Source organism: Paroedura picta, chromosome 7 (assembly GCF_049243985.1).
Source record: "Paroedura picta isolate Pp20150507F chromosome 7, Ppicta_v3.0, whole genome shotgun sequence".
NCBI lineage: Eukaryota > Metazoa > Chordata > Lepidosauria > Squamata > Gekkonidae > Paroedura > Paroedura picta.
Window position 1 is genome coordinate 55,013,640 of NC_135375.1, and position 288,358 is coordinate 55,301,997.

Genomic DNA, 288,358 nt, shown 5'->3' on the forward strand with positions numbered 1-288,358 from the left:
TAGAAAAGTGGATTCCCCCTTTAAAAACTGCTAGACTCTTGAGAACAACCTGCAACACATCCGAAAAAGACATGTGCATTCTCAATATAGCGGTTGAAAGAATGTTCCTTCCCCGCTCTCGCCCCCGAACTTCCGGAGAAGTGATCGCAATTTTTTTTCCTTAGACCGAGGAAAGCAACGAACGAGCGAGGCTTCTCTGGCTAAAGTCTGTCCACAGAAGTGCTTAAAAGTAAAACAAAGCTCCCTACTAGTGTCTTTAAAGTTCCCAAGCACAATACAGTCCCTGTTCGACACTGCCCGTAATTTCGGCCACAAATCACACCCATGGGGGGGTTTACTTGAAGAGCGTGTAAATGATTAAGCGCCAGCTCCTATGCCACCAAAAATGGTCTTTCTGAGACAATGAATGAACACATATTCGTTGCTATGAATGAACACATATTTGTTGCTACTGGTGTTTTCGGCTTTTTAAAAAAACAGTTTTTATAGAGAAAGGGGCTTTTCGGGAGTACCAACACAACAATTCATTGGCTGTTCTGTTTGGTTGACAGCCAGGGGCGGGAAGAAGCATGGAAAAATATCGCTTCCTTTGTTGCGATTCCAGCGAGACCAGAAACATGTGGGGAATGAATACAACACTACTGGGACTTCAATATTCCACTAGAATTAAAGGTATGCGGAATGACGAAATGTCACTATTAAATATAGTGTTTCTGCATACTGCAAACATTCAGCAAAATTGGTCCTTGTGCAGAAAGCTCCTCGGTGTTTTCTTTGGTTATCCTGGAAATAAGCTGCAAGTCACTGATCAACCCAATCCTCCTATGTAAGTAAAACAAACCTTATGTAATGCTTACAAACAGTGCGTATGTCCCTGCCCAAAATGTGGATGAGGATTGTTAAGACATATACATATGTACATCTACAATTTTGAAATTCAGAAACAGTGCAGCAGAGTTGCTTAGTAACCCTCTTCCTCAAGTTCATGCAATAATGTGGAGAAGGAGGAATGAAGAGGGCATTTTTGTTCATTAGAACTGAAGACATCCCGTATCTTTTGGACACATGGAGCATGAATGTAAGATGACATAATATGGAAAGAGAAAGAATGCATAGACATGTACATATAAGCCCATAAGTATTTTGAGCCTTGCATTATGCAGTCCAAATTCAGAAGCTGAACAACATATTAAGAACATATACAAGTTTCCTCTTCTTTGTAATGTCTGATTTGACTTACCTTGTATGCTGATATCGCCACAATATGTGTTTATCAGCTCCCATTCCACATAATTGGCTAAGGTGGTAATAGGAATGCAGATCTTACCTGTATCAGAACACAGAATAAGCTACAGAACTGAACTCAATACTGACCTGCCACTGTTGTAGGTAGCACCCCTGTGTTTTTTTTAATGTGCTGTTTTACACGCAAGGTGGTTATCTTGAAAAAATTCTGTCAATATCCTCAGGAAACTGCATGATAATAAGTTGGAAGGTAGGGGGAATCAAACTAAGTTTCTCAGATCGAGTCATTGAGTTTCTCTTAGGAATTGTGAATTCTACCAAATACGGGTCATGTGTCACCTGTTGTATGATGATCACATGCCACAGACATTGCCAAGTGCTGTCTGCTGTTAGCCATCCCCTGATTATTTCTTGGGAATGTAAATCACAGCTAGAAACAATTGTTTGCTTAATTTATTTCATGCATGCCTCTTGTTCATCCACACACTTTTTCTAAAAAAAAATCCTCCTCTCTTTCCCCCTTTTGTTCAAACACTATTCTCTAGCTCTGTTTCCCATTGCCCCCTGTCCCTCAGTAACTCTCTAGGGAGACTCTGCTCATACTTGGAGAGCTATGCCATTTGGAACCGCCACACAGCACACCACAAAATAACAATAGAGAATAAAATACAATACCAAGCGGTGGCAATTTTCAGAGCATGTTGGGTCTGAATCTTAAGTATTTCACTGAGTCAGTTGTAAGCTGTCTCTAAATCACATTCCTCACTCAGGCACCTCCCGAGGGGAGTTAGTGCCAGTGTCCTATCAGTTATTTTTATGAGATAGGCTCTTGATGTTATTCTTTCTGTAATCCTAAGCACAAAATGCTTGGCATTTATCAGCTGCATCTAAGCTTCTGTGATCCTATGTTGCTCTCAGTGGTACAGAAGTCTATTAAAAGAAGCCTATTAAGCAAACCCAGCCAGCAGTTTCCATAAGACAAATTCAGCACTGTGCCACCATGCAAAGTTTTCAACTTACTAGATACACTATCAACTTTTTGAGATTTGTACCGGGCACATCCATACTTTAAAATAAGAATAGCAAAGTTTCTGTGGCTTGTGTTGAAGTAGTAGAAGTCATACTGGGTCTTGCTTAGCTGACTACATTCAGGGCTTAGCTCTGCCTGTGTGGATTCTGTAGGGCTGTTAGAAATAATTCTTGTAAGACAATTTCCACACCATGATTTGAACTCATCCAGTGCAGCTAAATGCCTCTCCACAACCTCTCTATCCATGTCAACCTGCCACCCAGACACTATCTCTTGGCTACTGCCATCTCTAGATGTGCCTAAACCCTTTGGCCTGTGGGAAAAAAAACAGATGTAAAATAGGTGCTGAGCCTTTCTGCTTTCTCTGCATCCTTCGTTAGAGTTTGTCCATCCGCACCCAACAGTGGGCCTATTGCCTCCTTTACGTTTGCTCCTCACATAACTGAAAAATCTTTTCTTGTTACAGTGGGCTTCCCTGGCCAATCTTAGCTCACTCTCAGCTTTGGCCTTTCTGACGATTGATCTACAGTGCCTAGTAACCTGTAGGTACTCTTCTTTAGAGTTCGGTCTTTCCTTCCATTTTCTGAGCATTTCCCTTTTCTTTCTTAGTTCCTCTTGAAGTTCTCTGTTCATCCAAATAGGCTTCTTAGAGCTCCTGCAGTGTTTTCATCTTTCTGGGATAGTCATTGATTGAGCATGCAATAGCTCTTGTTTGAGTAGTGCCCACCCTTCACATGCTCCCTTCCCTTCCAGCATTCTCGCCCATGGTATGACACTCATCATGTCTCTGAGTTTATTAAAGTTTGCCCTACGAAAATATAACATCCGTGTCTGGCTACAAGCTTCCTTGCCTCCCCATCTCAAAAGGAATTCTATGAGGACATGGTCACTTCCCCCTAGGGTCCCCACCTCCTTCACCTCATCCACCAACTGTTGCCTGTTGGTCAGTATTAAGTCCAGTATGGCTGAACCTCTTGTGGGTTCATCTACCATTTGATAAATGAAATTGTCAGCCAGGCAGGTCAGAATTCAGTGCAGAAAGTTTGTCGTGAATTTTGGCTTGGGAAATAAGGGGAGGAAAGCCCAAATGCAGAAACGCTAGAGTCAACTTGCAGTATCCAAAGGAAATCCAAAGCAAGACTAAAACAAAGTATGTCTCCTAATGCAGAAATGGTCCAGGAATGGAGGAGGAATTAAAGTTACTAAGTCCTAGTTGTGGCTTGCTTAGCTAGCTCCTTGTTGTGTTCCAGTAAACACAATTCCAGTGAAAACTATTTTCTTCAGTACATATTCCACCTTCTTTAGTCCATCAGATTGTTCTCTCTCTCTCTCTCTCTCTTTGCAAGAGGACTGTCCTGAAAAGTACAAACTGGTCATCACAAAAACCAAGCTATGGTATTCAACTGCTGGCTTCAATTGGCTGCCTAGGGAGGTGAATGAATACTGGCCAGAGATGCTTTGGGCTGATCCTGTATCAATCAGAGGCTCTAGGACTAGATGGCCAGTAGGACCCCTTTCAATTCTACACTTCTATAAGAGATCATTCATTTTGTGTGCATGTGTGCATTCCAAACTATTTAGACAAACTAAGTTATACTAGGTTAAAAGTGTAGCAAAGTGAACTACAGCTGAAGTTTGCTTCTAATTTCATCCAGACTCCCAACATTACTTTAATGTTTTTCCTTTCCAAAATAGCACAAAACAACTGTATTGACTTTGTACCACTTCCAGCTTCAAGCATATGAGGTATGCCCCTTGAAAATACACCCTTCCTTTAGATGTTGCACATTGCCTCTAGTGCCAGATCTGACATGCTTATGATCTGCCATTTCAACTGGCTCAGGAGAATTTCCCTATGACATTAGAACTCCTTCAATCAAGTGTTAGTAAACAGGATATTCTGTTCCTGTGAAGTGTTACTGATATTTTCCCCCCACAAAATGCTTTTGAAAATGTCACAAGAACTAGCCTGAAGTGATGGTACAAAACGTATGTTTTTCATTTAAAAGCAGGAAGGGCCAACCCACATTAAGAACTATGGGACATATTTTACATTTCTCTTGTTGTTGCCAATAGTAATTCACTGTATGTGATAGGATACATTAGGTCTTTAAGTTCTTACTGGAATGTGTGGTTTATTAAGAATTAACCCATAATTATAACAGTGCTACTGGGCATGGAACTAGGAATTTACTTGGTAAGGACTGGAAATGCTGACTACTTCATTCCTCCTAGAGCAGAAACTGGGTTAGATAAAAGCAGGGGAAAGACATTTCTTTCTTTAAAAGGCGATGTTCTTGTTTTTAGGTCAACCTGCAACAGGCATATTTCTTTCTTTTTATCTTTCTGAATCTCAACAGTGTATATGAAAATTAAAATATGTAGGACTTAGATCCACCTTCCACAGACTGAGTATATTTCTTTTCTCCTGCTCAGGTTCCTTTGTGGGAAACTTTTTCAGTTCTGAAAATTTATCCTAGACAAAAGTGGGTGTGAAAAGGAATGTCATGTGATAGTAGGACTAGAAGGTCAATTGTTTTACTCTTGTGCATAGGGTTACTAGGACAATGGAATACATCAGTTCCAGGTGAACCAGGAAGTGATGCCATACCTCTCTAGGAATTGTTGGAAACTCTGTGGTACCATAACATTTCCAGTGATTCTTGGAGAGAAGTGACATTATTTCTGGAATTTCACTGGAAGTAACATCACACATTGGGCCAACAATTTTTTGTGTATTTTTCAGCAATGCTGCTTTTTCCTCCTTTTGCTGCCACATTGCAACAGTCTGACAACCCTAATGGCTATCCCTATATGGCTGATTAAGCAGTTATGGCTCTGTTGGAACCAAAATGAAGACGTTCCTTAGTATTTCTAAAACTGTGTAAGAAAAATCTTAGCATTTAAAAGAACTCATGTCTGGAGCAGCAGGCAGTCCTCCCCCATTGAGGAGACTCATAGGAAGAAGGAGATTCCTATTTCACAGTTAATGAGCAACATGTAAATACAGTGGCCAGTTAATGTGAGGTTGTCCATGGTTGGCTTCTCAGCTCATTAAGCTACATTACTTACATTTACATATGTGAACTGGTAAAAAAAGATGACAATCAAATTCCATTGAGATGAGGATTTCTATACATACATTCATGGTTGTCATACAAGATTAAGGGACTCTGAATATTCTATAGATGTTCAATGGAGCTGAGATAAAATACCAGTTGGACAATATCATTTCTGGAGTTGTGCTGTTCTTGGGTACAGGGCAAGTACTGCTTTCTTCTAGAAAAAGTAACAAGTCTTCATAATTGCTTACCTTTTCCAAGCACTATTAGTTATTATATATAATAATAATTAATAGTACTTGGAATATGTCTATGTCTATGTCTATGTATATATATATATATATATATATATATATATATATATATATATATATATATATATATATATATATATATATATATATGTGTGTGTGTGTGTGTGTGTGTGTGTGTGTGTGTGTGTATGTGTATATATGTGTGTGTGTGTGTGTATATGTGTATATATGTGTGTGTGTGTGTATATATATATATATATATATATATATATATGTATGTATGTATGTATGTATGTATGTATGTATGTATGTATGTATGTATGTATGTATGTATATATTCATTTAATTCAGTTTTTATTGTGAGAAGGACTATTTTTGACCTACCTACTTTCACTGAAAATTTTCCCCTTTTTAAAATTTATTTTATGTCATTTTTACATTTTATATTTTTATGTCATTTATTTGCAAAAAGCACAAAAACAGGCATCAAATTAATCTGCAATATTTCTATTAATTTTTTAAATATGATATAAAAGGACAATCTTGTTTCTGAAGAAATGGTAAAATAAATGTGAACTTTTAACAGTTAAGTAAAGTTATCACAAAATTTGAGTAATACTCTTAGTAATTTTACATGTCCTTTAAGCCAGTGGTCCCCAACCTGCGGCCCGCGGCCCGGTGCCGGGCCGCGAAGGCCATGGCGCCGGGCCGCGGCTCCCTCTCCCCGCCCCCCCCGCAGTAAAAAACTTCCCAGGCTGCAAGCTTGCGGCCTGGGAAGCTTCTTACTGAGGGAGGGTGGGGAGAGGGAATCAGGGCCGGGCCACGCCCGCGCATCGGGCCGCGCCCACGGGCCATGCCCGATGTGCGGGCGTGGCCGCGCCCACGGGCACGGCCCGATGCCCTGCCTGTCCCCAGCCTCAGAAAGGTTGGGGACCACTGCTTTAAGCACAAGTAAGCTCACAAGTAGGGAAGCATATATAGCCACTTCATATGGAACAAGAGCAGGCCTATAAGACTTGTGAAGGAATCTCATCCTCACCTTACTTGCTCACCAGCATGCCACGGTCACCACCAGGCCAGAGCAGCTCTGGAAATCCACTACAGTCATTTCTGGGCCTAGGACTGCTTCCCTACGGAGGCTTCATTCTATTAAAGATGTCATAGTTTCAATTTGTGTTTGGGGAAAACATAGAATGAGAAGTGCCCCTCAAATTTGCACAGTGTCTACCACGTTTATATCCTGCTCCTCTGCATCTGTTTGTAAAGAATTTGTGGGAGAGGTCAAGGAGAAGACACAGGAATCCTCCCAGTAGGATACATATGGGCTTCAGGAGGGAGACTTCTCAACATTGGTTCTCTGCCATTCCACACAGCTGACAGGAAACACTTCCTGCTTTGAATATGAGGGTGTTGTAAGGAAAGAGATGTCTGCTGTTTCCAGAGAAATGTCTAGTATTGTTGCTTATATAATAATAAAGTCCAAGAGTGGGAATGCAAGAAGTTGTCATATGAACAATTTCATTAGTTGTTTTAGTTCCACAAAACAGAATATGAGAAGAAATGTATTAAAAAGGCTAACTAAAAGCCTATGTATTCTCTCAAAATAGACTTTATGTGGAATTAAAGCCATAGACAGGCTATTCAACAGCTCTTTGCACATGGATTAATTTTATTTATTTATGAATAAATTTGGCAGTATGTCTGCAGTTGTTACAGGATTATTAAGATGTATAATTCAATTTACATTGCAAAGTAATTAAACCTGTACATATTATAGTCAACAGAGAAAAGGTAATTTAAAGTAAAAGAAAACTAACATCAACCAATAGAAATTAGATAAATAGTATGCTATGTGGAACAATAGTTTCACTTATTAATGTGGTGAAAATACAACATAATAGGAAAGACATAATAGTTTATTAATTGGGAGACTGATGCTTTAGCGCAGGCTTTCTTGACCAGGTTTGGTGAAACCCTGAGGTTTCACAATGGCCCCAGAAGGATTTCACCGATTGGGTTGGAGTTACTTAATTTTTAATATATTTTAGTTAAAAATTATAGGGTGATAGGACCCTATATGGTCAAGTTCAATTCACCCCCCTATTAGCCTAGATAGGGTGGGAAGTGAAGGAGCTCCAGTCAAACAAATCCTTGCTGGCCAAAGCTTGTCACACATGGTAGTAACTGGAGTTCAGAGAGGTAAGTACTCTCACTTTAACTTAACTGTGTGTGTGTGGGGGGGGTGATGGAGCTATGCCTATCCAGCCTTGTTTCTGGCATGGGATGGTAGAGGCAGAAGCATAGGCTCCCAGTTTAGGCTCCCATTGGTGAAGAAGAGCAAACTGGTAGCCTGTTCAAAGTGCAGGTATGGTTCTGCTCACAAATCATCTGAAAATATTTTTGTGCTGACACTTCCTGTGCTATGGGACTGACTGGGTGATGTTATGTCCAGTGACATGTGACTTCCAGGTAGCTGTGGTCTGCTGACAGCACTTCAGGAGTTTTGCAAAGCCTGAATGTCATAACCCTAGGAATGCATCTCCAGAAGTTCATCTTCTAAGCAAACAGAGCAAAGTCCCATACATCAGGCACTTAAAGTTGGTTTATTAGAAGGTACATATAGGAATAGGCATCAATTTGAGTCCATCACAGAGCAATTGAAATTGACAAAGATACTAGACAAAGGATGCTTAAGGCAGATATAGGCTCAGACCCCCCTCCCCCGCCCATAATGATGTATGGGAAAACCATTTCCCAGAGAAAAGCGTTTGATTTTTGAGGCATGAATACTGGTGCCTGTTTGACAGGGCAATCAAGCCAGATAGCTCTTACTCTTCTAGCCACTGCACAGAATGTTTGCCATTTCAAAGAGGAACAGAGAGATAACAACTGTATTTCACAGAACCCAGTAAGGCCAGGTGTAAACAGGAAAGGACTTAAGACGGGGGGGGGGGGTAGAGTAGAGGATCCCACCTCCAGCCCGGGAAGGAGGACCTCAGAGACTGACATGGCACATGACAACGAAGAACATTTCAGGGGGTTTTCCATGGTATAAAGGTTGAGAAAGGTTGCTTTAGCAAAAAAGACTAGGATATTGTTGTGGGGGTGGGGGGGATGCTTGAAATTCACTGCATGTCAAATGTAAGCATTTTAACATATATATTTTATTATGCACCATTCTATTCTGTTGCATCTGATAGAGACAGTTCCATCTTTCAAGGGTTTTGTATCCCCTGTGCAAGCACCGAGTCATGTCTGACCCTTGGGGTGACGCCCTCTAGCGTTTTCTTGGCAGACTCAATACGGGGTGGTTTGCCAGTGCCTTCCCCAGTCATTACCGTTTACCCCCCAGCAAGCTGGGTACTCATTTTACCGACCTCGGAAGGATGGAAGGCTGAGTCAACCTTGAGCCGGCTGCTGGGATTGAACTCCCAGCCTTATGGGCAAAGCTGTCAGACGGCTGCCTTACCACTCTGCGCCACAAGAGGCTCAAGGGTTTTGTACAGTGTGCTAATACATTTAAAACTGGGCTTGATAACCTTTAGCTGGGGCTTGGATATCTCCAAGAATTATAACTGATATCCAGATGACACAAATCCACTCCCCTGGACAAAATGGTTGCTTTGGAGGGTGCATCACTGCAGAACTCTCTTCTCCAAACTCCACCCTACGCAGGTTCCACCCCCAAATCTGCAGGAATTTCTGAACCCAGAGACTGCAGTCTGAGAAGCACCATGACAGACTCTGATTTTTCCAAGTGCTTTTGATTTCATGGCTCAATCCTTTTTGCTTCCTGTGCATGTCATGCAAGTGAGACAGGGAAAGCACTGTTTGTGCAGAAGAGTATGCCAGACACTTTAGGATACTAATAGAAGAAATCAATGATTTTGAAAAAGCTGTCACATGCTTAGAATTATAAATGTTTCTCCTCATGCATTTTTCTTCTTTATCTCATTGGATTTCACCTCCTGTACTCATTCTTCTTGGCTCCATATTTGAAATAAATTGCTTTTATTCTGACCGTTTCTTCGAAAACACTACTTTTTCACACCTTTAAATACAATATGAAGTTATAGACTTCTAAGACATCTCAAATAAATAACATGGTTGTTTCTTCCATTGTTTCCTCTCTCATTGCAGCAGTTTCATTTCATTGGGATTTCTTCATTTTGCCATGCCATTCAGCTTCCACCAAGTTACACATATGGTTGCCAGTCTCCAAGTGATGGCTGGAGATCTTACGGAAATCCACCTGACCTCTTCAGTTTATCTGGGGAAAAAATAGCTGATTTAGGTGAACTCTAAAGCATTATACTTCATTGAGCTTGTTTCCTTCCCCAATCCCTGCCCTCCCCAGACTCCAAGAGTTTCCCGACTCATCAATGGCAACCCTAGATGCACACTGAGAAGCAACATAGCAGAGTTTGATTCTTCCATTTGTGTTTCATTTCATGGCTCAATTCTTTTTGCTCCCCATGCTTGCTGCACAACTGCAACAGGGTAGGCATCAGTCCCAAAACATAAGCATCCTCTTATCTATCCTGGATATTTCCTAAAAATGAAAAATAAAAAGATGGCAAAAAATGACAGGCCATAGGTGATGTTGTTTCATCAACTGCTTTTCCCTTTCAGGAGTAAATATATTTCATTTACTTTGCAGGAGCTTATCTTAAGAATTTTTTAAAAGAAGATCCTTAATGCCTGCCCTAGTTTCCTCAAATGGAAATCCCATGCCATCATAAACTTTTCATGCTTCAAGAATTATAACAGAAAGGAAAAACGCTCTGAACTATAAAGGTGTCTTGTATGCTTAAGGATAGAGTTTTATTCAGTTTGATCCTATTACAGATTGTTAGTAGATTTTATACTATTACCATGGTAATTCAGCCTAATGCTGTTTCAATTAAAAGTATGCTATCACTGGCTTTTTTTTAAATAAATGTACTCATTTAAGCTTGAAGAGGACACATATTTTTCTTTGAACAATCCCCTTTGGCTAAAGAAGACACACAGTTATAAATGCTACTGCATGAGTAAGCTGCAATTTGCACTCTGAAAATAGGCAATAAGATCAAAAGTATCCACATGAAAAAAAATTAGAATGTCACTGTATCTATTTCCTACTGTAGGAATGTTAGTGTCATGAACAGAATAAGCCTATTTCAGTCATCCATGCCTTTATCTGCAATGCTACATCACTCTCTTCCTGGAAGCAAAACATGGCAAATTATTGGCAAATGATAATATGGTCCTCCAGAAGACGTTCTTATTTTTAGTACTTTTCTTAGATGAAGGATGAGAACAAGATCTGCTAGTAGAAAAAGTAATAACCACAAATCTAAATTAATCTCTATCATACTTTGATCTTCATTGTAATTTATTTCTAAACTGTACACAGATTCTAAACACTATACAATTTTTAAAATTACAAGACCTACCCACAGGATAATACACACAAATAATTGACTTCTCCACTGTACAGGCAAAATATTATTTTTTTTAAATCCATTTTAGTCATGGACAAGATTACCCTGACCGAACAAAAATATCAGTTTATGTTGGGTCATGAATTTAGTGTTTTTCTAAAATCATTGAAACCAAATATGTAGACATATCTAATAGGCAATTTCATACAACAGCTATTTTTGGCCATCATCTCACCACATAATATGATAGAATTATGGAGACAATGTCCTTCTCTTAGCTTTAAAGGCCAAATAGATTAACTACAGGAAAAATGTCTCTGCAGCGCTTCTTGGTGACTCCATAACACTAGCAACAACATGCAAAAGTTGTATAATAATACTTGCAATTTCAGCCCAGAAGAATATGCAGTCTAGATTTTTAAAAGAGCATTTTGGCACAGCATGATCTTAGGCATCCTCTGGATATACTTGGCCTTGTAAAGAAAGATTGCCACTGTTAAAATCTCAAAGTAAATAACAATCAAAACCAGCATGTTAATTGACGACCATGCTTAGATGTTAAGCTTTACAAGACCCCATGGAAATAAGTTGGCAATGTATAAAAGAAGGAACAACATGACTCATTTACAGCTATAGCAGAAAAAAATCCACATGGCGCAAACCAGTCAAAAATGTTTAAATATTCACCTTTGAGCACTTAAAAAAAAGAAAATTAGGGAGCTAGTGCCAGCATCCAAAAGACCTGAAATCAGGAAGCCACAAAAATGGCCCAGTGCCACTTTTCATTCTCAATCCTCTTGGCTTCTACCCAAGGCAGTCCTATGAGCTTGGCCTATGAGCTTAGGACCATACATGTTGTTCAAATCCACTTGCCCAAATAAGGAAAGGTGTGAAATGCCATATAAAATATTTGTCTTTCTGGTTTTGAGAAAGGCAGTTAGATGCTATTCTCCAGATTAGCTAGTAAAATAATAGTAGTTAGTTCATTTTGCAAAAGTCCAGTATGGAAAATTACAGTAAAAGCTCAGTTATAGAATAAGATACACACAAGGGATACATAGAGAAAGGAACATTGGCACAGAATACACAATGAGGGGAGGAAAGGAGGGTTTTGATGAGATTCCCCAGAGGGGTTACATCAGCTTAGGAATCATAATTCACAGTTTGGGAAGCTTAATAACTCTGTGTGTGTCTATGGCATTATGTCTACGGTTCATAAGTTTTTTTTTGTTAGCTTGGCAATTAAATAGTTAGGTCGCTATTCCAACATTTAAATTAAATAGTTAGGTCGACATTCCAACATTTCAGAGCAGGTAGGATCAATTAGTTATAAGGGGGGGGCAATGGTGAAGAAACTTAGGAGCATTGGGATTTAGAGAGAGTTGAGAGCTAGGTAAGGCAACTGGCAAGGCAAGGAGCCAATATGTCAGAAATAGTAAAGGAAGCCACAAAGTCTTTTATTTAGTATCTCTATATTATGTTTTACAACACCTCACATATTCGAAGGACCATGCCACCATTTAGTTTCATCCCCCCATCTAAGAGAAGAAGGAGATATTCAAGATGTTACAAGATACCTAGAAATGATGTAGCTTGATGTCTCTCTCTGAGCTCTTCATGTATATTTTCCCTACCCTGCTACCAACAGCCAGTGTTTTAGGGTAGGGATGGAAAACTGCACAGCACAATGATATCATGTGACATTGAGTTTTACTGAGCTGGGGGAAAGATAAGGAGCATTGGAAGCTCCATATCACTTCCAATGTCCAGCTGTGTCATAAACCAATCTTTATCTCTGAAGAAAACAGTTGTTATTCCTCATGCAGAAGGGAAATCACGGAAACAGGAACAAAAATTGCAGCTGTAGAAAATGGTTTTTTATTTCAATTATTTTATGCATCCTCCCAATAATTAGCTCTTGAGAGGATAAGCAAGGTAATAATTTACCCGCAAAAATATAACAACCATTAAAATGTATAGCAAACATAATTATTTAAAAATCCAGTTAGCAGAAGAAAATTAGAGTTAATTAAAATATACAGCAACAGATAAAAAACAATAAGGAATGTTGTGTGATTTAAAGCACCCTTGCCTATTAAAACTTGAGATGTGCATATAAAATGACAGCTTTATTGCTAAAGCTATGTACATCTCCCAGAAGACCTAAGGCTCGGGTGATAGTCTTCATTCACACAGAAATATCCCTGCAGGATATAGGTACAAAAATGTTGTTGAAATGCTAAATCTGTGTCATTTTTTCAGCAAAAAAAACTGTTCTCTGCAGTAAGATCCTAGATATGTATCTATTGAACTTTTGTTTAAAAGCTGCACAGATATTGCAAGTCTGACATAATATTACTCTATCTATAGATACACCTCTGTAGGGATAGGGGGGGGAAGTTTTTGGTTATTTCCACCATGATTCATTCTGCTCTTTACTGCTTACTCCAACAATATGATCAGTTATATGGTGTACAGGGCGTTAACATTTCAGACTACACGTGAGGAATTTCATATTAGAATGAAACACAGGGCCATGGAGAGGTGCAAATTAGGGAAATAAAACTTGGGGGATTGTTTACCATTAGTGTGATGTATGTTTTTGTGATTGGGTCTAGGCTTTCCAGAGTTATCTGCCTAAGGCCCCATATTCACCCAGGCCTGGCAAGGAGAGAAGGAAGCAGGGAAAGAAGAGAATGTGGGAGTTGCTAAAGATGGGAAAGAGAACACTGAAATGTACCTTGAAAATCCTTGTGAGTTCCCCATGAAACTGGAGCTGGATACTGCACAACTGGGTCTGGTGCAACCCAATGACTGGAATGCTCACTCTGGAGTACCAATCAGGTAGGGGATGCCCTGCCCCCGACCGCCTCTACCTCCTCCTTCCAACTACAGGAAGAGCTGGCATAAGGTATGCTGGCTGAGCAGGGTGGCTGGGACAGAGAGAGGGAGATGCCGGTTGGCCTGGAGGGTAGTCTCAGGGAGGGTGTGGCCTCTAAGATTCTGGGGGCGGGGGCAGGGGTAGAAGGCCAGGAAATGGCTGCCTGCCCACCAGCAGGATGAGGCCTGCAGCAGCCTGTGGAGGCCTGGCATGGCCTGCCTGACATTGGGGGGGGGGCAGAAAGGCCCTGGAAAATTCCTGCACCATCCCAACGCCCCTCCACTGGGAAAACCCTCACATGCCCATCCCCCCAACCCAACTGACCCACCTTAGCATGCACAGGCATCAGCATGCCCATCCTGCGACCCAGAAGGCCTCAAAAAAACCATGCCCCATCACAAGCTTACCCACTGTCTACCTGGACACCTCCCTGTGGGCCAAGGAGTGGTGGCAGGGATTCTGCTGCCTCCATGCTCCATGCGGTCTGAGCTGCCAAACAGGGCTGGGGGACCTGTGCAGGGCCAGGGCCACTGGAAGAATCCCTGTAGTCTGCCCACCTTCCTCCCTGAAGGCTGAGGAAGCCATGAGCTGGTGGTGTCTCAGCTGCCATGACAGTGTGGCTCCTTGGCCCATAGGGAGGTGGGTAGCCAGGCTTCTGGCAGGCCTGCACTAAAGGACTAGGAGCCTGCACCAAAGGGGTTCTTGACATGGCAGCACTGACTGTGTTGGGCTGGGAGCCACCATGCCAGCACTGCTCTTGCTCCAGGGGGAGAAAGGCAGGAGGGCAGCCAGTTCGCTTTTTCTGGCCCCAAGGCCATGTGGGCTGCCATCTCCTTCCTGTCTGCTTTACAGCTAATTTATTGATACTTTAGAGCTTTTTGGTCTTCCAACACCAATTTGGGATTCTGATTTGGGTTTTGTGTAGGTGTGAAATTCTGAAAAAATAATTGGGTCCATTATTTTCTTAGGTGCTGGAATTGCAGCTGGCACCAAACTGCAGAGTACCTTGTCCTGTCTGTCCATTAAAATTCCCCACACTGAAGTTGTAGGCAAATTGGATCAATAGCTCCAGTTCTATAGACCCCTAGAATCATAGAATAACCAAATTGGAAGGATTATCCTCCTGGGTAATTTAGTCCAACCCCTCTCACAATGCAGTAAACTCACAACCCTGTCACTCATGTAACCTGCCACCCCCTTGAATCTTCACAGAAACAGCATCTTCATCAGATGCTATCCAGCCCCTGTTTAAAAATTTCCTAAGATGGAGAACCCACAACCTCCTGAGGAAGCCTGTTCCACTGAGAAACCGCTCTAAATGTCAGGAACTTCTTCCGGATGTTTAGATGAAATTTCTTTTGGATTAATTTCATCCTATTAGTTCTAGTCGGTCTCTCTGCTCCTTCCTCTATATGACTCAGTTTTAAATACAAAAATTGTTATCAGATCCCTCTCAGTCATCTCTTCAGGCTAAACAGACCAAGCTCCCCCAACCTTTCCTCATATGTCTTGGTCTCCAAACCCCTCACCATCTTTGTTGGCCTCCTCTGAACATGTCCAGTTTGTCTACATCCCTCTTCAACTGTGGTGCCCAACACTGAACACAGTACTCCAAGTGAGGCCAAACCAGAGCACGAGTGAAGTGGTACCATCACCTCCCGTGATCGGGACATGATACTCCGTTTGATACAACCCAAAATCCCATTCGCCTTTTTAGCCACCGAGTCACATTGTTGACTTATGTTCATTCTATGGTCTACTAAGACTACTAGATCCTTTTTGCACATATTACTGCCAAGACAATCCCCCCCCCATCCTATACTGGTGTAAATGGTTTTTCCTACCTAAATGTACTTAGTAGTATTTTTGTAGTGCTGTTATTCTACTTGAGAGTTCCCTCCATATTGTCTTCTAGCCAGTCAGACCTGGCATGACCCCCCACACCTACACACTCATCCATTAACATGACTTTTCTAAGGAAGGTCACAGAAACCAAGGATGGGGGGTAGGTTGGGACATCAAGTTCTCTCTCTGCAATATGCAGCCTGTACCATGAGTGACTTGGAGGAAGCTTGAAAAAGAGCTGCAGCTGCCTCTCCACCACTGCTCCCTCTCACCCCTGTAACAAAGAAAGACAACACGAGTACAGAATATGTGAGCTTTATTTTTGGTGTTTGTGTGGGTTCAGTTGGTTTTAATTGAGATGTTTATCTACTTCCCTAACATTTCTTTGTTCTAATTATATCTGTGGATTTTTTTATTCACGAGAGTGGCAGTTATAACATTTTTGGTTCTATATTTATATCTTTTCTTCAGATAATTTTGTCAACAGGCACTAAGCCCACCCCCAATCCCCTCCCCCATGTCACACAACAACTAGGGTTCAGGTGAGGGAGTTATTGTTGATTTTTAGAATACTATTTGGAATTTTGACATGATGTAGCACAAGTCCAATTGGATTGCTTCCTTGCTGATTCAATCTACCTCAGAGTTTCAAGCTTAGGGAAGAAAATGTTCCTCTGACTCCTCTGCCCAGACTGAGAAGATGCAGATATAAGCATGTGCTCATTTCAGTTTGTCTCAAAATCTAGGGCTGAGTAGTTGAAGAATTTCAAGGTGACCTTCAGGATGACCAATGGCACAAAACTCCAGGGGAGCAGAGATGAGCAATGCAACCTGACAATGTCATCCATCTGGGAGAAAAACATGCTCACTTTGCATATTCATTGGAGGGCATTAGAGGAAGTTCTGAGTCCCAAGAGAGAGGTCTAGCCAGCTCATCTCTTTCATGGGTCATTAGGTCAGTGGATTGGTGGAATGAGACTCATAAGGCTCAGCTAAGTGGATCCCCACCATTTTGTCTGCTAAAGCCTGGCATGTGTGCCTTATGATAGCACTAGTGCCAAGGGCTTCTCTACTGGCTTCTACCACCATGGCCTTCCTAGGTGTTGCCAGGGGTGGAGCTGTACAGAAGGAGAGGAGATGGGGAGACCAGCAAAGCTGCTTTCTCTCTCATTTTCCTTTCCTTAAAGCAGTGTGCTATTCTTGGCCTGCAAACACTTCATGGCCAGGAAAACTCATCTCTTCTGTGAATAGTTATTTCCTTTTGTCTGTCCTAAATCTACTGCCTATAATTTTCACTGGATTCCTTTGAGTTCCAGTGTTAGGGGAGAGGAAGGAAAAGTTCTCTTTGTCAACTCTGTCCACCCCATGCATAAATGTATGGACCTCTATCAGTTGTCTCTTTTCTAAATTGAAAATTTCCAGACTCTTCATTCTTTCCTCATAGGGAAGATTTTCCAACATCATAACCATCTTGGTTTCCTTCTTCTATACTTTTTTCCAGCTTTGTGATGTTCTTTTTGGGATATGGTGACCAGAATTGTACATATTATTCTAAATGAGGCCACACCATAGATCTGTACAGGGATGTTATAATATCAGCCATTTTATTTTCAATCCCTTTCCTAATGATTCCTAACATTTGCCTTTTTCACCGCCATAGTACACTGGATCGACACTTGCAGTAAGCTACAACCCCAGTTCCGTTCAGACAAGGAAAGATTGAGCAGCAGATCCTTCCCTAGTGCCAGAACCCATCTCAGGCACCTCTGTAGGTGGCGCTCCAGTTGCATTCTCAATGAAGAGGGCCTTGCAGGGCCTCTCCATTGCAACTCCCTGCCAGAGAAGGGAGTGGTGGAAGGCTGGTATGCTGCAGGTTTCTGCACAGGTAGGAAGAAAGCTGCAGCTCTGCCCCATCTCTCTTCCTGACAACTCTTCTTCTTAGCCTTTTCTTCAGAGTCCTACTTCACTCTCCCTGTCACTTTTTCTGTCCTCTCAGATTTCATCAAAGTATTCTAGCTACTAAATGAGGGTACAGTGCACTCTGAGTCTCCAAGCACTAACCAACCTGCTCTTGATTCTGACTTACTAACCTGAACCTTTGACTTTTTCGATCTTCCTGTGTCCCTAAGCACTAACCTGAGTACTAAGCCTTTTCTTCCCCAGACTCACACAATCTAATTCTTTATTTGTAAAATGCACCTTGACTTACTTCAATAGAATTGTATTTTAAAAACTGCTTCTGACCTTTTAACCTAAAAGAAGACTAATAATTTGTAACTACAACCTATGATGGAAGGATGGAATTCCTTTTAAAAATCTAATATTATCTTTTCCCTACTAGCAAGTAATTCTTATGGTAACAATTCAGGAAAGATCTTCTGCCTGTGCAGCTGAGATTACATTTATTTTATGTATAAATGTCCATTTATACATTATAGCCTCTTGTGGCACAGAGTGGTAAGCGGCTCAAAGGCTGTCTGACCGTGAGGTTGGGAGTTCAATCCCAGCAGCCGACTCATGGTTGACTCAGCCTTCCATCCTTCCGAGGTCGGTAAAATGAGTACCCAGCTTGCTGCCAGGGGGTAAACGGTAATGACTGGGGAAGGCTCTGGCAAACCACTCCATATTGAAAATGCTGGAGGGCATCACCCCAAGGGTCAGACATGACCCGGTGCTTGCACAGGGGATACCTTTACCTTTACACATGTATGTGTACAATGGAGCAAAGGTGCTCAGGCAGTGTCAAGGCACTTTCTTGAGGCTTTCCCATTCCATTTGGGTGAAAGGTTACCACAAATGAGAAGGCCATTCTCCTGGTTACAACTAAGTAAACCATTCTGGGACCAGGCACCTGCAAGAGGCCCTTAAAGAATTATCAAAGGAAGCTGGAAGGATTGTAGCAGGAGAGGCAGTCCTATAGGTATGAGGGTCCCAGACCATTAAGGGCCTTAAGCATCTTGAATTGGGTCTGGAGACTAATTGGTAGCTAGTGAACTGCCACATAACTGCATTCTGGACCACTTGCAGTCTCTGAAGCATTTTCAAGGGTAGCCCAATCTGAAGTGGTTTGGGGGGAAGGGAGCAGTTCAGGAAACACGACTACCCACTTTGGCCAGGACACAACTGACCATCGCGTTCCAAGCCAGGAATTTGGTTGTGACCTTGGATGCCTCACTAACTCTGAAGGCTCAAGTCAAGAAGGTAGCGGGCCAGGCTTTCTTCCATCTTCACCAGGCTCAGCTACTAGCACCCTACCCGTCTCCTGACCACCTGGCCACAGTGATCCATGCAACGGTCATCTCCAGAATAGATTTCTGTAACTCGCTGTACGCGGGCCTACCCTTGTGCCTGATCCGGAAATTACAGCTGTTGCAGAATGCAGCTGCTAGGGTCCTCACAGGTTCATCTTGGAGGACCAATATCCAGCCTGTGCTGAGGCAGCTGCATTGGCTACCGATTGCTAGCTGGATCAGATTCAAGGTTCTGGTTTTAACCTTTAAGGCCCTCCGCAGTCTGGGACCCACATACTTGAGGGACCGCCTGGTGCCCTATGCCCCCCACAGGGTCTTATGCTCTGTGAGGGACAAACTTGTTGGTGATTCCTGGCCCCCGGGAGGTGCACCTGGCCTCGACCAGAGCCAGGGCCTTTTTGGTCCTGGCCCATACCTGGTGGAATGAGCTCCCAGAAGAGCTTCTGGCCCTGCAGGATTTGTCAGCTTTCCGCAGGGCCTGCAAAAAGGAGCTCTTCCACGAGGCCTATGGTTGAGCCCGGCGCCTCCTGGTAAGATTGCCCCCCCCCCCTTCTCAGGGCTATATATGCAGTGATCCCTGGTCTCCTCCCTGGGAATGCTGCTGCTGCCAGGTTGATTGGGTCAGATGGTGTATCTGTTTTGTAGGATGTTTTATGTGTTAGGGGTTTTATCGGTTTTTATATGTTGTTACCCACCACGAGCCTTAGGAGAGTGGCGGGCTATAAATCATCATCATCATCATCATCATCATCATCATCATCATCATCATCATCATCATAAGTGGTCCAATATGGAGGCGACTGTTGCATGGATCAATGTGGCAAGATGAGACCCAGACAAATAAAGAAACATGTAGCAAGCTTGGTGAAAATGAAATAAACAGCAACCATGTTATCAAGGACACCTGTTTATCCAATTATAGTGCATAATCCAACCAAACCACAAAGCTCTTTACAGAGTCTACAGCTGTCAGCTGGACATCATTGAGTCTAGGGACTGACCCTCCAGCTAGCATCTCAATCTTTCCCAGCTATATGACCTCAGTCTTGGATGGATTCAATTTCAGTCAGCTCCCCTTAATCATTGGACTACCTCACCCAGGTACTGGGCTAGTGCTGAGGGCCCTTATGGTGGCTTCCTATCGAGAAGGAGGAAGAGCTATTTGTCATCAGCATATTGATGGCACCTAACTCCAAACTTCCTGGCAAAAGTGTGCATATAGAAGAAGAAGAAGAAGAAGAAGAAGAAGAAGAAGAGTTGGTTCTTATATGCCGCTTTTCCCTACCCGAAGGAGGCTTAAAGCGGATTACAGTCGCCTTCCCATTCCTCTCCCCACAACAGACACCCTGTGAGGTGGGTGTGCCTGAGAGAGCCCTGGTATCACTGCCCGGTCGGTCAGAACAGTTTTATCAGTGCCATGGCGAGCCCAAGGTCACCCAACTGGTTGCATTTGGGGGAGCGCAGAATCAAACCCGGTATGCCAGATTATAAATCCACACTCCTAACCACTACACTAAACTGGCTATATATGTTAAATAGCATCCAAAGACATGTGGGATCCCACAGTTCTGATTTGATCTGGAATATCTCTCCTCCCTGATAGAAAACCTCTGAGAACATCCCTGGAGAAAGAGGAAGAAGAAGAGTTGGTTTTTATACCCTACCTTTCAATGCCAGAAGGAGTCTCAGAGCAGCTTACAATCACCTTCCCTTCCTCTCACCACAACAGACACCTAGTGAGGTAGATGGGGCTGAGAGAGCTCTGAAAGGACTGCTCACTCAGAATAGCTCTATTAGGGCTGTCATGAGCCCAAGATCCTTCACATGCAGCTTGCGAGATTAGAAGCCACCTCTCTTAACTGCTACAACATCCTGAGGAAGAAAACCAACTAAGGGTTATGCCCCTTACCCCCAGGCGAGGCAAAGTGGTCAATCACAATCAAATGGTCAACTGTATTGTAGGTGACTGATAAATCCAGAAGGTTCAACAGTATCTGCTCTCCGGCATATCTTTATCCAGACAAAGCAAGTGGTGCTATCTCAGAACCAAAGCCAGGCCTGAAGCCTGACTGAATAGGGCTCAGGGCAGATGTCTGCTCTAGGAAAACCTGCTCAAACACTGCTCACTTAATTACTTTCCCCAGACAAGGTAGATTAGACATTGGGCAGTAATTGGCCAGTTCCTTTTTATCTAAGGAAGGTTTCTTCAACAAAGGTCTAAAAATTGTCTCCTTAAGAGAGCCAGGAAAACAACCCTGTAAAAGAGACTAATAATCTGTCCCAAAAGGCCCCTTACCACTTTGTGGTATGATTTAACAGCCATGAGGGACAAGGATTCAAGGACCAGGTTGTTGGCTTCACAGCTGTCAGGATTCTGTCAACATCTACAATTATAAGCAGGCCAAAAGAGTCCAAAACAGAACCAGATGGTGTAAGCAGGGCCCTAATTCATTCTGGTCTATCCCTTCATTTATTCATTTATTCATTTATTCAATTTGTATCCCGCCACTCCCCAATGGGCTGGTGGTGGCTAACATGGTCTTAAAACCCCATTAAAACACCCCCATTAGAAGACTTAAAAAACCCATAACATGGCAGATGATCTCCCAACCTACTTGGGAGCAAGAGAGAACAATTCTGCTCCATCCTCCATATGGCACCCTTTTGATTACTTGAAGATGGTTATCAGATCCCCTCTCAGTCGTCTCCTCTCTAGGCTAAACAAAGAGAAGCAGAACCTTTCCAAGGCAATTGGTACAATAAATTTTATATATATTGATAATTTTTAAGGACCAACCAAAACGGTTTCTAGATATACTCCGTTTTCACAATTTTTCTTCAGTGGTTGATTCCTTATACTCTTATCAAGCAATTTTAATGTATATAAATAGGCCACAGGCTCTGTGAAGTATTGTGGGGAATGTCAGTCAAAAAACATTCCTCTCTAGGCTAAACAGACCAAGCTCCCCCAACCTTTCTTCATATGTCTTGGTGTCCAAACCCCTCACCATCTTTGTTGGCCTCCTCTGGACACGTTCTATTTTGTCAACATCCCTCTTCAATTGGGGTGCCCAAAACTGAACATAGTAGTCCAAGTGAGGCCGAACCAGAGCAGAGTAAAGCGGTACCATCACCTCCCGTGGTCTGGACACAATACTCTGTTTGATACAGCCCAAAATCCCATTTTAGCCACTGAGTCACACTGCTGACTCATGTTCAATGTATGGTCTGCTAAGACTCCTAGATCCTTTTCACACATGCTACTGCCAATACAAGTCTCCCCCATCTTATATTGGTGTATTTGGTTTTCCCTACCTAAATGCAGAACTTTACATTTGTCCCTATTGAACTTCATTTAATTCAGTTTAGCCCACTTCTCGAGCCTATCATCATTCTGTATTCTGATTCTGTCTTCTGTTGTGTTTGCTACCCCTCCCAGTTTAGTATCATCTGCAAATTTAATAAGTATCCCCTCTAATCCCTCATCCAAATCATTTATAAATATGTTGAACAACACAGGCCCCAGGACAGATCCTTGGGGTACTCCACTTGTCACTCTTTTCCAAGAAGATGCTGAACCATTAACAAGTACCCTCTGGGTACGATTTGTCAACCAGTTATTGATCCACCTGACAGAATTAGGATCCATACCGCATTTTACCAACTAGTGAACAAGAATATCATGTGGAACCTTATCAAAAGCTTTACTGAAATCCAGATAAACTATGTCCACGGTATTCCCCTGATCCAGCAAAATAGTCACTTTCCGGAAAAAAGAGATAAGGTTGGTCTGACATGACTTGTTCTTGCGAAACCCATGCTGAGTCTTAGAAATCACAGCTCTCAGTTCCAGCTGCTCAAGGACCCAGTGTTTGATTATTTGTTCCAAAATTTTGCCAGCTACAGATGTCAAGCTGACAGGTCGATAACTACCCGGATCCTCCTTTTTCCCTTTCTTGAAGATGGGGACAACGTTTGCCTGCCTCCAATCGTCTGGCACCTCACCTGTTCTCTAAGAAGTGTCAAAAATAATGGACAGAGGTTCAGAGATGACATCTGCAAGTTCTTTTAGTACCCTTGGATGCAGTTCATCTGGCCCAAAAGACTTTTGTTTCATTTAAAGAAACTAGATGTTTGTGGACTGTTCCAACAATGATCCTAGGCCACCATTCCTGTCCCCCATGTTGTGTTACATTTTTGCCACATTGATCACTATTTCCTGCACAAGAGAAGACCAAGGAGAAATAGGAGTTAAGCAGTTCAGCCCTCTCTTCATCATCTTTTATAATTTCACTTTTTTGTCCTCTCAGTGGTCCTATGGTGTCCCTATTCTTTTTCTTGCTTGAAATATAACTAAAGAAGCCTTTTTTGTTATGTTTAGCATTTCTTGCTAGCCTAAGTTCATATTGAGCTTTAGCTTTTCTAACACTCCCCGTACAATTATTGATTATTTGTTTATATTCATCCTTGGTAATAAGGCCTTCCTTCCATTTCCTAAATTACTCTTTTTTATTCCTCAGATCTTTTCACAACTGCTTATGGAGCCAACTTGGCTCCTTAGGCTCCTTACATCTTTTCTTCTCGAGGGAATTATTTGTGATTGAGGCTACAGCATTTCACTTTTAAGAAACTCCCAGCCCTCTCTTTAAGTCTTTCTGACCACGGGACTCTACGCAACATACCTTTAAGTCTGCTCAACATACCTTTAAATCTGAGGCTGTAAAAGGTAAGGAAGTGTCTGCATGGATGTTAAATCCCCCCCCCCCCCCTGATCAACAGTCTAGGGAAATACAGCATCTAGTCAGCTTTGCTCTACTGTGTGGAGTTTGTACTGTTCCTTAGCCCCAATCTTTAGAAGGGGGCTATCTAGAGTAAGAGACAGGTTGGTCAGGGCACCGAAGATACTCCTTTCTGCTGCTGTGATGCCATCTCTTTGATGTGTAGATTGTTACTCCTAGGGAAACTTCCTTACAGTCTGACAGCTCCCCATTCTGTCAGATTTTGCCATCTTGGTGCTATGAGGGCAGGACATGTTTCCTGTATCTATCAATTCTAGGTAGTGATATGAGATAGAGTTCCTTACAATAAAGGACTCATAATACTTTGGAAAGATAAAGAGGCTCTGTTTGTTTTGTTTCTTACCAGCCAAAGTTATGTCCCTTGAGGACTTGGATAAAAGGAGCTCAACCCTCCTTTGACCACTGCCATCTGCCTTGAATAGTAGCCTCTATGCACTTCACTATATTCATGCATATTGAAGAAGATGGAGTTGTTTTTTATATGCTGGCTCCTATGGATATGTCTAATGCTACACTGAGACAGTAAGTTTAAAGAACATATGAAAGAAAGGTCATAATTTTTCACATTCTTTTTGAAATTATTTTGGATTCTATTATACATAAGAGGACATGTTAATACTGGGGACATTTCCTCACCTCCTGGCTCTCTCCTTTCCATCTGTCGCCTTCTCACGCTTCTGTGCACTCTGCATGCTGGCTTGAATTGGCAGAGTAGAGGAATGCACTATACTGGTGACTCTCCTCCATCTGTCAAGCAAGCCAGGTAGCCAATCACCTTTCTCCTTGTTTTAAAGGGCCCACGATGCAAGCTAATTTTTTTTTAGTAAAACTTCTCCGTTTAGATGCCTATGCATCTAATCATAGATGTATAGTGCTTTTTTAATGCCACCCCTTTTGGAATCATTAGCCTTTATGCAATCTTGTTCCCAATTTTAGAGGGGGGACTTTAGAGAGACATGCTTTGGGGGAAAATTTTTCGTTGTTCCAGGCAGTTTGTTTTAAAAAAAAGAAAATCCCCATCCGCATTAGAAGGGAGAGAGAGGGTGGGCACTGGAGGCAGAGATAGAACTACTTTGGCTCCGAACATTTCCTTGGCGTGTGGCTTGCTGGATGCTCTCTTCTCATTCATGCCAGATAGTTGAGGGAATCCCCTTTTTGGGATTCCCCAACTTTCACTTTAAAATGGAGGATATAGCTGCTGGTTTGCTGCTGGGACACTGGATGTTGGCAACATCATGCAAAATGCCAAAAATATGGCATCTGCAAAAGGTAAGCCTTTCAGTTTATTTTATGGATGCGGAATGGCCCTGACTATCAATAAAATATAAAGAGCTTGAAACACAAGAGAATTCTGTACTTTGTGATGGAAAATTTACTCGATGTCTTATCAAGCCCTAAAATAGTAAATGCCAGTGTTTTTTGTTACTGAATTACAGCTGCAGATTTGTGAACAGGAATCATGCCATTTAGTAGAGGTGGTAGAGTAAATTTTATTTTAGGTTTTGAAATCTCTTGCTTTTCTAGTAGAGGGATGGGGCATATGCACATGCATGATGCATATTGCTTCACCCCCTTCCTTCAATTCGGATTATATTATTTATTTAGCACTCTTGTGGGTTACATTTTGCCTCTATCTGGGTTTTAAAGATCTGAATGGTCATGGCTGAGTAGGCTAAGGGAAATGCATGCCAAAGTCAGCTTCCTGGATCTTGTACCTGTTCCAATCTCAAGTCCTAATCCAGTCCGGCTTTTTACAAGAATTCTGCCTCTGAATTTGGTCGGAGCTGATCCAATAACTATTTTTGCTTAGTGGACACAGCTGCTTGCCATCTCCTCTGCTTTCTAGTTGTGTTTTCCCCCCATCTTGTCATGGTATCTTTTTGTTTCTGTTGTTTTTCTTTATGTCATTTGGTTGTTCTTTGAAAACATTCTGTAATTAACTAGTAGATTCCGTCCCCCCCCTCCCCCACTGAATCAGACTAAAGGATATGGAAGCCCTCTGAAAACCTATATTCCAGGGTTCTCCATAGCAATCCTAAAGCTGTAGTCTCTCTTATTCCATTTATAGACACACAAAATGCCATGGGTGCTTGAAAAACATATACAGCAGCAAGTATGCTGAAGTTAAAGCATAGAAGCTTGATTACATCATGGACCTTATAGGAATCTTTGCAGGCAATCATGAAATTCATGGAAGAGAGGAGGGATATGGTTGTAACAGATAAATGAGGCTGGAGATAGATTTGTTTCTCCTGGAGAGTTGAAATCATAAGTTAGAGCCCTTGTTATTCATTCTATATATACACTTGTTTGTTTTGCCCCATTGCCACCTCGAGTCCCCAGGGAATGGCAGTATATAAAACCAATTATAAATAAATACATACATTTTTAAAATAGTCGATAAATTTTTTGAATGGTTGTCAAAAGTGTACAAAAACCAAACTGAAGAACTGGTTCTGACATCCTTTTTTTTTTTTAACTTTCTTGGAAACTTCAATCTTGCCCTTCCCATTGACAAGGCAAATGTGATTCTTGTTTTGTTTCTTTCACAGAAGAGCGTATGGGGACTTAAAAGTCCCCCACAAATGGCACTGTGGTCACTGCTCTTCTGTGGTCAATACTGTGATGAAGAAAAGGAGCTATATTATAAGCCTCCAAAGGAATCCAGAGGAATAGGCTTGCTTTCCCTAAAGCAAAGTTTTCCATGGCTGTATTCCTAACTGGACTGGAACCCTACATAATGTCTGGAATGTCTATCACTACTGGCAAGATAATAATTACAATATACAACAAAGATGATCCCATTGGGTAGCTTATCCCCAAAGCTTATGGTAAGCACTTACATCTCTATACCACTTACATAATGGATAATACTAGATTGACCAAGATGACAGCACAAAGTGGTGAAACGTACAGGACTGGGTAGAAGCTCCAAATGATTTGTGACTGAAGCAGGTTCAATACAGCTTGGTGTATCAGGAACCAAATGATCAAGCTAAACCAACCATCATATAAAAGGGAAAGAAAGTAACTTCGATCTTGGTGAAAAGATAGCATCATAGTGTATGTGTGGTGGTTGCAACAAGGCAAGTAGGATATAGGGCAACAATTAAGGTTAGCAGCCAAACCCCTCCACATAATGTAGGATAGGTAATGGGCCACCATCCAGAAATGTCTCTCTTTAATACTGCATGTGAAATATTAATTTGCAGCACACAGCCTGGCTGAAATTGGAATAGATGTCAGTTGTATCTCAACTGCAAAATAAATTCTATTTTCTCCCAAGCAGGAATAGAAACACAGACAGCAGCCAGATGTCAATCTCCAGGACATCCCTGGACACTTAGATTAGATTTTGTGGAAATGTAGGGGCTGAATCACTAAAGGGTTACTCCCCTCTCAAAAGAGATCCATTCCTTTGAGGCAATAAGCTCTCCAAGAAGTATCTAATCTTGTCAATCTCTCCTTCCCTTCACACCCTCAGATCTCAATTAGCAATTCCTAACAACTGTCTATTTTTAAAGTCTCCCGTCTGGGACTAAAGAGATCATCATCAGGAAACATTAATACCTCTAGTTCTACTCAGGTGGAGTATCCACTGTTATTGTATACCTCCTGTGAACCTATCAAGGCTTCTCCCAGAACACATGTCACGTGTGTCCTACAGTCATTTTTACACAAGGGAAATCTCGGCAGAGCATTGTTTTAGGAGCTGGCATGTCAACATACTCTGAAGTCACAGCTTTCTTATAATACTTGATCATTTGTGTGTGTTCTGGACCACTTGCATACATCCACTATTTTATTTTATTTTATTTTATTTTATTTTATTTTATTTTATTTTATTTTATTTTATTTTATTTTATTTTATTTTATTTTATTTTATTTTATTTTATTTTATTTTATTTTATTTTTTGACTTATATCCCGCCCTTCACTTGTGTCCCAGGGTGGCTAACCACATTTTAAATCACAACACAATAAACCACTTATCTGAACCTCTTAATAAAATAGTATGAGGGTGCTGCGAGGAGTTGGGACTCATTGCATAGCCACCAATCAGGTAGGCTGTCCCAGCTGTCCCATCCCTGATTGGCCATCCATCCAACAAATGGCCAATCAGGAGGGATGGCCTGCCCCTTGCCATGGACTTGCCTCTTCTGTGGATTTGTCTCTTCTCATCATGATGGCAAATATTACCACTTCCCTCCAAACATTATCCCTTTTCACCCCTTATTATCCTTAGACTTCTTAAGTGTGAATTTTACATACGTTTTGTGTGCTTGTACTGCTTTGATTCTTTCTAATAAAAAAACCTTCCAGTTTACATCTGACTGGTTTATTTGGAGTTTCTTAAGGGAATATCCTGGTATATAGAGATGGACACCTCATAGTTACCCACCGCTCTCTAAGGCAAAATCCCTGAAACAAGGTATCATAAAGATTTAACTGCTACATCTTTGCTTGCTGCAGGCAAATTCTTTGAGAAAAATTTAAGTGTCTAGTGAACTCAATGTTGCACTCATGGCTGAAGGCTAAGCTTTATTTTTAGTTTTATTCAACTGTCTATCCAGCTGCTAGCATCTGTTTCAGTGTGTGGATATTAGTTTTCTAAAAGAAACAGAAGCATTATCATGAATTTTGACATGCTGACAGACTGTTTAATTAGCACAATATGTTGGATGCAGTGTTGTTCTTTTGGACAATTGAGTTTGAACTTCTAAGAAAAAAACTGAGTTGAAGGAAAAGAACTAGTATGTGCCAGCTTGAATTGTTTCTAGGACAGAGGGGTCAGTGTGATTTAAAGAGGGCACTATGCCTTTTGGAAAATATTAGTCTTAGATTTTTGAGGACCCATCTTCCTCACCACCACTGGTAACTGTAACATCTCTGTTGTCTGCAAGGTGCCAAGGAGGAGGGGGGAAATGGCTGCCACCTTTCCCCGCTCTCAAAGCCCCACGGATGCCTCCACACGGGGCTCTGGAGGGTGGTGGGGACATGGGGGGGGATTAGCTGCCACCTGCCACCTTCCCCCACTACCAAATCCCTGCGCCGGCCTCAGCGCCGCTCCACGGGGCTCTGGAGCATTGTGCCGGGGAAGGGAGTAATGGCTGCTGTCGCTCCCCACTTCCAAAGCCCCGCAGCACTCCGCAGGGCTCTCCTCTCCTAAGATGGGACCTCTTTCATAGAAAAGCACTCAGAATACAGAGCGGCGCTGCCCCTGACATTCTGTCCCTTCTGTTCCTTGTGACTCACAGCCATTCAGGGACCCCTGCCCTGTAAGTTTCTCCAATCCCTCTTGGAGGTTTGTATGCTGTGGCTTCCTGTGGCATGGAATGGCTGCCACTACCCCCCAAAGGCCCACAACTGACTCTGTGGCGCCACGTGGGGCTCTACATGGGGTGGAAAGGGAGGGAGGAATGGCCACTTCCTTCCCCCACAACGTTCCGCGCCCATCTGCATGCTCTTTGTGTTGCTGCTGTTTCGGGGGGGGGGGGCGCTAGAGCATGTTGTATTTGGCATACAACGGTCTTATATGCTAGTTTTAGTATAATATAACATAACTTTTCTTTGCAGATCTTTCTCATTTATTGCATAACTCTCAGGCTGTTTCCAGTCTGGGCAAGTATGGCATAACTGCCATCAGCCATTCATATGCAAGATTTATGATCATTCTGATATTTTCCCATTCTTTTTGAGTTGCAGTCTCACCTTTCCTTTTAGCTCATTGTTTGGCAAAATATTTAGAAGAAGAAGAAGAAGAAGAGTTGGTTCTTATATGCCGCTTTTCCCTACCCGAAGGAGGCTCAAAGCGGCTTACAGTCGCCTTCCCATTCCTCTCCCCACAACAGACACCCTGTGGGGTGGGTGAGGCTGAGAGAGCCCTGATATCACTGCTCGGTCAGAACAATTTTATCAGTGCCGTGGCGAGCCCAAGGTCACCCAGCTGGATGCATGTGGGGGAGCGCAGAATCGAACCCGGCTCGCCAGATTAGAAGTCCGCACTCCTAACCACTACACCAAACTGGCTCTTTATAGTTGTGTAGAATAAAAATGCATTCTTAGGAGTGTGGATGGTCTTTTAATAGATATACAAAAATGCCCTGAGATGGATGCTGTGACATGATGTTCCCCTCCTTCTTATTTGATCTTCCTTCTTCTTTCTGGAGCCTCTGTTGCTGTTCCTCCCATCAGGTCCCCCCCCCCCACCCCAATGTCAGTGCCATATTGAATGGATGCTCTAAGAACAAAGAATCAGATTGATTGTTTTGCAATTCCTCAAAAACAAATCCATGAAAGAAGCAGGAAGAGCAGTGGGCCACCATTTCAATGTCTCCTAAAGAGAGGGGAACTCACATCCTTGCCTCCTGATGGGTGGGAAACTCTAGCGTAAGAGCAATGAAAAAGATGCCATATCCAAAGCTGTGTGAATCCTGCACTGCAATTCTAGATGCAGCTAATTGCACAACCACACCAGCAATGCTTCAGAGGAGAATTCAAGTGTGGATCTACCCTCATTTTTCTTTTGCTTCCCAACATTAATGTGACTAGATGGATCCATGCAGAGTTCATTATTTATAAAGCTGTGAGTGCTTCACCACACACAACTTAAGTGACATTTGCTGTGCCACAGCTCTTGCTTCACAGTGGTGCAGCAAATACAGCGTAAAGATCCAAAATGCATGCTGTACAATTAGCCCTGTCTGCCAGAATATATGTATCTATTAAAATACTTATACTTTGGCTTGTGCTTTGCAGTTCTAAGCTAACACCCCATACATAATTCAATAAAACGCCACTCGCCACCCTCTCCATGTCGGCTTTCTTTCTGCAGGCCTGCTTTAGACTGACACAGCAGGAAAGAACACATGCAGAGAAGGTGTCTTGGGGAGAGACAAGAGTCAGGACCATGACTTGTTAGGTTTTCCCGAATTGCTCTTTAATTAATGAAGTGTTTGTTCTTAATGGACCACATTCTTCAGGAAGATAAAATAAACATAATTTGAAGCAATCTTAAACCACTCCACCTTCTGCTAATTTCTGCAGCGATCCACTCAGTTGACATTCTCCACACTTCTGAGTGAGCCACATGAATTCATCTTCAGGGGCAATCAACAGAGGTAATACTGTAGCACAGATTCCGATACATATAATGTACCTAATGGTCTCTCTCCTCCATTGCAAAGGGTTTGCCAGAAAGGTGATTTGTATCCAAATGGACTGGAGGCCCAGGAGTACTTCTTGTCACCAACCCCAAGGTGGTGGCTTGCGTTATTCCACAATTTTTCCAGATCCTTCAAGAATCCCAGCTGAACTCCAGAGACCAGTTCCCCTGAAGGAAATGGCAGCTTCATAGAACAGAATCTATGATATCACATCTCTTCTCAGTTCTCGCTTCTCCCCAAACTGTCTTCTGTAGGCACCACCTTCACATCTCCAGGAATTTCTCATGCCAGAGGTGGCAGTCTTGAGGTTGCTTAGCTGACAGCACAAATATTGCACAAAGCACAACACAAGTAACATTTCACTTTGAAAAAAGTCTGAATGAACAAATTTTCAGTGAAATCAATAGAACCAAGGAGGACTAAGTTTTAACCCAGCATTCAAGTTGTAGTTTACAGCAATGCAGGAAGGGAGAAATAAAAGAGCCTCGGCCAGAGGCATTTGGCATCTTTGGGCAGGAGTCAAGGCATCAGCCAGCCCCCTAGAAGAGCCCATTGCTTTCTGGAGCCACTGCCTCCATTTGTTTGTGTCCTGTCTCCTTGCTAGCTCTTTGCTAAGAGCAGTGGCAAAAAAGAGGAGCTGCAACCCTTGAAAGTGGCAATTGTAATGACAATGTGTGTGGCAGGGGAAGCTGTTTTATAAAAACCGGAGATAGCACAAATCCAATCCTCTTGTGCAAATACCTACACCTGAAGTCCTGGTCATGACAGCAAAGTGTGTGTGTGTGTGTGGGGGGGAGACACAAAAGCATTGTGGAAGGAACAGCTGCACCAGCTTCCCTTCCTACTGCTTGAAGCCAGTTGCAACTGGGGCAACTCTAATGTGGTCTCTCATCTCTGTTGTTTGCTACAGCTAAGCTTAAATATGCATGATGTTGATTTACAGTGCTCATAGTACCTCTGTCCACAACAGCTCTGAATGCTGTCTGTACTGCCCATGTTTTGCAAACACAATCTGCCTCTCCCATTCCACGATTAAGGATTCTGCATCTGCAATTCTACATTAAATATATAGTTCCCCTGCCCCCCCCCCCCAAATAACTTAGTATATAAGAGTATTTTAAATTCAATAAATAAATATAATTGAGATCTCTCACTGAGACATATATTATTACACAAAATTCAGGCTTTTAGAATGGTTCAGATGTTAAGGAGCAGCAAAAGCACAAGGCAACCAATCTCCATTTGCAAATCTGCAAATAAGTATATAATGGGCTTACTTGAGAACAGACAAAGCCCACAGAGGAAAAAGAAGAGTGGAGGATAAGGGAACACCAGCAAATGGCAAGAATCAGGGGATTCCTTCTGTGTGCATTTTTAACTCTACTCCAACAGGGTGTATCTTGAACAAAACAAATAGCACTAATGGTAGCAGTCTTCATAGTGATTTCCAATAATTTTCAGTCTGAATGTTTCTGGCTATATCAGTTTCAACACTGACCTGAAAGGTAAATACATTCGTCGTGATAAAATACCAGGCACAAGTCTGGCATGCTGTTTTTAAGAACACAAGAAGAGCCTTCCCGGAACATTGCAGTGATCCATATAGTCCTGCATTGCATTTCCAACAGTAAGGGGAGGTCTTCTGAGAAGCAGATAGCCAAGAAAACAAAAAGCCTTTCCTTCGTTTTCAGAGGGATACTGCTACTGAACTTAGAAATTCCAGTTAATTATCTTTAAACCGCCCGTGGCGCCGTGAGCGCCATGGACTAAATAAAAGAGTAAGGGGTGGTGGGGAGGAGTTAGGGCGGGCTGTGTCCGGGATAAAAACTTGGAGGAGCGAATCAGGAGCCGCTTTGCGGCTCCTGATTCGCTCCTCCGAGTGGCACTCCAGGGCCAAGTGTCCAATTGGGAGGTGCGCTTTGCGCGCCTCCCTGTTGGACACATGGCCCGTCTCCCAGACGCCGCACCACAGACTCCACTCTGCCCGAGCCGCCATCCTGCATGGATGGCCGCCAGGGAAGAGCCTCACCCCACTTCCCTGGCCTCGGGGCAAATCGCTTCCCCTCTGCCTAGAGAATGCCCTTCCACACCTACGGCACTCACTCCTCCTCCTCCTGCCCGCCCGCCAACGACCGCACCCTTCCCACACGCACCCCGCCCCTCCCTGCTCGCCACCCCGATCCACGATGTCCTGAAACCGCCGCCATCGCCAGCTAACTGTCCCCCCAACCCCACCCCCACCCAACTTGCGCCTCGATGCCTCCCCGCCTGTCCCGGACCTTCCCTGCCGCCGATGCGCCCACGACTGGACCTCCCAAGCCCGCTTAACCACTTACCCTCCTCCCCGCCTGTCCCTGAGCTTCCCCTCTGCCGCGGGGCCCATGGCCCAACCTTCGAAGCCCGCTTACCTCCTTGCCCTCTCACACACGCTTGCTGCTGCCACCGCCGGTGCAGCCCGCGCCCAAACATGGCTGCCGACATGACGAGGACCAACACCAGCTGCCGCCCGCGCTGCAACATGGCCACCGACAGGAGGATGTCGGCGCCAAGCCACCCCAACAGCCCATGGCCTGCCTTCTCACGTCCTCCTGCTGCCGGATGCCACTGCAAGGGCGCCGCCGAGCCGCCGCCTGCTGCTCACTCAGGCAGCCACTCTCCGGCTTGCGGAGGTGAGTCCCCGCCTTCTCACCGCCGCTGGCCCGGCCTTGCCATCCTGTCCATCCCCTGAGCCCACTCCTGTGGCCGGGGGAAGCCGCAGCTGCGCCCAGCCATCGACAGATCGCTCTCCGCCTTCTCCTCCACACCCCAAGCCCCCTCCAGCGAATGCCGGGAGGACCGAAGACGCCCCAGGGTGCAGGGCTGCCTCCCCCACTTCTCCCGGCCGCCCCAGCCCAGCACACGACCGGGAGAACAGCCCTGGTCGTGGCCCAGATCCCCGGGAAGCCTTCGCCCTGTGAAGGCTTCCCCACAGACTGCCCACTAGCGCCCATTTTATTTACCAATAAAATGGGCTTTATTCCTTCTTCCATAAATTTGTCTAATCCATTGTAAAGCCATATATGCTTTCTTGGAACACAGCACATGCACAATTGCTGAAGCTGTTTTGAGGGAAAAGTGAGGGAGTTTGAAAGCTTGAATATCACATTCTTTGTTCTATTTAGGAAAATAAACGAACCCATTTAAAGGACCATTAAATTGTTGCCACTGTATTTTCAGACAGACACATGTATCTTGCAAACCCAAATCTGTTTTTTTTTTTACGTCTAGTAGAACTGGTTCCAGTTTCCATTCTCTAGGCATCAGACACACTATCTCTTAATGAATGCAAATGAAAAATCCATAATGTATGCTCCAGATAGATAGCAACAGTATTCAGATTAATTATCCTAGTGTCCCAAATCTCCTCTCTCCTAATCTTAAGCCTCACCTTGCCACTTTGACTCCCCCTCTTTGGTGTTGATGATTAGCGATTGTCTGAACGATGATCCCAGTCAGATTCCGTGACTGTAATATGAAATGAAAACCGCATGAAAATGAAACCTGTGTGGCCAAGGCAGACTGTGGCATGAAATATAATTCATTTTTATTGCAGTCCCAGGAGTTTAATCTCCTGGTTCTCTTCAGATGCAGCAGTTTCATTACTCCAGAATGGTAGATTTATTTTTCTATGCTTTCATGGTACTGTTTGCCATAATGTAAAAGAGAAAAAAAATGACTTCAGGCTCAAACTTCCGGTAGTTTTATAGTTATGGTCTGTTTCAAACGGAATTGTTGCCTTTGTTCTCTTAATCTAATGGCATGGAGTCCATAAATACCCTCTCCCTCTAGATCTGCATTCCATTCTAAATCAGATGCTACAATCCTGAACTAGCAAAAGAAAAAACTAACATATACTCATTTAAATATGAGTTGATATTGATGATGTGATTTACACTAGGCAATGCATCCTGTTTCTTGCATAGAAATACTGAATAGAAAATAGGGATAGGGAAATACCTGAGGGAATTTGAGAGATGGAACCAGAGGAAGGTAGATTTTGGGAAAGGGATGGATTTCAAAGAGGAATAATGTCAGAGTTCACCTTCCAAAGCACCCATTTTCTCCCAGTGAAATGATCTCTATTGCCTAGAGATCAACTTTAATCATCCTGGGAGCTCTCCAGCTACCACCTAGAGATTAGCAACTCTAATAGAGAAACAACATGAGAAGACAATTCATGGTCTGAACTTAGTGCAACATTTTTGTCTATGGGGAAAATACATTATAAAAATTAGGTCACAGTGCAAATTGTCTGCTCACAACTGTTTATGAATCAATTCTTCAACCTTCATTCAGAAGCGCTCTGTCTTACAAACCCTGTGGAACACCAGAAGCTCCAGCAGGGCCTTCAGCTCTTCTGTAAGCTCATTCCACCAGGTCGGGGCTAGGACCAAAAAGGCCCTGGCTCTGGTCGAGGCCAAATGATCTTCCATGGGGCCAGGAATCACCAGCAAATTATTACCCACAGAGGACATTGGTCAATAGGTGGTCCCTCAGATATGCGGGTCCCAGGTTACAAAGGGCTTTAAAGGTTAAAACCAAAACCTTGAACCAGATCCAGGCCACAACTGGCAACCAATGTAGCTACCTCAGCTGACTCTAGATACCTCTCTGTCCAGGGAACCTTCATGACTTGTGCTTCCATGGACAGAGAGGTATCTAGAGTCACCCCCAGATTTCTGGCCAGGGGTATGGTGGTCAGTTGCATCCTGGCCAGAATGAGCAAACACACTTCTGGCTAGGGCCATGGTGGTCCCTGCCAGAATGGGCAAACGTGATTCTTGCCTCCTTCTGTGATGATGTTATCAGCCACCAAGTTACCACCACCTCTGAGTCTTTGGCCTCTGCGCCTTATGATCTGTATTTTGGTTCATGACAAAATGGACCATCAGGATGTCCAGTTCCTTATGACCTAGAAATGGACATTTTAAAAGCAATGAGATTTCTGGTATCTTTCTAAATGGTACTACAAAACAAAATCTGATAAGAATTATGAACATACATTTTAAAAAAGGAATGAATCTGCAAAATACATACATATGAAGGGGCAAATTAAAATCACTTATTTCTCTTTGGCAGATATGTACACAGTTTTCTGCAATCATAAACCTGTGCATAAATTATCATTCTAAATGTAGGGTAGCATAGTTTATCTCATATTGCAGTGTTCATAAACATAAGGTATAATTTATTACTACTATTGCTTTGATCCCCCCCCAGTTTTTATTATCTAAAGGATTTAATTGATCATTTATGCTATGTAAACTTGAAATGAAATTCCTAGTAATTAACTCAATACCCACTTTCTGTAATCATAGAAAGGTTCTGACTATGGAAAGAAGTGATTTGGTAGACAATAATGGTCAATGGAACACAATTCTGCAAGGAGCTTCCTCTGTTTATGCTAGTATGCTGAATGCAGCATGGTACCAAAATGCATTCATAAACTGGCATGCTGTACTTCCAGCAATAGTCCTCTGATTTCCTCTCTCCATGGATTTTCCAACATCACTAATTCTGAATTTCCTTGTATTGCAAAAGCTGATCTGATCTTGGTAAACAGCCATAAGTATCTAAAGGGCCTGGGTGACATCCAAAGCATTTGGGTAATCAGGAGTCTGAATAAGGAACAGCAATATTTAATGAGGTTAACATGACCAGGGAAATACACAATAAATTCAGATCACTAAGAATTATGAATAACCAAGTAATAGATTGTAAGATTTCCACTTAAGAGGCTTTCTTTCAGTAGTCAATGGATGAAGAGATAAGGTAGCAACTCATAGCAAAGGTAGCAAAAGCCTACATTGAATATGGGAAGCTTGGGATTTTTTTGAAGATGTGAAGACTCTAGAATATACTGCATATGTAGGGTCTATTTATATGAAAAACAATTTGCATGGCAGTGAATTATTATCCCTACAGATACCCACTGTAATAGATTTCAAAATCCCCACTGAGAAGTGAAAACATGGGTCCAAAACCATCTGTATTGGCTCTCATGGTAGTAGTAGCACATGTAACATATTAAAACACACCCACTCTCTCACACTTGGCAGGCACTGACGTAACTGGCAAATCCAGAGTATATTTATAGCTCCAACAATTACAAAATAAGTTTGCTTTTCATACACTTGCCCCCCTCACACACAGTGCATTCTACAAGCCAGCCTCCCTCTTTGTGACATAGTGTTCTGTAGCTGACCTGCATTCCTTTCAAAACCATCTAATCACACACAGCTGACCAGCATTCCTTTTTAAAAAGCCCACCTAATCAAATGCATTTCAATACCCCAAACAGATATTTAATCTCCCTGTATGTACAAGTGTGAAATGTGTGTTGTCCAATTTTTTTCCAGAAGAGTGTAGCACAAGTCCAAAATAAACCCTTTTCAGTATTTCTCTGTCTCATCACAAATCAGCAAAAAGCTCTCTCTGAGTGATTTCTTGCCTTAACATGCTTTGCATTTTTAGTATTAGAATACATAGTTATTTGTTTTCATATATGTCAGAAATGTACTTTCCCAGAACAATAGATCTCTTCCCAACTTTCAGCCATACACTGAATGACCTGTGAAACACAATAAGAAACTTCTTGGAATAGGTCCTTAACACATCAGCCAACTTGGCATTGCTTTTTATTGGCTGTGTTGGTTTAAATTAATTTCCTCTGCAATTAGAGAAGGATGGTACAGACTGCAATTCACAACCCTTTTAGAGCTACTTCATACAAAACAAATCAGTATCCAGTTTTAACTTTATAAATCCTATAAGCCATGATTAGGCAGACTGCATACTACAACTCACCAGTAGATCTTTGACCAGTTTCTGGTCGACCAATTATCACCTGCTGGCTGATGGAGGTTTTGTAAGAATGGTAGAGTAGATGGCCCCTCTACCAGTTTGGTGTAGTGGTTAGGAGTGTGGACTTCTAATCTGGCATGCCAGGTTCGATTCTGCACTCCCCCACATGCAACCAGCTGGGTGACCTTGGGCTTGCCACGGCACTGATAAAACTGTTCTGACTGGGCAGTGATATCAGGGCCCTCTCAGCCTCACCCACCCCACAGGGTGTCTGTTGTGGGGAGAGGAATGGGAAGGCGACTGTAAGCCGCTTTGAGCCTCCTTCGGGTAGGGAAAAGCGGCATATAAGAACCAACTCTTCTTCTCTTCTTCTTCTTCTAATCCAGTAAAAGTGTTCTTCATCAAGAGTGCATGTTTATGACTGTTTAAAATAAATTTGTTGCTAAGAAATGCTGAACATACCATCTTGCTTTGTACAGGAAAGCAAGCAAGACTGAATTCACTTTACCTTTGTCCTCGAAAACCTGTCCCAGGGCATCTTAAGTTTTGGCTCTCCCACTATACTTCTCCTTATGCTTTAAATCTACAGGTTCTGTTATGTATACCATTGTTCTGACTAGTCAGGAAATAAAATCCAAGGCCTTCTCAGTTGTGGCACCATACCATTGGAATTCTTTTTTCAAAGGAAACATGTCTACCTGACGTATCTTGGTTAAATAGAACAAAGAATATTATATTCAAGCTTTCAAAGCCTGTATTATTTCTAGCTGGTCTACACTGAATCTACAGTATGTATACTATGTTTCTACTACCATTTGAATTTTAGCAGCATTTGCACATCTGAGATTTCTATTTTATATTTTGAAACATAAAACTTGTTGGCAGAGTTTAAATATGCAAAGACAGCAGAGCACCAAATTGCTTAAGAGAATAAAATAGTTTTATTATAAAGAGAAACAATTTTGTATAGATAGAGGAAAGAGAAAGTCCTGCCTAACTGTTCTGTTCTTTCATTCTGTCTGCTCATGAGGCAAACAGGGAGAAAGTATGAGCAAAGATCTAGTGAGCATAGTCCTTTAGATTCATCTTCTCTAAAGTCTTCTGGGATTCTTTTTAGAAATCCCATGTGTATCCTGCAGCATACTTGCCTGGAGGCAGGTTGTGAATGTCCATGTTTGGTCCTCAAGAAGAGCTCCAGTTTCCTGTTCTGCATACTTCCATTTTTCTGCTTGGCATCTTCTTTATGTCTTCCAATGTGGAAGCTTCTGCCACAGTATCTGATACAGTTAAATAGGAGAACCTTCTCAGTGGTACTCCCTTTTTTGTTCTAGTTGTTCTTCTGACCTTGGCTTCTGCATTCCCTTCTGGTTTCTCCGGTTCTGTTGGTGCTTCATCTGTAAAGTTCATGGTGCTCAGTTACTGGCTGCTGTACTCTGTTTTCTTTCATTGATTTTGGGCTGTATCAAACGGAGTATCATGGGAGGAGTATCATGGGAGGTGATGGTACCGCTTTATTCTGCTCTGATTCGTCCTCACTTGGAGTACTGTGTTCAGTTTTGGCCACCCCAGTTGAAGAGGGATGTAGACAATTGGAGTGTGTCCAGAGGAGGGCAACAAAGATAGTGAAGGGTTTGGAGACCAAGACATATGAGGAAAGGTTGGCAGAGCTTGGTCTGTTTAGTCTGGAGAGGACATGACTAAGAGGGGATCTGATTAGCCATCAGAGTTGTTCTCTCTTGCTCCGGAGGAATGGACCAGAACCAATGGGATGAAATTAATTCAAAAGAAATTCCATCTAAACATCCCGAAGAAGTTCCTGATAGTTAGAGCGGTTTCTCAGTAGAACAGGCTTCCTCAGGAGATGGTGGGTTCTCCATCTTTGAAAATTTGGCTGGATAGCCATCATATGGAGAGGTTGATTCTGTGAAGGTTCAAGGGGGTGGCAGATTACAGTGGAGGAGCAATAGGGTTGTCCTACATAGTGCAGGGAGTTGCACTATGAGCCTCTTGTGGTGCAGAGTGGTAAGGCAGCAGAAATGCTGTCTGAAGCTGTTTGTCCATGAGGTTGGGAGTTCAATCCCAGCAGCCGGCTCAAGGTTGACTCAGCCTTCCATCCTTCCGAGGTCAGTAAAATGAGTAACCAGCTTGCTGGGGGGTAAACGGTAATGACTGGGGAAGGCACTGGCAAACCACCCCGTATTGAGTCTGCCATGAAAACGCTAGAGGGCGTCACCCCAAGGGTCAGACATGACCCGGTGCTTGCACAGGGGATACCTTTACCTTTACCTTTTACATAATGCGGGGGTTGGACTGGATGACCCAAGAGGTCCCTTCTAACTCTTTGATTCTATGAGTCTATGTAGACTGTTCGAGGTTTGCCATTACTTACATCTGCATAGTGACCTTCAGCTTCCTTGGCAGCCTCCCATCCAAGTACTAACCAAGACCAACCTTGCTTATCTTCTGTGAACTAATCAGATCAGGCTTTATATTTTTTGGTATTTTTAGGTTTTCCTTTTGGTCAATGTAAACTGTGCTATAGATCTTCATTTTTTTCTGTTCTTGGATTAAGGATACTATATCATTTACATCCTAAAGCATATCCTACAAATATTCCTTGTTCCGTTTTCATGCCCATTTTGCTTCATTTCTCCTTGAGAACATAGGCACAGATGTTTGACCCAAACACTTTCAGGTGGTTCATGTTTTGTTTGTGTGCATAACACAGTTTATATGGCAATTTTCTGGCACTTTTAGTGGGTAATCTCTTCTGTAGGTTGGTAGCAGTAAGTTGCTTCTCCACAGTATTTTTTCACGTAACTGTGCTTCTAGGAACATGCATCAACACACCTTGGTTAGGGAGTAATTCTTTCTGCTACACCATTCTGTACTGGAGTGTATGGAACAGTGAGCTGATATTCTATTCCTAATTTAGCTAGTAGTCCTTCATGTCATGATTCCATATTCTTCTCCATTGTCTGTGAAGGTGCAATGGTTTTCTCTGGAACCTGTTCCTTACCACTTCAACACATGCCTTGAGGTTCTCCAGTACTTGGCTTTTTTTCTTGATTAAATTGGTAACTGTATACTTGGATAAATCATCAATAAAATTTAGAATATATTTGTTTGCATTAGGGGGTCTCTGTATTTATTAGACCACACACACCACTATGAATGAGCTCTAGGGGGAGCCATGTCTGGTTTGTCTCATGGCTCTTAGCAAGTCTAGGTCTACTTGGAACCATTGCAGTCCTTTTTGAAGTGCTTTTCCCCCTTGACCGTTTATACACTGGGAACTTCACTGCCCAGCTCCCGTGCAGGAGCACAAATCGGGGGCGGATGAGGCGCACCAGGCCAAATGCTCCCCTATATGGGTGCAGGAAGAGGTGGGGCAACCTGCCACGACTAAAATTCCAGCCTCCAGCCCAGCATGAAACATCCAGTGCGTAAACGGTCCATGAGTGGCAAATCACCTTGCTTTTGTTGCTTATATTTAAAGCTACTAGTTCAATATTAGTTTCAGTTTTATTATTTCAGTCCCGAAACAGTTTCTGCTTATATGGCCATTCAAATAGGTTTATTACTTTAGTTACAATTTGACTTTTGCTTCAATTTGGCATATTTATTAAAATTAACTCACGAGATTTCTTAACCAGAACTTATGAGCTCTTCATTTAGACTAAGCTCTTCATCTAAGTGGTCACACAAGTTTCCTTTCTCTGGAATTTAACACTAAATAGTCTGTTTTGCAAATGCAGCTGACTTTTCAGAGAGGAAGTAACATAAAGCTTTTTCTCTCTGCATTTTTATGATTCTCAAAACATCTCTATCAGTCAACCTTTGATGAGGGCGCTTCTTGTTATCAGAATCCCAGATCCTTTGTTTTGCCTCCTGGTCATCTCTCATTATGAAGATAAACCACTTTCTATAGAAAGAGGAGAGAAAGGATTCTGTCTGTCTGTTCAGAAGGCAAGTAGGGTAGATGTGTTCTCAAAAGAGCAGTGAGCCTATCAGGACATAGGAGGTGTCTTTTTGAAAAACATCAGAAAGTTCCTATTCTAACTATGCTAAATACACATGTCCTCTAATGCCTTCTGTAGCAATTATTCGTATACTCTTGAATCATTCATGCTACATATCTTGCATATTCCAAGAAAACCAAGCAAGGAAAATCATAAATATATATAACTGGAAAAGATTTTTTTAAAAACAAAAAACCCACAGACATAATAGACATTTCATTCATAGGGAAATTAACTGACCTTATGGAAGGATGTTAAAAAGAAAAACATTAAAATATGGAGCATGGGAAGATAGTGTGATACACTTTAAAAGCTCAGCCATTGAGGCCAAAGTAATACTATATAGTTCCCCTATACTATGTATGAGCCTCTTGTGGCACAGAGTGGTAAGGCAGCAGACATGCAGTCTGAAAGCTCTGCCCATGAGGCTGGGAGTTCAATCCCAGCAGCTGGCTCAAGGATGACTCAGCCTTCCATCTTTCCGAGGTCGGTAAAATGAGTACCCAGCTTGCTGGGGGGGGGGGACCGTAATGACTGGGGAAGGCACTGGCAAACCACCCCATATTGAGTCTGCCATGAAAATGCTACAGGGTGTCACTTCAAGGGTCAGACATGACCCGGTGCTTGCACAGGGGATACCTTTATCTTTATACTATGTATGCCAGTTTGCCCCCTTCAAGGATCGCTGCCTTGTTGTGGCAAGGGGGCTTGCGTAGTTCAGTGAAGCTATGAGCTATACCGTGCAGGGTCACCCAAGACGGACAGGTCATAGTTGAGAGCTCTGACAAAAGGTGATCCACTGGAGAAGGACATGGCAAACCACTCCAGTATCTTTGCCATGAAAACTCTATGGACAGTTCCAATAGGCATAACGATATGACGCCGGAAGATGAGCCCCTCAGGTCGGAAGGTGTCCAATATGCTACTGGGGATGAGCAGATGGCTAGTACGAGTAGCGCCAGAATGAATGAAGTGACTGGGCCAAAGCCGAAAGGACGCTCAGTTGTGGAAGTAACTGGTGGCGAAAAGACAGTCTGATGCTGTAAAGATTTTTATTCCATAGGAATCTGGAACGTCAGATCCATGAATCAAGGTAAGCTGGACGTAGTCAAACAAGAAATGACAAGACTGAACATCGACATTTTAGGAATCAGTGAACTAAAATGGACAGGAATGGGTGAATTTAATTCAGATGACCATCAGGTATACTACTGTGGACAAGAATCTCGCAGAAGAAATGGAGTAGCCTTCATAATCAATAAGAGAGTAGGAAAAGCAGTCATGGGATACAATCCCCAAAATGACAGAATGATCTCAGTTCGAATCCAAGGCAAACCATTCAACATCACAGTGATCCAGGTCTACGCCCCAACCACTGCTGCTGAAGAGGATGAAGTTGATCAGTTCTATGAAGCCCTACAACACCTTCTAGAAGCAACGCCAAAAAATGATGTGCTTATCATCATGGGGGATTGGAATGCTAAAGTAGAAAGCCAAAAGATAACCGGGATAACAGGCAAGTTTGGCCTTGGAGTACAAAATGAAGCAGGGCACAGGCTGGTAGAATTTTGTCAAGAGAATACAATGGTCATAGCAAACACTCTTTTCCCACAACCCAAGAGACGACTCTACACATGGACATCACCAGACAGTCAACACAGAAATCAGATTGACTATGTGCTCTGCAGCCAAAGATGGAAAAGTTCTATCCAGTCAATAAAAACAAGACCAGGAGCTGATTGTGGTTCAGATCATGAGCTTCTTGTTGCAAAATTTAGGCTTAAATTGAAGAAAGTAGGGAAAAGCACTAGGCCACTCAGGTATGAACTAAATCATATCCCCGACGAATACACAGTAGAGGTGACAAATAGATTTAAGGAATTAGATCTGATAGACAGAGTGCCTGAAGAACTATGGACGGAGGTTCACAACATTGTACAAGAGGTAGCAACTAAAACCATCCCAAAGAAAAAGAAATGCAAGAAATCAAAATGGCTGTCTGAGGAAGCTTTACAAATAGCTAAGGAGAGAAGGGAAGTGAAAGGCAAGGGAGAAAGAGAAAGATACACCCAATTGAATGCAGAATTCCAGAGAAAAGCTAGAAGAGATAAGAATGCCTTCTTAAATGAACAGTGAAAACAAATAGAAGAAAACAATAGAATGGGGAGGACCAGAGATCTTTTCAAGAAAATTGGAGATATGAAGAGAACGTTTCATGTAAAGTTGGGTATGATAAGGGACCAAAATGGTAGGGACCTCACAGAAGCAGAAGAGATTAAACAAAGGTGGCAAAATTATACAGAACAACTATACAAGAGCGAGATTAACATCCCTGATGACCACAGTGGGGTAGTTACTGACCTGGAGCCAGACATCCTGGAATGTGAAGTCAAATGGGCCTTAGGAAGTCTGAGCAACAATAAAGCTAGTGGTGGTGACAGCATTCCAGTTGAACTATTCAAAATCTTAAAGGACGATGCAGTAAAAGTGCTACACTCAATATACCAGCAAATTTGGAAAACTCAACAATGGCCACAGGATTGGAAAAGGTCAGTTTACATTCCAATCCCAAAGAAGGGCAATGCCAAAGAATGTTCAAACTACCGCACCATTGCACTAATTTCTCATGCTAGCAAAGCTATGCTCAAAATCCTACACGCTAGGCTCCAGCAATATGTGGACCGAGAACTTCCAGAAGTACAGGCAGGATTTCGAAGAGGCAGAGGAACTAGAGATCAAATTACCAACATACGCTGGATCATGGAGAAAGCTAGGGAGTACCAGAAGAACGTCTACTTCTGCTTCATTGACTATGCTAAAGCCTTTGATTGTGTAGAGCACAACAAATTGTGGCAAGTTCTTAAAGAGATGGGAATACCAGAGCATCTTATTTGTCTCTTGAGAAATTTATATGCAGGTCAAGAAGCAACAGTGAGAACTGAACATGGAATCACTTACTGGTTCAAAATTGAGAAAGGAGTTCGGCAAGGCTGTATACTGTCGCCTTGCCTATTTAACTTGTATGCAGAGCACATCATGAGAAATGCGGGATTAGAGGAGTCACAAATTGGGATCAAGATTGCAGGGAGAAATATCAACAACCTCAGATATGCAGATGATACCACTCTAATGGCAGAAAGTGAAGAGGAACTAAAGAGCCTGTTGATGCGGGTGAAGGAGGAGAGTGCAAAAGTTGGCTTGAAACTCAACATCAAGAAAACAAAGATCATGGCATCCGGCCCTCTCAATTCCTGGCAAATAGATGGGGAAGAAATTGAGATAGTGACAGATTTTATTTTCCTGGGCTCCAAGATCACTGCAGATGGGGACTGCAGCAAAGAAATGAAAAGACGCTTGCTCCTGGGGAGGAAAGCTATGGCAAATCTAGACAGCATCCTAAAAAGCAGAGACATCACCCTGCCAACAAAAGTGCGTTTAGTCAAGGCTATGGTATTCCCAGTTGCAATGTATGGCTGCGAAAGTTGGACCATAAGGAAGGCCGAGCGTCAAAGAATTGAGGCTTTTGAACTCTGGTGCTGGAGAAGACTCTTGCGAATCCCTTGGACTGCAAGGCGAACAAACCGGTCAGTCCTAGAGGAGATCAACCCTGACTGATCTTTAGAAGGCCAGATCCTGAGAATGAAACTCAAATACTTTGGCCACCTCATGAGAAGGAAGGACTCCCTGGAGAAGAGCCTAATGCTGGGAGCGATCGAGGGCAAAAGAAGAAGGGGACGACAGAGAATGAGGTGGCTGGATGGAGTCACTGAAGCAGTAGGTGCAAACTTAAATGGACTCCGGGGAATGGTAGAGGACAGGAAGGCCTGGAGGATCATTGTCCATGGGGTCACGATGGGTCGGACACGACTTCGCACATAACAACAACAACAAATGCCAGTTTGATATTATACCACTTGCTAAGCTAACTACATTATAATAATACTACAAAGCAAGTACCATAGGATTTAAATGCAGTGACCACCTGGACTAAATTTGACAAATATACAGTATATATTTGTGGAGTTTGAATGCAAAATAACTTCTGGTATCCCTCAAAGCTATAAAATAAAATATGGTTTTCTAGCAAGTAGAGTTAAAATTAGTTTAATGGAAATGTGCTCCATACATTATAACCGTGCCACCAATTCCATCTGTGTCTCCTGGAAGGAAGCAAGAAGTATGCTATCCAAGATTTTAACAATGCCAAAAAACATGATTTGATCTTAAACAGATGTGTATGGATTCTGCTTAGTATTTTCAGGTATTTTATTCCAGTGATTGCAGAGATGTCATTAATATAGCATAAAACAATGCAGTGCTATATCAGATCCAAAATCCATCTTATTAAGCACTCTGTTTCTAAGAGTGGCAACTGAGATATCGGCTTAAAAACTCACAAATGTGACACCAAGGAGTCCAATTGTCAAATTAAAACTAGTTTATACTAAATTATATTTTACATTTTCTTGTATGGTATGTGTTAAAAACCTTCATTGATAATTAGGAATTATGATTGCCATTTCACAGACGTTATGAGATACCGATTTGCCCCAATTCACCCAATGAATTCATTCCTTTGAGATCACACAAAAACGGATTACAAAAAAATCCAGTTTTACTCTTTAGAAATACAAAAACTTTTCCAGGGCTGTGAGAAACAGAAGTATTTCATTCTTTAACATTAGCTTTCGTTTTGGATGTTGTATGCAATGCCTTGCTCAATAGCTACTCAGAAAAGCAAAGTAGTACTGAATTCTACATAAATTTTATTGTATTATCGTCTCATGCATGATCTGAAAAGACAAAGGATCACAGGCTGATTGTTGAGAGTTCTCTTTCAAAAAGCCTTCAACTGATGACCTCTACATGTGTTCCATTCCTATAAAGTTTGTACTGGTAGATGGCTCTCATTTCATTATACATCCTAGCTATGAAGGTTCTGGAATACTGAGTGGTTTCTGAGAATATAGAAATTAACCATTCCTGCCCAGTACATGCTCATAATTGGGAGGAAGGCCAATTTTACATAATTGGTTTTGCATTATCAAACTGTATACTGTGCTACCATGCACAGTGTGGATAATATAGACCAAGTTACATAGGCCTTAATTACTTAATCGGGATTAAGTTGGCCATATGGTGAAAGTCTGACATCACTAGCCCTAGTCCCATTACATAATCAGGCCTTTCAATCCAAATGTCAGGATTTGGGATACTAACATTTGGCAGGACTTCAGGCTTGAGCAGACAGCGTGAAGACTGCCATCTCATTTGGCTGATGAATTGCATAATTCAGGCATATGCAGCCTCAATTGGTGCAAAGAACAGATAGGGGATTTAACTTTTCAACCTCTGCATTTGGATCCACTATTTGAAGCCTGGATCCTTCCTTTGTTTTCAAGGGGAAAATGTCCCAGCTGTTGACACCTTTGAGCAGATTGCCTTAGATTTGTTGCCTGTCTCTTGTGGTGCTGCTTCCTTAGCACTTAGCTGCTCTGAAACTGCTAAACTGACTTCTTCGGAGAGTTGCAGCCAGTCACCACATGGGAGGAAGCATGTCACACCATATATGTTAGCAGACCAACTATGTGTATATCTCACTTGGACATACATTGTAGAGTTCTAACATATACCATTTATTTTTACTATAAACAACCATTTATGCAACCAGAAAAATACTGGTATGATAATCATTTGCTATAAACGGCACAGAATATGATTAGTGATGATGATATAGCATTAATTTAATATTGGGTAATATGCTGGCATCCAATTATCAGTGCTAAATGGCACTTTGCTGTTGTGAATTTTGGCTTAAGGGTCTAAAGAAATTACTAGCAGGATACTTTAGTCCTCACAAATGTGACACCAAGAAGCATATATAACCTGTCCTTCAGAACCTACATTGTGGGCTAGTTTTTAATTTCCAAAATGAGAATGGTTGTGACAAGCCTTGAAAATCCTTTATTCCTGCATGCTGGTCACGAAGGGGCCACTGGACTCAAGCCTTGTTACTGTCCTTTATGTGTTCCCCTTAAATAACCTCATTAAAACAGCCACTTGTGATGCACTAGATAATCTGTACTAAATATACAAGAGTCAATATTTATTTAGAAGTAAACAAAACAGTTTCATCTACATCTACTCATCAACTGCAGCTGGAAACACACTTCTATTTATGATCTGATTTGGCAGAGAAAGCATGTTTTGTTTTCTAGGACAGTTTTCCTAACCCTTTCTGTTTTCAGAGTTTAAGAGACTCCAGAGTCAGCTGCTCCTCTTCTCTAGACACTGTTTTTCCAAGCTGAATGGAAAAGGAAATAGCTTTGAAAAGGATGAGAATCTACTTTATTAAAACCTTGGGGAATGTTGTAATTGATATCAGTGAGTGGCACTGAAGGTTGCCAGATTAAGGCCCATTATGCACGGCTGCCGAAACAGCGATTTCGGGTCACATGGAAAACGCAGAGGGGGAAGACACGAAGCACACCGGTTATGCACGGGACAGGGTGCAACGGCAGCAAAACCCAGAGTAACCGATTATGCATGCAGCGATCCTGGCTCCGCTTCTGGTTGTGCCCCGGTCACCCGGAAGCTGTGCTTTCTTCTGCGTTTCGCTAATGTGGCTTTTTCAGCGGCATGCACCGAAGCTGCGGCCGGTTGCAGCTGGCTCTGTGCGTTATCGGTGATTTTAGTCGTCGCCATTCCACCCCGAATGTGCGTTATTCCCCCCGTGCATAATGGGTCTATGAAATACCAGTTCCTATATGTAAAGAATATCTTAAGACACCAGTCCGCAAATGTACTCATATATTAAAACTTGGAAATATACTAACCTCCCATACTTCTTTCAGGGGAAGGTGGCATGGTATAGCCAGATCTTGAAAGCAAGGTCGATACTTTGAAGGGAGTCTGCCAAGGAAGAGACTCATAAAATAGTTTCCAGAATAAATGCAGGCAGTAACAATGTTAAAAGATTAACCCCTTAATTAAAAGCCTAGGTCAAAACAAATGTTTTGACTAGGCACTTAAAAGGAAGTAGCATAGGTACCAGCAACCCCAGAACACCTAACCACAGTGACCCCAGTGATGATCACCTCCAAGTTAGTTTACTGTAACTCACTCTATGTGGACTTTCCCTTATCCCTGACCTGTAAACCAGTGGTCTGCAACCTTTGTCAGGCTGCGGACCGCTGCGCCGGGGTGCAGGGAGAGGGTGACCTGGGGCTCCGCGCATGCGCGGCAGCCCTGGCGCAAACGCGCATGCGTGGACTTGCCATGCGCGTGTGTTTGCGCCCCCGCCGGACGCAAACGCACATGCACGGCAAGTCTGCGCGTGCGCGTTTTCGCTGCCGGCATGCCGGCGGCCACGGCTCCCTCTCCCCACCCCTCCAGGCTGCAAGGAAATCGGCCGCCAAAGCGGCCGATTAGCTTGCGGCCCGGCAAGCTTCTCTTCCCGCTCCCTCCCAAAGCAAGAAGCTTGCCGGGCCACAAGCTGATCGGCCGCTTTGGTGGCCGATTTGCTCGCAGCCTGGCGAGCTTCTCGCTGTGGGGGTGGGTGGGAAGAGGGAGCCGTGGCCCAGCGCCGAGGCCTTCACGGTCCGACACCGGGCCATGGCCCAGGGGTTGGGGACCACTGTTGTAAACTACAGCTGGTACAGAATGCTGCTGCCCTGGTCCTTATGAGGACCCCATTGAGAGCTCACATAAGACTTGTTCTCAAGAAGCTGCACTGGTTACCAGTTGAATTTAGGTTTAAGGTATTGATTCTAACATTTAAGGCTTTACATGGTCTTGGATCTGTGTACCTGAGGGACTGTCTCTCCATAAACACCCGGAACGAGCATTCTGCTCTGCAAATTACTACATGCTGGTGGTCCTTGGCCTCAACCAAGCATTGAGGTTGAGGCCAAGTTGCACTCTTACCCTTCGCCTAATCCCTTGCCCAGGTTCTGCCTGAGACATCCTCCCCCATCTAGGGCAGGACAGCTATCTGTATCTCGAATTTCTATAAGAACAGGCCCGCAGGGATGTTTTAAGTGACAGAGTGAGCAGTTTTATAGAGACTAAATTTTAGGATTTTAATGTTTTATTGTTTTACTGTATGAAATTTATTCTTCTGTTGTAAGCTGCTGAGACCTTCTTGGAGGGGGGGGCTAGAAATTGAATAAATAATAAATAAAGAAGAATGCCATTTCACGGGCAAGGTGCCACTAAGGAAAAAGAAAACCCTTCATTTCTTGTTGCCAACCCCCTCACCTCTGAAGGCAACAGCACAGAGAGTGGGACTTATGAAGAAGATCTTAGCTGATGTGAAGGACAGTATGGGAGCAAGTGGTCCTTCCAGCATCCTGTTCTGGAATCATTTAGGGCTATGAAGATAAGAATTAAGTCTTTGAAGGCTATTGGAAGATGGGCCAACTTCAATCCCTGGCATTTCCCGTTAAAAGGATGATGTAGCAGGGGATGTGTAAAACAAATCTCTACTGAGACTTTAGAAAACGGCTGCCTATTTTGGTTAGACAATACTGATCTTGATGGACGAGGGCCTGGCTCAGCATAGGGCAGTTTCATATGTTCATGAATTTGTGCTTGAAAACAAACAGGCAGCTAGTGAGATCTTTTAGCACAAGTTTCTTTGTATCAGTACCAGTTGCTGATCTGCTCTCAGGTCATAGAGAAGGAGATGGTCACAATCTGTCTACTTTCTATTGATTTAATGGTTGGGATGTCACGGAGCATCTATCTAGCCTAGAGCAGTAAGCAAGAACCCTATTTATCTGCAGAGTAAAAGGCTACTAATTCCTCTGCAACAAGGTTGTCTTATAAATTCACATACAAGTTACAGACATGTGTAGTAACAGAAAATACTTTTGCTGGTATCATGGGGTGAAGAGGGGTAATAACAGTATTAGCATAGATAAGACACTTCAGAAGAGCCTCTTGTGGCGCAGAGTGGTAAGGCAGCTGCCTGAAAGCTTTGCTCATGAGGTTGGGAGTTCGATCCCAGCAGCCGGCTCAAGGTTGACTCAGCCTTCCATCCTTCCGAGGTCGGTAAAATGAGGACCCAGCTTGCTGGGGGGTAAACGGTAATGACTGGGGAAGGCACTGGCAAACCACCCCGTATTGAGTCTGCCATGAAAACGCTAGAGGGCGTCACCCCAAGGGTCAGACATGACTCGGTGCTTGCACAGGGGATACCTTTACCTTTACCTTTAAGACACTTCAGCCAGTTTAGTGTCATCATTTTCTAAGCATAAAGGTTTTCAACATAACTCCCTGTTGATAGACCAGTAGATCTATGTCATGATCTTTTAATTAAGAGATGCATTTATTTCTATATTACTAAATCAACATTGCAGGGTTATAATGGGAGGGGGAGCAGATCATCCCATTCGGGTAACACACCCTGAGTTCCTGGGGTGGGGAGGAGAGGAAATGAATTTGAAGAATGACTGAAAGGACTGAGGGATTATAGCCCTTCCACTGGAGGAAAACTGTTTTCTAGAGGTGTTATGAATGTCCCAGTGAACATACTGCTTTTGCCAACTATAATCACTTGTGAGCCAAGTATCTGGTCTTCTTGCCTCACTGCCATCCAACCTGAGCAGCTGCAGAACAGCTTTGCCTTTGCACAGTAGCTGTAATGCGATTTAATTTCCTTCTGCAAGAGCTGCTTTTGAATCCGCACCATAAGTGAAATCCATTCTCCTCCCCAGAGTCAAATGATTAAATAATGGGGGGGGGGGGAGAGCTGTAACTCACATAAAACTGCAAAAATGAGCATGTGCAAATAATATTAATATATTAACTGTTCTAGACAAGAACTGATTGACTGATTTATTCACTCTTTGAATGAATGACTTCTAACTGGCATGCAACAACAGATATGTGGGAGAGACTAAATTCCCATTGGGCTAAGTGAGAAAGCACATGCATGGAATGCTGCTTGTTACATTGCCCCCTGGACTGTCTGAATATGCAGAAAGTAACCTGCCAAATAGGCTTAAACTGCTCATGAACAGTCAAACTGCTTGATGAAAAACCAACTCCCAGCTTTCTGTTCAAACATCTTTGTGCCAGCGGAAAATGTCACTGTTAGGAGAATGGAAACTTTGGATCCAGTCTCATCTCTCAGGGAAGAAAAGTAAGCTAAAAACCCAACAATGGTGCAGCTTTTAAGACTTTTCCTGCTCTTGTACAAAGGCAGTGTAATTGCAGGAGGACTTAGGAAAAGGGCTGTGAAGAAGACCATGTTCCAAAAGAAAGGCATGGCTGCAGTGCAGGTGTGAACTAGGCTGAACTTTACTTTGTTACAACTAGGCAATCATGGTGCGATTTTATTGAATGAAATGTGCCAGCCAGGCAAGTGTTTGACTTCTCCAGCGTGGCATCAGCTTCTGTTCAGGTATGCCTACAGATTCTCTGGTGCCACAGTGAAGATAGAAAATGGTGCCCTCTGTCCTACTCTACTACATTATAGTCAGTTGACATCCAGGAAAAAGGCTGTCTTGGACATCAGCCAGAAAACCCATCCCTAACCAGTGAGGCCAGTACCAGAAACCTGTCAAGTCTTGGAAGAGGGACCGAATCTGTCATAAAACAGGCCATGTATCTGGTTAGTCCTGTTTTAAGAAGCTGCCTTGAATTCTTCAGTGCTTTAGCCTCCTAGGATGTCATTGATGTCCCTATATTTCACTCCTCACAGCAGCACAGATAAACCTGACACCTTGCTAGGGACTTTCATTCTGGAGGTTTTAATTTACTATTTGTTAGTGTCCTTGGGGAGGAAGGGATCTGGATGGGGGGGGGAGTTAGAACAGAGACAGAAGCCATAGTTAAATTCGAATTGAAAAAGGAAGGGAAACGCTTGAAGAAAAAAAGGTGGTGGTGGTGGGGGGGGACTAGCGTGAGAGAAAAAAAGGATAGCGTGTCAAAGGATAAAGCACCGGGGAAGTGCAAAAACAGGCTGCATGAGAAGGGAAGGGAGAGGAAAGAGCCTGATCGCGTGTCAAAGAAATGCCGAAGAGCCGTGCGAAAGAAAGGGAAAAGTAAGCGAGGGAGGACAAGCGAGCGCAACAACGTGTGTCACGGAGGAAAAAGCGGGCGGGCGGGCGGGGGCGAAGAAGTGAGCGCTGGGCGAATGAGCAGGGGAGACGGGGAGCGCGTGGCCGGCGGGGAGGGGGGCTTGGCGAGGCTATTTGAGCCCCGCGAACGGGCTGGGTGGGTGAGCCCCGGACACGCTCCGGTTCCGCGGTGAGCAGCCCGCGAGAGTCCAGTTCGCCCTCCCCCTCCGGCCTGCCTTTGAAGTCACGTGGCAGCCCCCTCCCTTCTCCCCCAGCCCCCCGAATTCCCGGCGTGGGGAATGGCCTCGGCTTCATTGTGACGCAAGCAGCCTGGAAGCCGGCGCCCGAGTCCCCGAGCCCGCCCGGGCCGCGTTCAGCTGGAGCCGGAGCCGGAGCCAGACAGCAGCAGCAGCAGCAGCAGCAGCGGCAGCGGCAGCAGCGCGAGGAGGCGGGATCCTGCAGCGCCGCGGCGAGGAGTCCCGGGAGGTGGCGAAGGAGCAGACCCCCCCCCCCCCCGGGCAGGGTGAGTGCCAAGTTCCACCTGAGGCAAGAGAGACCTCGACAGCGGGGAGGGAGTGGGGCTCGGGGGCGGCTGCCACAAGTTGCCCTTCTGGGCTCCGTGTTCGGGAAGGAGGCAGGAGAGGCTCCGCAACGGGCTGCCCTCGGTTGGGACTTCTCCATCCACGCCCCCACCCCGGGTCTGCGGGAGAGACTCGCCCTGGCGCGGTCGGGCTCCGCGGCGATGTCTCTATAGTAACGCCGCCGCAGCTGCGGGCTCTTGGAGCAGGGGGAGGGTCAGGCCAACAGCCACAGCCGCCGCCGCCGCCTCCTCCCGGCCGCCGGTGCCTCTTGTTGCTCGCGTCGCTCGCTCTTCCGCCTTTGCGCCCGACCTCTCGCTGCTCGTCGTGATGCCTTCGGTGCGTGGAGCAGTTGCCTGCCAACAAGAAGGCTGTGAATAAAATTGGATACCCGGCGTGGGACTGACACCACACACAGCAGGAAAAGCATGTAACATGGAAGGGGATGGAGGGAGAAGGGCGCCAGCCAGAGAGAGCAGCGGAGAATGAAGCCGAGAGGGAAGTATTGCTTCCCACCGCACATTTATAACTCATGACGCTCACATCTCTGAGAGCACCGTTTGGGGCGTCGGAGAGCCTCTCGTGGTTCTCGCAGTACTACGGAAATGTTTTACCTTTAGTTTCCTCTCCTGAAGGGTGCCCCCCTCCCCAAAGGTGGGGAGCAGGACATGCACACACAATGCCATGCTGTGTCTATTTTTGTTAAAAGCACCACAAAAAGGGGGGAGATTGTGTTACTGGCAACCCCCCCCCCCCTAGTTTCCACAGGAAATGCAAGCATTCTTTGCAGAACTCTGGTGTGCAGTGAAGAAACGGTTCTTCAGAAATAACCATTGTTGACAATTTTCAGTGTTACTTGATCAAAATACTCACATATAATTGGTTTTCTCTGTTCAGTGTTTGGCTTGCATGAGACTAACCGATGTATCTTTGCAGCTGTTTTCTGCTTGCTTGGTTTTTAAAGCCAGCAGCAAGAACCCATCCAGCTTGTGTTTGACGGGAATCCATAAAAATAGGATTGTACAGGAGTGTAAAAATTGAAAGAGTAAAAGGGAAACCTTTTCTGTATGCATCTAAAGTGGGGCCAGACCATGCAATCTGGGCTAGTTGTGGTTAGTTTTATTAGTCTTTAATCATATGTATGATGTCAGAGCTCTAAAGTGCCACTGTAAAATTCATTGCAGTTGAGTTTCTGTATGAACTATGAAGCCAGTGCAAACATCTTTCTGTTCTATTTTTAGCCGGACAACTCTTGTGGGGAAATGATGTTAAATGCTGAATATGTTCAGTGTATTTGAATCGGAATTTGAAAAAGAATTGGAGATAGGATTTTTCCTGTCATTACCAGGACAAATGTTAGCAGAAAACCTCTGCTTTGATCTAGTGTCCAGCTATTTGACTGTATGTTCATTTACTTCTGTGCAATGTTAGCACAAGACTGCAATTATCTGGCAAAAGCAATATTACCTTGTTAAATGCAGGGCTACATGTTATTATACTTATTCAACTGTTTTCATTTGAGTATAATACCTTAACACAATAAGGAAATAGTAGTGAATGATCAAAGGAATAAGAATGATTCCATTATGCTACATTTTATGTAGAGGAGATATGTTGACTGCAAGATATAAAGGCAGTTAATCAAGGGATCTAGAAAATATTAGTTGCTACTTTATTTTTACCATCCAGTTAAGACCAAGGTCTTCCAGTGTATATTTTGGGCAGGAGAAGGGTTCTAACATGTTACTGCCTATATAGAAGCAAGAGGGAGATACTTGTTCCAGATCAATAACAATATTAATAACAATAACAGAAATGATAATAACAACAATGTTTATTCTTGTATGCAACCAGCTTTGGGTGAATTCTTTTATTTCCATAGAATGGTTCTTTATTACCATAGAGGTGGCTGTTCTTTATATCTATGGCTGTAGATTATAAATAATACCATATTTGGAGTAGGGAAGAATTCTCTTTTACATCCATTTGTCTAGCAATCAAAGAGCCTTTCTTGCCTTCCCCCAGCTGCATGCAGCTTGCCTTGCTTGTCAGAATCATTCTAAATTATTTCACTAAATCATGCAAACACCATGTAGATCACAGTCAGCACTGACATGGTATGCAGCATTTGTTCCTTTTTTAGTGGCACAGTATAGTCTGGATAATTTGTTCAAATTCTTAGTTTTCAGGAATGATGCTCAAATCAGTTTTTGCATTTTCCATATGTGGGTCAGGATGTACAGAACCATGAGTAGGGCATGGGTCATGTACTGAAATTGTTCCACTTTCTCCTTGCTGCTGCTTCTTGAAGCTTGGAAAGGTGTTCTTGAGGATAGGAGAACCTGTAGAATGGCTTGGGGTGTGGCACAAGGAGCTGCAGCTAAGGAAAAAGAATGGGCAGAAATTGGAGTCAGCTACTTGGGCAGGTAGGGGGGTGTTAAAGTGGAAGAAGCGCTTTGGAATTGAAGAGGTGTTGAGCATAAACATTCCTGTATCACAGGTTTGTTATAAAGGTAAGCATTTTGACCACTACAAGAAAGAGCAACTATGAAGTTAACAAATAAAAGTCAATGCTGCTTACTTGGGGTGTAGAGTTTTTTCAGTGAGACCCGTTGACCTATTCATTTTTTCCTATACTATGGCTACTTGCTTTTGTGCCTTGTAGAGGGTTGGAGTTTGACCACTGGAATTCCTTCTTCAAGTACCTAATCTGCTTGTGCTGACTTTAGTCAGTGGTTTTCAACCTTCCTAATGCCGCAGCCCTTTAATACAGTTCTTTATGTTATGGTGACCCCCAACCATAAAATTATGCAAATGTTCTTTCACAGAAATTAAACTGAAACTGACCAATGGCGTGAAGATCCATTGTTCATGATTGTATATAAACTGTCCCCCCCCCCCCCACGGGGTTTCTTAGTTCAGTTTTGCATCTTGTCATACCATGCCGATCTCTCTTTATTTTGCTGCTCCAGACAGATGAACACAGTATCTCGATCTACCCCATAAGGCTGTTGTGTGGATGGTGCCCCCCGGGTAAGCTGCTTGCCCTGCCATGGCCTTTGTGAAAGGGTTGTTCGACTCCCAAAGGGGTCCCAACCCCTAGGTTGAGAACCACTGCTTTGGGTGAATCATTATAGTTTTTTTGGGGGGGCAGCAGTTTGGCAAATGGGTAAAAACAAACTTCTGTGGGATAAAGGGGTTGCATATATTCCCATGGTCACAGGCTTCAGTTGTTGAGGCCTCAGCTACACAGTACTCCTATACAATAGATCACTTGTTGGTACATTCAGTATAACCAGCCTTTGATTTTCTTCTTCTTTTTTTGAGGGATATGTGTGTAATTTCCAATTGATATGCCAATTAAGGTCGGATTGATATGCATGCATAGTAATCTTTGTATATAAACTATTTAGATGTAGCTACAAATGTGTGGAGGCCAAGAGCAAGAGAGCCTTATTCACCCTGAATTTGACTTTACCCATTTTGCTGAACATGAGCAGAATGATTATATCTTAGCCATACCTATTTCATGGAAATGTTTATAAAGATAAAACATTATTCTTGGTTTCTTGTGGACAGGGTAAGCCAGAAAATAAGTAATAGTACTAGTTATCTAGTAAATATGATATGGACTATTCTACACAGTCTCTCATATCATAACCCACTCATGTTTTAACCCTGATATGACGTTTCAGAAACTATAGTAAATTTATGACTCCATGTGTACAATGTAAGGGATGGGGGGGAATTGCCTTGTTCCTGTTTCTTAAAACTGTATGATCGTTATTCTCAGCCAGGGTTATTAAGAACTCCATACTTAGTCCAGTTGTGGAAGGCATCCAGAGGACAAAGTGACATTTTGCTCATCTGTCAGGTCTGTGGTGACCTTGTTGAATTCACACACCATAGAAAAGGAATGGGAGGGAAGACCTGAATCTGCTGCATTGGCTTGTCCCATTTCCCCATTCTCAGAGCCCCTCCAGCAGAAAATAGGATTCAGATATTCTGCCTGAAGATTTCCCAAAGTTACAAGTGATCTCCAAGTCACATAGTTCGTTCCCCTGAGGAGAATTACTGTTTTGCATGGTGGGCTTTAAGACAGCTGAGATGAATGTATTCTTGTTTTGGTCAGACAAAATATTGCACACACAAAAATGAAACTAACCTCTTATTTCATAAGTATTTTATTTTATTAGTGAAGTGATGCCATGCACACTGTAAACATGTGACTTCAAGGGCTGTTGCAGAGAGGCATGGCAAGCTGGCATTGCTTCCAGGGTTACCCAAATCTGAGGAATATTTCAGGGGTTACTCCATGGTCAAAAGGTTGAAAAAGGCTGCTCCATGGGTTCGCTATCAGTTGGTAGTGACTTGACGCTTTCTCCCTCCACTATAATTTCCTCCTCCACCATTCAGTGTACACCTTGAACAGGTAACTAACAAGTACTAATTCATTGTCAAATTCAGGGCTGAAGTAGGTAATGTGGAAGGGATCCATGTTTCAGATCTTTAGTGAAACCTGGAATAGGATTGTTGTGATGCATGGATTTGGGTAGATTTTTTTCTCTAATTAGCAACTCTACATGACTGAATACTGGGAAAGAGACACAGGGAGGATATTTTTAGGGAATGTATCCCTTTCTAATCTTGAAGCTGCAGTTAGCTTCAAGGTGAAAAATAGGATATATAGATCCTGGCCATTAATTTCTCCCCCACAATATTAATTATATCAAATAGAGAGTATTCCTATTGGTGAAACAGGAAAATGGTTAAACTGGTATGTCCATGCCATCATTCTCCCTCTGAGGAAGGAGGGCACCTGCGTCAGGTTGTTCTCCCATGTTGCTCGGGAGGTAGGAGGCAAACTGCCTCCAACTGCCTGATTCCGGACCGGAATCTGTTGCTCTCGGTATGTGACCAATGTTCATTCTCATAATATTTAGCTTAGAATTTTTCTGCACCTCAATGTTGATGCTGTTTCCAGGTGAGGCGAATCCCCGCCTGATGTTCCAGCTTTGTGGCACCCCTTCTGCAAAATGCCATTTATTTCAGAAAATTTTTTCTTGCCCTCAGATCTTACCTTCCCCATGTCTTTTGCACTTTGTCGGTGACAGAACCTCAATTTTTTGCACGTGAGTTGCATTATAATGTATTGTGCAACATCATCATATCATAAAAAGGCTGGCTGTATCATCTAAACAGTTTGGTTGCTGCCATTTCAAAGGAAGCTGCATAGTACTCCTTCTTTGTGACTTTTATTACCATCTAATAGGCTTTCATAAGCAGCCCATAAGATATTCTTGAGGCTTCCAAACATGCTTTAGTCATCTCAACTCCTGTTCCTTTTCATATAGCTCCCAGGGGCACCAGGGGGCCAGCTTAAAATGGGGACAGAGAGGATGTTGGGGTGCAATCTCATCAACAGCGTTTGCTGCCAGTCATTGATGAATCCATCAACTGATTCACTGAGAGGCATCAGGTCCTGTAGAGCAGTGGTCCCCAACCACTGGGCCATGGCCCAGTGCCGGGCCGCAGCTTCCCCCCCCCCCGCCGCCCCCCCCCGCTGTAAGAAACTTCCCAGGCAGCAAGCTTCTTTTTGTGGGAGGGGGGGAGAGGGAAGCAGGGTTGCGCATGTGCGTTTGTGGCATAAATGCGCATGCACGCTGCGTATGCGCGGCCGGGTGATCACCCTCCCCATTGCCGCCGCTGGTCCGCAGCCTTAAAAAGGTTGCGGACCACTGCCATAGAGCATTGGATCCATAGGTCTCTGTGAGTGGGCATAAATGTGGCCCCAGCCTATATGGTGTTGGTATAAAGAGCTGGGCCTTGAATGCAAAGTAATCTGACCATTGAATGTGCTTCATCAGTGACAGAACCTTTTTTTTCTATATGAAGTAATGTTACAACATTGTAAAAAACACACACTGGGTGCTATGTGGGAAGAGAAACGGGAGGGGAGAATGAAGAAATAACACACGCTTGTATCCACCGGAAAAAGAAAAAGGAAAGGAACTTTGTGGATGGGTAATTGCACAGAATAGTCTACATGAATCTTAGCTTCCTGTTTTTTCTCAATCTTATAACATGGCTATATTATAGTGAAAAAATTAATATAATGCAATCAAAATTACACTTTAAAAATAGCTCAGGTCAACTTTAAGGGAAGCGGGGAATAAATGTGCAACACAAAAGGGCGGTGGTAGCAAAATCGGGACTTCCTCACTGGAAAACTGCGGGTTCAGATTTGAATGGGAGGAGAATCGAGGGGAAAAGTGGATTTGGAAAATGTGGGATAATGGGGCACCAAGTTCAGATCTTCTGGGGAGGCAAAAAGTTGTGTTGAACATTTTACAAACCTATTTAAGAACTAGATTTAAAGCCCATTTTACCTGGAAATAAAATGGGCGCTAGCGGGGGGAAAGGTAGGGTCGCGGAGAATTGGTGGCCGGGCGTGGTGGGCGTTGCAGCGGCCTCCATTGTGTGCTGGATAGACGTACCATGGAGCGCGGCTGCCGGGGGCTCTCTGCTCGGTGGCCTGATGCGGAGAGAGGCGCGAAGCGCCTCTCGCTGCATCAGGCCGCAGCCTGACGGAGCCACCGACAAAAGACCGCCACCCGGGAGAGGCCCCGCCGCCCGAGGGAGCCCCACGAGAGTAAGTGCCTAGCGCCCGCTGTTTGATTACTAGTCATTTACATAAGTGGAAGAAAGAAACACAAGTACATTAGCATGGGAAAGTAAAGGACAAGATAAAAGTTAAATATGATGAAAAGGATGGTATAGACGTACCAGCAGCACAATGAGAATTTGTTGGTTGTACAAATTCAATCCTAGATTGTCAAAAAGGGTTGTGGGGGAGGAAATTTTGAGGATTGATTGTGACATAGCTAGATTTTCCTGTCACATGTGAAATAACTTGTCAAGGTGCATGGGTACATTGGAACAAATTCTGTATCTAGTTTTAAAAAAGAAAAGAACAAATAATAATACTTCAGTATTAGAAGGAAGGAAATCAAATCTGTAGCCAGGTGTAGAAAGTATTTATGTCCAGACCCATTGCATGGAAGCTTGTATTTATTTTGCATAAAACAAGAACTAGACTGCAAATGGAGAAACTGGGATTTGTTGACCATTATACCCAGTCTGTGTACATATATCAGTGGCAGATTGCATGACAAACTGCTTGTCTGACACCCCATAAGGCTGAATGTGTCACTATCCTTTTAGGGGGAATGGTATTAATTTTCTTTGTTTATAATCACTCTTCTGCTCTTTCACTGGAAGAGTTAAGGGAATGAACTATTCATCCATGTCTGTGCTCACAGTTTATCTCTCATGACCAATTTTCCCCAGAAGGAAATTAATGCCCATCAAGTGACAAACTATGTAGACTAAAAGACTGGAAAATCCCTATTTTCCTGCTTTGTTATGATAAAATTGGTCAGATATTGGTGCTTTGATGTTAGCTTAGATTTAGTATAATTGATTAATCATTTTAATAACACTACAGAATGAACCAGCTTTACTGGCTGTATATTATGCAGGCGATTTACCTTGAAATACTTGGATTTCAGCCCTCCTGGGGGTAAAAATCCAAGACTACAGTAAAGTCAGAGTTAAGCTCTTTAGTCCCTGGATTTCACTTGAGATGCAAAGAATGTGCAAATTCTCCATTTGAAATCAAGGGAATTTAGACTCGATAATTTTCTTTGAAGTTCTTCTGCATAAAGCAACCCCATGGAAGTACCTGACTGTAGAGCAAGCTGCATTTAACCCAGTGGGTGCATGGTTGTAGATGCCACCTCTCAGTAGCAATATAAGTAATCAGTGCTGAAGGCTTTAAAATGTACTTATGTGTTCACCTCTGTTGCTGTGGGTAAGTGTTATTCATAGCAATTTGACACAGGGACAAATACTTGCTTCGTACAACTGTGGCTCAGTGGAAGAACCTCTTCTTTTCAAACTGAAGGTTCCAGGTTTAGATTCCTAGCATCTTCTGTTAGAAAGTTCAGATGGTAGGTGATGTGAAAGACCTCTGCCACTCTGAAAAGACAGTACTGACCTTGATGGAGTGATATTCTGATTCAGTATAAGGTAGGGCTTTCTCCATGTGGAAGAAGAACAAATTTTAGAGCTGTTATTTGAAATTTTTAATTTTGACTGGATTGTGTTCTGATTACTTAACTTTCATTTTTCCATGTTATGTATTAGTGCCTTCTGTATATATGCTTGGAAAAGAAGAAAAAACACACAAGTCCTGAGTGTATAAGCATTATGTTTCAGAAATTGGACTCTTGTAGCTTTGGGGTATTAGTTTTACCTGGAAAATATCAGTGATCTCCTTATCAGAAAGAAATTTGCAATGGAATAGGGGCATTCTAAATATAAAGGTGGCTGTAAACTAACAAAAGGTGATTTATGCAATAAAGCAGTATTAAGTAACTGGGTTATTTATGTGTGTATTATATTCTATGAAATAGTTTACTAATTCACGATTACAGAGAAGCTGTTGTTTGATGAAGAAGGAAAAAGTCTGCTAGCTAACATCTCAAATGCTGGACTGTAATTTCATCTACCCCCCCCCCCCCCCCCAGTATTAAAGGCTGAGGTTACCAAGGCTGAAATTACCAGTTGCATTCAGACATCTGTGCGTTCAGTACAGATATTATGGTTGCGTATATCAATGCGATTTTCTTGTTTTAGGGACATCAGCAACATATTGTTTTAAATGCTCCTCTGAGTGTCCTGTGAACAGCATGATGATGCTTGCTCTATTGTATTTGACAGTTTTTAATTTCAAATAATGAAAGCATAATTGTAAATTTATTCATTGTATCCACTAAAGTTTACGTTCAGCTATAATGATTTTGTATGATGCAGGGCTGCTGGCATCTGTTGAACTGTAATGGTTCTATTGTTCTATGAACGCAAAAGAAATAGGTAGTCTTTTTGAATCATAGACTGAAGAACCCCCTTTCACTTTTATAAATCCTAATTAATGAGATTACAATTATTTTAGATTTAATAAATGGCATGATCACTGTTTTTTGCTTTTTGCATCCATTTCTCTTGATGCCATTGGCTGATCTGGTGTTACAGTTAAGGTTTGGTTTGGTGGTATATGGATGAGCCTCAGTTTGATGCTATGATCAACCCTTTTCTCTTCCTTTTTTCCCTTGTGCGCTATAATTTCCTTCCTTTTGTAGTAAACCTTAATCTGCTGTTGCATCTGAACAAGCAAACTACGTTTTGTGATTGTGTTTATAACCAGAATTTGATTTGATATCACGATTTGATTATCTCTCCTAGAGGACACAGACCATAATTTGACAGGTTCATTGTGAACTAGAGAAGGAAAGGAGCATTGAAGCATTTGTTTGACATAGAACTAACATACCAAAAAAACTAACCCATAATTTAGCTGCTATCACCGGGAGGAGCTGGGTAGTTTGATACTGGGCTGTTTGACATGAAGATAAAATTGCAAGGCCTAGGAAAACTTCCATTAAATCAGACTCCTTTAGTATATAAAAAGTTGTTTATATGGAAACTGCTACTTATATTTATATTTGAAGAATATACTTCTTATATTTATATTCTAGGTAACATGAAGCTGTATCTTAGTAAAAAACATTGCCTTAATACATTTGGGATCTTGAGACTGAAAAGATTACCTAGCTCATTGGTAGAGTACCTTGCAAGTACTTGGGTTTAGTTTGGGAAACTTCTGTTGAAACTAGGAGTGTAACACCCTGTAATGTTCCAAGGGAGTAGATGTGGCCTCTGGATAAATCAGTAGATGGAAGACCTGGCATCCAGAGTTGGAGACCAAGTTTACCTTCACAGTTTGCAATGAGTGGTAGACCTGGCCTTAAGACGGGGGGCAGGTCTACCACCATTATCACCAGTGGATGCTTAAAGGACCAAAGCAGCATTGATACTGTGGCCCAGTTGGAGCATGTTGTCTAAATTGCAACTCCTACTGCTTGTGAGGGACAGCAGGATATCACATTGTTTTCTGGACCTGGACCAGGTTTGCACCTGTTGATTCCATTGACTATCTGATTATTCCACCAATTCCAGAGGCTACTACTCAGAAACTCTGAAGATCAGAGGATGTTTGAAAGGCCATGGCAGCATCATCAGGCTGGCCACACCCTCGTTTCAATCTTTGGTGTGGGTGTAGAGGTAGATCTAGTGGTGAATAACATCATTCCATGGTCAGACCACCATGCCCTGAATGCCTGACTAAGGACAGCATCACTTCCCTGTTTGGGTGATGGATGCATTTTAGTCTTCTGCATAGACTTACGGAATCCAAGAGATTCTTGAATGCTCTTCAACACCCAATGCCCTCAAACATCTTGTTGGTGGAGGACTGGTGGTCCTCCCTATCAGCTGCTATTGATGAAATTGCTCCTAGGCACCCTCTCTGCTCTTGCCTCAAACTGGCTCTTTGGTTTCTCAGGAGCTTTGGAAGAGGAAGGAGGAGGTGAGATGGCGTAGCGGGTGTGGACGAAGACTCGCAATGAGGTGACAAGGACATTTCATAGCATGCTTATGAAGGCGTATGAGAATATGGTGAAACCGGTGAAATGTGACTTCTATGCCACAGGTTCTTGCCCGGCACTAGGGTGATTAGATCTCTTACTGCCCTTGAGGAAGGGTGTCAAAAGTTTAGGACATTGGATTTCAGATATGAGGCTTTAGCGAGCCATTTTGCAGACAACGTCCTGTCTCTCTGGTAGGACCTACCTGCCATGATTAATACAAGTCACAAACTGGAAGCTCCATGGCCGTCATGGGGGTTAGTTTTTGATGGCTTCAGATGGCTCTCATTAACCAAAGTGGACAAATTGCTGGAGTCAGGGAGGGTGACCACTTGGATCCCTGTCTGTCCTGGTTGCTCAGATCGGGCAACAGGCAGACAGAAGGCCATTTACGGGAGATTGTGAACCGCTCCCTCACAATGGGGGAGTTCCCGGAAGGGCTTAAGAAGGCATTGTTTCATCCACTGCTGAAAAAATTGTTGTGGGACCCTGCCAACTACCGCCCAGTTTGTATCTTGCATTCCTGGGAAAGGTAGTGGATCAGGCCATGAAGGACCAGTTCCCAGTATTTTGGGAGGAAACTTCAGCCCTAGGTCCATACCAGTCTGGCTTCCATCCTGGCTATGGGGTGAAGACAGTGCTGGTTGCTCTAACAGATGATTTCCTGTACCAGCTGGACTGGGGCAGTTCGGCCATCCTTGTTTTTTTACATCTGACAGCTGCATTTGATATGGTTGACCATGAGTTGTTGGCTCACCACCTCACCATGACTGGGGTGAGGGGGGACCAATGGCTGGTCTCCTTCCTCTGGGATTGGACACAGAGGTTGGCTGTGGGAGATGAGTTATTGGACCCCTTGGCACTCCCTTGTGGGGTGCCACAGGGGGTGATACTCTCCCCCTACTCCCCCTGATACATTTGCCAGCTGTTTGGAAGCAGTGACTGGATGGCTTAGGCAGAGTCATATGAAACTGAACCCCTCCAAGATGGAGGTTCTGTGGCTGGGTGGGGGCAGGAGCAGGCAGCATGTTTCCCAGGCCTAGATGGGGTGCATTAAACACCTGCACCTGTAGCCAGGAATCTGGGAATGGTCTTTGATGCCTCCCTTTCTATGGAGTTTCAGTTCCTAATGTGGCTCAGACAGTGTTTTTCATCTGCGCCAGGCACAGATACTAGTGCCCTACCCGTCCTCAGAACACCTGGCCACAGTGATTCATATCAATGGTCATTTCCAGGTTTGACTTTTGGGCCCTGGAATGAGCTCCTGGAAGAGCTAAGGGCCCTAACAGAGCTATCAAGGTTCCACAGGGCCTGCAAGACAGAACTCTTCCACCAGGCATTTGGTTGAGGTTGATATCTAGCCTATATTGTTGTACTTGTAGTTTAAACCCATTACTGCGTGTCCTCTCCCCTGCAGCCAACGGGAACAGCATCCTGCCCTCCTCCAAATGGCAACCTTTCAAATACCTAAAGAGGGCTATCATGTCCCCTCTCAACCTCCTTTTCTCCAGGCTGAACATTCCCAAGTCCCTCAACCTATCTTCATAGGGCTTGGTCCCTTGGCCCCAGATTATCCTCGTCGCTCTCCTCTGTACCCTTTCAATTTTATCTACGTCCTTCTTGAAGTGAGGTCTCCAGAACTGCACACAATACTCCAGGTGTGGTCTGACCAGTGCAGTATGATATTATACTGGTGGCAGGGGGAGTTCTTAAAATATTTTCAACAGTGTTTTCAAGGCATCTCAAAATAATGCTTAGAGTGGTGCAGACTGAGAACAGGTCTTTTCATAGCTTATTTGTATTGGACATTTCATGGCTAATAGTGGCTTCTGGACAGTCAGATCCCTAGCTGGATTTATGTTCAACTTTCAAGGAGTCTAATTTATAATTAAGGATTGTAGAACAATCCAAAAAAGTTACACCTGCCGGAATCTATCAGCTAAAATGTTTGTACATTTGCTTAGGATTGCACTGTGGGTAAGCTTATGCTAGTTGCCATGTGGATGATTAGCTTATGTCTTGAGGCTAAAATGAGATAAATCCTCTGAATGGTGCTCTGACCTTCTTGGAAGGAGGACAGAATACAAATAAGATTACTAAAACAACAGTAATAGTAGCAGTTCCATTCTTAGAAAACTTGTGCAACCATGGGCAAATAGACTCCATCTTATATATTTTGCGCTGCTAAAGAAACAAAATTATTATTCCTGTGTCCATTTCTTTAAGAGTGATCAGAAACAACTAGTACATAGATATCAATATTTTTCAGTCTTTTCATCAACCTGAGTGATCCGGATTAACGTATACATGAATTAATATATAGTAACCATGACTGAAATACTCTGGATGAAGAATCAATAATGGCAAGGCAATTAAGAATAGGTATCTTATTTGTAGCTCAATAATGAAACTAACCAGTAGGTAGGAATTTTAGGTAGCCCCTAAAATTGCAAGGATCCAACATACAATTTAAAGACAGCTAATGCTAAAACTTCCAGATCCCCATGCACCTAATAAATCCCTTCCCATTTGGGGTTTTATTGTTTTAAATGTTCTGTATACATGGAACATGTTATTTACTCCCATACTGTTGAAAATGAGTTCTGTAGCTCACTCCAGGAACTCTTAGTTCTCATGGGAGCAATGATGCATACACGAAGCCCCTGGCAAGCACAGATTTCTTTGTTCATGGCACAGTTAAGTGGAAATGAGCCTATATGCATCATATCTGTTGTCTGTGGGAATCTACCTTTTGTATTGCAACAAGTAAAAAAAGTTGCTCTTTGTTGTGTGCTCTGGGTATGTATTAGCATCTCATTAGAGCTTGTAGAGCAAGACCATACTATTTAAGTTTCATAATATAAATCCTTACATGCCTTTACAAATAATGGTACATTTGTAAAGCTAGAGTCACATTCATAATCCTAGTGAAACATGAAAGTGAAATCCCAGTGAGAATTATGTTTGAAGTGGCTCAAGATCTACAGGATTAATTTGTCAGCATGATGAAAGTGGTAATGGAATTTTCAGAAATGTTGCGTTAATAATGTTTAAACCCTTGGAAACTAGGGAATTAAAGTGACCACACACAAAAGAATAACACTAAGGTGATCCTGGCTAAATTGCATTCCCTTTGGCATAAATTCAGAAATATAGGGCCTGAGCATCTAGGATTTTTTTTGTTAAAGTAGCCATTTCAGTTCAATAGAAATTGTGCTAATGTATAATGAAAACCGTAGCCTTACTCTCATTCCAGTGGGATTAATATGCATTTAAGTATCCCTAGTAAGGCAAAAGGCAGAAGAATTTAGAGGTCCTTAAAAAGACTGCATCAGATTGAAGGATTAGGCCAAATATAAGCAAATGTACTCTTTGCAGTTCTCATATTTCAGACACAGAATAAACTCAGTACAGTGGAATTGTTGCGGATATACACAATGTATCGTATATACTCACATGTAACCAGACCTGCATATAAGCCTAATTTTACCACAAAATCTGGGAAAATTTATTGACTCGGGTATAAGCCTCGGGTGGGAAGTGCTCCATCATCACAGGCTCTCCCATCCAGCTTCCCCCCCCAACAAATACAGAAAAGTCAAGAGGATGAATAGCTGCTGGTTTTTGTACCCCACTTTTCACTAACAGCCTCTTGTGGCACAGAGTGGTAAGGCGGCAGACATGCATTCTGAAGCTCTGCCCAAGAGGCTGGGAGTTCAATCCCAGCAGCCAACTCAAGGTTGACTCAGCCTTCCATCCTTCCGAGGTCGGTAAAATGAGTACCCAACGGTAATGACTGGGGAAGCCACTGGCAAACCACCCTATATTGAGTCTGCCATGTAAACGCTAGAGGGCATCACCCCAAGGGTCAGACATCACCCAATGCTTGCACAGGGGATAGCTTTACCTTTACCTTTCACTAACTAAGGGAACCCCCTTCAAGGATCGCTGCCTTGTTGTGGCAAGGGGGCTTGCGTAGTTCAGTGAAGCTATGAGCTATGCCGTGCAGGGCCACCCAAGACGGACAGGTCATAGCTGAGAGCTCTGACAAAAGGTGATCCACTGGAGAAGGCAATGGCAAACCACTCCAGTGTCTTTGCCATGAAAACTCTATGGACAGTTCCAATAGGCATAACGATATGACGCTGGAAGATGAGCCCCTCAGGTCGGAAGGTGTCCAATATGCTACTGGGGATGAGCAGACGGCTAGTACGAGTAGCGCCAGAATGAATGAAGCGGCTGGGCCAAAGCCGAAAGGACGCTCAGTTGTGGAAGTAACTGGTGGCGAAAAGACAGTCCGATGCTGTAAAGATTTTTATTCCATAGGAACCTGGAACGTCAGATCCATGAATCAAGGCAAGCTGGACGTGGTTAAACAAGAAATGAGAAGACTGAACATCGACATTTTAGGAATCAGTGAACTAAAATGGACAGGAATGGGTGAATTTAATTCAGATGACCATCAGGTATACTACTGTGGACAAGAATCTCGCAGAAGAAATGGAGTAGCATTCATAATCAATAAGAGAGTAGGAAAAGCAGTCTTGGGATACAATCCCCAAAATGACAGAATGATCTCAGTTCGAATCCAAGGCAAACCATTCAACATCACAGTGATCCAGGTCTACGCCCCAACCACTGCTGCTGAAGAGGATGAAGTTGATCAGTTCTATGAAGCCCTACAACACCTTCTAGAAGCAACGCCCAAAAATGATGTGCTTATCATCATGGGGGATTGGAATGCTAAAGTAGGAAGCCAAAAGATAACCGGGATAACAGGCAAGTTTGGCCTTGGAGTACAAAATGAAGCCGGGCACAGGCTGGTAGAATTTTGTCAAGAGAATACAATGGTCATAGCAAACACTCTTTTCCAGCAACCCAAGAGACGACTCTACACATGGACATCACCAGACGGTCAACACAGAAATCAGATTGACTATGTGCTCTGCAGCCAAAGATGGAAAAGTTCTATCCAGTCAATAAAAACAAGACCAGGAGCTGATTGTGGTTCAGATCATGAGCTTCTTGTTGCAAAATTTAGGCTTAAATTGAAGAAAGTAGGGAAAAGCACTAGGCCACTCAGGTATGAACTAAATCATATCCCTGACGAATACACAGTGGAGGTGACAAATAGATTTAAGGAATTAGATCTGATAGACAGAGTGCCTGAAGAACTATGGACGGAGGTTCGCAACATTGTACAAGAGGTAGCAATTAAAACCATCCCAAAGAAAAAGAAATGCAAGAAATCAAAATGGCTGTCTGAGGAAGCTTTACAAATAGCTAAGGAGAGAAGGGAAGTGAAAGGCAAGGGAGAAAGAGAAAGATACACCCAATTGAATGCAGAATTCCAGAGAAAAGCTAGAAGAGATAAGAATGCCTTCTTAAATGAACAGTGCAAACAAATAGAAGAAAACAATAGAATGGGGAGGACCAGAGATCTTTTCAAGAAAATTGGAGATATGAAGAGAACATTTCATGCAAAGATGGGTATGATAAGGGACCAAAATGGTAGGGACCTCACAGAAGCAGAAGAGATCAAACAAAGGTGGCAAAATTATACAGAAGAACTATACAAGAGCGAGCTTAACATCCCTGATGACCACAATGGGGTAGTTACTGACCTGGAGCCAGACATCCTGGAATGTGAAGTCAAATGGGCCTTAGGAAGTCTGAGCAACAATAAAGCTAGTGGTAGTGACAGCATTCCAGTTGAACTATTCAAAATCTTAAAGGATGCAGTAAAAGTGCTACACACAATATGCCAGCAAATTTGGAAAACTCAACAATGGCCACAGGATTGGAAAAGGTCAGTTTACATTCCAATCCCAAAGAAGGGCAATGCCAAAGAATGTTCAAACTACCGCACCATTGCACTAATTTCTCATGCTAGCAAAGTTATGCTCAAAATCTTACAAGCTAGGATCCAGCAATATGTGGACCGAGAACTTCCAGAAGTACAGGCAGGATTTCGAAGAGGCAGAGGAACTAGAGATCAAATTGCCAACATACGCTGGATCATGGAGAAAGCTAGGGAGTACCAGAAGAACGTCTACTTCTGCTTCATTGACTATGCTAAAGCCTTTGATTGCGTGGAGCACAACAAATTGTGGCAAGTTCTTAAAGAGATGGGAATACCAGAGCATCTTATTTGTCTCTTGAGAAATTTATATGCAGGTCAAGAAGCAACAGTGAGAACTGAACATGGAATCACTGACTGGTTCAAAATTGAGAAAGGAGTTCGGCAAGGCTGTATACTGTCACCTTGCCTATTTAACTTGTATGCAGAGCACATCATGAGAAATGCGGGATTAGAGGAGTCACAAATTGGGATCAAGATTGCAGGGAGAAATATCAACAACCTCAGATATGCAGATGATACCACTCTAATGGCAGAAAGTGAAGAGGAACTAAAGAGCCTGTTGATGCGGGTGAAGGAGGAGAGTGCCAAAGTTGGCTTGAAACTCAACATCAAGAAAACAAAGATCATGGCATCCGGCCCTCTCAATTCCTGGCAAATAGAAGGGGAAGAAATGGAGATAGTGACAGATTTTATTTTCCTGGGCTCCAAGATCACTGCAGATGGGGACTGCAGCAAAGAAATTAAAAGACACTTGCTCCTGGGGAGGAAAGCTATGGCAAATCTAGACAGCATCCTAAAAAGCAGAGACATCACCCTGCCAACAAAAGTGCGTTTAGTCAAGGCTATGGTCTTCCCAGTTGCAATGTATGGCTGCGAAAGTTGGACCATAAGGAAGGCCGAGCGTCAAAGAATTGAGGCTTTTGAACTCTGGTGCTGGAGAAGACTCTTGCGAGTCCCTTGGACTGCAAGGCGAACAAACCAGTCAGTCCTAGAGGAGATCAGCCCTGACTGCTCTTTAGAAGGCCAGATCCTGAAGATGAAACTCAAATATTTTGGCCACCTCATGAGAAGGAAGGACTCCCTGGAGAAGAGCCTAATGCTGGGAGAGATCGAGGGCAAAAGAAGAAGGGGACGACAGAGAATGAGGTGGATGGATGGAGTCACTGAAGCAGTAGGTGCAAACTTAAATGGACTCCGGGGAATGGTAGAGGACAGGAAAGCCTGGAGGATCATTGTCCATGGGGTCGCGATGGGTCGGACACGACTTCGCACATAACAACAGCAACAACAACAACAACAATAACAAACTAAGGGAGTCTCAAAGTGGCTAACAATCGCCTTCCTATTCTCTCTTGGTGCCAGACACCCTGAGGGAGCTCTGACAGAACAGCTCCGTGAGAACAGCTCTGGCAGGAGAATGATTCTATGATTCTAACTAAACTGCCCCCCAGACCAGCAAAGCAGAGCAGAACAACAGTACTCAAAGTTAGCAACCTAATACAAGTAAAACAGCTACCAAACTGGGAGAATGGACAGCTCTAACTACAACTGTAGTTCCCTGCCCCAGAACAAAACACTGTAAAATAGAACACTGAAAGAAAGAACTGTAAAAATCAACTTTTAAAAGAAACACAGCCCCAAGAAGAAAAGGCAAACAATGCTGCCCATCAGATAAAAGAAGAAACACTATGAGAAAGAAACAGTAAATCCCAAATCACCCCCCAAACCCACCCCACCCCACCCACAGAAACCAAAAGAATAATTTGAAAAGAGGGACTGAGAAGAGGAAGAAGTTAAGGCAAAAGAGAAAAAAAAGATCAGAGTCCCTCAGTCAAACCGTTGAGGTCCTACAAGCTGCCAGAGCAAGCTCAGCTTGCAGTACACATTTGCAAAAGACAGTGCAATGATTGGCTGGCTGGAACAGGCTTTTATTTCAATTACCGTATATACCTGCGTATAAGCCGAGGAGGGCTTTTTCAGCATGAAAAAAGGTGCTGATAAACTATATATGCGAGTATATAGGGCATATTTGACTGAATTAGAGACATCAGAAGTCAACAAATAACTGTGAACAGGCAGCTTTTCAAATGGTTACTCTTTCAAGTGAGTATATATGCATGCATGTCCCTTCAAGTTGTAGCTGACTAGCAAGGGGCTTTCAATGAAAGTAAGAGCACAGGTGAGTGAATTTCAAGTGACTAGTATTTCCATGTTATCCTGGCAGCCAGGATAAGGGCATGTATTCACAGACCTGATTGAACCCTGTACCTGGCCAGTTGTGCTCGGGGCGGTGTTGTGCTTGATCCATTCTGGTAAGCAGACCATCCTGTCAGTTCAAAAAACATATGAATGGGGGCATGTGGGGGGGGGGCAGAAGCCCATACAGGGTCTGTGGCACTCCCATGCACCATGGTGGGGTTCAGGCATCATGGGTGGGCCATCAGCAGGCTTGTCACTCCCTGCTTGGGCTGAGGGGAGGAGGGGCCTCATAGCTGTCATTATGGCCATTGGGATATTTTTGCTGTCCCATGACACAATCTATTCCCTCTGTGAGTGGCTCATTGTTCATTGCCTCCTCCTGTTGGGTGGCAGGAGCATGTGGAGTGGAACAAGGTGAGGGAACAATGTCTTCCCATGGTGGGATAGCCTGCTTCCATATTCTGTGGCACTGCAGTCACAGAGCAACAATGGAAGGAGGTGCTGACAGCATTTGTAATAGCTGCCAGACACTTGGAGGGTCTTGTCATAGCAGGGGATGTGGATGAGGGAGAGGGGCACATTGCGGGCTGCTGTGGGACCTAACTGAGTCTCTTCAGGGGCCCTGGTGCCCCCAAAGCACTACCCCTTCTGCTGTGCCTCCAGCGGGGGTGGCACAGGGATGTCCTTAAGGCATGAACATCCTACTGGCTGCCAGTGAGCAGAGTGCACCCTCCCGTCCACATTCTTGTTTATTATTACCATCTGGGACCCCGTGGACTCTGTGGAGTGTGGAGAGCCACTATGGGGTGCCTGCTGGGCTGATGAGTAGTGGCCCTCCCCACTGACAGGTGTATGAGGCTTGCAATGGGAGCTGGATTCTCAAAGGTTTATGCATAGCAGAGGAGGAATGTGGCTTCTGTGGTCTACCCCCTGCTTTTGATGGATGCTGAGCTTGGCCTCTTTAACTCATGACTCCCATTGGTCCTTCCTGCCCTGCCTGGCATGCTGCTTCCACTTTGAACAATGCTGGAATTGAATGTTGCAGTGGATTTGCCAAGGGCTCCATTTGGCTGTGTAACTATCCCCTTAGGGAGGCAACTAGTTGCGCTATAGATATCCTGCAGCCAGCCATCACAGTATAGGCACAACACAGGATTGCTTTGCCTGGAGGGTGTAACTCTGATCAAGAAATAGTACTACACTCCTAACAATCAGGCTAAGGATTTCTTCCCTAGAATCAATTTATATTTTTCAAAAGTCAGTTACATGTTCTGTGAGCTTTATTTATTTATAACATTATCTACCCCCCAATGCAGTGAACATTAAAATATATCAAACATTAAAAAGCATTCAAAATGCAAATGTCTTTAAAATATTTTAAACAAATAAACTTAGAAACACATACAACAAACAGGAAGGAGAACAAATTAGAGTTAATGAGAGAATGCCAAACAAAACAAAACTAGTTCACCTGCTTCCAGAAGACAACAAAAGAGGAAGATAAAGGAATCTCCCTGGAGAGGGAGTTCCAAGGGCCATTCCGCACCGGGATCCATGTAGCAAATTGTTTGCTGAACGAAAAATCGCCATTTTAAATAGTGGAATTCGTCGTTATGCATACCTGCCTTTGTAGTGGAATCCAGTTGCGTTTCTATCGTTTCCCACAGGGTTCCGGTCTCGGCAAAAATCGCTAGAAAGGGAGCGCTATTGCTGAGCTGTGTCCTGCCCCTGGCCGTCAAGCAGCCAATGGGCGGCCGTTATCATGCTCCCAAACAGCCCCTTTCCCTTTAAGGAAGGTTTTTTAAAAAAAACACACACCCGTTGCAATGAATATGCATTGATTCATTGCAACGGAGAGACCCATCCAGCTAGCAGGTGATGTTTGAGCTGCCGTTTCATCGTTGCCACGCTCCCCCCAAGTGAAAAAAAAGTCCCCCCCCCTTACGGGCGCGATTTTCGGCCGAAAACAGTGTGAAAAATAAAGTGAAAATAAACCAGCAAACGGGCCTCTATGATGCTTGTGCTTTGTGACTTTAAACAGAGGGACTGCAGCCGGGGAAGCCTTGCTGGGTAAACGAAGGCTTGCAGGTGCGTTGATCTCCACTCGCTCGGAGGAAAAAAAATGGCGATCGCTTCGCCGGAAGATCAGAGGAGAGAGCCAGGGGGAGGGACTTTGCAGAAACCGCAACAATGGTAATGCACAGAACTTTCCCGCTAGTGTTGCAGATTGGTTGCAGGAGTGTAGCGCTTTCCGGAGGGTGAATCCATTTTTTGGGATTTCCCTGAAAGCGCTACAACGAAGCGCTTTTTGCGGATCGGTTTCAGGAGTGTTGCAGATTGTCAACGATGTTGTGCATAACGGCAAAACTGTAGCAATTTCAATTAGTAACCATTGTGCTATTTTGGACGAATGTGGAACGGCCCCAAGATTTCAGCTTCTCAGTTGAGAAGGTGCTTTCTGGAGGTGCTACCTATCTAGTCTCAAATGTGACAAGAGCACCCGAAAAAAGACCTCTGAAGTTGGCAGTATTTCAGGGGTGCCATCCTTTATAGCAGGGGTAGTCAACCTATTTCTGTGGGCCTCCAGATGTCCATGGACTACAATTCCCATGAGCCCCTGCCAGCAAACGCTTTAAAAGTGAGTTTTAAAAGTGAGTATCAGTACCTTGAATACAGCCAGTGTGCAAATTGGGACCCTATGTAGATGGAACAAGACTGCAGGGTCATTCTCTCTACATTAGTCATCCTCTCATACGATTCTAAGATTTTCAATTTTTGAATGAATGGAATGAACTGAAAGATGAATTAAAATGTTAAGTATATTGAGTTGTGATGTCATGTTTATATTTTAGCCATTGTGTATATTTTAGCCATTGTATGATCCCTGGAAAACAGTGCCCTGAGGGAAAGCATGAGGTTTTGATGTTGTCCTATTTTCTGCAATATTGAAATCTTTTGTCATGCTTAAAATTTTTTAGCTGATCTGTTTAATACTTGTGGATCATACCAGTGTTAAAATGATTGAATTTACTCTAGAAAGGAAGAATCTGTATTATAATGTACACTAGGGGCAAAGCCTGTTGGACCCAGGAATACAATGGGTGCTAGGATGCATGCCTGCACTGTTACTTTCCTTTGTGCTGACTCTCCTCCCACTGCTTCCTACTTGATCTTGAGATCTACTGTGGTGAAGTGATTAAAGAGTAGCAGACTCTACTTTTAAGAGCTGGGTTTGATCCCCCGTCTTGAGGCCCCACCTCCAAACCATAAGGAACATTCCCAACCCAGAGGTTGTTAACCTTCAGGTGGGGCCTGGAGATCTCCCATTGCCAGCCCCACTGCTTAAGTCTCCAGGTATTTTCCAACCCAGAACTGATAATCCTCCCCACTGAAGCTTTTTGGCCATGAAGGACAGGTACAGGCCTGAGTTGCAGCCAGGAGGAGGAGGGGAAGGGTAGCAAAGACCCCAGCCCAGTGTTGTGACCAGGGTCAAAGGGGAGGCCCAGCACTGGATGGAATAGGGTTCTAGCCAGCTCCCCTCTCCACTCCTTGACTGCCAGGCCCTGCCACTTTCTAGCTGTGGAGCACTGGTAACCACCTTTCCCTCACTCACCTGGTGGCAGGAAGCCTCAGACAGTGGGGTACCTGGGGAGGGAGGGAGAGAGAGATGATGTCATGACATTGCAGGGCACTATTCTGTACTGCGTTTCCTTTCCATGTTAGGCAAGGAGGCAACCCTACAGCTACATCTGCACTCCAAAGTGTCTTGTGATGGGTAATTTTTTTTGGGGGGGGGAAACCTTGTGACTACCTTTCCTCAACTGGTTTTTCTCTTAAATCCCACCAGCATATAGTTTCAGGCTTGGGTTTATGAAGAAAACAAGTGTAAAAGTGGTTGTGATAACCCTATTGTGACAGTACTATGGGTATATGAGCATTTTTGTTGATCTTCCTGTCTAATGTTGATTGTAAGCTAGTTTTTAAAATAATATTATATCATGATACAATTGAATTATATTGGTTAGGCTTGTTTAAAAGTTAATGTATCATGTATCATGTGCCATTCACATATGGTATGTGACAATTATAATAAATTTAAAATGTACTAAAATATAGTTATATTTTTATGAGGTAACATTATTAAAATTAAAGTAAAATATTTTGCACCCCTTTAGATGGATATTGTACCAATAAAATGCAGTTAAATAATAATTAAAAATAATTCTCTTAACATGGAATTTGCAGCAGCCATGGCTCAATTCCTAAAGGTCCTTGTGTGCATCTGTGGGAATGGATATGTACATGCTCAATAATTGATATCTACTGTCAAGTATGAGCACACTAATAAACTTTTCAGAGCAGAGGGAAAAACAGGTCACGAAATAGAATGTCTTGTCCTCAGGAACAGAGCCGATTGTTTTGACTCTCTTTGTGGTATGAACCTATGGCCCAAACTAACAATGGGTATTTAAGCTAAAATATCTTTTCGCAAAAGAGTTTCTCCCTAATTACAAAATTAAGGGACATATAAAGTGACTATGCTCACTTTAACTAGGGCTGTTTGTTCCAGATTAGATGCCCCCCTCAGGCTTCCCTACAGTATCAAGGTGCTTCTCTGAATCTCCTAAATTCCCTCCATGTTTCCCTGCAGCCTTTTACACATCTGCTTTTTATGGGGTGTTTTTGAAAAGATAAGCCAGGATGGTGCCCAAATATAGGAGGAAGTCCAGATCTTCTCAGTCCCACTCACACCCATGCCATTTTCCTTGTCTTGGCTTAGGAGTCCCCAACCTTTTTGAGCCTGTGGGAACCACTGGAATTCTGAAGTGTCATGGTGAGCACAAGCTCAAAACAAGCTGATGCAGGAGGCAGAACCATACAAATATCGGAAGTCCAAGTACAGGGGAGAAGATGGGTCACTTAAAAATTACACAGGAAAATAATAAAACCATCTGTGGTGGCAACTCCAGCTCAAACAATTTTATTTTCGTATGTAAAGCCAATGAGGGCCAACGGAAAGCCCTACTGAGCAAGAGCCCCACATTAAACATTTTCTTAAAACACTTGGTGGGCGCCTGTTTAATTGGGAGTCGACATAACTTTCTAACAACCTGTCTATCAGATTCTCTGAATTCCCAACATTCTTTAAAAAGGAAAAGGAAGTCTCCCCTTTCATTGCAATTATGCCTTTCCTTTATACCTCTGCCACAAAAAGGTTTACATACTTGGAAAATGGAACCTTCAAATTCAAAGAACTGGAGGGAGAGTGATTGTTATAATAAGACTATAACAGCATGTCTGTTGCAATTTTGTTTTAATTATGTTTTTCAAAGCCCCCATAGAAGGCATAGAGAATTGCTTCTGCAGACTATTGACTCTGTGAAAATGGGGAATTGCCATAGGGAAGCCCTGTTGCTGCTGTGCTCTTTCAGCAGCTACAGTAGCAATAGGGAAAACACACAAACCTGTCCTGATATGGAAACCCCCATGTGTATGTTTGTACCATATATATGCAAATTTCCCATAGATTCAAAAATATATATAAAGTCTCTGCATATAAGAGACCATATAGTGCCTAGCATTTTAAACATTGACCAGATACAATTTGAGAGGTAGTTTAAGAGTTGGAACAAATTTTATTTTTCATAATTAAGGGTAGTATGAACCAAAAAACAACTTAGCATTAAATCCAAGATATTCTTGTCAGCAAAATAGTCTTAGACCAAGTTAAATGAATTAAAGTGACTACCATCTGGCATTAGTCTAATAAACTAATAATAAAATGACTTCACAATACTTTGCATGGTTACACAGTATTTAAATTACAATGTGCGATGAAATAAGGAGTTGGAAAATATTCTGCAGAATAGGAAACAAAAGCCAGGGATCTCATTCTTTTTTACTTTTTCCTCCCAGGAAATAGCATGCTCTGCTTCAGAGAAGAGTTTCGACAGAGATTTGTAAAAAGGCACAGGACCATGCAATTTTTTAAAAAGGGCTTGTGCCTAGGGTTGGGCACTTTGGCGGCCGGAACAGCCGGTCTCTCCTGGCGCAGCCCTAGCCTTGTGCCTCTTTTTATGAGATTCCATTTGTCCCATTTTATTTTTTTTCTTAAATAAAAATATTAATAGGTGTACTCAACTGTTATAACTTGCATCAGATTTGTTTCAAAAATAAAAGTATCTGTCAACATTCTTAACCTGCTCATGAATCAGTAATTGCTTCACAAAATTGCTAAATTACAGCATTTTCTGGCAAGTGTTAAATACCTTTAAAAATATAGATAGAAAGTTCAAAAACTAAACAGTGCATTCCTAAAACCTCCTTCTTGGGAGTAAACCTTATTGAATAGACTTGAGGATTATGGTGAGTTTAAGATTGCTCTATCAGTTGAATCTTTGGCAGTCAATTTTAGTGAGTGGAGAGTATGGGTTGCATCCTGCCTAAAATTCCACAGGTGCAAGGGAGTGATTTTCTGATCTCCCTGTCTACCTTATCTACAAATGCTCCCTGAAATGCTGTTCCTAAGGTTTAGAAGACCCCCCCCCCCAGGAATGGGTTGGGGCAAATCAGATGTCTCCCATGGGAAATGGGAGAATTTGTGAATATCACCTTCTTTGGTCTGTAGAAATTTAGGCAGGATCCAACTGTATGTATGCAGAGATTTAGCAAAACCTACAGTAGCCCCTAGCTTGTAGCTGCTTGTCTTTCTGACTACAAATAGCAACCGTCACAGTGAAAGCTGAGACAGTGGCAAACTCATTTTCTGCTTCATGCCTGTGGGCAGGGTCAGGCAGTTGTTCCAGTCCTTGTTCCCTGACCTGACTGCACCACCTATTGCTAGGGCTGTTGTGCAGTTTTGTCCCTGCCATTGTAACAACTGTAGGATCTGTCTCTCTGACTTCCCCAGAAAATTATTGCACTACTTACTTAACTGTGGGGAAATAAAGACAAGGGTACAATTTGAGAGTGGGATAAACCTACTATTTGGTTGGTGATCTTGCAGTCTGGAGTGAGAACTATGTTTTGTCAACTGCACTTAATAGAATTCAGAACTGAATAGCCTCTCTCTCTGCATAGCTGTACTGTGGGTATCATTTCTCTTCCATGTTAGAGTGTGACAAAATGTTGATAAATTGTCAGAGCATGTTTTGACAGTGTGACATTGAGCTAAAATGCTGAAAATATAATCTTTTTCTTTTATATTAATAACTACTGTTAGCTGAATTAGAAACGAGATTGTTTTTCTATTGCAGTAACTGGTCTCATCTGAATTGTGAAGTGAAGCATAAGTTATAAATGACATATTTCTGATATCACATTGTATAGCAAAACATAAATGCTCATAAATAATAGCTCTCATGATACTTCTAATAAATAGTTTAAATACTGATGTTATATTAGGCACAGGCACACATATACCAATGTCTCAAGATTTGGCTTCAGAGTCCATGTAATATTGGTAAGAAAACAGTATGTAGGTATTGAATTTTATAAGCAACATGTTTTCAAATCAATTTACCATTCAAGACAGTCATTCAAAATCATTATGAATAACTCACTGAAAAGAGCACTTCTATATTCTAGAATAATAAAAAGACCAAAATATTAAAGCCTTGATGAAAAATAGCAATATCGCAGAATTATAGCTCAAATGTTGAATAGCTTTTTGTACCAACTTGTCTAAAATTAATGTAGCACTTTAATAATGATAACAGTGAAACATCATTTATATATTGTTCTAATCTAATCTGCTGATGGTTTCAGAAACTGGAGTTTCTCTTTCAGCACATCCAGCCTCTATATGTCATGGTTTCCCTTATATGAGCCTGCAATGGCCTTCCATACTGACAGATCCCACAAGGGCAGCATAATTAACCTATTCTACCAAAGCCAAAGGGAAGATCTGTGGCAATTGTGGCAAGCTAGAAACTACAGATTTATCTCACTAAATGGACTCCGGGGAATGGTAGAGGACAGGAAGGCCTGGAGGATCATTGTCCATGGGGTCACGATGGGTCGGACACGACTTTGCACCTAACAACAACAATGTTTTCATGATCCAGAGCCCATTTTGTCATATATATTTGACAATTTGGACTGTAGTCCATGAAAGCCTGTACCGTAATGCATTGCTGTAGCAGAATGAATCACAGATGTTGGAAGGTGAAAGTAGAAATAATGAGCAGAAGTTAGATACATGCCACTTGATAATAGATTTGTGCTTTCACACATTTCAGATAGACAGTTTTACAAAAAGGTTGTACATAAGCAGAGTTTAACTGTTACCGTCCTACAGAGACAGCTCTTCGAAGTTATTTTGACAGTTCATTTAGAAGGCTTTACAAGGCCTTACCATGTTACCTTGTTTACATTTTAAAATGCTTCAAATTTCAGAGGCATTATAAACTTATCACTCTGTCATTTTTCACAATAGCTTCTGTATTAAAGAGGAGCAAATGGTTGGTTTATAATCCAACCATTTTATACTTTAACTAGTAAACTAGTCAGGAATGCAGCGGATACTAGCGGGGTAGTGGAGGGGGGAGACAGACAGTCAGAAAGACAGAAAGAGAGAAAGAAAGAAGGAAGGCAGGAAAGAAGGAAGGTAAGGAAGGAAAGAAAGGCAGCCTCCCCCCTCCCCCCGGCCTCTCCAAGGTCTGAAATGGCACCATGGCTGGGAGCCAACTCCCATCTGCAGTGCCATTTTAAATGGAAAGCCCCCCTCCCCTCACTGGCTTCCCGTTGGGCAGGGGAAGGGAAAGTCCCCCTCCCCCTTGTCAGCATCCTGTTGGGCCGGGAAGCCCTCATACCACCTTGCCTCACTTTCTGGCCCAAGTGGGAAGTGAAAAAAAACCCTGCCCCCACTGGCTCCCATTGGGCCGGGAATGGAGGCCCCCACCCCCAGGACACTGACATGTGTCCTGGGGAGTGCCCAGGGGCAAACTTATGGCAATGCCACCAGGTTGCCCCTGGCCAGCTGGGTGGGCAGGAGTGGGTGTGGCCTGTTTGAGGCAGGGCTGATTGGGCCTTGCCTCAGACAGGCCACGCTCACTGTCCATCCACTTAGCCTGTTATTTTAACAGTGAACCCGTTGTTAAAGATTACCAGCATATTTTGAAATGATGGAATGAGCTGCAGATAATTTTTACATGAAACAAAATGATATTACTCTTTCTGAGTTTTTACTGATTATCATAATATCAATTATGAATCTTTATTTCAGTCTCACATTTGAATTTTATCTAATATTTGCAAAGCTGTTGTACTGTACAAGCATTTGTGTATGATTGATACAGTGTTCACCATATATTACATAGTTCTGCATTATAAATTGTTTGGGGTATTTTACTATTAAAGACAGATGATAGGGCACAATTCAGGCATTACTGTATATATGTACAGAAGAATGTAGATACAGGCTGTTGTCCAAAAGGGATCGGATCTGTTGCAAGGCATGGAGAAAGAGAGACAAATGTGGTAGGATGATTGGAGAAAGGAGGAAGAAGGCACAAGTGGATGCAGGTGAAGAGGAGGGGAGGGAAAGGGGGGCAGAAGACCCTGATGGCTGACCCCCTTTGAAAGGAGAACGAAGCTGGAGGAGTAGCATGGCCAGCCATAGTGGGAAGACAGGGACAGTGGGGAATACTCCTCCAGTAGCTCCGAGGATAGCATTGTTGAAGAACCCAGACCTCATTGTCCATCGGTGGCTGTAACCCTCCCCCAACACCAATAAAAGAGGAAGACCCCTTGGGCTTCCCCATACAAGCTTGGTTTTCACTGTGTGCCTTATCTGCTCTGGGGACACCCCCTGAACAGCAGAGGGCATCACCCATATTTCCTGCTCTGCCAGCCCAGAAGGGGGCACCCTTCACACATGACAACTCAATTCCATACTGAGCAGCACTTGAGATCTTTGTTTGGGAAGATAATTAGATTTTCTAAGTTGAAATAACTGAGCTCCTTAATCACTTTTACCAGGCTGGAGAGTTTTATTAACATTTAACTAACCAGCTGTTCCTTCATTATTAATCTGATGGAAAGACTTCCTAAATTCAAAGAGAATTTTCCCAACATGGGTTTTAGTAACACAATATCCACTTTTTAACTGTAAGCGCATGTTGTTTGGAGACTCCTGTCCCGCTGACTGGAGCCCTGGCAACAAAGGATGATCTGATAGCCATGTTGGATTGTTTGCCTGGGCTTGTCTTGGTGGTTTGTCCTCCTGGAGCATTGCAGACATACTGTCCTCTGACTTGGCAGATGCACAGCAGGCCAATGAGAATAGGTGGGGAGCGAATTAGTATGGCTTATAGTATTGCTGCCTTCCCTGGCTCCCTCTCCCTGGCTCTTTGGCACAACTTCCTTCCATCCTGGAGGGTGGCTGAGATGCTTCTAAGGAGATGAAAATTCCAGTAAGCAGCACAATGTTGGGGAGGCAGGTACATTATTGCCCAGAAGTGATGTGATGCCCCACCCCCAGTGGGATCCTGACACATCTGATAGCTGGTGCTCTCTGGAAGCTCAGGCCTGATCACCTTACATCCCAGGCAGGGCTAGATGCCAAAGTGGACCTTTAAGAGACAGCTTCTCAGGGAGGGGAAAGATTATTGGCTCTAGTCTAGCCTGTCATGGGATGAGGACCTGTCACAAGAGGTCAGCAATAGGATCAAGACAGGTATAAGTAGTAGGACTGAGGTGAACAGGGAGTTGGAAGTCAACCGATGAAAGCATGCTGGGCCTTAACTCCCAATATTGGAAGCAGCAAGGCCAGGGGGAGAAGATAGTTGACTGCTAACCTCATTTCTTCTACCCCCAAGGCAACATTTTTATGCACAGAGTGCAGTGGGGGGAGGGTTATTCATTTCCATAATGGCTGTCTTAAATGCTAGGCTTTTCTCCTTTTACACATACCAGTGTGAACAGGATGCTGATCAGGTTTGCCAGCCAGCTTTGGGGGTGGAGCAGAAACATACAACTAGGAACTATGCTAACTAGGTGGTCTGGGCCTAGTTTAAATCCCTATGAGAGCCGGTTTAAATCCCTATGCTCCTCGCAGGACTTTGCACTCTGTGGGTATAAATGGGCTTATGATTCCCAGCCCTCGGGAAGTTCATCTGGCCTCAAACAGGGCCAGGGCCTTTTTGGTCCTGGCCCCTACCTGGTGGAGTGAGTTCCCAGAAGAGCTGAGGGCCCTGCCAGAACTTTTTCAGTTTTATTTTACCACTCATGCTGCATGGCACTTGTTTGGTCTGGGCTTCTTAGCACTTCTGAACATTCTGGGACACATGTTGCAATTGTGGTAAAGTGACAATGCAACAAACTGGCTTCCTTCTGCTGGGATTCCTTTTACTGTTGCCACTTCCTTTACCTTACTCCTCTCTCCCCCTGGCTTTAATTCATGAAGGCATTTTCCTATGAAACTGAAGTCCTGAATTATCAGGGTGGAGGCTTTAGGGGAGTTTTACTTCACTACCTCAGGACAATGGCTCTGTACTTGACCTCCTCCACTGTGTTCAGCAGGCCATCCAATTAGATACATGGCCTATAGTCTTGTGCACAGTTACCTACATGCAAGTCCCAAAAGTTCACAAGAGTTCAATATATGAGTTTCTGAGTTTCAATATGTGAGATTTCTGCTATAGCATTTGGTTACAAGATTAAAAGACTTATCTTTAAGGCATTTCGAGACTTGAACTCATTGTCTGACCCTCTTAAATATCCCAACTTAAGACATGTTTAATGTATAGGGTTTCCAGGCTGGACATTTTAGGGACCTATTTATCATATTCCTTCCCCCCCCCCCCCGATTTTGATGTGGATTTGTTATGATAACTGGTTTGATATTGTAATTAAATTACCAGTGTTTAAAACAAATGTATTCACAAATTTCTTTTGGGCAGGTTTGTTTAAGAAAATATTTTCCTAGACTATCAGATAGGGAAATTACTACTATAGGGACTATGGTAAGTAGAATGGTATGGATGTAGGTGGGTCCTGAAAAAATATGCATCTTCCTGTACACATGGCTTTTAAATCTGCTTTCACTATGATTTTAAAACAAAAGATAATTTTAATCTGAATTTGGAGAATAGCAGAATAATGTGGGGGCAAAACAGAGAACCAAGGGGTAGCAAAATAGTATTGCTATAAACCATAGAAACCTTTGTTAACCAAAACTATCACAATTAAATTAAGCATTAAGTTCTAATCTTAAGTGGAACTTTTATAAAGTGATGTATCATTGGTACTCGTTACCCAAAAGGTTATCAAAAATGTACAAAAATATGTGTAATATTTGAAATGTGAACAACACGAAGGGACATTTTTTTCATTTTTGGTGCACGTGTAAGAAAGCAAACATGTATACTTTAATACAAATGTATACTTTAATACAAAAGATACTAAAGACAGAAGTACAGTGAAACCAGAGACATTTCTTTTGAGATTAATGGGAAAATAATTTGGAAAAAAAGAATCATATGTATATGATTACCATAGTGAGACTGTTAAATGCTCAAAAATGGAAAAGCCTGTTACTAGTCATTATTGGAGAACTAGCTTTCAAGCACATTGTATCCAGAAATGCAACGGGAGCTAGCGGGGTGTGCCTCCAGAGGAAGCAGGTGGTGGCAGAGCTACCTTCAGTTGTGGTGGGCTCCCGGTGTTCGAGTGGGGCATTGCTGTGGCGGCCGGTGATCGTCCCCATAACTGGTTGGGCTGCAGCGTGTCACATGAGGCGGCAGCACCGCTGGCAGGTTACCCAATGGTCACACTACTGGCCAGGCCACGATGGCCATTCGCGGACGGGCCGATCTGCAGCGAGGCACAGACCCACAGGAGCACTCTACTCATCGGTCAGCCAGCGTCTGGGTGTGAGGCAGGCCGAATGCCTCACAGCCAGCTTCCAGAGGCCAGCCCCATCCAGGTGTGCCCAGCTTTGTCCATGCAGGCAGAAGTGCAGGCTGGTGTCAGAACCCCAAGGTTTCTGCCATGATGTATGGGCCTGTTTAGCTGAAGTGTAGCCGTTTCTAAGATTGTCTGAACTTCCATGTAACCCTGAACCTTTACACGTCTGTGTGCTCATTATGTTATAAACATTGGAGCTGTTGCTGTGCTCTCCAAGGGCGATGCTGAAGCTCCTCTCTGCTTTGGACTGATTCCCAGAAGGGCACCTGGGATGGGGGGTATTTTGCCTATGGGGGATGTGAACTTGCATTGGTGGGAAAGGTTGGTGGATAAGAACTGTAGCTTGTGTCCTGGTTGTCAGTTTCAGCTTTGTAAGTCCTGGAAGAGCTGCTTCGAATAAACAAACTTTCCTTTCTACAAGAGAAGTGTTTATTTCAAGTCTGTCATCATGACAGTCGGACACCCAGAGGTGTCCCAGTCAGCGATCCGCCCAAAGTGCCTTTTCAGAAATATTAAGGCAAAACATGGTTAAGATAGTTGATAAATATGGTTGAACTGGCTGAAATAGCCAAACCTATGGCTTTAATTAAAGAAAAGACAACTACAGTACTTGTAGCTATTTGGAAACCTCTTATGGACTTTTTTGTATGATTTGTCTGATATGAACAAAAATGATCTGATTTATGATTTGAGGATTAGGGGAAATATTAATGTACTAGAAAGAAAGCCCATTTTATTCGGTAATAAAATGGGCGCTAGGAGCCGGTCTTCTCTTGGCCCCGGGAGCAGGCTGACCGCAGCGAGGCCGCTCCCGGGGGCAAGAGAAGGCCGGCTTCAGCCCCCCACCCTCCCCTAAGCGCCAAACAGCGTTCTCTCGCCCCCCCTCCCCGAAGCGCCAAACGGTGTTCTCTCGCCCCCCCTCCCCGAAGCGGCAAATGGCGTTCTCTCGCCTCCCCTTCCCTGAAGTGCCAAACGGCATCCTCTCATTCCCGGGAGTGGCCTCGCCATGGCGAGGCTGCTCCCGGGGGCGAGAGAGGGCCGCTCCAGCCCCCCCACTCTCCCCAAAGTGCCAAACGGCATTGTCTCCCGCACCCCCACCGTGGCCGAAGTCGCAAGAAGGCAGCATGGCCCCCTCCCCCCTGGCGGCTCTCTGGAGCCTTCTCCCGGCCGTTGGAGCGGCCTGGCCACGTCTCTGACGCGGCGAGGCCACTCCAGCGGCCGGGAGAAGGCTGCGCGGCCCCCCAGAGGACTCACCACATCGGCTGGCAGTCCAGTCAATGTGGTAATTCCCTGGCCGGGCGAAGCAGCCAATGGCTTTGCGCGGCTTCCCATTGGCTGCTTGGGCCGGGATGGACACCCTAGACTCCTCCATTACTTTTCTCTCAAGGCTGGAATCTCTGCTCTTCCAAGCCTTTGGGTCCAATGGCCTCTGGAGCTTTCTGCTTCTGGTTTTCCTATTTGGGCCAAGGTTTTTGAAGGTCCTTCCCATGACAGGGCCAGGGGATCACTCCTGACTTGCCTCTTGGCAAGAACCTATCCCCATATTCTATTCCTGGGCCCATCTCCTTGTTCCTAGCCTACCCTCAGGCACTTACTACCAGAGCCTGTTCTTGCAGTACTCCCTGGTATGGTCTGCCACCAATTTCATTCCCGTCTGTGAGCTACCAACTCTGAAGAGACCCAAGCTTGGCTTGTCCAGCTCATTCTTGTCTGATGCCTCCTGGTATGCTGGTTGTCACTAGCTCTCCTCCCTGCAGTCATATGTGCCTCCTTTCCCTCCATGTTCCCATGGCTGGTGGTAATCACTCATCCAGGAAGCATGGAAGAGCCTAAGAGGGCTTTCCTGACCCTATTGCCACTGTGTGTTTCCATCTCTGCTTTCCAATGTCATGTGGTACTAGAGAGACTGATGTCTGCTGGCTTGCAGGGAACATCAGGTCTATCCAAAGGATGATATTAGCTCCTTCATGGTCCTGGCCTTCCTGTTTGGCCTCATCATTGGAGGTGAGTGCAAGGAGACATAGCTTACCCTGGACAAAGAGGACAACATCCCACAAACATCATCATAGTAAGTTTAAATGCACTACAGTGAGGAAGCCAGACATCCTGTGCAGAATTACTCTAACTTGGGCCTACTCAATCAGGGCTTCATGAAATCCTGGGGTTTCTTTTCTGTGGAAGGGTTTCCTGAATGGGTGGGAGTTAATTTTTAAATATATTTTCAAAAATCTGTTAAACATTTATTGTGTGATTTGACCATATATGGTCATGTCAACCCGCCCCTCCTCCCAAAATGACCAATGATGGGTATGGACGGGGTGGGAAGGAGTGGGGCCCTGGGTGGGTATGTACATAGATATGCTTTCCAACCATATTCTGCACAATCACAGCACTTCTGGGATTACCTGAAACTTGAAGAATGTTTCAGGGGCTTCTCAATAGTAAAAAAGTTGAGAAAGGCTGCTGTACCTCATTGAAATTACTGATCTTAAACTAAAGTAACTCCAAATGGGATTGCACAGGTAACCTCTGAAAGTTATCTGATGCGGTTTTATCTAGGAGAATGATGGGGTGAATCTTTAATATCAATAAACTTGGAGAAAAATCCTATATGATTCCATGTGAAAAAGTATCCAAGCTAGATGACAGTATTTGCAAAAATCTCTTTAGGTTGTGTTTGGTAGGCAGTAAAGTTAAAGAACACAGCAACATAAGCTAAGGAATCAATCCAGTTACACCTACAATTAGAAGACCTTTTTAACGTCTTTTAACTCTCATGATAAAAAGAGCAGAGAAACTCATTTGTTCACTGCCACTGTAATGTGGATAATAGTATCTTTTGACTGCATTCATATGTTCTGTGAGCCATGCATGAGTGTTCAGCTTTGGCTGAGAGGGAAAGTAATTTGAAGCTAGTGCAGTGAATGCCAGAACTCCTAGTTCATTCTTTGGCTAAAGTGCACTCAGACACTCAGCACCTTGTCTCTTTTAAAGTCAGGGCTAGCTTTGAACTGTGATGCACACAGATCTTGTGACTTGTACTGTCTGGGTTCTGTGGCTTTTGAACCTTACTGTTTGAATTGGCAGCAAAGCACCAAAAAGGTCTGTTAAATAAATCTCAATTCATTTTAGCAGCCAGTATTTTATAACTGCAGTTTAGTGTGAATCTGAAGTTCAGACTCTCAGGATATAAACTTATTAATGGATTTCTCACTCTGTGCACCAGAATTTCCTTTACAAATGTGAATAATCTGTTTGCCAGGCAACTGGGTCTATCATCTGTTATTTTAAAAAAAGAATATTGCATGTGTGTGTACGTGTGTGTGTGTGTATCTGTGTACAATATATATTCAAATTCATCTTGTTGGAAATAACCATGTATGTCCCATTCTTGTACAATTAGTATCAGCTATGACTTGTTTGGTATAATTTGTGCTGTGTTAAAAACAATCAACCCGATACTAAGGATGTGCATAATTTTTGTTATGTTTCATTCAAACAGGAGGGAGTTTTTCCACAATTATAAGTTATGCATGTTTGTTGTTGTGTCCATTGATTCCTCTAATGGGATATAAATGTCTGGCTATAATTTTTTTTAAATAAATGGCTAATTTTTTTCCAGCTCTTTTTAGCCAACCGATTTTCCCCGTCAAATTTCAGACAGATGGAAGAAAGGGTACCAGTTGTATAATCAATTAAAAACTCATGGATATGTTAAAAGGGATGATACAATATTATTTCATGGGATTTATTTCATGGGATCCCCCCCCCCATTTTTTTCCTCCAAAATTTCATGGTGTGTAATAGGACAAAGTTCAGCACACAATGTGTGGGGACAGGATTCAGTTGAGCTCGATACAAGCATGGAGGACCTTCCTGTAATGGTTCATTAATCAAAAAGTAAAATAAAAATGTTTCCCAATTGGAGCTGGATCCAGGCATGATGGAGGGCTGATTGGCTGTTTTTTCCCTTCTTTTGATGTCCCTATAATGAATGTCACATTTGCTAGAGGGGAGAGGGGTTTCAACTGAAGCTAATTTCAGTCATAATGGGGTGGGCATGTGCCTGGTTGGTTCCTGCCTTCTTTCTTGGTAGCGAGAAAAAAGCTGTAGCAGTTAGAAACATGGTTCTTATCCAGTTACCTTGATACATAGGGAAACATCTTAGTCCATAGGGAAATCCCAGGTTTCTATGGGATAAAATGGGCAGAAGCAAACATTTGTCATCATTTCCATAAGGCAAGCAGTACTACACAAGAGGCAGAGGAAGCTTTTGACAGCCCAAGAAGGCAAAGCATATTACAGAGGGTTGTATTTGGTATAGTAGTTAAGAGTGCCGACCTCTGATCTGGAGAGCTGGGTTTGATTCCTCACTCCTCCACATGCAGCCAGCTGAGTCACCTTGAGCTAGACTCAGTCCTGTTAAAGCTGTTTTTGGAACATGTATGTCAGAGCTCTCCGTCAGAGGGAGAAGAAGGGAAGGTGATTGTAACCTGATCTGAGACTCTGGGTAGTGAAAAGTGGAGTATAAAAATAAACTTCGGGCCATAAATGGGCAGGGCCCAGTGTATCTGAGAGACCGCCTTTCTGCCTACACCCCTCAAAGAGCTTTGTGCTCTGCTACCTCCAACTGGCTAGTGATCTCTGGCCCCAAGGAAGTCTGCTTGACCTCAACCAAGGCCAGAGCCTTTTCTGTCCTGGCCCCCACCTGGTGGAATGAGCTCCTGGAGGAGATCAGGGCCCTAACAGAACTAAAGCAGTTCCACAGGCCAAAGGAAGCTGCCAGTTTTCTTCATTGTCCAACTTTCATATCCATACATAGTAATGAGGAATACTATGGTCTAAATTAATCTGTGGTATCAAGTTGCTTCCAATTTATGGCAACCCTATGAATGAGCTTCCAAATGTCCTGTCATTAACAGCATTGTTCAGGTCTTGCAAACTGAGGGTCATGGGTTCCTTGACTGAATCAAATAATCTCTTTCTCTTTTCCTACTGCCTTCAACTTTTCCCTAGCATTTTTCCTACTGCCAACTCCCATTTGGAGTGCTGCAGGGGCAGTCCTCTCTACAATTTTATTCAACATCTTTATGTGCCCTCTTGCCAAGTTAATATGTAGGTTCAGACTGGATGTCATCAATATGCAGATGACACCCAACTCTTTCTCCTGATGGATGGCTGCCCAGATTCACCCCGTCCCTAGCCAGGTACCTGGAAGCAGTGATGGGATGGCTCAGAGTCAACTGAAGCTCAACCCTTCAAAGACAAAGGTCTTGTGTCTGGATAGGAAGGGGCCTAATGAGGAAGTGGGTTTGCCCAGCCTGGATGGGGGGCAACTGGCAGGAGCTTACTCTGCCAGGAACCTGGGTTATGATCCTGGATGCCTTCCTTTCAGTGGTCACACAGGTCACAATAGTGTGGCTGGCATTCTTCCATCTTTGCCAAGCTAAGGTACTAGCCCCCGACTTAGCTCAAGAATACCTATGAACACTTTGATGTTTTTCCTTCAGCCTTATTTTAATTTTTGTTATTAATAATTGTACCACAATCAGCTCCTGGTCTTGTTTTAGCTGAGAGAATAGAGCTCTTCCTTATTTATTTATTTTTTCAATTTATATACTGCCGCTTTCCCAATGGGCTCACAGTGGTTTATAACAAAATATTAAAATACAGTAAACCTCCATAAAATCCTCCCTTATGATAACAAGGTGGCAGGCGATCGCAATAACCTTCTAATTTCTCCCATCCCCTTCCCTCCTCATCCAGCCAGAGACCAAGTCTTGCATTGGGAGTGCCATATCTGGCTGAAGCATGGGGGATCCTTAGATAGAATATCGGGACTCTACCTTGGCCTCAGCCATACGCCTGGTGGAAGAGCTCCATATTGCAGGCCCTGAGGAAAGCTGGCAGTTCTGGCAGGGCCCTCAGCTCTTCCAGGAGCTCGTTCCACCAGGTTGGGGCCAGGATCAAAATGCTCCTGGCCTGGGTTGAGGCCAGGTGTATGGTCTGGGACAGCCAATAGGTTCATACCCACAGAGAGAAGGGCCCTGCGGCAGGCATAAACAACCAAGTGGTCCTGCAGGTAAGTGGGACCCAGACCGTGTACAGCTGTAAAGGTCAATACCAATACCTTGAACTTGACCTGGAAACAGACTGACAACCAGTGCAGATGTTGAATCACTAGCTGAATGTGGGCCCTTCATGGTTTCTTAGTGAGAACCCTTTCAGCCGCATTTTGTATTAGCTGTAATTTCTGACAAGGGCAGGCTCGTGTAAAGCGAGTTATGGCAGTCTAGTCTGGAAATGACTGTTGCATGGATCAGTGTGGCCAAGTGATACAAGGATAGGTGAGGACAGGACACTGTAGCCAAGTAATCCAAGGACTTCTGCTTCTAATTATGTAATCTGATTGACTGGTATATTGGCCATCCATTGATGTCCATATGTATATGGTAATCTGTATAGTTGCCTGAAATGTGTTCATAGTGAACTATTGTCTTCACAGAATTCTGTTAGTTGCTCTCCTGCTTCATTTTATATTCCCAGCCCAAAATATCCAACAATATTTGATTCTGCTTTGTTTCTACTTTTGCATTCCAATCACCTTTGAGGTGTGTGATCAATTTCTTCCTGGATAGTTGCATAATTGCATCCTCATCAGAATCTGTAGTAAGGATGCAAACTTAAATGATGGTTCTGTTGATAGCTTTTTATGGTCTGATTTATATTATTCAGTCAGACTGTGAGTTATAGCCCGTGACTGCTTATGCTGCACCTCACTATTCAAGCAATTCAATTTCTTCTGCATTTGTCATTTCCAAAGTAAAACACTTTATAAACACTTTCTAACTGAAAATGTCCTAATCCAGTACTCTTTAGTTCATTTGCTCTCAGGATTGCAATGTTCATATGTTCAACTTCTTATTTTATCGTTTCAAGCTTAACTTGATTCAAATGTCTCATGATCCAGGTTCCTATTATATGCGTCAAACAGTTTATGTAGAAAGATCTCTTTAAGCCGCCACTGAAATAAATTCTTTTCTACTATAAAATTTATTTGATTTTCATGACTGAATAGCTTCCTTGGATTAGAGAACACTGGAAACTTGTACTTAATTTGTTTACAGTTAAACAGGTTTAAGATGATTGGGGACAAACTGACTCTCTTACACAGGGCAGCAGACAGCTGATTCCTGTATCAGATCATACACAAAAAAAGAGTTGTGTATTCCCCCAAGGTTACAACTTAGATTCTAGCCAATGCCAGCCAGACCATCTCAGAGTACTACTCAAAACTTCAACTGCTGTTCCTCACACTGTTTCCGGAAAATGAGGTAGTCCAGTCATGGGACATTAAAGTTTTTAGGTCAAATCGTTGAGTCCTGTTAGGTGATATTTGATCCATTGTCTGTAATCAGATGGCCAAACTCCTGATGTCCTTTTTATAACTGATCAGAATGGCATATGCTTGCATATGAGTGTCTGCTGCAATAAATTACTGTAGAGATAATATATGTATGTTAACCCACAATCATCATAGATGATGTATAAAGCACTTAGATGGAATTTGTGACATTTTCTGGAAAAGCTTTACCTGCTATGCATTACTTTAAATTATACCAACTATTATTTGAAATATATTAACCTTTATATAAAAACACTGAGATCTTAATCAGGATTTGCAAGCAAGAAGGGGAATAATATAAGATGAGAAAGAGAAAGAAAAACTATGCTATTTTATATTATAATTTGTTATGTCCAAAGACATATGCCAGTGTGAATATAATCTACTTTCCAAGTTGAGAACAGTTCAAGTGTAAGCAAGCAACCCTTTTTCCACTGCTTTGTACTCAAGATCTATGAAGCTTCTAGTTATCAGTTTTACACCTGTCTTTAGAAATCCTTAAATCTATATCATCACTCATACAATAGTAAAGGGTCTTTGTGAATGAAAAAGCATCACTGAAAGGCTGAGAAAAGGACTGAAACAGAGGGAAGATTTTTAGTAGGAAGATTTTAAGGGAAAACTATATATTACTCTTTGAGCTAAGGAATGAGCAAATTTAAAGCAGTTAAAGCAATATCAAGTGCACAGTGACGATATCTAATGCTGTACTAAAGAATGTTGCAGAAATTATGCAAATGAAGAGATAAGAAAACAACAAAATAGGTGACTGGGCAGCAATTAAGGGTTTCAAGAGGGGTGGACTGTGGATACCCATGAATATCACTTTCTCTGAACTCCCAGGGCCATTCCGCACAACTTAAATATAGCAGTAGTCTTACCTTTGGTAAATGCTACAAATTCAACGTTCCGCATGACGTCTCACATAATCTGCAATACTTCTCCAACACTCCCACAAAAAGCGCTTTGTTGTAGCACTTTTCGGGGAATCGGGAAAAGTGGATTCCCCCTGAAAAACCACTACACTTCTGCGCACAAGCTGCAACACATCAGCGAAAGACGTGTGCATCCTCAATGTAGTGGTAGAAAGAAAGTCCCTCCCCCACTCTTGCCCCGAACCTCCAGAGCAGCGATCACCATTTTTTCCCCCTTAGATCTGCGAAAGCAACGAACGAGCGAGGCTTCTCTAGCTAAAGTCCCTCCACAGAAGTAATTTAAAGTAAAACAAAGCTCCCTAAGTTCCCAAGCACAACACAGCCCCCTGTTCGGCACTGCCCATAATTTCGGCCACAAATCGCGCCTATGGGTGGGGGGTTCTACTTGAGGAGCGTGTAAACGATCAATCGCCAGCTCCTACGCCAGCAAAAAGATCTTTCCTATGCAATGATTGAACGCATATTCGTTGCAACGGGTGTGTTTGGTTTTAAAAAATAGTTCTTAAAGGGAAAGGGGCTTTTCGGGAGCATAAACACAACAGCCCATTGGCTTTTCCGTTTGATTGAAGGCCAGGGACAGGAAGAAGTGCAGAAAAAAATCGCTTCCTTTGTTGCAATTCCAGCAAGATCGGAAACCTGTGGGGAATGAATGAAACGCTACTGGGACTTCTATATTCCACTAAAAATAAAGGTATGCAGAATGACGAAATTCCACTATTTAACATAGCGTTTCTGCATTCTGTGAACATTTGGCAACATTGGTCCTTGTGCAGAATGGACCCCAGTTTCATTTTTTAAAAGTTAAATCTGTAGCTCTTTCCATTGTAGAGATAAAGCTTTCCCCTCACATCTCTGCATTAAGGGGCTAGATATTTCCTTTTTAAAAATCAAAGCTGGGAAATTAGAGAACCTGGTTCACCGAATCATTACAACATTGTATCTGTAATAATGAATAATGATGATACTGATGATGTTCTAGGACCAGTTAAAAACATTTAAAGCCTTTTGTGTCAGGGGGAGGAAATGGCTGCTGTTAGAACAATTTCATATATAATCTTGGAGACTCAGATAACATGCCTCGTCTCCCTTGAAGATATGACTAACGTTTTACATCTCTCCAATTTTACTTCCCCATTTAGTGTTTTTACATTGTTGTAAGCTTGATTTCTTTGTTTTGGATTAGTAGAAGTATTTTCAGTTTAGTACTTTCTGTGAGAGACTGATGTCTGTCTCACTTCATTCATTGGGCCTTATTACCAAGTAGTTTGTATCTCATCTGTAATTTATAATGCACTTCAGAGGAGACTGAAGTTGTTTACTTATTCCTTATTCATTCTCATTTGTAAAAGAATTAACCAACAACATTTAAAAGAGCTGTGAACCCCCATAAAAGGTTTGGACCTCCACATGTCATACACCTCCACATTCAGGGGACTCTCCCCTTTGAGAGGACATGCGTTTGGTTGTATGCGTTTGGACCGCCTCCCCGCCTATGCCCCCAAAAGAGCTCTACGCTCTACTGCCTCCAATCAGCTAAGGATCCCTGGCCCTAAAGAAGTCCGTCTGGTCTCGACCAGGGCCAGAGCATTCTCTGTTCTGGCCCCTACCTGGTGGAACGAGCTCCCAGAGTAAATCAGGGCCCTGACGGAGCTTAAACAGTTCCGCAGGGCCTGCAAAAAGGAGCTCCTCCACCAGGCATTTGGCCGAGACCAGACGTAATCTACAGCGACCAAGGGCCCCTGCTCCCCCCCCCTCAGAATTCAATCAATAAGCCACCCACCTCAGAATCCCATCAACAAGCCCTGGACCTGTTTGTATTACGATTGTTTACTGTTATACTGTGTTGTGTTTGGTTGCAATTGTTGGTTATCGATGTACATGTTCTACAGACTGTTTTATGTATGGTTCTCTGTTATAATGTAAACCGCCCTGAGCCTCCGAGGAGGGCGGTATAGAAGTATGATAGATAGATAGATAAATAAATAAATAAATAAATAAATAAATAAATAAATAAATAAAGCCAGCTGCTCCGAAGTGAGGTAACCCCATGACAATTGCAAAGTTGGACACTGAGGCCAAGCTGCACCCCAAAACAATCTTTGGACCACCCCAAATGACACATCTCCACACTCCAGAGACTGTCCCCTAGAAGCAGACATATGGTAGTGCCTGATCCAGATATTGCTCTGCCACCAGGAGCAGGTTTTTGGACCCTCCCCGCCAAACGAGACACCTGTATTAAAAAGGACAGTTGTAATAAACAAAACAGGACTTGGTCCATCACATTTCATACAACTCCACATTCAGGGGACTTCCCCTTTTGAGAGGACATGCACTGTTTCCTGATCCCAAGTGTTTCCGTTCTAGTCAATAATTAGGATAGGAATGGTGGGACGCTTGAAAACCAGGCCAAGAGGAAAGAGGTTGAGGGTTGATGTGCAGCCCCATTTAAAGGGGGTGGGCCCCAGGCCTACAAAACTACCCCTCATTCATGCTGTACGCCGGCCACATCCAGAGCAGTGGGTCTGCCCAACCTCCCAGCACCCCTGGCTTCCTGCCAGCAGCTGTCTTCTTCTGGACTTGAGTCCTCCCCACCCACAATCTGTGGCCTTAGGTGAGTTATGTTCATGTTCTTCATAGATTATTTTGAATGTCTTCTAAAGAGATAATATGCTATAGATGGTGTGGGGCTGTTCCAGGTCCATGGTAATATGTTTTAAAAATATTTTCAGTGCAATCTTTAAACCGCCCGTGGCGCCACGGGCGCCACGGACTATATAATTCGCTAAGGGGTCTGAAGGTGGGATTAGTCCGTGATGAGGAAGGGTCCGGATTGGACCCTTCCTCATGACAGACAATCGGAGGGACCAATCGGCAGGCGCGAATTGGTCCCTCCGATTCCCAGCTCCAGCAACTGCGAGCCGCACGCAGCGCGGCTCGCAGTTCCTCCTGACCTGACGCGGCGAGAGGCGCTTTGCGCCTCTCGCCGCGTCAGGCCGCCGACCCAGGGAGCCGACCCTGCCTGGCGGGCTGACGCGGCGAGAGGCGCTTTGCGCCTCTCGCCGCGTCAGGCCGCCGCCTGGGGGAGCTCCTGGCAGTCGCGTGAAGCGCGGCTGCCGGGGGTTCCCTGCCTGGCGAGCTGACGCGGCGAGAGGCGCAAAGCGCCTCTCGCCGCGTTAGCCCGCCCACGCCGAAAGAAGCTTGGACCAGCCTGCAAGAAGGCCGGACCTCCTCCGCCGCCGCTGCCTGCCGCCGCGCCGCCGCCTGCCGTTCCGCCGCCACCGCCCGGCTCTCCCCGCCCCGCCGCCGCCGCCGCCAAGGGGCCGGGCCCGCTGGCCAGCAGGGGAAGGAGCAGCGGCGTCGGCGGACAAGCGCCGGCCGAAGGGGACGCGCAGGCGGCCGGCAGGAGCAGCAGGAGGAGGCGGCGCCGGAGGAGGACCGAAGCCCCGGCTCGCCGCCGCCGCCGAAGGACCCGCAGACCACGCCGAAGACCATGGTAAGGTCCTAGCGCCCGCTGCATTCCCCTGCAGCGGGCTTGATTACTAGTAAACTAATAATAGGCTTTTTTTTAAGTGAGCACTCTCTTGAAAAAAACTCCATGAGTTCATGGGAAACATAAAGTATGGGAATTTTGGTTAACTTTAAAATATAATCTCCCTCTAAAGTTGAAATATTCTTGAATGAATATATGCCAAGAGTGGCTATATGCTATAGCCAAGAGTGGCTATATACTGTCTAGAATGACTTCCATCCTTGTAATTTATCCTATTTGAATAATCGTTTCTTTAGATCCCTATATATAGTAATGTTGCCAGTTCTCACAATTTTATGAGGAGTCTCATGGTATTTCCTATGCATACCTTGATTCCATATTGTATGCCTGTTTATTATCTGGTCTTTTCCAAGAAGATTGTCAGTTTTAAAAGCAATGGGGCCCATTCCTCTTAAAAGAACTCTGTGAAACTTGCCATAATGTAGAAAAGCTTTATAAAAATGTGACTTTCTGCCAATGTCACTGCAATGCTCCAAAGCAATCATGGACATCCTTTACAAAGATGTTCTATGGATGTGAAGCCAGAGATAAAGCCTGCCTTCTGCAAGCTGCTGCAGGGTACATATGGCTTTGTTTTATTTGTGTGCAGCTACTGGCATAAGAAGCTGAAAACGACCAGAACAAAGCTGAGTGTGTCAGAAAATCTGAATAATGGCTGATGCCAATAGCAACCAAGCTTCTGCAGTTCTTTCCAGTAGTTGCAATTATGCTTACTTTTGGTGATTTGCCAGATCTTATGCTGGGTCTCATGTATGCAGAAAATTGTATTCAGAAATTTCAAATAATAGAGCTACTTATATACAAAAAGGAAAATTTCCCAAGCTGTTCTTGTTTACTTGGAAGCCAAACATTATAATGATTAAAGAAAGCTATGTCTGCAGACTTTAATGTTGGCCTAACCAATCCGTGTTTTTGTTTTCTTGCACAATGAAGATACCTAAATATTTGCCTATGACACAAGACTGCTGTCTGCCAAACATATTCAATAAATGGAATTAGAACAAACACTTCTAATTTCCAATGAGTTATTGTAGTTATAAATGGCACACAAAAATTCTCCTCTTGTGACATATTGCATTCTTCATTGTGTGACACACAGGTCTCTGAATGATAGTGTCACTTAGTGCTTCTATCATCTCTGTAACATATGAGGCTAAATTTAGAACAAAACTTTGAAGACAATGTAAAGTCAAAACTCTTCAATACATAAAACAACAACAACATGTGTGTAACGAAATATGTAAGTGTGGTAGAGCAGAAATTTGCAGAGAATAATGTCTTGGTATTCAGTTAAACAGCTGGTGATTGCTTGAAACAAGTTTGGGGTGAGTGAAGTCTTTTTTGTCCAAGTGTAAGGCTGCCAGTTCTGGGTTGGGAAATATTGGGAGATTTGGGGGTGGAGCCTGGGAAGAGGAGGAACTTCAGCAGGATATAATGCCGTAGAGCAGTGGTTCTCAAACTTCCTAATACCATTAATACCCTTTAATTCAGTACCTCATGTTGTGGTGACCCCCAACCATAAAATTATGCAAGTGTTCTTTCACAGAAATTAAACTAAAACTGACAAATGGCGTGAAGATCCAGGGCCATTTCGCACGGCTTCAAAATAGCACAATGGTTGCTAATTGGAAACGCTACTAATTTGCCAAAACCCACGACGTCGTAGACAATCTGCAACAATCCTGAAACCGACCCGCAAAAAGCGCTTCGTTGTAGCGCTTTCAGGGGAATCCAGAAAAGTGGATTCACCCTCCGGATAGCGATACACTCCTGCAACCAATCTGCAACAGTAGCGCTAAAGACCTGTGCGTTACCATTGTTGCTGGTTCTTCAAAGTCCCTCCCCCTGGCTCTCTCCTCCAAACTTCCGGCGAAGCGATCGCCATTTTTTTTTCTCCGAGTGAGCGGGGATAAACGCACTAGCGAGCCTCTTTCTGTTTAGAGGCTTCCCTGGCTTCAGTCCTTCACCTTTAGTCACTAAGCACAAACCACATAAAAGCCCGTTTGCTGAAATAAAGTCCCTTTATTTTTTACACATAAATTCAGCCGAAAATCGGGCCCGTGAGAGGGGGGGGGGGATTTTTTTTTTATCACTTGAGGCAGCGTGCAAACGATCATACAATCAAACGACAGCTCACATTAGGCAGCTGGATGCATAACGACGAATTCCACTATTTTAAATGGCGATTTTTCATTCCGCAAACAATTTGCAACAAAGATCCCTGTGCGAAAAGGCCCCCATTGTTCAGGATTGTATATATATTGTTTTTTTTCCCGGGGCTTCTCAATTCAGTTCTGCCTCTTGTCCCACCATGCCAATTTTGCTGTTTTCCGCTGCTCCAGACAGACAAACGCTATCTTGATCTACCCTGCAAGGCTGTTGCATAGATGGTGCCCCCCCAGCCAAGCTCTGCTGTGACCCCTATGAAAGGATTGTTCGACCCCCAAAGGGTCCCAACCTCCAGGTTGAGAATGACTGCCATAGAGTCTAACCTCCAAAGTAGCTATTTTCTCCAGAGGAACAGATTCATATTTTTGGAGGTCAGTTGTAATAGCGCAAGATTTCCAGCTACGCACTAAATGTTAGTAAGTTTATCTAAGTGCCAAGGTCCTTCAGTGCAGTCCTCCTGGAACAAGGAGTAAGTTGGGCATCAGAGAAACCAGTCTTCAGACTTTAGCTTAAAAAATACAGCCCCACCCTAACAAGGGCCCCTGCTCCCCCCCCTCAGAATCCCATCAATAAGCCCTGGACCTGTTTGTATTACTATATTGTTTACTGTTATATTGTGTTGTTATTTGGTTACAATTATTAGTTATCAGTTATACATGTTCTACAGACTGTTTTATGTATTGTTTTCTGTTATAATGTAAACCGCCCTGAGCCTCCGGGGAGGGCGGTATAGAAGTATGATAAATAAATAAATAAATAAATAAATAATATCATTTCAGCCATTTCATGCCTTGCTTTCAGCTTATACTTTTTGCTCACGACTAGAAGCTGCTTTGTGCTTCCCAGTGATTTTCTCAGGGAGCAGAAAACAGGGATTTAAACATTAAATGACTCACAACCCCTAAGAACAGGTTCAGTTTGCAAACCAAAAATGCAATTCATGTCCATCCATAGTACAGAAGAGAAAATGGTTCTTTTATCTATATTATCTATTTGAGAATTTACAACATAAGGTATTTTTATGCATAGTAAAACAACAATTGTACCATAAAACTATGAACACTCAAAATTATACCAAACATAGTTTAGTAATTTTTATCATTTTGCATGATGAATATAACAGCTGGACATCTGTGGTCTGTTCTTTAACTACAGTAGGAAAACAAGGTGCCTGGCAAACATTCAAAAGTCCAACCTTTATTTATTATGTGATGGGAGGGATAGGAAATGAAATGCAATCTGTATTAGCCTATCTCATGTATCTTGGAACAGAAGGTAGAAGTAGAGGTCTGTGACTTGATTGCTCTTGCACACTGAGACTAGCTTACTACTGTTCTACACCTGGAAGAGCCTTTCACACCTGGAATAGTCATTCACACTTGAGCAAACAGGATATATATAATAATCATAATGGGAGTACTTAAATACTCGGCAGCAGTGAAGCAGATAATCTAGTCTTATTGTCCAGATCCAGTATGTACCACTGAAATAAAAGAATTATTAATTTGAATTTAGTAATATTGAATCATTGTGCTGATAGAAATGCTATATGGTGAGTTTTTATACAGTATTCATTTCAGAAAAGTAACTAAATTTGGGAAAATTTGCTTTAAACAGCATGGATTCCCAGAGCTGGTTATGGTTCTGGTTTTGGCAGAAAATGCATGAGTCTTAGGGAGAAAGGCAGATTATATATAATATATACTAGGGGCCAAGCCATTGCATTCAGGAATGCAACGGGCTCTAGATTGGGGTGGGTGGGTGGAAGGACTCTGCAGATGATCTCTCTCTCCCCCTGGACCTGGAAAGGTTGCAGGAAGCTGTTAGGGAACATACTGGCAGGGGCCACTCTCATGCAGCAGGTATCTGTAGCCTTGGAGGGAAGTGAAAGGAGGAGGTAGTGATCAGCAGTGGGAGACAGAAGGCGACTGGCTGGCTGCTGGACAGACAGGCAAGCCAGTTGGAGGAGGAGGAGGTATTTGGGCCACCCTGAGTGGGTGTTAAGCACTGAGTGGCACTGGAGGACCACAGGTTGACTACCCCTGCTTTAGCGGACATTGCTTGCATGTCTTGAAGAATCAAAACTTTGATTCACAATGTCACAGTGACTCCTTAATATTGCATCCACAAAGTGCTTTAAATAGCACTTATATAGCACTTATCATTTCAAATAATTGAATTAGATGGTTTAATATCAGAATTAAAGTTTGTCTCCGTAGAAAGAATTTTTCTATAAAGATAGAATCAAGGGGATAGCAGTGATTACAAGTATTTGTAAATACAGGGATAGCCGTGTTGGTCTGAAGTAATACTAACTGCCTGTCTCCCAGTGTGTGCAAGCAACATAATTGTCTTCTCTATGCTGCAGACAGGCACGCTGTCTCCAGAGAAAATAATACAATGCATGCTTATATGTTTGGCTCTGTAACCTTTTCTGCCCAAGCTGACAGTTTTTGCAAATACATCTCATTGATCCTAACATATATGCAGTCATCTCGCCCTAGAGAACAAAACATCTTGCACAAGCATATGATATGTGCTTATATAGAATGAGAAATCTCTCCTAAAGTCAGTGAGATGGCATAAGGATCGGCAGAAAATGGGAATTCTGTCTTCAGAAATGCAAAGCAATTAATCCTATGTGATGGGAGTAGATGGGATAGCTCTTCTGGTTGGAGCCCATTTCTGTGTTTCAATGAAAGCTGAAATACCATCAGTGCTGCATTCAAAGTATAAGGGTTACAAAAGATCACCATTATTATGTTGTCCAGAGTGCTCACCCCTGGAAGAGACAATTGTATATCTGAGTGTGTGTGTTAAGTGCTGTCAAGTTGCTTCCAACACATGGCAATCTTGTGAATCAATGTCCTCCAAAGCTTCTTTTCACCTTGCTCAAGTCTTTGAAACTGAAGACTGTGACTCCTTTTCTAGAGTCAGTTGCTCTCATGTTGAGTCTTCCTCTTTTCCTGCTGTCTTTAACTGAGCAAATCTGACCTTTGTTTTTGAATACTTGAATGACAATAAGAATTCTGAGCTGATGCCTCTTCCTTTTGACATGCTGCTCAAAACTAATAGAAAAAAATGAGGGGTCAATTCCTCCATTTTTCAGCAGACATTGAAAAACACACTCTACAGATGATGAATAGAAGATATCACTGGGAAAAGTTGAACAAATAGATTTTTGAATTGGTCGTACAGCATTTTTATTAAGTCTGAGAATCTTTCACAGGGAGGACTGCAGAAGTCCCGAACAGAGTATTAAAGATGGGATGGGACTTCATATATTTTTTTAATGTTATGATAACTATGATGAAATAGATACTTTTGAATTTTTTTTGTAAAACTAAAATAAAGGAGAAATATAAAGGATTCAGAAGAGTCACTGTAGTACAGGAGATCCCCAGTGTTTCCAAGACTGCCAGCACCTTTGGCATTTTGATATAGGGTTGTGGGTGCACCTGCAAAATGGCAGCTGCAAAAGGCAGAGCCAGCTACAGAATGTGAGGGAGTGAGGTTATGCGTAACTCTAAGTAACTCTTCAGCATTTCAAGTAGAAGCCGTTTAACAGGAAGCCTTTTAAAATGAACAGATGTGAAAAAAATATTTCCTTGCATACGAATTCAATAACACAGTGAAGATCCTTGAACTGTGATAGCAGCTGTAGCTGAACCAACTTTTAAAAGCTGCGCAGTCAAAGCACCTGGCTTTGGCAAAAAAATTTTTAAGCACTTGGTGGGCACCAGAAAAGGTGTTAGCTAGTGCCATAGTGCCCACGTGCACCACATTGAGGACCTCTGCAGTAGCAATCTGAGAGCACAAGCAGATAGATTAGTGTAGGTTCTTAGTGTAACCAGCAAGCTGGTTGAAAGGGCAAATTGTATAGTATCTCCTATACATACGTTAACTGCTTTTGTGAAAGAGAGAAGCACCTTGCACAACAATGTAATGAAGATTATGGCATCTTTACTAGAATGTGCATCTATTTACCAGCGTCAGCTTCCTCTTGAAAGACTTGCAATCACTGTTTTTGAGAATTGCTTTGCTGGGGGAGTAAGAAAGAAGGGCCAGATCAAAAGGGCATTCATAATACTCAAAGCATATTGAAATGCTAAACCTATCCTAATTAAGACATATTTAAACACCAATTTATGCAAAGATCTTATCTTTAGTATGTATACAGTCAGAAGAAGGAGGTGATCCAGAAATAATATGTCTATGCTTTTCAGTCTTTTTAAAATATACACTGATAATACAGATCACTGAATTACTCTGACAAAGAGTGCTGAATGTATTTGATTTGAAAAGCTGCGGTTACTTTCAGCCTAAGTGATGCTTGCATATGTTCATCATTCACAGCTGGTTCACACAGTACTGTTTAATACACATGAGTTGTCCCAACTGCCCTCTGGCATGCATTCACAATATCTCAGATTTTTCGTAGCCATGGTTTCATGCACCAAATAATTGATCTGTTCTGTCAGGCAATGCTGTGTTCATTGGCAGTAGTCTTTTATTGATTTGCCCTGATCTTGGTTTTGCTGCCAAAATGCTGATTCCTTCTTGGGCGGTGGTGGTAATCCTGTTTATTATCAGAGGGAGGTGAGGAAGCATCCATTGTGCCTGCACAGTGGAAGAACATCTGAAATGGTGGGCTTTTATTAGTTTTTTTTATAGTTGTGATGTTTTTATGGTAAGCCACTTTGAGTGCCTCAAGAAGGAAATGTGCAATAGTACCTCTAGATTCAAGTCCAGTAGCAGTTATAAGCTTTTGAGAATCAAAGCTCCCTTCATCAGATACAACAAAAATCTTTATCTCTACAGGACCTGAATCTAGTAGTCAGAAGACCAGCAACAATAAAACCTTGAACTGGAAAGAGGACAATGAAATATTTGTCTGTCAGTTTTGTGTGTGAGTGGTTAACTTATATTTTGATGTCTTTGTAAACTGCCTTGATGACGGCAGAGAACCAGCTTAGAGTACTGGTTAAGAGAGTTGGGTGTGATTCCCCACTCCTCCACATGCAGCCAGCTGGGTGACCTTGGGCTACTTCCAGTCCTGATCGATCTGTTCTCCCAGAGCAGTAATACCAGGGCTCTTTCAGTCTCACCTCCCTCATAGGGTATCTGTTGGGAGAAGAAGGAAATATGATGGTAAGTGATTTTGGGACTTATTTAGGGGAGTGAAAAGTGTGGTATAAAATCTTTTATACTATTTATGGAAGAAAGGCAGCCCTGCACCAAATCAATTAAACCAATTAAAGATCAGCCATCAATTTGCTACTTTGTATCAACCAGAGGTATCTGTAGATGTGTGTCTTTGTCTGTGCTTTCGACTCTTTTCCTACTTATAAATAGTTATTTCAGGTGGATAAAATTATTTCTTATTTGATTTGCCTATGAGATAATGTGAATATCCCCTTTTCATAGATATGTGAGGTCAGAGAAGCTAGTAGAAATGTTTTTTTGGCTTGTACCCCAATTCTCAGCATGTTTTCTTGGAAGTAACAGTATGGATTATTTATACAAATGAGTTTGAACAGAGGCATTTTCATTGCCTGACATTACCAAGAGACTTGTAACAGGACAGATTAGTGGCAGAACCATCTCTCAGAGTTTCCAGACTGCCCTTCACCATAGACAGTTAACTCTAATCATATTTCAAAGGTAAGCATTGTCTTGATTCAGGCATTTATCATTTGGAATGAAGTTCCACAAATTAGTATTCTACTGAGAACAATATTGCACCATCGTCATCACTTACCAGCCTTTAATAACACGATAGCTAAAAAAAAATAGAATAATGTGATCAGCAGCATGTAACATGCATATTCTAGAAAAAATGGTAACAGTACTGCAGAGTCTAGCTTTCCTACATGGAGGCAGGCAATAGCAAACCACCGCTGAATGTCTCTTCCCTCAAAAATCCTACAGTCCATAAGTCAACTGCAACTTGACAGCACTTTACACAAATGTGCAAACAATGATACAAGCATCTTACTATCATGAAATAGTGGGATACTGTATATTATTAAATAGGATTTAAGTGATTCTATCTTAATTCAATCATATACAAATCATATACCATTGCTGAAATAAACTGACCCCTCAATTTATTTCACTATTTGCAGTAAGACCGAGATAATAATACTTTTGCAGAGAGCATGAACTCTGTATACTTTTAAATTATAAAAGAACAAATATTAACGTCTAGATGTATGATGGTTTATTTGAAGGAAACAAGGTGATTTTCCTCTGCAGGCTTTCAAAATGTGCAAGTGCAAGCAAAACATTTATGTGTTTGCTTCTGAAAAATCATTAAGGACATCATGTTTTAGTAAAAAGATTGTATTTCTTATTAGCAAATGGAAATAAATGCTTCCTGAAATGTTTGAAAGAATTATTGCTTTTTAGAATCTAGATTCTAAGAAGCCAGACTCCAGAATACTGTTTTGGGCAAGACATTATAGTGCATCGCACCAGTGCCAAACATTGACTTGCAGGAGGGCATGCTGGGCAAAGTATGATGTGCACACATTTGGTTGGCTTAAACAAGACTGCAGTTTTCTTGGCATATCAAAGTGTTGGCCCGGCATGGGAGAGGGAGACTATGTATGTGATCAGCCAATCATGAGAACCCTGATGACAGTGGCACCTTGGGAGCCACCCAGTACCACCACTGGTAACATGGGTCCCCTTAACGCTAGGTCCCATCCAAAGGAGGTGTACCCACCTGGGGAACCAGAGAGAGGCATAGATCAACTCTGGACCCACTTCAGGCCACCTGGTCCTGCAAACCCATTTGCCTTCCTCCACTGGGTTGGCCCTGCTTGCAACCAGCCACCTCATAAAGAGGCCCCTAAAGTTAAGGATGCCCCCCAACCAAATTGCCTTCCAAAACAGGCTCCATCCCATGTTGAAAGCCACCCCCCCCCAACTGTGATTGATTCATACAAAAAAGCCTGTCAAAACAGTCCAACATAACTTTATCTTTGTAAATAACTCCACAATATATAACAGCATGAGTGGGTAGGAAGCTGCTCTGCATGGCTGCTGTGGGGGGAAAGAGGCCAGGCTCATGCACATGGTGCACTTTATAAGGGTGCCATGAGCCTGCCCCACATCCCCTCTGTGCGAGGTTTGACTTGTGCCATACCTGCCTTCCCTGCTGATGGAGCAGCACTGGGAGAGCATCTCTCTTTCCCCCACTCCTCTGCCATGTCAGTGGGTGAGCTTTGGGTAAGTTTCCACCACATTTCCCAGAGGACACAAATTATCTGGATCATTATTGATTGGGTTTTTGCTTGGCTTTGAGACTCAAATGGCCTGGTCAGTTCCACTGAGAACTGGTCAGTGGAGTATAATTTTCAGTACCATCAACTGTGGCATACTTCTGGATTGCATGGTTTTGGTGTGAGAAGTATCTGACACGAACCCTGTACTCACTGGTCCACTGGATAACTTCATATTCTGCATCATCATCAGTGTAGAGAGCCCAATCAAAACTTATGGTTAGCTGGCATACCAGCAGAAAGGCTCCCAAAGTGCCTCATGTCCGCTATGGGTGGGGCGACTTGACTGGAAACAGCCTACAATATGACACTCACAAGTAGAAAAGGGAAGGATTTAGTTGAAGGGCCAGAAGATGGCCCTAATTGGGCTGTGGGCTTGCCTTACAGGAGTTCTTTCAGGAGGTTGGGAACTATCCATGAGGCAGACATGCATCAACAGGGCAGTTTAAAAGGCAGCTAGGAATACAGTCTCCAGTGGAAGTGTCTGGTCAGTAGAGGAAGTACCTGCATGCCCCTTTATTCCCAGTTCAGCAAGCCCCTTTATTCCCAGTTCTGAGGCCTTGTGAGGCACCCTAGAAAGAAACACAGGCTAGCACAGATGGTATAATTGGCTGGCCTCATAACATAATAAACTGAAACAGAATAGACAAGATGAAAATCATGACAAGTGGCTGATTTAGAGATAAGGTTGTCAACTCCAGGTCTGGAAATTCCAGAATACTTGGGGATGGATCCTGGGAAGGGGAGAGACATATGGCTGCCTTTTTCCCAGAGTGTTAAGAAATTTCACTTGCTCCAGGAGGCAGCAGTATGTGTGCTAAAAGGTACTCATCCTGGGGAGCTAATTATCCTTACTGCAGTCTTCCCTCCTTTCTTTTCAAAATTAACACTCTCCTTATTACTAAGTACTCTAAATATTATAGTTTAAGAAGAAGGGGAATACATTTTTCTGTCTGTGAACTTGGCTGCTGTTTGATGGTTTGACTAGGTTTGTTAATCATAATATTTGTACTCCTCTGGTTGGTTTCTTTTATCTCTTTCTATTTTTGATTGAATTGTACTAATTGTATTATCTGCTAGCCGCATTAGATGTTGTGGTTTTCAGGCATAAAGGTGGCATATAAATATTTTAAATCACTAAAATTTGTTAGGAGATCCATATGTATGAAACTGCTCCCATCACATTCTTTTATAACTGATCTTGACGGTGATCCTCTATCATTTGTGACCATATTTTATGTAGCAGTTGTATACTGATTAAAAAGCAGGATTTGGATTCTGGCTTGCTTCAGAAGTACCAGATCACAGTACTTAGTCACTCTGAACTTTTGAACTTAGGCAAACTTCTGAATAAACATGGTAAGGCTACAGGCAATCCCAGTTCCAGAATTCACTCCTCCACTCAAATCAATCATACTATTTTAGTGGCCCAACTGCTAAGCTTTTTGTTTTTCTTAGACAGAAGTGTTGCTTCAGATTCATGTCCGTACTCTGAAAATACATTTAACCCCCTTCCCTTTAAGTATTATACAAATTGACTGAGAAGATAATTCATCCTGCACCATATGTTTTTCTTGGCATACATCGTTAACAAGAAGGGGGGGGGGGAATGAATAAAATAAGCTGGTGCTACAAAGATGCTCAATCAGTGAGAAGAAAGCCAGGCAATGCAAATGACATCTAATAGAAACAATGTTATTTTACATCATTCAGAGAAATAAATGTAAGAAGGGAGCTCCAGAAGATGGAACAATCAGTGCTCCGGAGACTGCATTACAAAACTTGATCTGCCTTATTACTGTCAAAATAGTGTCACAGTATGTCAAGCTGTCACTTTGTTTGAACTTGTGAAGCTGTAACAAAACTCTCTTAATAGCAAATTGTCTCTATACGTGGATGTGCCTATTCTCAGTTTCATCCTCAGGTTTGGCTATTGAAACACTAAGCCATGAATATAAAGAATACAAGTAAAATTAATACATATATTTATGCATTGCTTACAAGAGCAATTCGCAGACACCACTCAACCTGTTCTAAGGTATCTTCTGCTGTTCAAGTGTAAGCTTTGGATATAGCCAAGGCAGGAAATTGGCCGAAAGTGTTATCTGAATCATAGAATCATAGAATAATAGAGTTGGAAGGGACCTCATGGGTCATCTAGTCCAACCCCCCTGCACTATGCAGGACACTCACATCCCAATCGCTCATCTACTGTAGTCTGCCACCCCTTTGCCTTCACAGAGTTATCCTCTCCATCAGATGGCTATCTAGCTTCTGTTTAAAAATTTCCAAAGATGGAGAACCTCCTGAGGAAGCCTGTTCCACTGAGAAATCGCTCTAACTGTCAGGAACTTCTTCCAGGTGTTTAAATGGAATTTCTTTTGAATTAATTTCATCCCATTCATTCTGGTCTGTCTCTCTGGGGCAAGAGAGAACAATTCTGCTCCATCCTCCATATGGCACAATTTTAAATACTTGAAGATGGTTACCAGATCCCCTCTCAGTCGTCTCCTCTCTAGGCTAAACAGACCAAACTCCCCGAACCTTTCTTCATATGTCTTGGTCTCCAAACCCCTCACCATCTTTGTTGCCCTCCTCTGGACATGTTCCAGTTTGTCAGTGCTATGTGTATATGAGTCCTAGAACTATGCTAAGTCAGATAACTATATCTACAAGGTGCAGCAAAGAAACTCTCTTGTAAAGTAATGAGTTGAGATAGATCCAAGCAAGGCAGCAGAATAAGAATAATGAGAAAATGGAAAGGCTAGAAATTAAACAGAATAGAAATGAACAGCAGAAGTATCATATAGGAGAGATAATTGAGGAAGCTCTTCCAAACATATCAGAATCTTAAGCTCAGAAACAATGTCAGATTGTTACATAGGTGGCTTAAACATTTACCAAACTCCAGGTAAGGCTTTACTAAAAACCTGTTAAAGTTCTCAAGTGCTTGAAGAATTTATGTCCCTAGCATCAAAAGATCTAACATTTAATTTGTATTCTCTAAAATATATTGAAAACCTTCCTGAATTTTTAATCTGGTGAACAATACAATAAATTGAACAATGCAAGTTGCACTGTTGTTTTGGCCCATCAGGGAACAAATTGTAACCCTTTGCATTTAACAGATGTGTGAGATTACAGAGTATTAGGCAACAAATAGAGTTCAGATTCCCTAAGAACAATATATTTGTATAATATATTTTGCCCTAACGTAAGGCTTTTCTCTGTCTTTGAAGCTTGTTTGTCTTAAAATTATTGTTCTTTTCAAATGCTCAGGAGAGAGAATCTTTTTTCTTTGACCTATAATTGTGTGAAGTAACAGTCTCTAATTAAAAAGCAGCTGTCATGGTGCTAGTGGATGTAGTAAGGCTGCAGTCCCCAAGCTCATTAGTAGATCCCATTGATTAGCAACCTGCTAGAAGACTGCTGTTGTACAATGTCCATTCATTTCAGTTAGAGGACTGCACAGGGCACCCACATATGCCACTGACAACCCCTGGAACCACTGGGGATTGAAAAGCAGTTGACTTTTTAAAAAGCCTTTATTGTAACAGCAATGAATAATGTTTATCTATTACTTAGCATTCTGCTGGTGATCAGCACTTAACGCCTTCTAAAACAAATCAAAATAAAATTATTGTAAGTAACTCAATCTATGAAGTGGAACAAAGCTGCTTGTACTGTACTCCTCTCAGTTTAGATGTTACATGAAACCAAGGTTTAATTAAACTACAGTGGCTAAAGTCAACATTCACATGTGTGTCATTACATTGACTAGTTAGTTAGGGTATGTCAAATCAGAAACTGCATCCTTAGTTTGGATTTTAACCATCATTAGGCTGAACTATGAGACATGAACATGGGCATTTTGACTTAATATTGGATTCTTCCCCGGTTCCATCCATGCTGTACTTCAGGATGGAATACAGTAAGAGAGAAGGAAAAACAAAAACAAGGACAATGAAACCATTTAAAAAGCTGCATTTTGCATTATGTCTAACCAAGCCTCTATATGAATATGACACAGTATGTATGAGTGTGTATAGACATCATGTATACACATTATACATCATTTTTTATAAATATTGTTAGAAAAAGAAGAGTTGGTTCTTATATGTCCCTTTTCTCTACCCAAAAGATTCTCAAAGTGGCTTACATTTGTCTTCCCTTTCCTCTCCCCACAGCAGACCCCCTGTGAGGTGGGTGAGGATGAGAGAGCCCTGATATTACTGCTTGGTCAGAACAGTTTTATCAGTACAGTGCTGAGCCCAAGGTCACCCAGCTGGCTGTATGAGGAGGAATGCAAAATCGAACCCGCCATGCCAGATTATAAATCTGCACTCCTAACCATTACACCAAGTGGGCTTTTAGTTGGCTTGCCCTGTGTTCGGAATGAACCATTTAAGTCTTCATGATGTTGCTGCTATGTTTTTTGCTGCTGTCACAGCTTTAGAGCCTGGCATAGGCTATTAAGTACTATCAGCAGCAATTTACAGATACCATCACTGATTCCTAAAGATTACATGCCCTGCATTGGTGGAGTTTCCTATTGTAGTCCAGATCATCCAGTGGTTCAAGTTTTGAAACAGGGATTGAAAAGATTCTGTGGGATAAACTATGTATGTCATTCCTAATCACACAAGATGTCAGAATTTTCTTTCTGTGCCTTGTTGAGTTTTTTTAACATTAGCTTGAATTCTTTTGTATGGTATAGTGTTTGTGTAACACTTTTTAGTCTTGCTTGTTTTCCTTCTATTCAGTATGGCAAACATATATTTTCATTTCATTTACAGTATGTTGGTTTATTATACATTGAAAGTCTGATCTCTTGCCTATAATAGAGCTTATATTTCTTGCTCGGGTCAAATGGTAACGTCAGTATATTTTCATATTCAGGTCTTCTGTTTCTTAGTTTTAGAAATGGCATTATAATTATGAACAACGTTTGACTGTTGTTAAAACTGAAATTCATCGATTCAACCAGATATGATCATTGCAATGCTTTTTTTTTTAAATCACATAACCTACACTGAAATGAAAAGTTGATGCAGAGCAGTGGTGGCTGTTGACTTGATACCATTTTTCCCTTGCTTGTTAAGAGATACTTTCATGGTAAAATATGCAATAGTCTTGTCATTTGTCAGTTCTCTCAATTTTAAAATAATTAATTAGTACATTCAGTGGATAATAAATAAGTAAAAAAATTTTGCAAATAGTATTTTCAGTTGCTGCAGATTGTTGTTCAGAGTACGGGACAGAATAAGAAGAGTAAAAAGTAAGTCACCTTTCCTTATGAAGAGTCATAAAGGTTTTGCTTATTTCCATAAGACAGTTTTTATGGTCTTTCTTTAGCAAAGCTCGCAGACATAGGGAAGGTAATTCCTCAGGAGTTCTATAATTCAGCATATTTTTAGTATTGCATGCTTCTAAGTAGCTGCCATATTTCTGAACTCTTTAATTAAAGGATACTCTTGTGATCATAATGATAGCACCCCAGGAGATGATGAAAGAGCCACTTGAGAACATTAGCTTACCCAACTGAGGCTAGCTTTTGTTTTCCAGTTTTGCATTCTGAGAAGAGGCTGATTATCGTACTTGCCTTTCTTTGGTAAGATACATGGCATGAAGATTCACCAGAGAGGGGGGAAATGCCTTTGCTGCTGGTGAAATTTTTCACCAGGGTATATGAACTCCAAAACCACAGAATAGATCTGGAGAAACTGGAAGGCTAAAAACTATGGATCTCAGTGCTGGTACTGTGGAAATAGTTGTATGTGCTATTTTGATCTCCTTCAGTGTGTTTGGTAATCTGTTGTTGATTTATTGCACAAGGAGATGCATCGGTGAGCATTTGCGAATCTCATTCATTCTTATTTTCAGTCTTGCATTTGACCATATTGTAAACAACTTGGTAGTGAATGTCTTGAAGATTGTTTATGCCTCTGGTGTTGGGTTTGATTCAGCCAGCTGCAAAGTTCTCATGTTCACAACAATTTTTACTACCTCTCTTGCCATATGGTTTACATTATACATTGCTTTGCTGTACTGCTTTAAAGTGTGTCGAGTGGTGCACCCTCCAGTTGAAGCCACAAGGATGAACCATCGGAAGTGTCACCTGGTCCTAGTTTTTACTCTTTGGATTGCTGGTTTTGCAGTTTGCTGTCCAGTTTTGCCATATACTGGAATGATTGGAAATCTAACTGGAGGAAATGAGACTTACCAACAACATGGTGTCTTGAACTATTCTGAATGCAAAACTGAATATCGAAATGAACAACTAGAGTTTTTATATGGAAAACTATTTCTAGTGGCTATTGATCTTCTCCCATTGATAATTTTACTCCTTGTTGGCTTCCGAATAGCATATCTCCTTTGGGAACATAAGATGGCAACTTACGGTGGCATATGGATTGGAGATGACACTACTGAAACCGAAGTCCTCAGAGCCTGTAAACTTGTCCTGGCATTAATATTCCTTATTACTTCATTTTGGATTTCTCACTTTGTCCTAATGCGTTGCTTGAAACATTTTAAATACTATTACTTTGCGCCTTCAGTCAAGACAGTTCTTCTTTCAGGATACTCAGCTCTCAGTCCTTACCTTCTTATGCTGATTAACTACAAAATAAAAGTGAAGGTGGAATCTTTCTGTGGTAAAGGAGAGAAGAAACCAGTTCCCCCAGCAGCTGTATCTCCATCTGTAGAAGTGTCTCCATATGCTTAGCAATTAATATTATGTTGTAAAAAAAATCCTTGGATGTACTAAACAGAGAGAACCAGTATGGGAAACAAGTGTGTGTGAGGAAGAGAGAATTGTCAGTCTCTATATTTTAAAGAATAGCTTCATCCCCTCCAGGATGAGATGCAGAGATTTTCCATATATGTATGCAGATCAGGGACCATCACTGTACCACAGCTAAGCAACACCAATGCAGGAAGCTACAGCCTGTAATTTGAGTCCTCGTCTCCCTCATGGGCTTCGTAATTTGGCAGCAGGGAGCAGCAGCAGCCATTTGAACCCATTTTTTTTTTGGGGGGGGGTTGATTTTGTTACCAGGTTGTTGATATGAAGTATCAAGTGAGAGGGGACAGAGAGAAGTTGTTGATGGGGGGGGGGTAGGTCAGGAATTTCAAGGCAGATACTGTGTTTGTAGTAGCTTCTGTTGAGCTAAATGACTAACAAAGCGATCCTGAGCAGAGTTACTGCAGGTTTAGCCCATGGGAGTCAATGGACTTAGCCTGGAGTATTTGCATAGGATTTGTGCTGTAAAAGGTATTGTCAATTCCTGTGTTTAGGTGGAGACTGCTACACATATACAGCTGTGCCATCATGCAGTCTGATTTAAATCTTCTCGATCTCTCCTCTTCCTACTTGCTGCTATGCAACATCAGATTTCTGGTGTACTCTCTTGCTTCAAATGACATACAAGTGGCATGCAGCTGAAGTTTGAACTCTCTGTCCTCGTATAGGTGGGCAGAATTATGGCTATATGGTTTACAAGAAAATTATAATATATTTTGTAATGTACAGGGGACTAGTTTGTACAGAAATGTAAGGATACTTGCTAGCCATGCTTGTTTCATTCTTTTTGCGCTGAACAGATTATTTTCCTTTTCTGAAATCTTAAATGAATAGATACATATTTTATGCTGTAGTATTTTGCACAAGTGCTGTAATAAACTTTTTTATATTGCATGCCTTTTGTTTTAAACCGAATATATAGTTTTAACAACAATGTGGATAAAATGAGTGTGTGAGTACTAATAAAGACATACTGTTGCTTTGATACAACTTTTCTGTGTGTTGTCATTTATAAAGATACTAGAAAATAAGCCCGCTGTACGCTAAATACAAACGAGTCAGTGATCGGTAGGGGCGGCCTGTGACAGGCTCTGCCGCCTGTGACGGGAGCCTGTTGCAGTGGTGTGTTCGTGCTGCTGCGGTCTGTCACCTCAGGGGGCCGCCGGTTGTCTCGGCGGTGAGTCAGGAAATGGCGGCGGTCGGTCGAATGTGGCCGACGTTGGAGGGGGTGGATCGGGATTGGTCCCTTGCTGCCGGACTGACAATCAGAGGGCTCAATCGCAAAGCGCCTGCCGATTCAGCCCTCCGTTTGTCAGTCCGGGGGAAGGGGCCAATCGGCACCCTTCCTCATCCCGGACAGGTCCCGCCTTTGGAGCCCTTACTGTTTTATTTTATCCGCTCTGCAGGAGCGGTTAAAGATATGTATAATTCTAGCTGTATGGTGTTGCACACATAGACCCATTATGCACGGGGGTTTTAGCGCACATTCGGGGTGGAATGGCGGCGACTAAAATCACCGATAACGCACGGAGCCAGCTGCAACAGGCCGCAGCTTCGGTGCATGCCGCCGAAAAAGCCGCGTCAGTGAAACACGGAAGAAAGCGCAGCTTCCGGGTGACCGGGGCGCAACCAGAAGCGGCGCCCGGATCGCCACGTGCATAATCGGTTACTCTGGGTTTTGCCGCTGTCGCGCCCCGCCCCGTACATAACCGGTATGCATCGCGTCTTCCCCCTCCGCGTTTTCCATGTGACCCGAAATCGCCGTTTCGGTGGCCGTGCATAATGGGCCATAGTTGTGCCCTGTTTCTGATTTTTCGTTTTTCACAATTTGGGTTTTCACAAAGAACGGAAGTTTTAATAGAGCATTTCAATTTTCAGGCTTCATTCAGGGAAGGCCAGGTGGAAAGGATGGTGGAGAATAATACGACACCACATCTGATTACTGTCCCAGAGTACTTAGATCTGTATTTATGACAAAGTATAAAGAAACATCCATAATAAATGCAGTTAAAATACATGAGGTTTTTTGTTTTTATGGGGTTTTTTTGCAATTAATAATGCATATATCACCAAAAGCAGGTGAGCCTCTTCGATCAAAATCTCTTTAACTTCTTCGGTATAAGGGATTTCATCAGATAAAAAAAAAACCTTATGATTTTCATTCTTTAACTTTCCAGTTTGCAGGGAAACAACCAGGGCAGTGTATTTATGACATATCAATAATGTTGCTTTCATTTTGGCTGTGGCTCAAATCAAGGAAATACCCCTTCTTCATTACAAGATCAAATTAGTTTTTTTTCCAGTAGTGTTCTGCTGCCATAATAAACCTTGCTGACTAACTCAGCTAATTCCTCGTTCCCCTTTCCCATGCCTGAAGAAGTAGCTTATTCCATGAAGAGTCATTAGGTTTCGTTGAATATACTTGCACTGCAATTAGACATTTCTATGGCATTTAAAACTGGATATCACCAAAAGAATTCATAGTCCTTTCTTTCCTGTTACCATGTATGATTGTTTATGATTGCTTAAGTACATTTATGATTGCATTATTGTTGTTATAAATAATAATAAAGTAAGCACAGGTCAAAAAGATTAAGATTGGCTATGCTCCCACTGTGAAATAATAAATTATTTTAAAGTTGTTTGTAGTGTGGTAGACATGTGAATCTGTATCATGGCATTCAATATATATACCCAAATGTTCAGTTCTTGTAATATTTCATCCCCAAAAGTTTACAGGAATCTTGAACAAGCTTATGATGTTTTAAGACTCTGTCTTCTGTAGCTTTTGTTTCAGTTTTCTGAATTAAACGTGGTCCAATACGTTGGTTTTGTATTTATTTGTTTAGAAAAATCTTATGCTGCATTTCCATGAGCCTGCCCAAGTTGGCATACAAAATAAAAACAATAAGAACAAAACACTAAAAATAGCTAAAATCCAGTGTTAAAAACTCAGCACAGTGTAAAAACATAGACCATAAAAACAGATCATTTGCACCTTAAAATAAGTTTTCAGACTAAAACAGTGCTAAAAAAAACAACCCCTTGTTTAAAAACCTGCATGAGCAGAAACCTTTTGGCCTGCCCCCTTTAAAAACCTGCATGAGCAGAAACCTTTTGGCCTGCCCCCTTTAAAAAAGCAGCATATGAACCATTCAGGTCTCAAGAGGAAGGGCGTGCATATAGTGCTAGGACTGCCAGCTCCTGTGTTTCCTAAAACAGATTTTTCTCCTGAATTTTGGATTGGAGAATTAGTAGACTCTAGGAGACCTGAGCAAGAGGGGTAGCAAGTGGAATCTCTACCAATGCTTATAGGGTTGTTCCTGCCAGAACAGTCATGCAGAGCCCAAATTTGAAATAAAACAAAAGAATTGTTATTGAAAAATGTAAACGCCTAACACATTTTCACATGATTTAAACTAACACAAACACACAAAAAGTAAGGAAATAATTGCAATAGGGAGTATAATGAATTGGATCAAGAATGATTAATAGCTACTTTTTGTGTCAGTTCATAATTCATAGTATGAACTCAACCAAATTGAGAGGTTCATTCCTGAACTGAACCTGTTCATTATTTGTAGCCCTGCAAATCCTGTTGAAAGGGATCACTGTCCATTTAAACAGGCTTCCTGCAAAAGAAACCCTGAAAAAACACCTGAGTGGTTGTGAATCACTTTCCATTGTTCAGCTATTTTGCTTTCTTGTGCAGTGTCTTTAAAGAGACTGCAAAAGAAAGCCTGAAAAACAGTTGAGCAGTAGGGAGGGGCTCCCAGCCAATCAGCTGTTTCCCTCTGCTGAGCAGTCCTTTTAAAGGAAATACACAAGAAATCCTGAAAAACAGCTGAGTGACTAAAGTACTCCCAACTGCTCAGATGTTTGGCTTTCTTGTGCAATCTCTTTAAACAAATCCAGAAAAACAGCTGAGTGCAGGGGAGGTGCTCAGTTGTGCTATTCATTTTTCAAGCTTCCATACAATTATGGATACATGGGGCTACATGAATGAGAGCAAAAGTACTGGGCCTGATCCAGCCAGAGTTAAGCACACTTCAGATCTGTTGATTTCAGTAGGAAAGAGTTAAGTATGAACTTAACTCTCACATTGAAGTTAATGGAATTTTAAGGGACTTGATTGAACTGTCTCACAGTACCATATGACAATTAATAATGAACAATTACTATTAAGCACTTACATTTGTTGTGGGCATGCCTTTTGATTTTGTTGGTTATTCGTAGGAACAGAAAGATTCTACTGAGCAGCAACCTAAGCTTCTTTTTGGTATTAGAATGTCAGAAATGGAATTTAATTTGGACTGCAATTCAACCATTTTAATTACTGCCCAAGTTGAATATTGTATGTTGCATTTTTTCACGTGTCTGTGTTTATTTATTGAAAAATGTTATCTTCCTTTTTTCTTTTTAAATAGAACTGTACTATTCAATTGAGTCAATGAAGATGTGCATAGTAGAATAATGGAAGTCCCAGAATACCTCGATTTGGATGAAATAGATTTTAGTGATGACATATCTGTAAGTATGAGTCTTGGTTCTTTTTTCTTGGGTTAGTGAAAGATATTATTGTTGTGGTTGTTGTTTGCTTTTAGGTCTATGTGACGCAGCTGTTCCATTAAATGGATGAAGATTTGGATTTACATCCCACTATTTCAGTCCAACTACTGGAATCTTAAAAGACTATCAGTCCTGCATATGCATCTTTGGGAATGTAAGGGGCATTCAGGATGCATTTAAGCCAGCATTATGCCTAGAGGATATAAATACAATAAACTATGAGGTCATTATGCTATCATTCTATGACTGTAGCAAACTAATGATGCAGCATATTTCAGTGTCCCTGATGAGACTATGACTATAGGTTATTTTATTTTATGAATATTAGTTCTAATATGTGCAAAATGCCCAGTTAGTGAAAAAACTGCACATATGATTGCACAATATATGTTTTACTCCTACATTTATATTCTTATTTTTTAAGTTTTAAACTACTTTGTTCAGAGGGGTCCCCCCCTCTTAAAATGGATTTCAATCTGTGATTTTTAAGGTAGATTTTTAATGAAAGGAGACCAAGGCAAAGATTGCAAATTCATGAGACCGTGATCCAATCCCAGAAGAACAATTTATTCTATGTAACTATGCTTTTATCACTGTGGGGCATTAGGATATGTCTCAGAACCTATTTCCAGACCTAGTTTTATAGCAACATAAAACAAGGGATATGTAACCTCTCTTTGCCTTTCCCTTTGTGCTTCAGTGATGAACTTAACTGTCGGTTCCATAAATGAATAACACATTTTTTTCATGTTAATAATGAATGCTGTAAAATGCGGCTGTCCATGTAAATCAAAGGATTAACTTAACTTGGAGAAAATGCATGATCCTTAATTTTGCACTCTTGATTGTCAAAGGCAAGGTTTATTTCTAACTAATTTGGTCATATGTTGACTTTCATAGGAACAAATCCTGGACTTTTGAAGAAAGGCTTTAATAAAAAACTCCAGACAGGTTTCAGTGTAGGTTTCATATGACTTTTGAATTGTTCTTTTTTCTAAAATGATATCATAATCCCTATAAATAAAATTTATGGCATTTTCAATCTGGTCCAATTAAGTGGGTTTCATTTTAAGATACTTAAGCACTATCTTTTGTCATATAGGTTTTTCCTGGTCTGTGACCATATAAATAAAATGAATGAATGAATGAATGAATGAATGAATTCTCATATTGGTTAATGTTTCCTTTGAAACTCAAAATGCACAGATTTTCAGAGATATACCAGATAGACTCAAGTATAAGCCGACCTGAATATAAGCCGAGGCACCTAATTTTACCACAAAAAAACTGGGAAAACTTATTGACTTGAGTATAAGCCGAGGGCGGGAAATGCAGCAGCTATAAATAAAAATAAATACATTAATTGAGGCATCAGTAGGTTAAATATTTTTGATATTTTGTCACATGGACACATTTCTCCTCCTCAACAAGATTATCATGTGAACCTACCCTACTGTCCTCCATTGGAGGAGCTCAGGGTGGCCTAAATGCTTAATCCATGCTCCATCATCACAGGGTTTCCCATCCAGCCTCCAACAAATAGAGAAAACTCAAGAGGATGAATAGCTGCTGATTTTTGTACCCCGCTTTTCACTAACCAAAGGAGTCTCAAAGCGGTTTACAATCGCTTACAACCCTTCCTCTATTCATGCCAGACACCCTGAGAGAGCTCTGACAGAACAGCTCTGTGAGAACAGCTCTGTCCCCCCCAGACTAGCAAACCAGAGCAGTACCCGAAGTTGGCAACCTACTATAACAGGTACAACAGCTACCAAACTGGGAGAATGGAAAACTCTTGCAACAACAGTCCCCCCCCCCAGAACAAAACACTGAAATAAAGAACCAGATCAGGCTTAAGGTGTTGGTTATCACCTTCAAGGCCATACGCAGTCTGGGCCCAGTATACCTGAGGGACCACCTCTCCACCTACACTCCTCAAAGAGTCTAGCGCTCTCCTACTTCCAACCTCCTGGTGGTCCCTGGCTCCAAGGAAGCCTGCTTGACCTCTGGCCCCCATCTGGTGGAACGAGCTCCCAGAGGAGATCAGGACCCTGACGGAACCTAAGCAGTTCCAGAGGGCCCGCAAAAGGGAGCTCCTCCACCAGGCATTTCATTGAGGTCAACCCAAACCATTGCTTCCAATTGGCCCCCAAGCCCCCCCCCCTCCTACTACGACTGACACCAATCTGCCCAACCGACTCGGTCCCAGTAAGAGTTAAGCTGAGGTTCTTGCAATTCCATTTTCTAATGTTATTGTTATGATCATGTTATTGTTGTTCTAATGTTATTACTGTTATCACCTGTTACCATATGTTATCTGTATCTTTTCCTGTTTATTTATTTATTTTTCAATTTATTTCCTGCCACTCCCAAAGTGGTCAGATTGTCTTAAAACCCCATTAAAACTCCCATTAAACGATTTAAAAACCATCACAACATGGTGGAAGCAAAAATCCCCTTCCTACCTCCATTTCTAAGGGGGGGCGGAGAAGGAGGTCAACGATGTTCAAGGAGCTCAGGGGGAGCAGTCGATGTCCCTCGCCGACCCCAGCCTCAACCATGGACCTGACGGAAGAGTTCCATTTTGCAGGCCCTGCTAAATGCTGAAAGATCCCGCAGGGCCCGCAGCTCACCTGGGAGCTCATTCCACCAGGTAGGGGCCAGGACCGAAAAGGCCCTGGTCCTGGTTGAGGCTAGGCGCCCTTCCCTAGGGCCGGGAACGACCAGTAGATTCTCACCCGCAGAGCGCAAGGCTCTGCAGGGGGGGCATAGGGCGATAAGCGGCTCCTCAGGTATGTGGGTCCCAGCACGCGTAAAGCCTTGAAGGTTAAAACCAAAACCTTGAACCGGATTCGGGCAGCAATTGGCAGCCAATGCAGCTGCCTCAGTACAGGCTGGATATGTGCCCTCCACGGCGTACTAGTAAAGACCCTAGCTGCTGCATTTTGTACCAGCTGAAGTTTCTGGATCAAGGACAGGGGTAGGCCCGCATAGAGCGAGTTACAGAAATCTTTTGTGGAGGTGACTGTCGCACGGATCACAGTGGCCAAGAGTTCGAGGGACAGGTAGGGCACTAGCAGTCGGGCTTGGCAAAGATGGAAAAATGCCTCGCTGGCTACTTTCTTGACCTGTGCTTCCATAGTCAGGGAGGCATTGGTGGTCACACCCAAATTCCTGGCCTGGGACACGATGGTAAGTTGCGCCCCTGCCAAGGTGGGTAAGCGCACTTCGTGGTCCCGCCCCCTACTTCCCAGCCACAGGATCTCTGTCTTGGAGGGGTTGAGTTTCAGGCGACTCTACTAGAACCATTCTGTCACCACTTACAAACATCTAGCAAATGATTCTGGGGGAGAGTTCGGGCAGCCGTCCATAAGGAGATAGATCTGGGTGTCATCAGCGTACTGATGGCAACCCAGCCCAAAACTCCATACCAGCTGGGCCAGAGGGCATATGAAGTTGTTGAATTATGTGGGGGAGAGAACTGCGCCCTGTGGGGCCCCACAAGGGAGTCCATAGGGGTGCGAGAACTCATCCCCCACTGTAAACCGGCCCACTGTAAACCGCCCTGTTTCCTGTAAACCGCCCTGAGCCTTTAAGGAGGGCAGTATAAGGGCAGAAAGAAAGAAAGAAAGAAAGAAAGAAAGAAAGAAAGAAAGAAAGAAAGAAAGAAAGAAAGAAAGAAAGAAAGAAAGAAAGAAAGAAAGAAAGAAAGAAAGAAAGAAAGAACTGTAAAACCCAACTTTTATAAGGAACACAACACTAAGAAGAAAAGCCAAACAATGCTGCCCCTCAGATAAAAGAAGAAAGAAACAGTGAATCCCAAGGCACCCACAAAACCCACCCCACCGCACCCACAGAAACCAAAAGAATAGTTTGGAAGAAGTGATTGAAGAGGAATAAGAAAAGTGAAAGCAAGAGGGAAAAAAAATATTAGAGTCCCTCAGTCAAATCGCTGATGTCTTCTCCAGTGATGATCCTCCAGTGTTCAGCACAGCAGTCAGCCAGCCAGCAACACAGTCTCTGGGAGTCAGACTGTAAGAGTCTGCCCTACCAGACAGAGCAGCACAGGCCAGGACGCCAGCAACAGAAGGCAGGTAAGAAGACCCCTAGCCTTATATACTTTCCTGGCCAAACACAGATTTTCAAAAAGGAAAAACCTTATATACTTGGCCAGGAAATGTTTTTCCCCAAAACATGCTTTCCAGTAGGCTAGCTTTCCCATCCTCCCCCCCCACACACACACACACACATTCGTCTTCCTTGCAGAAAGCTGCCTGAGCAAGCTCAGCATTGCAATACATTTGCAAATGTAAAATGTATTTCAATTATTGGCTGGCCTCCCACAGGGAACCTAGCCAGCTATTGGTCTATCCCTCACTCACCACTCCCTTTGTACCAGGGCCTGGGAAGCCTGAACAAAGTTGAAGTGCTAAAGGAGCCAGCCCAGCCAATGTAAGTGGCAGCCATGCCTCGGGTTTTTTTGTCCCAGTCGAGCTGCACATCTCTAGTGAGACCCTCACTCGAGTATAAGCCAAGGGGGCCTTTTTCAGTGTAAAAAATGTGCTGAAAAACTCAAATTATACTTGAGTATATGTGGTAATTTCCAACAGAGCCAAAACTGGAACCCACCTTTAATAGCCCATCAAAAACTTTTCAGCTCCTTCCATGAAACCTTTCAGGTGCTAGATTCTGTTAATTTCTCTTCTGCCACCACACAATTGTTATCCTTCTGCAAAGGTTTCTCCCTGAACTGGCATTGTAATGTTCAGGCTATTTAGGTGGTTAAATGCATGAGCCAACTAAAATAGGAATAAATGAGAGCTAAGCAAGTGTACAATCCTCTCTTCGAAAACAGTGGATTTAAATGCGGATATATTTGGTTCTGTTGTCCCTTGTGTGTTCCTCTTCAGCCACATTTGATTCAGCAGCATGCGTCAACACTAAATCAATATTAAATAAGCAGAAAAAGGAAAAACTATCCAGTATTTCCATGTCTCCTGTGCACTGGCCCTTGTCTATGCTAGGGCTGCTCTTTGTTTCTATTTCCAAGCTCCACCAAAATGTCCAGTTAAATGAAAGCATGATGTTTCAATAATAAAATGAAAAAGATAGCACAGACATTTAAAACTGAATTGCGAGACTGCTCAGTAGTCTCCCTCCATGTACCAGGATATAAGCCAGAGAATGAAAGAGTCACTGGGAAGTGTAGAGTTGTTAGTAACCTGGGAAAAAAGTGAGTAATGTTCTTTCTTGGCAGCTTAGTAGTTTCTCAGCTGAAATCCTATTCATTGTATTGACAGAAATGGCAGAAATTTTAAGTGTTCAGATTTTGTTTGGGGACAAGAGTTGAGCAGGAGGAAATCTGTTAATGCAATCAAACACACACCATTAAAAACACAGTGAAATTTATGGCATGCTTAATAGATTTTTTTGTATTGAACTGAATATATTTTAATGCTGCATAGAACCAGTGGAATAGTCTGTCATTCCAAGAGAGGAAATAATATATGAGGAGAAATGTTGGCCTAACAAACACATTGCAGTTGTAACAAGTCTATTCTTAATTGAACTGCCAATTACATTTCAACCTGTACTACCTAACTTCCTTGGTTTATTCCTTGGAGGCCTGATGCTGCTGTTTCTATTGAAGCTGGTTTCTGTGTTTATACAAGAAGTGGCACGTGTGGTGTAGTAGTTAGGTTGGGGTGACCTGGTTTCAAATCCTTACCATGCCAGTAAATTCAGTGGGTAACCAGGATCCAGTCCTTATCAGTCTAACATACCTCACAGGGGTGCTATGAGGACAGGGCACTTTATATGCCCATCTTTTTATGCTAGCATTTTAAGTCCCCCTTAAAGAGGAGGAGATAGTAGATATATATTAAAACATTCTCTTCACACATCCCTTGTGTTGTGTATGCAGTGAAGCAGACCCACAGAGCAGGAGCCATTATTCAAAAGGTGGGATGCCATTAATTTAGCATGCAGGGGTCAGTCCTGCCACTGGATCATTTAAATGGACCAATTAATTCAAACCTGGGGACTAGCTGGGAACACAGTAGGCTATATTATCCAGTTTGGTTAGTGTGATTTAATAAATTACTCAACACCTTATTGAGCCCACTATTTAATAGTGGCAATGAAGGTGGGATGCTGAGCTGGATATGCAGCCCCAACTAGCATCAGCTGAATCACTGGCTCCCAACCTTCCTAGGAGAGGTTGCTGAAATTACGCCTAAATACCCAGGGGGAACTGCAGAGGTCGCTCCATCTTACCTGCTGTCAAAGAGCTCAGACAACAGAGAGCACGTGTAGAGAGCTACTGACCAGTGTTGCTGCTGACCAGGTGAGGCTATTGTGCTTACTGGGTGAGGTGATTGCTAGGTGATTGCTGGGAGGATTAAAAAGGGCTGCTCCTCGCCAGAGGCAGAGCTCAGACAACTGAGAGCACATGGAGAGAGCTACTGGGGAGTGTTGCTGCTGACCAGGTGAGACTATTGTGCTGACTGGGAGAGGTGATTGCTAGGTGATTGCTGGGAGGATTAAAAAGGGCTGCTCCTCGCCAGAGGCGCGAGCCTTTGGCGTGAGCCGAAGTGCAAGAGACAAAGGGCTCTTGGCCGAGTAATTAGAATCAGTAAATTATATTTCCCTAGTACTTGCACTGCCTAGAATTTACAATGGACCTCCAGGACACTCATCCCATCATCTGCAGTGAGTGTGACATGATTGCCTTCCTCCCAGAAGACAAGATGGACTACATCTGCCCCAAGTGTAAACTGGTAAGACTTTTGGGGGAAAGGATTAGGGGATTAGAAGACACTATTATTACTCTGACCCAAAGTAAGAAAGGGGAGGAATTCATAGACCACAGCCGTGCAACATGGAATAAACAGGATACAACCAGTCCTGAAGAGGATAAGGAGATTGACCTCACTACGGAGCCTCTGCAGACAGTTCAGAAAAAGACTCAACGGCGTAGAGCGCGACGGTTCTCGGGGCCTTTGGAGCTCCAGAATAGATTTCAGGCCCTTGCAGAGGAGGTGCAAGGGTCAACAAGGGAAGAGGTCCCAAAACAAAGTCTAAGACAAAGTGAAGAGGCCACGGGGATAGAAGGAAATGGAGTTGAGAAGAGAGAAAAAAGGAGAGTACTGGTAATTGGAGACTCCCTGCTAAGAGCAATGGATTGCCATGTGGCTGGGACCGACCCCCTAACCCCAGAGGTATGTTGATTGCGAGGGGCGAAAATTAAAGACATTTCAGAACGGTTGCCCAAACTCCTCAAATCGATGGATCGCTACCCATTTGTGATGGTCCATGTGGGAACGAATGACATGTCCCTGAATACCATCGCTCCTATTAAAAAAGACTATCAAGATCTGGGGAGGAAGCTCAAGCAAATGGGAGCACAAGTGGTATTCTCTTCAAGCTTGCCTGTCAAGGGAAGAGGAATGCGTCGGGAGAGGAAGATAATGGAGGTGAATCAGTGGCTGCGTAGTTGGTGCTGGCAGGAGAGATTTGGTTTCTGGGACCATGGGATAGGCTTTCTTGAGGAAGGCCTACTAGCACCTGATGGACTGCACTTATCGAAGCTGGGGAAGAATGTGTTTGGCAGGAACCTGGGAAGATTCATCAGGAGAGCTTTAAACTGAAGCCACAAAGGGAAGGAGATGATCAACATAGGGAGTGTAAGGAAGGAGAATGATCGGGTGCAGCCCAACCGGCAAGGCCAGCTCATAGGGAGCCAAAAGTAAAAGGATTCAGAACGGCTGCCCAAACTCCTCAAATCGATGGATCGCAAATCGATTTGTGATGGTCCATGTGGGAACGAATGACATGTCCCTGAATACCATTGCTCCTATTAAAAAAGACTATCAAGATCTCGGGAGGAAGCTCAAGCAAATGGGGGCACAAGTGGTATTCTTTATACTAACGCCCGAAGCATGGGCAATAAGAAGGAAGAGCTGGAACTTCTCATGCTGATGGAAAGGTATGATTTAGTAGATCATCACAGAAACTCGGTGGAATGATTCTCATGACTGGAATGTAATGGTGGATGGATATGAACTGTTCAGAAAAAAACAGAATAGATCGAAGAGGTGGAGGAGTGGCACTGTATCTGAGGAAAGGGCTTACCTGTCAGGAAATTCTAGTGAAGGAGAGCATATCTACAGTGGAAAGCATCTGGGTGAAAATAAGCGAGGGGAAAACAAACAGTGTGGTGGTTGGTGTCTGATACCAACCGCCTGACCAACGAGAGGATGTGGATGCTGCACTTTGTGAGCAGCTTGAGAAAATATCCAAGCGGCAGGACCTTGTCATCATGGGTGACTTCAATTTCCCAGATGTGTGCTGGGAAACCAACTCTGCGAAGCGTCCTCAGTCATGCAACTTTCTGACCGGCCTGGCTAACAATTCCATTTAACAAATGGTAGATGAACCCACTGGACTTAATACTGACCAACAGGCAAGAGTTGATGGATGAGGTGAAGGAGGTGGGGACCCTAGGGGGAAGTGACCATGTCCTCATAGAATTCCTTTTGAGATGGGGAGCCAAGGAAGCTTGTAGCCAGATGCAGATGTTGGATTTTCATAGGGCAAACTTTAATAAACTCAGAGACATGATGAGTGTCATACCACGGATGAGAATGCTGGAAGGGAAGGGAGCATGTGAAGGGTGGGCGCTACTCAAGAGCTATTGCATGCTCAATCAATGACTATCCCAGAAAGACGAAAACACTGCAGGAGCTCTAAGAAGCCTATTTGGATGAACAGAGACTTTAAAGACTGGAGATGTCCCGGAGGACTGGAAGAGAGCAAACGTTATTCCGATCTTCAAAAAAGGGAGGAAGGATGACCCGGGAAACTACAGACCCGTGAGTCTGACCTCTGTTGTAGGGAAGATAATGGAGCAGATATTAAAGGGAGTGATCTGCAAACATCTGGAGGACAATTTGGTGATCCAAGGAAGTCAGCATGGATTTGTCTCCTACAGGTCTTGCCAGACCAACCTGGTTTCCTTTTTTGACCAAGTAACAGGTTTGCTGGATCGTGGAAATTCGGTTGATGTCATTTACTTGGATTTTAGTAAAGCTTTTGACAAGATTCCCCATGATGTTCTGATGGATAAGTTGAAGGACTGCAATCTGGATTTTCAGATAGTCAGGTGTATAGGGCATTGGTTAGAGAACCGCACTCAAAGAGTTGTTGTCAATGGTGTTTCATCAGACTGGAGAGAGGTGAGTAGCGAGCTACGTCAGGGCTCGGTTCTCAGCCCGGTACTTTTTAACATATTTATTAATGATCTAGATGAGGGAGTGGAGGGACTACTCATCAAGTTTGCAGATGACACCAAATTGGGAGGACTGGCAAATACTCCGGAAGATAGAGACAGAGTTCAGCGAGATCTGAACACAATGGAAAAATGGGCAAATGAGAACAAGATGCAATTTAATAAAGATAAGTGTAAAGTTCTGCATCTGGGTCAGAAAAATGAAAAGCATGCCTACTGGATGGGGGATACGCTTCTAGGTAACACTGTGTGTGAATGAGACATTGGGGTACTCGTGGGTTGAAAACTAAATATGAGCAGGCAGTGTGATGCAGCGGTAAAAAAGGCAAATGCCATTTTGGGCTGTATCAACAGAGGCATCACATCAAAATCACAAGATGTCACAGTCCCATTGTATACGGCACTGGTCAGACCACACCTGGAGTACTGTGTGCAGTTCTGGAGACCTCACTTCAAGAAGGACGTAGATAAAATTGAAAGGGTACAGAGGAGAGCGACGAAGATGATCTGGGGCCAAGGGACGAAGCCCTATGAAGATAGGTTGAGGGACTTGGGAATGTTCAGCCTGGAGAAAAGGAGGTTGAGAGGGGACATGATAGCCCTCTTTAAGTATTTGAAAGGTTGTCACTTGGAGGAGGGCAGGATGCTGTTCCTGTTGGCTACAGAGGAGAGGACACGCAGTAATGGGTTTAAACTTCAAATACAATGACATAGGCTAGATTACAGGAAAAAATTTTCACAGACAGAGTAGTTCAGCAGTGGAATAGGCTGCCTAAGGAGGTGGTGAACTCCCCCTCACTGGCAGTCTTCAAGCAAAGGCTGGATACACACTTTTCTTGGATGCTTTAGGATGCTCTGGGCTGATCCTGCGTTGAGCAGAGGGTTGGACTAGATGGCCTGTATGGCCCCTTCCAACTCTATGATTCTATGATTCTAAGGTGTAATCACTGAATCACCCCACCTCACCATCCAAGGTAGTCTGAACATCGGCTCCTATCGCTCATCAGTCCCATCTGCTTACCGTGGGATCTTGCATGCCAGCCCTCATCATGGCAACCAGAAGCTTTATTGAGGAATATGACCCAGCCTTCCCAGCTAAGTGGGAATACTACACCATGCACCTGTTGGTCAACTACATCAGTGGTCCCCAACCTTTTTGAGGCTGGGGACTTGCAGGGCAACTGCCTGCCCGCGCATGCCACGCATGCCAGGCCACGCATGGCGCATGTGCACATGCGCAGCCCGGCCGCGTATGCGCAATGTGCGGGCACGGCCCCGATTCCCTCTCCCCCACCTCCCGCAGTAAGAAGCTTCCCGGGCCGCAAGCTTGCAGCCTGGGAAGTTTTTTACTGCAGGGGGGGCGGGGAGAGGGAGCCGCGGCCCGGCGCCAAGGCTTTCGTGGCCCGGCACCGGGCCGCGGGCTGCGCATTGGGGACCACTGAACTACATCACTGGTACGACAAGAAGCAGGACACATTCCTGACTGTCTGCAGCCTGGCAACGTTTGACCTGGCTCAATACTTCTTGGCACCTACTAAGTTTCACACAATCTCCTTCTACAGGATTATTGAAGTGCTCATACAGCACTTTACCCCCAGCCTGCAGAGATCGTCCACTGTCATGCCTTCTACATCTGGAACCAGAGAAAGGGTAAGCCTGTGGCAGAGTTCATACCCACCCTGTGTCAGGCCACATGCTGCTCCAATTTCATGGACCTGGACTCCATTTTGCAGGACTGGCTCATTTGTGGCCTGCAAGACATGCAGTAACAACTAACTGAAACCTGATGTTCCAGTTGGCCCTCAAAGCCATCATCACTGCTGAGAACACCACTTAGAATAACCAAAAGGTCTGCATCCGCTGCAGCCAGCCCTCTATTGCCTCCAAGCATTGCACCTCTCTGAAGCATGTACACCATGAAGTTCTGAAGAAAGAATAGGAAGTCAACCATCTATATGCCAATGCAAACACCTGATCCATTCAGCCATGCTGCTCTGCGAGCCCATGTGCTGGGTGTGGAGGTGACCATGCATGGAACACTTGGCAGTTCAAGAACACCAAATGTCTGAACTGTGGCAAAGTAGGTCATCTCACCATGGTCTTCCATTCCCATGGTCTGCCTCGCACCCTAGCTTTGTCAAGCATGTCAGCCCCATCCATTGGATGGGTGAAGATGATACATGAATCTTACAGGCCAGCATTCACCAGCACCTGCAGCACCCCTGAATTGGTTGTGCAAGAGATCTAGTTTCCAGGCCAGCCAAAGATCAAGGTGACCATCTGGGTCCAGAGTCAGCCATGCATCATGGAAGTTGACTCAGGGTCCATGCTCTCCATCATTTCCTATGCCACCTTGCCCTGGCAAGCTCACTCCTTTAAAGCCACTGTGTCTATGACTCACAGACTTATAAGGGAAGCCCATCCCAGTCCTTGGAGTCACCACCATCAGGTATACTTTCAAGGACTATACCAGCAACCTTTGCCTTGTGGTTGTCAATGCCCCCCACACTGGTCTCCTTCTCCTGGACTAGTTCAAACCCTTGGGCCAAGGATTCTCCAGAATCCATCATGCGTGCCCAGATCTTTTCAAAGATGTCTGCACAAAGTTCCAAGCATCTTTGAGCAGTTCCTTTTCTTCAACAGGGGACCACCTGTTTCATTGGCCCTTGACCCTGACCGTGCTCTAATATAGCGATCCCCAACCTGTGGGCCATGGACCACATGTGGTCCATTGACTAATTGGAGGTGGGCCGCGAAGGACGCCTTCCCCCCTCCCCGGCCCTTTACTTCATCCCCCCCCCCCGGCCCTTTACAACACACTTCAGGTGTCATTGTCTCCCATCACTCCCAGATGGGACTATCTCGTTGCAGAGAAACAAGCTCAGGGTTCCCATTGATTTGTCATTGTCATGAGTTAAAATTTCCATGAAAATAAAATGTTCCTTGTGTTCATTGTTGTGGTGTGTCTGTATCTTATTTTGAAGGGATGTTTATACATTACCATAGCAATCAGAGAGTGTTAGGGCAGTGGTTGAGAGTAGAGGAGTAAACTACCCCCCCCACCGGGCCTCAGTAAAACTGTCAAGCGTTGAGTGGTCCCTGGTGATAAAAAGGTTGGGGACCACTGCTCTAATATGCCTCAAGGCTCACCACATCCCCTTCACACTCCAGCTGAAGATCGATGCTGAACTTGATTACCTCATCAAGTAGGGAGTTTTGGAGCCTGTGCCCCAATCCAGGTGGGAAACCCCCTTCATCACTCCAGTCAAGCCCAACGTGCATATGCAGATTACAAATGCACCATAAACAAGGTGCTCCATCACCACTCATACTCAGTGCCTGTTGTCAGCAACCTCCTTGTATTCCTCACTGGTGGCAAGATTTTTGTGATGCTCGACCTCACCCAGGCACACCAGCAGCTGCCAGGGGGTGACACTACTACAGAAGCCCAGATTTCTGGATCTGTCAGCTGCAGGAATCTATTTTTGTTTGTTTATTTGCCTTGACCTTGGCCACACAGGATGGATGGAGGTAGATTTAACAGTAGGGACATGCAACTCAACAAAAGCAACATACAAAAGTATTTCTTGGATCCACTACCAGGAGGCAAAAAGATATAGGCATTCCCTGTTTCCTGGGTGCTTTTTTTGAGGGGGTGGGATTCCAATATGTTTTTGGTTCCCTTATTCCCTATGGGGAATCATTCCAGGAGTATTGAGGGGCTGTTTTTAAAGCTAAGGCACCAAAATTGCAGTGGAGAAGCTGGTGCTGCTTATTTAAATAACCCCCACATTTCAATGGAATTGGACCAAGAGGTCCAGTTCTATAGACCCCTGAATAAGGTGTCCCAGCCATCCTGCATTGATTCACAAAGGTGACAAATGTTTTTTTTTTAAACCTCAAGTTCCACTCAAGAATCACCCAAGCCAAACTCAATAGGTCTGGTGTTGCAAGCCTAGCAAATATAAAATCAGAATCACACCAATGAACAGAGAATCAAACCTGAGAATCTAAAGCAATGTCAAACTTATGAATCCATCACAAAATGTAAACTTGATGCAAAGCCATTTAAGCAAGAAACAGACTGATAACCAGTGCTGATGTTGTTACAATGGACTCAGGGGAATGGTAGAAGACAGGAAGGCCTGGAGGTTCATTGTCCATGGGGTCGCGATGGGTCAGACACGACTTCATACCTAACAACAACAACATGCTATGAAACCCCTAAATAAGACCTAGTCCAAGCACTTACCTTCAGAAGTCACATAATTAGTTAATTAGGGTCCACCAATATGCAGCTTACAGTTGCCTTCCCTTTCCTCTCCCCACAACAGACACCCTGTGAAGTAGGTGAGGTTGAGAGAGCCCTGATTATGTTATTTGATCAGATCAGTGCCATGGTGAGCCCGAGGTCACCCAGCTAGTTGCATGTGGGGGAACACGGAATCAAACCTGGCTTACCAGATTAGAAGTCCGGACTACTAACCCCTACACCAAGCTGGCTCAAAGGATGGGGATAATGTTTGGAAAGACCCTGTGGATAGGAAAAATGAAACTGCTTTGAAGAAAGTACATGAAGCTAACCCGGACATTGGAACTGATGCTGTATTGCCTTATTTTGCTAGATCAGCAGTGATCTGGGCAGACAACTTGTTACAAGATCCTGAACCAGATCCATTAAGATTAAGGAGGGCTCTGCTAAAAATTAAAGAGCTTGCTGGTGGCAGATACATCACAACATGCACTGCAATTCTCTGCCAGGGCACAGGCTGCAAATTTTGTGGTTAGACGCAACCTCTGGCTAGAACACTAGAAAGTGGATACCTTATGCAAGGCCAACTGGGCTATGGAAGTGTTTTCAGGCAGAGTTCTTTTTGGAGAGGGAGTCCTGGATAAGGTCCTAGCTGAAACTAGAGAAAAGAAGAAGGCCATGCCTTCCACTACTGTACAAAAGGACAAGGATTTTTAAAACAAATCTTATCAGCCCTTTCATTCATACAAATCTCAAAGTGACCATGGAGACAGTCTCAGAAGAAGACAGTCTCTTTCTCTTACCAGCCCAGGTGCCAAAAATGCAGTTCCAGTCAAGCAAAGAGATAGGAATACAGTTTCCAAAAATTGTTCAGTATAGTGCCAGAATAGGAGGCTGACTCCAGGATTTTTCCCAGACCTGGAAACAAGCCATTACAGATCAGTGAATCAGTGAATTTCAATACTGGAGCATGGCTACAAAATAGAATTTATGCAGTGCCCCCCCCCCCCCAAGATTCGTTACTTCCCAGTGCCTAAGGACAAATCAAAAGCCCTATTTGTTCAGGAAGCCATTCAACACTTACTGGACATTGGCATGATAGAAGAGGTTCCAAATACCAAGCAATTCAGGGGAGTATATTCAATAATCTTCATAATGCCCAAGAAATCTGGAGACTGGAGAACAATTCTCAACTTAAAGGAACTCAGCCTCTGGGTAAGAAAACAAATTCAGAATGGAGTTCCAATCCATTTTACATGCACTTCAGGTGAATGATTTCATGGCATCTTTGGATAAAAAGGAAACCTACCTGCACATAGGTAAAGGTAAAGGTATCCCCTGTGCAAGCACCAAGTCATGTCTGACTCTTGGGGTGACGCCCTCCAGTGTTTTCATGGCAGACTCAATACGGGGTGTTTTGCCAGTGCCTTCCCCAGTCATTACCGTTTACCCCCCAGCAAGCTGGGTACTCATTTTACCGACCTCGGAAGGATGGAAGGCTGAGTCAACCTTGAGCCGGCTGCTGGGATTGAACTCCCAGCCTCATGGGCAAAGCTTTCAGACGGCTGCCTTACCACTCTGCGCCACAAGAGGCTCTATCTGCACATACTGATCCACATAATCTCAGAACAGTATCTCAGATTTGCATGCAAAGCATGATATCCAGCGCTAGCTGGACTGAGGTGGTTTGTCCATTCTCATGCTTTTAGATCTGTTGGCTATGTTTGACGTGGCTGACCATGAGCTATTGGCCCACTGCCATACTGGGACAGGGATTAGAGGGACTGTGCTGCAATGGCTGGTCTTCTTTCTCTGGAACCGGACACAGAGGGTTGCTGTGGGGGATGAGTTGTCAGCCGATTTTGGGCTCCCATGTGGAGTACTGCAGGGGACAATACTCTCTCCAACTCTTTTTAACATCTACATGCACCCTCTGGCCCAGCTGGTCTGGGACTTTGGACTGGGTTGTCATTAATATGTAGATGACACCCCACTCTACCTCCTAATGGATGGCCAATCGGGCTCCCCCCCCCGATACTTTTGCCAGTTGTTTGGAAGCAGTGGCTGGATGGCTCAGGCAGTCACCTGAAACTCATCCCCTCCAAGACAGAGGTCCTGTGGCTGGGAAGAAGAGGCCAGGATCAGGAAGTGCACCTCCCATGCAATTAACACCTGGAACAACTGCCAGGAATTTAGGAGTGACCTTTGATGCCTCTCTTTCTATGGAGTGATGTAGCCTGAGTGACGTTTTTCCATCTGCGCCAAGTGTGGCTACTAGCGCCTTACCTGTCCTCAGAATACTTAGCTACAGTGATCCATGCAACAGTCACTTCCAGGCTGGACTACTGTAACTCACTCTATGCGGGTCTTCCCTTGGCTTTGATCCAGAAACTGCAGCTGGTACAAAATGCGGCTGTGAGGATCCTCACAAGCATACCTTGGAGGGCACACATCCAGCTGGTGCTACAACATCTGCACTGATTACCAGTCTGCTTCAGGTTCAAATTCAAGGTATTGGTTTTAGCCTTTAAGGCTCTATGCAGCCTGGGTCCTGCTTATCTGCAGGACTGCTTACCTGTCTATGCCCCCCACAGGGTTCTTTGCTCTGCAGGTATGAATCCATCTGACCTGGACCAGTGCCAGGGCCTTTTTGGCCCTGACCCCAACCTAGTGGAATGAGCTCCTGGAAGAGCTAAGAGCCCTGTTGGAATTGTCAGCTTTCTGCAAGGCCTGTAAGATGGAGCTCTTCCGCCAGGCGTATAGTTGAGGCCAATATGGGGTCCTGGAGATACCATTGGTGGATCCACAATGTGTGTGTCAGGTCAGAGCCCTTGCTCCCAGGGGAAAGAGCTTTTGTTCCATGTGCTGAACGGGGAAGGGGGGGGTGAGGGTTATTTTTTTTTGAATTCCTATTGACTGCCGTCTTGTTAACTGTTAATTGTATTAAGGGGTGTTTTTAGGGATTTAACCGTGTTTTTATCATTGTAAACCGCCGTAAGTCAACTGAGAGCAGCGGTATAAAAATAAAACAATAATCTCCCAGGTTCTATATAATGTGAAAAGTTGCTGTAGTTTTGTATGCATGTGAGTATTCCATTTAGTCTGCTATGGCTAAAAAATACCCCTTCAAATTCAAATATGATGTGTTTATATGATCTTTAGATAATATGTAAAATCATTATATTTGGAACTAAAGAACTTTTGCAAATTAATAGTGTCAGAAAGACAAAAGAATTAAAGATAATGAAATAATGTGTATCTGTGACACTTAGGTAAATGTTGGCATGAATGAAACTTTTTACTGCTGATTTTATGCTCTCTGGATTTTATGCTCTCTGTTATGAGAGAGGGATCAAAGGGGTCAAGAGTAAATTACCTACAGATTTTTGTTTGTGGGAAAATTCTCCTTACAATATTGGATCATATGGATGAATGAAGGCATGCCACAAGTTTACGATGGTTGCTGCTTACTCAGACACATATGACATTGCTTTTAAAAGTGAATCCAAGGAAAGGCTCACTGATTAACATCAGGTGTGCTCCTTGCAGCAAAATAGTAAGACATGTTTGTTTCAGTAACACTTGCTCCTTAAGAAGTTGGCTTATTTTCTTGTATCTGTTTATATGGAATAATTTCTGTTAGATCCTAGAATTCCAGAGAATGTTTTTACACATAGATGGAAAGTTGAGTCTTGCCATGTATAAAATTAAATGCATTTTACAGAAATAGAAATCAAAATATATAGCAAACTGAACAGGTGAACTGAATCGCGTTTAAAGTAATGCTGCAGATTCTGAAAGTAGGGGATGCTATTGTGCTTTGCAGAATGTTTAAACCAGTGGTCCCCAACCCCCGGTCCAGGGACCGGTCCCGGTCCGTGGATCAGTCAGTACCGGGCTGCAGCTTCTCCTCATCCTCCTCATCCTCCTCCCCAGCTGTTGCCTCGGGGGCTGCCCTGCCACTCTGCTGCCAGCTCACTTTTGGTGCTCTCCGGCGGCCACCATGGCTGGAGCTCCCCCTCAGCGTGGCACTGCGCAGCTGCTGCTGGCAGCACCCCCCCAGCAGGCAGCGGGAAATCAGGGGTACCAGCGGGAAAGCAAGTGGAGCAGGGGCTCAGGCAGCAGCAACATTCTTCACCAAAAGACTACCCCCCCCCGGCCCTCAGTAAAATTGCCAAGCGTTGACAGGTCACCCGTGGATAAAAAGGTTGGGGAACCACTGGTTTAAACCCATTACTCAGATTTGTTCTGCTATAAAGCTGTGAATACTGATGCTCATTTTATATTCAGTAGATTGGTGTGCTGTTTAATTATGTTTATGCATATGCTTGAAATAGTGCTTCACCTTAAGAAAATTTGTGTGCTATCTTAAGCACATTTTTGCCTTGCTCACAGTGGACTTAATTAAAAGAAAGCTTTTGATTGCCTTTTGCCCTTTGCTGTTGAAACCTGCTATAGATTATTTGTTCAGTTGTCCCTCCATACTTTTCAGAGCTGTTTCTAATACATTAAACCACAGGTGTTTTAACAAGGTAGGCAAGTTGGTATGTGATGAAGTGCCCAGCACTGAAGCTGCCACAGGATATTAGCTTCAGGAAGCTTCACCTCCCAACAAGAGAAACTTGTCTTCCAAACTCATCAGTGCAAAGTTCTTCTAGTCTCAGTTTATGACTAGGGCCTGAAGCAGTAGTAGGATATCATGTTCACTGCATCCCATGGACAGTAGAGTTCAAGTGTCTTTACATGGCACTGCTGTATAGTGCTGGGGTCAGAGACTAATAACTAGCACAATAAACCTGCTCAAAGCCTTTAGCAAAATGCTGGATCATATAGTATCAATTCTTTTACTGGTTATATGGTCAGGTAGGCTGCTGAACATGTAGGCTGCTGAACAAATTCAGTTTCTTTCTTGTTTTACAGTATTCTGTAACGTCTCTCAAGACTATCCCAGAATTACGTAGGAAGTGTGATTCCCAAAATGAAGACAGAACAGGTATGATGCTTTTTTCTGCTCTGTAATCTTGTGCTTTGTGATTAAAGTAGCTATCATAACAGAGTTTCTTCTTTAAACAATTCTCACAGTCTTTAAATTTGTTGTTTAATATCTTCCGAGTAACAATGATTTTCTTCTTTATCCCTTTATTTTGTCTGTATTTTTTTCCTTCAGATGTTAGGTCATTAACATAAGCAATAACCAAAGAAAGCTCCATAAAAGGATCTGGCAGAATACAAATACAGCTATATGCAGGATTTAATCTCAGCAGCTCCAAACCACAGTATATGCTATAGTTTACTGAAAAACCCAAGAAACCATTAGTGACAACACATAATGATGTAGGCGCCAATGAAAAAATGTTGGATACATTTACTACCCATATGGTCATGACTAGTTTGAGGCATTGTGTTTTGCCAAATTCTGTAACTCTATCAAGGATGCTACAAGATAGAATCTACTCTCAAGCATACTGTAACAGTTAAGATGAAAGCAACATTTTTGAGTTTAATAGTGTAAACTAAATGAAGAGTCATGGCACATAGATGAAAACCAGCTGGAGGCACCCCCCCCCCCAAAAAAAAAACTGAATTCAGTGTTGTTTTTCACTTTGTAAATCAGATTAAGCCTCTTTTGTTTCTGTCTTCAGCATGGAGCAAACTGTATTGGTAAGAATAATGCATCTCACTGCACTTTGAAAACTTTATTATGCATCTGTCAAATGTTGGTTTCATTAATACTTTAAAATCCAAGATGTATATAATAAAAATCTGAAGCTTCAATTTTTAGGAAGGTATTACGAACCACATAAATCTTTTACTTCTATATCCTGTTTCACATAGCAGAAAGTTAGCATGGCTTGTACATGAGTTAGATGTAAGAACTGTAGATTCCTCAATGTGAAGTCAGAAAAACAATCTCCACCCCCTCTTCTAATTATTCTTTTGAGACCTTCCTGTTTATATTGTTTTTTGTAGTGATTGAAAATAGGATTGTGTCTACATTTCGATATGAAGGAATAGCCAGGAAGATGCAGGGAACTGAAGCAGCCCTGTTTCATCCTGTAAAAATGCCTGAGTGAATGGATGAGTTACATTATTTTTGAAGAGATTTCTTGTCAAGTTCTCATCCAGCAGATAGTGTTCATTTGCATTTTAGCTATACAACCAAACAAGAAAAGGTATTATTTATTAATTCATTCATTCGATTTATATCCTGCTGCTATCGAGACCATCTCAGAGCGGGTTACAATCTTGATCCATATCAGTCTGGTTTCCATCCTGGCCAAGGGGTGGAGATGGTGCTGGTTTTCTTGATGGATGATCTCCACCACCAGCTGGATTGGGGCGGGTCGGCCATGCTGGTTCTATTAGATCTGTTGGCTGCCTTTGATGTGGCCCACCACCTCGCCGGGATGGGGATATGGGGCACAACTCTTAGCTGGATACTCTCCTTCTCCATAACTGGACCCGGAGGTTTGCTGTGGAGGAGGAGTCATTGCACACCTATTGACACCTGTGTGGGGTCCCCCAGGGTGCAGTTCTCTCACCAACATTATTCAACATCACTATGAGCCAGTTTAGTGTAGTGGTTAGGAGTGCGGACTTCTAATCTGGCATGCCAGGTTCGATTCTGCGCTCCCCCACATGCAACCAGCTGGGTGACCTTGGGCTCACCACGGCACTGATAAAACTGTTCTGACCGAGCAGTGATATCAGCGCTCTCTCAGCCTCACCCACCCCACAGGGTGTCTGTTGTGGGGAGAGGAATGGGAAGGCGAATGTAAGCTGCTTTGAGCCTCCTTCGGGTAGGGAAAAGCGGCATATAAGAACCAACTCTTCTTCTTCTTCTTCTGTGCACCCTCTGGCCAAGCTAGTGCAGAGTTTGGGGCCGGATTGTTATCAGTATGCGGATGACACCAACTCTCCTCATAGACAGCCTCCCGGACTCCTGCCCAGAACCATTCACCTGATGTTTGGAAGCAGTGATCGAATGGCTTGAGCAGAGTTGTCTGAAACTCAACCCCTCCAAGAAAGAGGTCCTGTAGCTGGGAGGTAGGGGGATGGGCCAGGAAGTATGCTTACCCACCCGGGCCTGGGATGCAATTTACCACCACGCCCCAGGCCAGGAATCTGGGTGTGACCTTTGATGTCTCGCTAACTATGGAGGCACAGGTCAAGAAGGTAGCTGGCCTGGCATTTTAACATCTTCACCAAGCTCAGCTACTAGCATCCTACATGTCCCTTAACACCTGGCCATGGTGATCCATGCGACAGTCACCTCCAGAATAGATTTCTATAACTCGCTCTACGTGGGCCTACCCTTGTCCTTGATCCAGTGACTATAGCTGGTACAAAATGTGGCTGCTAGGGCCCTCACAAGAACACCATGGAGGGCCCATATTCAGCCAGTGCTGAGGCAGCTGCATAGGTTACCAATTGCTGTCTGGATCCAGTTCAAGGTTTTGGTTTTAACCTTTAAGGCCTTGTACGGTCTGGGACCCACATACCTGAGGGACTGCCTTTCACCCTATGCCCCCTGAGGAGCCTTACACTCTGCGGGTGATAATGTATTGGTTTTTCCCGGCACCAGGGAAGCATGCCTGGCCTTGACCAGGGCCAGGGCCTTTTTGGTCCTTGCCCCAACCCGGTGAAATGAGCTCCTGGGTTTGCTGCTTGCCTTGCAGGAGCTTCCACAGGGCCTGCAAAGCAGAGCTGTTCTGCCAGGTCTCTGTTTGAGGCTGGGGGCAGCGAGGAAAGTCAGCATGGCTTCCCTGCAATGGCCAGTGTCATCTTGCCCCTTTTTTCTTCACCATTGAGGTAGGGATGGGTGTGGTGGGAGGTTGAGGAGGTGATTTAAGTATGTTGTTGCTGTTTTTTGCTGTGTTTTATTGTCCATTTTCATAGGTTTTTATTGGACAGTTTTGTAACCCACTCTGATTTTGGGAGTGGTGGGCAATAATAATAATAATAATAAAATAATAATAATAATAATAATAATAATAATAATAATAATAATAATAATAATAATAATAATAATAATAATAAATGTCCAAGTCCTCCTCTGATCACTGATAGTCTCTGACTTGGAATCCTAGCAGGGAATTAATTGCCCCTCCTCCTCTAGGCAGTCACCTGTCTGGTGGAGCACTCCCATGCCAGCTGCTGTCTCTCAATATGCTGGCCTGGAGACCTCCTTGATGTGCCCAGCTCCTCCCCTGTCACTGAGCTCACTGGCACATCATGCCAAGACGCTGCCTGGGAGAGTACGCAGCAATCCAGCACCTTTCCTTCAGCTGTCACCCACACAGCTTCTGTAAAGCAACCTGACAAGCCAAGCCCAACGTTCCACAGGGCCAGAAGGTATCACATAGTATACAGAGGAGCCCAGGGGTGCAGGTTGTTCTTACAGTATTCTGGCAGCTCTGAGTATGGGTCCAGTCCAAGACTCCTTGGTTTCCAGAGGGTGGGGAGAGTCTAGGGACATGATATTGCAGCGATGAGCCCCTCCCCCCCAATCCAGGGTGTCATTCTGCCACTGTGAGCCCTGCTCCTACAGACCCCTCGACTTCACACATGGCCATTCTCCCAGTTCTGCTGTTCTTGAGCCTGAGAATGCCCACTGTGCAAGTTCACTGCTACTGGCAGGGCCTCCCAAACTTCTCTCCTGGCATCAGTTGCTGGCAGGCTGTTGCTTGTCTGTCAATCGGGTAGGAACACGGTCCATTGCTACTCCACCCTCTCCCCCCATTATATTGGGAGCAAAAATGCAATTACTGGCGGTAAACCACCAGAAAACCAACTGAATGGTGGAGTGGTAGAGACAAGGCTGTGAATTGTTTCCTTCTGGGAGGCTCTTTATGTCTTTAGAAGAAGAAGAGTTGTTTTTTATATGTTGCTTTTGTCTACCAGGGGTCTCAAAGCACCTTCCCTTTCTTCCCCCCCACAACAGACACCCTTTGAGGTAGGTGAGGCTGTGAGAGCACTAATACTACTGCTCAGTCAGAACAGCCCTATCAGTGCTGTGATGTGCCCAAGGTCATCCAGCTGGCTGTATTTATAAGTGTAAAGGTATCTGATAAGCATAAATTAGATCTGTCAGCTGTTAGATCTGTCAATAACATTTAGATCTGTCAGCAGCATTTGATGTTGTTGACCACAAGTTGTTAGCCCACTGCCTTGCTGGGGCCGGAATATGAGGGACAGCATTGCAATGACTAATTTCCTTTCTCTGGAAAGACACACAGAATCGCATTGGGAAAGGAGCAGTCGTACAGTTAAAAATTTTGTGAGGAGACCTGCAAGGGGCAATCCTTTCTCCAACATGTTTTAATATCTACACGCACCCTTTAGCCCAGCTCTTCCAGAATTTTGGGCTGGGCTGTCATCCATATGCCAACAACACTCAGCTTTATCTCTTAATGGATGGCCAGCTAGACCCCGCCCCCATGCATTTGCCAGTTGTTTGGAAGCAGTGACGGTTTGCCTCAGACAGAGCTGCCTGAAACTCAACCCTTACAAGACAGAAGTCCTGTGACTTGGGATAAAGGTCCAGACAAGAAAGCACATCTCTCTTGCCAGGATGGGGTGCAGCTAGAGCTGTCACCATCAGCCAGGACTTTAGAGGTGACCTTTGATGCTTCCCTTTCCAAGGAAGCTCAGGTCACAAAAGTAGCCAAGCTGGCATTTTCCCACCTGTTCCAAGCAAGGCTACTCGCACCCTATCTGGCCCCAGAACATTTGGCCACAGTGACCCATTCAATGATCACCTCCAGATTAGATTAGATATCCAGCCAGTGCTAAAACAGCTGTGCTGGTTGCCAGTTCTGGCTCGGATCAAGTTCATGGTTTTAGTTTTGACCTTCAAGGCCATCTGCATCTTGGGCCCTGATTATCTGAGGGACCTCTTGCCTGCTTATGACCCATGCAGAACACTTCGCTCTGCAGCACAAATCTCTTTGAGGTCCCTGTCTCTAAGGAGGCATGCCTCATCTCAACCAGGGCCAAGGCCTTTTTCGTTCTGGCCCCAACATGGCGGAATGAGCTCCCAGGAGAGTTCCGCAGGGCCTGCAAAACTGAGCTCTTTCACCAGGTCTTTGGATGAGGGCAGCGCTAATGCTAGGGATAATATGATCCCTCCTCAGCAATTGTGGAGTACATCTACACCTCCCACCTCTAGGGAGGTCTGCTCAAGGGAGGGATTTATAGGCCGCTATTTCTTTTTGGCTGTAGGGGTTTATGTGGGGATTTTATGGTGGGGTTATGTATAAGCTGCCACGAGTCTTCAGAAAGTGGTGGGATACAAGTCTAATAAATAATTTTAAAAATTAGGCAAAACTAGGGCAGGAGATTGTCAGTCAGGTCCTGGAAGCAAATCCATAATAGATATGAGAGAAAAGAGAACCTGGTCTTGGAGCTGGGAAGTGCATTTGGATGTATTCAGTCCAAATATTTTTCTGAAAAATACACTATCAATATTTTCCAGATATATTTTAATCTTTAGATTTGTCTCTACAGTTTTCAAGGATAATGGGAAATGAGAACTGAAACATTTCAGAAATATCTGGGAGTAAGTGGGAATATTGGGAGCCAGTGTTTATAGCTCCCAACATTGTTTTTTTTTCCTTTGAATTTTGCTGTCTGTGTAAGTGTCTTCTTTCCAGGGCTCATTTTTGGCTTGCCAGATTGATTTGGCTTCGATTCAGTGGTTTTAAATTAGTTCTATGGGTCTGGCAATATTGTGTTCTTTGTACAAGTTGGTTTTACGTTTGCAGTGGATTCACTGTTTCAACATGCCTTGCAAGTCTTGGGTTGCATATTGTGTTAGAGTCTCTAATTATACAGTTGTTGAACTTGCAACAGTGACCCTGTTTCATTTTGCCAAGAGAAATCTCTTATTTGACAGTGACTTGAGATTCTCAGGTTGTACATTTGTTGTACTGGGCTTGTCATCACCCCATGTTTCTATTGGGATTCCCTGGTTCAGCACTGGTTCTTTGGGCTTGTTGGTTCTCTCTGCTTTGAGAGGCTTTTGGCTAGGAGTAGCTTTGATTGCTTTTGTGTCTTTGGCTATTTTTTTGGCCTGGAGAAAACATGGAAGCTCCCCACCACAATTGGAAGTAATGGAGGATGGCTGGGAGCACCTCTTGGTTCAATTCCCTTGAAATGTGGGGTTATTTAAAAAAACAGGCACCAGCAGTTCTGCTACAGTTTTGATACAATTTAGTCAAGAAACACCGCTAGTCCTCTGGAAAGATTTTCCATAAGGAATAATTAATTGGAATTGCAACCCCCACACCTCAAAAAGAAAAGTAAAGAAAAGAAGAAGAAAAAAAGCAGTATTTGGAACCCAGAAAACCCTGATATGCAGATTTTAAAAAATGCTTCTTCTTTTTTAGGTGCACAGCCCTACTAGGCATACATGGTATATTTTGCAGGTAGGTAGGAATAAAACGTTATATAGGGAAAGTGCTAAGGAATGACAATGCAGCAGAGAAGTGAGGCAAAGCAAAGGCTAATCGGGCTGCTTAGTCAGAGAATGAATGCTCATTTTAGTTATTTTCCTTCAGGAAATCAGCAAGGGGAAACTCTATATTGTTAGCTAAGGTCACAGCCATTGGCATGCTGGGTGTTTAACAAGCTGTGCCATCCAAAAAAGCATTTGTGTAGATTTGGCATTTATACTAGAAAATGAAAAACTCATTCAACCTGAAAAAATAAATAATGGTCTAGATACAAGGAAGGTGATGACAAACAAACTGTTGCTGCCTTGTCACTGTCTTGACCCCTTTGTGAAAATAAGTGTTTTCATAAGACTCAGACAGAATTCATTTCCATGCAAAGTCTTTAAAAGTTTTTGTCAGAATAAAACAGCTGGAAAACATGTGGTATCCATTTCCTTATGTCAGTTGAAAAAAATTTCATATGTAAATAAAACCAGCATAAAAGTGTCACCCTTTGAACCCAGAATCATATACAATGCATAAATACATTTGTGCAATGAGAGATTTTTTTTGTGTTAAACATTTTATTTGCAAGTTGTTGTTGGAATAATAAATAATTGATCTGAGCAATATCATTCTAAAAGCTTCTGAAGACATCAGGTTAATTAGTCAAACTGAGTTCCGTTCTTTTCACAGTGTACTTTAACTATAATGTTAACAATGTTAGTGCAATTGCTGCTTTTGACATGGTTGAACATGGTTTTAGAAACTCTGAACATGAATGCTGGTTTGATGCAGATGAAGTATTGCACAGTATAGGCAAGACATAGAAATATGCCTTGTGAATTCTTTATGTAAATAGAATAAAGCAGAATGATTTATCTTTTTCTCCTGAGTATAAAGAACTTTTTTAAGTAACTTATATTTAGGGTAACAAGAATATATCTGTATTCTACAGAACATGTAACGCACAGAATAAAGGACAGTGGTTCAAAATTATTGAAACATAACCACAAGGGGGACTTGCTTGTTGTAACAGCAGTGAGAAAGATGTTTAAATCTCCCACATAATGCAGAACCAGGCAATAAAACCACAGTAGGTTGGTGTTTTGTCTTTAAGGGAAACAAAATACCTGGTTTAAAACAAAATTTTAAACTTATGGGGTAAACAGCACTTTTAAGGAGATAAGTGATTTGGAGCAGAAAAATGACATTAAAGAAAAATATGTAGTTTGTCTCACAGACAATAGTTTAACTCCTTCAGGGCTCTTCCTGTGCTGACAATCCTGATAACAGAATGTATTGGCCTCGGGTGGGGCACAACTGAGAGTGTAGCCACCGTGTCCCTTCCAGTCGTGTCTAGCCACCATGTTCTTTGTGGACTTGGTTCCTTTTTCCACTGACCAATCCTAGCATGATCACTTTCCCCATTGAGTTGGATCACATGATATGGCCAAAATAAATGAGCCATAGTTTCATGATTTTGCCTACCAATGATATATCAGATTTTATGTTCTATAGCGTTTCCTTGTTAGTGACTTTTGCTGTCCATGGAACCCACAGAAGCCTTCTCCAACACCAGAGTTCAAATGAATTGATTCTTCTCTTGTCCGATTTTTTTCATTCAGCTTTCACAGCCGTAAGTGGCTATTGGTAGTCAAGCTTTTGGTAGTCATTTGGTAGTCAAGCTTATATCCTTGCTTTTCCATGTTCGGTTCAAGCTCATCATTGCTGAGCAGTCCAGAGTAATTCGATATTTTATTTCCATGTTGCAATCGCCACTCACATCAATTTGTGATCCAAGAAAAATGAATTATTGAATGCATTCAATCTCTTCACCATCAATTATTATTGTGACATGTCTGTTTTTTGCAGTGGTCATTATTTTTTGTCTTTTTAGTGTTTCGGAAAAAGAAAGAAACCATATTGGTCTGGCAGGACATATTGGAGGCAAATCTGTGCTGACTTCCCCAGATCAACAAATTGTCCTTCATATGTTTGCAGATCACCCCATTTAAAATCTGCTCCATTATCTTTCCAGCAATTGTGGTCAGACACACTGGCCTGTAGATTCTCTGGTCATCTCTTCTCCCTTTTTTGAAGATTGGGATAATGTTCACTCTTCTCCAGTCTTCTGGACACCTCTCCAGTCCTCCAAGACATGATGGATAAGGGCTTTGTAAGCTCTCCGGAAAATTCTTTGAGCACTCTCAGATGTACACCATCTGGCTCAGGGCTTTGAACTCATCCAGTGCAGCCAGGTGCCTCTCAATAACCTCTATCCATGTCAACCTGCCACCCAGACATTATACCTTGCCTACTACCAACCCTAGAGCCTCTTGTGGCGCAGAGTGGTAAGGCAGGAGAAATGCTGTCTGCCCATGAGGTTGGGAGTTCGATCCCAGCAGCTGGCTCAAGGTTGACTCAGCGTTCCATCCTTCTGAGGTCGGTAAAATGAGTACCCAGCTTGCTGGGGGGTAAACGGTAATGACTGGGGAAGGCACAGGCAAACCACCCCATATTGAGTCTGTCATGAAAACGCTAGAGGGCGTCACCCCAAGGGTCAGACATGACTCGGTGCTTGCACAGTGGATACATTTACCTTTACCTTTTTACTACCAACCCTAGATGTGTCCATAGTTTCCTGGAAAAACACAGAGGCAAAATAGGTACTTCGCATTCCTGCTTTCTCTGTGTCCTATGTCAGAGACTCTCCATCTTCATCCAGCAGGCCTATTGCCTCATTTACTCCTCACATATCTGAAAAGCTTTTGTTGTTATAGTGGGCTTCCCTGGTCAATCTCAGCTCAATCTCAGCTTTGGCCTCTCTGATGACTGATTTCCAGTGCCTTGTAACCTGCAGATGCTTTTCTTTAGAGGTCTGTCCTTCTCTCCATTTCTTGAACATTTTCTTCCTTAGCTCCTCCTGAAGTTTTCTGTTCATACAAATAGACTTCTTGGATCCCCAACCATGTTTCCATCTTTCTGGCATGGCTTGAACATATGAAAGCTCTTATTTAAGGAGAGCCCACCCATCACTTGTTCCTTTCTCTTCCAGCGTTCTTGTCCATGAGATGATCCTCATCTCATCTATGAGTTCATGTAACATATCTATGTATCTATATATTCCCATGGTAATAATGCCTACACCTGAGACAATGGGACATACAGATTGTTGTATTTTGGGTATAAGGTAAAATTCTTGTGGTGCATCTAGGAGCTTTTCTTTTATAATTGTGTTTAGTTCTTTTTTGTATTCCCATGTGAGATCTGAGTCCAGTTGTTTGATCATTGTCATTGAGCTTCCTGGATGTAATCTTATCTATTAATGATGGCAATGGCTTCACCTTTGCTTCTTTAATTATAATATTTGGGTTGTTCTTACAACTGTTTATGACTTTCGTTTCAGCATGGTTGAGATTCTGTTGTATGCGATGGAAAAGGCTTCCAGATCCCCACAGAAATTAATCATGTAGTTGGTAAAGTCTGCATCTCTGAGGAGTTGTGCATGCACATGAAAATTTATACCCAGAATTAAACTTGGTCTTACAGGTGCCACTGGACAAACTTTGTTATCTTACTATGAATAAGAATAGATGTGCAGTTACTGAACGAGTGGTATTCAGTCTAAGTTATATTTCTTGTATCCTTCTAGTTTCCAGTACTAACTGGAGTTCAGGAGTTTCAACACTTCTTGGAAATGCACAAAAACCAACAGGCATTGCAGATACGTACAGTAAATTCAGACCAGTGAAGAGGGTTTCCCCACTTAAGCACCAGCCAGAAAACACTGAAAATAATGAAAGTGATGACCAAAAGAACCAGAAGATGGAGTACCAGAAGGGTAGTGACTGTCAGCCTGCTGCTCAGATTGGGGATCAGAATTCATGCAGTGGAGAGACTCTTAAAACAAAATGTGTTGAACCCGGAGTTTTGCTTGGTGAGCTGGAGCACTATGATTTGGACATGGATGAAATTTTGGATGTGCCTTATATTAAATCAAGCCAACAGCTTGCTGCTTTTAATAAAGCAGTTCCAGAGAAAAGGATTTTGAGTGTATATTCAACACTGAATGGTCTTAGTGGCAAGTCGTGTCCTGCAGGAGGCACAGAGAAGTCACCAGCAGGAATGACACAATTGTGTGTTCTGTCTCCAGTGAAAAGCTCCCAGCTGAGAAAAGCGCAGCCCATCCTTCCTGATCAGCATAAACGTTTGACAGAAGATGCAGAGTTCCCCCAGCCACCAGTTAAATGTAGTTCAGTTCATGAATCTGAAAACCAGACCAAGGGCTTCCTCTACAGGACGTTTCCTGATAAAACTGAGAAGACTATTCCTAACTGTCAGTTAAGAGCTTTCCACCTACAGGCAACAGTGGTGGAAAACAAACACGATGAACTAAACAGCAATACAAACTGGAGCAACTCAGGAAGTTCAGAAGAAAGGGCTGAGGATCTGAAAAAAACCAAGAGCATCTTGAATATTGTGAAAGAAGGGCAGATATCACTATTGGTAAGTTATTTTTATCTATAAGGTATTGTAAAAGTCAAGAATAGGAAACTTTATAACACCTTTCCCTTGGGGATTGGTCTAAATCTGATCCATTTGATTTTCAGTGTTATCATTCATTGAGAACATGAGACCTGAGGTTTGTAAAGTAGAAGATGGCTGGTTTTAATATAGCAAGAACAATTTCTGTAAGACCTATTTAATACAATAGGAGCAACTTCCAAATAGACCTGCTTAGTATTTTCTCCGATGCTTTATACTTTGTATTGGTGCCATTACATTTAAATTCTTTTTTGAATATGATGGGGATTTGCTCATTTCTTTTTCAGCAGATTAACTCAGTTCCTACTTAAAGACTGGTGATGGTAATAGAGTCCTCTGTTGTGTTCTAATTATTATTCAAGAGTTATTTACCCCAGTTTATTGCTACAGCTGTAATGAAAAGGAGTTCACACAGAAGCCACAGTTGGCCTCTGACCCACATGAAGGTTTTAGTTAGTTCCAGCTTTGTGATCAGGCACCATGACAAGTCGTTTCCAAAGCAACTAGATGTAGGCTAACAAGGTGTGGGAGGTGCAGCATATGTGCATTCTCTGTGCCTGCTTTTTGCTTATACTGTACCTAGAGCATTTATTTAGAACAGAAGTGGTGTCAGATTTTAACTTAAGCAACAAATAAAAAACAAAGTTACGTTAAAAATAGAAATAGTCTCTACCGCATAACAGAGCAATAATGATAAATACAGTGAATTCTGACTCTCCAAGAATTCCACCCCTGGGGATATTCTGTATAAGCCAACACAAATAGAAAAACAATCTTTGTTTTTCTCTGCACGTAAAAGCTAACTAAAAGTCCTTAAAACTGTTAACCATCCAAACAATGTCATCAGAGTTAACCTTACATTTTTCTTTCTGGTTGTTCTTCCAGCAATTTATTATTTGACTAGCAGCAAAGTCCCTTGCACAAAAAATACAATGGGCTCTAGGCCGCCTGTGCTCCCTTCCAGTACACTCCCCCAGCCTGTGAAGGTAGGGGTGGCAAGTTGAAAGGGAGTGCGGACTGCAAAACAGCTGAGCATGACAGCCAAAGGGCTGTCATGATCAGTTATACTGCAGCAGCATGCTCCCTTTAACCCCCCCCCCCTTTTGCAGGCAAAGTTTTGCTTGCAAAGGTGGCGGGGTTGCATCTTGAATGTTCCAAAGCCCCCTGGCATATTGTCAGAAGTTGTATTGTATCGATGCTGCACTTTTATACAAGTGTGTGGTGCTATATGCTGAATGAAATGCAATTTTTATTCCAATGGGACTCTACTATAGAAAGCTAAAGTTTCACTACATTACTTACTCCTTGCAATCAACTGACGTTTTCATATAATCAACAAGTTATTTATGGAAAAACTTTAATAAATATATTTCCATGCTAGAGCTAATAGAAAAGACTAATATAGATATAGCGCAAAACTGACTTTATAGCTACTCATTAATTGAAGGCACAACTGTACAGGCTTGGTTCAGCCATAACATAAAGCCATGGTTTATTTTTAGCCACATTTAGTTTGAGAACCCAAGATTATATTCACAGGCAACCATTCAAATCTGAGTTTGCCTGAACAAATTTTGGCGCCATCACTTTTGCTGTGTTTGTCAATCTGAATGGAGTTACTATGTTACATGTTAGAACTAGGTTCCATGCTTTTTCCCTTTTATATGGTGGATAATATACACAGAACAATGCCATATAATGTAATCTTAAATTGTTCTACAGGGATTCCCTTAGGAGCTTAGGAAATGTCATGCTGCAGCAGATCGATATTAAGTCATGCTTCTACTAGAACTGCCTCCATAAAAAGGAGTAGCAATTATATGATTAATGTTCAATCTGATGCTCTACCAGTCTGGAAGGAAACTCTGTTTTTTACTTCTCCAGGGCATTCCAATTATTTCCTTTCCTTTGTTTGTAACATTATAGATGGCTATACGTGGTCATAGGATATTGGATAGTGTGTCTCAGAGTCTAAATAATTCTTTCCAGTTTTTAAATTAGATTTATATACTCTTGGTTATATTATAATTCTTATCTTTTCGTAGGTACATTATAATCTAGGGTTTTATGGCAAGAGGAAAAGACTGTGTGATTTAGAGCATTATAGTCAGACAGTAAACTAAGATTAGAGATTTTGTAGACAACTTTTGCTGAAAAGGTTTATTATAACACATTTGATAACCAGCTCTCATACAATTTCTTTTTGCATAGCCCCACCTTGCAGCAGACAACCTGGACAAAATTCATGATGAAAACGGCAACAATCTTCTGCATGTTGCAGCATCACAAGGACATGCAGAATGTTTACAGCATCTCACATCTTTGATGGGTGAAGACTGCTTGAATGAGCGAAACTCTGAACAACTAACTCCAGCAGGATTAGCAATAAAGGTGACAAAGTTATGTGGCATTTAAGGTCCAACCTAAACATTTCTGAGCAGATCTGAGACTTGAAACCTAGATCTCTGCCTATGTGGAAAAGGAAATTATTTGTTTGTGGCCCCAGTTGCTGTGTCTCTTAGCCCCCCCCCCCAAGCTTTACTTCCCAGACCAACAAAATTTGCTGCAGTGGACAAAAGCTTTTCAAGGGAAAAATAGTAGATGAAGTGGCCTCAGTTATCAATTTATTTCCCACTGTTTTTCTTTTCCAAACTGGTCCCCCACTGAACTGCATTTCAGATATCATGGCAATCTAGGTTCCAGACCTTTTTCTCTATCTCTCTTTCCATAAATCAAAACAACACAGTGTTTTTTTCCAGGTCCTTTATTGTTACATCAATGGAAAATAAGAAAAAAAAAGTCTTATAGTAATTATTATCCTAATAAGAATTGTTGAACTGTGCTATCAGAGTTACCAGCTTTCCACAGGGCCTGCAAGATGGAGCTCTTCCACCAGGCATATGGTTGAGGCCAGGGTGGGGTCTCGGCATTACCATCAGAGGATCGCCCAGATAGGTTAGATTGAGTTTCCCACTCCCATTGGAAGAGAACTTGGCCTTCAGGCTGAATCGGTGAATAGGAGGTGGGTGTTTAAAATCTTTTAGGGTAGTGATTGTTGTTTGTTTTGTTTGTGATAAGGGCTGTTTTTATGGGGTTTTTTTGGAAACTGTTGTTTAATATTTGTAAACCATCGCAAGACTTTCCAAGAGCGGTGGTATAAAAATTTAAAAAATACATAAATAAATCTCTAACAGTAGTTCACCCATAAAGGGATTCCCATAAAGAGACAAGAATGTCTTTAGGCACTCAGGTTTTTAAAAACGCTTTTAAAATAACTCATTTTTCATTACTGTAATAAGAGGAAAGACAAGTGATAATAATAATAAGGAAGACAAATGAGATGTAATTTGTATTTTGTAAAAATTGTTGATACTGCAGGGATTATTTCTGATGCCATTTCTAATTTGTGTGTTACATAAAAGCCAAAGCCTCTTAGATATCAAAATCACTTGGGGGGTATCTTGAATGTAAACAATTGCCTTTTGCAGAGCATGAAAGGTGCCCTGTTGGAAATGACAGTAATTAGTATAATCTGGAAGAAAGTTCAGATTTACAGGAAAATCTGCAATAGAAAGGAAAAATGTAATTTTATGGTACTCCTGAGCACCAGTAAAATATAGTGGTGTGATCTGGAAGGGCAGCCTTGGAATTAAACTTCTCATGAGGCTGGAGCAAAGTCCACTTCTGCAGAAATATTCTAGCAAGAAACATGTGGTGAAGAAGCAAAACATGGGAATTACAGGTTTATTTTATCTCCCTTTTAGGACAAGTTTGGAAATGTGTCCAGTGTAAATACTCTTCCCACAAAAAGAAACCGTATACTGCAAAAGTGATTCTCAAGACTCATTAGTAGATTTTCAGACTGCCTTACAAAATAGCTGAGTTTGTTTGTTTGTTTATACTTTCCATTTTTATCCCTCTACTCCTGGCATTGCCAGCATTTCGTGGTGGGATGATATATTAGTATCCCTTCAACCCCGGCACATCCTAGGTATATATGGATTAAAGACGCTGAATGATAGAGCTGTAATGCAGCAACTAACAATGCTACTGAAATGTGAGAACCATTACAACCTATTCTTAGGTCATAGGCTAAAGCAGCCATACTACCAACTTGCAATTATACTTGCAAGTGTTTGTTGCAAAGTACCTGGTTATGTGGCCTGCCAGGACATTACAAGATTTGCCAGGGTTTGAATTCCTAGAAAAGATAACATTATGGAAAGGGAAGACTTGCAGGCTATAAGCACCCCACATCTTATTAGTCAATAGTGCAACATTCCCACAAATGAACTGGTTTTGTATGGATCCTTACAGATCAGAATGTGATGTTTGTGTCAGACACACTATAGTTCCATTGATTGTATGAATCTTAGATGGATTTTAAATGTCCTAGATGGAGTAGAGTTGGCTTTTTTAGAGCAGGTTAAGAAACCCACCTTGCTTTTTGAAAAGCAGGTTGTCATGGTGGTCCGGAATGCCTTCTATCAACTGGATTCTCTATCATGCTTCTGTGACTTTACAGTTGGATTATTATAACATGCTCAATGTGGGATTGCTCTTGAAGACAGCCCAGAAAGTACAGCTAGTCCAGAATGCAGCATCCCAACTATTGGCAGGGAACATATGTTTCCCATTTGAAAAATTTATATTGGTGGCTAGTCTGTTTCTGGGTTCAATTTAACATATTGGTTATAACCTTTAAAGCCCTTCATGACGTAGGACCCACATACATGAAGGACTTTCCATGTGGCCTTTGTGCACCAACCAGGGTCTTCAGGTAGCTATCTGTTGGTATCAGCCAAAGCCTGGACCTTTTCCATCATGGCTTCTGCTCTGTAGAAGAGCCTCCCTTACAAGATAAGGCTGTGCAAGGTATGCTCGTTTGTCTGGATTTTGAGAGGATTTAAATGGCAGGAATTTTTTAGGTGGGGGAGATTTGGCATTTATTATTTTATTTTGGTTTTGAGCAGAAATATATTTAAATTATGATTATTGTAAGCCACCTTGAACCACAAGCAAAGGCAGGGTAAAATGTTTTAATAAATAAAATAAATAAAATTAGGTTATTATTCAAATTTCAATATGCCTGCCTACCTGAATTATACTGATTATATGCTGGACTCTGCCAGCTTCTGTTGGTTTTTGTTTTCTTTATCTGAATTTTTTCAAGCGAAATATTACGTGTAGTTCAACTAACTTTAAAAACATGTGTGTGTGTGTGAACCAGAAGCAAGCTATGTTCAGATTTCCTTCATCCCTCCCCTCTTGCATGTAGCTTTACTGTTTAATTATGATTGCCAGGTTATCAGCCAGTGGGGGGTGGGGGCTTACCAGGACCAGAGAGCCTGCTTAGAAGCCTGGGGGAAAAAACATGACATTTTTGCATCACAGAAGTGATGGGGTGACACTTTGGGTGCAAAACTCTATGGTAGAATTAGCTTCTTATCATAGAGTCTTGCCCAAAACACCAGTGCGCCCCTCTGACATTACTGAAATCCTTATGTCACTTCTGAGTAATGTAGAAACATCACTTTCCCCCCAGGCTTCTTGTCTGTTTTTTTGTGGAACAGATTTTCCTGAAATGGGGGGAAAGGCACCAAACCTCCAACTGGGGTCTACTACAAGTCAAATTTTTCTTTGCCCCAACTGGGGACTGGCAACCCGACATCTAAAATTGACTAATTTGCTGGTTGGGACATCATGGCAAGTGACGGTTTGCTCTAAAGAACATAGTCAATCCAGGCCCAATAGGAAGGATTCAAAGATAATTTTTGTGGTTTAGAAGGTCGTCTGAACTAAGCCACACCTTTATTTTTGAGCTGCATGACCATATTTGAAAGAGAAATTTGAAAGAGATCCATGTTATAAATCAGTGTTTCTAAGTCACAAAAGAATCCATATAGAATTTATACATGTTTAAGGAATCACATGCAATCTTCCAAGCAGTGTTGCTACAACCCAGCTCCCCCCCCCCCCGCTTCCACCAAGCAAAAAGTAGTTACTGGTAGCTCACAGAAGCTGTAAATAAGCATGCCTTTGGAGAGATCTGTAAATAGCCTAGTATACTCATGATGATTTAACAAGAAATTACAATAGTCTGAAAAAGATTTGTGTGATTTTTATTTAATTTCAAATATAAATCTACAACCATTGTCATTTGCTCACAGCTTGCTTTTCTTCTCATTAGAATGGTCAGCTGGAGTGTGTGCGGTGGATGGTGAGTGAAACAGAAGCCATTGCAGAACTTAGTTGTTCAAAAGATCACCCGAGCCTTATTCACTATGCAGGATGCTATGGGCAGGTACAGTTTGATTTTAAATTATTGTATAATGCTCTATAGGGGAATTATTTTAGTCTGCTCACACTGCTATCAAAACAGAAGTTTTTAGAATGAACCTGTACTGATCATTGTTAGCTTTCTTAATATACCTGGACAAGTTACATTTCATCCAACTCTCAAGAGCTAGAAAAACAAACACTGAGCAATTTTACACACAAATATTTCTAAGACTCTTCAAAATGTAGTCAAAAATTATTCATGCAAAAGATAGCCCATATAAACACCAGATTTGGCTGCAATACAAAGGAAACATTTTTATAAGGAAGAAGTGTTTCTAAATGGATTCAGCACACAATTATTTCCTACAGGACTTGGCACACATGGTATCTGTTTTTTCAGTAAATACTTCCTACGATGGAGAAGGCAAAAACAGCCAAAGAATAGGCCCATTGATGTCAGCCTTGCCCTGTAATGCTTGCACAGGATGCTTTATTCTTGAGAAAACCTTGCCCTGCCTCAGTTCCAGGCCTGTCTTCAGAATATCCTTGGACCGAAAAAGGGTAAATGAGCCAAATGAGTTATTGCCAAGTGAGACCAGGAAGAGATGCAGATCAAGCACATATCCCAGAAGGTATGGATTGCTAGACAGTAAATCCTATTAGTAGTGAAAAGTGACCCCTGCTTATTAACTAGCTGTTCTTAGGTCAAACAAGCAGAATCCAAAACAAGTCTGCAGCCTAACAGGTCACAGGAAGAACTTGTAATATTTAGAATTTGAATGTTTTATTAGCAATTCATTCAAAAATTCAGAGATTATTTATTTATTTATTTATTTATTTATTTATTTATTTATTTATTTATGTATTTATTTATTTATCAATCATTGTATTTATTGACTGCAACTTCCAGCCCAGCTGGCTTATGGTAGTTTACAATAAAAACCTTAAAAGCCACATTAAACCCAATATATGTAACCTATATTGGCAGCGAAAAACAATCTACAAAAAGCAATCTACAAACTACCCCATCCCATCCCCTCAACCCTGCTGCAGTAGTCATCATCGCCCCAGCGATGTCCAGCCTAGGGACCTATAGAAGGGTGGAGCCAATCTTTCTAGCCCAGCCTCAAACGCCTGGCGGTAGAGCTCCATCTTACATTCCTGCAGAATGCTGATAGCTCTGTCAGGGCCCTCAGCTCTTCTGGGAGTATTTTCTAACCAGTTGGGACCAGGACCGAGAAGGCCTCTGGCCCTGGTCAGTCCCTCAGATAAGAAGGTCCCAGACTGCAGATGGCTTTAAAGGTCAAAACCAAAACCTTAAACCTGATCCAGAAGCCAACTGGTAACCAGTGCAGCTGCTTCAGCATAGGATGGACATGGGCCCTCACAAGATGACCTCGTGAGGACTCTAGCAGCCGCATTTTGCACCAATTTCAATTTCTGGATCAAAGACAAGAGAATGCCTGCATAGAGCGAGTTACAGAAGTCTAATTGTAAGGATCACCGTGGCCAGGTATTCTGAGGACAGGTAAGGTGCTAGTAGCCTAGCTTGGTGGAGGTGGAAGAACACCATTTGTGCTACCTTCATGAACCGAGCCTCCATAGATAAGAGGTATCAAAGAACACCCCCAAGTTCCTAGCCACATTACAACCATAAACTGCACCCTGTCCAGGCAAGGGATTCCTGATCCCATCCCCTTCTGCCCAGCCACAGGACCTCTGTCTTGGATGGGTTGAGTTTCAGGCAACTCTGCCTGAGCCATCCAGACACTGCTTCCAAACATCTGGAAAATGTTTCCGGGGGAGAGTCTGGCCGGCCGTCCAACAGGAAATAGAGCCGGATGTCATCCACATACTGGTGACACCCCAGCCCAAAGCCCCCCTCTCTCTCTTTCCAACAAGCTTTCCCAAACATTATGCCCACCTCTCCCTGGGGGGGAGGGGTGAAGCTGTGCTGCCCACCAGCTCTAGCCACTGTGCCAAACCCTGTGTATCCCCAGCCCAGCTGCTGTTTAAAGCCAACCTGTCAGGCTCAACACAGCCCCTTGGCATTCTCCCCTATCTGGAGTAACCCCTCTGGGGCTCTGGAATAACCCTGGTTGAGGATGACTGGTCTGGAGCAAGGGGAGAGAAGCTTCTTCCTCATTGGCAGATCCATGGAAAGCGCCCTCCAGGGCACTTGGTGGTGTTGTACCTGGACAAGTGCCCAAGACTGTCTGGAGTAGAGAGGCAGTGAATCCCCAGTAGGAAATGTCACGGTTACTCCAGTTGTGAGGGGGTTAATTTATCCATATATATAACTAGCTGAGGGAAGAGTCAGGAGAACAGACTGACTTTCTGCTCATCTGTCTGGTCTGCGGTGGTCTTGTTCAATTCACACACAATGGAAAAGGAATGGGAGTGAAAAACTGAATCTGATGCAGTCTGTCCATGGGCTCCTCCCATTTCCCCTCTGCCTATGGCAGAAAATGGAATTCAGATATTCTGCTTTGAGATCTCCCAAAGTTACAAGTGATCTCCAAAATACATAGATCATTCTCCTGAGGAGAATTGTTTTGCGTGGTGGGCTTTATGACAGCTGAGATTAATGCATTGTGGAGGGGGGCTCACTTACAGGCCCTTAACCTGCCAATGCAGGGGGGGAATATCCCAGGAAGTGTTAAATGCTAGCAGCCATTTAACCCATCTGTTTCACTTCCCCTCACTTTGAAGCAGAAGTTAATGAAACTGACAGATTTAATAGCTCATAGCCATTTAAACCTGATGGTCAGACCTGCCCTGCTCAGGGTTAAATGCCCTGAACAATCAAACCATACAAAAGCCTGGTAAATGTTCAGGGAAGGTACCTTACCCAAACAGCAGTCCAGGGACTCCAAACCAGGACAGGATCATGTCAGATTTTGGCTTGTCAGCTGGTTCATGCCATTCCTATCTGGCATCAATCTGGGAGGATGCATAAGACTGGTGCCAAAAATCCAGCCAGAATATCACCACTCACAAATTGTTAAAATAATAGCTTCCAATCCTGGTCTGATAAACTGTAACTACAGTTACAAGCGCACAAAGCATAGTTTTCATTAGTTTCATATCTTTAACAGTGCCATAATGATAAAGCTGCACATTAGAGGATCAAGCAACTGAAAATCTAAAGTTTTTCACAGCTGACATTTTCATTTGCTAAATACAAAAATTCACAATTTCATTTTCATTAAGATCTACCCTCTGGCACCTACTAGACAACGTTTCCAAGTTGCCTTCATGGATAACCCAGTGCAGATTACAGTACTATTACAGTATTCTGTCACTGTGGCTTTTGATCTCCTAGCTCTTCAGTCACTTGTTAGTCTCTTCTTTTCCTGGCCCTTTGTATCAGTTCAGTGCAAAAGAAAGTAAGATTGGACATTCCATCCATTTTTTTTACTGTTGCCAGTTCCTTCTAATTATATCACAACAATCCACATATGTGTTTGATATGAGAAATATAGGAGTTCTTCCTATATCTCCAGATGATTTGACTAGTTATACCTTAGTTGACCTAAATATATATATCCCAAAGGATACTATGGTAAGTTCTATTAGTTTCCATGTGATCTGATATTTTCACATGTGTGTATATTTTTCATCATCTTTAACAAACAATATATCTCTAGTTTATTTCTCAACAAACTTATCTCTTCTGCGTAGGAGAAAATCCTTCTGTGGCTTCTTCAATTTATGCAAGAACAAGGGATTTCCTTGGATGAAGTTGATCAGGAGGGTAACAGTGCAGTACATGTGGCTGCCCAGCAGGGGTATTTGGGGTGCATACAGGTAAAAAAATAAAACTGGATTTATTTCAGAGTGACATTTATTTATTTATTTCAGAGTGATGTATAATTACATCAAAATTTAATTTGCAGATAAAAGCAGAAGTATGAAGGCTTGGATCCCAAGTAGACATAGCATCCATTAGATCAACATATGTTGATGTAAGGGTAGGAAAGTGTCTGAGTTATGCAACACATTTGATCGGTTCCAATTTAATACAAATCTTATAGCTTGCTTTCATGGCCTTTTGGCAATAACATTCACTGAGTTTAATTGCTGATCATGTGAATTTTGAAGTTGAACTGGGTTAAAATATATGCATTTTTAGTAAACAAAGTACTAAGGTATTCAAAGGATAATTTTGAATATTAGCAAAGGTGTGAAAGGGAAGGATAAAGGAATCTCAGAATACGTCTTAAAATTAGCCTCTGCAGTAGTAACATGTGAAAAATCTATTAAACGTTTTGAAGAGCAACCCCCACGGTGAACTACTTTCTTATAAATGTATGCAAATCTTTATCCATGGGTTCTCCTTTTCTTTCTTTCTTTCTTTCTTTCTTTCTTTCTTTCTTTCTTTCTTTCTTTCTTTCTTTCTTTCTTTCTTTCTTTCTTTCTTTCTTTCTTTCTATCTATCTATCTATCTATCTATCTATCTATCTATCTATCTATCTATCTATCTATCTATCTATCTATCTATCTATCTATCTATCTATCTATCTATCTATCTATCTATCTGATTTCTTTACTGCCCTACCGTATGGCTCAGGGAGGTTTGCATACAACGTCATAGGGGGATACATGGAATGAGTCAACATACAACATAGTCTGATCAATTCAGGGAGCTCGTTCCACCAGGTGGGGGGCCAGGATGGAAAAAGCTCTGGCCCTCGTTGAGGACCAACGTGCTTGTTTGGGGCCAGGGATCACCAGCCATTTGGCAGTGTCAGAGCGTAATGCTCTTTTGGGGGTATAGGTGGAGAGACGGCCTCAAAAAGGAGGGTCCAGCTGTCAGAGTTAGAACAGGGCCAATCAGGGTGTGAGTTAGAAAAGGGCCAATCAGGCCAGCGAAGCTAGTCATCATTACATAATGATTTGCCTAATGTTCCTCTAAAACCTTTTTAAAGACCAATCTCGTGTAACTTTTAAATATCTCTCTTGATACTTGTTTTTCTCCCAAATGGGGATCCAAACAGATTATAGCATCATTTTCCCTGCCTTCATTGTATTCTCACCATAACAATCCTGTGAAGTAGGCTGAGAGTGCATGGCCAGTCTAAGATCATTTAGGGAGATTGTGTGGCAGCCGGGGGGAGGGCTTAAACCTGGGTCTCCCAAATCCCAGTCTGTCACTCTAACCACTACATTGCAGTAGCTCTCCCTGTTTACCATGTAAATGAGAATTATTCCTCCCTCACCAGTACAGCCTTCATAGTACAGAGGCTCCTGTGTCATCATCCGGGGGAGGGGCGGTGGGAGGACCTTCGTTGAAAGAAACTACTGCCACAGAGTAATTTCAACAGCATCTCTAAATATCAGCAAGTTGATTAAGTACTGCGATAGAAGATCACCATTTTAGCTTACTGAAATTGAGACCTACTTGTTGATTAAACTGTTATAATAGGGTGGAATACACTTATTGGATTGATTGAAAGGCTATGATGATGGCAAAAGAATGATGGTAAGCATATAAGCATAATTAGTTTGAAGATTCCATTGATATACAGATAAAAGCCTAAGAATTGCTTTGGGCAAGGGTTCATCCAGTTTAATACACTGTGTCCAGGAGTTGTTAGCCTGAAGATTGTAGGAAACAGGGCAGGTAGACAATGTAGTTTATCCCTGTCACCTAGAAGAATATTGCCTCTGAGTATGGATGTATCATTTTGCCATTGTGCTTAACAACCAATGAATATAGCACAATCCACTGAAATAAATGAGCTTAGACTGGTCTAACTTTGCATTGGATTACAGAGTCCTGTGACTGATATAAGTCTCTGACTTTGATAATCCCTTTTAATAATCCCTTTTTCTAGGAGCTGCCATTATATCTTACAGCAATGAATTTCATTAGTTAATTGTATTCTACAAAAAGATTTATTTTATTTTTCATGAATCTAATGTCCATCTATGTAACAGTTACTTTTAAAACTTATGTATGTGCATTAAACATATACCTAGACTCTGGTTGAATATGGAGCAAACGTCACTATGCAAAACAATGCTGGAGAGAAACCATCCCAAAGTGCTGAGCGGCAAGGACATACCATGTGTTCACGTTACTTGGTGGTAGTGGAGACATGCATGTCATTGGCATCCCAGGTTGTGAAGCTAACAAAGCAACTGAAAGAGTAAGTCTTCGTATTCCATTGGTTTATCTTTCTTTCCTCTCTGTGTTATCAGCAAGTAGTATTAGGAGCACCTCATACTTCATCCAACAAATGTATTTTTAGTGTGTCTATATTCCAAACAATATAATGGTTTTGAGGTGGAAGCATCCATGAAGCAAGAAATGGACAAACACTTGGAACCTACAGCTAATTCTATGTCTAATGCATTTCAGTAATGCATCTCTCTCATTCAAACATTACCTTATGTTCATCTTGTGACACCTGCTGGCCATGCTGAAAATACATTTTCTTCATAAAGTTAATATTTAATCTTTCTGGAGAAAGAGGAAGCTCCAGAATTATATCATATGCAGGAACTTTTAAAATATATAGACATTGCACAAGAATACACCCATTTGTGAATCAGCAGCAGAGCTTTTGTAAAATTTACATACTATACCTTTCCCCCAGGCCTCTTCATTAATACATAGAATGTTTGTTTACCTGTGCTGTTCTTCTTGTTCCACTACATTTCTTCCAAGCTTATTTTAAACAACTAGTTTTGCTCTTGCAAATTTTGGTTCAGTGATAAAGGTTTGAGGAAAATGTTCATGCTTTGTTCATCTACTGTTTTGTTTTCTGTGGAATGAACCGGGGGGAACATACAAATAACTCATATGTGTTTCCATAGTGAGAATACAAGTAGCTTAGGATGGTCTTTTTCATCAAACGAAACAGCAGGAAAAAAAAGGGTTGAAGTTTCTCTGGCCATTTCCACAAGGGTTTTGTGCCCCTAGTTCAGTGCTGTTGAGAAGCTGGTTTTATTCCTGCCTAATTGCTGCATTCATGCACTTCCTAAGGTTTCCCCAACTTCTTTCTCATTTTTCACAAATGCACTTTGCTGTGGAGTTTTGGGAACGAACACAGTAAAGCCTGGATAGCTAGCTACTATGTCTATGTAAAAGTTCAGATTTTCCTGTCTGCATGGCAGCCTTTCCCCCTGATACTGTCCCTGTGCAAGCCATTTATTCCCCTGCTATTGGTAGAAGGGCTTTAAAAATTTGGTAACTGAATTCCTAGCTTTTGTTTTAGCTTATCACGCAAAAAAACAGTTTTTTAAAAACAAATGAGGGGGAAATGGAGCTTGAACACCAATTAAGGGGGGAGGGAGGTGCCGAATGGATGGAACAACCTTGACGTGGGTGCGAAATGAGAGGCAGCAAAAGTACAAGTGGAAATCTGAGCGAAACCTGTATGCTTTGAATTATCTTCAGCTTGGAAGTGAAATAACGGGAAAATCATCACAAAAGCATTTTCAGAAAACCCAGGAAACAGCAACCGGAATGCAAATTGAACACTGAAGGGAGGAAACCCAATTCATAATGTCAAAGAAAACCAGATAGACATGCATGGTGAAAATGAGGGGGAACACCCAAGCTTAATAGTGCGCTCTCTCCCTCTCTCTCTCTCTCTCTCCCTCCCTCCCCCCCATGTAAAAGTAAAAAGTAATTTCTAATAAACATGGAATATGTGTGTTGATCCCTTAGATGCTTCATTCACCATCTTTTCATGGGTGACACTGCACTGCCTACTTGCATGAACGTGCGTACAATATTTACATATTCTCAAATACTTAGAATCATTGATTTGGAAGGGGCCATACAGGTCATCTAGTCCAACCCCCTGCTCAATGCAGGATCAGCCCTAAGCATCCTAAAGCATCCAAGAAAAGTGTGCATCCAACCGTTGCTTGAAGACTGCCAGTGAGGGGGAGCTCACCACCTCCTTAGGCAGCCTATTCCACTGCTGAACTACTCTGACTGTGAAAATTTTTTTCCTGATATCTAGCTTATATCGTTGTACTTGTAGCTTAAACCCATTACTGCGTTTCCTTACTTGCTTGGTTTTTACCACCTTTAAAACAGCTTATTTTTGTTCTTGATTTCTCTTTAGACACCTACAATTATACTAAAAATTAACTTCCACATGAGCAAAGTGCTAGGGACCAGAGAGTTCCAGGTTACTGTATGTCTCCTCAAAGTACAATATCCTTTCTTACCCATTCATGAGCAGCAGCAGAAATAACAGCAGTGATTTCTGCTTGCTAAATAAGCTATTGTAGCCAGACTGCCAAAATGCATGGCCTTGAAAAGAAGGAAAGGACAGTGTGTTGGTCCTGAAGAAAGAGCCCATTCTTTAATTTGTCCCTTAGTTTATTCCATGAATATCCATGTTTATGTTATATGCTTGGCAAACTATAAGAAAGTATGCCTATGAAAATAAATTAAGGTGCAGTTGTGTATCTGCACTGTTATTAGCTGTTAGGGTGACATTTTCCATCCACTGTCTCCACTTTAATTATTTTGTTGTATAAGTGCAGCATTCATGTCAGAATAGCATTTCTCATAAATAGAAGCAGTAAGTTGTAACCCTAATATTCTTGAAATCTGGACTGAGTGTTTGCTTCACTTGCTGTCAAGATGCATGCATCTGTCTCATACAAATGTGTACCTAATACAATTCTCATTTGCATTAGAAGCTTCTTTGATTCCTGGCCAGGTACTTGAACGTGAGAAAGAGAATGTCAAAGAGGTAGACCAACAACTGCATGGAATAACAAATAGAAATTTTGCCGTACCATGCAAAAAGAGACTTGTCTTGAAAATTGGTACTCACAGATTATGGGAGTGATTTTTAGAATACTGTAGGGAAATGTGTAGGCGAGAGGAAGGAAGAGGGAAAATTGAAGGGAATATCTTTATAAAGTGCATCTGTTTTCTGCAAAATAATACATTGGTGTCCCACCTAAAATATTCTTGCAGTTTCTGTTGCTTTCTTTAGAAAAATGTGCCTTTACATTTTACAAATCTAGCAAATACAACCTGCAGTCTCAGAAACCATCTGGATGTTTTGATTCTGACTTTGTCAGTTCTAGAACTGAAAACTGAGTTAATTGTCTTGCATCCTGTGAGTCTGGAAATTATCCAATTGTATGTCCCACCACTGGGCTTATACTGTAAATTTTGTTCTGCTTTTTAAAGGAAGCCAGTTGAAAGTGAAACACTAATGAGTAGGTGGCTGTATTTTTGCATGAATGCTGGCATTACCACATGGCCCTAAACTGAGGGGGAAATCACCACAGGGGAAATCTACTCTTACAAAAGTAAACATAAGTTGCAATTTAATGGAAGGGAAAAGGTTTTGCTAGAGTTTCCAGTAGAAAAGAGCTGCCTTATGTCAAGCAGGGGGTTGAGGATCAAGGACTGTTCCTTATGAATACTGCTAATACAAGACACTAAATAGATGAGGCACATTTTGAAACAGACTGTATATTTCATTCATTAATTCGTTCATTTGGCTTGTATACCGTCCCTCACTTGACATTTCGAGAAAGTGTGTATAGAACATAGAAACAGGAAAATATATTAAAATATGTGCAACCATTTAAAAACAAGGAATTGTAACTAATGTATAACAATAACAAATAACAAAGAATGGCCTAATAGGTGAGAGGGACGCTTGGAGCATCGTTGTTGCAATTTTCAGGCAATTGGGTTGATTTTGGGGTCCTCATTGCTGGCCTTATCCAAAAGCCTGGTGGAAGAGCTTCATTTTGCAGGCCCTACAGAACTGTTTGAGTTACAGTAGGGCCTTGATCTCTTTGGGGAACTCATTCCACCAGGCTTGGCGATGGATGAAAAAGCTCTGGCTGAGGCCAGGTGGATTTCTCTGGGGCTGGGGATTACTAGGTTGCTGGAATGGATAGAGCAAGTCACTCTTTGGGGAGTGTAGACAAACAGATGGTCTTCGAGGTATGCAGGACCCTGACCATATATGGCATTGAAAGTGAGCACCAGCAAGTTAAACCCAATCCAGTATTCAACTGGTAGCCAGTGCAGTTGCTGGAGGATCATGGTAATAAGAGCTCTCCATGGTGTTTGGGAGAGAACTCGAACAGCTTCATTTTAAATGAATTTTGCATGGATCACTGTGGCAAGGTATTCTGGATTCAGATAGGGCACTAGTAGTTTCACTTGGCAGAGATGTAAGAACAACAGCTGTGCTACTCGTTAACTGAGTGTCCTTTGTTAAGAAAGAGTCAAGGATCACACCCAGGTTCCTGACCAATTGTGTTGCGGTCAGTTGAGCTCTGTTCAGGTTGGGGAGATGAGCTTCCTAGTCTGACTCTCTTCCATCTATCTCAGTGGTTCTCAACCTGGAGGTCGGGACCCTTTGGGGGGTCGAATGACCCTTTGACACGGGTCGCAGCAGGGCAAGCAGCTTGGCGGGGGGGGGGGGGGTACCGCCACTGTTGCTGCTCCTCCTGAAGATGCCTGCCTATATACAATTTATAACCAATTTATATACAATCATAAACAATGGATCTTCACGCCATTGGCCAGTTTCAGTTTAATTTCTGTGAAAGAACGCTTGTACCCTTTCAATTTTATCTACGTCCTTCTTGAAGTGAGGCCTCCAGAACTGCACACAGTATTCCAGGTGTGGTCTGACCAGTGCCGTATACAATGGGACTGTGACATCTTGTGATTTTGATGTGATGCCTCTGTTGATACAGCCCAAAATGGCATTTGCCTTTTTTACCGCTGCATCACACTGCCTCACACTAAACTCATGTTTAATTTTCAATCCACAAGTACCCCAAGGTCTCGTTCACACACAGTGTTACCTAGAAGCGTATCCCCCATCCAGTAGGCATGCTTTTCATTTTTCTGACCCAGATGCAGAACTTTACACTTATCTTTATTAAATTGCATCTTGTTCTCATTTGCCCATTTTTCCATTATATCCAGATCTCGTTGAACTCTGTCTCTATCTTCCGGAGTATTTGGCAGTCCTCCCAATTTGGTGTCATCTGCAAACTTGATGAGTAGTCCCTCCACCCCCTCATCTAGATCATTAATAAATATGTTAAAAAGTACCGGGCCGAGCACCAAGCCCTGAGGTACCCCGCTACTCACCTCTCTCCAGTCTGATGAAACACCATTGACAACAACTCTTTGAGTGCGGTTCTCTAACCAATTCCCTATCCACTTCACTATCTGAAAATCCAGATTGCAGTCCTTCAACTTATCCATCGGAACATCATAGGGAACCTTGTCAAAAGCTTTACTAAAATCCAAGTAAATGACATCAACCGAATTTCCACGATCCAGCTAACCTGTTACTTGGTCGAAAAAGGAAACCAGGTTGGTCTGGCAGGACCTGTTGGAGACAAATCTATGCTGACTTCCTTGGATCACCAAATTGTCCTCCAGATGTTTGCAGATCGCTCCCTTTAATATCTGCTCCATTATCTTCCCCACAACAGAGGTCAGACTCACTGGTCTGTAGTTTCCCGGGTCATCCTTCCTCCCTTTTTTGAAGATCGGAATAACGTTTGCTCTCTTCCAGTCCTCCGGGACATCTCCAGTCCTTAAAGAGGTCCCGAAGATGATGGACAAGGGCTGTGCAAGTTCTCTGGAAAGTTCTTTGAGTACTCTCAGGTGCATTTCACCTGGCCCAGGGGATTTGAACTCATCCAGTGCAGCTAAATGCCTCTTGACAACCTCTCTATCCATGTTAACCTGCCACCCAGACACTATCCTTTGGCTACTGCCATCTCTAGATGTGCCTAAACCCTTTGACCTGTGGGAAAAAACAGATGTAAAATAGGCACCGAGCAGCGCCAAGCCTCCTCAGTCTAGCTGGTGCCAAAGGTCATCAGGGTGACTAATGCTGCTTCCACCTCTTGACCAGGTCAGAAGCTGGACTGCAATAGATCAAGGACTGAAGCTTCATCCAGGTATTCTAGTAACTGGTCCACATCTGCTTGCTCCACTAATCTGGTGATCCAGGTTTGATTTCACACTCCTCTTACACATGCAGCTCGCTGGGTGACCTTGGGCTCGCCACAGCACTGAGAAAGCTGTTCTGACTCAGCAGTAATATCAGGGCTCTCTCCACCTCACCTACTTCACAGGGTATCTGTTATGGGGAGAGGAAAGGAAGGCAATTGTAAGCCACTTTGAGACTCCTTCTGGTAGAGAAAAGCAGTCTATAAGAATCTTTCTTCTTCTCCCACCCCCTGCCCCCCAGAAATGGTAGGTATGAGATGGGGCAGTAGTTAGTGAGGTCCTGAGGGTCCAGTGAAGCTTTCTTCAGCAGGGGACACACTACTGCCTCCTTCAGCCCACTTGGGAAGGTCCCTGATGACAGGGAGAGGTTGATGAACTCCCAGAATGGACCTTTTACTTTCTCGTTGCTTGTTTTGAGGAGCCATGATGGGCAAGAGTCTAGAGTGCAAATGGTGGGCAAATCCTGCAATAGGTATCTGAAATGATTTAATCCTCATCTCGAAGGTAGACAAGGGGCCTCTAATTCACTTACTGTGTTAGGGTTTAGTCAGTGAACATTTATCATTTGTATGATAAATGTGGAGAATTTAAAAATCATTTGTGGAAATGGCTGTAACATGTGCACAGAGAACAATGGGCATCATTTATACTCCCACAATGCTTTGGGTGACAGGGATCATACCTTTTGCTCTATCTTTTATTATAAACTATCGTGTTTTGAATACAAGTGCTGGTCCCATTTCATCCTTAACTTCTTTTGAATGAATAGCTTTGTTAGTGATCAGAATTTGCTCTCTTCCAATGCAACAACATATGCCACGTTCAGTGGAAGAATCTTGAGCTCCTTCCAAGTCACAGACAAGAGAGTTGCAGGGACCTGGTTCTATAATTTCCATGTGTTAAATTTTAATTGGACACAGGTGAGATAATTGTTTTAAGTCCCATAGCACCAGCAAACTGCTTCTTGAGATTCTAATCTTGCAATTTATACCAGTGACTACCAGTAATAAATAATGTATACAGGGCAGGCAGGTTTCTGAAGGTATAATGGAGTGATCACAAGGTTCCCACTGGAATTAGAAGCAATTTGCAGTCCAGAGTCACTCTTTGTGTGTTTTAGTATTTGTATGCGATATGTGTGTGTGACTCTTAAATTATAAATGAACCAATGCTTTCTTCTCTAAATGATGTTGAATGAATGCTATCATTTCTCCCTTAGTACATCCACTGATAGCTTCTATTTTAGAAGAAAAGAAGCATTAACAATTTCATATTTCCTTTCAGGCAGACGGTAGAACGTGTGACATTACAGAACCAACTCCAACAGCTTCTGGAAACTCAAAGATCAGAGGCCAAGTCACTGCCAACATCCCCAAGGTAACAAGGCTTCTGGGAGTAGAATTCCAATATAGTTTGTACTGAGGTCTTTTCATGGTTGTTGCATCAGGAGATCATGTTCAACTTTTTTTAATTCACACTGTAAAAGAATTAAAAGGAGAATGTCCTAAAATCGAAATTCACATATTTTAATTTGATGGGTGTAAACACTGGATTCTGTGAGTTAAATGAAAATAATAATCCTACAATACTTTTTGATTTGTTTAGATCACACTTTTCTCCCTAGTGGAGACCCAGAGGGACTAACAACAACCCCCCTCTCCATTTTATTCTCAAAATAGCCCTGTAAAGTGCATTAAGCTGAGACTATGTGCCTGGTCCAAGGTCGCCCAGCAAATTACCATGGCAGAGTGAGTCTCCCAGTGGCTAGTCCAATATTCTAACCAGTACGCAACATTGTTGTTTATCAGTCAGATTTACTGTGGAAGCTTTAGATGATTCATAGCAATCATATAAAATATTATATATATATAGGCTAACGACCTTGTCCCTTAAAGGTGATTTGTTTTTATGACCTAATATAATAGCACCAAAATAAAAGTTACAGGTGTGTAATTCAGTGATCTATTCAGGAAGACGTTACTTGACTTCATCTGAACTGATATTGTACAACAGAAAATTGATCGCTTTCCCTTCTACAGACTTAAGAATGCAAGATGTTGTGTAAATTCCACTGGTTCTCAACCTGGGGGTCGGGACCCCTTTGGGGGTTGATCAACCCTTTCACAATGGTTAAGGCAGGGCAAGCAGCTTGGGGGAGGGACACCATCCACACAACAGCCTTGCGGGGTAGATCGAGATAGAGCATTCATCTGCCTCGAGCAGCAGAAAAGAGCGAGATCGGCATGGTGGGACAAGAGGCAGAACTGAACTGAGAAACCCCAGGAAGAAAACCTATTTATATACAATCATGAATAATGAATCTTCATTTCAGTTTCATTTCTGTGAAAGAACACTTGCATAATTTTATGGTTGGGGGCCACCACAACATGAGGAACTGTATTAAAGGGTCGCAGCATTAGGACGGTTGAGAACCACTGCACTAACAGAAGGATTTCCATTAGGAAATGCAACTTTGTTGCCTCTCCTCTTCCTTCTTCAGCTGAAAATGTTCCCCAAAACATTGGGGGCATGGGACCTCCAGGGACAACATATAGGGAAATCAGAGATCTGCATCTAGAAAGGGGAACTTAACACAAAATTGCTCTCCCTCTATCAGTAAAAATCTGCCACATTATGCCATAGCATCATGGTACATAATTCAGGCATGCAGTTGGCAAAGGCTGTACCCATCATGATCATTATCTTTTGTATTTATAGAGGATTTTCCTTTAAGCAATCAAAGTGTTTCATCTATGATCTCAGTCACCCTTAAAACAACCCTATGTGGAATGCCGGTATTGTTTTTCTTGAATTATATTTTAACATTATAGCACTTTCAGTGTTATTCATGGTTGAAAAAGAACCACAATTTTTTGGTTAATGAACATGTTTAATAACAGTACTAGTCAACTTTGTGAAGTTAAGTTCCATGCAGCACATAAGCACATGCATTCTACAGCACAGACTGCTTATCCGGCTCCTCTGTAGTAATTCTGTTGCCTTTTCTCCCGTTTCATCCTGCTCCCTCTGTCACAATTTAAGATTCTATGTTTCTGAACAGCTATTGCTTATTGCTTATTAGAAATAATAACAACCATAATAATAACAATAATTATGTAGTTTTTTCCTAGTACTGCCGTTTTCTTTAAGCTGTTCTCAGAAATGTATTCATCATCTAATATATGACTTTCAAAGGAAATACTTCTTATGGAAATTAGCAAACAAAGGAAACAACAGCTCAAGTTTACTATGGAAACAGATTTTTATTCTTAACTATGGAATCTATAGAATGACTCCATAATATGTTATACAGAGGGAAGGGTCAAGAACAACCCCCCCCCCCAAAAAAAGCAACAGATTGCTCAGATAAGCATGTGTAATGGAAATGTCAGTGTTACACTTTTTATAAGTTGGGTTGTGGCCGTCTTTACTGAAAATCTCTTTTTTTCCTTTCAAGTTCACCATCTTCACCCAGTTCTAACAAACCTCAGTGGAAACCATCTGATACAGATAACTTGTCTCTACCAAAAAATGCATTAAATACCCAGGATGGAATTCAGATCCTTGGCAGTGGAGGAGCTCCCCACCACAGTCGACCCAAAATGAAAGATGAGGATTCAGATAAAATCCTACGCCAGCTGCTGGGGAAAGAAATATCTGAGAATGTCTGTATGCAGGAAAAGTTGTCACTGGAATTTCAGGATGTGCATGCCTCTAGAAATACAAAGAAGATTCCTTTGGAGAAAAAGGAGATGAAACTAGCAAGACTGAAGCATCTAATCCAACGATCCCTCAGTGAGTCTGATACAGATTCAAATAATTCTGAAGATCAGAAGAACACACCTGTGAAAAGAACAGATAAACCCAGGCCACAGCCTATAGTGGAAAACATTGAAAGCACTGAGAACTTGCACCTAATGATTAAGAAACACACTTTAGCAGCAGGGCGCCGGTTTCCTTTTGGGATTAGAGCTTCAAAATCCGTGGATGGTCACAGTCCTTCTCCCACTTCAGAAAGTAGTGATCCTGATAATGAAGCCCAGTATCAGATTGGGACTATATCTCAGAGCCAGGCCTTGGGAGATGCCTGTCAGTCAAGCCCTGATGCCACCAGTGCTCACAAAGTGGCCACTAGTCCCAAAAGTGCTCTCAAGTCCCCATCATCAAAACGCAGAACTGCCCAAAATTTAAAACTCAGAGTGACTTTTGAGGAGCCCGTGGTTCAGGTGGAACAAACAGAGGCTGTTTTACATGGGGAAAGGGACAAAGAGCAGTGTAAGGTTGGTCAACGGCCTCCACTGAGCTCTGAAACTGGGGACCAGCAGAAACGACCGTTTGGGACATTTCGATCCATAATGGAGACTCTGAGTGGCAATCAAAACAATAATAATAACTATCAGACTTCAAGCCTAATCAAGACCTCATCACCCTTTACCTCATTAGGGAGGAAAGCCACAGATAGCAAGGGGAATTCAGCAGCATCTGCAAAAGGAAAAAATAAGCCAGTGAGTGATCGCAGGGGGCTGAAGGAACCTTTTGGGGTATTATTAATTATGCTTTACTTTACATCCATTTCACCACACTTACACACAGCCATTAAATGATCACTGAAATTGCTTATGGTGTGGAAAATCTGGAAAGGAATAATAAAATTATTGAAAGAAGAAGATAACATAAAGACATTTGATGGAACTTTTTCAAGGATCAGATATAATTCTATATGCCCAGTCCCTGCAAACCATTTGAACTCTGAAGTGAAAGTTTCCCTGCATAAGACCTGGGAATCACAATGAGTACAATTTGTGCTCTGCTGTCTGCATAGGTCAGGCCAACCAATTCGTACTTAATATTTCCCATTGTTCTGATTCCATACCGTATTTGAAGCAGGCACTATTCCCATTCAGATACTTAAAAAAAAAGAAAAAAATTGTGTCCTATAAAAATAGACATGAAAAGTATAACATTTCTTGGTGTGCTAGAGCCTGTGCGCAAGCAGACGTTTAAGAACAAGACTAGACTTGTGTGTTTCTTTTTTGTTTATCACAATAATTACAAAGATTGGCTGTTTTATAATTAACATTTGCTGCATAAACATTAATATGTTCCCATTTCCATCCAGGGGTAGAAATGGGAACATATGAATAATTCCAGTAATGTTCTATTTGGGTGAGTTACGGTTAGGGAGGTTACGGTTTTGATGGACCCTTCCGGTCTCAACCATAGACTTGACAGAACAGCTCCGACTTACAAGCCCTGCAGAACAACTTAAGGTTAAACAGGGCTCTGATCTCATTCAGCGGAACTTTCTACAAGGCCAGGACCAGATGTGAGAAGGCCCTGGCTCTAGTTGAGGCAAGTGTTATTTCTTTATGACCGGAGACCCTAAGCAGCTTCTGGTCACTAGACTGCAATGCCCAATTTACTACCTTTTTGGAATCCTTCCTGTCAATTCTTTCAGAGACTTTAATGTTAGGGTGTGCCTTTCATTACCTCAAAAGGACAAAGGGCTGCACTCAGTCTGCCTGAAACTCGGTGATGTGGGTATCCTAGGGGGTATTATGCTTATCTAGCATTCTACCATCTGCACCAGACAAATCTATTAGCACCCTACATGGTCCCAGAAGACCTCTCTACAGTCATCCATGCAATGGTCACCTCTAGATTGGATAATTGTGACTTGCTCTGTATGGAGTTACTCTTGGCCCTGACCTGGAAATTGTAGCTGGTACAAAATGTGGCTGCCTGAGTCATCAAGAGGATCCCTTGGAGAGCATGTAAACAACCTGACCTCAAATAGCTACACTGGTTGTCAGCTGATTTCCAGAGCAAGCTCAGGGTTTTGGTATTGACCTTTAAGGCACTACATGGTCTGGATCCTGCATGTCTGAGGGATGGTCTCTCTCAGTACGTCTCCCAGAGAGCACTGCATTCATCAAGTGCCAATCTGTTGGTAATCCCTGACCCCTAAAATAATCCCTAACTAGGGCCAGGATCTTTTTGACCCCAGACCATGTCTGGTGGAATGAGTTGCCATCTCAGATCAGGGCCCTGACAGAACTATTACAGTTCCACAAGCTCTATTTATTTATAAGTATATACCTCCCTCTCCTGAGACAGCACTCTTATGCCAAGCCTATAGTTGAGCCCAGGGTGGCTTAACACATGGGCCTAATGCCTCTCTGCAGGTTTCCCCCTTTTTCTTGTCTGGGCATATGATCCTGGTTTATAGTCAGTCTGCAGGCTAGACTGAAGACAGTTGGGGTAGGGGTCTTGGGGTGGGAGTTTTAATTTTACGATATTTTAAACTTTTATTATGAATGTTTTAATTTATGTCGTAAACCACACTGAGCCTACTTGCAGAGAGGGACAGCCTATAAATATAATTTTTTTCCAGTTTGGATGGAAACAAAGGTGTAGATGATGTGCTCCATTGAAATCAATGGGGAAAGTATTGTGAAAATAAAACAATCACAATAATAATGAAACAAAACCATATAAATCACCCCATTAAACAACCCATTTTGGAATAAATAACAAATATTAAACAAATTAAACTCCCACACAAATCTTTAAAAAAACACTCCAGTTGCCATGTGCTAAGTACAGATGCCAGTCCCCAGGTGGGACCTGGGGATCCCCTGGTTTTACAGATCACTCCAGGTTAGTTCCCTGGGAGAAAATGGCTGCTTTGGAGGATGGACTCCATAGCAGCAAACTCCATTGAGGGTCCCTCCTCATCCCAAGTCCCACCAACTCCCAGATCCACCCCCAAAGTCTCCAGGTATTTCCCAATCCAACCTAGTGCTAAGCCAATCGTATTGTATTCCCACTTCTGTTTCAAGTTGTGCAGCCAGTTTCTATGGACTATAAAGTAGGGGACAAAGCACTGTGTGCATAAGATTTTGCACAAACTGAATTATACATAGTCTATTTACCCCTTACACATCATTGGTCCAAGCAATTGAATCTTATGATTTTTTTAATAAATGGGAATACACATTATCAATATATCTAATTCTTACCATGGCCTTATCTGTGAATACCTAAATCTGGAGACTGGAGTTATGAACAGACAAGATACATCTTTCTACAAACCTGAGAACATCCCTAGGTCTGCAGAAAAAGCTGAAGTCTAAAGAATAAACCCTGGGAGGTTAACACTTGTAGTTTAAGAAACAAATGCCCTCAGGTGCTATTTCTAGGTAACCAAAGTAATACTGCCAGCCTTAAAACCTTGTCTGTACTGCCAAACTTTCTGATTTGTCAGTAAAAGGCGGAGTGAAGGCCAGCATGCTTTCCAGGGCTGTTTTGACCTTTGAAGAAGGACTCATCAGGACCAGGTCTGGCACCATCCATTGAGTGACTTGCTACCCCACAACTTCAGTGAGTCACTCAGCTGCTTGTAACTGTTCAACAGTAGCCATAGCATAGAAGTCAGTGAATTTCTTCCAGGTTAGGCTGGATTCTGGAAATGTTTGTTGGGGATCATTTGGGCATGAAATTGGGGTCACTGTGGGTAGGCAGGTAGTTGTGAGTTCCTGCATTGTGCAGGGGGTTGGACTAGATGACTCTGGAGGTGCCTTCCAACTCTATGATTCTATATTCTAGTGGTTAGATCTTCAGACTAGCATCTGTGAGACCCTTGTTTGAATTCCCTCTCTATCATTGAAGCTCACTGAGTGGACAGGTTGTGGGGATAAAATGAAGGAGAGGGGAATTATGTAAATTGATTTGGGTCCCCATTGTGGAGAATAGCAGGATATAAACAAAGTAAATAAATATTGAACATAGCTGAAGATGGAGGACAGATAAAAGGTAGGTTGGTTGGAGGAACAAAAGGAGAGAAGGAATTGGAGAAAGGCGAGGATATGGGCGTTACTCGGAGGAGTGATAGAAGAAATATTGAGGAAGGGGGGGCAGGGAAAATGAGGTGTCCCCTGCAAGTCCTAACAGGTTCTGTACCATACAACTGGGCCATCTCTAATGACTTGCACCACAAAAGCAGAATTTTCCCAGGGAGAGGTTGCCAGAGGGAGGAAAGGAAGAAATGCTGAACACAGCAAGGTAGATGAAAGTTGGTCGGCTGGCTGGTGGGTGGGTAGGAGAGAAGGAATCTGGAAAGAGCGAGCAATGCTATGGGACTATTTAGGAAAGGGAAAGAAGGAATATGTGCCTTTCTAGTCCTTGTGCCCCACCCTTGTTTGTAAAATAATAATTTGTGTATAACACTGTAAGAATACTCTTAGGGAGGCAGAGCTGTGTGACACTATTTACAAAAGAAGGGCTGAATCAGCAGTTTGAGAAATTTCAAAATAGAATCTATTTAGCAGCCAAAAATTTTTCGAAATCACATTCTATCCTCTTCAGCTAAATGTGACAGTATTGTTATGTGATAAGCTTTTCATATGGAGTGGATCACTGTTCTCTTTGTGCAGTTTTGTTTTCCCTGTGCCAGTATAAACCATTCTTTCTGAACATTAGTGCTGGCAAGGAGAAAATTGTTCCAAGCATGCCGTGATCCAGTCCACGTGAGAAGCTGCCAAAATGGAATGATTTACATCAGCCTACTCAGAATGGCTTTAAAGTGTATCCTGCTGTCATTCCAGACTGTGCACTGTAGAGGCCCGTTGCACAAAAGCTGACAGTGGGAAAGAGACAGGTGCAGGACTTGGAGAAGAGCTCGAATGGCCTAAGAATGAGAGATGCTGGAGCAAGGATGATAAAGAAGAATGATAAAGAAGCACTCTTGCCCATGTTGAGGATGGGGCCGCCAGATTAAACAGAAAACATGGACGCTGTAGGATGGATGCTGCTCTCTTCCCCCTGTTTGATCTGTTCCAATCCCTCTCCTCACACTAGCTTTTGTCTATCTAGCTCTCTAGATATATCCTAGTATAGCTTCAGAACCCCATCATCCCTTTCATCAGAAGCCCAAACAAGTACAGGAAAAGACTGGGGACAAATTAAATAAGGACAGGTTGGCAAAATTTGTGTGAAAGGTGAAAGGGTAAGAACTGAGAATGGAGCAAGTCAGGCTTGAGTCCCAGAGACCAAATTTGCTATTATAAGTGAGTGCCGCATATTAATTCCATGATTCAAAGACAATTTAAATGCTGTGATTCAAATAACTGGAAGTTTAAACTAAGACATAGCAGCATGAGAGGAAACAGTTCAATTTGTTTTTAGCATGCTATCACTGAATGTTTGATCCTGAAAATGCTAGGTCCTATATTTGTTTGTTTGTTTGTTAGATTTTTTCCTATAGTGTTTCCTATAGTGTTTTGCTGACCTGTCTTTTAAATATAGGCATCTGCCTTCTGATGATTCTCTGGCAAGTCAAATCTCTTCAAACATTTTAATTGCATAGAAATTGAAACGTGTAGCCAGATATTTCTCTTTCCTTTGATACACCTTGTTGTAATTGTAGTATCATTTTGCATAACTTGTATGGGACAGCTGAACAGTTGTCCAAAGAGCTTCCCTTGTTACTGTGATGAAAATGGAACATAGGTTTTTAAAATGGGTGTCATTTTTTTGCTTGCGAGCTAGAATCAGTGATGGATGTGAGATACCTTATTTTTCCATCTGATCTCCAGAATGTTTTGCAGGCACTTATTGTTATCTATTTCTGCCCATTTTCATCATTGTTCACGGCATGGAACACTTTTACTTATTCCTATACAGTGCTTACGCTTTTGCATGCTTTGTCAAACATTACGTTCTCTCAAAAAAGTGTGCCATAGCAGTTCACAATTGTGAATGAGAGCCATGTACTAATATTATGCTTTTGCTGCCTGTCCAACATGTAGATATGCTTTCAGCATGGGGAGGGTAGGAGTATGCCTATTGTATATGCAGAACGTTCCCAGCACGTAGAGGGCAATGGGAGCATATCTGTCATTCCAATGGCTTACCAAAGGTGCTAAATTGTGGCATGTGGTTTTTTTCAGGGCTTTTGCTGTTAAGCAGTTACTTTCTTTTAATAACTTTGTATGTTATACTATGCATGTGAGAAGCTTGTGGCATGGTTTTTCAACTGATTAATGCATTGCATTTCCCAGGGGCCATACTCCAGCTTCATCAGTTTTTCCACTAGCATGCTGATTGAAGACCGCCTGTGTAACTATGCATGGTATGTGCTGATGTAGGGTGGAAATGTTAGCTTTCCACTTACCTTTTTATTAACCCCCATTGCATGTGCTGCTTATAATTGCTCAGAGTTCAAACTAATGATATGATGGATGACAACTGTAGAAGGGAATGAAATTTTTATATATTTTTTAAAAAGGATAAACAATTCCCTGTTACAGGCCTTTGCTAATATCCATAACTGAGCTAGTTTAATGGCTCCAGCACAAACTGTACATAAAAAGCACTAATGCTCATAAATTCAAAAATGTATTTGAGTTCAGCTTGGCATCACGCAGCCTCTTGAATGAGAGTCAAACACCAGATGAGAATGGAAATTAAATTTCCTCTTATGTGCAGGCCAAGTCAAATTCCCATTTACAGTCAGAAGATCCAGTGTACCCCATTTTCTATTTTCCCATGCTTGCCTCAGTCTGGTTTTGAGCTTTGGTTCAGTTATCTAATTTAGTGTCAGATCAGTTTTTTCAAAAAAGATTTTACATAAACATTATTTTCCAGAGTAGGATAATAGGACTTTTTACTGGATACTTGTTTAGTAGTAAAGTGTTGCTGGTTTTAATGCTATAAATTGCCATGTTTTAGTCTTCAATTACAAACATTATAATTATGGCCATATCTAATTACTGTCTTGATGGGGTTTGTCTTGCAAGAAGTGTAAAAACTACTGTTCATTGCAACTGAAAATTTTCATTTCAATTGTGCCCCTTCTTATAAGTTAACCATCTTCCCATTTTTAGGGTGCTTTTGTTTTGTATGTCTCGTATGGGAACTTTATCTTTGTAACTAGAGGCCTGCAATCCTGTTAAAGCCTGTACATGTCCAGGAGAAGGATATGTGGGAGGTGGCTAGTACCAACAGAATGATGTCACTTTGAGAAAACCCAGAAGTCATTTCATGCCTCAGTAGGAATCACTAGAACGTTTATGGTAAAACCACTTCCTGGAAGTGATGTCATGCTGTCAGGTGATAACCACTGATGACTGGCAGCTCTGTTAATCAATAACACTTACTTGCATGTACTTATGCTCAGGTCAGGATGCAATTCTTCCTTCTGGAAGTGTAATTCATCCTGCATACCTTAACACAAATGAAAGCAGACCTTTTAAAACTGATTCAGAAAGGGGGATTTGTGAAGAAAGAGTTGGCGTGTGTTATAAAGTCTATAGGTACTACAGCCAAAATATTGTAAACATCTCTGTGCCTGTTTCTTTTGCCATTTGATAGTATGATAAGGACTTAGAATGCATGTTTTCTTCATTTTGGCACAAATTGTTTGGCAAGGCAGCCGTCAGTGAAGGACTAGGAAAGTAATGCAGTTAATATTCTGAGCCCAGTCCTTAATTACAAGGATGTAAGTTCCACTGAGTTCAGTGAGTCTCTTTTTGTTTGCACAGGATTCCTCCCGGAGTTCCTTCAAGACCATTGTGCAATGGAAGTGTCTTTTGTCAATGCAATTAACTTCTGCAGTCAAAATTCTGTTCAGATTTTCACAATAATGGGACTTTGTTAGAATGACAAATTTGAGATATCATCTTTCCCTCTTAATAAAGCAATAAGAGGGGTTGGGGTGGGCCGAGTCCGTGATCAAAACTCACGGATTTGGCCCTTGACCCCAGACTGACGTGGAGAGGCCAATCGGGAGACGCGAAGTGCCTCCCGATTGGCCTCTAAGTGTGTTAGCCCACCCCTCATGCACTGCTCATTGCTCCCTTCAGCTGCGTCCCCGCCCTCCTCGCCGGCCTGTCCTCCTGCTCCTGCCCTTGCGCCCGCCATCGCCGCGGAGTGCCCACACCCCCAGCCACTGGTCCAAATGTGCCACCGGCCACATAGCTGCCTCCCCCCCAGGGTCCTGCTCCCTCCAGCTGCTTCCCCGCCCACTGAGAACACCCCGCCTTCATGCCACGATTGCCGCCTTCATTGCCGGCCTGACACGTGACCATGCTTGCCCCAACGTCGCCACTGCCGCCTACCGCCGCCAGGACTCCTCAGGTAGGCGCCAGAGCCGCATTACAATCCCTGCCCTCCAACAACTTCCCTCTCCCCTCCGGCAGCATCCTGCCTCCGGCGCCCACACCCCTGCGAGCACCTCGCCAGTGGCCAGGGGGGCTCGCCTGCCCCAGCCCCTTCCAGCCCCCTGTTAGCGCCCATTGCATTTCAGAGTTCAATGGGCTCTATTTCTAGTTCTAACCATAATATGTAACATGAGGTTACTGAACACATCACGGTTTGCTGCATTTGTCCTAGGACAAATTATTTACTCTATGTTCCCTCTCATGTATGTCTAGTGAATCACATTCAACCTCAGTAAAGTAGTTAGATCGCCTAAGCCTTGTGTTGAATTTGTAGCTTAGATCTCATTTCAGTAATCAGGGAACAAAATGTAACATGTGTAAAGGCATACAGAAGTTTTAATCAGCAGAGCTCATTTTCACCATTGCTGTTTTGTTTTTTTGTTTTTTTTTAATAATGTTTTGGCATTGATGTTAAAGAGTGTGGCTGCAATCCAAAAGTCCTGTTCATTATTTGTTTTCTAATTGGCTACAGCTTGATAGCAGCAAAACAATTAACATTCCTGGTTCCCAATTAAAATTTGCTAGGGTTCTTTGAGCAGCCTACAATACATTTTGATTGCCAAGTACTTTTTTCTTTTCACTTTAGGAGGACAGGTTCATTTTTATGAAGTTCAGTGCCAAGCAAATGTTTGCAATTAAGCTATCCACCTATTGCCAGTGGAATATTTGTTTCATGTGGGTTAGATTATTGCATAGCATGTAGTGCATTAAAATGAGAACATATTTGTCTTATCTGTATGAAGCACTGGGGTTTTTATCCTCATCAAGGCTATTATTATGCTGGGTGTATTCAGATGAGCGTAGAGACTTTAACAGTGGGAATGGGAAACACATGGGACTCAGATGTCTGTAGGGGCCAGTGCATGATACTTATGTAGTTACTGCATTTGTGACAACTGCAAAAAGTCTGCCCTTTTAGTAATGACTGGATAAGATAATCCTGCTTGCAGTGTCTGATTCCAGCCCAATTCCATAAGAATCTTCATCTCTATAATCTCCATCATGACAGGAAGATCAGGAAGAAAGGCCTGCATATTGCTAAATTTGCAGAGAACGTTGCTACCTTTGAACTGCATGGTGAAAAAATGAAGCAGCTATTTAGGGGATGTCATTGGAAAGGAGACTGCTGTTCTCTTATAGTCTTAAAAAGTTCACTCCATTTATTTGGTTGTCATTTGTCTCTGTTGACAAAGTTCACTTCTATTTGCATGGTCTGACATTCTCATCCATCTGAGTTTTATTTCTTGACTAGGGGCAAAGCCCATTGTATTCAGGAATACAACGGGCATTAGTGGGGTTTTGGAAGAAGGAGACAGAAAGAAAGAGAGAGAAAGAAAGACAGGAAAAAAGACGAAGGAAGGAAGGAAGGAAGGAAGGAAGGAAGGAAGGAAGGAAGGAAGGAAGGAAAAGGCAGCCCCCCCCCCCTCGGGCTTTCCTGTCATTTTGCAATGGTGCCATGGGTGGGATGGCACCATAGCAAAATGAGAGGAAAGGGGGGGAGCCTCCATTCCCAACCCCCCCCCCCGCAGCTTCCCAGCAGAGAGCCCCTTCCTGGCAGAGAGCCCCATGGCGGCTGGGTGGGTGAATTAAGGAATGTTTGTACGTAATCTGGCTTTTTAAAAGTTCTTGCCTCAGCATGCAACATGGCTTTTGCTCTCGACTGTAGCCACTTGCATTTAATTCAGACTGGTAGTGTTGTTTATCATGTTTCCTTACAGAAGCAGCGTTCTTGGTGTTGAGTCCTCCAGTCCCACTTGTAAATGCTTTCTGTTTGGGAGGGGGGAGATTTCTTCCTCTGCTTTTGTGTGTAAGGAAAACCCAGCTGCTTGAGACACAAAAAGAAATGGAAAGGGACTCAGATACATGGATTGTCTGAAGCACAACCCTGTGGAACGAGTGCTGCCGGCTGCTTTAGGAGCCCCAGGGCAATGGTATGGGAGCACGTCTCGTGCGGCCGCTCCCCCAGATGATGAAGCAGTTAACATTCCCAGTCTGCTTCACACCTTCCTAGACACAGTTCCCTTAATCCCTTCATCAGACGCAGGCCCCGCCCGCTCTCGGACTGATGCGGGGAGGAGCTGCTGGGAGAGGAGGGCTTCGTGTCTCAGTGAGAAGGCGCGTGGGTGGAGCAGGAGGTGACAGGCCAATTGGAGGCAGAGACTGAGGCAGGGAGGGGAGCCGTGGCTGAAAATAAAGAATGAACCTCTGAATAGCCAGGGAGCAAAGTTTCTGCTTTGCTTGCTGCTGTGTGGAAGGAAGACATTTTTGCCCATGGAGTGGCACGAGTGGAGTCAGAGCAAGGGGAAAGGCTCCCCGAATCTCAGTGACACCCAGCTGTCTTGCCTCCCCCAACCCCTGACTCGTGCTGTCCGTGGGACTCTTGCCCTCCACCTCCTCAGGCCCCCCTGGGGGAAGAGGGGAGCGCAGGAGCCGCTTCAGCCGGCTGCACCGGATGCCCAGCTTGGAGTGGCGCCAGTGCGCTGAAGAATGCACAAAGGCAGGTGGGGCAGGCAGTGGGGCTGAGGGGCAGAACTGCGCACTATGGCCAGGACTGCCCACAAAGTCGGCAAGCAGCAGCGGCGAGAGAGGGAGAGTTTGGTGGGGCAGTGCAGAAGTTGAAGGACTGCCCTGCTGGCTTCCTGTTTTCCTGTTCGGCCCAAGTTTGAAGGGAAATCCCCCCTTCCCACCCCACCGGCTTCCCGTTTGGCCGAGAAGCCCGCTTGCTACCTCTGCGAAGTGGTGAGAGGGCTTCTCAGCTCAACAGGAATGGAGGCCCCGACCTCCAGGGCACTTACATGTGTCCTAGGGAATGTCCAGGGACAAACTGCCAGCAATGGTGGCAGAGAGCCCCTGGCCGGCTGGGTGGGCAGGAGTGGGCATGGCCTGCGCAAGGCAGAGCCCAATCGGGACATGTAATTGGGTCCTGCCTTGGACAGGCCATGCCCACTCCTGCCCACTTAGCCCTTAGCGAGTTATTATAACAGCGAGCCCGCTGTTAAAAGATTGTTTAATTCCAGTCATTTATTTATAAAAAATGTGCACCTCACCTTTCCACTTTGAGAAAGTTTCTCAGATATCTTACAAAAGATAAAACAGGCATAAATATACAATGTAACAAAAGCTTATGAAACCTGTATTAAGTAATGTAAAACATATGCTAACAAAGAAGAAAATGAGTACTAGAATGTGCTGTAACCCAGGAGATCTCTGTAGATATCTAACAAGAAGCGCTAAGCCTGCAAGTCGCCCAGTTGGTTCTTAGATGGAAGCTTGTTGGCTTTGACCTTTTAGAACATAATAATAAACATTCACAACCAAGCTAACAAGGAAAAATCATCGAAGAGGATTTTTTTCAAAAAGGAAAAAGGTATTTCATGGCAGCACTATATATATGCTGTCTTTTCTATACATCTCATTTAAATTCTCTTTTCCAAGATGAAGAAAAGTCTTGACTGTGAAAGGAAAAAAAACCTCCCAGGGAAGATTTTTTTTCATCTGAATTCAGTAGAAAAACACTTGAATGGTGAAAAGTTTCAACATAGTTATTATGATGCTAAATGTGCTTACAAATCTTATTCCATAACTGTGGTATGTGAGTTCACTGAAACAATTTGGATTTATAGCAATCAAAAGCTTTCCCAAACATCTAAGTGATGATGCTCTTTATTATACAGGCTTAGGTCACCATGAAGAGTCAGCAACCAAAATACCACAATTTTTCTTAAATTGTGGATATGCAATAACTGTGGTAACAGTATAGTATTTTGTTGACAAAGGTCATCTTTTTGTTGATGATTGCTTTAAATAGAGCAAGACCCACCAGTAAGAAGTTCCCAGTGACTCCAGCCCATGAGTTTTTAGAGTAGAATACAATTGGGTGAATGCTATATTTTGCATGTCTAACCAGACCTTAGTTCAAAAATAGAAAGTAATATATTTTACACAGAAAACCATATTCTGAAGTTACCTTAATTTCCTGTTAGCTTTAACACATTTTGTTTTGAGCAAGGAACTTTTGACTGAGCTTGCTCAATCTGAGTCTTTTGGATCAGTCAATAGATTTCTCAGATTGTTGGCTGATCCGGAGAGCATATCCACGCTGACTACGGATATAGGTACTTTTCTGCTACACCATAAGAGGTGTTCCTCAATGCAGAAGCCCATTTTTATTTAAACTACTGTCATCCAATCTTTTCTAATAACCACAGCAGCTTAAACCTCAGAAACTTGTCAGCCGGAAACTTGTCAGTGGAAACTCTAAGGGTCAATAACAGCTTTATCGTTGCACTCAAAGATCCTGAGTTGCTTGTGGCAATTAAGCTCTCACATTTGGTGACTACTTCACTCGTGGCAAAACAGCCATGTAAAGGTCCGGTCAGGGGCAGACTGGTCATTTAACTAACGGGGAATGTTTGTGGTGGGCCTTCTGGCTTAGAGATCCACCTATGGCCAGAAGTATGCTGACCCAAACTATTAGCTCTGCCAGTGCCACAGGTGCCTTGGTCAATGAACAGTGAAAGTTCACCAGTTGCTTCCTCCTGCAACACATATGGTTGATGGCAGTGCCAGAGAAAGCAGTGGATGAGCCGATCACTGGCACTGGTGGCTGGGTCTGAGTGGCGTGACCCATGCAGTGCTACCTGGTAGAGCTGCTGGGGTGCTTGACTTGGTTTGCTCTTGGGCCTTTTTAACTTCCTTCTCTCTGATGGTAATAAAGATCTGACCGAGAGACTGACTTCCTGCTTACTGGGAACTAATATGCTAACACTCATCCATGCCCATCCATCCACTCGTCTGCTAGACTGGGACCACTTCACCAACTAGGTTAACGTGAAAATTATTTTGGGAAGTCCAGTATATATCATCCCCTTAGTTAAACCATGAAATGCAAACTACCAGGAATGCAATGCACAGCAGTTTCACCCTGTCTCCATTAATATGGGAGAGAAAAGGAAAAAAGTACTACTTGCCTGTTCTACATAGGCCGTATTACATGTTATCTATACCCCTAACAACCTCTTTTGCCTCCCCATCTCTTGATGCTGACATTCATGATATGTTGGTGATGTGGTGGTGACAGAGTATAAATCTTCTTTAAATGTCATAATAGCACAAAGACGTTACTGGGATCTGAACTTTTACTTAGGATGAGAAACAATTTTCTGTTTATGCTGACTTTGTATAACAAAACAACTGCCATATGCAAGTACACAGTGCTATAATTCAGCCCTGCGTTTTATTTAATGCTCAAAGTAGTTAGCATAGCTACTATTAAAAGGGAAATTCACAAACAGCATCTGGCAGTCTCTCAAATAGATGCATTTACATTTAAGAGAAGAACATGGGACATTTCATAGGGTGGGTGCATGATGTTGCTGTACTTTTAGTATATCAGTATGTATTTTTAGCATATCAATATGAATGAGCACATGTTTAAAGTTTTGCCACAGAATTAATCTTGCAAGGTTTCAATTTTACATCTCTCCCATAGTTTTAATATGCAAAATATATGCCCAATGTGTTACCAGCTTTGACAAATTCAAGTGGGTAGCACTTGGTCTGAAGTAGCACAACAAAAATAGAGTCCAATAGCACCTTTAAGACCAAAGCTCATGCCTTGAATAAATCTTTGTTGATCTTAAAGGTGCTACTGGACTCTGTTTTTGTTTTTGTTGTGCAGCTTTGACAAAGATGATCATGTGACCTTAGACATGTCATTTCCTTTACTTTTCAAAAGGCAAAAAAAGAATACTTTATTTTAAAGCTACATTTGAATAATTACCCTTTATTGAAGTTACAGGGGTTGTAGTTATACTACTGACATTTGCTTAAGCAGAAAAAGCTATGATAAATAATGGGAACAAATGCTGATACTATGTTGACATTTATGCTTGGATAGCAAAAACACTTCAAGAAACTGAAAATATGCTAGTTTCACTTGACTGTTAAGCATTTTCTGATCTCAGGACAGGAGATGGGTCTGGCTCCCAGGCTCATTTTAATTTGCTTCAATTTTATATCTCGGTTTTGTAGAAATAAATTCTACATAGTCAGTGGGATCTGGCTCTTGCTGTGATATTCCAAGTGTTTTGCCAGAGTAAGCCCTATTTCTGAGCAGATTGAAGCAGCCTTGCCTTTTTGAAGAGGGAGCCCTTTTAGTTGTGAGACAAATTGAAGCCCTGTATATTTCATATAATTATGGATTTTTTTTGTTCCATCTTTTTTTACCAGGCATAACAACATCAACAGAAAACTCCAGCAATCGTGCATCAAAAAATGTGTTGAAGAAACAGAGCAGCAAGAATTCTTCCTTTGACTCACATTTCATGGGGTAGTTTTCTTCTAAACATGCCCTGATGTCTTTCCACTTTAAAAAAAGAAACCACTAACTGTATAAGACATGACTTTCACCAGCAGAATAATAGACTCTTATAATGCCTTAAATTTGTTGCTGTGAGACCATATCAAAACAATACGTGTCTTACATTGTTGTAAGCGTGCTGTTTTAAGGCTTAATGGCATGTAAAAATAATGATGCAAGGAGCTTCCAGAAAGTTCATCTGATCACTAAACCCATTTTATACATCACCTGTTGCATGGAAATAATGTAACGACTGTCTTGCCCTTCCTTAGAAACTTGATGTGTAAAAATTCAGCAAGGATTTTGTGAGTGCCCATTTCTTCCTTGAACTTTAGGCAAGCCCTCTCCCTTCCAGGTTAACTGTTTTCTTGTTATTTCTATAAAAAAAAATTGTATGAAGGAAAATAAATCACTGTTAACCAAACACAGTGTGTTTAGCCAGGATGTTATTGTTGCTTCATTTTTCTTCTCTCTGTAATGCTGCTTTTCAAACTGCTTTTATATTTCATACTAGAAATTAAGTCCACTGTGCTGTAAATACAGCAGGCGCTAGCTGCCGTACTGTGGGGTTTGGGGCGGCTCTCGGCGTGGGTGCGGGGGTCGCGGCAGCGGAGGATGTCTGTGGGGTGGTGGCTGGTCCCCGGGAGCAGGCTCACAGCGGCAAGGCTGTTCCCAGGGCCGAGAGAAGGGCGGCGGATCACCCCCCCCCCCATCCGGAAGGCTTCAGAAGCCTCTCAGCCTCCGGAGTAGGCTCGCCGCGGCGAGCCTGCTCCGGAGGCCAAGAGAAGGGTGGCAGATCCCCCCGCCAACCAGAAGGCTTCAGAAGCCTACTCTTGGTCGCCGGAACAGGCTCGCCACGGCGAGCCTGCTCCCGGAGGCGAGAGAAGGGCGGCGCCCCCCCCCCACGCAGAATGCTTATGAAGCCTTCTGTCGGTCGACAGTGCCCCCCCCCAGCGGCAAGGGACGCAGGGTGGGAAAGGAGCCTAGGTGGAGGAGAGGGCACGGCGGAGGACTTATCATGCGGGCTGCCTGTTCAGTCTGTGCGGCAAGTCCGCAGCTGGGCCAGGTGCTTCGCAGCTCCTGATTTGGCCCGCCGGGTTTTTATCCCAGACAGGGCCCGCCCTAACTCCTCCCAAGGTGGCCTTACCCTTTTATTTAATCTGCTCCGCAGGAGTGGTTAAAGATTATTAAATGCTTGCTAATGGATTTTTTCTGTCATTTCAGACAGACTAATTTTAGTAACTGGCTGTTAGAATTTATTTACCTGTTCATACAACCCCACTTTCTTGATTGGGCTGCTTTTAAGGGAAACTGCTTTTTTCTGTTTTCTACCCTTCTGAATCACTGTGGTGTGCTGTTCAAAATGTTCACAGTGCTTCCTACGTCTCTCTCCCCCCCCCCCCTTTTTCCCAATGTAATCTTTCGCAGACTCTTGCAGACTCTTTTCAACATCCTAAGTTGAGCATTACAGCATTACACCAGTATAGCACTTCAGTGTTATACCAGCAATACTGGGATGTCTTGACTCCATTGAGTCCATGGAAATACAGTGAAATCACGGCTGTTATTACCTGGAAATGAGAGAAGTAGCTAATTGGGCAGCAGGTGGTCAAGGCATTGGTGATTGATGTGACAGATGTTGCTAACCTAAGGTGTCTGTAGTAAACATCCTGAAGTTCACCCATTCATGCAGCCCATCCGTACCCAGGCATGATTGGCTGGTAAGTAACTTGTTGCCAAGTGGATGGCAGGGATATATCTCAGGGGGGCAAACAACTTGTTTTTGTGGGTTGAAGTTGGTGAGTGGTTTTTATGTTTTTGTGAGGCTATTGATTTTCAATCATGGTCTCTATCTCTATTGTGGTTCAATGTCTCTTGGAGGTGCTGCTGCTGCTGCTTACCAACAGTACAGTTACCTTTTGTGCAGTGCTTCTGTGCATACTTCATTGGTCTGTACAAAGATTTAGGGGGGAGGCGAGTGAACAGTTCTCTGAGTACTGGTGAAGGAAGCATCTCACCCTCCACCAGAAATCTGGGGGTGATTCTTGATGCCTCCTTAAAAATGGAGGCACAGGTCATGAGAGCAGCCTGCCTGGCCTTTCTCCATCTGTGTCAGGCGAGGCCACTAGCGCCGTACCTGTCTCTGGAGCACCTCACAATGGTGATCCATGTGATGGCCACCTCCAGGATTGACTTCTGTAACTCGTTCTAGGTGGGCCTTCCCTTGTCCTTGACCCAGAAATTACAGCTGGAACAAAATGCAGCAACTAGGGTCCTCACTGTAACACCTTGGAGGGCCCATATCCAGCCAGTGCTGAGGAAGCTGCATTGGTTGCCAGCTGTGTTCCAGATCAAGTTCAAGGTTTTGCTGTTAACCTTTAAGGCTATCTGAAGTCTGGGCCCAACATATCTGAGGGACCACCTATCACCTTATCCCCCCCAGGTCCTTGTGCTCTGTGAGTGCTAATCTGTGGTACGTAAGCTCACAAGAGGTATGCCTGGCCTTTTCGGTCCTGGCCCCAGCCTGGTGGAATGAGGTCCCAGAAGGGCTGAGGGCACTGATGGAGCTTTCACAGTTCCTGAAGGGCCTGCAAGATGGAGCTCTTCCACCAGGGATTTGGTTGAGGCCAGGACAGTGGAGATCAGAGACCCTCCTTGGCTTAGCAATGATAGCAGACTCCCCCATGAACATCTCCTCTGAGGCACTGGTGGGAGGCCATTGAGCAGAGAGAATGAGGTTCAGTATTTTGCCACTTGGGAGGTAATGGTTTTAAGGGGTTCATTGTTCTACTGTTTTATTGTGGGGTCTTATTATTGTAACTTGGCACATGCCAGCATGCTGGAAGTGGTGAGTATTAAATCAAATAAATAAATCTCTTTGAGAGGACAGGCACCACTCTTCTCAGCCTATACAGTCCTTCATTGCTGATGGATCAAACAATACAGCAAGGACTGATGGAACAACTGTGTGATGGCCAGATGGACCATTTCTCGATGTCTTTGAAATTGCTGATGCCCTGAGGCATTGTTTGGAGTGCCAAGCTGGGTAAACTTCAGGATGTTTGGTACAGACAAAGATTTAATTTAAAAAATACAATATTAAGGAACAATGGCATGTAATTTTTAATCTTTCATTTTGAAATATTTAGAATTTAATGAATAATAAATGTAGCAGTCTAGCTGATCTGAGCTACAGATGAAAAAGTAGTACTTTTTTTTCATTCTAAAAGCCAAAGCCAAACACATCAGATCCCATACTGGGCCTCCCATCTGCCATAGGTATTTAAGAAATAAAAACAAAATAAACTCATGCTTTCTAGTCATCAGTATGGTAAAACATCAGCAGAATGCCCAGCAGGTATCTCTGAAGCCTAGGACAGAAAAATTGAGTATTTGTGCTTTACAAAGTGTGAAATCAGTGATCTAAAACTTGAATGAATATAACCATAACATGGTTTATGAAAATGTCAGTTCTGAACACAACTAAACATGAATGTTAAAACTGCTTACCTTTCAACAACAACTGCACCATAAAAAGATGAGAGGTCTGAAATTTTATCGGGTAAAAGCTGTGCATGAAAATATGACAGACTTTAGAAACACTTCCCCCCCCCAGACTTATCCATTAATACAGTTATTTCCCTGCCCCCCACATACTTTTAATATTCCATGGTGTCATCTCAGTGGCATCAGTTATAGAAAAACATGTGCCTCCTGTTCCAGACCTGCAGTGTCAATTCTTTGCCCAAATCACCAGACCTTTTAATTAGTACTGATCTTCCATCTATGTTTAGGATATTTTATGTGGCCTAGCTAACATCCCTTAGATTTAAACTCAAAATAGAGATGCATCAGGGAAATCTGAGAAATCATTTTACCAGCATTTTAAAGTAAGTGAACTGTGAGAGTCCCTAATCTTAACACAGACTAAATAAAAGGATAAGGGCTTGGGAGGCAGGATGTGTCCGTGATGAGGAAGGGTGCCGATTGGCCCCTTCCTCTGGACAGACTACTGGAGGGACCAATCGCGCCTGCCGATTGGTCCCTCCGAGTCCCCGCCGGAGTCCCCGCTCCTTTGCCGGCGGCCTGACACGGCGAGAGGCACGAAGCGCCTCTCGCTGCGTCAGGCCGCCGACCAAGGGAGCCCCCAGCAGCCGCGCTCCGCACGACTGCCGGGGGCTCGCATGCCTAGCACCCGCTGTATTTATTTTACAGCGGGCTTGATTACTAGTTCATACATAACATAGGAGGAGGGCATATTGAATACCGTACCATTTTGCTTGTTGAACCTAACCAGCCCATCCCTGGGCTTCTATTTGTTCTGTAAAAGGAGAAAGACAAATATTTTCCCCCTTTCCAGAACTTCTGATAGCCTAGCCACAAATCAGTGGAGCAAAAGTTCAGAAAAATTCAACCTCTGCATTGTGGCTCTTACCTGGATTGGGGGCTGTGGCTATTTTCTTTTTAAATTAAAACCTTAAAACTTGTGTTTTCCCCCTGTTTCATGTGATGCAAGTAAAGTTAATTCTAGATCTATGTAAAAGATTGTGGCAAGTGGAGACTTCTGCCTTGGTCAAAAGATGGAAGTAGTATGTTTTCACAAGTGCAGGTGGAGCAGAATTACATATTCTTTATGATGTGGCTTTTGAGAACATCTGTTGCCAAACTTGTTCCAATACACACTGAAACATATTTGTGTTTCACTCCTAAAAGGAAATGTAATACAATGAATGGTAAAGCTAATAATGACAGTTTGACAATTCTAAAGTCAGGGTAGTTACTAAATTATAGATATGTGTTTGTTTGGATTTTTATACCACCCATTCTTTACAGCCCTGGGTGGTTTGAGATACATGTATGATAAAATGGTGAGGAATCATTATTAATGAGATCTCATGGGCAGTACCCAGAGAATATGAAGCCAGAGGCAACTTCATAATTAGTACCAGTAGAATATACATAACTGTTAGGACTGACAGACTCCAAATACATCAGAGAAACTTCTGAAAAAGCAGAACAGATACACTTTGGTGACTGAGGGGAGGCAGAACAGCTACTCTACACACGGGTAACTTCTGAATTTCTATGGCATGATTCATTTGAGAAACAAGAAACAAGTTTGGTGTAGTGGTTAGTAGTGCGGACTTCTAAAAGTCAGGACAGTCCTCTTCAGTTCTTCCAGTCCTTGGTCACTCTGAGTTGCAAAAAAAGTGACAGGGAATGATGTGGCATCATAGTCACATTGCACTGAACTCATATGCCACAAAGAAGGGGAACCAAAATTGTGACTGTCAAGGCTGGACAACAGAACAAAAGAGCCAGGAACAAGATACAAACAGCATCCTCGAGCTGTTTACTCCATAAGCTGAAATGTAAACATTTGTATGTCCTTCCCCACAAGATAAATAGTTTTGGATTTTTTAAAAAAATGCTAGCACCTTTTGAGTGGGACCGTTTAAACGAAGAAAGTAGTACAAGGAAGAGTTAATAAACCCTTTCCTGGCTGAAACGGATTTTACACCACTACTGCACCATTTTACCTTCATTTTCTTCTTAAAATAGCCTTCTAACACAACAGAAAATGAGCATGCTTGCAAACATCCTGATATAAGGTTGAGTATCTCTCTCTCTGGTTGACCAAAGTATCTAAATGAGACCATCTCACTTCAAGTGAATATCTAATCTCCAGAAGCTACCACAGAAAAGATAACACATATGTGCCATATATCACTACAAAGAATCATTTTTTCTAGTACCAGATTTTTTCCCCTTTCAATAATGGGAGGTTTGGAAAAACCTCCTCTTTGGCACAAAGTTTGTAGGCTTGAAACAGGATCTGTTTAACATATGTGGTATCTGTTTTGAACAGTTTTCCCCAGACTATAACTAGGCCACATTTGACATGCAACAAGGACTAAGATGAACTCTTCTGATAAAATTTGTAGGTGTTGGAGGTGATCACCCAAAAACTATGAAGGTGGATTATATGCCATTTTAGAAACCCGAATAAAGATGCTTTAATATCAGAATTAAAGTTAATCCTATTAGGAGATTGATTCCATTTGATATTTCTTTCCATTGTTCAAAAAGGCACACATCTCTCCATGGTACCTTTCATTTGGATGGATAGGGTTCTTAAGGTCTGTATGACTCATCTAACAGATTGTTTCTCCCACATTTCAGACAAGTAGGAGAAAGTCTCCTTATTTTATAGATAGACAAAACCTCCATTTGAATAACAGGGCCAGGAACACATGAAATGATGGGTGGGTTTTTCCTTCCATTCTTACGCTCCTCAAGTGGATGTGCTGGGTTTACTTTTGAAACCAAAATGGACTGTCCAAGGGAGGAGAACTAAACCCTGCCTCCTCTCTTATCTCCCTATACTTGGATGCTTTCAGAAGCTCTGATACTGGAAGTCAGCCAGATTGCAAGAAAAAATATTGAAAGCACCAGAATCAGACATAGGACGACACAAGATTTATTTCCCCTGACTCACATGCTGCATTTTCAGACACTACCACTTCCTCTAACACCCCCTCCAGGTTGCCTGCCAGCAGCTTAAGGATGAACCCTTGATGTCTGCTTTTATTTCTCCCCTCCAAGTTGTCTTTGCAACTTTGTATTCCCTCTGGCACAATGAAATAATTTTCTTCTGTTCTTTGCCAGGCATGGATCCTGGCTGATGCTTTATGGGACAAACACAGCCTCTGTGCCTCTAATACGTCTGCCTACATGTGCAGAAAGACTGTGTATCAGACTTTCTGGCTAGGTATTCCATCTATTTGTCTGAGATTCTTTTAGTAGCTGTAGCCTTTGTCTTTCTGTCTCCCAATGGCCAAAGCTGGCCAGAAGCAGAGGGGTCATAGGCACTGCCTCTATATAGCTCTTCTCCACCTGCCCTGCCTTGTTTCCACCAGATGCAAAAAAACCCGGGCTTTCACAGAATCAAAACACTTCCAAAGCCACTGAAATACTCAAATGTTGACAATTGGAAGTGTTGAGCACAAAAATACCAGTCAGGATGATCCTGTTCTCACAACCTGTTATGTGAATTTCTGCTGATTTGGAGTCATTTCTTCATCTCTACCCCAGCCTGGAAAATGAACATGAGACAGTGGCCCATTATGCATGGAGTGGAAGGTCCACATTCGGGGTGGAATGGCAGTGGCTAAAATCACCAATTATGCATGCTGCAGGTAGCAACTGGGCACAGAGTCAACGTATGCTGAAAAAGCTGCGTTAGCAAGATGCGGAAGAAAGTGGAGCTTCCCGGGACCAGGGTGCAACCAGAAGCGGCTCTGGAATAACCGTGTGCATAATCGGATACTCTGGGTTTTGCCGCCGTTGTGTTCTGTCCCGTGCGGAAGCGGTTTGCTTCGCTTCTTCCTCCTACGCATTCTCCATGCTGCCGTTTCACCTCACGTGCCAGAATAACTGAAACAGGAGTATTTCCAAATGAAGATGTGACAAACATCATGGAAAATAAATATGGCAGGTGAGCATAGTGCACTTGACGGTCACAATCACTGTATGCCAGAACTCTGGGTGGTTGAGATACATCTGCCTCGAACAGCCATCAAACAGCTTTACAGCTGTGATGTTGCTGTAGTGGATATTTTTCATTTCCTTCTGCACTGCAAGCCACCTTTGTAAATATTCACTGAAAGAAACCAATGTTTTCCACCAGGGTCACAGAAGACTGTTAGATAATCAAATAACAAAGATTTTCATAAATATGCACAAAAATGCAGATGTGTGAAATAACCTCGGTGATAACAGGGACTTAAACACCAAATGCTAAGATGATATTTTATCTATAATCACTGACTGATTGCTTTTCTCAATATTTATGTAACTGGCTCCAAGCAGCAAGAAGACAAGACAGGCTTGTGAGTGATAGAAAAGTATGACTACCATCAGACTATATGAAAAAGAACATACATGAAACACACTGATACGGTGGTGGAAAGAGCCATCAACTCACAGTCAGCTTTTGGTGATACCATTGAGTTTCCAAGACAAGACATGAGCAGAGGTGATTTGCCCTTTTATACCTCTGCATAGGTAAAAATTTCTTTGGTGATTTCCCATCCAAGTACAACCATTGTCAACCCTGCTTAGCTTCCAAGATTTGATGAGATTATGCCAGCCTTGTCCATCATGGTCAGGGCACATTAATTGATCTTTATTACTAGCAAGAAAGCCCATTGCAACCAGGAATGCAATGGGCGCTGGGACCCAGGGGACACTGGAAAGTGCAGTTTGGTGTAGTGGTTAGGAATGCAGACTTCTAATCTGGCATGCCGGATTCAATTCTGCACTCCCCCACATGCAGCCAGCTGGGTGACCTTGGGCTCACCACAACACTGATAAAGCTGTTCTGACCGAGCAGTGATATCAGGGCTCTCTCAGCCTCACCCACTTCACAGGGTGTCTGTTGTGGGGAGAGGAAAGGGAAGGGTAGAGAAAAGCGGCATATAAGAACCAACTCTCCTTCTCTGTGACTCTTTCCCTCTCGCTGCGTGTCTCTCAGTGTGCCTCGCAGCAGGAGGCATAGCAGGTAATTAGGGCTCGTTCTTAGGAGGGAAACAGGGCTGGTCAGCAGCTTGGGGCAGCTCTCTCTGTGTCTCTCTCTCTGCCTCCCTCACAGCAGGAGTGATAGGAGGGAATGAGGGCTCATGTTTGGTCTGGCAGAGCTCTGTGTGTCTGTCTCTGGCGTGGCTGAGAGGAACGTAGCTAGCATTCAGAGAGGGAGGGAGCTGTAGGGGCAGGGCCAATCAGGGTGCAGGCTGGCTGCACCCTGATTGACCCTATTCCAACTTGGACAGTCGGACACCTCCCACCCCCAGGCAGCTTCACAAATATATAGAGGAACCATGGATAAGGATGAAAAGCAACCAAACAAATAGGATTGAACTGCTCCTGTACAACCAGTGAGAGTTCAAACATCTCTATTTCAAATCGTTCTAGAATGTTGGAAATATTTTCAGATAAATTAATTTGCAGAATGGCTTTATAAGTGAATTTAGTCAAGTCATGCAAGTTAGTAATGAATGGCTGTGCAAGCTCCATGTTCAATGCAAGCTTTATGTTCAGAGGCAGTGTACCATTTTTTATCAGTTTTTTTCAGGGGATTCAGGCCACAGTGGGGTACAGTTATAGCCTCCAAGCCCTGCATTTTGGTTTCTTGAAGACATTTCATTGGCCTGGGGAAAACAGGCTAAGAAGGACTTTTGATCTCATCTAGCTGGGATCACCATTGCTTCTGCTGCAGGCTTTAGTTCCCAGATGGACAGATCTGTCATCTGTCATCATTACACTTAGCAAGAGAGAATGGAAACTGTTATACAAGCCTCCTAAAAACATATGATTTAATCACTTCAACTGTAATGGGCTGAGGTAAACACAGTCCTTGCACCTCCTTATTGCACCGTCATGGTGCCCGGGAAAGGGCACATCTAGGACCACTGATCCAAACTAAACATATCGTGACTAGCGAGCTATTCTTAAAGAGGTCAGTACAGAAACAGTCAAATTGTCAACATGTGCAAGAGGTGATAACAGATTGATCTATGTTATTGTTCATCCCTGTTATTGCTTAAACAGCATTTAGTCATAAGTCAGATTGTTCACAATATAGGAAGAGCAGGAAATCAGGTCTGGAGCACCTTTTGCATTGTGGCCTCTTATCCGGATGTGGGAAACAACACAGAAAATAATTCCATGGGACAAATTAGATGCTGTCCCTGTTTTATGGCATCACAGTTTGGTTGCAGACTAGTAAAAATGCTCATCACTCAGAGTTCCATACACCAAAGGTTTACGAACCATTTGTTTTACACGACTCTCTATAAATTCTTTCCCTCTATAGTAATACTTATTTCCCTGCCAACAACATGATCTATCACGGTTTTCTTTCTTATAAAAACCTGACGCATTGCTGAAAAGCTCTGCACTACAGGAATCAGTTTAAACATAAAAACAAATTATATAAATTTAATTATACTTGTGAAATTTGCTAGGTGCCATGGCTTTTTAACTGAAATACTGATAATATGTAGCAAAATCAAAACAGATGCTTTCTTGGCTGATCAACAGTAGCAGCTGTGGCTGCAGGGAGAGTAGGGGGGATTGCCCTTGCTCTTTCCCTCCACCACTGTGTCCTGTGCTGGCTCTGGACTAGTATATATCATCAGCAAAATCCATGTAGCTGCAATGTGAAGGAATGAGAAAGGGACAGTTTGAAATCTTACCTTTCAATTGGGAGGGAATGCAAACTGTGTGTAAATGTCTTCATATTCCACAGTATATACAAGATAAATATTAATCACAGATTTGATCATTTAACTTTAAAATTCTAATACAAAGTGCTAATTATTCCTTTGGAAATATAGATTTTGAATTATTCAACATTTGCTTGAAACTGTAGCATTGCATGGTTGTAGTGTGAACTGCTTCCAGCACTCAAATGGGTTCCGAGACCAGAAGCTGTTTCTAGCTACTAAAAAGATGCTTCTGTTTATTAGGAAATGAAAATCTTTTTAATGAAAACAGCAAGCCTCTAGCAGTATGTTCAATGCCTTCCCACACATGTATCTTTTCTTAGATTCTCCATAAATTGATCTCTGGTTTACAGAATATATTACAAGAGGATCCTTGAAAGTGTTTAACAAAAGTTCTTCTGTCTTCCCAAGTCATTCTTAACTAATTGTAATTCTAATGCTAATTTAACGCCTAATTTGGTAGCTACAGAAAGTAATAGTACTTCTGAAAACATGGCAATTTCAAGCCAAATTCTGACACAAAATGACAACATCCCCCAAAAGGTTTTATATGGATGCATAGTCATGTATGTATAGTTATTTTAATAGTCTTGGAAGAGGTAAATACTCTTCTCCACCTCTTTGGGCTAACTAGCATTAGCAGAGTATTTAATTGTATATAGTTTGCTGAAAAAGAGGTGTCTCAGAAAGACATGACTTCACTCTCTAACTCATGTGTATTACTGGTCCAGAGAATCCTGGTGGGTTTGGACCATTGTACTCATAGTCCTCATGAGATTCCTTTAATGATTAGGAAATGTAACTTTTAAAAATCTCCATACAGAATCAAGCATATGGTATATTTATTGGCAAATGCAGAGCCCCTCAGGAACAAGCTCTGTCGTAACAAATGATGAATTATGTGGCTTCATAAGCACATATGTCATCAAATGCACCATTGACCTTTTTACATTTTCAGGGGGATTTTCTGCTTTGTGCAGTTTCTCTGGCTTGGAAGTAAAGCAGTTTAACAATGTACCCTGGAGGAAACAGGTAATCAATAATTTCAGTTTTTGTTTCTGTAAAAGGGAAATGAGGCCCTTATATTTCTTGAGAAAATAAGCAAGCTGGTGTTTAGCACAACTTTAGTAAGAAGCTAATAAAACAAACACATTTTCTTGCTACTGGGGGTGGGGAAGAATCAGCCCTAATAAAATAAATGGTACCATATCAAAGAATAAATTATTTGTAAATTAAAATGTATGTTTGTCTTGCAATGTATCAAAAAATGTCAGGGTCCCTTGTGACTTGTAATAAAGGACATGCCAGCTACTTGTCCTCATAAGGCTTATATCAGTTTTAATAAGCCCTTGAGGAAAAGGGGCATGCAAATAGGCAGAGGTAACCCTATCAAGATTCCCATACTGACAAAGTGTTTTTTTCCCAAGTTAACCTTACAATTTCATATTACATTAACTCCCAGCAGGTTTATTTTTGTACTGCTTTCCCAAAAAGCACAGAGTATCTTATAAAGTATAAACATTTATCATGTTTGTATAGAAAATGGATAACAATATAGTTTTGTCTTCTATGTAAATTAGCATGCCTCAAATAGCCAAGAAAGTACTCATAGAGAAGTAATCAAAATCTCTAACTCATCTCAAAGGAATAGTAAAAGATCAAGGAAAAGAAGGCCATTGTATATGGTAATTACAACTGCATGCTGCAGTTGGGCCCATTATGCACGGGGGGGGATAGCGCACATTCGGGGTGGAATGGCGGTGACTAAAATCACTGATAACGCACGGAGCCGGTTGCAACCGGCCGCAGATTTGGTGCATGCCGCCAAAAAAGCCGCGTTAGCGAAACGCGGAAGAAAGCGCAGCTTCTGGGTGACCGGGGCGCAACCAGAAGCAGCGCCGGGGTCGCCGCGTGCATAATCGGTTACTCTGGGTTTTGCCGCCATTGCATCCCGTCCAGTGCACAAGCGGTTTGCTTCGCTTCTTCCCCCTCCGCGTTTTCCATGTGACCCGAAATTGCCGTTTCGGCGGCCATGCATAATGGGTCTTGGTGAGGCTAAATAATTCCTCACCTTTTCTCTCTCAGCCTACTTAAACAGACTTAAACAACCCCAGCCCATTGCTGTGAGATAAGACATCCTGTATAGACAGCCAAAGGTTCTGTTCTCTTTCATCCTCAAAACATACAGTTAGAACCGTATCAGCCACCCTTTTTAAAATTAAAAAGCAAGGTTGAATAGAATATTCTGTATCTGGTCTACAAAATTATGTTTCAGAGATAAGTTGACTTTATGGACTATAACTCCAAAGAGCCAAGTCCTCACCCATCTCACCCCTTGATTGGATGTGCTTTGCAAAAGGGATGGCAAGAAACCTTTATATTGATTAGTAACTTGCAGATGGAGACCAACTTCTTGGAACAGGTAAAATTAACAGAAGATAACTGATGGTCTCATTTTGCTTTGAAAGCAGGTTTCAGAATTGGCATTGCATCTCCCACCCATCATCCACAAATTCATTTCTGCAGAAATATCCTAAGTCGGCAAAAGCAGTGTCAAACTGGCCTGTCTTTTTCAATTTTGTTTACAGAATATTGTATGCAGAACTAGGAGCTGACAATGGAAACAGAGTAGTATTCCATTAAAACAGGTATCTATTAAATGATTTCTTGGGAGCGATGTTAATCCCACCACCTCTCAGGAAGCCCAAATATAAAGAGAGTAAGACTGTATTCCCACTGTCATGATGGTCAGTTCATAGTCTGAGGAAGAGTGCTTGCACTTGAAAACTCACTCCTTGAATAAATCTTTGTTGGTCTTAAAGGTGCTACTTTGATTTTATAAAGCAACCGTGTCACTCAGTGAGCTGCATAATGGACTGAGTAGAGATCTGGGCTGAATCTGCATTCATGGATTTTTTCCACTCTTGGTCCTGCTGATTTCTGTTTGATCCAAGCCTGGATATTGTAAGATATTTGCAACTAACATTTTCACCAATCTGAAACAGACATTACTGAGTCAATGCCATCTACATCTGATTAGGAAAAGCAGCCATTCTCAATAGAAACTGGAAATACATGTTTTTGTAGGGGTGAACCATGTGACTGTCTGCTCTTTGGTCAGGGAATAGGGGTTGATAACATGGCAGACTCGGGTGCCTGCATAGCCCAAGTGGCAATGTAAACCCAAGGACCACCTAGTAAAGCTAAGGAAGGAGGCTCCCAGTAATCTGCATCTAGCGGAGACTGCCCTGATTGTTGGTTTGTTTGCATTCAAAACAACTACGGCATGAAATATCCTTTTATTCTCATTTTTAAAAACCCTCCCCCCAGTCTCGAATCCATGAGTTGTGATGCCATGGTCACTACCATAGGCACCTTCCCAACAGCACCATCAACCAAGGTTGTAGGACAAAGATTGTGTTATGGCACGGTCCCATCAATTTTCCATTAAAAAAATACATCTCAATCGAAACATCATGGGATGTAAAGATTAGGGAGCAGTGAGTTAAGGGGAAGGACAGGTGGAACAACCAAAGAAATGCATAAGGAGCCTCTCTAAACCAGTACTAGAAGCAAATGAGGCATAGGAGAAGGGAACAGCAAAAACGGCAGTTGCATTAACAATCTCTAAGTGGTCCATGAAAATTTTCAGCACCGAGCCTTGGGAAAGAAAGGGGGGGGGGGAAATGAAGAAATAAATGCAAAAAATAAAAATTTTCTAGGGAAAGGTGCCTAGGAACCCTTCCTCTTTGAATTTACACCTTGACCAAGCAGCAACATTAGTGTTGGAGATGCAGGGAAAGTGATGGAAGTTAATGTGAAAAACGTCCGATATCTACACTTATAATCCTAGGGCTTTTGATGTACTTTTATCTGGTTTATTGGATAATATCCGCTCTTGAATATCCTGGAGAAAAGCTGGTATCACCGATAAATAAAGTGTTAAATATCAAAATGGAAATCGCATGAGGTGCAGATTGGGTTTTTTAATTCGAGTTGAAAGAGAATAAAAATCCCAGTGCAGATTCAGCCCTGAACTTGAGTCTCCACCAGCCTACTCAGCCAGGGTGTGGAGATGAGAACTGTGCTTGCAAGGCATTCTTTTACACATATATCCCTTTTTAATTGCCCCAAAGGTTATGATGGATGTGATTCCACTTGTTTATATTTTAACTAGCCCAGAGCTGTTTTCCCTTGCTGTAGAAATCTCCTTTTGGAAGCCTGTTTGAGTCCTGCAGCTGAGCATGAGAGGAAGCAGCCCCTGGATAGAGAATTTGATGGAGAAGGTGAACACGTACAAATGACAAGAATGCTCTACAACCTCTTCCCCATCTCCCCCTAGAGGCAATCAAGATGTTGGTGATAATACATGTAATTTAACGCCTCCCTATCATAGGGACTGGTCTTCTTGGTCTCCAACTTTTGAGTGGAATCAGCTAATTGTTCAGAATATTCAAATCAGTTTACGCAATACTACAGCAATGAGCAAATAAAATATTTGTTCAATAATACTAGGAAATTTAGGAATAATAGTTCTGACTGGAATGTGGCCATTAAGAGGAAACAAAAGGGGGAAACAGACTTGTAAAAAAGACCAAGCATTTCTTAACACCAAGTGCTTTTTATGACACACAAAATTTGATACCTCCTGTAAAGTATTAATGGTAAATACTGAGGTTTGAATTGATTTGGAAACAGAAGTATTTGCAAAAATCATTAACTATGGATTAGTTACATCTTTGTGCAAGGTAGTATCTCTGTGTTCTCTTAAGTGGATATCCTCTGTACTGCTGAAGAATAATTAAAAGGTGGAATTTTAATTACCTCTATCAAGAAATAGGATGAAACAATAAAATCTAGAATTATAACAATTAAAGGAATACTCTTGTATGCATACATATGACAATGGTGTTTTTAGAGTGCTTTTGCTGTTTTCATTGCCTAATAAGTCCAACCCCCTGCTCAATGCAGGATCAGCCCTAAGCTTCCTAAAGCATCCAAGAAAAGTGTGTATCCAACCTTTGCTTGAAGACTGCCATTGAAGACTGCCATTCACCACCTCCTTAGGCAGCCTATTTCACTGCTGAACTACTCTGACTGTGAATTTTTTTCCCCTGATATCTAGCCTATATCGTTGTACTTGTAGTTTCAACCCATTACTGTGTGCCCAAGACTAAAGACATGGCTCTGATTTCCTGGCCATGCTGAGTTCCTTTCCCCCCGGGCATGTCAAATGGCCAATCCAGCAACAGCAGTCTCATGCTCCCTTAGCACTCAACACAGGTAACAACAGCTCTGTCTCACCAGCCAGGGTGGGGCTCAGAATTTTTTAGGCAGGCAAAGGGAATACAGACATTAGGACAGCAACAAGGAAACATACAACTGCACATTCACCAAAATGGAAGGAGAAAAACATCCATGAGGAAATGGGAAGCCTGGGTTTGTTTCCCAGGGGGATGAGAGCTAGCTCTCAAAGCTCACCTTTGTCCCAGAGCAGACTAAGAAGTGGCAAAACAGCAGGTGGAGGTAAAACTAGGAACTTCTCCGGCTGCCCTTGGGAACACCAGCCACTTGAAGCAGGGCAGGCAAGACTGCAGAGATAGGCATGGTGCAGTTGAAAGGAACAGGTTCCATGGGACAGTTCACACACGTGGAAAACACTAAGGCACTCCAGCTGGTTTCCCATAAGGCTGACCATGAACTGGCTGACAAGCTAAAGTTCATTATGAATTTTGGCTGATTTGTGAGGCAATGTTTGCAAACTGAAGAACCACCACTTTCATAAATTTTGATTCAGTTCATGGTGGTTTGTGAAGAACAACTGAATCACAGGGAGTCCCCCACCATCTGTTTGGTTTAAATGGCTGGAAGCCATTTATGGCTTTTTGCTTATCACAAAATGCAAGGAGATAAATTGTTCCAACCCTGGGTCTGGCTGCCAAATCAAGCTCCTTTAAACAGCTGAGCTACAGAAACAATTTGCTCCATATAGCTCAACTGATTAAAGGGACTTGCTTGAGTAGTACTGATACCCCCCAAAGCCACTTTAAATATCTGAGCTACTGGAACAGGCTGCTCCCACAACTCAGCTGTTTTCATGACAAATATCATGAACCCTCTTGGGTTGGTATGCAAGCCAATTGGGTTCATGGGATTCATGGTTCAGTTCATGATTTGCATATGAACTACCAACCAGACTACATTTTTGTAGTTCATGCCCATTCCTAGTCTCTCAGGCCTACCTGAAATTTCACCCCTTAGACATCATCATAAGGAATAGCCTGCTTATACTGATGGAACAGAAAATGACTATAGCATTTATTCACCCAGTCAAACATGAATTATTATATCAAATACCAACAGAACATATGTCATTTTGTAAATGTCAGCAGAAAAGCCTGTCTGTTGACAACAATGTATCATCATTTATTTTGTGTTTTTTATCAGGCATTACCCTGGCATTAATTTGTCATTCTTATCAACATAGCATATGAACACAGCATTAGCAATTTTGGTTTCCCACTTGAATCTGATGTTCATGCCCCCAAGATGGTGAGTCCAAGAGGGGCGATATAAAAATTAAATAGTAAATAGATGGACAGACAGACATATCATAGTTTGCTTTTCAGTGGCAGCTTTCAAATATCTCTACAGTTACACAGTCTTGTTTCAGAAGAGGGACCAATATGTACTACAGCTCACAGTTTGATAATGTATTTCCACCCTCTCTTTATTACATGGGCAGTGATAAAACTGGGGGAGGGGTAGAGTGTTGGGGTAGTCAGAGTGCTGCTCTTGGTCTGGAGAGCTGCTGGGTTCAAATACGCAATTAACAATGAAATTTATTTGGCCCATCATTCTCCTGCAGCCTACACCAGGGATTCTCAAACAGGAGCTCCAGAGGGGCCCACAGTCTTTCCCCTCCTGCCTTAATGAACTCTGCCACAAGCTAGGGAACCAGCTGCTTCCATTGTTCCCCCTCTCTCCCGAGCATGAGAGGGACTGGAGGGACTGGAGCATGTTTATCTGAGAGGGACTGGAGCCTACATGCCTACTCCTGCTTTAAACCACCTTCTCTCCCCCCCCCCCTCCCAGTCCTCCTCAAGCTATTTTTAACTCCCTGCCCATTGTCACAGTGATAAGAATATTAAACCTTCAGGAGCAGAAGACAAAAATAGCTGCTCTATGTAAAAGAAAAAAAAAGGCATGAATAACCATACTACAATAGCCATTTTATACTATAACATGAAAAGCATGTTGGCAGAAGGATGTCAATGACAAGCAAGAGGATGGAATGGTAGTAGCAGCTGGCACAGGTATACCTGACACCTGGAACTGGCATGCACAGCCTTCCCTGGGACCCAGAGTTTTAAGACCAAGTCTTCAAAATAGTAAAACTGAGGTTGTTTTGGGATCTTCCTCCAGCTCAATCTTCGCTTCAACCCAAGTGCCTTTTAAAATGAAATCCAGACCAGAATTTACTGATGATGATGAAACCTCTGCATTTAAAAATAATTCACACAATCCCTTCCCACATAAGCAATCTATGAAGCAAGGCATGCCTTTTTGACTCATGCAGACATTTCTACAAACCAGAATAATGCAAGTTGATATAAAAGGGTTTACAACAGTCTGCCAAGGGAATTTTTGGACCCTGAGAATATTCATAAGCCCTAGACTTCATTCTCTTTATTCTGTACAGTCATGACTAATATTTCTAATTGTTCGGAACTGCCAAGGATTGGTTGCCAAAGAGAATGTATAATTTATATAGAAAACTTGCTCACATTCATATGTTGGCAAATTTACAACTCATCCAAAAAGAAGGGATGAAAATACACAGAGAAAGAGAGAAGAAGAAGAAGAAGAAGAAATAAGAAAAATAGTACCTAGTATCAAGAACTAGCACTTGAGTGTCAACTTATGTATTTAATACATATAACCATTCCTAGAATTATTATTAATCATCCCAAATGGATTATGAACTAATCACGCATTTACATTCCTGGAAATGCAAGAATGCAGCCTCTCCCAGGAAGTTCTCCAGCACAAATTGATGGAATGTGTGTTCACAAGGCATTTGAGAAGATTCAAAGCATATTTTATATTTTGCTCTTTAGTACAGATGGGTATGAGGCAGCTAAAAAACTACATTTCATAATGAATTGTGGCTGGTTCATTGTTTGTGAAATGATGTTCATGAATTGAAGAACCACCACAAATTTTCACGAATTTTGCAATCGTGGTGGTTCATAAAGAGCAGAAACTAGCCCAGCTGTTTGGTTTTAATGGCTCACAACAACACAAAAAAACATGGGGAGCAGAAAACAATGTGTCACTCCCTGCTTTATGCTCACCACAGCTTTTGGCAGCTAGCAAAACTGGAGGTGAAATAGCTGGAAAGCATTTTGCCCTCTGCTTTCTGGTTACTGTGACTTTTTGTGGCAAGCAGAAAACAGGGGGTGAAATGCCTCCCAGCCCGTTCACCCTCTGCTTTTTGTTTGCTGCCAAGAGATGGGGGGGGGGGGAGAAAGCAGGGGTTTAAATTTTAAATGGTTCATGAACTGATATGAACTGACTCAGTTTACAAACCAGTTTATCAGTTAGAGGTTCAGTTTATGGTTCAGCCATGAACTGTTCTGGAAAATTGTGATTCATGCCAATCCCTACTTTTTAGTCATCTTGTTCCTTCTTCATCCACAGTGTTTGCTAAGCAATGACACTTGCTTGGAAGGAAGGTTCACTGAGATCAATATTATCCTTCAGCAAATCAAATATGGCATTCTTTTTGCTCATGTCGTTTTCTCTTTTCTTGGACTTCACTCTCCCATGAAATGGTCTGGATCCTGTAGGTTAATTTTGCTAGTGCTGGTACATTTCCTGATGTGGAAGGAAAATTCACCTGATACCAGAGAGTCTTTACATTTTATTTGAGAGATCCTGGGTTGGTTATGCACAACAGGAAAACTCACAAAAAGTTTGCAAAAAAAAGACATTTATTTTTTTATTCTGCATGTGGCAGTGGTTTTGCCATGGAAAAGCCATCAGAGCATTTAATTGCTGTTAGCTAGGTACAAAAATCAGAGAAGAGGATGCACAAATTATTAACTAAACCATGTAGCTTGAGTGTGATAGAGGCATGCTTGGAAATGACTGGATAAAACTAAAGATATCAAATTTATTCTAGTTTCAAGTAGCACACTGAATCCATTCAAAGGTCTGCCGAAACTATGAAGGGCTCTAAAATGATGGACCCAAACCTTTTCAAACAATGAAAACTACTTGTATGCGTATTCCCAAGGAAAAGCAGTAGAGGGCGCTGTTGTCATGTACTGAAGCAACATTTTTGCTTACATTGCTTCCCTGGCTAAAGTAAAATTAAAAGATGCAGACAGTGTGTGTTTTTGCAATGCCAAACCCTGCTTAGAATAATCGTAAAAATGTGACAATGATTCATATTTCTATTTATATGTCCAGTTCATCAGTGATTTCAAATTGAGACTTACATTTCCATATGCTAAACCATTTAAAAATAATGTGGGGGTGATCCCTTGTATGGTAAAGATATGACAAAAACAGAGAAGGAAAATAAAAGCTGTTATTTGCCTGATTAAAAATAGGCTGATATCCTAGTCCCTGGCACACTGGAAAGAAATGCAACCACTGTTGTTGAAAGTATTCTGGAAAGTTTCACTCTCTAACTTTAATAGAGATATAGTTAATCATCTAAACTGTTCCAGGAGGGTACTTTTAAAAGTCGTCTTATCAGGAAAACAAAGTTGTAGTTAGGTCTGTTGTGATAATGTTAAATATTTAGAAGCAACAGGTTAGAGCGTAGGATAGAATGAGGTAAAAATACAGCACGGAGGAATTTTTACAAATTATTTCACATGATTGAAAAACCTGCACTTACTAATAATTGAAGCAAGTAACAGAAGCAAAGACATTTCTTGCATGAAAATAAGCTTTAAAATATCATTTACTTGTGATAAACATGCTAAACTGTGGCACTAAATAAAGTGTTTCCTGCATCCAATGCTTAAAGAAATTGATTATAGCTCAGGCTGGTAGAATCAAAATGTCAGGCATTTTATCACTGTAAAAGAGCTTAACATTTTTAAAAAGGGCCCTACATTTCATAGTACATGTAAACCTAGAGCTTCACTCTAATCCTTTAGTAATCCTCCACTTATCTGTTCTACAGAAACAAAGACACATGGAATAAAATACACATGTTCTAATTAACCAAAATTCCTTCATGAGTAAGAAGAAATGTTTTTAAAAGACTAGAAATAGTCAAACTACATGGTTCTGATCCTTCTGCTTGAGCTATTAGACAATAAACTAATTTTATCTCGTAAATACGTAAAGTACATGAAGGATTTTTAGCCTCTTTGCACAGATCCAAGGGAACTGGCATAACTCAAGCAGGCCTTTAAAATACAAAGAGGAAACAGAACTCCACCCACGAGCAAAGACTACAGGAACCCAAGTGACTAAAAAACACTGCCTTTGGATCATTGTCCCCTAGCAAGAACATTTTCTTAGCAGATTGATATTACATTGGAACATTGACTAACAAAGGGATACATTGACCCGTGCCAGGATCTTTGATGTCACAAGTCCATTGACTGCAATAATAAGAGAAGGCACAGTGGTTGTGCATTCCAACACACTTCAGCCGCTTTGGCAATCCCCGCAGCCTGAGGCAGCCAGGGCCGCAGCATGGAGCACAGTTCCAAAAGGCAGCTGGAGGTAGCGGAGCATAAAGCTCTTTGAGGGGTGTATATATAAAGAGTGGGTGGTGACAGAACAGCATCTAAAGTATAGTCCTGTTTCTTTGTAATTCCTCACATAAGCTGGTACAAGATATAGAATCATAGAATCATAGCGTTGGAAGGGGCCATACAGGCCATCTAGTCCAACCCCCTGCTCAACGCAGGATCAGCCCTAAGCATCCTAAAGCATCCAAGAAAAGTGTGTATCCAACCTTTGCTTGAAGACTGCCAGTGAGGGGGAGCTCACCACCTCCTTAGGCAGCCTATTCCACTGCTGAACTACTCTGACTGTGAAAATTTTTTTCCTGATATCTAGCCTATATCGTCGTAGTTTAAACCCATTACTGCGTGTCCTCTCCTCTGCAGCCAGCAGAAACAACATCCTGCCCTCCTCCAAGTGACAACCTTTCAAATACTTAAAGAGGGCTATCATGTCCCCTCTCAACCTCCTTTTCTCCAGGCTGAACATTCCCAAGTCCCTCAACCTATCTTCATAGGGCTTGGTCCCTTGGCCCCAGATCATCTTTGTCGCTCTCCTCTGTACCCTTTCAATTTTATATAAGACTAGATTAAAAGCCCATTTTATCTGGGAATAAAATGGGCGCTAGAAGGGCTCTCCTTTCCACCCCCGGCGGAGTTGCAGAGGCTTGTGCACGGGTGGGGTGGGGTGGGCCAGTTAGGCAGGCTGCAGCAGCCGTGAGGACGTAGAAGCCTCCTCCCCCCAACGGAGTGTTGAACGCTCGTGGGAGGTGGGTGTTTGAAGGGAGGAAGGAGTCGTACCTGCATTCTCCATCAGCAGGCCGGGAGCGGCCAGGAGGAGCGTGGAGAGTGGATCGGTGCTGCCTCAGAGGCGGCCGGGCATGTGCTGTGGCATCGCGGGTCAGGTGCGTCAGTTGCAGCGGCGGGCCAGGCGGGGTGATGGCGTCGTTGCATGTGCGCGCCGGAGGCAGGCACTCACCGGGCGCTGGTGGCGGCGAAGGGCTGGGAGAGCAGGGGAAGCGGTGCGCGGCAAGTGTTGGCGCACGAAGGGGTCGGGCGGGTGGGCGGCGGCGGCATATGGACGATCCTGGACAGAGCCCGCCCTAACTCCTCCCCAACAGCCCCTACTCCTTTATTTAATCCGCTCCGCAGGAGCGGATTAAAGATGATGATATTTGAGCAGTACTGGTTCCTACAGCTGTGCAAGCAGCCTATCACACCAAAATGGTGGCAGAGAATAGTGAGAAAGCAAGAAAGGTGAGGAGGGGCTGGGAGGCACAATTTTATTTAGTGTTACGCAACTCAATGGGTGTAATGCTATTTTTAACAATGTACGGAAATGCCCCAAGTCTCTTTAAAGCCTTGCTTTGTGTTAAAGCCTTGTTTGTGCACAAAATCTGCAAAAACAACTGAACAATAGGGATAGGATTCATCTGAACATCCTGCACGGTCCCCTGTGCAGCCTGCTTTCTCTTGCCTATCATCCCTACAGGAAAGGCAATACAGGACCTTCTTTCCCCACTCTATTCTTCTCTATATGACTGCTTGTTAGTATGTTAGATATTTTTCTGTTTTTTATTATTTTCTTGGTTTACCATTTACATTGGTGTCTGCCTGGAGTTTCTACAGGTGGAATTACCCTCGTATACGAAGGCAACGATCCTAGAATGCTAGTTACCCTCCTCTCTCTAGAATTTGGCTAACTTCCCCACAAACTCAATGGCCCGTGTTCCAGGACACGTGTGAAATCAATTCCCTGCCACTCAGTAATTGCAGGTTGTCTTGTGTGGTTCCTATAAACTTTAAAGGGACTGCACAAGACAGCCCCCCCAAAACAGCTGCATGGCAGAAAGCACCTGCCCACCTTGCAACTGTTTTTCAGCTTGTCTTCTGCAGTCCCTTTAGATTTTAAAGAGTCTCTTTAAAGTTTAAAAGGTCTGCACATTATAGTACAAAACAACTGAGTGGCGGGGGAGCAAGCTTCTCCCAATTGCTCAGCTGTTTGGGGGCTTTCTGAAAACCTCATTTAAAGGACCAAGAGGAGCAGGAGGAGGATGAGCCACTGAGGAGCAGACAGAAGCCCTGCACTTTTTTGAGTTAACATCTGTTTTTATGTTGCTATGTGTCATTTGTTAGGGCTTGACTGTGTTCAGAGTGCCCTTTCTGAAGGGCACTGAAAATATCGTGTCTGCAATAATTGTTATATTTGTAGCAATTATGATTCAGTTACACCTGTAGTTCTAAAGTTGTTGGATTTATGATGTTACCTTAAAAACCATAAGGCATTGAATTTTCTCTTTTTGAAGCAATTTCATAATTGCTTGAAAACCACAAGGGTGCTGTCTTGAATTCCCCCATTTTCCAATAATTTATGGGGTGGATGGATGTAACCAGGGTACTGCTGGGCTAAACAAATACTTCCCAGATGTGCTGCATGCAGTGTGGTCAAGACTATCACCATCTGAAATAGATTCAGATGTACAGCCATGTTGGTTGAAGCAGCAGGACAAAGTTTGAGTCCAGTGGCACCTTTCAGTTTCTTATCTTCCTATGCAGGCTAATGTCCTTCAGTTAAACATCTGTCTGTAAACTCCTTTATTACACTGTTTGATTTGCTGCTATTCACATGTCTTACCAAATGTGTAATTCCAGTCTTAGCTGCATTTATGGTCCAATGACATGCATTTTGCCCCTTCCTAGTAGCATCCTCCTCTGGTGACGTCTACTTCAAAGGATCTGAAGACGTGTATGTGAATACAATAGCATATATCCAGAATAAAACTTTGTTGGTCTTAAAGGTGTCACTAGATCTGAATTGGTGGTGACAGCATTCCAATTGAACTATTCAAAATCTTAAAAGACGATGCAATAAAAGTGCTACACTCAATATGCCAGCAAATTTGGAAAACTCAACAATGGCCACAGGAATGGAAAAGGTCAGTTTACATTCCAATCCCAAAGAAGGGCAATGCCAAAGAATGTTCAAACTACTGCACCATTGCACTCATTTCTCATGCTCACAAAGTTATGCTCAAAATCCTACAAGCTAGGCTCCAGCAATACATGGACCGAGAACTTTGAGAAGTACAGGCAGGATTTCGAAGAGGCAGAGGAACTAGAGATCAAATTGCCAACATACGCTGGATCATGGAGAAAGCTAGGGAGTTCCAGAAGAACATCTACTTCTGCTTCATTGACTATGCTAAAGCCTTTGATTGTGTGGAGCACAACAAATTGTGGCAAGTTATTAAAGAGATGGGAATACCAAAGCATCTTATTTGTATCATGAGAAACCTATATGCTAGTCAAGAAGCAACAGTGAGAACCGGGCATGTAATCACTGATTGGTTCAAAATTGAGAAAGGAGTTCGGCAAGGCTGTATACTGTCACCTTGCCTATTTAATTTGTATGCGGAGCACATCATGAGAAAGGTGGGGTTAGATGAATCACAAATTGGGATCAAGATTGCAGGGAGAAATATCAACAACCTCAGATATGCAGATGATATCACTCTAATGGCAGAAAGCGAAGAGGAACTAAAGAGACTTTTGATGCGGGTGAAGGAGGAGAGTACAAAAGTTGGCTTGAAGCTCAACATCAAGAAAACGAAGATCATGGCATCCGGCCCTCTCAATTTCTCGCAAATAGATGGAGAAGAAATGGAGGTAGTGACAGATTTTATTTTCCTGGGCTCCAAGATCACTTCAGATGGGGACTGCAGCAAAGAAATTAAAAGACGCTTGCTCCTCGGGAGAACCTATGGCAAATCTAGACAGCATCCTAAAAAGCAGAGACATCACCCTGCCAACAAAAGTGCATTTAGTCAAGGCTATGGTATTCCCATGAGCCTCTTGTGGCGCAGAGTGGTAAGGCAGCCATCTGAAAGCTTTGCCCATGAGGCTGGGGGTTCAATCCCAGCAGCCGGCTCAAGGTTGACTCAGCCTTCCATCCTTCTGAGGTCGGTAAAATGAGTACCCAGCTTGCTGGGGGGTAAACGGTAATGACTGGGGAAGGCACTGGCAAACCACCCCGTATTGAGTCTGCCATGAAAACGCTGGAGGGCGTCACCCCAAGGGTCAGACATGACTCGGTGCTTGCACAGGGGATACCTTTATGGTATTCCCAGTTGCAACGTATGGCTGTGAAAGTTGGACCATAAGGAAGGCTGAGCGTCAAAGAATTGAGGCTTTTGAACTCTGGTGCTGGAGAAGACTCTTGCAAGTCCCTTGGACTGCAAGGCAAACAAACCGGTCAGTCCTAGAGGAGATCAGCCCTGACTGCTCCTTAGAAGGCCAGATCCTGAAGATGAAACTCAAATACTTTGGCCACCTCATGAGAAGGAAGGACTCCCTGGAGAAGAGCCTAATGCTGGGAGCGATTGAGGACAAAAGAAGAAGGGGACGACGGAGAATGAGGTGGCTGGATGGAGTCACTGAAGCAGTCGGTGCAAACTTAAATGGACTCTGGGGAACAGGAAGGACAGGAAGGCCTGGAGGATCATTGTCCATGAGGTCGTGATGGGTCGGACATGACTTCACATCTAACAAGATCTGAATTTTGTTCTGCACCTTCTGGAATGTCAATGTGGTTCCCTCACAAGAGTCATCCTTTGCACACAGACAGCTCATGCTGATGGGTTCTAAATAGTTTGAATTCCTGACATAGTTTCTCAACTGACTGTTAATTGCATACCTTTTCGGGCCAGTATAGGATATGCAGCATTTTTTCTTGCAACTTGATTAGCATGGAGAAATGTATTTATAATCTCCACCAAGTCTCACTTTTCTTTTATGCATTAATATTGCAACAATTTGTATAAAATACTGAATTTATGTAATGTTTCAAGAACTCCTTGTTTGATAGGATGATATAGTTAGTCATGAATTCTTTCCTACAAGGTAAAGGATGAATTCCTATCTTTTAAGTGAATATGTGCAATTCTTGAAGTCAAAATGAAATAACTCTAGGCCCCTTTTAAAGCTCTCACTTTCTTGAAAGACACCTTGGGAAATCTATTCCTCCATTCCTGCACTGCTGACATGACTGCCTTGAATGCTAATTCATAGAGGCTTGAGTGAGTTCTTTACTAGAAGGTTTTTGTGCTAATTCATTTCAGTAGTGAAAGATCATTCTGGATAGACCCCTATTGTATATGTATATCATAGCTTTCTGCAAGATCAGTCATCTTCTTATTTTAATCATGCCAGGTGAGCTTAACAGGTTTGGAATAGATGCCAAAGAGAATAATTGGTTGCAGGCTGATAATTGGTATCCCAGACCCAGGTTAATTTCCATCTTTTATGTATGGACGTTGGATTTCTGAACCCTGGTATTCCTTGTGGTGGACATTTTGAATGTGGAACAACTTGTGGATTTCACTGTTAAAAGAACAGCAGGACCACAGGAAGTCAGGTAATATGAATGCTACTGAAGTTCTTTGGCTTTACGAACTTTGAATGGCAAACTCACCCAATGGGACCCTCCTTTCTGCAAAAATGTAGTCAGCACCATGAATCTGCAGACAAGAGTGTTCACATGGCCACAACTTTAATGTCTTGGTATATCTGTGGGGTTTTTTAGCAGACATGGCAAGGATTGCATTCCTTGTTTTCTACTGACCTAGATTCTGGAAGATCTCTTCCAGTTTACTGTTGGAAGCACTTAGGTTAGTGGTCAACTCCCTTTATTTCTGTGGCAAGTAGTGATATAGTTTTGTTGCAAAGGCCTTTCTCTGAGCCATTGTAAATGTCATGCTCTCCCCCCTCCGTCTTTCCATCAACCAGAACTCTAAACCTCAGTTTAATCCTTGGTTTTGTGTCCAGGATCAAACTCCAATTTTTCCAGTCACCTGCACCGTTACTGAAGGCTTACCAAGCCTCAAAGTCTTCAACCATATGCCTTGTGCATGCAGGGTGTGTGTGTGTGTGTGTGAGCATGACAACATGCTATATTGATATCTGCCAGAGACAAACCTTTCCTCCTGAGATACCTGAAAAGTGACTTTCCTCCCCCTTTGCCAGTGCAACATCACAAAAACTGTGGCTATGGGGAAGGAATATACCAATGATATTTCAACTGCTATATTGGAAGGGTAACCATGTCCTTAGTGAAAGCAGAGCTAGCGAGGATAGTCTGCGGTACTTATGAGAAAACTACGCTACACTGAGCCCTAATTACAGGGCACTGTCAGTGGAACTGGAGTAGAGAAAAGTTAAAGGTCAAATTAAAAAAAAAACTGTTTAAAACTGGCCTAAATAGTAAGAAGCATGTTTAATGCAACTAATTTATAGATGAATGTGGTGCCAAGCTAGAGTACATTAACAAGGTAAAGCTGTAGGGTCTATAGGTAAGATAATGTATTGCTTTCATTAAAAAGCAATCTGCATGGACCATATCTACTAACACTGGAAACGCTGCAGCTGTCACCTTTATCAGGGGAACAAGAGCAAGCCACTACATTTTAATCACTGGAGTTTGTCAGGAACGAAAAACAGCCAGCTTCCCACAAATCAACAGACATGTATCCTGATAAGGAGGGTGAATTGGAAAACGACAGCTACACCCTGCATACTACACCACCTATTCTGGTGTGATCAGAGCACTGTAATTGTAGTTGATAAATCTACTGAATTAGGCCCCAGGACAAAACCACTCATCTTTCTGAAGACAGACACAAGAAGAAGAAGAAGAAGAAGAAGAAGAAGAAGAAGAAGAAGAAGAGTTGGTTCTTATATGCCACTTTTCTCTACCCGAAGGAGTCTCAAAGCAGCTTACAATCACCTTCCTTTTCCTCTCCCCACAACAGACACCCTGTGAGGTAGGATGAAGCTGAGAGAGCCCTGGTATTACTGCTCAGTCAGAACAGCTTTATCAGTGCCATGGCGAGCCCAACGTCACCCAGCTGGTTGAATGTAGGGGAGCGCAGAATCAAACCTGGCTTGGCAGATTAGAAGTCCACATTCCTAACCACTACACCAAGCCTGTAAGGGTCATTCATGAATGTAAGTTTGAGCTTTCACAACAGTTAGTTCCTAAAACAACCAGGACTAAACAGAAGGTTGCTGTTGCAATTAAAGTTTCGTTTCTTAGTTTCTTGTTCCATCTCATCCAATAATCATAATGCTATAGAGGCCAAATAAAATACTGGTATATACTCCTTTACTTTTTCATTTCTAGAACACCTGCAGTAAATGAATAAAGTTCTTACCACATGATGTGTTTTCTTGTGAATGTATAAACTATCTAAAACAGTCAATAAAATTAGATACACAAGTGTGTGTATAAGCTACTGTATCAGACCACTGGTCTTTTAGTTCAATATTGTCTACTAATTATCATCTAGGACCTCCTTAAAATTAATTGCTGGCAAAAATTAAAACTCTGTTTTAAGCCTGGCCATTAAAAGCCTGCTAAAATAAAGGATTATTTATTCATGTAACTGAAATGTTATATCCTGATATACCCTGATACCTCAACTTGAGGAGCACCTAAGGTAGCCTTTCTCAACTTTTTTACCATTAAAAACCCCAGAAACAGCGTGATCATGCAGAATATGACTGAGAAGCACAGCTATGCAAATGCCCACTGGGCCCCTGCCCTTCTCACCCCCTCCAGGCCCATCATTGGCCATGGGGGGGGGGAGTCTTATCATGATAAATGTTTAACAAATTATATATATATATATATATATATATATATATATATATATATATATATATATATATACACACACACACACACACACACACACACATATATATATATCTGTACACCGCCCGTGGCGCCGCGGGCGCCACGGACTAAATAATTCGTTAAGGGGCCTTGAGGTGGGCTTTGTCCGTGATGAGGAAGGGTCCGGATTGGACCCTTCCTCACGACAGACAATCGGAGGGACCAATCGGCAGGCGCGAAGCGCCTGCCGATTGGTCCCTCCGATTCCCAGCCCCAGCAACTGCGAGCCGCGCGCAGCGCGCCTCGCAGTTGCTCCCGGCCTGACGCGGCGAGAGGCGCAAAGCGCCTCTCACTGCGTCAGGCCGGACCCCAAGGGAGCCGCCGACGCAAACACAAGACTCCAGCCGCCGAGAAGCTGGAGAGAAAAAAAAAACACCCCCAGAGGAGCCTTTCGCAGCTCCAAGCCGGCGCCCACGAGAGCCAGCAGACAAAAACAAACTCCTGTAGGAGCCCTTCGCAGCTCCAAGCCGGCGCCCAGGAGAGCCAGCAGAAAAAAAAACTCCTGTAGGAGCCCTTCGCAGCTCCAAGCCAGCACGCCCACGAGAGCCAGCAAAAAAAAAAACTCCTGTAGGAGCCTTTTGCAGCTCCAAGCCGGCGCCCAGGAGAGCCAGCAGAAAAAAAAACTCCTGTAGGAGCCCTTCGCAGCTCCAAGCCAGCACGCCCACGAGAGCCAGCAGAAAAACATTAACCCTGTAGGAGCCTTTTGCAGCTCCAAGCCGGCGCCCAGGAGAGCCAGCAGAAAAAAAAACCCCTGTAGGAGCCCTTCGCAGCTCCAAGCCGCCGCCCAGGAGACCCAGCAGAAAAAAAAACTCCTGTAGGAGCCTTTCGCAACTCCAAGCCGGCACGCCCAAGAGAGCCAGCAGAAAAACATTAACCCTGTAGGAGCCTTTCGCAGCTCCAAGCCGGCACGCCCACGAGAGCCAGCACAAAAAAATATCCCCTGGAGGAGCCTTTCGCCGCTTCAAGCCGGCGCCCTGGGAGCCCCGGCAGCCGCCCACAGCGCAGCTGCTGGGTGCTCCCTGCCCTCATGGCCCCAGAACACAATGGAGCCGCCGGGAAAGCCGCAGAAGAACAAAAAAATGCAGAGGAGACGCCGCCTGCCTCCTCTTTCAGGTAGCCTGTCCCTCGCTCTGTCCCTCGCCTGCCGCTCGCTCTGGTCCCCACCTGCTAGCGCCCATTGTCTTCTTCAAACAATGGGCTTTTTTACTAGTATATATATATATATATATATATCCCACCCATTCGGGAAACCCTTCCAGGGTTACCAAGAGACCCCAGAGTTTTATGATATCCTGGTGGAGAAAGCTTCAGAAAGTATTGCTTCAGAAAGAGTACAATTTGGATAACTCTCATAGGAAAGGGGACTAACTAAGAATAACTTTGCAATAGTACACATGCAGTGTGACCATTTCCGTATTAGCAATATTGATTGGATGCACATTTTTAAAGGAATAACTTTTCCATCCATTTCTACATTAAAACTTGTCTTTCTAGGTACAGACCCAAATTTCCATCTCTTTTATCATTCCTGGTTACAGTTATTTAGTTTTTCAAGGTGGAATCTAATTCAGGACTTGCCAACAGAGACATGTGTGCATTCAGGTCTTTCCCCATAGCCATTTTGAGTTCTTTGTGCATGCCCCTTTCCTCTTTGCCACCTGGTCACTTTATTCTCTCAGTTTTTAGGAGACAGCTTTATTCATGACTGCATTTGATTAGTTCTTCTGTCTAACAGCAGTTTTAAATGGTTGATTTTAACTATTGTTTTTTAATGATTTTATTGAGAATCAGCCTTATTGGACAGCCATAGGCCTTTACGAAGTACAAAAAGACAACCGTAAGCAATAAAAGCAGGTTACTAGATAATTGCACATACATTGGAATTCATACAGCAGAGTATCACAGATCATCAGAATCAGCTATTGCCCCTCACCTTAGACCTTAACTGTCTGGCAGCCAGAGCAAACAGTATGACCCTATTAAAAACCTATGAATTGTTATCAGACAATAGAAGAATCATGTTCTCAGAATCTGGAATGCCAGGGGCCATCAGGGCTAATCTACTAAGACATTTGGTTCTAGGTTCCATGTAGAAGTTACAGCTCAATATATAATGGGTCAGATCTTTTGTTTCCCCTTTTTCATGGCTACATAAGCATTGTTCAAATTGTTGAGCCAACACAAACAAAATCAATTGTCAAGAAGTGGTATCTTCTTCAAATTTTTTTAATGTATAAGCAACCAGAACGGGGTCCCAGGTATTCAGTCCCACTTTCTGATACTTCCTCAGTGGTTGCAATTTTTTGTCTTAATATCTTAATAATCACCATCAATTTCAATTGCAAAAGTAAAGCATATCACATAGGCAATTGTTTTTCAGTACAGGGGTCACTTCCTTAATTGTGCCCCTCAATAAATTTGAAGAAGACAATTGATTTCTTGACAATTGATTTCGTTTGTGTTTGGATGTGGCTTCTTGTGAAATCAAAGGTGTTTTGTTTGCATGGACTGTCTCTCACATGGTTGACCCTGCAGCATACCCAGGCACACAGCAGTGGGCAGTGCATGGAATATCAGGCTGGTGAAAGCTATCCTCATCCTCAGGTGCATCAAGTTCACTAAATATGGGGATCTCTTGTGATCATTTTTGAAATATATAAAGAGCTATTTGGATGATACAATATTGCTCCTATCTATTGGAGCATCCACTTGAAATATCCAGTCCCTCAGTTCATGGCCAGCTTCTTTGTAAATTAGGAGATCACCTGGGACCAAATATTTGGACCGAATGTACCTAAGATGATCCTCTAGAACAGTGGTCCCCAACCCCCAGTCTGGAGACCGATACCAATCTGGGGATCAATCAGTACTAGGCCGCGGCTCCTCATCGTCCTCCTCCCCACCTGCTGCCTCGGGGGCTGCCCTTCTACTCTGCTACCGGCTCACCTTTGGTGCTCTCCAGTGGCTGCCATGGCTGGGGCTCTCCTTCAGTGTGGCAATGTGCAGCTGCTGCTAGCAGCACCCCCCAGAGAGTGGTGGGAAGTCAGAGGTGCCGGCAGGAAAGCAAGTTTAGCAGGGGCTCAGGTGACAGCGGCAACGTCCCTTGGCAAAAGACTACCTCTCCGGGCCTCAGTAAAATTGTCAAGCATTGATCGTTCTGTGGTGATAAGAAGGTTGGGGGTCACTGCTCTTGAAGTTTCCCAAGAAGCTTAGCCAGCTAAGGAAGTCCATGCCACTAAAAACATTTTTCAATCAGTATTTCAAGACAGCTATGTTTTATTATATTTTATTGTAAGTTGCCTTGAGTTCCTATAAAGTAGAAAGTCAGCTAATAGATGTTTTACCTAAATTTTAAAAGTGTGCATAAGATGTTGTGATATTTCAGATAACAATCAAATGGAAATGACCAGCAATGGAACATTTCCACATTTGGCGGGCAACTTGCTATCAATGTTTCCATTTTCTCTGACTTAATTTATTTATGTATAGATTTATCTCTTGCACCTTCACCCAAAGGCTCCAACGATGGTAACAATGGTACATCATAACAAGACAAGATAAAATACAGAAAAAAACTTTAACAACAATCCTCACCTTTCCTCTTTCCCTCACACCCTGAGAAGACAGCACATAGATGAACTAGACGTCAAAAGTCTGGGTAAAGCACTGTGTTTTCACCAGGCATTAACCCCTCCCCCCCATAGTGTAGGCACCTGGCAAATAATCAGAGGGAGGCTGTTCCAAAGTCTGGGGGCCATCTCAGAAAAGCCTTCCTGCATGTCACCCTCCTCAGGCCTCTGAGAGAGGTGGGACTGCAAAAACACATTCTCCTTGAGATCTAAGTGCTTGGGCAGATCTTTAGGGGAGAAGACATTTTTTAAAGTAGTCGGGGCCCAAAGCCATTTTAACATCAATACCTTGAACTGGACTTGGTAGTGAACAGGGAGTCTGTGTTGATTTTTTAAGATTAGCATGATATGCATCCAGCCAAAGAGTCCTGTAATCATTCTGCACCAGTTCAAGCTTCCAGACCAGTTTCAAGGATAAACCCATCTTTAAACCGCCCGTGGCGTCATGGGCGCCACGGACTATATAAAAGAGTAAGGGGTGTGTGGGAGGAGTTAGGGCGGGCTCTGTCCGGGATAAAAAAAAAAGAATGTTTAAAAACTACCAAAAGACCAAATACATCTCAATGCTGTAAGTATTGCAAAATAATATCCTGTCTGTTCAATCCTAAAAGCACTGGAAACAACCCTTACTGACAAGTCTTCAGGAGGATTCTGAATATACCTGTTTAACAAGATTAAACCTGTTATTTCCTTTGATATTTTATATCTTGCCTCTCCAGAGAACTGCTCAAGGGGGCTTACAAATTAAAAATAATAACATTAACAACAAAAAACTATGTATATCCTGTTGCAGCAGAAAATCAAAAGGGCTACAAATTAATAAGAGAACAAGTTTAGCTCCTTTACATTTCAACACTACTTTACGAATATTATGATCTATAATATGGAAAGCTCATGCATTGCTTCCACTTGGCTATTCTTCTCCCTTGGAATAAAAATGTGTGTAATCCATCTTCCAGAAAACTACTTAAACAAAATCACCAATAGTTTGTCAGTATGCCTAAGGAAGCTATGTTGTTTTTCAGTTTTCTTCTGCTTTCCAAGAAAGGATCTGAGTATTTCATGTTGATTGCCTGATTGGCTGCAGTGGGACTCTTTAAAAATACTAAAAAAGTCAGGAATCCAGTAGAAATCAAACATAAGCTGCTATCAATCATGCGCTTGGGGTATTAGCTGAGGTTTTTACTCAGGAAGATGTCATTAAAAGTTGCAGAAATTAATTGGTGCCATTGAACATAATGGCGTTTCCTGACATAGTTCCTCAAATGTAAAGAAAAATTATGGATAAGGCAAATTCCTCATGGGATTTTTATAGATGTCTGCTTTGTTCTGTTATTGTTTATTGTAAATGTTATTACTGTGATCTATTGCCCCATCGTGCTTTGTCTATACCGGTTATGCCATTTTGCCACTCGTAACAACTGAGGGTTTCTGTCACTAGCCAAAATAGCATTTATTTTTAATTTTCTTGTTTTCTCCAGACATGAATTTGGTGTGTTTAAATTTTCATACCCAAAGACATTTTGGAATAAATGTTACTTTGCACATTTCCAGCAATTCTGAATGCAGTCACTTAAACTACTTCTGTCTATTTCCGTAGGGCTTAGGCATTAACTACATATAAATCCCACACCACATAATGAAGTTGACACAGTAGGATGTGCCAAAGATTGCAACTGTCTCAGGATAGACCTGATGCTAATTGATCTGTGGATTTTAAAGGCAAATGACATGCACATGATTCCCTGACTAAGTCAGGGGCTATAGAAAATGGGAAGAGTAGATTTAACACATCCACAAAGATTTGTTGACTGAAACCAACCCCAAGCTCTGCCTGCTTCTAGGTCCAACAAGGAGGTGCCTGGAGATCTCCTGGAATTACAACTGATCTACATATTACAGAGATTAGTTCCCACAGAGAAAATGACTGCTTTGGAGTGTGGACCTTTGAGATCTCGCCCTTCCTTAAACCCTGCTCTACTCAGCTCTACCTTCTAAATCTCTAGGAATGTCCCAAATCAGCATTTGAAACCCTAGCCCTGGAAGATGTGGGCAGGTGCCCTGATTTTCATGTAATGTAGGGATTGCTTCTTGATACATGAAGAGCCCGCAACAGAAAGCTGACATTAAAAAAGAAGAGAAAAGCAATTTTGGAAGAGAGGGAAAAGCAGCCAAGAGAGAGTGCTCAACCATTTCCTCACTTCTTGTATCTCTGTTTTAGAAAATATTTGTATCTGGCCATAGTGCTGTATCAAATCAACTTACTAACTTACTGCCATTTGCTACTTCATCTCTGTCCACAGGGTTCCCTTGGCCTTGATGAGTATGCTGAGAACTCATGGCCATGTGGGAAGAAAGATTTGGAGCAGAGAAATAGTGGAAAGGAAAAGAGCTAAGAACTCCTCCTCGCACTGCTTTCCCACTCTTAATTCCCATCTGGCAAAGTTACATTTTCTTAAGAGAAACATCAAGAAACATCAAGCCATTTCACTGAATGTGAGATGCAGGGCATCACTTATTCCTACAGAAGCAATCACGAGGCTGCTGCCTGTTGGCAATGATCTCTAACGGTGTTTCCTCCTAGCATAATGCTACTGAGATTACCTATCTGAGTCTGTGGCTTGCATTAGTGAAAATGTTCTAGTGATGAATACTAACATGCACAAGGGCACATATTAAATTGTATTTTGAATAACCATTTAAGGAATGTGTATGTTTTTAAAATTCTACATATAAACATTATAATTACAACAGTAATCAAATTACAATAATGCGATTTGCATCTCACAAAAGGTTTTATTTGCTATTTTAATAAATATGTTTCCAGTAGTCTGGTAATCCTATTACAATGCAGTGTATCCTTTCTGGGTCATGAAAAAAAATTCACTTAGAGGCATTTGGGAGCATAAGTCTTGCCTTGAAAAATTGTAGCAAATTAAATTTTAAAGCATACTTCTCTTCATTAAGCTCTTCTGGCTGGGATATGTGCAATTTATTGAAGTTTTACATTAAACAGCTCAAGATGTTTCTTGAGAAAAGCAATAGATTGGGGATGATGTTCTCTAGCAGTGTAAGTAAAAAACCAAGCTATTACCATAATACAATTACTCTAAAACAGTTCTCTTGTTTGCTTTATTGTTTCATGCCAATGTGTGTAGAGGGAGTAATCAGAATGTTTAACCATCTACCGGTGTTCTTTGAGGTAAAGCAAAAGAGTTTAACACATGTTGCTTTAATTTTAATTTGCTTCTTACTTATTTACTAGCAGATAAGCCCATTGTATACCAAATACGGGCTCTAGCCCGCCCCAGCAGTGGGGACAGCAGCACAAAGAATGCGGAGGTGGGCATGGAACATTGGGGGTAGGGGTGGGGGTGGGGGAAGGAAGCAGCTATTCCCTCTCTGGCCCCCTGTAGAGCCCCACGTGGTGGCATGGAGTCAGTTGCGGGGCTTTGGGAGGGGGGAGGTGGTGAGCATTCCATGCTACAGGACGCCATGGCAGCCACAGCATAGAAAGCTCCAAGAGGGATTGGAGAAGCATACAGGGCAAGGGTCTCTGAGTGGCTATGAGCCACAAGGAACAGAAGGGACAGGGACAGCACCGCTCTGTATTCTGAGTGCTTTTCTCTGAAAGAGGCCCCATCTTAGGAGAGGAGAGCCCTGTGGAGTGCTGTGGGGCTTTGGGAGTGGGGGAAGGCAGCAGCCATTCCCCCCTCCCACGGTGCAATGCCCCAGAGCCCCATGGAGCAGCGCTGATGGATGTGGGAGTGGGGGGAGGTGGCAGCCATTCCCCCCAATGTCCCTACCACGCTCCAGAGCCCCATGGGGTGGAGGCATCTGTGAGGCTTTGGGGGCAGGGAGATGCAGTAGCCATTCTCTCCTCCCTCCTTGGCACCTTGCAGAGTCCTGCGGAGTGCTGGCCAGGTTAGTGGTTGGCGCCACCACTGTCTGGTCTCCTGTGTTCTCAGCAGGTGGCTCTGAGTGTTGTTTTGGGTTAGGGAGAGGCAAGGTCCGGAGCAGTCAGAGAAAGCGCCGCGTGGGTGTGGCAGGGTGCCACCACTGCCTTGTCTGCTGCGGCCTTGGCAGTGGAGGGAGGCCCTCTGGGCTGGAGCAGCTGGGCAGGGTGGCCCAAATCCAGCACGAGGGTGGAGTGGTGGAGAATTAGAGATGTGCTGGCTCTGGCAGCCAGGCGCTGTGTGAGGTGAGGAACAAACAACCAGTGAAAGAGAGCGGGAATTGTAGGGGCTGGGCCAATTAAGATGTGGCCAGCAAGCTGGCCACAATCTAATTGGCCCTATTCCAACTCAGACACCCCGGACATGCTCCAACCCCCCCCCCCCCCCGACCAGTTTCACAAACTGGAACCATGGATAAGGATTTATTGTATTTATATACAATATAATATAGAATCTTCAGTGCAAGCTTCTGGTGGATACAAAACTGGACTGTCACGAACCCCAGCTGGTAAGTGCAGTCACGGGCCCCTACTCAATATTCCAAACCCAGAGACTACTGACACTTGGCAATTCACCAGAAAGTTGGTTTTATTGAAGATGGGACGGATAGACAGTCACTAAAGCCAAGGCAATGCGTATATAGGAAAATTGACTGCAACACCGCTCTCAGATCAGACCCAGGTTTTATAGCCACAGGAGTAAACCCCTTCTCCTCCCCCTTAACAAGAGAGCCTGAAGCGACCTTTTCCTGAGAGCTTGAAGTCAGCGGGGGTGTGATGCTGTTGAAGCCAGCAAGGCTGCTGCTTTTTTACAAGTCTCCCACCACCGGAGAGGGGAAGAGGAAGGTGGTGATCAAAGCAAGGGGAGTGGTGGTAGAGGAAGGCAGTGATTAGAGCAACGATGTTTCTTTGACACCTCTAGTAGGGGCAAGTGGAAGCCGCCCTGAGAAAGGAGAAAACAGGGAAAGAAAAGGGGGAAGGGGCACCTGACAGGACCATTGCAGTTATGCCTTTTAACTCCGCAGCTAAAGAAATTCTGCGGCTAACATTATTTGAATGTATTAATGTCCAACTGTTCTTTAAAAAAGCCACCTCAAATGATTGTGCCTGGATAGTTTTCATCATTGATTTCATTAATTCTATTGATTTTCCTTGAGTTTACATCTAATCCTCTCAAGCTTGTAATTTTTGCAAAAGAAAATCAAGTTTTCTGAAGCGATGGGCTCTAATCATTGACTTTTGCTCTTCTACTACCATTATTTAAAACATTTATTTTAAAATGTATTTGTATCCTGCTTTTCTCTCCAATGGGAACTCAAAGCAGATTACATTCTTCTTTTCCCCTCCATTTTATCCTTACTACAACCCTGTGAGGTAGGTTAGTTGAGAAAAGGTCACCTAGTGAGCTTCCATGGCAGCAGTGGGGCTTTGAACCTGGGTCTCCCAGCTCCTAGTCTGGCACTCTTAACTAATATATCACGTTGGATCCCTCCCCTGAGCCTTCGGGGAGGGCGGTATATAAATCTAAATAAATAAATATATAAATCTAAATCAATAATAAGTCTTTCTCCCTTATGGATCACAAGGTAGTTTACTACATAAACAAAATATCATACAAACATCAATTATAAATCTTATATAATCAGAGTTTTAAAATTGCGGTAACAAAAGCTAAATCAGTCAGCTGCCTCCTGAAGATTAACAATCAGGGAACCAGACAAGAAGCTGTTGCATAATTGTGTGTCTGCCATGGACAAGGCCCTATATCATGCACCCTCCAAATGGGAGTGTAATTGGAGGGACAGTTAGGAGAGTGTCACCCCACAATCTTAATTCCTAGGAAGGGACATATGGGAGAAGATACCCTGATCCCAAGCCATGAAGGGCTTCAAGTACAAAACCAACATGCTGAATTTGGCTTGGAAACAGTTGTGTAATTGCTGTAGTATTGGGAGCATATGCTCCTGATAGCTGTCAGAATCACACAGAATCACAGAATAATAGAGTTGGAAGGGGCCATACAGGCCCCTAGAAGCATTACCTAGAAGCGTATCCCCCATCCAGTAGGCACGCTTTTCATTTTTCTGACCCAGATGCAGAACTTTACACTTATCTTGATTAAATTGCATCTTGTTCTCATTTGCCCATTTTTCCATTGTGTTCAGATCTTGAATTCTGTCTCTATCTTCCGGAGTATTTGCCAGTCCTCCCAATTTAGTGTCATCTGAAAACTTGATGAGTAGTCCCTCTACCACTCATCTAGATTATTAATAAACATGTTAAAAAGTACTGGACCGAGCACCGAGCCCTGAGGTACCCCGCTACTCACCTCCCCAACTAGCAGTCCCCAACTAGCAGTCTCACTGTGGCATTCTGCACTAGCTTCAGCTTCCAAACACTTTTCAAGGGTAGCCTGAGGTAGAGTGCATTGCAATAGTACAGTCTAGAAATAACTACGACATAGATTACTGTGGCTAGATTTGATTGCCATAGGAATGGACACAATTGATGCACCAGCCAAAGCTGTACAAATACACTCTGAGCTACAGCAGCCATCTGGTTTTCTAAAGTGACCACTATGTCAGATTGTAATCCCAAATTGTGAACCTGGATTTTCAATGGAAGTACAACCCCATCCAAAAAGTATCTTTTACAAGAAACGTTGTATATCAAACATCTATTTTTTTTAATCCCACCCCACTCACAACCAAGTATTTGTAGGACTACTATTGTAGGACTACTACATTCAAGTCCGGTTCAATATCCTATCTCCCAAAATTGCAAGCAAATAAAATTTCATAAGCAAAGAGAAATGGATAATCAACATCTTCTGTTTTCTCTTAGCATGAAGGCTTCATTTCATATTTGATAGAAATATTCCTTCCCCGGATCTGTACCTAATTTTTTTTAAAGCTACTGATGCTTTGCTCCCATTCACATCAAACACAAGCATACCTGGAATTAGAACAGCACACAGCTAAACTGGTGATACTGATATGACTTGTGAGAGAATCTACAGACGGAAGCCATACAATGCAGTCCTAAACAGGGTTATGACATTCTAAGAACACTAGCTTCAAGGGTTTTAGAAGGGTATTCCTCTATATAGGACTGCAACATTTGTACCCTAGACCTAGGCTAACATGTCAAACAGAGGTGTCAACCTAACACCTGGTCTCTGTGTTCTCCTGACTTCAAGCTTTTCTATGTTTTCTTGCAGAGGCACAGAATACTGGTAGAAAATACCACTGAAATACAACCCACTGGATATCACTCTAATCCCAAGAGTCAATTGTTGTTGTGCCTGCAACTTATTTGGTGCGCCTCCATTTTGAAAATGGATGTTTCATAGCTACCAGAGTCTCACAGATGAAAACAGGGAACATTATATGGTTGTAACCTCCTATTTTCACACCAAGGATCACTTCCTGATGTCTCTAACCCCCTTCCTTGATAAATTAACTTTTTCACATGCTGTACATTGTATCTATTTGAAATAACCTGTAGTGTATTGACATCTGAAGCAGCTTGTACAAATAATTTGGCTTGTATAAATAATTTTTAAAACAGATTTTTTTAAAAGCCAAATATAGATGATTTCACAATGGATTTGTTTTTATCTGCCACAGATCTGCTGCAGTTCAAACATATTTTATGTTTCAGCAGTTACAGCATTGCTGGGTGATGGGGGTGGAGAACAGAGTGGAATACAGTGTTACCTAAAATAAACTCTTTCCGAAAATTAGCAAATTCTGCAAGACACAGTGAGAGGAAAACAATGGGATATTCTACCTGTGTATACCAGGGTCCTTTCTTTCAGAAATGCACAGTGAGACCAGCTTTAAAATGAAATAAAATGATCTTTAATGAAAACAAATTAAAAATAAAGCTAACACACACAATTTAAACTAAACACATATACAAGAGGAAAAATTGAGGTGAGTATAATCTGGAAAAAGAAAGACTATATCTCAACATGTAAATCCAAAGAATAAACAGTGAAAGCAGACAGAACTTCAGGATATCTGGAATATGCGCGCACACGCACATGCACACACACATACAGAGGAGTACTAGTGTGTGCTGGGGGCTAAGGTTATATTGCATAGTCCCCAAAACCATGAGCTTGATTTGATTTTAAAATAAAGGCATCTAGGAGACAAGTGATGTTCTTGTTCAGAGTGGACAAACCATAGGGCAAGGTCCTGGAGTTTTCCCAGGACTTGTAATGGGGCAGATGGACTCAAGATGAGTTTTCAGGAAAGGAAACAAAGGCACGATTACATTTGTTGAATTAAGCAAAAGGCAAATAGTGTCTTGATGACCCAGAGACAAGAGGATGGGAAATGAGTTTAGATGTGGTAGATGGGTTAATCAGGGTTAATGGAGTTCCTTAGGCACTGGGGGAAAAGAGCATTTAGAGGATGATGAGATTAGTAACAGTTCTTGGGTACATCACTAAATGGCAAATAGGCATTGTCTCTAGAGAGGGGGAGAGAACAGCTGGCAGCTGAGTACCCCTATGGGCTGAGGATGATGTCACCTGAGGAATCCAGGTAGCTCCTGGAAAGCATGGCATCTGGCTAGAGAGTACACATTCCCCTTTCTGCCTGAGTGCAGACAGTTTTGATCAATCTTTGGTGAAACCTACACAGATTTGTCCAGCAGAGATGCAATAGCAAAGTAACCTAATTACCGGGTACAGTCAATGTTGATAAAGGGCATTCATGCGTATACTGCCCCTGAAAGCAAAGAGAGGTCTGACCACTGACAACATGGCACCGATGTTTTGTTTCTATTGGTAGGATGCATTTATAGGTAGGCTGAGTAGGTTGGATGCTGAAATTCCCTCTTTTATGCCACCGGAATATGTTCAGAAACTATTTTCAAAAACACATCAAGGCAAGAGCCAGCTTGGTGTAGTGGTTAGGAGTCCGGACTTCTAATCTGGCGAGCCGGGTTTGAATCTGCGCTCCCCCACATGCAGCCAGCTGGGTGACCTTGGGCTTGCCACAGCACTGAGAAAACTGCCCTGACCGAGCAGTAATACCAGGGCTCTCTCAGCTTCACCTCCCTCGCAGGGTGTCTGTTGTGGGGAGAGGAAAGGGAAGGCAATTGTAAACTGCTTTGAGCCTGCTTTGGGTAGAGAAAAGCAGCATATAAGAACCAACTCTTCTTCTTCTTCAATTTTTTAAATTTTATTTTAATTTTTTTTAAAATCAAATAATTGTTAATGAAGAAGCAGAACTGGCAGTAAAGTCCCACTGTAACAAATGTTTTATCCGTTGAATCTTGGTTTAGAATGTTCTGGTTTTATATGAGAAAGGAATATTCAGATCTAATTTTTCAGTCCTCAGATTAAATCACAAAGATTCACATAACAGAATACACAAACCATATGGGAGAAAGGTATCTGGAACTCATTCCTAGATTTATTTGCTAAGGTTTACAAATTCTAATTATTCCTGAATATCACACCTCTTCTTAGAAATTCTTACTGTTGGTCCCAGCCCAAGCATCCTTGCTTAACATGGGACTATTCTGCACATCAAAAAAACAATAGTGTTATGCCAGTGCAATGGTGTAACTCTATAAATAAAATTGCGCCTCTGGGCATTCCTCACCTCGTGGTTGTCTCACTCTCCTCTGCTTCTTTCTCGCGTTTCTTGGCACTCCGCACTCCTGCTTGAAATGGAGGAGGAGAGGAACGTGCTATGCACTTGACACTCCTCCACCTGTCAATCAAGCCAGGCAGCCAATCACCTTTCTCCATGATTAAAAGGGCCCATGATGCAAGGTACCTTTTTAAAAAGTAAAACTTCTCTGTTGCTATGCCTATGAATCTAAGCATAGTGCTTATTTTATGATAGCAGAAGAAAGAACCTACCCTAGGCTATAATTAACAACTAAAGAATTTATCAATGAATAAAAATAGAAATATCATCTCTTCTTTTAATAGTAATAAAACAACCAAAACTGCCTCCAGATTTGTATCATTTTCAAAGTGGCATTTTCATCAAAGCATACAATTAGTACATGCTTGTCAACAATTATTTCCCAAGTACAGAAGAGAACATATTTATCTTAACAAAGTAGTTATTTCAATTTCAAACATTACAGGCCTCCTATAAATGTTATGAACATAAAGTCATCAAATGATATTGTTTCTTTAGGTATCCTCCAAATTCAAATATGAGTATAAATCAAAAGCAAGCTTTTTAGCTATCAAGATAAAAATCCTACAGAGTTGAGCCTTACCAACTTAATATGTGCTGAGGATCTAGTCCTTCAATAGGTATATGATCTAAAATAAAATGACACCATTTTAGAAATCATAAATCTATTGCCATTTGAAAATATTAACACTTAGTAATAACCTCTTACCTATTATTCTTCACTCAAATTTAATTTATATATATATTGGCCTTTGGCTCAAAGGTATGGGGAAGCTTAGTCAAAAGACTGTTCCCACTGGGCTGTGAACTGCCTATGGTAATTATACTCAAGAGGAGAAACTTACTCCATGCCACACCTATACCAATTAAAGCTGCAGTCTCACCCAAAACAGAAGAGTTCCAATATATGTGAAAACCTCTAGGGCTCTAAATTATAACTGTCAATAAACTCTACCAGTTAGGGTTTAAACTATAATAAAACTTAGTCAAAAGTTACCCCGATAGGGCTATTGGTCTTCTACACAACTTGAGCTCAAAATATCACAGCATCACTTTGCAGCACCTGTGCCTCTTAAAGCTGCTGCCTCACAGACAGCAAGAAAGTTCCAAGTTTGTATTTAAACTCTTTCTAAATGGTCTAGGAAGAAATTGATAGGGAAACCAAGAATTCTCTGACCCTTGGGGTGACACCCTCTAGTGTTTTCATGGCAGAATCAGTACAGGGTGGTTTGCCAGTGCCTTCCCCAGTCATTACCATTTTACTCCCCAGCAAGCTGGGTACTCATTTTGTTGACTCAGCCTTCCAACCTCAGAAGGATGGAAGACTGAGTCAACCTTGAGCCGGCTGCTGGGATTGAACTCTCAGCCTCATAGGCAGACAGCTTCAGACAGCATTTCTGCTGCCTTACCACCCTGCAGCACAGAGGCTCTTGTTTAGCACTCTAGCTAATGTTTATTATTATTATTGGATTTATTAACTCCCCCTCCCTCAAAGTTTCGGGCAGTACACAATAAAATTAACATAAACATTTAAGACTATAATTCTATTGCTCTGAAATTGTCCTGGTTAACTTTATTCCCGACCTAAGTCATTGGCCAATTATGCTGGTGTGTTTTTTGGGGGGGAGAACACAATGTCCTTCCCATTTTCCTTAGATTCATACAGTTTTGAGATTAACTGTGAATAATCAAGATTTCATGTTCAAGGTATGATCTTAGAATATCTGTGGAATATTTATGTATGTATGTATGTATGTATGTATGTATGTATGTATATATGTATGTTTGTTTGTTTGTTTGTTTGTTATTAACAAAGCCTAAAACAGAGTTTCATTATTCTGAGAAACTTGACAGTGAACTTAGAAGGGTGTAACTCTACTTAGCATTTCTCTGTAAGTATATGTCACATTGTGTTTTTAATACAAGTGTATTGATCTAAGATAATGTATAGAAAAGAATAAACCATTTACATTTCCTGTGCATGGGAGTGATAACATTGAATTAGAGCTCTAAAAGAACTTCACAAAGGGACATGTAGGTCTTTACACATTCTGTAGCTGTCTTTAATTTGTATAATTTGAATCATACACAGAATGATGAAGAGGACATGATCAGCTTCTGAAATATTTTGAAAGGTCAGGCACAAAGTCATTCCTTCAGAGAGGTCTTGCAGTCATTTCTGCCTTTTGATGTTCGTGCCATCGTGCAGACCAGATAAGTAGATGAATGACCATGATAGATGTGTATAATGAGAAAGTGATAAGAATTCAAGCATCTGGCATGAGTTATGTGTCTGTCGACCAGCAGGGGAGATGCTCTTAATTTTATCTGCACTCTCTAATTTCTTAATTAGAAAGAAAGCATATTTTCTACCCTTGCATATATATTTGGCAAATGGCTAATATTCATTGAAGAACTGGTCTGTATTTTAACAATTTTGTTTATTATGCACCCCTGTTAAAAATGGTCTTCCTTTTTATTGTAATACTCTTGAACAGACCTATTATAGAAAATACTGAAACAAAATCTCAGGCCAAACAGCATATGCAATAAGACTACAAAAAAAGTTGCTGCTGTTCTTTTCCTTTGCTGAACTGTGACGTGACAGTGTGAGTTGACCTGTCCACTAAAGTGAAAAGGTGAATGACAATGTCCAAAATTAAGATGCGCTATACCTATGTTAATTTTTTGTAAAAAGCACCAGATGTTGATAAATGACAGTCACCTGATTTTCTTGGGAATAAGATAATTGTAAATAATTTCTCACACATTAGGGAACACAGTAGGAGTAATCAAGACCATACATAATGAAATTCAGTGGACCTTTAATGCCCAGTTATGTCTTTAAAGGTCATGAATTCTCATGAGACTCAAGGAGGTTTATCTTTGGAATGCCCTGAATTTTCTGTAAATTTCTCACTGCAAATGGAACACTCTACCAATTCACACATAGAGAATAGTGCCAGAATTCTATGCAAGCCCCATTGCAGTTATTGGATATCACATACCAGGAGTGGAGTATGAGCATGCCATCAAGTCACAGCCAACTTATGGTCCATTGGATTTTTGGTGAGTGATTAAGCAGTGGCAAGTTTGCCATTGTTTTCCTCTGCAATGACTATAGCAGAATATACCCACCAGAAAAGTATAGACAACATTAACTAGGATGACTGCACTATTCGCATATCATATGTGATCATGGGTTAGATCCAGTAAAATGGGTTAGATCCAGCAAGACAGGTTGGGATCTACACATACAAATGCCAGGGGGGCTGTGGGCTGTAATATAGTGTGCAGTTGGGTGAGTTTGATTGGCTCTACCCCAGATATTCCATGTCTGCTGTGCTTGTATACTCCATATGATATGGCCAGGACATACCCAATTTTTTCTTCTTTTATCCTTTAGCTGGAGATTGGCAGAACAGGTTGGCCTCTCAGCCAATACACTGCTGTAGGTGCTGCTGGATTTTTTTGCCGTGTTTATAATATGTTTCCACTCTTGGTGACTGGTGGAAGTAGTTTTGGCCATGTGGACAGTCAATCACTGATTTCTAAGGTCTTTCTCGATATGTTTAAGCTATATTTTCTTTGGCACCAGTTATTGAATCTTCCATTCAGTAGGTTGTTCTCACCAGTGAAAATTATGAGGAAGTCTGCCGGTGTTGATTTTGCAGACATGGCCAAACCATAGCAGTCTGCGCTTTTGGATTTGTTCATTAATTTGCAACTAGTTGTCACATTTTGTCTGAATTATCTTATTTTGATTATGATTACATAGAGAGACACCCATAATCTTCCGTACGCATCGCATTTGGAAGGTCTCGAGTTTGTTTATATCAGATTTTAGTAAAGTCCATGTTCCTGATCCATATAGGAGGATTGGCCAGCTTAATGTCCAGAAGAGACAAACTTTGGTCTTGAGAGAAATGTTCATCTTCTTTCAGAGGCACCATTTGAGTGAGGCAAATGTTGATGTTGCTTGGCTAATCCTATTGTGGACTTCAATGATAGATGACACTCTCTTTCCTTGCACCAGTGAGCCTAATATGTAAATTCTTTGATTTGTTCAATTTGAGCTCCATTGAAGTATAAATTTGTTGGTGATCCATCTGTGGTTATGACTTTGGTCTTGTCCACATTTATTTTTAAGCCATAAGATTGGGTGATGCAGGCAATGTCAAAGAGGATGTTAGTAGCCTCTGCATCTGTATCGGCAAATATGGCACTATCATCTACAAACATTAAATGTGTCAGGAAGTTGTTCTGGTCATAATGAATTCCACATCTATTCTTGGATACTTTTCTCATAGTGGCATCAACTACGATGTTAAAAATTAGGAGGGAGGTTACATCTCCTTGGCTCACTCTAGTCTGGATGGTGAACTGGGTGGTATATAGTTAATCAATAAGGTTATATACATTATGAGGTCATAAAGTCTATAAGGTTATCAGTCAATCAGTTAATAAACACTTTTTAAAACTTATTATAATTATTATTATTATATTGTAGACTTATTTGCACTAAAATATATTGAGTAATCTTTATTTGTATTTCTGTTTAAAAACATATTGTGGAGAGAAAAGTTCTCTTTAATTTTGAAAAGACCCCTGCCTGTACCTCAGCCTTTTCCAGTCAATAATTTCCCCCCAGGAAACTAAGTTTAGCAACAGCCCTATAGCACTAGATTCATCCCATTTGTTTTTTAAAAAAGCATTTACGTGATGGAAAAAGTTACCAATAGAGCTTGTACACTGTTGAAGAGGGGAGGATGGTAGAAGCTGCAGAGTGAGAGGAAAGACCTCATTGTGGGCTGTGATGTGGCCTCTGAAGGACAAAGAAGGGTTGTGGGGGAGGGGAATCTGAGGGAATCTGTATGATTTTGAATTACCTTTGACTTGGAAGTGAAACAAGAGAAAAACTAGCACAAAACCACTCTCAGAAAACCAGAGGAAACAGTGACCAGAAAGCAAACTAAGTGCTGAAGGAAGAAAAATTAATGTGGAATTGCCCAGGACCTCAGTCTTGGAGGGGGTTCAGTTTCAGCCGACTCTGCTCTAACCATCCAGCAATGGTTTCCAAACATCTGGCAAATGCTTTTAGGTGCCACAGGAATTTGGACTTCCCAAACCAGGAAAGATTCCTTTATGAGCAGTGTGTAAGTGAACAAGGAAGGAGTTTTCATGAGCACAGCACAAGGTGTGTTCATGTCCCCCATAGATCAAATGAGGCTTGTGGATGTAGCTATTGCCTTTATTTATCACAGACATCAGGCTGCTATCCTCATATACTGGATTGGTTAATCATTTCATCAGGCAGATTTGGGAAAGAATTAACTTGAAAAAGTTTTGTGTGCCTAAACAGATGAGAAAATGTTGTCTGCCCTCTTTTCATTTAGATTCGCTAGGTCCCTTTCAAGCTGCGATTTGTTTACTAGAGGCATTACAATTTAGTGAGACAAATTAGGCTAAACTTTTTATCTCTGGTGGTTTGCACATGCACTGATTGAACTAGTATTTCTTCTAAAGATTGCCTGGGAAGATAAATGAACAGGAGGAGCAATTAGAGTAAGGAAAAACTAAAGATTGGCTGACATGATTTAAGTTTACTGCAAAGGCAGTTTGTCATTTTGTCTCTATAATCTCTATCAGAATTGACTAAAACCGTAAACATAAATCATTATACTAATTTATTTCTCTACGCCATTGCCTGGGAGACAAAGATTTCATTTTTTTCCCTTCAGGCTCTGGAGATTAGAACATTCACTTGGAACTTTATAATACATAAAAATACAAAACCCAATGAGCCATTGATTAGTATTTCAGCTTCCTCAAACTAGACTCCTGGTAGTAAACCTACAAATATTGTCTGTACTATTTCTGACACAAATGCTATACGCAACTGATAAAATGCATAAATTTAATTTTAACAAAAAATACTGTCCTGTGCCCACAGAATAGCTAAATTAAGATCCTGTAGGTTAATTTGTCAAGCGAAACCAGTTAGTAAAGAGTCTCTCCTAAGATGCCCTTTGGGACTGCAGAGGTTTTATGGTGAAGAATCCAGCAGAATATTTCAGGGATGGATACCCTGTATCATAAATCTCCATAGGATATTATTAAACCTAAAGCAACATTTGCAATTTCTTTACAAGCCATGCAAACTGGGCAAATTCTGCAGCAGCTTCAGCAAGGGATAGATTACAGAAGACTCCCCTTGCAACCAAACACTGCCTGGCATCAGTGCAGCCATCTCTCTCTTGATCATTGTTTCCATTCACATAATAATTTAGGCTCATTGTTAGCAGGGTTTAACTTGCAGGTTGTTAAGTATCCACAGAAGTTTGAACAGAGAGCTCTTAGGAGTTTTGCACACAGCAGCTGCATTGGTTGCTGGCTGAATTCCAGATTAAGTTCAAGGTATTAGTTTTAACCTTTAAGGCTATAGGTGGTCTAGGCCCTGAAAGATGGCACTCTTACATCAGGCATTTGGTTGAGGTCAGAATGAACTACTGCCAAGAGAACCTATGGGCCTCCCTCTAGTCATCTCCATATTCTCCCTCCCACTGAACTAGAATTAAAACATCATCATAGCAAACCAGCAGAACATTCACAGACCCGATGGAACATTCAATTTTTAAAAATGTGTTATAATTAATTGTGATTTTAATTGCGGATTTTGTGTTACATTTTAAAACAGCCTGAACCTGCTGTGCAGGGAGGTGGTGGTATATAAAACCAATAATAAAATTTAAATAAACTGTCCTGACAATATTATTTAACATCAGCTCAATTCTAGGAAACTGGGGGGGGGGGTAAAATTGCTAATTAGAGCAATATATGCTGTGCCACTTTTTTTTTCTCTCTGGGAAAATTAACAAACCCCCGGAGTTTGTTCTTCGTTACATGAAGCATAATATGTCTTGGGGAATCCTGGATGCAGTGTCCACCTTCCCTCGCTGATGGCTTCTGCACTGGTTTTCTGCCCTCAGTGTAATGCTCCCTCCCCCCACTGCTTCCCCACACCACCCTTGTAGAAAATGTCCCTCTATGGTACCCCCAGTTCTCAGGAACAGTATAGCCTGGGGACATGCTATACTGTAGTAGTATACAGACTATACTGAGTAGTTAGTGGTTTGTAGAGATTCTTCTTTTGCTTTTGTTACGGGTAACCATGAATGCAAGTATGACATGCTAAAGAAAATATATTTGCTATATAGATGTGTGAGTGTCTCCTGCTGCTAGCATGGCCCTTTTGCCCTCTGCTAGTGCATCTTGCCCTTCTCGTCTCCCCAAGCCTCAGAAACAATGTGGAAGGGTGAAAGATGCCTCAGGCTCAGCGTTTCTACTTCTTCCTATTCTGGTTGTGGAGCGCACCTTTTCCCCCACCTGGACCAATCCTATGACCCATGGGTGGTGTCTTCCTCTTTCCTACTGCTAGTCCTGTCCTGCCACTCTCCTCTGAGCTTTAGTCTGCCTCTGCCTGAGAAGCTCAGCACAGGATCAGCTGGTGGAGCAAGGCTCATGTCAGTCTTTGGATGCTGCAGTGAACTATTCTGGTAGTGGATAGTGCCATCAGGGCACAGCTGAGTAATGGCAAGGGACTTTCAGAGTAAATCTGCCATTGTCTGCCTCTGCATCAGGCCCACACTATTCCTTGATTTCTCCCATCCAAATAGTAGCCAGGGCCATCCTTGCTTCACTTCCAAGATCAGATGAGATTGGACTAGCCTGAAATCCCACAAAGGCTGCATTTTATCAAGTGAGCAATCTTAAAGAAGAAGAGGAAGAAGAGTTGGTTCTTATATGCCACTTTTCTCTACCAGATGGAGTCTCAAAGTGGCTTACAGTTGCCTTCCTTTTCCTCTCCCCACAACAGACCCCCTGTGAGATAGTTGAGGCTGAGAGAGCCCTGATATTACTGCTTGGTCAGAACAACTCTATCAGTGCTATGGCAAGTCCAAGATCACCCATGACTACATGTGGAGGAGGAGCTAAGGATCAAATCTGGCCCACGGATTAGAAGCTGCCATTCTTAACCACTACACCAAGCTGGCCGTGAACTTGTAAAATGCTGGGAACTTGTAGTTAAATGTCACATTTCATTTCCATTGGACTTTTGAGTTGGTAACCTGAAAACTCGCAAGCTTGTCTGCATTCTCCTGCTCTTCTCAAAAGAGGAGACACCAATGAAATCACAATAGTCAGAGAAGCTTTACAACAATAGGCCAGAATAGGTCATATGATATCCATAAGCTTTTCATAAAATTATTATGTAAGCTTACACAGATTTATCTGTTTGTTTGTTGGATTTCCAGGCCACCCCACTCCAACAAAATCTCTGGGTGGGTTATTGCTCTCGGAAGCCTTAAATGGACTTTTCAGGAACTGTACAGTAAAACAACAAAATCTGAATGGTAACTATGAGTCATTATTTTTACAAATTAGCTATTTCAGATACCTATTTACTTGACCTGTTCACAAAGCAAAACATCCTATGCTTTTATTTTGAGATACTGTTGCTTTCAGATTTTTAAATCACAAATAAATAAAAACTTATTCAGTTCTTAAAGCTGGATATCCATTCCTACCTACACTCTCTATGTCTAAATCGATTTGCTATTTGATTGGACTTTGCCACCAGCACTGAAAGATCATTGCTGGTGGGTTGTGATTTTTACCAATTAGGATACCACCAGGAGTCTGATTTTTGTTCCTGTATGCCTTCATCATATTGACATATGCTGTGACATTTTTATGCTGTTATGTTTGTACTGGTATACTAAATACAATAAGAGGGGATAACTTTAGGTGATTGGGACCTTTTTGGCACACTTGGCTTTCCCTAATTTGGGCACAAATCTTCCTCATGTCTGCCCTATCTACATTTTCTCAGTTGTGGAGTCAGTTTATTTTCTTCTGCATGTGCCTTAAATAATCAGGATTTTCAAATAAGAGTGCTGTCATCTTGGATTATGTCACAGACTTATCATTACAATACTATATCAATCCGTATACAGGGCCTTTTAAAAAATAATAAAAACTGAAACCGCTAATCTTCTGAGCAGGGATGGGAAGAGGGAGTGATTTGACAATGACAACTGTACCATGATTAAAGAGTGGAATAGAGGTGGCTAGGAGTGGGCTGGACTTAGAAAACTGACACAAACATTATTCACAAGGAGAAAAACCAACTCAAAATAGGCTTCCAGTGTGTAAGCTGCACGGAGCTTTTATTCCAATCCCAGGTCGATTCAGTTCCTGCCGTCTACACAGAATGTGATTTCTCTTTTGATTTTGGGCTATTTTAATTTTCCCTCTGCACCAAGGAGGATTGATCAGGAGTCACCCTACCATTTCTTCGCCATATCCAGGAGTCCTTTTAATCCTCGATACTGGAATATTGCGGTTCAGAAAGCATGAGAAAGCACTCCCTCTGTGGTAGAGCAGTTCTGATTGGCCAGATGACTCTGTGGTAGAGCAGTTCTGATTGGCCAGCTGACTCAATGATACAGAAGCTCTGATTGGCCAAACCTGAGAAGCCAGCCAAGGCTGTTAGCTTTTCTTAAAGAGGTAGCCTTAATTTTCTTTCTGTAGAAACTGCAGAAGCCCTTACTTCTGTGGATAGAGATTTGCCTCGTGGTTTTTTTCCCCTCCCTTCTCTGTCTTCAAGCCCCCCCCCTTCAAGAAAAGAAAGAAAGAAATAGGCTCTGTCTGTTTCAATGGGGGGGGGGAGAGGAAGACCCGAGTTCAAATCGATCTGAATTCAGCAGGACCCACACCGAAAAAAACCAAGTAAGTGCAGAATCAGCCCAGGTCGGGCAAGTGAGAGTAAAAGTGGTTTCAAAAGAACCAGGAAAAACACAGGGAATAATCACCCTCCCTCAAGCAAACATTAAAGTAACAAAAATTCATGGAGAAATTAGGTGATGAACCAAAGCAATATGGGACCCGAACCAACATGTGGAAAAGCCCTTGCTTCATTGTTTGCAATTTTAATGATTCTTTAAATAGTACCTGGGGGTGGCATGATCTGGATCAGGACCATGATTCAAACCTGCAACATTGTATAGGTGCTATCTGGATGTAGCCTCAGAGATAGTATTTTTTATTCATGAGAATCAGCCCTAAATAAGCAGCAGTTATAAGGAAGCAGCTCACATGTGTACATTTTGAAGCATTGTTGAAGCAGCTGAAATAGGTGCTTTTGCTAACTAACATCACCATAGTTTGTGAAAGGTCTCCCTCAGTGAAAAACAATTCTAGTCTAGTGAAATATGAGAATGCTTTGGTCATGTGGACTGGTCATGAGGCCATGGTGGATTGGTTCAAGCAGAATCAACTGAAGTTAAATCCAGTCAATTCATGCTGAAAGTGATCTGGTACAACTCCAAACTCTTGGACTGTTTATGCACTGGAGGTTTCATGCTGGGCTGCAGGCTGGAGTTTTAGTCGTTGCAGGTGCCTCTTTCTGCACCCACATGGGGGACATTTGGCCCAGTGCACTCCATCCGCCCCTGATTTGTGCTCCTGCACGGGACCTGGGGCAGTAAAGTTCCCCATGAATAAATGGTCTTGTTCAGGTCCATTTAACACCTCTGACCACTGTCAAGAGCCTGGATATGATCCTGGATGTCTCCCTATCTATGGATGGCAGGGTCACAAACATTGCTCGCCAGGAGTTTTACCATCTTCATCAGGCACAGTAACTTGTACCTTATCTATCGGCGCCTTACCTAGCCATGATGCACCTTACCTAGCCATGATGCAATGGTCACCTGCAAGCTAGGCTCCTGTTATTCCCTCTACACAGGGCTGCCCTTGAGCCTGCTCTGGAAACTTCAACTGGTCCACAATGCAGTAGACCAAAGGGAGAACATATATTACACCTGTGTTGTCCCAGCTGCATTGCTCCAGATTGGAGACTTTCAAGGTTCTTATTATTACTTCCAAAGCCCTAAATGGTCTAGGACCCCTGTACCTATTGGACTGCTGTTCCCATGTGCCCCCCAAACAACATTAAGTTGTTGTTGTTGTTGTTGTTGTTAGCCAAACTAGACATGATAGCATCTTCATGGCTGCCATGAGAATGTCACTGCCATTTTAAAGTCATTTTAAAGTGCCATGCACATTTTCAAATGCTGATAAAGCTGTAGGGTCCCGCAAGGACCCTATTGAAAATATGCAGATGGGATACAAGATTGCCATTCTGAAGGACTAATCAAGATTGTACCTTTGTGGGATTATTAAGTTACTTTAAAATGGCAGCACTGTCCCTGCAGCAGCCATGAGGACACTATGATGTCTAATTTGGCCTTACAGCTGCCGTTTTTCCTGGCTTTTCACAATACCTTATAATGTAAGCTTATCATTATTGTGCTCCTTTTAAAATATCCTTTTAAAATAATCTGTACCAGAAAATGTATGACCACGTGCCTTTTACTGAATGTTCAGATGATCATTAGCCTCATGAAAATTAAAATCTGCTGTTCTGTATTGCTGCAGTGGTGTTTGGGTACATTTACTACTTTCTATTGTGTTTTATTTCATGTTGCCTTGTTGAGCTGTCTTTAACTTGACTGGCTTTGCTTCACTTTTATGCTTAATGCACGTTTCAATAGCCTCTCCCCCCCCCCCCCATCCTTGTTAAAGGCTGCTGCCAAATGTTTTTGTACCTGCAGTTCCTCACTTGAACTGGAAGAGTAATTAATAGAAGAATGTGGGAATGAGAAAGCACTGGTGCCCATAAGTGCTAATGACTTCTTAGAATATTCGAAATAGTCCTAAGGTCAAGATAAGCATTAGCAGTGTAATGGACTGAGATTAGCTCCATTTCTGGCTCAGCCCCACTGCAGAAATTGCTGCTTTAGACTTAAAGTACTCCAGTGTTTGTTCTACAGAGGGCCAGAAAAGGGCAATCTATGTGGAAGAGAAAAAATCCCTGCTCATTTATAGGATCAAAGTAGGTGGAGAGAGGGTTGGAAGACAGCCAAGAGTCTGGTTTGCTGCAAGCATTAAAAAAAACCACCCCCCCCCAAAAAAAAAACCCCTACATTGTAATTCAGCTCAAGAGTCCAGCGAGCTTTTCTCAGAGCTCTAGGGGGCAGTAGCCCACAACCAGATAAAGGGTCTCAAAGGCTGGATATAAGAACACTACTCTTTGTCCAGTGGTAATTTAAACTGAATTCACTCATAAGATGTGGGATGGTACCCAGGTTCTACAAATATTGTGGTATGTATGTCAGAATGGTTTTCTGAAAATAATAGAAATAAAGGCTAGTTCAAAGCAAACTCTTTGAATCTGGATAGACTGCTTTGGTTTTTGAAGGTAATTACTACCTGTTAAGAACATTGCTCCATTGGGAGTTGCAGAACAGAAACTAAAAAGAAAACCAATCAAGAATTAACTCTGAAGCCTAAACAGAAGTGAGAAAAGGCTGGAAGAAATGAGGATGACAGACATCTTCAAAGAAAGGTCAGATAAAGGATGAATAGAAAAACCTCTTCAGTTTACACACAAGGAGATTTTTAGTAATTTTAAAGGAAATTAAATAAATATGGAAATCTGAAATAAAATTGTGAGGCAGAACTATGAAAAAATGAGCTTGTATATAGATCTTGTAAATATCCTATAGTGATATAATTTATCACCTGAGCATTCTTATTTTTATCAGATATAAAATAGTTAAGCACCAAGAAAATATTACAATTATTATTAATCTATATTAGAATCCATTGTCAACTTGGTGTAGTGGTTAAAAGCTGCAGATTCTAATCTGGAGAACTGGGTTTGATCCCCTACTCCTCCACATGCAGTCAGCTAGGTGACCTTGTGCTAGTCACAGTTCTCTCAGCCTCACCTACCTCACAGGGTGTCTGTTGTGGGGAGATGAAAAGTTGCTGTTGTTAGGTGCGAAGTCGTGTCCAACCCATCGCGACCCCATGGACAATGATCCTCCAGGCCTTCCTGTCCTCTACCATTCCCTGGAGTCCATTTAATATGAAAAGTAGGCAATTGTAAACCATTTTGAGATTTCTTAGGGTAGTAGGAAGTGGGGTACAAAAAATATAGCTTGTCTATAATACCACCATTTCCCAAAGTTCAGTGCAACACAACTCTGCTCTTCAAGTAGTTTGGCACACTCCTGAACCAAAATTATCACAATACTAACATGATTAACAAGTTTTTCAGGGGAATATTTCTAAATAGCTGTACAACAAATATTTCTAAACTAGTACTGAGTTTCTACTATACCTATTTATTTGCTTGATTTATACCCCGCCTTTCTCCTCAATGGGGACCTAAAGCAGTCTCGCCTCACAGCAACACAGGTAGGTTAGGCAAATGTGAGATCAGCAGGGCTCATTAGCAGTGGGATTAATAATACAAAAGAATGCTAGAGCAAGACATCTGTGACAGAATATCAAGGGTTAATGCCTCACAAAGTCTGACAACATTTGAGTGATAGGCTCAAACAAAATTCTGTGGAGAGTGTCAGTTAAGAAATGACAGCTAGGAACCAACAGTTGGAGATGAGATAGTTTAGCTGACTGAGGACTGAGAAGGAAACAAGAGGAGAAGGAAGATCACAGAAGATCCTCATTCAGATTAAAAAGAGACTGAGCTACTAGTTAAAAGAAGTAATCCATGTTCAGTGAAAAGGAAAATCTTAAAAGAGTTGGTCTGAGTAGAGAGAAGGATTTGGGGGACTTTTTCTTTATTTCTGTTAACTAAAAGTGAGGTGTCAGTAAAACTCAGAAACCTGTGTTTGCGAGTTAAAGCAAAAACTGAAAATAAAGTCTCTCTTCTCAAATTTTCAAAGACTTTGTAAAAAAGCAAAAGCATTTACTTGTAGCCAACATTTTTGCTGGATTTAGTGTGATTACAAAGTTATCCCAGTTTTTATTATTGGTTCGCCTCATATATCCTACTGCTGATTCCACCTTACCTTTCCCCCTCCAAGTTAAATAAAATACATTGTTTATTTTTGATCTTCCAAAGCTATTACAAGAATAGAATATTAGCAGGTGATTTTGTCAGGAACAGAAACCGTCAAGAAGAGGGACTTTGGGTTAAAGATACTGTAAGGGAGCAGTCATACCAATAGAAATGAAGTTGCAGTATGGAGCCTAACACATGGACTGAATGCTGTCCACTCAGTATGGATTTCTCGTTAGCTGAATGCATGACAATTCTATAGGGGAAAGGACACTAGGTCATCATACCTTTTTATCAATATTTGTTTGTTTATCTATATATTTATTTATTCATTCTACTTATAGGCTGCTGCTCCCAATCTATCTGGAGCATGATGGCAGAGTAGCTTGAGAAGGGCGATGACCAAAAATGACCAAAGCAGCCTCTATTCACCTGCCCCTCTGGAAATCTGCCAGGGACACTTCCCAGTTTCTGTTTAAAAAAAGCAAATGTAATAACACACAACACATTGTACTTGTGTGAGACAATTAAGTCTATACACCTAGCAACTGTGCCACGTAATAACACCCACTCAGCCATGTACATACATTTTTGTGAATGTATGTACAGTACATGCAGTGTACACATGATGTTGCTTTGTGCACACATCAAGAATTTTTATGTTACAATCAATATTCGTATATCCAAATTTGTAATTTAAACTCCAGATTTACCCACCTACGTGGTTGCTCTTTTTAAAGGTCATGGGGAGGGCGCCTACCCTGTAGGTGGCAGTGAGGGCAATGTGCTCATTCCCACTCTAAGTGCATATCTTCAAGTGAATCTGGCAAGCCCACTCAGTGCTGAGGGAAAGGAATTCTGTGTATGCTTTGTCTTACTTTGTCTTACTTACATGTCCTCGGCATGGAATGGGAGCACTGACAACAAGCTGAACCTAGACTCAAATGAAGACCCTGCCTTTTATCTACCACTATTCAAATAATCTATTCCGAAGTGGCAACAGGGCCGGGGTGATTTCATTTGTTTATATTTGTTTTTTATTTAGCCACTTTCTGCCTGAAGGCTTCCGTAAACCTTTGTGATGTATAACCATGAGTTGCCTGAGTATATTTTATTCAGATACATTGTTTGAGAAAAGGATAGGAGGTGTGACAGACAAAAAAATGCACTGCAGCTAACAAGAGCTTATTCTAACTTTCAACGCGTGCTGTGGCAGGCATCCTTTCACTTTCCGGGCAAATGGCACATGGTACCATGAGGCATTAGGTTTTTAAAAGTGAAGTTAAACTGATAAATTAGACCTCATTTATTGAACAGCAGTTACAGCCAATTGCCCAGGGAGTCATTTGACACCTTTGAAGACCCTGCTAACTTAATTGGTGATAGTTTGGGGGCTAGAGGAAACATTTAAGCCTGTAGCAGCAGGACACCGTGCAGCGTGGAAATGGAGAAGACAGGCATTCGCACTGACAAGGGGAGTCATCTATAGATTTTTGTGTCCATTGTTTTCGCTTATTTGTGTGTGTGCTTTACTCAGTCAATCAAATATAATTGACACCACTGGGTTCTGTTGTTTTGTGGATGACAGGAGCTAATGCAAGGGGAAAAAGCTGGAACTAAACTTCCCCCTGAAAGGCTGTGAAAAGGTTTTTCCACCAGGCCTGTGACATTTTTTGCTCAATTGTATTAATTGATGTAGTGACAAGGCAGTTGAAAAGATGATGGATACTGATCACTACACCTTTTTTCATAGTCTGTGGGTGATGATAGCTTGGCATTAACATAAATGCTGGTTATGCGCACATACCATAAATGTAACTAGGGAGGACCAAAAGTAAAAGAAGAATTGAGGCAGCTGTACTAAATACACATCTCTTGTGAGCTAAATACTGCTGATCTAATTGGGAGTGACTTATGCCAAACCATGCTAAAAACTGTGTCACCCACTGATTTGGTGACCAGGCTTCTCAAGTTCAACTCTTTCTTCAGTGCTTCAAATTAAGAATTTGATTTCTTAAATACCAACTAAATGCTACAATGGATAAAATTATACATTTTGGTTGATATTCAAGAAATTAAATACTTTTTAGTTGCATTCAGAAATAGTTCTGCCCCCCCCCCCACTTACTACCCAGGAGGTCCAAGACAGCAAGATCTCCATGGGCGACTGACAACCACAAGCAGCAGTGAGAGATCAGGGAGACAAAAGAGCCATTGGGAGGTGGTAGGAGCAGTGGAGAGGCAGCCAGGCCCAGTGCTATGGAGGAACACAATATGGTATCCTGCATCAGTGTGAGCAATGGTGCAGGCCCAAGCCCGCTGCTTAGCAAGCTGGTGGCAGAAGTCACTCCTTGGGGAAGGGTGGGGGGATGCAGCACAAGCAGCTCATGGTAAGGCTAGGCCTGCCAACAACAGGCCAACCTTTGGATGTATAGGGCATGCTGCGCAGTGGGGCAGATCAGGAGAGAAAGATGGTCCTGTCCTTCTTAGGCTTTGTGAGGCCTATCACACCTGCTCTCGAACTCCCCAACTTGCACTCCAATGGTGAGGGTCCTTGCCAGTAAGACGGGCTCTGCCTTGTGTGGAAGGGCTATATAGGAGCCCAAGATTGCTTTTCTTCCAGGAGAACATTATAAATGCAGGTAGAGAATGCCTGGAAAGGAAGAATCATGCTGTACCCCAGATGAGGGCAGTAAAGTTTGGCGAGAGTAAGAGAAAGGGAGCAGGGCAACCCCCCTTCCCCATCTGCTGGTCTGAGGCTGTCCTGGCAATCCTGCTGAGGCAAGAGGGACCCTGGAAGGTGAAGTGGCCCCAAACTCAACCCCTGAGTTCCTGGCATTGTGTAGCTGTGTGGATGGTAAAGAATTAACAGGATGTGAGAAGTTCAAAAAGGTAAGCAAAGAGACCAAGGAGAAGCAGGGCTTGGAACTGTGGTGGGACCCAGAGGTCCAAGGTCAAAGAGTATAGTGGAATAATTTTCCCCCTGGTTCTGAGGCCATTACTGACAAGCAAATTTACACTTTAAACATTTAAAAAACAGTGTGCAGAACTTTTGGCCACTCCTCCTTTTCATGCTGATCCTGCAGTTTAACAGTTTAAGCAGGAGTAAGTGCCATCAAATCATGTACAATTTATGGTGATGCTGCAGGGTTTTCAAGGCAAGAGTCGAACTATGGCAGTTTGCCACTTTCTGGCTCTGCATAGCAACTTCCTTGGTAGTCTCCCATTCAAATACTTATCAGAGCTTATCTTCCGTATTCTGATGGGAATGAGTTATTCTGGGCCATCAGAGCTTAACAACCATCTGCTGAGCTAAACTCCATGATACTTCAACAAATGCAGGAAGAAAAAAAGAGTAGTGCTTCTCACAAATGAAGATTCAGAGCAAAATTTCAATCTTGCTTCTTTGATGTGCTGCTTGATCTGGAAAAATAAAAAGCACTGTGAATAGCTGGATACTCTGCGTGATAAATAAACAAAGTATGCTTATAACTTGATAAGAAAGAGGGTTAAAAAAATAAAAGCATAGATTAGAAAGCAATGAGAAATGCGGGATTAGAGGAGTCACAAATTGGGATCAAGATTGCAGGGAGAAATATCAACAACCTCAGATATGCAGATGATACCACTCTAATGGCAGAAAGTGAAGAGGAACTAAAGAGCCTGTTGATGCGGGTGAAGGAGGAGAGTGCCAAAGTTGGCTTGAAACTCAACATCAAGAAAACAAAGATCATGGCATCCGGCCCTCTCAATTCCTGGCAAATAGAAGGGGAAGAAATGGAGATAGTGACAGATTTTATTTTCCTGGGCTCCAAGATCACTGCAGATGGGGACTGCAGCAAAGAAATTAAAAGACGCTTGCTCCTGGGGAGGAAAGCTATGGCAAATCTAGACAGCATCCTAAAAAGCAGAGACATCACCCTGCCAACAAAAGTGCGTTTAGTCAAGGCTATGGTCTTCCCAGTTGCAATGTATGGCTGCGAAAGTTGGACCATAAGGAAGGCCGAGCGTCAAAGAATTGAGGCTTTTGAACTCTGGTGCTGGAGAAGACTCTTGCGAGTCCCTTGGACTGCAAGGCGAACAAACCAGTCAGTCCTAGAGGAGATCAGCCCTGACTGCTCTTTAGAAGGCCAGATCCTGAAGATGAAACTCAAATATTTTGGCCACCTCATGAGAAGGAAGGACTCCCTGGAGAAGAGCCTAATGCTGGGAGAGATCGAGGGCAAAAGAAGAAGGGGACGACAGAGAATGAGGTGGCTGGATGGAGTCACTGAAGCAGTAGGTGCAAACTTAAATGGACTCCGGGGAATGGTAGAGGACAGGAAGGCCTGGAGGATCATTGTCCATGGGGTCGCGATGGGTCGGACACGACTTCGCACATAACAACAACAGAAAGCAAACTTAAATTCTGAAAATAATAAGAATGCTGAGATCCTTTAACCAATAGGGCCTCTTGTAAAACATACAAGGGAGGGGAAACCCACCCACTTGAGGAGAAACTCCACTAATTTTGTGGAACCCTACTTCCTCTTTCTGTTTAATTCTGCCTTCCTGTAACTCCTCCTATTGTTCACTACGTCCTCCTTACTTTTGCTCCTTTTAATGCAATCATCTCTATTTCCATGTTTGCTTTTTCTTTTACTATCTCACTTGATCAGCACAGTCACTGTTGCATATGGTTCCTCTTCCTTATCTTCCATATATTGTCATCAGGCCAATTGCCCCCCACAATTTTGTTATTCTCCTGGTGGCCCCTGTGATCACTTGCTAGACAATCCTCAAAATGGTGACTAAGATACTGCAAACACACAAACATCCCCTGTTTGTTTGTTTGTTTTTTCCATTTTGGGATTTTTCTTCACACCTAGGAGCTTCCCCAGCATACTTAAAAAAAAAAAAATCTCCCCTATCTGTATACCCCAGCCTTTCTTAGCTTTTTTACCATTGGGAAACCCCTGAAACAGTCTTCAAGCTTCAAGAAACAACAGTAATGAAGTGATTGTGCAGAATATGGATGGGAAGCATTGCTGTGTACATGCCCACCTAGGACCCCTCCCCTTCCCACCCTTTCCAGGCCCATCACTGGCAATTTGGGGAGGGGGGCAGGTTGATATATGGTCAAATGACATATATAGTCATATCATATATAAATGTTTAATACATTTCTAAAAGATATTAAAAATTAACTAACTCCCACCTATTCATGGAACCATTCCTGAGCCATCAAATACCCCACAAAAGATGGTAGTTGAGAAAGCCTGACAAACATAATGGCCCAATGGATCAATGTGGCAAATTGCTTGCAGAAAGAAATAATGGAATTTAAAATAGTGGAATTTGGCGTAACACATACCTGCCTTTGTAGTGGAATCCAGTAGCGTTTCAATTGTTTCCCACAGGTTTCCGGTCTCGCCAAAAATCACTGGAAAGGAAGCAACTTTTTCTGTGCTTTGTCCCGCCCCTGGCCATCAATCAGACGAACAGCCAATGAGCAGTTGTTATCATGCTCCGGAAAAGCCCCTTTCCCTTTAAGAACAGTTTTTTTAAAAAAAGAAAAACACGTTGCAATGAATATGCGTTAATTTGTTGCAACGGAGAGACCCATCTACCTGGCAGCTGGTGTGTGAGCTGGCGATTCATTGTTGCCACACTCCAACTAGTGGGAAAAAAGTCCCCCCCTGTGCACGGGCATGATTTTCGGCTGAAAATAAAGGGAACTTGCAAACAGGGCTGTGTTGTGCTTGGTGACTTAGGGGAGCTTTAAAACAGCTCTGTGGAGGGACTGCAGCCAGAATCCCTCGCTGAGTGAATGAATGCTTGCCGGCTCGTTGCTCTCCGCTCGCTCCGAGAAAAAAAAATGGCGATCGCTTCACCGGAAGTTCAGAGGAGAGAGCCAGGGGGAGGGACTTTGCTGAAACCGCAACAATGGGAATGCACATAACTTTTTCGATACTGTTGCAGATTATTTGCAAGAGTGTAGTGCTTTCCAGAGGATGAATCCACTTTTGGCGATTTCCCTGGAAGTGCTACAACGAAGCGCTTTTCGCGGGTCTGTTTCAGGAGTGTGGCAGATTGTGTGCGACATCGTACATAACTGCAAATTAGTAGCGTTTACAATTTTCCACACTCCTGCTACATTTAACTTGTGCAGAATGGGCCAATGAATTTAGGCTTTGCAATCTAGCACCATTGTTCAGAATTAAACATAATGATATTGTTTTGTGATTTAATTTGTTTGTTTGTTTGTTAGATTTATTCCCCACCGCTATTGGCAGACAGTCTTGTGGTGGGTTATGTAGATAAAATGATAAAACCGTATATGAAATTAAAAACCAATCTCAATCCCCCAGTATGTTACACAGCAACAAAATAAAAATCCACAACCTCCTCCCCCTATTTCCTCTTTTGGTTCAAAAATCTTCTTGCAATATTAGGTTTTAGATGTTCTGCATTTCCTTGATCTTCTTGGCACTTCCCCTTCTTGAATCAATCTTGATTGTGATTACTTAGAGTCTCGGATGGACAGCAGACTCCCAGCTTCTCCTGAGACCAGTGGTTTGATTTTGCACAGTAACAGATTGGGTGTGTGTGGGGGGGGTGAACTCTGAAACCGGTCTGAAGCTGTGGTTGAGGGAGAGGTGATATTTTGGGGCACATTGTGTAAATGCAAGTGCAAATTCAACCTTTTCTGTTGAACTAGAAGGGGGGGTGCCTCTGTGCCAAATCTTGACCACTGTCCCAAGGGAGTAAAACAAACGGCTCCAGCCAAGACAGAAGGGAGGGGGGGAAACCCTGTAGATTGAGTGGCTTGCTGAGGGCCCTAGTGACTTTCTGCTTACACCAGAGCATCATTTATGTCTATGTTCTTCCATCTACCTTGTTTGCAGTAAATAGCTGCCCATTATGTCAGGTCAGGCAAGCAACTGTGGCGTCACAGCTCAGCAGCCGTGATCAGCTTGCCAAGCATGGAGGGGAGGGCCTCTAGAGAGCAGCCATGTGTCAAGCTCGTGTCTGTCAAGGTTCTAAGCGACAGTTTATCTTGAGGGTTTAAAACATCCCTGGCAAAGTTTCCCCTCCCCCCTCCCCTTGTTGACAATCTACTTGAAACAAGACAGATGTTGGGCCAGTTTTCTTTACGGTTGCTCTAATTCCACATGGTGCAATACACAAAATACAATTCTACCCACCTTTAAGGCTGAAATCAAGACATAAGACATGATTTGTGTGTGAGGGGAGAGAGAGGTTGACATGAACACACTCTCCAGCAACCAGCCTTCTCTGGAATATGATGCTCTTTGTCAATTCACTACCCTTATGAAAAGCCTGGAATTTAAGATGAGGCAGAGGTTTTGACCACAAATAATTAATAAGAGAAAGCCTCTGATCATGTATAGAGCAGTGACCTTTGATAATCACAATGCTGACAATTTATAATGGAACCAAAAAGGGAACCCACATTTGCTGTTCTGTTTCCAAGATGCTACGCACTCACCCCATTTACCTTTGGTAGCAACTTCTTCCACATATGATACCAAAGTAATGATGTCTAAATACAAATCAAATGAGAACAAGGTTTCCTGCTATCATCGAGAGGGACAACAGTAAGGAGTCTCTTCTGTGATGTGATGAAAAAGATGTTCAGATGGGGACTTCCATTAAAATATTTACCCTTCTTTCAAATTGAGAAAGCTCACTGGAGAACATATGGAGAACACTGGAGAAAAGTTATAATTATAAACAAGCATCATATATCTTAGACTGGGAGGTAAATGAGTTATCTTCAATAATTAGATTACATTCCTTGAGATCTATTTGCATGCTCTCTTGTTTTACAAACTTGGCTTCTTTTTAACTAGCTGTAAGTAAGCAAACCATGCTACCACTTTTACACAATTTATAATATCTAGGCAGAGGGTTCCATGCATTTTTCTACCTTAAAAGAACATTCTGGATCACTCTATATTCTTTTTCCAATGGCAGCGTGTTATGCTTCTAGTAAGATGTTGTAACAAATAACTGAGGGCTCTGTAAATCAAAACTACAATGGAGAAAGGTATTGGCTACTTGACAACATGTTGCCCTTGTGGGCAAATGTGTCATACATCAATGGAACTACTTTGCTTGTCATTGCTTTTTGCTTTCTGTCATGAGATGCTTCTCAAGTTCAGCTTTCTTTGCCCCTCCCTGTTAGATGGGAAGTGGATGGTGACCAGAGACATGGTATTTTCTGGCTCCTTGCCTCTGGAATACCCTCTTCCTTGAGGCTTGACTGGTGTCTACTTTCTTTTAGGCACTAGGCCCAAAATACATCTTTTTACCCATTATTTTAATTAGGGGGGGGGTTGACCAGATTTTTAAATGGTTCGCTCCTATTCTATGATCACTTCTTATGCTGTTTGTGTTCAGTAGCTTGTTTTATATTGTTACATTATTTAATTGCAAGCTGCCTTGAGCTTTGGCATTTTCATGCATTTTGTGGATTGCTTCAGAAGTATTTTTTTAAATTTATCTCTCAAAATAGAATTCCAGAGATCTAAGATAAAGGGAAAGGATTGAATTGTAAATGAAATATACATCAACATTGTATGATCAGAAAACTGTAGAATCTCCAGGCTGCTGAATAAGTATTATTACCTTTGTTACTGTTACTTTGCTTCTTTCATAGCTGTTATCTCCTAGAATTGATACTTATTAAACCTTCCTTTAGGATTCTATCCATTTTGGAGACAGAGTTACAACAAGGGAGCACTTCTGTCTACAAAAAAACAGGCAGTTAGAATGGAAAAGAAAATTTATCACAATGAAATATTCTCAGTACTTTTAAAAAGTACTATAAAAGATGAATGTGAATAAATGACTGAGCTATCTTACAGTCCACTTAAGAAATTTTCATCCTGTGATTAGACAATGCTGTTACATCTCAAATGATTGGCTGTAAAAGTCATTCCCTGGCAAAATGTGTTGACCTAATGGATACTCCTCAAAAGCGAGTCCCTGTTTTATGCAATGTTCTCTTATCAATTGTTAATTCCAGGTTTACTTCTGGGAACAAAAACAGCAAAGAAATGTTGTGAAAGGAAAAAAGAGAGACCTTTTCTGCAGAGGCATTCTAAACCAGCATGATGGTCCCGTAGGCAACCAAGGATGTAAGAATAGGGAAATGTTACCTCTGGAGGAGGGCTATGCCTGAAGAATCTGGGGCCCCTTTCAAACAGCCTTCGCATTCTGCTTTAGTAACTGGATTTTTTTTTATGGTCATTTCAGACAGACCCATTTGAGCAACTGGCTAAGCCACTTGCACCTGGTTAGCACAGCATGGTTGAGCCATTTTTGAGAGAAACTGCTTTCTTCCATTTTCACCTCTGCTGCACTTCTAAATTGCTGTGGAGTGTGGTTTAGAAGAAGAAGAGTTGGTTCTTATATGCCCCTTTTCTGTACCCAAAGAAGTCTCAAAGCGGCTTACAGTTGCCTTCCCTTTCCTCTCCCCACAATAGATACTGTGAGGTGGGTGAGGCTGAGAGAGCCCTGATATTGCTGCTCGGTCAGAACAGTTTTATCAGTGCCGTGGCGAGCCCAAGGTCACCCGCTGGCTGTATGTGTGGGAGTGCAGAATCGAACCCGGCATTCCAGATTAGAAGTCCACACTCCTAACCACTACACCAAACTGGCTTTAAAATGTCTATAGCACTTTCGACAATGCCCCTCTCCCCACCTCTTTTGTAACATGAAATTAACCGAATATTGCACTTCAGTACTACAGCAGTAAGCAGTACCGTGAAGATCCTTGGCACTACTATATTGGTCATGCACTATAGCGCTCGACTAAGACCTTTTAGAAAAAAGTTCAAGGAAGATCGCCTGATAAAGAAGTGTGGGGATGGGGAGAGCTGCACTGTTTACAATGACCATAGTATTTCATAGGCAGCTCATTAGCAGAAGACAATTTGCTGTATGAAACCTCCATCCCTGTATTGCATTACTCAGAACCAGGCCAACACAAGATAACATCTGGTTAAGAATGGTAATGTGAAAGGGGCCTGTACTTTTATAGAAGCAGCACTAAGCTGGAACGATCATATCCTGCTTTGTAAGAGTATTGTACTTTTTCCCATGCAGTAGAAGATTTAATTTCATCATATCTATATGCCCATGATTACTGTACAGACAGTTCAAAAGAACCAGCTGTACATCTGTGTGGTTCTCAGTAATATGCAGAAAGGAACATTTTTCTTGCTCTGGTACCAAGTTTTGCTGCTATATTGAAAGGCTTAGATGGGCCCTAAACACATGTACTGCTTCTCCCCCCCCCCCTTCAAGTATAGCCAGTATGCATTGTAGTAAATCATATTTTGCTTATATATCCACACCAGTAAAATATGGTATGTGCTTTCTTCCTAAACCAGGATTAAACCAGAGTTTGGATTTCTGGTTTGCAAGGACAACATAAACCATACATTTCTATTTTAGATTAAGGTGTTGCTTATCATACAAACATAAGCTGATTTTGAAAAAAAATTGCATCCTTGCCTAAGTAAATAGAATTTGATGACAATTTGTCCATGATTTTGCATTTTTTTGTTAATTATGAAGAACATAACAAATGGTCATGTGTATTGTGAGCATATGTAGGACTTCATAGTTTAAAAGTCTGATACAAATAAATAAATTAAGATACATATCAGTTCCCTTGAAATTAAATCCATCCCAAAGAGAAAATATAGAGAGAGCAGATTGTTACACAGCTATAAAAGTTTAATGTCCTAAACCAGGCTTTCTCAATTGATGGCTCTGAAGGAGTTTCCTGAATGGGTGGCTTAATTAATTGTTTATGCATTTTTTTAAAATGGTTAAATATTTATCAGGTGATATGACCATATATGGTCATATTGCCCCACACCACCTCCAAAAATGGCCAGTGATGGACCTGGAAGGGGCGGGAAAAGGACTGGCCCCGGGTGGCCATGTGCACCACCATGTACACTATGCTTATCAATCAAATTCTAAATAATTTTTCAGGGATTTCTCAATGGTAAAAAAGTTGAGAAAGGCTGCTGTAAACTGTAGGCATTCGCCAGTGCTTAATAACCATTTTGGAAGTTAAAGATAGGTCCCCAGAAGTGTACAGACAAAAAAGCCGGGATAGTTCACTATCCTTGTTTTATTGTAAGCTAATGTATTAACATATTTCTTTCTACAAGTTGCCACACCATGAACCAGCTGGATTTTTTTTTTTTTGTAACACTAGGGAATTGATTTCTCCATAGTGCAACCACTAAGGGAAACACAATAGCAACCCTTGATTCATGTGAAGTTTTGAAGAACTTTGAAGAGAATAGGCAGTTGGGTCATTTTGCTTTAGAGTGCAGCTCAAGAACTTCATCCTTGAATGTGCCATGCCTGCAAGGGCTGAAGGTGATGCGGCAAATCAAAGGGGGAGAATTGATTATCATATCAAAGCAATTTTTAACCCAGATTTTGGGATATTTGACCAGGTTGTTTAGTACTGTAGATGAATCAAAGTGGCTATAAGAATCAGCTTTGCACTGAGTGTATGGGTATGTACCAAGATTTGCAAAGCTCCCTGAAATTGTTGTAGGTTCTAGGTGGACTGTGCCTTTAAAGTGTTTTCTAAACTTCCTGTATATCATGTTCTTTATGCCTTAGTAAATATACCATTGTAATGCCTGGCAAAGATGTTCTCTATAGTGAAACAGCAAAACAAGAAAAGACAGTGAAACATGTACTCTGTGTCTGAAAAGATAAGCACAGTTTAGTGCTGCTTTATGGGGTTTTTTTTAAAGATGTAACTAATGTTTGCATCCATCTCATTCTGATAACATCTGTGCTATGTAGGTTACTGATTGAACAGGATCAGGGCATTTTTCAGAGTCACATATTACTTTGCCTTAGTACAAAACATTGATAAAATCAAGTCTTGGTTAGATTACAAGAGATCACAATTTTTAAAAGTCGGGGTACATATTAATGTAATAAATCTAGCACCTGCAACTTCAAATTACAAGCTGGATAAAAATCTTGCTTTTTATTTGATTGCAAATATGGTAGAATGATTGCTGGCAGTTTTATTACATTGTTGTTATAGATATAGTTGCTGCACGTGTGCTGAATAAAATTAACATTTTGCTTGTATCCTGTAAATATTTCTATAATATTACTCATTTTGACTGATGATGATCTTTCATCCTGAAATTTTCAGGTAGCTCAAACAAAAATATATTTAGAAATGCTATCTTTCAAACATTATGTAAGAAATGCTACGTCTATGATTAAAGTTATAGCCTCACATACATAGGACTGTAAAATGTTTTCACTCTTGAGCAGAAGTATACAAACAACATCGCAATCACAACCCACTTTCATTGGGCTGTGGGTACTGTATTGATGTTAAGGCTGACCCACCTAGAGCTGAGACAGCTATTCCTGTGTCTCTGGCCTGAGTCCATGGAACACGACTGTCTATGATAATGTTCAATATTACAGCTCTGCATGCAAGAAGATTGAGGAGGAAAAGGGTTAAGAACATTTTGCATCTCAAGTACACATGGCAGTTAGCCCCACCCCCTCATAGGTTAGTTGTTGAGCGTTTCTGGCCATTGATTGCTTTCTGTTTTATCTTACACATAGGACCTCTCTTCTCTCGCTTACATGGGTTTGGAGCTATACCAAGTTAGACTTTTTTGAAGTTAATCTGTTCACAATGTTAGGTATACCTACATGAATATGCCATGTAAGATGTGCTTCGATTTTTGGAAGTAAAAGTTCTCTAGTTACCATTAGAATCAGACTTTTTTTGGTAATCTGTTTTAATAGCATTTCCCTCCTAACTGGGAAATGTAGAGGCTGAGGGATACTACTTCTGTGTTTCCAAGGCAAATTATATGTTTTAACATTTGACTCAATAGATAATGTAGCCAAATTCACCATGGGTCTGGCCTGGCCACTCACAGCATCATAACTTTAAGGTAAAATTACTAAGGAAATTAAAGAAAAAGATTTTTAAAGCAATATAGTTCCAGTGGCACAGAAAACAAGGAAACTAGCTTTCTAAATATACTTAAAAGTCTGAGCAGCATAGATGTTAATGTCTCATACCTTTAGTAAGTCCAGTTTACAGCAGCATGTTTTCCCATAAATATAACATGATGCAAAGGAGATAACTTGAACAAAGCATTGGAATGAGGGTAAAGAGCAAAAGTTTTGGCCTAACAGCACAGACTACACATTTGATCCTGCTCAATTGTCTGGTCTCACTGGGGGTATGTGGTACTGCCTTGAGGTGGTCTTCCTTATTCCTCCAGAGACACTCTCCAGAGACACTCTCAGAGAGTCACCATTGAGCTCAAAAGGCTGTGGTGTTGGCAGGAGACTATTTTGTCCTCAATTTTGTCCTCACTTTCCCTCTTCCTCATGACCACTTCATGGCACAAAAACTTTCTACTGTCTGTGGCTCTGCTTCTTTTTAATCTTATCCTTTAACTCTTTAGACACAAGTCCTTCTAGACTACATTGAACCATATTCATTTAACTTTTGAATTTGGACACTTTCATACAGTAACATTTATGAACAATGATGCAGTGAAGTATAATATCACAACTGCCTCCTGACTGTTAGGAGAAAGGAAGCAATACAATCTCTTCCCCCAGGGGCAGCAAACATTTATTGACTCAGGCAAACAACCCTTGGTGGTGGTGGTGGTGATAAGAACATTAAAGCCTTAAACTAATTACACACGTTTGCATGTTTTCTCAGTTTGAGAGACACAAGGAGCCATGTGCTGGCTTAACTTCTGTTTAAGAACAGAGTACTTTGGTTGATATATCTAGATCCATAAACAATTGCAGACAGCTAATAAATTAAGATGTGTATTTAAAATATTTGTGGTATTAGGCTTGGAAATACATAAAAATCTCTTAGGAAACATCTATTAGGAAATTGCTAAATCAAATGATTTTATTTGATAACTTAGTTTGTCACAACAACAATACAAGTCAAGTCTGGAGGCAATTTTCAAACATTTTAAGCATCATTAACAAATGTACATCTTTACAGACACCTTTTCTAGCATAATTGCACCCTTCCATAGGGGAAGGAAGTGAAAGCACAATATTATTCAGAGAATCAGATGGATCCTATCTGCTGCAGGAAGCATCCCTCCTTCCCTAAAGCTAAGCACTGCAAATATAATGTACAGCTATTTTTACTCCATTCCTTCCCAATACTACTGGACAAAAGAAAGGTGGTGGCATGCATAGCACTGCAGAAAGCTATGGAAAATTAATTTATAATACATTTCTACTATTTGATTAAATAAACATTGGAGCTGCAAGGTGAGATCCTTGGATGGAAATTTGATTAAAATCTGTCAGAACTGGTTCTGTGTTAATACTTGCACCTCAACATGTGTCATATATCATTAATTTCCAAGGTTCTCTACTTATAATTAGGGAAGAGAAGTGTTTTCCTTCTCAGATTTACTAATGCCAATGAATATAATAAATGGAGAAATGTTTTCAATCAAATGTAAACAAATATTAGCTTGCATCATTGTTGAATAAACTGTACTGAAAAAAGAGACATATCTCCTTGATACAAATGCACACAGGCTGTCCCTATATTCACTCTCTCTATTTGTGAAACACATGAACAAAAGCCATGCAAGCAATGACTGAATTTTAAAACAGAAATGAATTATTAGCCAATCATACCTATTAGTCTTTAAAGAAGATGTAAGTTCCTCCAGGTGTTAAGGAAACCGATAATTCTTATCCTGTCACTCTTTGGAGAATGTAATTCATGAACTTCTTCAAAAGATTAACACATTGTGTGGATGAAACAGCTTTTTCTTTTTGTCTTTAGTTCTAAGGCCATTATAATACCCAGTACAGTTCATATGTGCAGAAGTAGTAGCTGAGCAGAAAAGCTGAGCTATCTAGTAGTTAGAGAAGGATGTTGTGACAGAAACTAGACAGTTACAGATTATGCAGTGCAAAGCATCCTGCTTCTGCTCCCATGCGTTGATAAAGTGAGTACCATCCATCAAGTCCTGCTAGTTCACATCTTCCATTCATTCTTCCAGAAAGGCTAAGCTTGATATATGCTGGATAGATTTAGGCCAGCACCGGACCTAAGTAAAGTTAACTTCTAATGAGACATCAAAATCATGCTCACTTTCTCCCTCTGACTTCCATGTAGAGGTCATATTTTCTACAACATGCATGTAGTATTCAATATATGTACATCCATTAGCTAGATCCCACTGGTCATATCTAATAACAGAAGGTGGAATTTCCACTGATTTCCTACTTCTGAGGCAGACATCCCATTTGCCCCTCATGGGCTTGGATTCCCGCTACATTTTCTAACTGATCTTGCCTACTTTCTGCCATTGTAACCCACCGCTGTCCATGCAATGGTATCCCTGAGAAAAAGGCGACCCTGAGGAATGGCATGAGGTTAGATGTGCCATAGGAAGAGGGACTAGTATAATTTGCAACTTTAGTCTGGATTCAACCCATGATGTTCTTGGGGGCATCCTGTCCACCAGTAGCAGTATTTTGGGAAGGTAAGTGGGATGTAATAGGAACAGATATTTCATTTTGCTAATTAGCAGCAATGAGTAACAGGATCCAACCCAATATGCATAAATATAACCCTATCCTCATACTTCATTGTATGGCAAATACATGGAAACCAGTATAAATTCAGGTGGACCTGGGGGCATATGGGGGGCAGATTAGATCCTAGTGCTCTGTTCTGTATTGCTTTAATATAGCTTTCCAAATGTAAGCAATTATGTTTCTTTGTAATTCAATGCATTTGATGCATGGATCCAAAGTATACATATCTCAAAAACAAGTCATATAGAATATGCATGGTGCTAATATTCACAAATTTGGACAGACATAAAATGGATCAGAGTGATTTCCTTGCAGAATTATAAAAATGTTAACAGTGTTAATCATCTTCCATCAGTTGGGTACCCAGAAATATACAAAATCAAACAAACAAACAAAGAAATACAAAGAAATACAAATACAAAGCTTTTATTGGCATAGCAAAAAGAGTAAAGCCAAAATAAGTACCGTCACAGTACAAAACCAAGTTTGCCAAACCAAACAATTACAAATCATCATGGGGCCTATATGGTCATAGCATTCATCCATTCCAAGTTAACAGCTAAAATGTGAACTAAAATCAGTGCAATCGCATGCATCTTTACAAGATCCTTCTCATTCAATAATATCCCAGTACAGTGTTTCCTACCCAGATTGGTGACATTCGCCTTGCAAAGGGAAATTCTCCCAGCTAGACAACAACTATCAAAACATGCACAATCTAAGAGGAAATGTTCCTATGTAATTGGAGTAGGACACCCATGCAGGCACAGCCTTTGGGAAACAGGGATATTAAACCTGCCTTTTGTTAGATTAGAAGGAAAGATGTTCATTCTAGCTAGCAAAAAAGCTCTTCACATAACTGGGTTGTCCAATTCAACGAGATAGGGATGTCTCTGTATGTTAATATTCTCCAATATTTTGGTGAACATGAACTAACTACCTCAGACCTTAAAAAATGAATTTCCATATCCTCCAACCTGCGAATAACCTGCTGTAATATTGACATCTCAAAATAAATAATAAATCTTGTTAGTAAATCTTTGCACTTCATGTCATATATTCCTCAAATAAAATAGATCATCTATGCTCCACCGGTACATGTCTTTCCCTATTGTACTTTTTTAAGGCTTAAATCATACATAATTGAACTTACTGGAATAAATGGTAAAATGAAGCCCCTCTGTGCTCAGGATTATAGGATCATATTACCCTTAAACACATAGTCCAGTTTTTCAGTTATTATTGCATGTCATTTTTGTATGTTTATGGAAAAGTTACTGGTGCTCAATTGGAAGACAGTTTTTACTCCAAGTGGACAACTTAAAACAAAAATTTGCAAAGCAATTAGGTTTCACAGTATGAGAATATGGATATCAGTGCAAATAATATAAACTAATACTCTTTGCACCAACCTAGAAAAGTCTCTTAAGTACCCTGAACTAACCTACCTTGGCACATCCTTCACCGAAACATTCCAAAGTGCCTACAGATAGTGCACAGCTAAACCACAATTCCTAAACTGCTTGAAAGTGCCCTTTATTTCTGTTCAGGAGCAATACATTTTTATTCTGCATGCTAATCTGAAACCATTTTCAAATCGGTCCAATATAAATGTTTTCAGTTTGATACTTGACTACCTTAAATTAATTCATACCCATTTAAATAACTTGCAGTCAGTGGGCTTCGAAGACCTTGACTCCACTTTGGGTTGCTCTGGTATATAGCCACAAAGACACCCAGGAACTGACAAGGGCCCCTAGGGCCCAGTGTGTTATGTTGGTATTAGTGGCATCACACACTTAATCTCAAGGCTCTAGTCCTGCTCATTGTTAGAGGAAAGATGCTGGGCTAAAGGCCTTGTTGCTCTGATTCTGAGCAGCTACTCTTACATTTTATTAAACTCAACACAATAATAAAAAAATGTTCAGGGCTCATCTGGTATTCATGGTGGGCTGCTGTACAACAATTTGTTTCACAACCCAAAGTTGACAGAACAAATCCAAAACAACTCTGTGTACATGTTTACATGAGAAGCTATTGGCATTGGCAGTGCATTTGAAGGTGTGTTGGAAGTCCCTTATGCTTTTTGTAACATTTTCAAATTCATTGCTGTCTTCCAGATGACAGGAAATTCAGGTCTGCCTGCCTCCTGGGAGATCTTTATTCACAGACAAGTCAAAAACCCTTGACAAAAGGCAACCAAGGGAACTTGTTGACCTTTTAGCTGCCTGTCTAACATCAGCACAAGTATTGCTCTCTGATAAAATGAGAAATTCAATTTAAGGGGAAATTTAGCAGGCATTTGAGTAGGCTCTCATATTATTTTGCTTCGTGGCCTGTCTTTCAAAACAGGAAATAAATGTAAATAATTAGGATGGTGCCTTCCATTCCCAGCATGGAAGAGAAAAACAAGCAAAGCTACACTGAGTGGTAATACCTCTCCTGTGACTTCCTATGCCTCCCCGTCTTCTGTTTCATTCAGTTGTTAGCTGCCATCTTTTACAAATAAGGGATTAGGCACTGCATGTGTAATTCCTTCATTTCATACAGCTATATAGTGGATTACTAAGCAAAAAGAAAAGAAGTTATTACTCTTCTTTTTAATTTAATTATTTCAAGTACACATATAGTGATTTCAGACTTCTGAACATCAGGGAGTGCTTTCTCAGTTCTGCTAAAAAAATCTCTGCAAGGAAGACCTTTTGTATTGCAGAAGATTCTGGAAGATATTATAACAACACATCCTCAATTCATGTAGGAATCGGGATGCTTCCATATTGTCCGGCCTGCCAGGTAAGATCTGCCTCACAAGCACTTTGTTCAAAGGTATGGTGGATTGTGACCAAAGACAGGGCCTTTTCAGAAGTGGCACTTCATACACTTCCTATTGAGGCTCACCTATCACACATCTTATCACCTTTTAGGCACCAAGTCAAAATGTTCCTATTCATTCAGGTTTTAAATTAGTGATCTTTGAAAACTGAAAATTCTTATTCATCTAAAGCTATTCAATGTACTTTTAATTATCTGTCTGGGCTTTAATTTATAATTTTTAATGGCTGTTTTTATTGTGTTATTTTGTAAACTTCTGCAGGCAGGTTTCCCAAGAGAGGCACCATAAAATTTCCATAAATAACTAAATACTAGCCTAATGAAGCCTCTCTGTTGTTTTAAATGGGCAGAAACTCCTCTACAGTTGCCTTGATTTTCAAGGATCAAAAGATTCAGGCAGATAGATTCAGGTGGGTCTGAACTTCAGCAAACAAACAAATGTTGAGTCTAGTGGCACCTCTGAGACCAACAAAGTTTTGTTTAAGGTAGCGATCCCCAACCTGTGGGCCGCGGACCACATGTGGTCCTTCGCCTAATTGGAGGTGGGCCCTGAAAGACGCCTTCTCCCCCCTCCCCCGGCCCTTTACTTCATTCCCCCCAGCCCTTTACAACACACTTCATTGTTGTGGTGTGTCTGTATCTTATTTTGAAGGGATGTTTAAACATTACCATAGTGATCAGAGAGCGTTAGGGCAGTGGTTGAGAGTAGAGGAGTAAACTACCCCCCCCACCGGGCCTCAGTAAAAGGCATTGAGTGGTCCACGGTGAGTGGTCCCCGGCGTTGAGTGGTCCCCGGTGATAAAAAGGTTGGGGACCACTGATTTAAGGTGTAAGCTTTTGTGCTCATGTATACGGAAGTACCTTGAATAAAACTTTGTTGATCTTAAAGGTGCCAATGGACTCAAACTTCGTTCTAGGAGCAGGCAGGTTACCTTATAGGAAAGCTTGTTTGCTATAGAAAATAAGGACTTAATATTGCCCCTGTGTGTAAACAGTACACTAGTAAGGGCTACACAGACACTGACCTTTACCACACTGGAGGCTTGTGCTGGGCTGCCTCCCCATCCTTGAGCCAGGGTAGAGTGCCCTGCTTCTTCCTTTTCCTGCATGGGGGAGTATTTGGCCTACTGCATCTTGTCTGCCATGGATTTGTGCTCTGGCACAGCAGTCACATTCTTAAACAAAAAAAATGCCCCAGGATGCTCCACTGTGCTGTGCAACATGGTGGAGCTACCTGGGGCATTTTTTCGTCCCTTCCCAGACACTGTACCTGGGCGAGGGTTGGGAGGAGCCGGGCCAGAATGGCCTGACTCTTCCTTTCTGGATAGCCCTAGCCCGATATAGGCCCCATTGCCACCCAGGGCAAAAAAAGGAACGTGGATATATCTGTGCCACAAGACAAATGAGGGTTTGAGTCATGCCAGGACTGGGCCGGCACCGGATGGGCACTGTTGTTATGTAGAACCAGGAATTTGCCCCCCCCCCGATGAGCGGTCAGTCAATTCCTGGTGCAGAAAAGGTCTCAGTCGTTTCCTGCAAGGAATTAGTGGTTCACCTAAACACAACAATAAAAAGAAAAGTTAACCATTAATGGGAATTATGAAGTGGAGAGATGAACAGAATACATAATTGAAAGCCAATAGCAATATAAAATAAAAGTAGAAAAGGAATAGAATAAGGTGACCAGATTGTCCCACTTTTGGAGGGACATCGGGGGGTACCCAGCAAATTGTACTTATGTTGAAATTTAAAAATATATATTACAATACTATTTTTGCATTCTATGCATTCTATGAAACTTTTCGTTGCTCCATATAGACCAAATTTTTAATCAATAATCCCCTGGTCAATGGTGTCCTGCTTTACCAATATTAAAATCTGGTCACCTTAGAATAGAAGAAAATGGTTATGTGGCAATCAAACTGCAGTGATCTTAAAACACTCTAACATTTATCCTCTCTAAAAACATCCATCTGCCTACTCTACTTTAAAGCTAACTCCCTTAAATCATTCTAAGCCTCTGACACAACTAAAGCTACTCATCTTAATGGCTATTATTCATTTATTCTGGCCAGGGGTGGAGACAGAGACATGACTGCAAGTTTTGTTCACTTTAATATCCAGTCTCTTTCTTAAAGGTTGCTAGCTTAATATGTATCTTTCTCATTCCTTGTAAAAGATTTTAAAATACCTTTATTTTGACCCCCATACATACAGTTCTTGGATTCCTCTTTTGTTCTGTAGTTTGATGTGGCTTTAACTGTGGCATATGGTTGGGTTTCTCATGCCTATCATCTTGATGAGCAGCTTCCCTGACTGCTCTCTTAAGCTTGGTGTTTTTATTCAGCCTTGCACTTGGCTGGCACCACTGGTCTTTCTAATGTTTTCTCTAACCTTCAAACTGAAGTCCACAATTCTCTGTGCTTACAAAATTAGATGTGCTAAATATTTCAGTCCAAAGATCTTCTGAATTCTGAGAGGCATTAAAATGTTTTAAACTGACATTGATGGAAACCGAGGGTTGCTGTTAACTGAATCTCCCAGTTAACAAAACTTTTGTCTAGCAATGGGAGGGCAGCTATGTCAAGTGGGCAACAGACATGGCCCATCCAGAACCTGTAGCCTGTTCTGTTGTCACCAATTTGGCACTGCTGCTTTCTGGCCAGCAACAGAATCACTGAGTGGGCAGTGGTGAAGTAGGTTGAGAGACCCAGCCAGGGCCCAGGCATTGTTACTACCTTCTCAAAGCTGTTGCTGATTGCAGAGCATCAGCAGTAGAGTGGGCTGGAAATATGATGCCCAAGTAATCTTCCGTTGTTGGGTATACATGCAGTCTTCTGTTTTTACTGCAAGAATTGTTTTAAATGGATCTTTTCAGCTTAAAGCATTCATAAAGCTTATTTGCCTTTTTATGGTTATTTATTTTTCAAGAACAATGTTTAACCAAGGTCTTTATGACCAAACAGTATTTGAATTTTTTCATAACATGGACCCTGATACTGTTTCCACATGACAACTAATGGCCAGGCTGGCGTCCATCTGGTTGCAGAGCTAATGCCTGCTTCCAGATGACAATGGCACCAGCCCAGGTGTGTCCCAGGCCTATCCTGACTCAGTCAGGAACTCAAAAGTGGAGCTATAAAACAATATAACATTTTAGCAATTATTTATTAAAGTGCACCAATATTAGGTTAAAAACTATACTAAAACTATACAGATCTAACTGCACATGAACAGACCAAATGTGTTTCAACCCTACTGGGTCTTCCTCAGTGGTCAATAATATTAAATAATGAACTCTAATCTCAAACCAATTATGAAGTATAGCTGGGTGCCGCAGACCCACCTGTGGCATTTTTTTTATTTTCAAGAAGTGTTGTAACATAATCGTCTTGAAAATAAAAAAGCCCTACACTGCGACAAAGCATGGCAGAACCTTTCTGCCCCAGCTGCTTCGTCTGGAGGCACAAATCCAGGGCAGAGAAAATGCTCCTCCATCTGGACTCAGGAAGTGGCAGTGCAAACTGCCCTGTCCCAAACACCTGGTGACAGCCTGGCATGGCACCGCCAGTGCAGAATAGGTACGAGATGATTTTCTGCTGCAATAAATGTATCTTGTTTCAAAAATGGTTTTTCTGAGCCAGTTCAAATTTAAGGTTCAAATGAACATAGGAACAGCCACTACCTGACTTCTTATTGGGAACCCCTCTGATAAACCTCCAAGGAACACTGAAACATACCTTGAAAATCTTTGATCTAGCCTTGGAATGAGTAAAATTGAGGACAGAATAATATAAAGCACTTTGGATCTCCACTAGGGAGAAAGGTGAGTTATAGTTATAGTGAAGATTCTCTCTACCCGAAAGAGTCTCAAAGTGGCTTACATTCGCCTTCTCTTTCCTCTCCCCACACTCTGTGAGGTAGGTGAGGCTGAGAGAGCCCTGATATTACTGCTCAGTCAGAACAGCTTTATCAGTGCTGTGGTGAGCCTAAGGTCACCCAGCTGGCTACGTGTGGGGGAGCAGGGAATCAAACCCAGCTTGCCAGATTAGAAGTCTGCACTCCTAACCACTACACCAAGTAAGTAAATAAATAAATTTTCATGTATTCCAATATTCTTTCAAAGTTCAAATGTAAAGTGCTGCAGAAAAAAAACTATTTAAAACACATGTGTAATAAATCCATGACATACTTTCTCTTCTAGTTTCTGGGAAATCTGTTGATTCAAAAAGAGTTTCTGCATATTCATATAAATTTATATCTGATTTGAACTATAAATGCACCACAGGAGGATTTTTTGCTCCTTTAAAGTCTCCTTTAAGTAGGAAAACTACTGACCTCTGGTAGCTCAGAATAAAGTGCTGTTTCTATTTTGTACTTCAAAGTCTAAAATGAAGTACCAATTTAAAATAAAATCTAAATATCCATCTTATTCATCTTATAAAGATGCATTGCCTACATTCCCACCAAATCTTCCTGAAATATACGTACTTGTATGATGGTACATTGCTGTATGAAGATGCATGCTACGTGATATGAATGTTAAGAAATACCTTTAGATTAGATTTACAGCATTGCCAAATTCACATTCTGTGGTTTTATGCCAAATGACATCAACTTCTTAAAATCTCCTCCTTAGTTTTGCAAGTAAATGCTTAGGTTTATTTTCTTATAGTGGTTTCCTTGGCATATTTGAAAGAAATTATCTATATAGATTAAAAAGATAGCTCCCACAGTAAATAGAAATTATTCCTCTTATTGGCCATATATTTATTGATTTGTGAGACCCTTAAAATGGTTAGAGCTTACTCTCATACAAGTATATAATACTTCTTTCTTATATTTTTCTGACTATGGAACAATTCACGAGCTAACAAAAGTAAATCAAGACAAAAATTTCTAAAGTCAGGGAAAAGCTAGCAAATAGATTTGGGAAGACAGACAGAAGTTATATTGTCACTTGGAGGAGGGCAGGAAGCTGTTCCCGTTGGGCAGGATGCTGTTCCCATTGGCTGCAGAGGAAAGGACGTGCAGTAATGGGTTGAAACTACAAGTACAATGATATAGGCTAGATATCAGGAAAAAAAATTCACAATCAGAGTAGTTCAGCAGTGGAATAGGCTGCCTAAGGAGGTGGTGAGCTCCCTCTCACTGGAAGTCTTCAAGCAAAGGTTGGATACACATTTTTCTTGGATGCTTTAGGATGCCTTGGGCTGATCTTGCATTGAGTAGGGGGTTGGACTAGGTGGCCTGTATGGCCCCTTCCAGAATCTATGTGATTCTATATGATCAAGTCAAGATAGTTCTTTCCACTGCCTTGAACAAAGGAAATCTTTTTAAAAATTAAATTGGCTACATGTTCCAGTATATTGGGGGAAATGCCATTTAGAATGCACAGGTAGCCATTTCTGCATGTCTATATTGCAGCATATTCATCTATGAAGCCATTAAGAAAATGCTCTGCAGTGCTTGCTGCCAGCAAAATTATGAGGCACCATGGAATTATGAACAACTCCCTTTGGATGCCAAATGAGTTGATAAGGTTTTGTTTTAATAGAGTGAATCCCTTCAATATGACTGGAGATATTCCAACTGATTTTTCACAGTCAGAGTAGTTTAGCAGTGGAATAGGCTGCCTAAGGAGGTGGTGAGCTCCCCCTCACTGGCAGTCTTCAAGCAAAGGTTGGATACACACTTTTCTTGGATGCTTTAGGATGCTTTGGCCTGATCCTGCGTTGAGCAGGGGGTTGGACTAGATGGCCTGTATGGCCCCTTTATGATTCTATGATTCTATGATTCAAAAGCATGGCTAAAATACCAAGCTGTACATAAGAAATTAGAGAATTCAGGAAGAAAACTTCTAATTCAATTTTCTTATAGTAGGGTAATGGGAGGGCTCAACTTCATAGTATTGATTGTTCTGTACTGAGTGAAGTTCTATTTCTCTTCCATTCAGGAGGTGCATCTGTACTGGATTTTGTTCCTGAAAATCAACCCTACTCATATTGCCACTTCTATTTTCCCCAATCATAGCACATTATAACCCAATGTTTTGCATTAGTTTAGAGTTTTGCACTGCCATACATGACCTAAGTTGCCTGGTAAAGCCAAAGGTGTGCAGATTCCCCTCCCCCCTCCCAAAAAAAAAATTCCAAGGAGCTCACAAACTAAGGCAATGAAATCTCTCTCTCTCTCTCTCTCTCTCTCTCTCTCTCTCTCTCTCTCTCTCTCTCTCTCTCTCTCTCTCTCTCTCTTTATTTATTTAATTTGTATCCTGCCACTTTCCAATGGGCTCGTAGTGGGTAACATAGTCTTAAAATCCCATTAAAACACCCCCATTAAAAGACTTAAAAACCCATAACATAGCAGATAATCTCCCAACCTACTTCCCCATCCCAACTAGAGGTGTTGAGAGTATGGGGCGGCGTGATGTCCCCAGGCCAACAACCTCCCTTCTCTGGGGGGGGGGCAGCCGATCTCCTGCGCTGGTCCCAGCCTCAACAATAAACCCGGCGGAAGAGCTCCATTTTGCAGGCCCTGCAGAAAGATGTCAAATCTGCAGGGCCCGCAGTTTACCCGGGAGCTCATTCCACCAGGTAGGGGCCAGGACCGAAAAGTTCCTGACCCTGGTCGAGGCTAGGTGCACTTCCCTGGGGCCGGAAACGACCAATAGGTTTTCCCCCGCAGAGTGTAAGGCCCTGCAGGGAACATTTTCCTCTCCTATATGATAATACATGAAGGTCAATTGTTAGCTATTATAGTTAACAGGCATTGATAGATCTTCTATTAATTTGTCTAATTCCTTAAAAGTGATGTGTATGTTTGGCCTTTACAGCACTCTGTGGTAATGCAATCTGTACACTGTGTATCTCATAACACTAGACTCTGCATGTTAATTATGCATTGTACAAAAACCTTGAGTGGAAGAAATTCTTGAGCTCAAGGTCTTTAGATATTGACAGGACAATTCTGTGTTCAGGGCTCAAGTTTTTTAATCTGCCTCTACAATTATGCTGAAAGGAGAGACAAAGCATCAGTCCTTGTACAGCCTATCTGAATCCATCTTCTTATACCCATGCAACTTGGACATTGCATATGTTTGTAAATGTCCAAAATTTGGTAGATATCAACAAATCACTCCCAGATTGATTCAATTTGTGCCAGAAAACTCAAACATATATTATTGAATTGCAAATTGCAATGGGATTGTCGGGATTAAATGGTTTTAAGTCCCAAGCATGGTAAATAAGTGTCTTCAGACATATATTGAATGTGCATGCATGTGCATGCATATGCATTCTGTTTGAAAGATTAAATGAGGCTAAAAGGCAGCTTGTTTTGTTTCAGCGGTCTGCAAAGAACTTGCAACTTTTCAGAGTAACACACACACACACACTACACACACACACTTCTCTCCTTTACATGAAAACCTCTCTCTTTGAGATAAAATCATTGGAAAGTTCCCTGAGCTGAAGCATACATCCTCAGGAGACCATGCAAGAGACCTAGACTGCAGCATGCTATTGATCAGAGAGATGAACAAGCTCCGGTAACAAATCCTACAGAAAGCTCACCACTTTTTCTGAAGACCTTTTCAAACCCCACTCTAATCACTGGGTAGAAAGCAGTAAATTAAAGCAGCAAGTTCAAGCTTCAGAAGGCTTTAACAGGCAGGGTGCTTCAGGAAAACACACAGAAGGTTGAGTTATTGTATTTTGTAACCTTCCCCGTTTGCCTGCAAGCCATAAATTATGGAGGTGAACGTAAATAAGAATTAAATATCAGAAGTGTCTTTTTCTGTCCTTTTGATTATATCACTATTTTATTTATGACTCCCATAAGAAAACCAAACTTCCATTATGTGCTATTTCTTCTGTAAATTGTTAAAAAGAATCACAAAAATGAAATACTTCACAGCAGGTTTTTCCACTGTTGTTGCTTGCCTGTAATATCAACTCTTTCATTTTTGGGAAGCTTGTAAAAAAATCCAAAAAAAAAAAAGGACAATATCTTATTACAGTTTACCTTGCTGTCAAAAGCATGCTACCATTTTCTTAAAAATCAGATGTCCAAGGTTATAAATCCAAGTTCTGTGCATTTGTCCATTGGTAGATCCCCAAATGTATCTAGTTTTCATATTGTTTTTCATCTTCTGATAATTAGAGTTAAACTAGAGGATAAACCAGTTATATCTATATGATAGAAGGAAAATGAAGTTTAGCGTTTGCACATATTGATATTCCAAGATTAGATTGTGTCGACTGAGCAATAATAAAGCTCAGATAGGCTATTTCATATGTGCTTCCTGTTTCAGTGCATCTGTCTCCATGGTCCAGAAAAATGTGTTACTTGAGCTATTCTGTTGCTAGTCTGTATAACTGGCTTCCCACAATGAACATCATTTACACTATCCAATAGTGAAAGACAGAACTGGGGGGGGGGGTGCCATAATTCATGCTAATCAGATTACAGACCTGAGACTTTATCCTTCCTTTTGTATGTTTAAGCCAGTAATAGAAAATGTATATGCTGCATCTCCCTTATGCTGAAAGATTGATTTATCCCAGGTAAATTTACTCAATCCTTAAAATCTGAGATTATGACTTTTTGATGGTGATGCCTGGTTCATGGTTCATTTTGTTTTCATTTGATTCTTTTTTCTCAATTTTACTTTGAATCATTTGGTTAATCTCTTCTCTTTAAATCTGTGGGATACTTTGAAGACTTTCTGTATATGGAAAAGAAATGTATAAATAAATAATTAGTGTAGTCTCCTTGGAAATTCTTTTCACTCATCTGCAATGGTGTAAAATGGGAGCCCTGTGTACTATAAGGTGATCATCAATGGGTCAAGAAGCACAGTAGTTGCATACCTTCCTCCTGTTTGACATGTTTAAGAGACAAGCAGGGGTTTCAGGTTCCAATGTGGCAACCCTTTGAAGGTCTAGAATAGCTTTTGAGGTGCTTTATTTTATATATTTTTTTATTCCCCAGCAGTTCCAAACATAACATTTGTCACTGTTAATATGATATAAGAGTCTTGAGCAAAATAGTGGTTGTATTATCGTCCATAATTAATCCATTAATGCACTAATATTTGGAAATAGGAACTTGATATGTCAGCAATATATCTTCCTTTGACATATACATTGCTGAGTGGTTTACCTGGGGATCCCCTGGTTTTACAGCTCATTTCCAGGTGACAGAAAACAATGCCCCTAGAGAAAATGGCTGTTTTGGAGGGTGGTCTCCAGAGCATTATACTCAACTGAAGTCCCTCCCTACCCAAAATCATGTCTACTCCCGGCTCCACCTATAGGTATAAACTAAACCAGAGCTGGTAACCCTGTTACCCTAAGCAATGTTTTGAAGCATTATCACTGCAAAAGTGAGTCAACAAAGATCTCTACAAATTTATCTGAGACCAAAGAAAAATAAACTTTTTTAACTTTTGGAATTAAATTTTGTAAAGATATAAATTGTTCAGGTGTTTAAAAATGCACTGTATTTTCATTCCATAATCATAGACATGTTGCATTTTTATTAAATTTTACTCTTTCTGAAGTGGTTTGTATATTTTACAACCTGTTCTGAGTCTCAGCATTTTCTTTAAATGAATCTAATTAGTTAATTCAAGTTTGTAACACAATCAGGCATTCTGAATTTGTGACCCCATTGCAGCATTAAGCTGCATCTTAATCAGTTGCTTAAAGCTACAGACTCCAGTTTTATCAATTTATTTTTAACAACCCCTATACATTTTTAAAAATATTTCGCATTTTTCTTTAAATCTGGGGCCCTTTTCAGGATTGTAGAAAGATCTATCTTGCCTGTTAACAGTTTCAGTCATCCAATTTTAAGTATCCAAAGATTTGGCTGTCTTCGCTATTAGTATAGAGAAGGTTAAAGATGGCAGATCCTAACTACTGACAGCCAGCACTGCAGACTTCTTCTTATGAAGTCTCTGAGGTCTCTTTCTATAATTTCATGACTTCATATCATGTTTGGTCTCCATAGGACACAAGAAGCAAAATCCAGAATATGTGGAGCAGGGCAAACCAGTGCAGCTTGCTCTTCGAGGTTCAAAGTGCAACTCCTACTCTCAGTCTAGAGTTGCCACATTCATAGTGTCATCATAAGTCATGTTGTACCCTTCATTGAAATCAATAGCCTTCAAAGGGTGTAAGCTTGCCCAGAGTGGCACTGTCAATGTAGCATGGATGGAGTCAGAATGGAATATAGAAAAGGCTAAGTGTGGGCAGCAGGGTATGCTTGAATACTAAACGCATATCCATTCTCCTTCAGAAGTACTTTGAGGAAGCCTCAAGTAGGAACTCCGGTATAGAGCACCTCTACCAGCATTTTTTTGTTTAAATTAAAACTCACTACAAGTTTACAAAATTAACAATTTATTTATTTATATATATACTTATTAAGTATCACATTTATATGCTGCACTCCCCGAAGGCTCAGGGTGGTTTACATGGAACAAGAACAGTAACAGTACAGAGAAATCGTAAATCATTAAACATGGAACAATGGTACAATAATGGAACAATGGAACGGTAATGGAAGACAATAAATTCATAACTGGAACTTGTTGGTGCACCCATGAGTGGTCGATACAGGCATTAGCTTCAGTTTCATAGGCAGGAGACCCAGGGTCCCAATGGAAGAAGATGGTGATGATCATAAAGCAAAATAAAACTATTCCTTACCATCATGCATTTTATGTTATTGATTCTGCACTTATTTTCTGTTAAACTGTTCTTGTGGTTCCTGACAGCCACCAAGGCTCTGCTACAGGATTCCTAGCACAGAGACATGTTTTTAAAAGAACAAACTCTCCCAAACCCTTCTGTTCTCTGGCCAGACATTTCAAATAATATTTTATCTTGGCATCTAAATCACATGAGTCAAATTGATGTATTTTTTTGAAAGTGAATTGTGATCAAAAATGAGTGTTAAGTAATTCTTATGTTCTCATTTTTTGCCATCATTTTGAACGTGGTATTAAACATGACTTGTTCAGATGTCACACATTGATACAGAGTATATATGTCAGCATTTGGACAGAAACTAATTGGATTCATATCTCTGATATGTTTTCAAATTTCTGGGTCACATCTGGGTCTCCTGCAATAAATTCTTCAGCACTGGTCCAAGTAAAAGGAATGTGACAGATTTAATACCTAGAGTAAGTTATTAGCTGCAAGGGTGCATAAAACAGCATACTGTTGAAAACTGAAACATCCATTCAGCTTCTTTAGAATTTTTAGAATTTTCTTGCCTTTTTATTATGCTTTGTAGATTTAAAGCCAATTATATTATGGTGAACTACATGGATTGTGGGGGAGGGGAGAACCTAATTGTGTACTATTTGAAAAGAAAACCAAAGTGTTATGAAGTTGTGTAAATGAGGAAAAACAAAGGGCTAGTCTATCCACATATTCAATTAGACAAAGAGAAGAAATACCCAGACCCCTATAGCCTTTCCCTTTTCCTGTTTTTTCTTTCCCATTCACCAGCTAGCCTATCTTATATGCCTTTCTGTCTTCAGGTTTCCTACTGATACTCCCTGTTACAACATGTGAGCAGGACTTTCGCATTTCTATATTTATGTATGTTATTGTAAAACAAGTCTCTTGGGTTGCAGGGCTGTGGACCACCTTGCCACATAGCTTTAACGTTGGAGGTGTGAAGCAAAGTAGATTTATTTTATTCTTAAATAACTCCTTGATCTAGAACCAGAGATCACAGTAGATAGAAATCAGGGCCGCTTTTCCCTGGATCCTACAGAGTTTATTGTGAGTTATATAGGATATGATGAGAACACAGGATTCAAATGTAACAAACACTCTCAAGTTGATTACATTAGGAAATGTGATATTTAATGCCTTCCCTCTCTAGTTAGGTGACACAAGTTGCCATAGTTGGGAGGTGCTTTGTGCTTAATGGTTACCATTTAGTCAACACTCCATTGTTGTTTCAGCCCTGGAGAAAGGTGCATTTGGGGTTAAGAGAGAAGCCAGTTTTACCTTGGCCCAGTTTCTCCATGGGATCAATTTTCTGTGGGGCCTTTTTTCATGTGTGTGTGGTTTTATTCCTGGTTAGGTTTTAGTACCCTGACCCACTGAAATAAGCAAAATCCAGGCCACCTGGACTAGAGTACAGACCAGGCCAGGAAGACATCAGTTGTTCCTTTTCTTCTCCTGTGTAGCCTCCCTTCACTCCATAGGTTGAGATTGGCATTTATGGGAACTTCCAGATAATACCACACCAGTTTAGCTTCAGGGAACTTCAGACTTGAGAAAGGCTGAATTAAAGGAATGGGGCTTGAATAGGTCATTAAATAATTAGAGCTGTTTGTTTGAATGAAATGATCTCTAGCGTGTTAATACCACTAAAGGTATAGGCCCCCTGACAGGGGTAAGGTATGGCATGGTTTGCCCCCATATCAAGTGACCACCTGCAACGTTTATTTATTTCACTGGGGATAGTATGCAGGTTTCCTATATTTTCCTTTGCGTTCCACTTGAGAGAAAATCTCAGGGAGGCCAACTGAGGTTGGGAAAATGTAGGGAGAGAAAATTAAAACTCCTCTACCTTCCCCATTCTGGTCCTAATCTGAATTGGAACCCTGGAGTTTGAATTGACAGTTTTGGATTGTGAAATTCCTGGAGATTGGAGAGTGTAGTTTGGGGAGGGTGGGGTTTGGGGAGAGGGTAAAACCTCTGTGACATATAATTCTATTGTATTCCTTCGATTTCTGTTGGGGAACTGACCTATTTTACATGGAAACCAGTTATGATTCCTTGGGATTTCCAACCATCACCTGTAGAGTGTCAGTCTTACCCACAGATTCTACTTATCAATAGCAATTGTGTAAAGAAATCCAGTCACAGGTATTTCAGTGTTTTGTCTGGTCTGTTCCCTACGGGGTAGGTGGGCGGGGCCCCTCACCCGGACAGACAAGAGCTCTAGCCAGGCAGGTGAAGGGCCAATAGGAAGGCGATTAGCCCATCACTCGACTGGCTGGAATTCGGCACGGAGTGGCTTCCATGCAGACCCCGGAGCAGGCTCACCGTGTCCCCACTGCGGCAGGCCTGATCCAAGGCTCGCAGGAAAGCCAGGCACTTGGGGGGGGACAGGTGGGGGAGGCTTCCCTGTGGGCCTCGGAGCAGGCCCGCCGCAGCGGGGACACAGCGAGCCAGCTCCAGGCCCACAGTTAAGCCGGGAACTCGCCGGGGAGAGGGGTGGCTGGGGGGCGGGTCCCCACGTGCATGGGCGCCTCCTTTTAAGGCCCTAGTCCCAAATAATTTCAGATGGATTAGGGTTGCTATTTGAGGTTCCAGAGGGGGTTGGAATTGATTTGTGAGATTCCATATTCATAAACTGCCCAGAGTCCAAAGTGCTTACTTACCACATTTTAAAACTATTGTGACTGAGAAGAAGGGTTTTTTTAAACCTTGAAAGTTCTAAACAACTGCAGTAATTAACTATTTTTATAACTGTGATGTTTTCACATGACTTGGTGAGAGACAATACTAGATTTTTTTTTAAAGGGAGACATAAAATCATTAAAAATGTGGTAAATGTTCATTGGTAAATGTGGTAAATGTAAATGTTCATTGGCTGTAGCACACTTGTACACTGTAAGAGTAATAAAGTATATGTTTCCTTCCCATGCAGCTGGATTTAATTCAAGGTGGGGTAAGTCTGTCCAAATTCTTTTTTTTTTTTTTTACCAAACAGTGCATGCAAATGTGACCATGCTAGTTCCAGACGTATGGAAAGAGAACAAGATGCATTCTACATGGAGATGCCAAACAACACCTCCAATGTGGAATCAACAGCAAGTGGGGTAGAAAAGGGCATGAACAGGCTCCAGAGGGCAACCTAATCCCATGATTCTAGTAGAGGTTACATTCTGTACTTGGCCTACGGCTTCCTTTGGTGCAAGAAAGAGTACTGGTTAGATATACCGAGTCCTCTGCCTTGGGAAATTCCTGGAGATTCTGGGAATAGAGCCTGGGAAAGGAATGTCTGAGGAGTGGAGGGACCTCAGTGGGGTGTAATGCCATATAGAGTTTACCTTCTAAAGCAGCCATTTTCTCCAGAGGGACTGGTCTCTGTAATTTGGAGACCAGCTATACTACTGGGAGATCTCCAGCCACCACCTGGAGACTGGAAATTCAGTCCTGCCCAGAAAGTGTAACATGAGATTAGGATCATAACACATTAACCTGAATTGTACCATTTCCACTTTTAGAAAGAGTACTTTCTTTTTCTTTTTCTTTCCAAGTGTTAATAACAAAAAAAGGTGAAAAAAATCACTGTAGGAAATGTTCCAGTTGTTTCTTGACAATATGACCCACTTCATATAAATTAAAGCCGATATGTACCAAAGGCCTACATTTTAATCTCTAAAATAATATATCTTTGAAACAGTTTGAATCTGGGTTTCTTTTGCTATCCATTTGATATATTAGAAGTGGTTTTCATGATGTCATTCTGAAAGCGAAATAAACTGTTTGTGTAGAAGGTTAACAAGCTGTGGTGGCAAGCAATCTGTGTGGGATTGCAGCAGAGCTAATTTGATCAATTACTTTTCGTACCAGAAGTCTCCAGATGAGACAGAAGCCAGGGTACCTGCGTTGGCAGATGAAGAATCAGTAGAGTCAACACATACCACGAAGGTAATGAATGCTCCTTCAAACTTCATTTTTCACCCAAAGAAGAGAAGACAAGTTATCTGAGTCACCATTGCTCAGAACAGCAAAAATGATAACTACAAATAAATAAATAAGTTCCCAATTGAAAGGCAATAGAAGATCATCTAGCAGTTTCCTAGCCTGGCAGTAGCCTGCTAAACCTGCAGTGTAATTTGCTCTATTTAGTTTACTTTTAGCTTATGTTATTTATTTACAGCCCATCTTTCTCCCTAAGATTCAAGGTGGAATAAAAAGTAAAATAAAAATAAAAATTTAAAAACATATAGCTTAAGACAACATCATCAGTATCAGTCAGTAAAACTTATAAAATCCAAACTGATTGCTCACCCACTACCTGATTGGCCCTTATCCAGCTGGCCCACCCAGGTAGTTTAGACCCAATCAGGAGGCAGCCCTCAGCCAGGAAGGACTTAATAAGTGATCAGCTCTCCACCTCCAGCTGCCTGTTTCAGGAGTTTGTTGGGTGAAAGAGGAGATCATGTCCTGCTGCCCATAAGTTGCCATGGCTTCCTGGTCTCTTTCAACTCAGAGGACATGGGGGGGATCGGGGGGATCGGGGTGCCTTCTGGAAATGGGGGACTGCAGAAGGCCCAGAAATGGCCAACTGCCACCCTATGGGATCCAAGGTGCCCTGGGAATGTTTACTCATGAGTCAGTGATGGTCCTCGTCCAGTAATGGCCCACCCTGGTAATTTAGCCCCAATCAGGAGGCAACCCTTAGGCAGGAAGGGCTATCCACCACTGTGATCCATACAACGGTCACTTCCAGACTAGACTTCTGTAACTTGCTCTACGCAGTCCTGCCCTTGACTTTGATCTGGAAGTTACAGCTGGTGCAAAATGTGGCAGCTAGGGTCCTCACTAGGACATCTTGGAGGGCCCTGTATTGGCTACCAGTCTGTTTCTGGGTCAAGTTTAAGGTGTTGGTAGGCCATACGCGGCCTGGGTTCTACTTACCTGCGGGACCTCTTGGTTGTTTATGCCCGCCGCAGGGCCCATCGCAGGTATGAATCTACTGGTTGTCCTGGGCCCCTGGGATGTTTGCCTGTCCTCGACCCGGGCCAGGGCCTTTTTGGTCCTGGCTCCAACCTGGTGGAATGAGCTTCCGGAGGAGCTAAGGGCCCTGCCAGAATCATGAGCTTTCCGCAGGGCCTGCAAGATGGAGCTCTTCCACCAGGTGAATGGTTGAGGCCAGGGCAAAGCATGGGTTCCATCTTGGATCCCTTAGATCAGTGGTCCCCAACCTTTTTATCACTGGGGACCAGTCAATGCTTGACAATTTTACTGAGGCCTGGGGGGTAGGGCAGTCTTTTACCAAGGGACGTTGCTGCCACTGCCTGAGCCCCTGCTCCACTTGCTTTCCCGCGGCGCCCCTAACTTCCCGCCGTCCGCTGGGGGGCACTGCCAGCAGCAGCTGCACAGTAGCATGCCGAGGGGGAGCCCCAGCCATGGCGGCTGCTGGGGAACACCAAAGGTGAGCCGGCGGCAGAGTGGCAGGGCAGCCCCCGAGGCAGCAGCCAGGAAGGAGGAGAAGGACGAGCTGCGGCCCAGTACTGACTGCTCCACGGACCAATACCGGTCCCTGGACCGGGGGTTGGGGACAGCTGCCTTAGATCCATTGGCCAGCTCCTTCTCTCATGAGACCAACATTATGACCTCTGACTGAACAGCTGGGGGTTATAGGATTAGAACGCCATCATTGTTGTTATTGTGTAATATACAATGGGAACCTATGGGGGTTTTATTGTGATTTAAATGTTTTATTGTGAACCACCATGAGACATTTTGGCAAACAGTGGTATACAAGTTTAAATAATAAATAAATAAACTTCCTTTCGGCTCCAGAAGTTTGTTGGGTGGAAGACGAGCCAGCCTCAGAGCATGCCCTTCTGCCAATAAATTGCCCTGGTCTCCTGGCCACTTTCATCTCAGATGACATGGGAGTGGGACTGGGGCAGCTTCTGCATGCATTTTGGAGGTTGGAGACAGCAGGAGGCCCAGAAATGCCCCCCTGGTTGCCCTCCGGGACCCATGGTGCCCAAGAAAAGCCTTTGTCCTGGAATGTTTACTCATGAGTAAGTCATGTGAGGTTTGCAACTTGTAATCTGAGAAGGGAGGAATGCTTCAGGTAGCAATCACAGGCCATTGCAGCAGGGAAAATAATGCTGATGTGGGTTGGAATGGGGAGATGTAGTTTTTCCCTTTCTATGTGGATACCACCTTGGTCTTGCTGCAATCTTTCCAAGAACATCACAACAAAGCACATTTGAGACCAATGGCATAGAAGATGGTGGAAACTGTAGAGGAGGCAAAGAAGCACCATGAGGTCATGGGGACATTCCTTCCCTTCCTTTCCCCACAACAGATACCCTGTGAGGTAGGTGATGCTGAGAGAGTTCTGAAACTGCTCTGTAAGAACAGTTTCTAACAGGATTGTGAGTAGCCCAAAGTCTCCCAGCACGTGGAGGAGCAGGGAATCCAATCCAGTTCACCACGGTAGAAGCCACTGCTCTTAACCACTACACCAAGCTGTACAGATTGCCATTGCTTTAAAGTGATGTAGCTAGAGAACAGGCAGAAGAAGCTGTTGCAGGAGGATGATGCAAGTCTTTTTTGATTTGCTCATTGAGTGTTATGTGATTCTTTCCATTTAAATTTGGACCTTCTGGCCAATGGCTTCTCAGAGCAATCCAAGGAGGGAGACACTCAGGTTATTAACTACATGGAGAGGTGATTGTGAGGTTAATGAGGTTTACAATTACAGAGGAAAGAAATACTTTTGTCTTCTGTGCTGCATGTGTGTGTGTGTAGAGGAGAGTGCCACACAGCCCCCATCCCTGTCTCAAGCAGCCCTTTCCTTCAGGGGAACTGATCTCTGCAGTCTGGATAGGTGCTTTCATTCTGGGGGTTCTCCAGGTTCCACTGGAGGCTGGCATCCCTGAAAAATGGCAGGGATGCCATTCTCCAGATGGAACCTGGAAATCCCAATTCTGTGGTTTCTTAAAGCCTGAAGAATGCTTCAGGGGTAACTCAATGGTAAAAAAAAAAAGTAGAGAAAGGCTGACATCACTAATCACTAATCACTAAATATAAAGTTGAAGTTGCATGTAACCAACTCACTCCCTACCAGATTGGTTCTTGGGTTGTGCTGCCAGTATGCTTATACCACTTTGCCAATATAGCACTCTGTTAACCAGGGTCAATCAGTTCAAATTGCATGCAGACAACTGATTGGCCCTCCCTGGCAATATGCAGCCAATAAGGAGAGAACATTCTGCCAATTATGTCCAATCAGTTCTAATTACACTCTGTCAATAAGAGCTAATCAGTTCAAATATGCCAATGAGGGCCAATTAGTTTAAATTGCACGCAGACAATGCACTCCCTACTTGATTGGCCTTTCCTGGGGGTGTGCTGCCAATATGGAGAAAGCACTCTTCCAATGAGGGCCAGTTGTGGAGCTTGTCTGTCCTCTTCTTCCTGCTAGTTGCTGGGTGGAAGAGGTCTTGGCCTCTCTGAAAGGACCTACTGCTGGTAAGTTGTTCTAGTCTAATCTTTCCACCTTCCATCTCCCCCAGGCAAGGGAAAGAAACCAGCTATTTCCTTTCCCTTCTGTATTGGTCTTGGGTTTCAGCTCTCTGCTTGAAGAAAGCACAAGTAAGCCACAAGGGAGGCAGAGATAATCAGTATTTCAAAAACTGAATACCAAGGGACAGACAGAAGGCAATCAATGTCTTAACTCAGTCCAGTGAGTCATGAGCAGCCTCTCAATTCTCACTCTGTGATGACTCACAGTTATATGGAGTTAGCAACTGTCTTGCTAACATGGTGTGGTCTTTTAGAATGGAGCTCTCTTCCAGCACAAAGCTGGCATTGCTTAATTGGCTCCAGTGAGCCAGGTGGACTGACAAGGTAGGGAGTTGCAGCTGGAGGATGGGCAGAAGATTGAGGAGCTTGTGCAACAACTTTGAAATCTAAGCTCTGGTTTGTCTGCAGCTCCATTCCCTTCTGCTGCTCAGAGCTCTCTGCCTGTTTAACATCTGGCTGGACTAAGCTGTCACCCAGTTGCAGCTTGGGTGAATCTGGGAGCTCCTGGCAAGGCTTTTCCTCTGAAGAGTCCTCCCTAACAAGCCCTGGGCTCACCACACCTTCCTATGGCCCTGTAATTCTCTTTGCTTTCCCCCACCCTCTGTCTGCTCAGAGGGGCTGGTGGAATGTAGCAGCCTTTCCTATCCAGCTTGGTCCTTGGGATATGTGGGGGGGTGGGAAGGAGGCACCCCCCCCCCAGCCTTACCTGTCCAGCCAGTCCTTCCCACCCACCCCCCAAATCTTCCAATGGCCAGGCCAGAAAGGCAGCAGGGGGGGAGCTGCCACTACCCTTCCCACTATATTTCCCAAAGGCTGGCCTAGGCTGTTGCCAACTCAGGTCTGGGGTGCTGAGGGGCCATTGTACTTCTGCTTGGCTGCAGGCTCCTCAGAAACCACATCTTCCTGCAGTGTCTCTGTTACTGGTTGTGGGTTTGATTCAGGACTGCTGGCTGCCTCTTCCTTAGAGGAGTCCTCATATCACTTGGCTTTGCTGGACCTGGCTTGTCCACAACAAACCTTATGTTAACTTGGATCCAGTGAAACAGGAGACCAGAGTGTGCCTGCTTCAAGGCAGTTATCTGGAATATCTGTTCTACCTGCCCAATATTTATGGCAACCCAAAGTAAATTTTTATTTCTGTCTGTTTGCTTCTTTTACAACTGTGAAATATTAAAGTAGAATCATTCTAGAAGAAGACAGCATTGTGCAAGAAAAGGATTGGCTATTTTGCCAATACATTGGCCATCACCCTGTGTCAATTTTGAAGGGAGATTTTTGTTCTGAGTAGAAATTCTTCTGTTCACTGAGAATGTTAATTGGCATGGTGTAAGTTCTAATCTGCATCTCAGCAGTTGAAAATAGCCCTGTTAGACACCATATTATCATTTTTTTCATTCTCATCACTTGCTTCTTTTCTAATGTGAAATTTTAACTCCTCTAAGCGTCTTCAGCTTTCAACACTCAAGACACTTGCAAGTGTGCTACTATATGTGCCAGCATATCTCTCAGTAGGTGGGCATCAGGTATGCAGCAGAGCTTATTAAGATACTGCTGAATGGATCCTCTGTTGTCAGAACAAGGAATGGCTCCCCATCAGTATCAGTCCTTCAGTAATGAGCCATTTCTGGGTTGTCATAGACTCTGATATATCGAATCCTAACTTGAAGATATTTACCACATTTGAGCAAGTCTACTCCTTCTGCCAGCACTCACATGATTCTCATTGTGGACATGGCAGCTTTCATGAAGAGTTTTAATTGCATCTGCACCAGCTAGCTGTATGGGAGGGGGCTGGTCATGGTGTCAGCTTTTCCTTGACAGAGGATAGAAAATTCAATGCCGATACCATTCTAAGAATTCACCAGATGGTGTTACCATAGTGTTTTTCTGAATACGGAAGAAATTGAGAGATCCTTATTGCCTGCTGTAGCTCAGAATTTCATTAGCATGTGCTCAGAACATCACAGTGATACTGCCAGAGTTACCACCCCTCCAGGTGGGGCCTGGAGATCTCCTAAATGATTTCCAGATCACAGAAATCTGCTCCCCTGGAAAAAAATGGCTCCCTTAGAGGGTGGACTCTGTGGCATTGTACCCACTGAGGTCCATCCTCAAACTCCACCCTACCTGAGCTCCACCCCTAATACCACCTAGCCCTGTGCCGCTACTTACAGAAACTCTAGATCATCTGTGTACAATGTATGCACAGGAATAATTCTCTCATATTGGTGCATACTCCTCAAGCACTGATATAGAAGGCACCCCCCCCCAAGTCTCCAGGAATTTCCTCACTCAGAGGTGGGCTGCCAGCAGGGTAAGCGGCCGCTGGTGCCACCAATGGCGAATAGGTGCACATGGGCATGCCTGCCTCTGCCAGGGGATGGGAAGAGCGGACACCCCCTGTGCTGGGAGCCACATTCTTTGGAAGCCTCCTTGGTGGCAGTGGGGACCAGGAAAGTCAGTTGGGTGTCTGCGGAGGAGGCAGATAAGCCTTGAAGCCCCCACTGGTAGTGAGGAGGTGGAGTAGGTCAGTAGGCCATCCATGGAGGAGATGGCCAACATTCCCAGCCACCATGAATAGGAAGTAGGCGTGGATACTGGCACAGATTCTGTAAAGGAGGCACCCATCTGTACAGTCCCTGCCAGAGGTGAAGAGGCATGCGGACTGTCATGGTGCCATACAGCTTACTTCCTGCTGGTTCTGCATGGCCAAAGTCAAAGGAAACTGGGCGGGGGAGCCACTGAGTGGGGGAGCCTCAGTGAGGGAGGGCCCTTCCAGTGAGGGCCAATGACAACTTCTCCCCCAGTGCTTCTCAACACTGTGACCAATCAGAGGCCTGGCATGTTGTGGGAAGCATGGTCATGATTTTGTGGTACAATTCACTTGTTATTTCATATAAATACTGTATTTCAAAGATGCAAATAGGGATATTTCTATGTACTTAAAACATCCCTTTTCTAACACCGAGGATCACTGTCTGAGCTTCTCTTTCCCTCTTGACACATCTCTCCAACCGTCTGTCTTGCCCTGGCTTTTATTATTTGTTTGTTTGTTTATTTATTTGGATTTTTATATTTTCCTTCCCTATGCTCTGGGCAGTTTACATGGAATGTTGCACACATTTATATAGATCTTTATGACAATCTAGAATGATCTATTATAGTGAAATTATATGCAGAGTTACTTCACGCTAAACCATTGAAATCAACACTCTTTGACTGTAGTTGGTGCATAGGATTTTACCATTAATTTCCAGATATGGGTATGTTCAACCAGCATTATTTGGTTTTCAGCAGCAGCTAGCATATCCAAAATGAGGGCTTTCTGACAGGAAGGAGGATATCTTACTATGGCTCAAAGCCATTGTGCTAATGTTAAGCAAAGGAAGGGCGGGGGGATGCACTCCTTAACTGCGAACTATAATCACACATCATTTATTGCACATGAAGGCAAACAGACAGAGGTAGAGAGCAATGACCCAGCAATTTATTTCACTTTTCCATGACTCAAGGCAGCTAAGTCATAAAGCTCAATTTTTTATCCGTTCTAAGACCCGTATAAGCTTATTTTCCTCTTGCCCTAATGATTTTATAAAGACTAATTAGGGGAAATTCCTTTATCAAAGAGATGTCTATATATGGTTCAGGGGATTAGGAAGGAATCTCTTATATATCATTCCTTGAAGCTGGAATGGACCCTGCATCAATCAAATCATGTTCTTGGAAAACTTTCTTCTGGTCACACCATGCACTGGAGGCCATAAACTTCTGTTCCACAAAGCCAGTTGCTTTAGGTAATGGACTGTCTAGCCCTGTCATTATGTCTCTTCTCTTTTAGAGGTGAATACTAGGTACAGGAATGCTTGGTGTGGTAGTTGTTTATCCCAGTCCTAATGTCCAGGCCTTGACTGTGAACAATGAATTGTGTTTTTCATGTAGCTAGAAGCACATAGGTAAGTTTAGTATTCTTTATAGGGTCATCATTTATTTATTTATTTATTTATCATACTTATATACCGCCCTCCCCGGAGGCTCAGGTAGTTGTACAGTTGGGTCCTACTAGTAGGTCTCTGGCATGGACTATTCCAGGCTTACATTGATGGAGGTTAGAAGTTCTTATTGTTGCTGACTTGTTAGAAGTTCTTATTGTTGCTGACTTGTTGGGAGTTATTGTAGTTTTATAATTCATGTATTTATTGTATTTTACCATTTTAACACTGTAACCACCACAAGCCAACTAGTCTGGAGTGGTGGTAAACCAAATAAGTAATCGTCATCATAGATAAATTCATTATTAAACAAGTTAAAACCTATGCTTAAAATAAGTACAAAAGATAAAAACAACAGAAAAAGGGGCAGAAAGAAGGATCACTGAGGGAATGTCAAGTGAAACAAAAAAAAGTGTTTACTTGCTAGTAGAAGATAGTAACAGAGGGGGGCAGATGAATCTCCCTGGGAAGAGAGCTCTGTGGAGCCACCTATGACATTTTTGTCCTTTCTTGGGTGCTGTAGTTGGGGGAGAAGCTGGGCCAGGATGACTCGACTCTTCCCTTGCCACATGGGACTGCCCCAAATAAGCCCTGTTGCCCTCCAGGGCAAAAAAAAGGAATTCAGATGGGGATTTTCACACCCATTAAAAATAGTGAAATGCTTACCTTTTGTTGTCGTTATAATCCGGCCCCTCCATAGAATGTCGCCAACATGCAGTGTCTGGGCAGTAAACAGCTGGCTACATCCTCCATTTCAAAGTACTAGTTGGTGAATCCCAGAAAGTGGATTCACCAACATATGTAGCACCAGCTAGAGGAGAGCTGTCAGCAGGACACCAGTAATAAAAATGTATGGAGGCAAAGAAGCGCTATCTCTACCTCCAATGTCCCGCCCTCACACCCACCTCCTTCTCTTTTCTTCGGGGAACGGGAGGTTTTTTTTTTAAGGGAACTGCCTGGAGCAACGCATAGGTATACAAGCGTGCAGGCAAAGCCAAAAAAAAAATTCCCCCAAAGTCAAGGCACAAAGCATGCCTCTCTAAGCTTCCCCAATCAGGAACAAGATTCATTTTAAAAAGAAGCAAGACTCGTGATTTCATAAGGGGTGGCAATACAGGAGCACTATGCATCTATGATTAGATGCATAGATGTTTCAACAGCGAAGTATTGAATTAAAAAAAAGTGGGCATCACGTGCCCTTTAAAGCATGGAGAAAGGGGATTGTCTGCTTGGCTTGATTGACAGGCTGAAGAGAGTCGCGTATAAACTGTGTTACTCTCTCCAACTATTTCAAGCAGGCATGTGGGGGGGGGAGAAGCACAAAATGGTGGCAGAGAAGAGCGAAACATCAAAAAGATGAGGGACCAGGAGGCACGATTATATTTAGTGTTATGTAACACTATTTTAACGATGCGGGGAAATGCCCAGATATATCCATGTTCCCTTGCTGCAGGGCAATGGAGGGCCCAAATCAGGCCACACCTGGGATGGCCCCGTCTCACAACCAATGTTGAGTGGAACTGGAAATTTGCACTGCAACCAGACGAGCAGTAAGACACGGCAAATTCCCGATTTAGAAATCGGCTTTGAAACCCTTGACTAGAAAAAGATTCCCAGCCAAAGCTGTTTGTATGTCCCTCTGGAAATTTATTCTAGTGCACCTAAAATGATTTTTTTTCCCAGCAGGATGTGAAGTTAAGTGACCCTTAAGTTAGAGGCCTATAAAAGGTGATGTTTGAGAACTCTGTACTCATATTTGATCCTGGCCAATTGAATAAGATTTCTTCATTAATCAAATACTGCACAAGCGATCTTGACATGTATTGTAATAACTTACAAATATAGCCAGTTGTAAATCATGGGGAAAAATGGTTTCTGATCAGAATCAGAAAACTGAATGCATATATTTACAAAACAATCTGAATAATTTGAATTTATGACTAGCATGCTGTTCATATAAGGACTTGCATACTGATTTTATTGAAAGCTTCTTTCTAAAGTGCCTTATGCATGCTGTCTTCAGATATGAGTAAAATTAAAGGCATGATGAAGGATAAACAGATTCAGACTCCCTGGTACCATTCAGTAGAAACTTATGCCAAACACAACAAATACATTTTACAGCTAGACTTCAACAATAATCCCCAATCTCAGAAAAATATGAAGAAAAAAAGAAAACAGTGAACAGACTATTATGTCTTTCTGATAAGCATTCTATATGTCTCTAACATACACTTATCAAAGAAAAATGTTTCACATTGCTTTGAGTGTTTAAAACCCAGTTTTTGTTTCCATAATCTATAGTTAAACAAAAAGAATTAGGCTCTTAGATATAAAGGAACTAAAAGCGTTTTACAGCTCTAGGGACTGTTTACAACTTCCTTCACTTTAAGACAAGATTCAAATGTTGAAGCAGGTTTCTTTCATTGAGATGGTTGAACTTCTTGCATTTGTGAAATTTAGATGGACGGGCCACTTTTCCAGTTTGATAATTCAGGGACTTTTAAGATTCAGAGAGAACTGGGAACCAAATACTTTTGAGCTCACCCTTTCCTTTCACAACATCCTGTACAAATGTGTTTTTAAAACTGAAAGAAAAAATAGGCATGCGAATGATCAAACCTTCTGTATTTGACACTTAAATTTAATACAGTAAAGGACTTACATCTTGAAACTTGAAAGCGGGGAGGGGGCCTCGATCTTACACAGATTTCCATGGGCAGAAGTGTGTGTGTGTGTGTGTACATGTGGAGAGGGGAAATTTTGCCTACCCTTCCTCTTGTGGGAGACCTGATTTCCACCAAGTTATTCTTTGAAGTTCCCTGTCCCTCAGGAGCAGCATTGGGGGATGATTTGGCCAGCTCCAGGTGGGGAGAATCTCACTCACAGAAAATGAAGCTTAATCCAACTCCTAAAATGAATTCCCCCTCCCCATACTATTGCTTGCTTTGGAATCACTAGACATAATATGATTATTATATTTTGGGGGGGGGGGGGGGAGAGAACAATGCTTATCAGACTCTTGAGCAGAGTTCAAATCATTCCTTGTTGCTATTGGCTGGGGTGATGGCTCTATTGCCCTACCCTCTAGGCATGTTTATCCCTAGCCTCTAAGCATGTTTATTACATAGCACTAATGAAGAATCTGTCTTTCAGGGCATATGCCAGATCTTATTTGAGTAAACGTGATAAAATAGAAGAGTTTATTCTTATAGGCCGCTTTTCTCTACCCAAAGAAGTCTCAAAGCAGCTTACAGTCGCCCTGTGAGGTGGGTGAGGCTGACTGCTTGGTCATAACAGCTTTATCAGTGCCGTGGCGAACCCAAAGTCACTCAGCTGGCTGCATGTGGGGGAGCACAGAATTGAACCCGGCTTGCCAGATTAGAAGTCCACACTCCTAACCACTACAGCAAACTGGCGTAGAATCCATTTTCTACTTTTAAAAAATTATATATAAGAAATAGTTTATGTAGATTTAATTTGTGGAGCTATTTAGTCAGCTATTAGATTTTCCTGTATTGTATCATTCCAAGCAATGACGGCAAGTGTAAGTGTACTTTCCTAGGACTTGGCAATTAACTAAAGGCAGTTGAGCAAAGGAGATAAAGACAGTGTCATAGTACTTGGAATAAAGGACGAACCACAGAACTGAAGTTCCTTTTGGAAAGGAAAAGGGTCTTATGTGATCTAAACTATATTTAAATATGTATTGTATTTTCCCCAGGTCAATGATACCAGTATAAAACCTAGGGGAATTTTTCTCCCCACACCTGATGTTAAATTTCATTATAGTATTGGTGACTAGAGATAGGCATCAGTCAGCTTACAAAGTAAAGGTCATGAGTTTTGGGCAGTTCATGGATGAGGACCTGGCATGAACATTTCACAAACTTTGATGCTGTTCATAGCAATTCATGACTGGATACATTTCCAGACTGTCTCTGCTCAATTAAACAGTTTACAAAATTCCAGGGGACACATAAAAGCCATTTGTAGCATCCCCCACCTTGCTTACTGATTTGGAGTCAGGATGCATTGTTCTTACAGGTTCATGTTTGGTGAGTTTTCTGTAAGGGTCCAGAAAGATAAGAGGCAGGAGTATGTTCCTCCTGTATTTGTATTGACCCTTGTATGATTTTGTATTGACCCTTAATGCACATGATACCTTATTCCAGATGTATGTTCTAAGTGTACACATGAGGCCAAAGAGGTTAAATGATGTGAGACAAAGACCTAAACTGAGATGTGTACAATGCAGGAGTTTATATTCTTTCTAGGTGAGCTGAGAACAGGCTCTCTCATGGCAGTGTAGGTGGGACAGAGGGCGGTGGGATCTTCCTCTTATTGCATTCAGCGGAAGTATTTAGACATGTTACTACTTTTGCCATTTAGTGCTGCATCATAGTCAGGGCTCTGGGCTGAGAGAGTTTACTAGACTGAGTAAATCCCTCTCCTCTTCTGTCATTCTTCCAGCATTGCCCAAATGTAACTCCATGCCAATGTTGTTGCACTGGCACTGGGGTTACATCAGCATGGCATTCTGCAGGCATTAAGCTAGCATTACTCCAGGTATCTTTGAGACAGGCCAGTAGGGGAGGCTAGTTGCCATCCTAAGTGTCTCTTGTGAAGTTTTAGGATTGTGCTTCTGTTACAGCAATAACATCCCCCCCAAGAGTACTGTGGCACTTTAAATATTAACAGATTTATTGTGTCTTACGCCACAATAAATCTGGTAGTCTTCCAATTGCCATCAGAATCCTTTTTATGATTTTGCATAGTTTCTGAGTCATGTTCTGGCTTTTATCTGTATAGTTTCCATGCAAAATGTTGGCTTTGATGGCTAATAAGCATCAACTCTAATTTAGTGTTTGGCAGTTGCACTGCCACTGCACTTTCCCATTCTCCATGTTGTGCTCCAAAAGATCAAATGCAGGCCTCTGTTGCTCCAGCAATTCTCTCACACATTTTCATGTCCATGCTAATATACTTGCAAGGCAGACCAACGATTTCCAGCGTGGCCGCTAGATGCCACTGCAGAGCCTACAAGTCGAGCAGCCTAGCCAGATTGCCACTCGTTGAGGAAAGTATAGCTTTCCAATGAAGACCTGTCTCAGAACTGGGTCTTCTAACGTTCTTAGATGTTCTACTAGCTCCACTTGCATTCATCTGAGTCAAATGACTTGAATTAGTAGTTCAGGGCAGGGGGTGGTAACTAGCTAGCAAGGCTATTGCCTGACTGGTTTCTCAAGGTATAAGAAAACCTTTAGAGCTCTGCTCCTAACTTAATGGAAGGCTGTGGATTCAATTCCTTCTACTTGATGCTAGGCTTCTTTTTTATTCTGTTTTTTGTAATATCTTTGTGTTGGTATAAGCAAATGTGGTAATGGATTTGTTCTCCCCCAGTGTTGCTTAGGTTTTGATGACCCTTGAGCCCTATGACAGCCTTTCTGCTGTTGTGTGTCTTGTAGATCTTTGTGTGTATGACTTGTTTGCCAGTATGTTTTGTTCCCAAAGTCTGTGTTTTATCTGTCTTTGTATTCTGGCAGAAAGCCTAGGCTTGGGATCTGTTTCCTTTCTGGTCTTGCATATCTTGTTCCACACAGAGAAATGACAGACTGGGGGGGGGGGAGTGGCTATCCCCAAGGATCTAAGACCACAGCAACAGGACTGGAGTCCATAGTAACACCATTGACAGCAAACTACAAAACAGATGCTGATGATGCCTGTACATCTGCCATACATGGAAGGAGCCAATTGGTGCCCAGTAACATCACCCTATTTTTCTCTACCCACAATACAGAATGGGAAGTAATAAAGGCAAATAAATCTTCAGCTAAATAGTGGACGGCGGCATGATCAGTAAGGGTCACAGCAATGTAATCCTAAACCTTCAATGGACAGAGAAGCATGCCATTCTACTTAGACTTCTAGGATCTCTGTACATTGGGGGGGGTGAATGCTCCTTCAGCCAGAAGCTACTCTTCTGAAAGGCAGTCACAGGAAAAGAAGGATGAGCAATCAAAGTGTTATCACCAGCCCACTGTCACTGCCTGAGTGAGCAAACAGTCTTCGTCCTTCTGCCAGACAAGGTTTCAGGTGCCTCCCCCCATAATGGCAAGGAGCCACTAAGATAAGCAACAGCAAACACCCAGCTGCCCATTCCAGAGCATATCCCTGTCATCTCTCAAAGATATCACTGGGGCAAAGCAATAATGTGGGACAGAGGAGTTAGGAATTGAAACTCTACCAAAAGAAAGGGTGAGGAATAAGGCTTGTTGGTGGCCCAAACATCAGCAACAAAACAGAGGATGTGGCAGTCCTACAACCCACACCTCTTTGTCTAAACACACAAATAAAATGGGCATCTATAGGAGGAGGACACATCATCACGAGGCACTGGAATCTTCTACTAGCCAACAGCCATCTGTCCTGTATAGGAGACAAATTAAAATTGTATCTGCAGTCTCTCTCTGTGCTCTTCCATGGGGCCAGGCTCAGATTCAGTAAGCCAAGTTGGTCATCTATGATTGGTTCATATCAGCATAACATCACACTGAGGTGGCAATGAGATTTAACTGGAGTATCCTATACGGGGGAGGGGGGAGTTCTGAAGCATGCAGAAATACACACTGAGGAGCACTGCTAGCCGCGCTTAAGCCAATACACAATGGGCTACATATTACAGCAGAAAGGAGCTGCAATTCAAAGGAGAAGGAGGAGTTCTCCTCTTTTGCTAAACTGTGTGGGGTGCATTATCTTCGAACCCCAGCCCGAGGGGTAAAGGAGACATTCCTGTTGGTTTTTTACTTCATGAGTGGAAGTACTTTTGAGAGTTCTAAGAAGAAGTGTTAGTAATATGTTCTTTCTAAATTAGTTACCAGCCTTCTTGGCTGGAGCACAGTGCTCCTTATTCCTGCATAGACTTCAAATCACAAAGTTTCCATTCTAGGAGTTCTGAACATGCACAACAGCACACTCTATTGTCTGAAATATGGGTACCCTGGTTGGAGTTTATCTGTTGCTTAACTGACTGGTGTCAGGTTGAAGAGTCTAGTGGAATCCACCCCCATTAAAAAAATAGTAGTTAATCCACAGTGTATTGAACATTATATTACTAGGGTTGCCAAATCTGTCAGTGGGGGATGGGAGCAAATTCACAGGGAGTTAAATAAATACAATATGCCTCTGTCACCCTGAAGTGCTGTAGGCATGTTGCAGGTGATGCTCTGGTTTGTGGGCAAAACGTCTATAGCAGAATTAGTTTTCTATCATAGAGATTTGTCCCCAAACCAGAGGGTCAGCCCCTGACATCACTGATGTGCCTACATCACTTCTGGGTGATATAGGTACATCTCATTTATTTCCAGCTTGTTGGGTAGGGAGGAGTAATCCTCCCCCCACTTTCTGATAGCCTTGAAGTGAGAGGAAAAGGCTCCCAACTGGGTTTCTCCTGCCCCAGTGGAATTACCAGTGGAACAGAAATGTTAGTGCAAACTCATATGACACTGGCCATGCTAT

General features: G+C 42.4%; 2 protein-coding genes and 1 long non-coding RNA gene across 9 annotated transcripts; 2 read left to right on the forward strand and 1 right to left on the reverse strand.

Moving 5' to 3' along the window:
* Positions 1-30,724: 30,724 nt before the first annotated feature.
* Positions 30,725-37,143, reverse strand: LOC143841792 (uncharacterized). Its single transcript, XR_013232837.1, has 4 exons — positions 37,040-37,143; positions 35,825-35,909; positions 34,386-34,462; positions 30,725-31,274 (listed from the first exon to the last, which is right to left on the reverse strand). It is a non-coding gene; the product is annotated as an uncharacterized LOC143841792 (long non-coding RNA).
* A 15,877-nt stretch (positions 37,144-53,020) lies between these two features.
* SNCAIP (synuclein alpha interacting protein) lies at positions 53,021-184,515 on the forward strand. Of its 7 annotated transcripts, none has more exons than XR_013232482.1 (12): positions 53,021-53,412; positions 117,569-117,671; positions 136,172-136,244; positions 146,342-147,195; positions 149,446-149,625; positions 153,425-153,538; positions 157,201-157,326; positions 159,502-159,671; positions 166,790-166,882; positions 168,963-170,046; positions 174,112-174,302; positions 183,958-184,515. XR_013232482.1 is itself a non-coding variant. In XM_077344394.1 (12 exons), exons 2-12 carry the CDS (start codon positions 117,615-117,617, stop codon positions 184,040-184,042), a joined length of 2,907 nt encoding a protein of 968 aa, XP_077200509.1. In that variant the 5' UTR covers positions 53,021-53,412; positions 117,569-117,614; the 3' UTR covers positions 184,043-184,514. The 7 variants fall into 7 exon arrangements, 5 of the variants coding, with proteins under 5 accessions (XP_077200509.1, XP_077200512.1, XP_077200513.1 ...); XR_013232483.1 differs by having other exon boundaries at positions 168,963-170,010; XM_077344394.1 differs by lacking the exon at positions 174,112-174,302 and adding an exon at positions 175,567-175,637 and having other exon boundaries at positions 183,958-184,514.
* Positions 108,565-113,390, forward strand: LOC143840936 (uncharacterized). Its single transcript, XM_077344393.1, has one exon. The coding sequence runs from the start codon at positions 112,077-112,079 to the stop codon at positions 113,061-113,063; it is 987 nt and encodes a 328-aa protein (XP_077200508.1). The 5' UTR covers positions 108,565-112,076; the 3' UTR covers positions 113,064-113,390.
* Positions 184,516-288,358: the final 103,843 nt, after the last annotated feature.

Bases quoted from the DNA above. Each gene is read 5' to 3' on its own strand.
- LOC143840936 (XM_077344393.1), top strand. From the start codon at position 112,077: ATGGATCTCAGTGCTGGTACTGTGGAAATAGTTGTATGTGCTATTTTG.
- SNCAIP (XM_077344394.1), top strand. From the start codon at position 117,615: ATGGAAGTCCCAGAATACCTCGATTTGGATGAAATAGATTTTAGTGAT. The intron at 117,672-136,171 runs GTAAGTATGAGT...CTTGTTTTACAG, and splicing joins ATTTTAGTGATGACATATCT to TATTCTGTAACGTCTCTCAA. The intron at 166,883-168,962 runs GTAACAAGGCTT...TTTCCTTTCAAG, and splicing joins TCACTGCCAACATCCCCAAG to TTCACCATCTTCACCCAGTT.